This window comes from Anguilla rostrata, chromosome 14 (assembly GCF_018555375.3).
Source record: "Anguilla rostrata isolate EN2019 chromosome 14, ASM1855537v3, whole genome shotgun sequence".
Classification (NCBI taxonomy): domain Eukaryota; kingdom Metazoa; phylum Chordata; class Actinopteri; order Anguilliformes; family Anguillidae; genus Anguilla; species Anguilla rostrata.
Window position 1 is genome coordinate 17,520,149 of NC_057946.1, and position 277,483 is coordinate 17,797,631.

Below are 277,483 nucleotides of genomic sequence, written 5' to 3' on the forward strand. Positions count from 1 at the left end.
TGTGCCAGTGAAAGGGGTTATACTGCCTTCATTTTGCTTTGAGTTGGAGTAAATCCCTTAGCAAGGTATTAATAAAAAAATAATTGCTTTCATTTATACTGTGCCTTTCTCACAGGCCAGTGACTCAAAGCACTTTAAAGTGATGATGGGAAAACCCGCCTCAACCACCGCCAATGTGTAGCACCCCCCTGGATAATGCATGGCAGCCATTTTGCGCCAGATGCTCTCCCCACATCAGCTGTGAAGAAGAGGAAGAGAATGATTTCTAGCCAATTAAATAGGGGGATGATTAGGTAGTGGGTTGAGACAGCCAGGTTGGGAATTTAGCCAGGTACCATATGTACAAAGAACAATTGACATGCATTGAAAGACAATTTTTAATTTGTCATTGTAGTCATTATTTAAAATTATCTTAATGAATGATTTGCCATAACAGTTATCCTGACAGCAGCAGTCTTCAGTAGTACTTAGTAATTTTTTATTCTCTCTTGTTAATTCACTCTCTGAAATAAATTGTCCTATCATTGTGAAAGTAACAACAACAACAACAACAATAATAATAATAATAATAATAATAATAATAATAATAATAATAATAATAATAATAATAATTTGATTATGGAATTGAATAAAATGATAATAGATTGAGACAAAACTGTAATTAACTCTTTTTTCCAAAATGGAAACATTAAATCTAATTATGAAATGAGGACATACATAAGACGATCTGTATCTCATGCGCCTTCAATTTACTGCTAGTACCCAATGAAATGTGCTGAACACAGGTCAACTGGTCAGTTGAACCAGCCACAGTTATGTTGAGATATGTTTGGATCCCAGAAATGTCTCAATCAAATACACTCATTTTAGTATGTTAGGAGTAGAGGTAAAACTGCAAGCACAGTATTACTATGCATTACACACTGAAGTGTCTGCTAACCCTGGACATTAACATTCCTGGCCTCACTTTCCAAGTGCCCTCATTTTTTTTCTACCTTCAGGAATTTGTAGAATTTTTTCACAGTACATGATTTCCCTGGCTTTTGTACCATGAGAGGTGCAGAGTAATGCAAACAAACCCACAATTACATTCACAAATAATTTTATTGTATATATTTTTTACTAATTTACAAGTTACCCTGGTGCTTTTTAAAAGTCTGGCTGGTTGTTTGCTACAAACAGAAATTGAGTTTTTATTAATATATCTGTGGGGAAATCACTGGGTGCCTTTCCAAAACCTCTGAGAATAGTTCAAGTTCAAATCTTTTCTAAAGATAATTACACAAGGCAGCGTTGACTGGTACTATACATATATATTATTCGAACATAAGAGGGAGCCAAAGTATTTATCTTTGAGTAAAATCCTTGAAAAACTGGTCTTCCTGCAGTTGTCAGATTACAGATTACGAAAAATTCTAATCTGGTTTTTGCAGTGCAGCACTGCGAGTGCTCTGATTAAAGTTGTGAATGACAATAGAGTACATTTAGGTAACAGAAATATTTCTGTCTTGGTATTTATAGACCTTAGCGCTGCCTTTGAGACAGTGGACCATGAAATTCTTATTTCCAGGCTAGAAAAATAGGTGGGACTTTCAGGTGCAATTTTTAACTTGGTTCAGAAGCTATCTGCTGGGTCATGTCTCTTGTGATGATTTTTCCCCAAAGAGGGTCAGCATTACATGTGGTGTGCCCCAGGGCTCAATCCTAAGACCTATCCTGTTTAGAAATGCTTATCCACAAACACAACATACATTTCCACTGTTATGCAGATGAGTTAAATATATCAGTCATGTTATGATCTTTGTCCTATTGACACTCTTTTAAATTGTATCATAGACATAAATACGTGGATGGCTCAAAACTTTCAAAAACTGAACCAAGATAAAGTGGTCGTCATGTTAATTGGTGATTAGATCATGATGAAAATAATTTTCTCACCTTAATACTAGAGCTTTATATATCTCTTCTCAGGTAAAACATTTTATTTCACAGTAACCTTGATTTCAGTGCAGATATCAATAATGTAACTATAACTTTCCAAAGGAGATTCTGAAAAACTGATGTATGCATTTGAAAAAAGTTGTCTGGATTATTGTAATGCTTTATCACTGGCCTTCCACGCAAAGCAATTAATAAACTGTGACTCATAGGAAAATATGTTCCTGTCAGAGCTCTCAGATCCTTGGATTCCCTCGTATTGTCCATCTCACAGTCTGAGACTAAAACTTATGGGCTGGTAGCTTTTAGTTCATATGCCCCCAGATTGTGGAACAAGCTTCCTTTGGAGGCATCTGAATCTGTGGAATCTGTGGATATTTTTAAGATATCTCTCATAAATCTAGAAGTACCACTATAAATGTGCTTTTCCTTAAACTATTTTACATATTTTATCTTTTTAATTTTAATTCTTTAATATTTCCTTTCACTTTATTGTCCTCAGTATTAAGTAATTTAATTTACTATTATTTAATATATGTTCCACTGCTTTATTGTTGTCCTTTTTACTGTCTATTTTTACTTCTGTCATTGTTTCTGTAAAGCACATTGAATGGTACTTTTTTGAGTTAAAATGTGATATATGAAGTATATTATTATTATTATTATTATATTATTATTGTGCAAGTGTCATGACAAAACCACAAGGAAACTGATTTTCATATTCAGGCAAACAGGAACATAAGCATAAACATTTTATTACACTGATATATTATATTGGTACAATGAACATGCCATTAAGAAGCTGTGCTTTTATTCAATAAAATAAAAAAATATATTAAATCGATTTTTGCTCAGCGACAGTAAACCTCATTATTCATGTTTCCTCTGAGCTTCCACTCTTTGGCAACTTCTTTTGTCCATTTGGAGAGTTTTGCGAGTCCTCTGTCATGGATTCTTCCGTGACAATCTGTATGGCTTCATCACCCTTAATCCTTTTCACTTTCTCCCCCTTTGATGCCAAAATCTCCTCTATGTTCCTGCAGAGGATGACAGCCAAGGAGACTCTAAATTCAGTTCCATGTTTGTTACATTACAATCTGCATCCAAACATATTGTTTAACTGAATATAAATATAAATTAATATACCTCACAGCTTCATAAAATATCCAGCCTCCCAGTCTGAAAATCAAAGGTATATCCTCTAACATCTATTGTAAAACACCCCAAATCTTAAAAAAAGATTAATGGAAATGAAATTAAACTGCACAAGCCTGCCAATTTGGTAATACTAATTTGGTGTTATATTGACTTCAGTATGTCTCCTGTTTCTGAGCATGTCAATTACACTTACAGTATTTACAGTGCTCCCCCCCCCCCTTTCATCTATATTCTTATTGTCTGATCTTTTTCAGTCATTATCCTCTTTGGAGTTGAATGTTGTGAATTCTCCATTGAACTACAAAGTGTATTCAAGACTAAAATATTCAACTGTGTTCCCCATGGTTTGTCACTATGACCAAACATCCAGGTATAACAATGTTGTCCCAGTGCTTGCAAAAGATGCACCAAGCAGATAGTTTCCATACTGCTCAAAGCTCTCTGGCAGCTGTAAATGACTGCATCTGCATCTATGCATATGCTGTGAATTTCACATTCTGCATTACTTTAGCCATTGATGGGGCATGCTGAACACAATTCCAGCTAATCAACAGTCGAGGCGAGGTCTTGCGAACATGGAATCTGTTTCATCTGTAAGGATGCAAGCACAGAAGTGTGAACAATCCACAGGAACATACCGCTTTCCTTCCAGGTCTGAAAACCATCCTAGGTTGTCAGCAATGATGTGGTGATTTTTGCAGCCTGGGCAAGTTACTATGACAACACCCTTATGATAGGCTGTTTTGGATATCTTTTTCATTGATCTGGTGGAGCAGACCTGTAAGTAGAGACAAGTCACTACACCAGTAATGTCAAAGTAAGCCATATACAAAAACATTTGATGACTTATATTTTACAATGGCAGAAAATGTACACTGTCTTCGTCAACAACTCACATTCAGAAATAAAACATGATTCTTTTGTTCGTATGTTTGAGAAAATGTCCTCACAACAGTTCCGTTTTAAAAATAAAATACTCAGCCCAGAATAAATGTAATGCTTGTTTAAACTCCTTTTCCACGTTTTGCACTAGAATTACCCACCCACCAACGCTAACGTAATTTGAAAGTCATCTGCACAGTTCGCAATTTCAGTCATTATAGAATCTCGCCGATTACCTTGCAGGTGTACACCAAATGATAATGGCTCGACTGTATATTTCCGATTGCTTCGCTTCTGCTATGGCCTGAGGTTGAAAACTCCATACACAATCCAACTTTGATTCGTTTCAGTTTGGTCAACCATGACACCGCTGTGCCACCACAGACGGACTGTTGAGTTGAATGAAGACAAGAAGCAAGGCTTCTCCCTTTGTGTTTACTGTTGACATTTATAGACAAGTGTCCAAATGAAAGATAACACTGTTGCCTTCTATGCAACCGGAGCTGAGCTAATATAGTGAACAGAATCGGGTTTTGTAAGGTCCTGGAATAACACAGTGCGGAACACATTTTCTCCGTTTCACATACACGTTATTGTTTTTAGGAACTCACTAGTTATAATTACTTTTTTACTGTGAAAATATATCGATACAGTGAACCACAATTTAAACAGGCAATGCATGAACTTCTTCCGTGCCACAGCCTTGGTCACATGCTTAGAGCATGGTCACAGCCAGCAAATCAGCTTCTGCTTTCCATCACTTCCGCGGTTGCAACCTGTGAGGACCAAAGGAAATGATTGGTTCATTGGAAGCGCGATGTCTGAGCCCCCGCTAGCCCGTGTCAATTCGTTTGACACGGGCAATTCGTTGTTGTACCTGAAATATTGAGGAGATACGTGGTTTTATATATATATATATATATATATATATATATATATATATAGAGAGAGAGAGAGAGAATGATGGTAGGGTACATTATGATCAGGATAACCGTACAGTGACTTTGACAGTTGCATAAGTAGTGCATCATATATCACACCAAAATACATAAATTGTAAAATAGGTGAAAGAAGTTGATTTTAGAGGTTGTAATTAGGCTACTGAGTTGTCTTTGCACTAGTTGATATGAGAGGTTGCAATTACCGAGTTGTCTTTGCTCTAGTTGATTTGAGAGGTTGTAGCCTAATAACTGTACAAGTTTGAAACTGTTATTGCGTGTAGGCTATTATCACGTTAATTTACATATTTATCCATTCCGCAGATTTGGGAAGCTGTTTACAGATTTTTTAAATCCATTCTACATATTTTGAGACCCATTTACAGATGTATGAGTCCATTCTACAGATATGTGACTTTTGCTACAAAAATAAATACATAATTACACTGCTGTCAACACTTAGGCTTTGTGTTTAGTGTTTATTTTCCTGATAGATCAGTTAACGTTAAGGACTGAGCGTCAACTACGTGCCACAAAGAAAGATGGTAATAGAGGACACGTACGTCCGAAGCGTTCATCATAAATTCCTTAAGCAATATGTCTGCGCCCATAATCATGTTGTGGCCCAGACACGGGTCCTTATTTAAATAATTTAAAAAAAGATATTACTGTCGAGCCTCTTTCCCTTGTATTTCCATTTTTATGTAATTAAGTGATATGTTCCCTTAGTTGCTTCACGAATCAAAATAGCGCTGCACGAAGAAACACCGAGTCAAGGCATTGGGCTATTTTCTCAAACGTTCATGTGACACACTTCCGGGGTGGAGAAAAGAGCAACACTGACGGCTGAACACTCCGTTGCAAGAGTGTAACAAAAAGAAATGTATCTAACCTGCTAGCTGTCCAAGGAATAGCTACGGGAGTCGCAACAGACCGGGTAAGTTAAAATTAGTTATGTTTATTTTCGTGATGTAACTAGGATATAACGTTGAAAATTAGTGTAACTAGGCTACCTTTTTTTTTTTTTATCGCATGGCAATTTATTCAGTCATTAAAGTCTAAAGGGTGGTGCTGGATTCCCGCAATAACAACTAGCCACTGCAAATTGCAGTGTTAGCTGATGCTATTTTTGTCTTCATTCTAATGGCATGTATATGGTTATTTTCCAAATGATCAAATTAGGCCAATCTGTTGAATTCTAACATGGATTAGTATGTGTTGTTGGCTTATGATATCGTTTATTGTATGGTTACCTGATTGCAACGCTCTTGTTTAAAATGCTCTTAACAATTGGATGTCAGGCTTATTAACTTCAAGAGTCAAACATGTATTTGAAAGAATACTGATTTCACAAGTCTGTTCAAATGTTAATACCCTAGGCTACCAGTTTTCTGGTCCGCCACGATTTGAAGGTGTCATAGTGCAACATCTTGCACATTTGGTAAGATGGTAATAGGCGGTGCTGGATTCACAGAGAATCGGCTGCCGTAAATAGTAGGCTACATCTAAAATTCAGAAGTAAGCGATCTATATTGTGACTAATGCTGTATATCGTATCGCATTTGCTCATACCATAGAGAGCTATCGATAAGGGATTGGACTGAATTAGCTTCCTTGGGTTCCTCTGAGTTTTCTTCAATTTTCAGAATGTTATTGAAATTCGGCGATAACACGCTTGATGTAACTAGCGTATAAGTAGGTTACGGACAGTAGGTTAGTACAATCACTTGGGCTACGATAAAAATTGTCCTAATCAAATTGCTGCGCGAATTCATTGCTACATGATATCCACGAATTTTTATTCGTTTTGGCCCATGTTGTTTCAATAAGACAAACATTTTCGCATTTCATTTGCGAATCACAATACACTCGGTTTTGGAACATAGGTAGGCTAGACTGTTTTTCAGCACTGTGGCCTCTACTTTTGGAAAAGAAAGTAAACTAATACGTCATGTTTGCGTCCAGAGCAGGTAAACGAGTCCCCATGGCGCTAAGGGAGACCTGGGTGCCTGGCGATATCTTAGTTCACACACATTGGGATGTTACCCATACGCAACAGCGGGCCTTGGAGTACAGATAACATCACCACTGGGGTAAGCTCTTTCTTCTTTCATTCTCCAACATCTGCATGTGAGAACAACAGCATTCCATTTACAGAATGATAACTAATTGCTTATTTCCCATTTGGTGCATTTAATTGTCATCCTGTTCTGGGGATGAATTGCGGCAAGTGTATCTGCACCAGTGGATTTGTCCGTGATGGTGCCTCTTCAGGACAGCCCCTGAGAGTCTTAGGTATATACCCAGAAAGTTAGGGGCATACATTCAAGATGGATTTCTGTAGTTCAATTTTATACAAGTCATCAATAAAATTGAAATAATACATTTCCATGAATAAAAATGCAGATTTTCTAGTGTTAGGAATTAGGAAAACAAACTATGAACCAACACACTGACATGATTTCAGTTTCCACGATTATTATCCATTCCTTTTATAAAGGGCCTTCCATGTGCTCCCACCCAGTATCAGACACAACCAATCATGGATGATGTAGAGGCATCAAAATTCATTAACAAGGTCAATAGCTATCAACACAAAATTTAGAAAAATAAATGTAGTTATTTAGATAATATTTGGTATTCATCTTAGGGAGATTAGTATTTAATGCTTGCATTTAGTCTCTTCTTTCCCAAGAAGTGACTGGTGGTGTTATAGGCAATCAACAGTCAACTTTTTCTTATAATAGGCTAAAAATGGTTGTCTCCCAAAACCACTATTTGCTTGACTGACTTACGAGTAAAATGCCTGCCAGCATTGGGAAAAAAATTATAATGCTTCCTCTCACATGACTGGCTTTGCATGGCAACTGGTATGACCTCCTCCCATGGCTCCTGGTTCATATTAATGAGCCAGCCTCATAGTGCTACTGAAATGGCACAGTTCCACATTGTTTGGTTCAAATTCCACCCTAAAGACAGGGCTGTGTAAGTAAGTGGAACCAGACCTCTGGGAATCCTCCTGATGTCAGTTCATATAGTTGGAAAAAACCACCACTGGTACTAAGCAGCAAGCGATCCATGGATTCACAGTGCAGTGCTCTACCAGAATAATGGGTGTGACGGTTGCCAAGCTCTGCTGTGGTTCACCATGAACCTGAAATGACACAGCAGAAATACAGATTAGCCTGAAAGTGATATTGTTTGGATAGAGCTGCTGAAACATAGGCATGCTTTTGCTTATATTTAACAGGAAAGTCCATGGTAAATGTCGTGAAAATACTTGGTCTACAGGCTGACTGACTTTCTAGACTTGATAGTTTGAGATAGCACTATTGCCACTAGATTGCCTGTAGTGTTCTGTGTGGGTTGTCGTGTGGAAATCAGTCACTTACTTGTTGGCAGGTTTACTGGAGAAATCCATGTGTGGATAGCGGATGGTGATATCTGAGCATTTTACAAATGATGCATGCACATGTTTAGAGGTCTGTTGGAGTTTCAGAGGTATAACGTACAGTAGTGGAAGACTAACTGACTGATCATCAGAAACAAGGGTAGTCAAAATGGCAGAGTATGCTGTAACTAAGCCCTCCAAGTAGCCTGAACAACCTGATTTAACCATCTGGAAAAGAATGCTTCAAATTCTTCTGAAACAAAGACTATCCCTTTCTGTCGCATGAGTGGATTTTTAAAATTCTTAGTAGTTTTTTGCTTGCATATTATTGACTTACAATGTGTTCAGCAGAATGAATTTGTATTATGAAAGGCAGTTTTATTGTCAAGAGTATCACATTGTATCCTACTCCCAAATGTAAACATGCCATGTTCTCACTTTCATTGCTTTTGGAGGAAGTAAAATGAAATATCCAGTTCCAAGTAAATGCTTGCATGTTGGCCCAAGGTTAGCATGACAGTCAGCTTGCACTTGTATCTTGTCAGAGGTCTCTAGAAAAACTGATGATCTGCATCCTGTTTACATTTTGTGAAAACGGAACAAAAATGCCACCCAATAACTACTGAATAGCTCCAGAAAATTCTTCAGGTGCTCCAAATTGTGATTTTCAACTTCTGAAGAGAATGGTACAGAATCTGCTGTCATACTTGTTGTACCTGTATGTTTGGCCAGTGACTGTTGTTGGAGTTACTGCATTCCTATGGTAATCACTAGGGTGAATCACTAGGGTCAAACAGCTGCAAAAAAGAAAAGGAACATATTCAGTTTATTTGTCATTGCATTACTCTGTGTCACAGATAAATATTTGTGCTGTGCTGGCCTCTCCTGCTTTTGCCCCGTCAACTTTTGGTACTAGACAAATAGACCTGATTAGAATTACCAGGTGATGACGTTTTTTAAATGTGCGACAAAGCCCATCAGCTGCAGACTATGTTCCTTTGTTAAAAGAGCAAGGAAAAGTGACATTTTACAAGTATTGCGCTGATGCTAGATAAGCCTAGATAAGAACTGTTCTTTGGACAATGGTAGAGAAGCATATAGCATAAACAAGACTTCATCTAAATCAGAATGCATTGGGAGCACTGCTTCTTATGATCAGGACCATCTGTGTTAAGCCCCTTATTTCTCACTAGAATCTCTTATTGATGTTACAAGTTTTGGTTTGGCTTATGTGTTTTCTGCTAGCGTTTTTTTTCTTTTGTTCACTGGTGGTATGAAGATGTTTTGTACATGCATTGTATTTGAATGATTTGCTATGGAAGGACATCCATGGGAGGGTGGTTAGCACTCCAGATTGCATTTCACGCAATGTTATGGAAACTATTTTTTAAAATAATAATCTTCAGTAGTGGTACTCAATATGGGCCAGTTCTTTTTGAACGTAAGGTACTTACTGTTGGAATTGGACAGGATGCTTTACTCATCTTCAGTATTTAAGTTATTGGTTTGCATTACATGCAAGTGCACTTCAAGCAATTTCAGTTAAACACATTGTACATTTAGACCCAGGCTCGCCCTTCTACTTACTCTGCATCTCCAGTGCTTTTTATCTGAGTCTGTGAGACCACCCTATCATGAAACAGCCATTAAGGGCACATAAAATGTTCATGTATGGGTGATTCATTTCTCAGCTGGCATGTCTTGTGTTGCTTTTACAGACATACAGTACATCATACATGCTGATGCATAATTAAATCTCTACTTTAAATTAACTACCTTTGGAATGTACTTTAGTACTAGTAAGGATCTGCTTGTCACATTTAGATCTGTGATGTCTTGAAAATGGCAGGAATTTTGGAATGTATGACTTTTGCTACCTGATTATTTTTTAGTGAAAAATTAAAAATCTGAAGTATTATCTGCAAAATTGATGATTGTGCTTTATCAAGAATGTTTTTTCAGTTGTTGTGATGGCAATCAAAATCAAAATCATTTTGACTTTTCTTCCATGTAGTCTGTATGTCATTTCTGTATATAATTACTATATGTGATTATTCAGTGTAACTCAGAAAGGGTTCTGACTGGTCTCCCCCATGTTCCAGGTAAAGAAAGACTGCCCTTGCTGGGGCTGACTTGCCCTTGGCCCTGGGAATGTAGAATAGACAGGGAGGCTTTCAGGGGTGGGCACTTATCAACAGCCTGTGAGTTGGGACTGCTGACAAAAGCCCATTGGTACAATGGATTCTTTGTGGTTATCAGAGAACATGGTGATTTACCTGGGTGAATTGGGCTAGTTGGCTACTCTTACTCTCATTGCTCATTAGATGTACAACAGGGCCCTAATCTCTTTGTAGAATCATTGGTCTTCTAGGCCTGTTGGATGGGCTGTGGATTAGGAGTTGCAGAAGGTGAGCTGTTAAAGAGTCATTGCTGTGTCTGCATGCATCTGTGAGGAGACCAAATTCCACATTTAATTCCTTTTTTCATCTTGGAAAATATTGTGAGTGAGGGGAAAAAACTATAGGTGATCTCACTTCAGGAAAATGTTTGGGCTTTTTAGAAAAATAAGCAGATGATGTAATCTGATTCCGTAAACTTGACACATCAGGACTAGGCTGACGCAGCAGAGTATTGCGAATAACTAAACCATGCTACAGAGTTCACTTTGTATGACTTGAATATGCTTCACCAGCATGTTCAAAACATGATAAGAAGACAAAAGCTGACAAATGGACAGATAAGAGGTGAAAAAAACATTAGAAAGATTGTGCTGATAATTACAGACATAATATGGTTAATGTCTTTATGTAATAAACATAAAGGGCTCTATCTTACACCCGGCGCAAAGCGGCGCCAAGCGCAACGCAAGTGTTTTTGCTAGTTTCAGACCGACACAGTTGTCATTTTCCTGTCCAGTGCCCACGTTGTTTAAATAGCAAATATACTTGTGCCCATCTGAGCGCCCATGGGCGTGTTGGTCTTAAAATGAGGTGTGGTCAGGGGCATTGCTATCTTGAGGCAGTGGAAAGCGATTGCGCGATTGACCAACAAAAACCTGGTCTTACATCAATGGCGCAGTATTTTACTGTTATTTTAAGGGCGCATTATTAAGATAATAATATGTGCCTACATAGGCGGGTGCACAACGCGCAATATTTTAAAAAAATACATGGCATATTGGTCCATTTCCTCTGCAGAGAAACGTTCTTTCCTACTACTAGGCAAATCCGCCATTATACTAGCAATCCGCCAAGGTGCAAGCGCACCTGGCTTTTAAAGGGAATGGGAGATGACACTCGGATTGGTTTATTTCATGTTACGCCCAAAACACACCTATGATTAATTAAGAGACTAAGTACAACCCCTTTGAACCATGCGCCTTACTTTGCGCTCAGATTATCCGCCGTTAAACTAGCAAAAGTGGATTTGGACATGCCCTAAATGCACTTGTTCCATGCGCTTTAGACCGTGCGCTTATATCGTTAAAATATAGCCCAAAGACTCTTATCATACATGTTTCAATACTGTTCTGTCTTAGACATCAATTAACCAAACCAAGCTTCTTACACAATTTGCATTGTGTAATTCAAAAACTAGCATGTGAAATAAAAATGTGTCATGAAGAATGTTACCTTTGAAAATGATGCCACGGAATTTAAATAAAAAATAATAATAAATGAAAGACTGCATTCTCGGTCACTGTTGTTTAGTTTAAGAGCATCCTCAGTGCTGAAGTACTCTCAAAATCTGACATAAAATGTGGGAAGAGAATTACGCCCGTAGTTCCTTAATGGCTGTGTTTGGAGCTGGCAGTCTGAGGGGTGGGAGAGACGTGTTACAGAGAGCAGTGGTGCAGAAAGTGTTCTGCTCACACCGACACACTGACTCGTATCAGATTCTGCTGCGAGTGTTTTTGGGAGGCCGCTGATCCAGAGGGAGGAACAGAGATGGGCAGACAATGAGCCTAAAGTACTGGTTTGGACCGGATTTGTTCTGTAAGTGAGTCCCTTTTCCTCTTCCTGTTGTTAGGGGGAGGGGGCCTGGCTGTACTGAGATAGAGAAGAGGAAAAGAGAAAAAAACAAAACATTTTTACAAGCTCTGGGAGATCCTTAACCATTTTCACCCACAAAGAAGTCATTTTCCTCGAGGTAGGCAGCTCCTTAGTGACAGACCGCCAGCCAGACGCCTTTTCCGATTTTAGCTAGCATGAGAGGGAGGAGAAGAACCATGTTCTTTCAGAAATGTTAACAGTGATCCTTTTTCCTCTGGCGAATGTAAACTGTGGTTTCATGTGGGAGTGTCTGGGAAAGGTGGGTCAGCGGGGATGGAGTTTTATACGTCCTCCATAGCAGTAACCATACTGCTTACTCTCTGTTGTGTGTTAAGCAGCTGTGGATATGTTGTGTATATTCTTGTGAATGTCCCATGTAGTGGGGACCGGCATGTAACATGGCATTCATCTGGACTTTTGTATTGTGGGGAGGAAGGATGAAGTAGTCTCAGAGAGCCAGGATTAGCCGTGTCTCTTAATAATGGAAATATATTTCAGAAATGGAGCATGGTGTTTTTATTATACCATGAAACCGACCAAAATAATTTTCTTCTTGGGAATTTTTTCTTTTGCTTGGTATTTTCCTTTGCTTGGTGTTGAAGGTGTAATTTATTTGAACATTGCTATTCATCCCATATAGAAACAAGGTTTTTATATGGGGCATATAGGGCAGTTATGAGAGAATGGTAGCTGCCAATAATTGTCCACTGGTGTTTTGTATGTTATTCCACCTTTGGAATAACCATGCCTTTGATTGCCATACCACTTATATTGCCCTCGTTAATGCGATGACTGTAGCTGACATTTAGCCACTGGTGTTCATGCCAAAGTAACATGTAATAATAGTTAATGGTGAAGCTGTCAGGATAATTTACGGTTACACATAGAAGGCAGCAGACCCCAGCCAGCCCAACTGCCACTCTTCACAGAGCCTGTAGACCTGCCCTGGGCGGTATAGCCCAGTAAGGGCACTGCATAAACACGCGTGGCTGTGCTTGTCTTAATGGTATGTCATGTATATTGTTCTCATAAACTAGGACAGTGAGATTCTTTTCTCACTGAAACTATTACTTACTTGTTGCGAGACATTGACTTTGAGGATTCTGAAGGCTGTGTGTTCCACACTTCTGAAAGACAAAGTGCTGAGCATTTGGATGTGCAGTTTCTGTTCCACATGGAACGTTACACGGCCGTACTGGGAGCGTGACACTGTCACACGGCATCGGGAGCCGCCTGCCACGCCGCCTCCACAGGAAAAGCGTCTGCTGGCCTGACTAAGCAAACAGGGTCCGTCCTCCCGACGATAAACAGGATCTAATACTGAAGGTCAGGGAGTCACTCTGCCTGGCCACAGGAAATGCTATTATTGGAAGCAGCTCTGAGTGAAGAGCAAGGGTGGCAAGGTGGTGGGGAAAAGAGAGGAGGGAGATGAAGGGGCAATAATAATGTCCTTTTTCAGTGTTTGGGGAGAAAAGGAGACGGGACTCTTCCCTCACACTTTAGCTCTGTGACTGCGTGCTAGAGCTGGTCGCATCTCCATTGCCTGCTGATTAATCACTTATTCTGGAGACATTTCACCATTTTCTGTTTTGTATTTGTAGAGCTTCTGTACTTTTACTTTACTTTGCATAATATGGCAATGTATTCACATTCTATTTTCGTACTTATTTATTTATAGGGATCTAATAGAAAATACTTTATGATATGAAAATGTATTGATTTATTGATACCTTTTGTGTATTCTGTTGTCATGCTTTCCACACTGGAACTGAACCCAGACCATGTTAGTGCTGGCTGCTGCTGGCAGCCCTGGGGGATGGTTCACCCATGTTCCAAGGAATTTTTACAGCATTGTGTTCATTGCATGGCACACTAGTGAGCCCTCAGGTTGATTAGGCACATGCAGGCTACCTGCACAAACTGTACATGAAGTGTCCTCTTCTGATGTAGAAGCTGCTGCTCAGCTGGTAGGCGGCAAAGTGACCAGCTGTTGTGGTTGGGGCTGTGTACTTCAGAGGGGAGTGAATGCTTGTCTTTACATAACAACAGAATTTTATGAATATCAGGGAGTATTTGTGTTGATGGCATTGACACTGCAGTGCTGGCACTGATATGAGCATGATTGGGCTTTCCATACTGGGATTTAAAAAACTGGAGAAAAACATTGGTGGAAATTTTTTTTTTTTTTTTTTTAAGATTGGTTGATGGCACAGGCACAAACGCATTCCATTCTTCTAGCAAACATACTTCCTCTGCACTGCAGATAGCTGTCACAACAAGCCTGCTAAATATAACTGAAGTGAACTGTAAATGTTTCACACTAGTGGTATCACAGATCAGGTTTTCTGTGGATAAGTTTTGTTAAGGCAATCACTCATATATAACAGTTCTTTGCATTTTAGACTACCATTCCCATAGATGCGTATTACCCTTTTGTACCTACAGTTATCTCATTAGACATTTTTGTTGAAGGGTTAGTTGTACACTTGAGTTATACATAACATGATGAGCTGAGCCCCTATCTGACTTTCATTTAGTGAATAACGATAGTGTCAATGCTGCTCTCTTGTTCCACAATTATCTTTATTGCGGAATGAGAGTGGCTGATCATAATTGAAAAGTGCGTCTCAAAGGTGAATATTGTGAATGTTAGTTACACTATTTCTTTGTTTTGTAAGTATAATTATCTCTTCCTTTAAGATAAACGTGGCATCAAAGCCTGTAGAGAGAGAGAAATATTGTTTCCTGTGATGAAGTGCATATTATCTATAAGTGAGTGTTGAAAGTAATAGGTTGTAGTTTGGCTGATAACACTAGGAATGGATGATTGTGGTAACACCTCAACCTCTGGCACAATCTGAATCTATCTGGCACAGCTCTGGAAAAGCTGTCATCACAGTAGGGTGTGTGCCAGGGCACATATTCACAGGTTTATTACCAACATGCAGTAGTGGCAACAGGTCTGTCTCATCAGTGTGAATGCCTATAGGCATGAGTGTGTATGTAACGGAGTGTGTCTGGTTTTTAGCAGAAAATGAAGCATTCTTAAAAAATGTTGCAGCATAGAGTGGTGGTATATTTGGAATCGGAATGGAATTCCTATGAATGTAAAAAAAAAAAAGATCAAACATAAATATTGTTCTATGTCTAATTATACACCACTTGCATAAATAGCATCTCAATTATTGACAAGGAATCAGTATATAATTAATATACCTTTGTTTAGCCATAAATGACTACACATAATTGAACTTAGGTACGCTTAATACCATAAGTGAGTTATACCTTATTAATGATATAGATTGATGTATTATATGATCCTAATAAGAATATGTGACTATACACTGAGATGCATTAAGTGCAGTCAGTAGTCAGAACTAAATGGAAAAAGAGGAATGAATTGCATATATTAAACTGCCGGGCAAGACTGTTTATGTATGATTCATATTACAGGATATTACGCTACAGAGGTTAGAGACTACTATTACAGTCCTAGCTCATTTATTGTGTTTATTGGGCAGTTCTCTCTAAGCAATGTGTCTTAAAATGACAAATGTCAACGTAAGAATAGCACTGCATCTTTGCCTGCCACTGGACAATAAATTAAGTACATAAATGGCCACTTAATAATAACAAGGTTTGTATTGAGGGAAACTATCAGGGCTGATAGTTAGTAAATATGAAGACAATATTGAACAAACAGACCTTTACAGTATATTCACAACAGGATTGCTTATAATTTCCATCTAAACAGTTGATATTGCATCAAGGCACAGACCCAGACTTTGCCAGTGACACACACTTTGAAGAAAACGCACGAATCAAGGTAGCAGATTGTTCAGTTCTGACACATGGTCCCCTGTGCTTGGAAATGAGCCATTACTTAATGTGAGAGACATTCCCTCTTATAACTGTCTGGTCCCCCTTCCCTACAGCCAACCAGGTCAGGAGGCCAGAGGTTCCAGATGAGTGATTCTCAATCGCCTGATTCTGTCCTCTGAGTTGGGCTTTAGTGCTCTTGCTTAATGGCTGTAAAATAATTTCTCTCTCCAAATGCTTTTAGTTGAAAAATATTTGATATTGTGGCCAGTTCACCCTTCAAAAGCTCAAGGCACATGTGAAAAAAATTCAGAGGTGGAGTAAGCTGTCAGATATTTTAATCTGTGAAGGACAATGGCTAGTAAAGATTTAATGATGTATTGTTTATATGTAGTTGTGAAGAGCAAAGCTAACCGCTTCAAAAGGAATGCAGTTAGGTTATCGGGAGTGCAAGTGATCTAAAAATGTCCGGGATGGTTAAGGTGGAGTTGTACCAGTCATTGTCTTGATTTGATATAATTAGACATCCGATGGACTTGAACATTTGTCTTTGTAAAGGTGGCAGCTCAGTTTTGCATAATTATTTTTTTTGGTTATGAAAATTAGACTGAATTTCAACACTCAATCTTTGAACTGTTTGACATAACCTCAGGACGAACTAATAAGAATCCATTTGAACATTTCTCAGAACAACGAGTCAGTATTGATCTCTACCCTATCCATACTTCTTTTAATTCCTTTTCAAAACCACAGCTTCTTATTAGTCGTGTTCGTTATCCTAAGTGAAATGACAGGCAGAAATTGTTTAGATAGCTGATTATGTTTATTCCTGCCTGATTATTTTTTTCTTGAGCCGTAAAGCATTAATTGGATGGCCAGGCCAGTATGACATGTCCACTGTGAAATGAGGAGAGGTTCACTTTAGTACAAGCCCCTGGCCAGACATTGTAATTGGACCACAGAAACCTCAAGCAGAGAATGCTGGGGAGTACACGGAGGTAATCTTCTCTTACCGTCCCTCATGTTCCCCTCAGGCATGCAGAACAGAGAAATAGTTTGCACATGCACTTCAGCTTCAGGAAGTGAAAGGGGAAAGCAGGACTAAACTAGTAATTTCAGCATGTGTGGCGAGTCTTTAGAAATTTGCTTACATTTCAGATGGATGAAGCAAGAGGCTGCACGTGCTTAGAGTGAATTTGTCCTCAGAACAGTTTCTACCATTTAAAAAATACTGTTCATTAACATTTTTCATTAAATACTTGTTAGTGAGGGTTGATTTATATGTATCTGGTTTAATCACATCCCCAGCAGTTTCTGAACCCTGTCATAATGATTTTTTCAGATAGAATCTTATCAGGTATCTTGATATTTAACAGAACAGAATGTCAGCAGGGCCAATGAAAATTATGTAATTCAATTTTAATGTGTATTTTATATCAACGGGAAAACATTTGGGTGTATTTTTATGTTAGTGGCTACTTTAAAGGAATCATTTGGTGAAGACACCTCATTTTCTTCTGTGACAGTGTATTTATTATCATTCTGTGGCCTCTAACTTTTAATTCTGTCCTGTATTAAAACCTAGAGACTAGTGTGGTGTAGTGTAGTGTGGTGGCTGGCCAGCCTGAGCACCTTTTCAAAACCATTTGTGTCAAATTGTTAAGACTTGAGGTTTAATTTTGAGTCAGAGTTCTCTGATGAAAAAGATTGACTTAAATCCTGCCAAGCAACCTGTGATCATATTTAATGCAAGTATGTCCAGTGTGTAATTTCATTTAGCCTACATTCAGCCAGTGGTTGGTCTAGAATTGATAAGTTGAAAAATTCTCATGCTCTGAAGGAATGGTTTACTTCATGACCTAAAGTCTTAGGTCTCCAGCTTATAGAGACTCAGTCATATACTTGGTTTATGACACATTGTACAGTTGTCTCATGTTCATTTCTGTGCTGAGCTGTGCTGCACTGAATTTAGCTTTCTCCATCATATGTGAATACCCAAGTAAGCTCTTTGTACTGTCTAATCCTATTAGACCTTAATAATCTGAGACAGCTGGCTACTATATACTCCCTAATATTCATAAAATGATGGTGGAATGGTTTTGGAATTGTTAAACGATTTGCATACAATGTATGTGAATCAGAAGTGGTTTCGGTATAGAATCCAGACTAAAATGCGTTCCCTTCACTCTTCCTTATGTCGAATAACCCCTATCCAACTTGTTGTGCACTGTATTTAACCACTGCATTGCTGCTATTATGCTGTTGAGATTCCCACTTGTGTGGGACTGAAATACAGAGCCTAGAAATAGTGTCATGTGCCCGTATTATCAAACAGTTGCTGCATGAGCCCCGCTCTCTGTTGTCCTTCCCAATACCTCTCGGATGCCAGTGGGATCCCATGTTAAACTATTCACCAACTTGCACAGGCAACTTACTGCAGAAACATACAAGGCATCTCTTAACACCAGTCAGGACAGTCGTGGTTTACCACAGTTCCACACAAGGGAAGACTTTAAACACCAATCAAGAGGGATAATACGGGTCAGTATGGACCCACCACAAGGCAATGTGGTGGGTCGCAGTGGAGAGCTGAAAAAACCTGGATAAGATGCAGGCCCAGAGGATAGGGTTTATCCCCACCAGTGGTTTCCCTTGGGGTTTATTCTTCTTTTAGTATTGAAGGGAGTTCTACCTCACTGTTGTCACCAGTTTTCTTTCAGGAAAGATACAAAGTATGATTATGTGCAGGCAGTTTCTATACTTGCAAGACTGGATTGAATAATACAGATTTACCAGAAATCCTTCATCCTGAGTTGCCCAAATATACCTATATTAAAAATGCCTTGTGATACCATCAAGTTCTGTTTAAACTTTTTGTTCTGTTAGTATGCAATTGTATCACATTTCCAGGCTCATTTTATGTTTATCAATGTTTATTATGTAAAGTAAAATATGTTCTGTTGAACTTCATAGAAAATAAAGTGTATATTTTATTATACAATCAAAGTATACACTACATGGCCAAAAGTATGTGGACACCTGACATCCAACATCTCATTCAAAATTATGGGCAATAATATGGAGTTAGTCTGCCTTTTGCTGCTATAAAAAAACTCCACTCTTCTGCGAAGGCTTTATACTGAATGTTGGAGCATTGCGGCAGGGATTTGCTTCCATTCAGAGGAGCATCAGTGAAGTTGGCCACTGATCAGGCGATTAGGCCTGGCTCGCAGTTGGCTTTCCAATTTATCCCAAAGGTGTTGGATGGGGTTGAGGTCAGGACTCTTTGCAGGCCAGTCAAGTTCTTCCTCACTGTTTTCAACAAAACCATTTCTATATTGACTTCGCTTTGTGCCCGTCTAGAATCGTCTAGAATGTTATTATATGCTGTAACAAGAGATCTGGCTATGACTGGCTTCACTGGAACTAAGGGGCCTAGTCCAAACCATGAAAAGAAGCGCCAGACTAAAGGGTGATACTTTTGGTGATATATTGTAGTTTCTGAGCATTCTGTTATTCAGCTTTAACATTTCAAAAGAAGTATTTTAATTTGTAACGTAGAAAGTAAGTCTGGTCACAGATGTCAGCCACAAAAATAGTAACTGACTCATGTACTGGTGAGGAGATGTACATGAAATGTCTAATTTGAATTGAGTGTGCTGACAGTTTTGTTTCTCTCTCTCAGATAAACCATGATTCCCATCACTGAGCTACGCTACTTTGCTGACACCCAACCAGCGTACCGCATCCTGAAGCCATGGTGGGATGTGTTCACGGACTACATATCCATCATCATGCTGATGATCGCAGTGTTTGGGGGAACCCTACAGGTCACCCAAGACAAGATGATATGTCTGCCCTGCAAGTGGGTAGTCAACAAGACCTGTGACACCTACTCAGCTAAGAAATACATAAATGAAACCCTCTCCTCGCCACCACTTGTCTTTGAGCCCAGGGGAATTCAGTATGACCTCGACCGACACCAGTATAACTATGTGGATGCTGTGTGCTACGAAAACAAGCTCCACTGGTTTGCCAAGTACTTCCCATACTTAGTGCTTCTCCACACACTTATCTTCTTAGCCTGCAGCAACTTCTGGTTCAAGTTTCCCCGCACCAGCTCCAAACTGGAACACTTTGTGTCGATCCTGCTAAAGTGCTTTGACTCCCCCTGGACAACACGGGCCCTATCAGAGACAGTGGTGGAGGAGAGCGACCCAAAGCCTCCAGGTAAAATGAATGGGTCCATGGACAAGAAGGCATCCTCTGTTAGCGAGGATGTGGAGGCTAGCATACCTATGCTCCAGAGAACCAAATCCCGCATCGAGCAGGGCATTGTTGACCGCTCAGAGACTGGTGTCCTGGACAAGAAGGAAGGTGAGCAGGCAAAGGCACTGTTTGAGAAGGTGAAGAAATTCCGCATACATGTGGAAGAGGGTGATATCGTCTACCGGCTCTACATTCGACAGACCATCATCAAAGTCATAAAGTTCATTCTGATCATCTGCTACACAGGATACTACGTGGGGAATATTAAGTTCAGAGTAGACTGTACAGTTGATATTGAGAATCTCACAGGCTACCGCATGTACCGTTGTGCCCATCCACTAGCCACTCTGTTTAAGATCCTGGCGTGCTTCTATATCAGTCTGGTGGTGGTCTACGGCTTGATCTGCATGTACACCCTCTGCTGGATGCTGAGCCGCTCTCTGAAGAAGTACTCATTTGAGTCAATCCGAGAGGAAAGCAGCTACAGTGACATCCCTGACGTGAAGAATGACTTTGCCTTCATGTTGCACATGATTGACCAGTACGACCCTCTGTACTCCAAACGTTTTGCCGTCTTCCTGTCAGAGGTGAGCGAGAACAAACTCCGTCAGCTCAATCTGAACAACGAGTGGACACTGGAGAAGCTGAGGCAACGGATCACAAAGAACTCCCAGGAGAAACTGGAGCTGCACCTATTCATGCTGAGTGGCATCCCAGACACTGTGTTTGACCTGCTGGAGCTGGAAGTCCTGAAGCTGGAGCTCATCCCAGATGTCACCATCCCCCCAATCATCGCTCAACTCTCTAGCCTAAAGGAAATGTGGCTTTACCACACACCTGCCAAAATCGAGGCCCCAGCTTTGGCCTTCCTACGGGAGAACCTGAAGTCCCTTCACATCAAGTTCACAGACATCAAGGAAATCCCTCTTTGGATCTACAGCCTGAAGAACCTGAGCGAGCTGCATCTGACAGGGAACCTGAGTGCGGAGAACAATCGCTACATTGTGATCGATGGGCTGCGGGAGCTCAAGCGCCTCAAAGTGCTGCGGCTCAAAAGCAATCTGACAAAGCTGCCCCAGGTGGTCACTGACGTGGGCGTACACCTGCAGAAACTGTCTATCAACAACGAGGGCACCAAACTGATGGTGCTCAACAGCCTGAAGAAGATGGTGAACCTTACAGAGCTGGAACTCATTCGCTGCGACCTTGAACGCATCCCACACTCCATCTTCAGCCTGCATAACCTGCAGGAGATTGACCTGAAGGACAACAACCTGAAGACTATCGAAGAAATAATCAGCTTCCAGCATCTGCACCGGCTTGTCTGCCTCAAGCTCTGGTACAACCAAATCGCCTACATTCCCATCCAGATTGGAACACTCACCAACCTGGAGAGGCTCTACCTGAACCGTAACAAGATTGAGAAAATCCCAAGCCAGCTCTTCTTCTGTCGCAAACTACGTTTTCTGGATCTGAGTCACAACAATCTCACCTACATACCGGCTGATATCGGCTTCCTCCAGAACCTGCAGTACTTTGCTGTCACTGCCAATAGGGTGAGCTCTCGTGTTTATTTCATACCTTTCATCCTGGAATGGCCAAATTTTTTCTCTCTTGAAGTTTTCTAATGGAGCATGTGATAAAGATTGCACTGGAAAATACCCAGAAGGGCTTCTATCTGTTTAGGCTTAGCTGGCCTTCTACCAAAATACCAATTGTGTTGGTTTGTACAAGCACGCAAATTATTTCTAGCATTATATTGAATACTTGTATGAACTTGCTATGGAAAAAAATGTATATCTTATGATTTCATTTGCAAATGTCCTCTTATAAAGGAATTATGCTACACAGAAAAATGCCTAGTGTTAATTCAACTCTAACATATGAGTCCAACTGTACTCTGTGAGAGTTGATTTAACTCTGAACATTTTACTGTGTGCTTTATCTTGACAGCAGAGTAATTCCTCTTTGACCCACCTAAAGTTTAAAACATGATGGTACATTTTGGAATGTCTTCTTAAAAGACCCACATCTTGAAAATGATTAATAGGCTTGTTCTGTGATCCACATCTCTTTTCACGGTTCCAGAACCACATGCCAGGGTCATAATGAGCGGTTAATATATTATTTATTATTCAGCATGGGTGCACAGTGGAGTTGGACTCTAACAGCCATAAACCTGCCAAATCCCTTAACTTGCATGAGACCTAATCAGAGAAATGTTCAGAGCCGCATGTAACAAAAAGCCAGCAATGTGAGACCTGCTTAATTGTGCTGTAAAAGATAGAATGACCTAGTTTTCTAAGGATTTCCTAGTTTTCTGAGTGACTATTTGTTGAGAGAGCCAATTTATTTTTAGTGTTGAAGTTGTAGGTAAACCCAGAAATCCTTGAAGACCATAGATATGCTTAGTAGTGCCATTAAAGCTGGCAATAATTTATGATCCTTTTTCCTGGATCCAGCCACATTTTCTCAGAGGACTCGACTCGGCATTGGTCTAATGATCTCTATAAGAGTCATGTGGTATTAATGGGCTGCTTACTCCGTTTCCTTCATGTTACTTTCTACCCAGTCAGTTTTCACAAAAGAAGATTTGTTATGCAGAGTTCCTTCAGCAGAGTGCCTTTTGTTGTAAGAAACACTGCTGTCAGGTAAAATGGACCCTGACATTTAGGTAACTGGCAGGGCACTATTGAGGCACGACATTTCTTGATGGCGCTCGAGGCAGACTCTGGTGGTAGGGAGCCCGTTACCATGACATTGGGAGTTGCAACTTTGTCTATCTCTACCTTTGTTCTCCTTTCGGGTGTGTTCTTTGTTCGGTGCAAAGTGTTCTAGGCAGCTGCCTGCAGGCATTTTATGTCTTCATGCTAGCGCTCAGGCCTGTATCACCTTGTGGCCACATTTTTCACCTGCCCCTCCCCCATTTGTGGGGCTAGATCCTCTGCCCCGCCCCACAGGAGGCGGTGAGGAGGGTGAAGTGCTCTGGGCTCACACAATCTGCAGAACGCTGCAGATATTTTTGTCCTCTGGTTATGAGGTAGTTTTTAAAGTTTTCTGAAATAGAAACTTATGGAAATTACTTCCATAAGTAATACATTTGTGAGGCTTGCTGATGAAATACTTATGCCATGAGACTTGAACATTGCAGTCCAGGGAGCTGATTGTGTTCTTGTCGCCATATCGTGGTTTGTTTTAATTCATATATAATTGTGTATCAACCCTTCAAGAGTTGGGTGCTGGTCTTGGAGCTGCCTTACTCGAGCCACTGAAGATATGATCTACTGCAGCCCTGGAAACTAGTTCTCACAATGCTGAAGATTCTAGGAGCAGGGTCAAAGGGATCATTCTCGGACTTCCTAAATGAGTAACAGCTTGTACCATTTCACTGTAATTATCTATTTTTACAGTAGAAGGAAATTAGTAATCAATATTTGAAATTAAATTTTACAGTCTCGTTGTCAGCCACAATGTGAATTCCATGTATATTCACCTTTTGTAATCACTACTAATGTTTCCTTAACACCAGTATCCAGTTATTCAAGGAAGGATATGACAGAAATGTGGTTAGCTGTCACATATTTCATAGGAACAACATGCTGCTTTTCTACAGCATTTTCAAAACCTGGCGGCTTGCCAGTACAATAAGAGCCCTGGCCAAGGTTGAGACTAGTTGTTTAACAGAGCAAAATTAGCTATTCATCTGTGTATGCTTGGTACAAAATTCACTGCACTCCTCAGGGAATTAGTATTTTCATCAATGACTGTAATTGCATTTTTCACCTACTGTAGGGAATCATTGAATGTTGATCACACATGATTTAAAATTCTGGTGCTCATTAACAATGTTGATTATAACAGAGAGAGAGAGAGACAGAGTGAGAGACAGAGTGGGGGAAGGATATTGTGATAGTACCATCGGTCATGGTTTTAGATGTTTACAGCTAGGCTGGGGGTAATCGTTTGGAGTGTATGCATTTGTGCAGTGAGTGAGGCATTTGTGGTTCTATTATAAATGTGTTTCCTGGAGGATATCCAGAGAGGACAGCTTCTGCCTGACTCACTGCCAGTTCAGGCTCTGTTCTGAGGAATGTGCTGAAGGCCGTTCGCTGTATATCCTCATTTAGACGTGTGTCTTCTGAAGCACAGCAGAATTATACAATAGCCAGAATGGTAATTAAAAGACAGTCCTTCACTGCCAGTTTAATTTGAGGATGGTCTGATTCAGTTAATTAGATGTCCATTTTTTTTATTTAAATGGTTTGTCCCTCATGTCTTCACTGAGGGAGCTTCTTAACTGTCCTGTGGCCTAGCTGACTAATGAACGCATCACTATGACTCAGTGATGACTGGATATGAGGTAATCTCTGCAAAAATAGAAGAAAATGAGTGAACTCACTTTCCCTCTGGCTTTCATTTTGTTCATTCATCATCCCACTTGTGTCATTTCTGTCTTCTCACATTTTTTCCTCTCCTTCCTGTTTTCCTTAATTAGTACAAATGTCAAGTATGTATGTATGTATGTATGTGTGTATATATATATATATATATATATATATAAAGCAGAGAATCTGCACTTTAACCACATATAATTTGTTTACATAATAATGTATACAGTGATCTATATATATACACCCAATGTGACCCGAAAGTATCTGGACACCTCTTGGTCTAGGGCTGGTTTTCATAGTTTGGGCTAGGCCCCTTGGTTCCAGTAAAAACAAATCTTAATGCGATGACATTCCCATTTTTCTCTTCCCCCTATATTTATGAAAGCATGTTTAAAGACATTTTTTGAAGTGTTTTCTCTCCTTGGATTAATCTGTACAGCCAGTCAGTTATTTTTTGCTAGAAAAACTGTAAAATGTGACATTTAAAAAAAAAATTTCTGTTATTCTTTTTTTCTCTTTTACTGTCTCTTGCCCAGATTGAGACCCTTCCTCCAGAGCTGTTCCAGTGTAAGAAACTGCGCACGCTCAACCTGGGGAACAACTGCCTGCAGTCGCTGCCGTCTCGCTTCGGGGAGCTGACGGGCCTGACGCAGCTGGAGCTGAGGGGGAACAGGCTGGAGTGCCTCCCCGTGGAGCTGGGCGAGTGCCGGCTCCTGAAGAGGAGCGGGGTCATCGTGGAGGAGGACCTCTTCAACACCCTGCCCTCCGAGATCAAGGAGCAGCTGTGGAGGGCCGACAAAGAGCAGGCGTGAAGCGGCCGGCCCCATGCCCAGGATGTGCTGGGCCCGCAACAGTACGCACACGTGGAACGAGCCCTGTAGAGAGGGGTGAGCCCGCAGGGAGACTTCCGTTTTGATTAAGGGAAGGGGTCAGTGGTCAGCCATTTGGAACAAACTTACCGGAGAGTTTTGCTTCTCTCTGTTAATAATTTATGTCTTTCAAAATGGAAGCCAAGGTAAGGTCATCCTCAACAGAATTAACTGTTTGGAAAGCCCATCTAGGGACAAGCATCGGGAATTAGCATATACTATAAATGCTGTGATACATTGCATTGGATATTGTTTTACAATAATCTATGTTTAAATGTATCTGTCCCTATCAAATAAACATTAAAATAAAATAAATTAAGTGCACTGGAGATGAACTGAAGAAAAATAGAGAATTGACATCGAAAAAGCACTTTGTAGTTTTTTGAAATCCTTAAGAAAAGCGAGACTGAAACGGGTGAAACGGAAATGCTGAGAGGTGTGGTGAGGTGGCCACGCATGCTCCACTCTGGACAGGGTAGGGGTTGAACTTCTGCGCCACAGTTCTACAGCTAGCTTTGAGTGGAAAAGCAAAGGAGACACGAAGCAGAACTTATTGGACCGGGGCCTCAGATATCCCGTTCCGTATTGTTGGCACTGTTGCGGTGGAAGGGTGGGTACAGGATGATCCTGTTTATAATCATGTCACAGAGCAGTGGCTCTGTAGCTGTTGCTAGGCTGACAGTGGAGAACAGGGTCTATCAGCAGGCCTTGCAGTGTCACAGGAGAGACTGCATTGCAGCATTCAGTATCAGACTTTGTGCCAGTTCTTCACCTTTTGCCAAGTAATGCCATCTACCAATACCTGTAGTATATCAGACCTTGTCTTTGAAATCCCACGAAAGGACTGGATTTACAACCTGAGATCTGTAGGGAGAGACATGTACAACAAGAAGCAATATGTGTGTTGAATTGGTTCCCAGCACTACATGTGGGAAATATCTTGTTACCAGCATGTTGTGACCCTGCAAATATTGTTCCAGAATTAGAGGAAACATGACTTTGTTGATGTTTGGGAGGCAAAGACAGTGCATACCCACCATAGGATAACTAAAGAGCCTGTTGTTATTTATGTATGTTAAAAATGTTACTTCTAGTGCTCATCAACCTGGCAGGATTCTGTAACTAAAATAGCAAAGCTAACTCACAGAAATGTTTTCTACAAATGCTTGAATGTTTTTACATGATATTCACTTCATTGATGAAAGAGCTCTACTAGGAGTGACTGTGGTTGAGTAACTTTACCTTGAGTATGAAAGGCAATTTGTACAGGTGATTTTGAAGACCGGCTAACAGTCTTTGATACTAAAATTGGCCTTAACTTGCATTTGCTTCATGTTATGGTTTGGTTTGGTAAGGTCTATGTTGATTTAAAAATCATTATATTCTAAATGCACATATTTAAAGTCAGTACTCACAGCAATTTCCCTGCATCTAAAATACTAATTGTTTCAGCCTTAGAACAAAAGTTGTGTCAAATGCCTTTCTGTGCAAGGTTGATATGAGGTCAGCCCCACCCATACACACTGGTTATTCCCTCTGGCAAACACATAGCTAGTACCTGTGTTTAATGTCTTTATTTGTGTAATAACAGATTTTATTAGCTATTCATTTTACAACATTTCATTGTATTTACAGTTTTGTTTATTTACCTCACTGTTCGAGCACCAGAGGGGCCCCTCTGCTGGAGGGCTGGAAAAACCCCCTACTTCATGGGCATTTCAATTTTCAGAAAAAGGAAATGCTCAAAAGACTTCATTCAGGCCCACATCTTCAGTGGGAAGGGATCGAGGCCAGTACGGAGTCTGAGACATTTCAACCAGCATGCGCTGAACAAGGCTCCCCCTTCTGGGTTAGGCGTGGGCCACGATCACAGAGCCGAGGAACAATAGCCCCCAAACTGGTCCAGGCGTGGGTAGCAGTCAGGCGGGGAACATGATGCCTCATGATCAACTTTGACTTGTGCTGGGGCCCAAGGGCTTGCCTGAGGCCATATTCAGATCAGACCGTTGTGTCACAAACAGCCTTGGTCTCAAAGAACTCTGACTCTTAAATGCCTGTCTGCAAGTTCTCCCTTTGTTTAACCTTGTTTCCGTTACCTCCCTGAGCTGGGAGAGCTGTAATTTCAGGGTGTCCAATTCTTTCAATGTACAGGGCAGCAGATTACAGACTACGGACTGATGGACCTGCAGTCTGTGGCTCTTCTCTTCTCATCACTCTCCTCACTGTAACTGCTTGGTCTCAAGCAATTTTAAATACCTGCTCATTTCTGATACGGTCCAGAAGTACACAGCAGCTGTTGGGAATTTCAGTTTGTGTGAAAACAGGGGCATCGTGTCGCTTTTTGTTGGAAATATTTAGCTCATAGTTATCCTATATTATAATCATTAAAAACTTCATTGATTTTCTGTTGTTCACTACCACATCCCCACTTCCTCTCGTGTGTGAGTGTGTGAGTGAGTGCGAGTGTGTGTTTGTGTGTATACACGCATTGTTTGAGAGTGGGTTTGTGTTTTTATTTTTGTTTATTTTTCAAAAATGATGGCCTGATCGTATTGATCTTTGTGCTTATGTTAACGCCTATATGACAGGCTCTCTCTTGCATCACAGGACACCAAAGAGAGGACTGCTTTCTGAAAAGTTCTGAATTGATCCATGTCACAGGTTGCAGTGACATGGGAAAACAAAACGGAGAGAGGCAATGAAGACAAATAACATGTTCATTACTGCATTGTAAAATAAGAAAGAGAGAAGCAACAGTATGCACATACTGTGTATGATACTGAATCAGTAATGCATTCATAACACATTCTCTCTTGTTCAAAGCTGACCCATTCCTCTACTAATAATACCCCTGTGACATTGTTAACTGCATTCTCAGTGTAATACCCATGTCACCAACTTGGCTGTGCTGTGCTATTCTGGGTGTACACTGAGCTACACACAATTGCATTTAGACAGAAATTGCAATGTTATGCCAGTTTCTAGCTTTGCATGGCCCGTTGGCTCCTGAACACTACAAGTAAATGAGCAAGTCTTCCCCTAATCATTTATTGATGTTTATTAAATGCATTTTCAGAAAACTATTTGGTTAGAGGGACTTAAGTTGCCAAGCAAGACAACAAAAAAGGGATATTACATTTGCACATTTTATTTCCGGATACTATTTTAGTTTATATGGATCTGTACAGCAATGCACTCCAGTTGTGTGTAAAATTTAAGCATTTTCCCTTGTGTGTGTATAGTGCCCCCTTGTGTGGAAATTTACTAGTTTGAAAGTTTGCTGCTGACAATGTTCCAGTTATGCAGTGTTTGATGTGGGGAGTGTAGTATCTGCAAAATATTTCATTATGTTTGTGATTGAATAATCAAATTATTTTTCAATCATTAGTAGCTATTGTCAGATTGTCTTTTTTATTTTTAGGCATTTTTAGCTGTTTTATTTGCCTATTTTAAAATAAAAGCATTTGGCTATTGTTATTGCCATAGTGCACAGGTTTTTAATAGTTTTACTTCTGTTCTGAACTCTAGATTGCTGAGGGTGGATTTTTAAAAGGATGAGGGAAAATCTTTTTAAAAAGTGATCAGAGTTGCCTTTTATTTAGCCATTGACAGCCAACAGTGCACAAAGCCTTTCTCAGGAAACGGAATTCCAGCTGTAATCCTGGCAGTGTTTTCTGTCACTGCCAAGGGTTTATTTGCACTTCTTTTCATAATTTCCAGCATCTGATTTTTCTCTGCATGTATTTTATGGCATCACTCTGCTTTGTTGACTCTTGATTTGCGGTTGCTGGAGTGAAGGTGAAAGGATAGTGCCAGTCATATATTTCTACCATGTTATGTTCACCATCATTCATCCTGCATTCAGTCCACATTGGTTTATCAGTTTAAAAGAAGCTTTTCCTATGTCTGTGTGATTAGTGTGGAGGAGGAAATGTACATCTGCAATCCACTGGGCTACAGTAACTTAATCGATGGTTCTGTGATATGCTAGATAAGTTTGTGCATGCCACTGAAGCTCATCATCTGCTAAAGAAAGAGATTTACATCAGGAGAATGCACTGTAGATACATTATACCGATAAGTGACAAAATGAGTTCTCTTTTCAGAGGAGTTTTTTTTATCTTTTATAAGGATATAAAAACCCCTACCCTGGTGCTGTGTGCAGTGTGTGTATAAATGAGCTTCACAGGTGAGAGTGAACCGTCATGTCAGTATTAACTGCACACTCACCTGTCATTTGTGCTTCCTTTGTTTTAACCCATAAAGATGGCAAACTGGACCAATTTTTTATAGCAACTAATCTCTTATCTGTCTGTTAGTCAGGTAGATTACTGATAATCAGTTGGTCAGCATCTTTTTTCTGTTATGCTTTTCACTCCATCCACTTAACAGTATTCACTTGCAACATCCTAAAGATTAAATTTAAACTTCTTTGTTCAGCACAGGCCTTAAAGGCAGAGTTATTCCACTAAATGAATTCACTCGATTATGGGCGAAAGAATTTGGGAGCAGATAAAACGATGCAAAGCACACATGTCCAGTTTTGTAGTGGCTGCACCACACATTGTGATACAAGTGTGTGATACGCAAGTGTGATCATAGATATTTCCAAAACAGTTCAGCTGGTAATGGCAAACTATACAATGAGCCTGCATCTAATACAGATGGTGACACAGAGGGTGTATTTACTGGCTTCTGTAGTTTGTGCTTGGAGCACTGCTATTGATTCTAGTTTCTGAACCCTGGTTATTGATGTCATATGAATGCAGGATATCATTAAATCTGACTTCAGTTAAGTGCATTTTTATTGAGTTTATTGATTTGGATTTGCCATTTGTTGGACTGTTATCAGGATTACATTCTTTGTGACATTAGGATGTGTTTTGGCTAATAAAACCTGTTTATGCGGTGTGAATGAGTTATCCTTAATGACCAGAGCTGAGAAACAATATTCTAGACTGTTCCTCCATGCATATTCATATTTCTATTTTATTTGTTAGTATATAGTTGTCATCAAGTTCTAACTTCTACTGTAACTTCTTAGACTTGCATTATATTTGTGTATATTATTTGCTTGAAAATGCAAATATTATTTATATACTGTGCTTGTACATTTCAGACTTGGCCAGTGGTGACTTAAAAAATTTGAACTGACAATTCATAAAGGAGGTGTATACTTCCCATGTGAATTTCTCTCTTCAAATATTAAATCACAACTCATTTTCTTCTAAGTTGCCAAAATTGTTAAACTGATAGTATTTAACTGGAAAGGCTTTGTTGTGTGAACTATAAGTACCCTTATAACAATCTTCAATATCATCACTTTGGATGAAGTCTTCAAAGCTTTATTGTTCATTTCTGTTACTTTTCTACACAACTCTGACATTAAAGTACAATAAACTAAATATGTATAAAGGCTAGAGCGTTTCATTTCCCACCTCTCTAATCACTGTTCCCTTACACAGGGTCTGGGATGATATTGAAAAGTTTGATCATCTGTGATGATTATTTACAAAATGATTTGTGGAATGGATTAATAGACAGTTAATCATAGGTTTTTTTTTTTTTGGACTGGACACCTTGGACTGGTCCTATAGAGCTGCTGAGAGAGGTGTGTATGGTTTTCTGTCACGGGGTGGCACACTCAATTTATTCATTTAAATTACAGGCGACACTTAACTTTATCTGTTCTAATCAACAGTTTTTCATTTGAAATGTTTACTAAGGTGCATAGGATGTTAGGAAGTAGACTGTGAATGGTAAATGAATGGCAGACAAACCGTTGACCTCGGATTCAGCAATGGGTTAAAGTCTGAAAGCCTATTAGGCCTATAGGCTTATGAAAGTTACAGTTTAAGCTTGTTTGACGTGACTCACGTGGCCGCTTCGGGAGAGTTTAGACCAGGGAAATACGGGAAGATAGAATTTTTTTAAAATGGAGAGCATGGGTGTGATAACAGCGGAAGACGTTGAAAAGGTTGGTGTGCGTGCATGTTTTATCAAACGGATACAAGCCGTTTGACTTTCATGTAACGAATTGCTAACATTACTTTCAAATTAACTGTTGTTACTAACAGCGTCGCCTCTTGTAAGAGAGCAAATAGTAGCTTAATATCTGCGTATCTGTTCCAGTTTTGTGGTGAATTAGGCTACATGATTACATGCTTTAAAATTCGCTGATGAATCTTTCAAAAAATGATCCATAACCTACAGGCTAGTAGCTACATAGTGCAACCGCTAGCCTAAGTGTCCCACTGGCTCGTTACGTAACTTCACCTTGCAGGTTTTAAATAAGGGCTTTTTTTGGTATTTCGTCGCATGTTTAATCGGATATACGTCATTAATTGAACAATAACACGAATTGCATAAACATCGTTAACTGAACAATAACACGAATTGCCTACTTACAATATTTCCATTTGAATACAATGCGCAAAATACATTTGAAATGTATATGGAGAATTAACTCTCCGATACTTTGACGCACGTGTTTATTAGCAAAATGTACTGCATGGTAATCCATAAATAGTCGTAGATTATTTTAAAGTTGATTGTTAGACAATAGTGGGATTACAGTGAAGTGAGAAAGATGACCAGCCAGCCCTAATGAGTAGGCTATGTTATAGCCTAAATTGTGACAATGGTGATCTATGGTTATAGCTGGGAATCGAGGATGCATTGGTTTGTATGTTAGTACCAGGAGGATGGGTACCTCGTCTTGGAGGGGTTTCTGGACCCAGAGGAGTGCGATGTGCTAAGGGAGAGAATGAGTGAGATTGTGGAGAGGATGGATGTCCCACAACATTGCAGGATCGAGTTCTCAACTGTTCACGATGAGCAACTGAAGACCCAGGTACCCCTGATTTTAAATAAATAAATAAAAGATTAACCATTAAGAAGCCTTAAACCTGAATACTCTGAATTATACAAACAATCACATCATGATTGTATTTAATTCATGTATGAACGTGCTCTGCACTTTGTTTTACATGCATCTGGCCATTTACTGTATCTTAAAGATGCAGGTAAGTTTATCTGATTCTGAGGCCATATCACTGTTTCCCTCTAGAATAAACAATTTGTGATAGAAATAGAATGCAGATATTTTTAGAACACATTTTCCTTGACTTTGGAAGCTGTGACAAGACCATCTAATTAAGAAATCAAATTTCTGTTTGAAAATCATTGAACCTTTACATTGAGAAGTCACTTGTATTAAAAAATAAAACAGGAGCAGATGACCTGATATTTGCTCCTCCAGGGAAACGCTGATTATTTTATCACCAGTGGGGATAAGATTCGGTTCTTCTTTGAAAAAGGTGTTTTTGATGAGAAAGGTAAATGATACACATTACAGTTGGAATTTGCCTTTAAAGTCAAATTAAATACTTGAGATGGATTTGAAAATATGGCATCAATTACCTTTCTGATTATTTAGGAGACTTCAATGTGGCCAGAGAATGCTCTCTGAACAAAATTGGACATGGTGAGTGGTGGCATTTTCTGTCTGACTTTTATTTTAACTATTAAAAATGGAATATTGCCAGATTTCTGATACTATGTATGTATTTGTGGAATCTTTACTGGTTTCTGCTGACATACTTATGTTTTCTCATTCTACAGCCTTACATGCTTATGAACCTCTGTATAAAAATGTAACACATTCCCAAAAGGTTCAGGTAAGACATGGCTATGTAAAGGTAGCCTTAGGTTTTCAAGATAATTACCTGTCCTGCAGAAATACTGAAATCTCAGCATCGCTTTTAAAGCCCTTCAAGTTCCTGAGCTCTAGCCATTGCTGAAAAGTCTGTCCTGATTGGCCTCCTTACCTGATTGGTTGGTAAGATTCAGGCATGGTGAAATTTAGAGTGGCTGATTTCAGAGCCTGGGGCAGTCAGGGAGACCAGATTTTTTTCTTAGAGATAATTTATTGATATCTGGCAGAATGCGAAGGAAATTTGACCATATATAAACAAAAATGTTATGAATAAAAAACTTATATACTGCACCTTTAGTTTTGAGTATGGCTGAAATGAAAAATAATTTGCTTTTTGTTGTTCCCCCAGAATATGGTTAAGAAGCTGGGTTTAAGGAGTCCTGTGATTTTGCAGAGTATGTACATATTCAAGGTACAGTAATGCCCTGTCTTTGTCCTATTGGGTTTTTGAGTCAGGGTAAATGCATGCTGCACCTACACCAGAAGAAAATGAAGATCACCATCATTGCTTCTGCAGACAGTCCTATATCTCCTGAATGACCAGGGATTTCACTTTGAACATTTCCATTTATAATAACAGGAATTAAAGTACATTAGAATTGTCTGCCATGTGCAAACCCTAGTATTGTCCATTCTCACATCATACTTTGTTTTTTAGCAACCTGGGATTGGAGGAGAAGGTAAGGAACATTTTCATACATGCACATCATTTTGAAGTGGTATCATGGTACCACTGCAAAACAGAGATATATGGACCTACTCAAACTAATTGTCTGGCTCATTTCACTTTAACTTCAGCCTGAAACATCTTCATTAAGTGAGGCCTCAAGGCAAACATTCTTGATTTCTTGTCAAGTAAAACAGACAGGTAGCATTTAATAATTAAATTAAATCCACCTTTCACTTGACATAATGTCGTCAATGGTCAATACTGGAATTTGTCTCGTCAGTTCTGCTTTCTTAAAGAACCAGATAATGACTGCATTTGAATGTGGTTATAGAAAATACAATTTCCACTATAAACAATTTTCAGTTAAACATAATAGTTGTGAAACTGAGAAAATTAACACATTTATTCCTGGGACATTTTCATAATAATAAAGAAAACTGAAGACTGAACTCTTGTGTCTGTCCTGTAGTGACTCCACATCAGGATGCCACCTTCCTGTACACAGAGCCACTGGGCAGAGTGATGGGGCTTTGGATTGCACTAGAGGATGCCACCTTGCAAAATGGCTGTCTGTGGTTCATTCCTGGGTCACACAAGAGTAAGAAATACTCTCGGAATCCCCCAGACCTGTCATGCTTCATCTCAGGCTTTATCCAGTCAGAGTGCCTTTTAAAAACACCAAACTGAATCCTATACAATCTCCGTAAATGTTGTACAGACACTTTTTAAAGCCTTTGCTTGCTGCTTAGATAGCAATAAATGTAGGCTGCATGTTAGTTGTGTTCGGCTGCATATGAAATGTCTTCCTCTGTCTATGGGAGCCGGACTTATGAACTCTGGTGTGATACAAGCAGCAGCTGTCACAAAATGCTTCAGAGGGGGACACATGCTTGTCTGAGCTGTTATAAATTGTTTGGACAGTCCAAATTGGGGAGTAAAATCAAACTTTATATATCTTGAAATATGAAGCTCGCTAAGTTTGTTTTCATTCTCAACCTCAGATGGGATCACAAGGCGAATGGTCAGAACCCCAAAAGGTTCCTTCCCTTTGACAGACTTTGTTGGAACAGAGCAGAACTATGACGACAAGCTTTTTGTCCCTGCACCAGTCAAGAAAGGTAGGGACACCCTTGTCTTGGGGAAGGAGAAAAGAAATTCTCAAAAAAATTCTCAGTTCTATTGTATAATGAAAAAGCAGTGGAAATGCTTCAAAAGGTAATGAAATGAGCCACGTCATGGTTGCGTAATCATGTCCAGTGCACTTTGAGTGCTGATTAGTCATAAAGTTGAACATGTTGTATGCAAGAGGGGTCAGTATCTCCAGAGAGATTGATCTGGGCTCATTGTGTACAGAGCATGTCGGGGTGAGGTTAGGTGAATGCGCAGCTTACCTGGGGTCAGTGTGTGCAGAGGGCAGGCCTGAGATGAATTTAGGAAATCTTTGGAATGGGCTTTGACATGCTGTTTTTGTGCAGGAGGACTGGTTCTGATCCATGGGGAGGTGGTACACCGTAGTGCTCAAAACGTCTCCAACCACTCGCGTCATGTTTACACCTTCCACATCATGGAGTCTAAGGACACAAAATGGAGCCCTGAGAACTGGTGAGTATACAGCATTGTGGGACATGATGGGCAGAAAGAGTTCTTTCCTAATTACAACCAGGCAAATCAAGGTATATTATTTCTGCAGAAAGAGTCCGGAACTTACACACAGAAAAAGTGGGTAAGCCAGAACTGAAAAGCAGGGGCAGTCACTGCTTCTTATAATTGAAATGTACAAGTACATGATAGGTTTTACTAATAACATGCATAATTCTAAATCTGATTGACAAATGGTTAATACATAAGCATATAGTGAAACTTATCAATGTAAAGGATTGGCTATGTCTAACATATATTATGAATAATAAATAAGCACACAACCTCTAACCTCAACCACATTCCCTAGTTCTACATAAAGATGCTCTAAATCAGGAGCCAGCTTTTAGTCTTTATATAACGTATGTTCTGAGAGTCCAAGGGAACCTGCTGTCATACACGGTTCCTCCCTGGTATGGCAAGGGGTAGCATTAAGGGAGGGCCAAGTTCATCCATCTGGACTCCTAGAAAGTATAAGAAAGAGACATAGGTACACACAATATTTCCTAACTTCTCGTTGTCCTTTGGAAGTTTGGTGCTTGGAGCCAGAGGCACCCGTGGATGCCTGAGAATTGAATGAAGTACATACTTGTAGTCATAATAAAGATATTTTCCACCCTTCAGAAGCATGGGGAAAACGATGAGCACTGAGCATCATGATATCTGAGGAAATGTTCCTTTGACGTGCTGATAGAAGGAATGCGTCCAAAGCACAATGTCACAATGGATTTCCCATAGGTGGCATTGTAAAACTATGCATGAAGATTGTGCATTGACTCACCCCTTAGTACTAGTGCTTCATAGGAAAGAAATGTAGGTTTATAGCAGAGGTGTCCAACCCAGGTCCTGGAGAACAATCGGGCCTGCTGATATTTGTTTCCACCTTTGATCCAACAACCACTTTAGAAACAAGAAACCAGGCAAAACTGAATCAACTATGTAATGGACTGCTTTAATTTATCAATGAAGTGCCAAGTAACAACAACCAGCAGACCCTGCAGCTCTCCAGAACTTGGGTTAGCCACTCCTGGTTTAGAGTAATGCTTAGCCTTTGATCCCTCTCTGGTGTGCTGACTAGAGCTAATAATCATATATGATAGATATGTTTAGATGCAGAATGCTGCAGATCTGTCTTTGGAAAATTTGTGATGTGTACAGGACCTCTGCTGTTTTCAGGTTGCAACCCAGCCAGGATCTGCCCTTCCCTCCTCTCTACACCTAAAACCAGCAGCCATGTTCCACCACATCAGCGAGAATGTAAACGGCAGCTTTCTCGCACTCAGTGTTCTCGTGGGAGCTACACTGAGACTTTCCTGTGAAGTACTGACAGCACCACTTACTAATTACACTTGAATTTTAAGTTAATAGAATTGCTGCACTGAAGCCAGATAACAACCTGCAAAGAACAGCCAACTGAAATGAAAATAACAGAATGATGCCATTAAAAAATCTAAACATTAATTTTCTTGTGCAAGTTTATTAACATAACCACAAAATCATGAAACAATATTAATAAAAACAGTAAGAGCTGACACAATAGGAACCACTGTTTATGTTGAGATAGTTATTTCATTAATTGATGACCTTTTTTTTTTTTAACTGAGCCCAATATTTAAGTATACCTTGAGGCCCACCAGACAATCCTGTTAGAATAAATATGTGGCACAGGAAAAGAGAAGTACTGTGTAGTTAATAAAAGCATGGACATCTGCCCACAGCAACCTGGTTGTATAAATCCAAATTTATTGATGTCCTGTTCTGTCATCCATTCCCTTTAAACCCAACATTGTCCGATCAGAGATAGATGTTACTAGTATACAAAAGGAGTACATGCTATTTATAAAGCAAATTCTATACTATAAATATACAGAAACACTGCTAAAATCACTCTTATGTTCAGTCAAGTAAACAGAACACTGAATAAACAGTATCAGAGGCTAACGGTTTCATTACTTGATACTACAACATCTGAATATATGTTCTGATTATGGCAGACTGGATCATGCTAGAAGCTGGCTTTGATACTAAAATGCATGCACAGGTACATTAAACTGAATGGTCATGTAGCAACTTTAAAGGGGTAAATTATGGCTTTTGTCTTCATAGTGCAATTACAGTAATAGGGTGAAGACATACAGCTGACATGTTCTTTGGTGACATCTTTATTCCCCCTTTTTCATCGTTTTTTTTTTTTTGCTCTCCCACAATGTATGATATGCATATGTGCATCTAATCCCTGCCAGAAAACCTCGCACACAGGTCATACAGCTGGATGTTTTTAATTGGAATGGATAAGGCCAAGATGAACCTACATTGAGCATTCTACAGTTTCAGGCTCAGGATCCATTGGTAATGTTAAGAGGATATTATGATGCACACCATGAATGTGAATGACTGATCCACACAGCTGCTTAAGATATAGCCTATGTGAAGCCTGGTGGCCCACTGCCTATGTACACCCCATCTCATTCTGCTACTGGTCAATCTGTTACAAACAGAAGTTATCCTGTTCTGCTGTTTGTATTTGACTATCCTTCTGGTCTTCCCCAAAAGAGTTATGGAAACTATCTATTTATTGAATTGTAATACCTTATTCTGTATTTGTCTGATTGGACTTAGATTACTGCACTGCTCTATAGTATGGATACTCAAATCTGGACCTCAGATGCAAATCCAGCCCTGGTTTTCTTGTCCCCCAGGAAATTATCTGAATGATTAGTGCCACTGATTGGCCAGACTGTCATCACACCTGCCTCCCAGGCACAGGGAGGGTGGGAGATCAGCAGTTCTTTGACCTTAGGGCTGTGATTTGAGTGACGGGTTTATGGGTTTTAATTCCTCTGGATGATTGTTCTTTAATCTTAATTTAACATTGTGGATCTGAATACTGCGGGTTCCTCAACATGAAACAATCTGCCATACAGCACTGTACAAGTGTTTGACCTCTGCTGCCCTACTGATGCAAAGCAACGACCAAGAAGCCAAGGCAAAAATGTGTTTTACAGATCACAATGCAAGAATAAGAAACAGAGCAAATAAACACAAAAAACTCAATTTTACTCAGTCTTTTTCATGCACAACCTGAAATATTTCATGGTCATTTACATCATCTCTTGCAAAAAAAACCAATTTATTAAAATTAAGAGGACCTTGAATTCATGGTAAACTCTCACAATCCCATTCCACAGGTACAGGTAGTGTGATTTTAACCAATTTCTTAATAAAAATTGGACATATAACATAGTAAACAAACGACAGACTGAGTTGATCATGCAAACATTCTACTGGGTATTAAGTAATTTAATTTGTAATTTGTCTTCCACTTTTTCCTTGTCGATGCAGAGCAGTTTCATATATAGATAAAATGCAATGCATGATGGGAATCAGTGGTAGAATTATGCATGGTAATTACTATCCTCAAATAGCCTATGTAGAGTCACACTTTTCCAGAAATGAATAAGACATAAAACTGCAATCAGAAGAATACAATTACCAAAACATCACCTGAATGACCAATCCCTAAATCAATCACAGTTTTGAGCAATGACCACAGCTACTCGTGTCACCTGTTGTATGAAAAAAGGAGGCATTGTGTTAAAGTTTCTGAACTTTTTCATTAACACATACTCCTCCACATTGTGACAACATTTTAAGAGTTCCATGTTTAAAAGTGCCATACAGATCCCAACCCTTGACAAATGTTACTCATTTACCAAGGCTATTACACAGATAGGCTATATAGTCTACTACACTGTGTGGCCAGTACATGCTACTCACTAAGATTAGTCATCATTTAATTGCATCATTAGAATAGGACCATCGCAGTGCAAGAAATACCATGGACTCATGTAGCCTGGTAGCTTGTATCTCTTTCCTTAGTTTTGAGATTACTAGCTTTTAAATGATATTAAGACACTTCATGCTTTTAATTAAAATATGGTTATTAATGTCACATACAATGAGTCCAGTATATGGTACACAAGGGGATGGGGAAATGTGTTGGTTTCCCAGGGACACTGAAAGTCCTGCACTATACTTAATTTGTTTATACCTTCTGGAATAGATTAACAGCATTATTGTTCTAGATTCAAACCACCTAAGAAATGTTAACATGCATATTCTAAACCAACTATGCTCCTGTACAACATAAACATACTCAAGAGCCATCACACTCTACAGCAGCCAAATAATGTGTGCACCATGTTTCGGCAAAAAAAGAATATATTAATTTCAAAGCAACTAAAATAGAAATGCAAATCAATTATATGAATAAACAGGCCAATATCCAACTCAGCTTACTGTCCATCATTAAAAGAAAACTGCATTCACAGCATTACACTTGACAATTGGTCATTAAATCAGCAGTATGGATGTGAATACACAACACAACAAATGAACAAACTCTAGTGATTCCAGTGTTAAGCTCCATAATGTGATATGGTATCCCATTACGGGGAGGGGGGGGGGGGGGGGCACCCCAATAGTGATGGAGGTTTTTGGCATTGTGAAGCTTTCAGTCATTGTTTGGGGGGTTGCGAAGCAAGGGGTGATGTGGAAAGACAGATACACGATCAGGATCACTGTGGTACTCATAAATACCAATGCAGTCAACTGTGCCCTGCCCACTGACCTCAGTGATCAGGAATGTGTACATTGTAAAGAATATGTACTCCAACAAATTGCAGTAAGGAACCTTTCAAATGTACCCACACTGCAAGCTGTGTCTACTAATAAGTATAGACACTACACTGTATATAGCCTATATAACTGGATTTAATAACTTATGGATTTGCTCATGTACCAGTTTTTCATAAAGCAGGCATCTCCAAAAGTTTGGGCATTCAAAATTACACTACCAGCTTCCACTCAAAGAGAAACAGCCAAAACAGACAAATATGGCTACCAATCAGTCCTTGATGTTGAAGACTAACAAACCTGAAAATTAATTTAAAGAAATAATTTAAAATTTACAACAGATACTTAAAATGTTGGTAAATATCTGGATTGTTCCTGAAGGCCGACACATAATGAAATGCATTGAATTCTGCAACAAAATTGACAATATATTGACCATCAATGAAAAAAGGTAGTTTACTCCAATTTCTATATCAGCTTCAAATCCTGAAGCTGTGTGTAAATGTTTCTGTGGCTCTTGTGAAACTGAAATCCCCAACAGGGAATTTCAACCTCCCATTTAACAATTCACAGGTTCTGTGCGCTTTAAGGTGTGTACATCTTCCCAAAGAAAGTAAAAAGGGCAGATCCATAGTAATGACACAAAGGTGCCCTACAGAAGCATAGGGCAGTACAGAATATTGGTGGTCAGCCACAGCAACAGACTGTGCTATTCAACGTGGGGTTTAAAACTGGTGTACCCTAGAGTAGTGCACTGCAGCTTAACTGCTCCAGTAAAAATCCAGCTGTATAAATGGATGCCCATAAGCACTGCGAATGACTGGTGAAAGTAAAAGTGTCTGGTTAGCAATTGCATAAGACTATACTCAAATTTGTGTACAAAGTGTAATGCATTCCATGTATAGTGATCAAATGAAACTGTTACAGCTCAATAACCACTGCATTCTTAGTGTGACAGCTATGTTAAAGACAGTACCATGTAAAATAATTGGGCACATGCTGTCCTCTGTAATGCTACAAAAGCAACAAGATTTTTCTCACCCAAAGGGCCAAAAGATAATTTTAAATACATTATTATTAATTGCTGTATTCACTAAATGCCAATTCATTTGCCAGTTTGTAGTAGTATATTTCTTGTACAAAAATTTTACCCCATGAAACACTAATCTCACATACATTTGATATTTTCCCTGTGCACACAATTCTCAGTGTAATACAAAAACAGGTGTTATTGGGTTATCCTTCCTTGTGTGGTTGTTACTGCTGGGTTAACATCTGCATGGCTGTCACTGCTGGGTTAGCCAGGCTTCTTTGCATGGCCTTTCCAGCTGGGTTAGCCTTCTTTGCCACAGCACATGAATCCCTTCTATGGTTTACCCTGTAATGACTTTGGGCTTTTCTCGAACTCTAAGAAATAAAGCCAGCAAATGTCTACCACCTACAGCTAAGCCTTCAGATCGACTCATACAATCATGAAGTGACCTTCACAATCCACTGCAGTGCTGTAGGGTCTGAGGCAAAGTTCAGAGCATGAAGAGGATGAAGAGGTAGAGGGGGAGGAGAAGGTTGTCTATCTGAACGGTGTAGGCCTCCAACAGTGACACCAGGGCAATGGATCCCACGATCCATGTGTAGCTGGTGTTCAGGTTGATGGCCCCATCGAAGATGAGGAATATTGCTACAGCAATGATCTGAGCGAAGATGGATGTTGCTGTGCCCTCCATGGTCTTCTTCGTTCCAGGCCACCGGATCTCCCCCATGCTGCTGCCAAAAACTGAAGCCATGGTATCCCCAACCCCCACAGACAACACCCCAGCGTAGGGCACGAGGCCCCCTGCCCCGGGCAAGCTGCCCTTGGGGGCGCAGGGGCCTGGGAACAGCCAGATGGGCAGGGACATGCCCAGCAGCAGATAGATGTGGGTGAGGATGAGGGGCCCAGAGTCCCGCTCGTCCAGAAAGAGCGTGAGCAGCTGCCGCAAGAGCTGCCCAAGGGGACGGATCCTGAAGTAGCGCACGTACTCCAGGAGGAGGAACGCAGCGAGGCAGGCTACCGAGGCCACATGGAGCAGCTGCCGGTCAAACACCAGTCCTGGCACGTAGGTGGCCACCACTATGAAGTGGAAGTACTTCCGAACCACTGTGGAGGCCTGGTGCTTCTTGGAACCGGAGGCCCTCCTGTAGTTCTGGTGCAGGACCACCATGGATGCCAGGGCAGCCAGTAGGACCCAGTAGGCCAGCAGGTAGAGCCGCTTCTGGTTTAGCGTGACAAAGTCCAGCAGCCACGTGAGGGGGTGCCTGCGGATGAGCAATGAAAGCCAGGGCATGATGATCCCCAAGGCCAGCACAGCAGTCATCATGTGGAAGAAGAGCGAGGACACCCAGGTCTCAGACTCCATGAAGCAGAACAGCAGAGTGAAGAAGATGCCCAATAGCAGGGACCCTACCACCACCACAGGCAGGAAGTAGTTCACGGGGTCCCCTTTAACCTCTGTTAGGTTGAGTGAACGTTTAATGAGCTGGTTGATAATGAAGCTGATTCCGCCCACTATGAGGAGGGCCTCGCCTGGGGTGAAGCAACGAGGCAGTAGGTACAGCACAATTAGGCTGAGGTAGACAAAGATGAGGAGCACTTCAAGGACTTCAATGACCTCTGACACGGTCAGGGTTTGCTTGGTGGTGTACATGACAGCACTACTGGCGAGGCCAGCAACCACGCAGGTGTTAGTGGGCACAGGTCGAGTAATACCCAAGGCAATCAGGGAGAGGAACAGTGCCAGCATCATGCCAGTGACTGTGATCACCATAGAGAAGCGCTCAAAGTACACATTCCCAGAGGCCTCGCAGCGTTCCCGCAAGGCTAGGCCCAAGAGGGGCATCACCATGGATGCAGGCACTATACCACTGTTTGCCGATGGCCGAAACTGAAATACTGCTCCACCAGACTTCAGCAAACGGTCCCATTTGTGCTGCACATAGAAGGCCTGAATGGCTAAGGCAATGGAGCACCAAGACAGCTGGTTCCACACCACAAAGTGGACACAAAGAACAATGGAAAACACCACAAGTGACTCCACAATCACCGGATTACTCAGCATGACTGCAGGGTTCCAGACTCCAGATGCTGCACTTACAGACAGATATCCTCCAAAACAAAAATCAGCCCTCCAGAGCAGTCAGTTTATTTCTTTTTCATACTTTAACATCGTCTGTACATTCCCTGGGCCAATTCATGTCACCTAAAACACAGAACAATAAACAGATAAGACATCCAAATGAGTAGCACAAACATAGTAAACCACTAACATTCCCTCTTCAGAAAATATTTATATGTATTATATTCTAACATTAAGTAATATGCTCTTCGGAAGATTTTTTAAAATCAAATTCAATTATGAAACGTACACAAAACAGGTCGTTCCCATATGCAAAAACAACATGGGATATTTCACTAGGTGGTTAATTCTTTATACACTGTGATCAGTTAGTTCCCAGACAGGCTTCTATGATATATCGCTCTCGAGAAAAAGACAAGAGAAAGGTATCTGCAACGAGTACTGACCAATGTACTGCGAAATACTAACGTTACGTTTGGTTCCGACACACATGTAAGCAATGTTACTTCGATTTTCCGTTACTTGATAGGGCCCCGTGCTACTTCAGGAAAAGGAAAGTCAACCGATTCCACCTTCTTCCATGGAATGAATGGTTCATTACAGACGAAGTTCCCCTGTTGCCATATAACGTTACCGATAATATTACGCTCGCACAAAAGGGTAATGCTATCTAGCTAACTAGTATAAAAAGCTGATTATTAGCTAACTAACTAGTAATCAAGCAATGAATGACATTTAGCAGTGCCTTAAGATAACGACTAAGGTATGGGACAGATCACGACATGGCACAGTTTGTTAGTTAGATACAGTTGAATAGAGATGTGTATTGACTTACGCTTCAGATGTAAGTGTGAATTAGAAAAAATGTTAAACCGGCTATCTCTCTGTGATGTTCGATTGATTTTTTTTCTCAGTCACAGCTGGAAAGAGGACCCCGGTAGCCATATTGACACAAAATCACGTGCTCTATTAGGCACATGTCACAAAATTGCAATTCTGACGATCCATCGCTAATCTTAATTGCAAAACATCTTCAGACAGCTAGATAATGTGTGGACGGACTGCTCTCAAATTCAGTGAAATAACATTATTTTAATTTTATTTATTATTCACGATTACGTACTTCCTCGGAGGTCAAACTCCCTAAACACTGATTGGTCAGATGACGAAGGTGCGCGCATTGACGGGTCACGTGGAGGGGGGGAAGATGGCGGCCTCGAAGATGTGTGGAAGGTATTGAAAGAAAAAAATAAAGGGTTATTTTTTTAAATAAATTATTTTGCATACGTCGTATTTTGTCGAATGACCTTTACACTGGAGACTATTGCTGTAAAATAAATGTAGCAACGTCGAAAAATTTGTGAGCGCGTAATTAGCTGATTAAATCTTCCTGTATGTCATCAGCTAGCAGGCTAACAAGCTAGAGCCAGTTTTATTCGAGAGGGAACGCGTGTGCACTTTGAACATTTAGCGCACGTTAGTTTTAAAAGCACGCCCCGCAAACGTATATTTTAAGAGAGATGTTGAAATTCAGCACGTTTCGTTCTTGACAGTCGTTGTTTTATACATGAAAAGTACTTCTAGTGCTAGCTATCTTTACCTAAGCAAGTCTGGCTGACAACTTTGGCTGTGAAACGAAAGCTAAAATGTATTGAAAGCCAAACCGACACATTGCTAATATACCTAACTTGTTATCACGCTAAGTTTGTAACTAATTAATAGTGTCTCCTATCATAAATAATTTGCCAAGGAACGTTGGCTGGCTAGTTACTCATTTTAAATATGTAACTCACGGACGAGTTATTTGGACGAGCAAGCTTTTATTTAGGTTACCTACGTATTACGTAAAATTCCATATGACTGGCAGTCCACGCTAATCACACTACATTACTTAATTCATTTGTCGCCTTTGTCTTAGCCAAATTGACAGCTAACGTTAGCTAGATGAAAAAGCAGGTTTGGCTAATACTTTTGATACGATCGTGTAAAAAGAGTGGACTGAGTGGAATGGCAGGCAGGTATGAAACCTGATTTTGTAACGAGCGTCTGTTTTTGCAGGAGCAGTCGAGAGCTATGGACCATCCTGCTGGGAAGATCAGCATTGAGAGAACCGGTACGACCGATTTAACAGTATGCGTTCATGTGCTGCTGATGAACATAGCTAGTACAATGTAGATGCTACTTTTTGCATCCAGCTAAGTGGAGAATTAGTTGCTAGGTTTCGAATATAATTTGAAACTTGGGAATATTTGATTCTAGACTTAGACGTATGTGAAAAAGTGATATTTTGGTATTATAGTGTTGTTCTAGCCATAGTTCATGTAACACATAGTCTATACTTCACTAAGTTTCACAAACTTAGTATACTGTCTTTAGTTGACTGAGGGAGAATGTGATACAGTCCAGTATTGTCAGTCTATTTTTTTTCTTCATGCACCAAGGCCCAAATCGAAGCAGAACTGGACCGAAATTGGGAGCGCTTGCACTTGGGATTGTGTTACTACAAAACACCCAGGTATGTTATGATTTAGCATGTTCTGCTGAGGTATGTGTCCTATTACCTTGGCTTGGTTATTCATGCCAAAATGTAATAAATTATGATAAAGTGTTTGTTCTGAAATTTGTATTCCCTCTTGTAGTACATCGTCAGCTGACAAGTTGAAGGCTGATAAGAATGTTACCCAACCAATGAAAGACTTTGGCTTGAGAATCAGTAAAATCCTGGTAAGTATCTGTGGGTATGGAGGTTGGCTTTGAATTTTAGAAGTAAGCCTGATATATTTCAATTTCTTTCAGGGTCTGGATGAACAGCAGAGTGTACAGATATTGGAATGTTACTTGCAGGAGGATTACAGAGGGACTCGCAATACCATGAAGGTACAGAGTCCCTACAATGCAAAGACACAGTAGTTGGAGGATAAATGGGTAACACTTTCTGTGAAGTATCCTACATATGTCCAGCCTAACACTTTCAAAATCATCATCATATGTCATAGACTGTGCAACGTCATCATTGATAGAAATATAATGTCATTAAGCACTTGTGTCTGTGACACTAGCATGACCAGAGAGAGAGTGTATATATTCACATTTTGACTGACTGAATACAGAAATAAGTCAACATAATTTCAAGAAAGGTATAAACCCTTTGAATATGTGTAATTCTACATGTGCATAACTGCATAATTTGTATAATTGTCTTGGAAGATTTTTTTGTGCACTAGGCAAAGGAAGTTGACTTCAGTGGTGTGTTAAATGAATAGAAATAGATAATGTGGTAGGGAGGACAGTGAAGGAGCAAGTGAAAAATTCTCTAGATTCTGATTTGGTATGTTAGGGTAATGTTACTTACCGTATGATACAGATGACGTTTAATATATTGTGAACCACTGTGATGACTGATGTGAGTGTAAATCAATACAAATACTGTGCTGTTGACAGCTTGTGTATATCTTGTATAAACCCTTCAGAGAATCTCTTATCAGGGGGTTTAAGACATTGTAATAATTGTACATTTTATGTTGTCAGTCTGTCCTACAGGATGAAAGGCAGAGTCAAGCCCTGCTGTTGAAGGTGTGTATTGCTAAATCAGCCACTATTTGTGTTACCTTATCTTCATGTAGTATTTGGGATAATTATGTAATGAATGGGCAAACCCTGTTATAAATTCTGAAGATTTAAAATTGAAGACCATCTTATAAATTCTTCCATTCTCTTTGTTCATTGGAGTTGAACACTGTCAACAAAAATGCTGCATACAAGGAAAAGCACCTCATATCTCATGTCATATGTGATGGAGGATCATACACAATTTTGTGCTGCTTTGCTGCCAGTGGTCCCAGGGCTCATGTTTGTATCAATGGTGTCATGGATTCCACCGAGTAATAGGACATTTTAGGACATATGTGACATTTAGAACGCGAGTGTAACATTGGGTATTTTTCATCATTTTAAATGATTTAATCCAGGTATAATTTAGTGTAGAAGCTCTTTGTTATTGCATTCACGTGCTGCATAAATGCACCTGTATTCATCCTCACTTGTCATCTCTATGAACATGTTGACTTGTGTGTTTATGTGTAGCATTGCCACTGTCCCTGACTGCTTCCTGTCTCTCTGTGTAGATTGCTGACTATTACTATGAGGAGCGGATCTGTCTGTTGCGCTGTGTGCTGCTCCTCCTGACCTTCTTCCAGGATGAGAGGCATCCATTCAGGGTGTGGTGCTCATATCGGTGTGGGGGAAATGTAGTGTAGCTGCCTGCAGAGGCTGAGTGTCTTAGAGAACCCTGTTTGACTGGGCGGAATTGAACTGTAATATGTGACTGAGCAAGGCAGAGGCCTAACGTGTAGAATATGAAATTTCACAATAAGAGTTGAGCATTCCAGCCCTTGCTTGTCTCCAGTGGTGACGCTGTTAATTCATCACTCAGGCGGAGTACTCCAACTGTGTGAGCAAGTTGGAGAAGGACCTTGTGATCAAGTACCAACAGCAGTTTGAGACCCTGTTCAAAGCTGAGGCACCAACATGGGAGACCCATGGAAACCTCATGGTACATTTAAAAAATATTATTATGTATTTATTCTTAATGTCTTGGTTGTTCAGTTAATTTCCCAGAATTGCACTGCATGTACACAAAGCCAGTCTATTCTTACATTATTTCAATCCTGTTTATGTGAATGTGATGTGGCTTAGTGTACTCTGGTCTTTAGCACTGTGGTGCCTGGTGTCTGTGCTGCTGTGGCCGTGTAATGGACATTTAGCACTGTATCTCTTTGCTCTGTGGAGACGGAGAGGCAGGCGTCTCGTTGGTTCCTGCAGTGTCTTCGGGAGCAGTCCCTCCTTTTGGAAATCCTCTTTGTGTACTATGCCTACTTCGAGATGGCACCAGCAGACCTGCTCTCCCTTACCAAGATCTTCAAGGAACAAGGTTTTGGACAAAGGCAGACAAACAGACATCTGGTAGACAAGAGTATGGATGTGCTGGTTGATCGGATTGGGTGAGAATCAGCAGATCCCTGCTTCTGATTTATATTTGTCTTGCCATTCTTGATGTTCTTATGCCTTGTTTGTGTGGTGGTGATTCTTGCTGAATGTTTAACATTTTTATTTGCTTTTCCCCTGCACTGTTTTGCAGGTACCTAAGTTCTCTGATCCTGGTGGAGGGGATGGACATTGATTTCCTGCACAAGTGTGCTCTTGAGGATCGCACAGAGCAGCACCAGTTTTCAAATTGTCCTGACATCTGCAAAGTAAGATCACATTACTAGTCTGTGCTGTACATTGTATACTGGCCATTAATGTTTTGTGTTGGAAGATGAGCAAGGATGAGTTACTTGAGCCAGTCTTTTGAGAGTACCTGGCATGCCTCCTACCTGACTGGCTTCTGTATAGAAGTTAAACCTAAATACTTCAGCTAGAAACCTGAAGGCTGAAGATGGAGCCTGGTGCATGTGATACAGGTTTATATGTATATATGCAAAAGAAAACAAACATAAAAAGCATGTCTTTCAGGTAGTCCCCCTCCTGCTATATTATTTTGGGGATGTAATCAATTCTTTTAGTTTTTTTATCAGTGGAAATTATCAGTTTTGTCAGTTGCATAGGTGATAATAAGTGCTTCATTTTGTGGGCTGCTTCAGGTTTTATTTCCAGTGCTGTTGACTGGTCAGTTTTTAACTCTGAAGTTCTGCTCTCTAGCTCGGAGCATGTTAGGTGGTCTTATTGTAAAGATTTGTAACACCACCCTGTTCTTCACTTCTGAACCTCTTCAGGAGATGGACCAGATTCTGCTGACTTTCGGAGACATCCCGCACCACGCCCCGGTTCTGTTGGCTTGGGTTCTGCTGCGGCACACCCTCAGCCCAGACGAATCCAGTGCTGTTGTGCGTCGGATCGGCAACACTTCCCTGCAGCTCGCTGTGTTCCAGTACCTGACCACCATGCTCCAGGCGCTGGGTAGCAGTGCCACCAATGTAAGTGATAAACTGGCGACTTCAGTCATCCCTGCACATGCTCAGTACAACAGCGTTCACATATTTTCTCTGACTTACTGCCCTTCTGCCTCAAAATCTTTAATTTGTGTTATTAGTCTTTTTGGCACACGTATTTGCCCACACTTGTATTTCTGGTCATAGGTTTTATGAGGCCCATCTTGTCTGTCCATCAGTATTAATGCAGAAAGTGAACTCAGATATCGCTGGTGTCTGCTGCTCACTCTTCGCTTGTCTTTCAGTGCACGGCCAGTACGGCGCGCATGTGTGTTTACGGACTCATCTCCTTCGTCATCACCTCCTTTGAAGAGGAAACCCTTGGAAGCCAGCAGGTAAGAGTGTGACTTGAACAGTGAAGGAGGATACAAGGTGAAGAGCAGACAGGAGCTCTTTGGCTCGCTGTGGATGGGTGGAAATAGTTGGCTCCCACCAGGCTGTAACATGGTCTTTTTTTCCAGCACCTGATAAACGTGGCGTGCGAAGTCCTCGCTGCTCCTAACCTGGCTGAGCTCTTCTGGGAGACTGTGAGTTGAGGGAATTACAGGATTTTAAAATAGCACAATTATTTACTCTCTGGGTTGTTTCAGAATATAAGTGAACATTATTGTTGTATTTAGATAATGCTTCCCCCATTCATCTTTGTGCACTCCACTTCTGTGAATAGACCTCATATAAGAGAAAATTCTGGGACAGATGATATTCCTAAAAAAACAGATTGTGCTGTTTAAAAGAAAAAAAGATGGTTAAATGTCTTCAGTAATTAATCACCGGCCTATTTATAAATGTGTCAGCACTTGCAATTCAAACGCGCTGAAATTTAACATGCAGGTTTGCTGAGAATGCTTCAGGTGTGTTGAAGCCAGGCCTGGGCTGGGCTTTGGTTTCTTGGGGTGAATTCTGATGCTGATTTGGTTTGTGCAGAAGCCGACGGCGGGACTGGGGATGATCCTGGACAGCGCTGTGGGGATGTTCCCTCACAAGATCGGCCCGCTTCTGCAGCTGCTGACCGCACTGCTGTCTGACAAGCCCACCGCCAAGAAGGTACAGCACAGCCCCGGGAGCAGGCTCTGCTCTTCACACCGGTCCTCATGTCTCAGGCAGGGCCATGCTGCTAACGCTTACTGCTTGTCTTACAGGTCTACAGCTTTCTGGACAAGATGATCTTCTACACGGAGGTGTACAAACACAAGCCCAGTGACATCATGTCCCGGGAGGACGAGACCCTGTGGCGCAGGCAGACCCCCAAGCTCCTCTACCCGCTCGGTACGAGGCGCTACTGCACAGACCGGCAGGGCTGAGCTTTTAATGTGAACACGTTTAATCAGCCATTCATGATGATGCGAATGTGTGCGCTCGCTTGCCTCTTTTATAGGACAGTTTTGTTTTTAATTGGCTTCCTGGTTGTGCATAGATTTGTATGTTAAATTGTGTCGCTGTAGGGAACTGTGTGAGTTATTAACATGGTGGTCCTCCCGTAGGTCTGGGCCAGACCAATCTGCGCATGCCTCAGGGCTCCCTGGGTCAGGTGGTCCCTGGGGAGCAGGGCTACATGGTGCGCTGGGATTACTCCTACAGCTCCTGGACGCTGTTCACCTGCGAGATCGAGATGCTGCTGCACGTGGTCTCCACTGCGGGTGAGCCTGTCCGCCTCCCCTCTGCCTGCCCCGCACGTGGCCCCGCCCCCCACTGCCTGCCCCGCACGTGTCCCGCCCCTCCCTCTGCCCGTGCCCGCACGTGCCCCAGCCTCCCTCTGCCTGCCCTGCCGCCCCCCCCCCCCCCCACCTGCCCTGCCCGCCACCACGACCCCCCCTCTGCCCACCCTGCCGTCTGCCAACGACAGCGCCATGACCTCGGCCCTCCCCTCTGCTTCCCCCCCAGACGTGATCATGCACTGCGAGAGGGTGAAGCCCATCCTGGACCTGGTGCACAAGGTGATCAGCACCGACTGGACCGTGTCTGACTGCCTCCTGCCCATCACCTCCCGCATCTACATGCTGCTGCAGAGGTGAGAGCTCCTGGGTTCAGATCACAACCAGAGCGCTGCCTCCCTTTCCTATGCCATTGAGTTATGCACTTGTGCAGTCAGGCCTGGGGCTTAGGAGAATGATCTCTATTGACTGTGTGCCTTTCTTGTTCAGACTGACCTCGGTGATAAACCCCCCTGTGGATGTGATAGCCTCCTGTGTGAGCTGCCTGATTGTGCTGGCTGCACGGATGCCTGGGAAGGTACGAGGAGCAGAACGGGTTCTGGGTTTGTGTCTTTGACTCCCTGAGAGACGCCAACACTTCCTACTAAAATCCCTTGTCTTCTGCTTAGGTTTGGTCCAGCTTACACCACACTGGCTTCCTTCCATTCGCCTCCACCCCCCTCACCAACATGGCGCAGTCCATCAGGTGAGTCCCCCCCCCCCCCCCCCAGTGGACCTCGCACATTTCATTCAACAAGGGGGTGGAAAGTGAGCCTTCTCAAGTTCTACTGGGAATCGGAATAACAATAAGCATTTGGGAAAGAGAAATGATACACGTTCATGTGGCATTCTATATGAACGTGTGATGCATCCCTCCGTCTTTCCCCTGTGGTGTCCGTTTTTAGTGCTGAGGGCATGAAGGCCGGTAACTATGGCAACCTGCTGGTGCTGATCGAGCAGCCTCGGGGCGAGTACGCGGTCACCATTGCTTTCCTGCGCCTCGTCACCACCCTCGTCAAGGTAATGAAATGGCTCCTCCTCCTCATTCAGAGGTCTGGGCCTCTGCTGGCTGAGCCCCTTGCGTGATGGACAGACACGGATTCATCACTTAATTAAACTGTAATGCTTATCTTCAGAAGACCGGCCCTCTCTGTTCACAAAGCTTTAAATGACACGATGATGAAAATGGCTGTAAATGAATTTGCGTGCATTTTTTCCCCTTCAGGGCCAGCTGGGAAGCACCCAGAACAAAGGCCTGGTCCCCTGTGTGCTGCTGGTGCTGAAGGAGATGCTGCCCACCTACCACAAGTGGCGCTACAACACCTATGGAGTGAGAGAGAGGATAGGTATGAGGAGGCAAGGCATTTATTTATGGGTGATTCGTCGTGGAGTTCGCAGCGGAACTTCTTACACTAGGTCTTATTTAGTGATTTTATTCTTTTTATGTTTGTAAATGAAGTTTAGCTTGTTGTGTGGTGCTTGTGGAGCCCTGGGGAAGGGAAAGCCTTGTTTCTGTGCTCTAACCCCGCTCGGACACACTAGTCACCCCTCACTTTGCTCCCTGCCCCCAGGCTACCTGATCCTGGAGCTCATCCATGCCATTCTTAACCTGAGTCCTGAAGGAGAGTCGCAGGGAAGGTACGGAAGGGCGGGTCTACTCGCTGCGTTTTTGCATTTTCCCATGCTGTCACCGTTAGGTTATGTAAGTTATGCAAGTCTAACTGCTGATCCCTGTTCCTGTTCCTGCAGCACCCCCAGTCTGCAGTCCCTCTGTATCTACAGCCTGGCCAACACTGACGCAGGCCAGGCAGTGGTGAACATCATGGGAATCGGGGTGGACACCATCGATGTGGTGCTGGCAGCCCAGCCCAGCAGGTGAACTCCTCAGGCTGTGTAGGGTATGGGGTGTGGGGTGTGTGTGGTATATTGGTGTGTGGAGTGGGGTCTGTGGGGTGTAGTGTGGTGTAGTGTATTGTTGTGTGGGTGTGGGTGGTGTGTGTGTGGAGTGGGGTCTGTATTGCAGTGTAGTGTGGTGTGGTGTTCACTGTGTTTGAGTACTTCCTGTCACTCCCTCCCTGTTTGCAGCGGTGGGTCTGAGGGTCCAGGCCAGATCCTCATCCAGACGGTGAAACTGGCCTTCTCCGTCACCAACAACGTGATCCGGCTGAAGCCTCCGTCTGACGTGGTGTCGCCGCTGGAGCAGGCTCTGACACAGCACGGTGAGACCACTGCCCCCTGGTGGCCGAGCCCTTTGGCTTTTCTCAAAATACTTGGCACATTTCCGGAGGAAATTCTTTACCCTGGCGTATTCATCATATCATTGTTTTCTTAAACAAAGCCTCTTGTTTATGATGCATTCACAAGCATTTATTTTTAGCATGTGGTAGGTCCAGATAGTTTTAGCATTATGCAAGAAGTAGGCAGGTACCAAATGTAGTTTGTTCCCTGAAAAGCTGTAAAGAAGACTACCTGAACGTGTACCTTGTTAAATAAAATGTTTTTTTAATGTTTTGGTGCCCTGCCAATATGTAATTAATGTAAATATGTAAGCATTATTTCACCTTTTTACGTTCAAACTTAAGTGAGCTACCCTGATGCCAAATTTTTGATTTCAAGGTGTGCCCCTGGCCAACAATCTAAAGATTGCATTCACTGCGATAGTTACATCTACACATACAAACTGACATTTCAGGTGGCTGCACAACCGATTGCGTCTGCAAGAGACCCCTCTGCCACGGTAACCTGCCTCACCTGCCAATCTGCAGGCCTCATCTCAGCAGTGTTATATAGAACATCCAGTTTAAGGTGTAAAATCCTTTGTGCTTCAGGTTGGGATTGTCCAGTTAGGCTTTGGTTTGATTTGATTGGCAGGTGGCCCCCATGTCAGTGTACGCGTGCCTGGGCAGTGACGCGGCAGCGATCCGAGACGCTTTCCTGATCAGGCTGCAGAGCAAGACCGAGGATGTGCGCATCAAGGTCATGACCCTGGAGTTTTTGACTGTTGCTGTGGAAACGCAGCCTGGCCTAATTGAGCTTTTCCTCAACCTGGAAGTAAAAGACGGGCCTGAGGGGTCAAAGGTGAGAGTCTCAATGACTTGTGGTTCCATAGGTGAAGTCTGTATTAAGAAGATTGGAGTGCGTTGTCACGTCAATGCTGTTGAATGTTTGAGAACGGAATAATAAGATGCTCATGAGTGCGCTGGCGTGACTGCGGTGTTTGCACTGTGCAGTGACACGCTAACCGCTTGTGTGCAGGAGTTCCTGCTGGGGGAGTGGAGCTGTCTGCAGGTGGTGCTGGACCTGATCGACTCCCGGCAGCAGGGGAAGTACTGGTGCCCCCCGCTGTTGCACCGGGCTGCAGTGGCCTTCCTCCACGCCCTGTGGCAGGACCGGCGAGAGAGCGCCATCTCAGTGCTGCGGACCAAGTGAGCGCCACGCCCTCTCCCACCCTCACCCACACTCACTTATTAGCACTAAGACTTCCTGTACATCAGGGGTCTCCCACTCAAATCTGGGAGGGCCAGTGTGTCTACTTGTTTTCTGCATGTTCCTGCAATTAAGTATTTAAGTCATTGATTGGCTTAAGGTTCCATATACTCAGGAGTATACTGTAAATTGGCTGCTGACTGACATTTTAAAATGAACACATGACTATTTCCTGCCAGAGAGAAGTTTTGGGAAAATCTGACGACGACCCTCTTTGGAACTCTTCCTCCCCCTTCAGACACAACAGAGGTATGACTCTTCTGAACAGTTCTGTTTCTTTAATAAATAAATGCATTATTATTTTAGTCGTCTATTAATGATGAATATGAAATTGAAAGCGTTTTACGATGTGTAAGAAAAATGCCTACTATTTTCTTATGCTGATAATTTATCTGCTTTTCCAGCCTTGCATTCTTGAAACATGTGCCTTTGTCATGAAAATCATTGGCCTGGAAATCTACTACGTGGTCAGGTAAGTTAATTTTACGGAGGAAAGTGCAGTCCACAATTAAACTTGCATAAGAGGGTGTGTATGCATTCAACTTCTTTTTAAATGAAATGTCCTTATAATTCAGTTATGTGGTAAAGGTTTTTATACAGCGTACACATCCCTCTGTATTGTGGCCTGTGTGTTTCTCAGTGGCTCCCTGGAGCAGTCTCTGAAGGACACTCTGAAGAGGTTCTCTGTGGGGAAGCGTTATGAGTACTGGTCCCAGTACGTCAAATGCCTGGTGTGCCACATGGCGGAGACCGAGGAGGATGAGATCCGCTCCTTCTCCGAGTGCCAGATGCTCATTTCCGCTTGGAGAATGCTGCTCATCCTCTCCACCAGCCATGTGAGTGACTTCCTGAGCCGTCGTGATGTAACTTCCTGTTTGCACCCTGACTGCTGTATGGTCACTGCCTCCTGGTAGCTCCTGCAGCCGTACCGTTGGAATGGTATCCCTGGTATTATTGGCTGAGAGGACATGGTAACCATGCGGAGCTTCGTTCTGATTGGTTGCTGTGCTTGTGTTTTCTGCCCAGTCGGATGTGATGCTGCTGACAGACGACTCCACCCGGCTAAAGCTCTTCATGGACGTGTTGGACGGCACCAAATCTGCTGTGAGCGTTTTGAAACATTTAAACATTATCAGTGGATTATAAATGATTACGTTTTATACGAAATGGGGGTGTTTCCCACATTTGGACTGCTTCACAACCTTTGTCCCTCAAATATGGCTGTTATGTGTAGCTTGTGCAAGAAATTGTATGGTCTAATAAGAATACAGTTCCAGTGACTGTAACACCCCTGGTTCTTGCCTGTATAGAGTGAAATGCGCTAGTGCTTTACGCTTCCTCACCCCTGGTCTTCTGCTGTCCACAGCTGCTGGTGCCCATGTCAGTGCACTGCCTACGCCTGGGCTCCATGATGGCCACACTGCTGCTTATCCTGCTCAAACACTGGAAGAGGTTGGAATTTTCACACACACAAAAAATGCTGAAGCGCCATCTAGAGTGGCATTGTTGCCATTGCAATACTCATGACTCGCTGAATGCAAAATTCTCATGTGCCAATTAACCCACTGTGGGTTTTTCTCTTGCTCTCCTTCCTTTACACACCCTCCCCTCAGCGTGGTGGCGTCGGCCCCTGATGTGCTGCTGCCGCTCTCTCTGATCCTGGAGAGCATTGTGCAGGAGGACCAGCAGCAGATGGAGAGGACCAAGGCCAAAGTGTTCTCCGCTCTCATCTCCGTCCTGCAGATCCAGGGCCTCAGCGGTCAGTGTGTCTCTGCGCTGCTCTGACGTAGACGGCCTGGTGCCCAGCGTGGGCTGTGTTCCGAGCCTGTGCTGCATGTTCTGAGCCTGTGCCGCGCGTTCTTAACCCGTGCTGTTGATGATGGATCAGGTGGCGAGATTTCCCAGCTGCCCCAGCTCCTGCTGTGCGTGTGCGAGACGGTGCAGGACGAGGCCCTGGCCTTGATGGACAGCACGCGTCACGTGGCTCTGGCAGGGGACGTCCCTGAGGACAAAGACAGCATGGAGACGGACGTGGCTCCGCGGAGCCTGCATCAGGACCAGAGAGACGGGGTGAGAGGCCTTACACTCGCTGGGCTGTTGGAGTGTAATTCTGAGTGGTTTTATTGGATCTGTCTGGGCTTAAAGGCTCTAGGAACACTGCTCTGGGACACTCTGTGATCACTCCCCCAGGTCTGGGTTTGGGTTTCAATACTTTCTCTCCCAGGTGTAGGTTTATAGGTGTTTGTTACGAGACTTGCTTATTTCTTTAAGAGAAATACCTGCATGAAGGTGTGTGTGTGTGTGCGTGTGCACTGATGGTGCGTGTCTCCTGAAGGTGTGTGTGCATGCTTAGTGACTGTATGTTTCTCCTGCAGGTGTGTGTGCTGGCGCTGCACCTGGCGAAGGAGCTGTGCAGGGTGGATGAGGACGGGGAGCACTGGCCGCTGGTGCTGCGCAAGCTGCCGGTCCTGCCCTCGGTGCTGAGCGCCCTGGAGCTGAGCCTGCGGCTCAAACAGAACCTGTACTTCACTGAGGCTGCGCTGCACCTGCTGCTCACACTCGCGCGCACCGCACAGGTGAGCACCACACCGCACACTCAGACATGCTCACAGTGATACAGGACATTAACATAGTCAGTGCATGGAATCCTCTAAGTGTTTCTGTTGTGTTTAGCAGCGCCCTGTATTTAGACAGCTTTAGCATACCAATGGAGTTTGACCTGTGTTTCCTGAACTACAGCTTGTGTGTTTCCTGCACTACAGCCTGTGTGTTTCCTGCACTACAGCCTGTGTGTTTCCTGCACTACAGCCTGTGTGTTTCCTGCACTACAGCCTGTGTGTTTCCTGCACTACAGCCTGTGTGTTTACTGCACTACAGCCTGTGTGTTTAGTGCACTACAGCCTGTGTGTTTACTGCACTACAGCTTGTGTGTTTAGTGCACTACAGCCTGTGTGTTTCCTGCACTACAGCCTGTGTTTAGTGCACTACAGCCTGTGTGTTTCCTGCACTACAGCCTGTGTGTTTCCTGCACTACAGCCTGTGTGTTTCCTGCACTACAGCCTGTGTGTTTAGTGCACTACAGCCTGTGTGTTCTTCCTCAGGGCGCAGTGGCGGTGGCGGGTGCTGGTGTGATTCAGAGCATCTGCCTGCCCCTGCTGAGCGTGTACGAGATCACCGGCAACGGAGCCTCGCAGGTAAGCGCTGTGGGTACGCTGTCCTGGGCCTTCACCCCCCGTCGGGCCCTGTGCCTCCTTATCTCACGCCTCCTCCTCCTCCTCCTCCTGCAGAGCTCCGGCTTCTCCCGGAAGTCCCAGGACACGCCCTCCTGGCCCGGGGTGTACCGGCTCTGCATGTCCCTGATGGAGAGCCTGCTCAAGACGCTGCGCTACAACTTTGTGAACGAGGCGCTGGACTTTGTGGGAGTCCATCAGGAGCGCATCCTGCAGGTCCGCTGTGTGCACTCTTTCAGTGTGTGTGTGTCAGTGTGTGAGGGCATTCTCAGGAGGGTGAGCGTATGAGCGTGACCCTGATTCACTAAGTGTCTGAAGAGTCAGGACGGTACAGTGGGCACAGTCAGGACGGTATGGCAGACAGTCAGATGGGTGTGGCTGGGCGTGACTCTCTGGCTCCTCTGCCTCAGTGTTTGAATGCGGTGCGGACCGTGCAGAGCCTGGCCTGTCTGGATGAAGCGGACCACACCGTGGGCTTCCTGCTGCAGCTGTCCAGCTTCTGTAAGGAGTGGCAGTTCCACTTACCGCAGCTCCTGCAAGATGTTCAGGTGAGGCACTGCTGCTAGACCACTTTTTCACTTGAATAATGTTTATAGTTCATTTACAGTTAGCACTACTGTACTTTAGTTAAGTGTGTATACATTTATTTCCCTGATATCTGGCTGAATGCCCATACCCACCGGGTCTAATCGTGACTCCCCTGGTCATCACTGACTGCATATCACCAGCTGCATCAGCACCACACCCTAGCACATCCTCCATCATCTTGGTTTGGTAATAGGAGTAAAAATGTGTTTGCCGTTTGTGGCAGGTGAATCTGTGTTACCTGTGCCAGACCTGTACATACCTTCTGCACAGCAAGAAGATGCTGCATCACTATCTCCAGGTAAGGGGAGCCGGCTTTTTGTGTGTAAGCAAGTAGTAATCTCATGATGGATAAGCGATCAGTGAGTAGTACAAAGTTAATAAATTCTGGCATGTAAAATATATACCCAAATCTTGAGAATTCAATTGGAATCCCAATCTAATCCGAATCAATATTTTGTAATGTTCTAAAATGACCTCACCATCAAGGTTTTCATTCATTACCATGAGAAACTCATTATGAGTAGGTATCGGTCATCATTAAATTGACACGCTTTGTGCTCTTTTTTACTTTGAAAAGTTTCCCCATCTGTACAGTCTAAACACAGCTGTATAGTCTAAAAACCTTAATTCTGTCTGTGATGATAATGTTTAAAACAAGTCTGTACGGATCTGAAAATCTTAATGACCTGCTGTATTCCTCCTAAAGATTACATTTTAATACATAAGTTGAGGCAATATTTATTAAATTGTAAAATAAATAGAAAAACCACAGAAAGCCCTTCCTTTCGTCTAGACGAAGAACGGTGACTCATTACCCCCCGGACCCCTGTCCCGGGCCCAGCGGGGGTCCCAGACCCCCTCGAAGCAGCTGGCAGGGGCGGGGGTTGGGGAGCGCGACGAGGCGGAGCAGAAGGCCCTGCTGGCCGTTCAGTGCAGCCTCCTGAAGATCCTCAGCAAGACGCTGGCCACCCTGCAGCACTTCACCCCCGACTGCTGCCAGATCCTGCTGGACCAGGTAACGCGCTGGGCGCTGAGTATGAGAAGCTCGTGTTTTAGTAACAGGCGTCGCTGGATACTTCTGGATACAGTGCTCTCGCCTTGTGTCTCCTGTGCAGTCTCTGGACCTGGCGGAATACCGCACCCTGTTTGTGCTGAGCTTCACCACGCCGGCCTTTGAATCAGACGTTGCCCCTTCATTTGGAACTCTCCTGGCCACCATCAACGTGGCCCTGAGCATGCTGGGAGAGGTGAGACGCCATGAATTGTTATTCACTTATTATTTTAATGATCTTCCTGTTTGATCTTAATAGGTGATACGCAGTACTGCCCTGTGTACCTCTTGTGATGTGAGCTTTGCTTTGTATTGTTGGTGAATAATGGCAAAGCCTGCTTGGGTACATGCTTAACTGAGTTGCTTGTGTACGTCTTCCTGCTTTTTCTTGCAGATTGAGAAGAAGAAAGAGCCAGCGTCCCTAAGTGTTGGGTCTTTGGCCTCATCTGAAGAAACTCAAGCTCTGAAGTAAGATGATGGCAAAAGGCTACATTTTTCTGGATGCAGTGGTGGTTCTCAGTCAGTTAACTGGCATCTCTCTCCCCACAGATCACTGCTGGTTTTTACCATGGAGAACTGCTTCTACGTGTTGATCTCTCAGGCGGTGCGATACCTGAAGGACCCCACAGTGCACCTGAGAGACAAACAGAGGATGAAGCAGGAACTCAGCTCAGAGCTGGTGCGTCATCAACTGTATACCCGTTTCTCTGTCTCCATTTGTCTGTTTTAAAGCCTGTTTTAAGTGTCTTACTGGCACAAGACTTCTGATGGGTGTTTGAATATTTGAGATTACTGTTGAGTCTTGAAGCATGTATAACCTGTAGACCAGGGCTGCCCAACCCTTTTACAGCAGATGTACCACCCTATAGGTTTTCATTTCATCCCTAATGTGGCACACCTGACTGTAATTAGCAACTTGACAAGATTTCTAGCTGTAGAATGAGGTATGCAGTGTAGCTTGAGAGTGAAATCATACAGGGTGGCAGGTCTCCTGGAACAGGGTTGGGCAGCCCTGAAGTAGACCATGGTTGGATAGTTGCTTTGGAATTCCTTGAGTGATGAATCTCTCTTCACACCTCAGAGCACGCTCCTGTCCAGTCTGTCCCGTTACTTCCGCCGTGGGTCTCCCTCATCTCCAGCCAGTGGGCTGCTCCCCTCCCCCCAGAGCAAGCCGTCGACCCCAGGCTCTAAAGGGGGTCCCGAGGGCCAGGAGCCCTTCATCCAGCTGGTGCAGGCCTTCGTCCGGCACGTCCAGAGATAGGAGCTCCCTCGGCTGGGCACTGCACCTCCTGCAGTGCGCTCCTCCTTCCTTTCTGCTCAGGAACCAAGGCATTCTGGGCGGTCTCACAGGGAAACCTACAAACTGTACTGTCAGAAGGCCCTGTGACGCACTTTCAGCGGCCTGGGATGATGACATCATGGAGCAATTCCTGCCAGCACGAGCAGGCGCCAGGATTCCAAACCTCATCACCGCAGCAACACAGGCAAGACCGAGAATCCAGACCTTTAATGGCACAGTCAAAAGACCTGCTACAGACAATAACCATACTGTTTGAATGTGGCTAGATACGGTTTTTGGGATGGCACCCAATTTGACTTGAACATTCTCTTCTAGTGCCACTGGTATTATTTCATTTCAAATCTGGTACTGATTTTGCCCTCAGCAGCCAAACAAATAGAAACCCAACTGAATGTGCAATGGTATGCAGGATTAGTTACTCATCCCATCCTTCCTTTAACTAAGAATGAGATCGCGCTTGGTTTATTATACCTACCTTACTTGAAGTAACTTGGTGGTCTGTAAGGATGTGGAACCTTTAGTTTAAATGAAAATGTTTTCTTTATATTGGGGTTTTTTGTTGACTGACATTTAAGATGGGGACTAATGTTCAAACCAAATCCATCTATGGTGTCTGGTATCGGTTGCAGACTTGGGGTGCAAAAGTGCTGGCATTTAAAGCACTATACTTTTCTCAAAATACACATTGAAAAAAGTATTTCTGCTTCAGATTTACAACCTGGGCAAACTCAGCTCCCCCAGGTTTACTGGCAGAAGTATATATTTTTTAAAAATATGAAAAAGCTATTTTAGACTAAGTATATTGGGAAGAGTGGATCTGAATATCATTAAAGACTTTCAATCTCAGGGTTTCTGACACTATAGGTTTTGTATTTGATTATTCTTGAAGGAAATGTTTAAGAAGGGAACAACGGTATATTAGAAATATGTGCCTAACTTAGTGCTTTCACCCTCATTTGTCAGTCCTCAATGCATGTCAAACACACAGTCTTAGTTGTGCTCTGGCAATGCAATGACTTCATAACACAATGGTGCCAATGAGAAGACCTGTCTGACAAGGTATTTATGATATATCCATAGATAGGTTACGAAGACAAGTAGTTGGATGTAAAAGTGCATGTTCATCACACTTAAGTTTGCTTAGAGAGTACTTCTATTTTCTATATTATAGCCTACTTTTTTGCCCTTCTATAAAATATGACATTTGTAGTGCTTTGGCCCCAAGGGTTGTTTCTGCTCATTTCATTTTTAACCATACTTTAAGCTTTGTGCAGTGAGTCTTATCTACTCTGATATGCCAGGCCTTGCTTGTCTGCCTATATGCTCTTGTAAATGTCCTGTCAGAAAAATACAATATGGAACTTAAAAAGAAAAGCCAAGATTTGTACGTTAAACCTATTTTTGTCTTGTTTATACAATAAAACATTTTTTTGTAGAAGAACCGTTTTGTAGATGCTTGTTTTAACGTGTCACTTAAATTTGACCTAAGGAACCCACTTTAGAAGAGTTCTCAGGTTTTACACAGGATAAGTATTTCAGAATTTGACTGCATGAATTTAATCATCTCACCATGTTTATTTGCCTAGCAAAACCCTTGTGCATACGGCTGAAGTCAGTTAAAGATTTGAGTCCTGCGTAATAAATTTAAACCAAATGCGTGTGCCAGTTGAGTAACAGCTCAATGTACTGTATCATGGCTGCAGTATTTCCACAGTGAAGTAGAAGCACTGGCTGGCAGGAAAGTGGATTTATTGAACTCTTATGCACAGTTGTTATCCAGGTATTTCTTACAGATAAATCTGCAGATTTGCTCAGTCTGCACAAACATTTTGGGTGGCAATTCATGACCTGAAGAATGCAGTTTTACATAAGTTTAAGGTTAATTCAATATTGAATTATCACTTTCAACCCCTATTTATTTTTGAAATGTTTTTCAATGGTACATTTTCCATACTTAATTTAATTTTAAATCAATATGCCAAATACAGACTAGCTGGTAAATGATGTTTCAAGCAAAGCTGTCATTTAATGTTTATACACTTTCCTTACAATTTCAACAGTTTTTTTTCCCCCAATAAAAATCCTTGGGTCAATGAACATTAACAATCAAGAGGGAAGGCTTTTCATGGTAAAGAAAGGTTTAAACAATGTGTCAAACACATGTATTTCAAGGTAAACAAGGTAGTGAAAATAACAGGTCTGGTATGTAAAAAATAAAACTTAAGTACAAATCTTAAAAATGGACTCAATATTTACACAAGTAAAACCTTTACATTATTGCTGATGAAATGTTTTACAACTCCATTATTAAAATAGGTTAAAATATATAGGTAAATGTGCAAGTCTAGTTCCCTTCCCAAAGTTAAATTTGCAGAGTGCGTACCTTGAACAGTAATAAAAACGGGGAGACAGGAAGGCACCGGGGAGGGTTTAGTAGCTACAAGGCGAGGGGGACGAAGGTGTCGCTGTGCTGTCCCTCTGAAGACTGCGAGTGTCTCGCTGAACTCCTGGTGGACGTACGCCTGACGATGGTTCCCTCTTCTACAGGGGTCACTGCCCATTGGCTGGGATCTTTAGGTACAAAATATCAGCACAAAGTTATTTAAATTCTTCAAAATCTTTATAGGCGCTACAAAACTCCACACCTGAAATGGTAAAAATTTGCACACTTGACTAATGCTCCAGCATGATCTGCATGCATTTAGTCAGGAGACGAAAAAGTCCACTGAAAATGCAAGAATCCACCATTCTAATTTAATAACAAGACTTTGTTTACGATTTCATGCATGAAAAGAACCTCCAGGCAAACAAACTGACCTTCAGTTGTTCCTGGTAAGCCTTTAAGGCCAAACCGTGAAAAATAATTTGTCTGCAATTACTCAGATAAAGGTGAAAGGATGTGAAGAAACAGGAGGAAGAGAGCACAAAAGAGAAAATTATTACAGTGGAAGAGCTTGTCTGTGTCCAGAGAGTAAGCCAGAGAACTGTAGCTACCACTGATGGGACTCCAGATTTATAGTCAACACCACACAGACCCATATGTTTACAGGTGAATAAAATTCAAATACAATTAACATAACCTCATTTGGTACATCATACTGTTTTATCAAAACAGATCATGTCAATAAGTCCAGATATCCATTACTCACCTCTAAGTTTCCCCTGGCTTTCCTGAGCACACCATGAGTTAATGATACTGTGGAGAAAAATGCATTCATTTTGATGTGATTCATGAACATGGGCAATCAGTCCAACTCAATAGGTAATTCCAGCACAGGAAACAATCCTATCAAGGCACTGAACACAGTAGCAGCTCTTACACTGATCAATGATGACCTTCTCCATGCCTTCCTTCAGCTGATTGGTGGAGCGCAGGCGGTTCACTGCCCCCATTAGCATCTTCTCTTGCTGGGACAACCTGCTCTTCAATCTGATGATCTCATTCTTTAGCAGCTCATCCTGAGTTCAGGGCATGAATGGACAGCGGTTAAATAATGTCAGAGGGAAACGTCCGTTGGCAAGCTGATGGCTGTCTACATTAAAATGCTGTTTCCTTCATAATGCCTGAGAGAGAAGCAGCAGTGGTCTGTACGGGAGCAGTGCATACCTGATGGCTCTGTGAACCTTCCATAGAGAAGCTGGAGGGGAGGGAGACCCTCCACACAAGCTTCAGCAAGCGACCGGCCTCCTCCAGCACCTGCTGCATCGTGTTGATGTTTGTAGAGAAGCCTTTGAGGAGCTGCTGGTCCAGCACCTGAGGAAAAACAACAAGAGCCTCCATGAATCTAGCGCACCACCACCTGGCTAAAGCAGAACATGCTACACAAGGAACTGCGGAAAGAGGACTCCACAACAGAAGCGGCTGACTTCTCACACCCAATTAATAGTGTGTTCACAGTGGTGTTATGTGATCCTAGCCGGCGAAGAAGCACAACTCCGTTCACCTGGGACTCTGCGTCCTGCTGGGACAGGGTGCGGAAGCACTCCTGCAGATGTCTGTCCATCCCGTGCGTCAGCTTCCTCCCTTCGGATATCTGCTTGCGGAGGGCGCTGTAGTCCTCGATGAGCCCCAGGATGTGTCGCCCGTTCTTGTTGGCCCACAGGCGGTGGCCGGGGACCAGTCGCGAGGGGGCTGGGGTGGTGCTGTCCGCTGAGCTCCCGCTGCACTGGGACAAGCGGTCCAGATCCACGCTCGCCTGCCTCCTCACCTCTGCAGGGACATTCTACATTACCCTCACACCCCATGGAGTAATCACCACACATCAGCAACACTGCAAAGCCACCATATTTCACCCAGAAATACAGCTTATGGATGCGCTTTTGGCTGAAATGTGCTTACTGGGCAGTGGGACACATTCCGGTGGGTAAGCCATTAAAAACTAGTTTCATCATTCAATATGGTCCATATTGAAAGCCACTTCGATAACAAATTTTCCCTATTCATGTTGATTACTTATCAGTTAACCGATAAAATATATTACGACCCTTCTTGAGAGACCATGATTTTGGAGAATTGAGCACAATGAAGCTGAAGAGCAAAAAAGCACACATAGTTACACCCCTGCGCAGGGCTGGGGCCTGAGACCCACCATGCAGGGCAGCGGAGGTGTCCCTGTGGCCCGGGGAGCCCTGGGGGGTGGGATGGTATGGATCACAGCCCTCACGCGCAGGGGGTTTAGTGCCGTCATCTGAAACACACAGACAGGATGTTCAGCTCTGCCGGAGACAGCTCTGGACCAGCCCCGCAGTGAGACGGGCATGGCGGGGGCTTCCCGGTACCTGCGGCAGGGGCCCTGGCCTCTCCGGACAGCAGGTAGTTGATGAGGATGGAGGGGGAGCCCTCGCGCTTGCTGGGGCCCCTCTGGAGCTGCTCCTCCAGCTTCTGCCGCAGCGCGTTGTTGGTGTGGATGCTCCTCTCCAGCTGCAGCCTCAGGTGGCGGATCTCCGACAGGAGCTCGCTCAGGTCCACGGGCCCGGAAACCGGGTCTGGCGAGCTCTGGGCCGGAGCTGGGACTGCACAGCAGGGCAAACATCATCACCGGCTCGGCCTACAAAGCCACTTCTCCAGCTCTGCTTTCAGTGCATGAGGTCTTCACTTATATACCTTGGCATGGCTGGGTTGTAATTTTACTTCGGATCAAAGTGAACCTTCCAAAGCATTAAGTGTTTGTTGGTTAATAATACATACTATCCTGTATAGGCGTATACAGTAAATCTGACAAAATGTAACTTTGAAGGAGTGAGTGGGAGCTCCACATGAAAGATGTGATACATGGCAATATACTGCAGAGGCCATTGCACAGAAATCTGAGTGGAAACATTTTATTTAAGGCTTGTCCTGAGCCAAAACCAAGATGTGTATTTTTTGGGAGACACATTTATATTACTTTTCATTTAAATTTATATTTTTCCTCTATAAAACTGTGCTATTATTTATAGCTGTGCTGTCTGTTTGCTCAGTGTGTTCCAGACCACCGCGTTTGCAGTAGGTTCTGACAGTGTTCATTCATGCGCACTGAGACTGTAGCACTGACTCAAACTGCTCACTGAACCATCACTGATGACCTCACAACGAATAATTAAGGCTGTAAGTCCTCAGGAGAGCTCCCTGGAATACCGAACTGGGCCATGCAGTCACAAAGTCTAATCGGTTCCAAGTTGTAGTAACAGTTTCCCAATCATTATGGATTTATTTTAGTAGCTTTTAATGAATGTCAGAACATAAGGACTGGCCAATATATAATATAATATAATACAATATAGAATAGAATAAAACAGACAGAGGTGAAAAGCAGCACACATACCAGGCTGCTTGTCCGCATCGACCTTAATCTGCTCGTACACCTGCAGCTCCACTCTCAGAGACTGCAGGAGCTGGTGGTTGTCCATGAGCTGCTGCCTCTGGACGTTTATCTCGCACTGCAGCCTGAAATGAGCATCACACCTGCATCAGGAGGCTGTTTCCTGGACCACGGGCTGCTGCATGTTTCACAACACTGACACAGGTGATAGGCGCTACGGTATCATCAGGGCTAGGACACTCTGGCACGCGGCCTACCTGTGGATCTCATCAGGGCATGGCTGTTCTCTCATATGGCCTACCTGTGGATCTCATCAGGGCAGGGCTGTTCTCACACACGGCCTACCTGTGGATCTCATCAGGGCAGGGCTGTTCTCACACACGGCCTACCTGTGGATCTCATCCCGGCTGTAGTGCAGGGAGTCCTGCAGGTGCTTGTTGTCCTCCACCGTGGCGGTCAGGCGGCTCTGCAATCGGCCGTTCTCCTTCTTCAGCGCCTCAAACTCATTCCTCAGGTATTCCAGCTTGGCCGTCCTCCTGGCCAGCGATTCCCTCAGCTTCTCATTCTCTTTCTGCTTATCTGCTTTCACAACAAAGTCAGTGTGTCCCCTTTTGTCAAATTATTTTAATATACCACTTTTCCTAGCGTTTTGTACAATAGAATTAATCAACAAAAAAAACACCTGAATGTGTGAGAGCACATGGTGCTCTATGACAAAGACAAGACACCTTGAAACAGAATGCTGGTGTTACTTCACTGCGTAGAAACCTGCCTGTTGCCTTGGTAACTGGGAATTTCCTTTGATCTATGCACCACAGTAATTAATATAAATGAATGTAAATAAGAGCACAAGCCATTTTAATTAAATGTGTATTAATTTTTGGACTAAGTACTCCTTAATAGCTTACATGAAAACAGATGTTCTGATTAATAGTTCTCTAATTAGCTTGTACACAGATGCTTCAACGTTAGGTATAAAAATGTAATTAGCACTTAACATCACTCCTATGATGAAGGCAATAAGCTGAAATGTCTGAGGGTTATAGATGAACAGCAGGGTGCTGAGGGTAAGCCCTGTGGCCCTCGGGGGCCACTGTCACTGACATAGCTGAAATGCTAACCTCGCGACCCCAGGCTCAGCTGCTCCTTCAGGGCCTGGTTCTGGCCCCACAGGAAGCGCAGCTCGTTGGCCAGCTGGCCCTGCTCCTCGGTCCCGTGGATGAAGATATTTGTGGCTGCTGAGCACATGAACAGGAGCGTTAAACGAGCGGCCCAGCAGAGCGCAGGGGCGGATGGGAACTCGTTTCACGGGGCGGCGGGTCTGACCTGGGTCCTTCTCCACCTCGGCCAGCCTGCGCTCCAGCTGCTCCCGCAGCCGCTCGTTGGTGCGGATGGTCTCCTCCAGGCGCTGCCGCAGGCTGCGGATCTCCTGCAGGTGCTCAGCCAGCAGCTCTGTGGGTGGGCAGCACAGGTCACATTCACAGCCCCGCAGATGCGCATGCACACACACAGTATGGAGACTCGGGCTGGGGCCACTTACGATTTATATACAGTATAATGCTGTGTAATCAATAAGTAAAACAGCTTGAGTTTTTTCTTTTTGTGTGCATAAATAAACGTTCTAAAAACCCTGATCACTTATCCGAACCACTGCTTAAACAGAATGTAATTTCACTTGTTTCCATGATAGCCATGAAACACTTCCAGCAGAAATGAAGCTGGTTCCTCCTTGAGTCAGTAACAATCATATAACTGTTGACTAAACTATTTTCAATTAAAACCATAATAAAAATATTGATATGTATTGATATTTTTGTCCTGATTCATGGATTGCTCAGTATTTCTTACAGTCACAGCCCTAGTGAAGCCTGTCAGCAGAGGGCCGTACCCGGGTTCAGTGCCCCGCCGGGGGCCACTCGGGCGCTCTGTCGGGGGCCGGCGCAGCCTGGCACGTCTCGCCCCGCCTCAGGATCCCGGCGCGGAGGCGGAGACCCCACCGTTTCCTGCTCCCTCGGGCTCAGGATGGAGCAGTGCAGGTCCAGCTCGCTGCGCAGCGTCTCGTTCAGCTGCTCGCTGCTCTTCAGCTGCTCCAGGAGCCGGCTGTTCTCCTTCTGCAAGCCCTGCAGCCGCTGCTCTGTCCCAGCATCCCCCGCCTGGCACGGAACTCCACCCTCTCTTCCGCTCCCTGAGGCACATGACCACACAGCTCACTGAGCATGTCACACTTCAGCACAGTCACATTAAAGAACTTCACCATTCCTGTGTGAGCTGCCACAAAGTCTTTAACAGAGAGATGCTGAAAAGCTCTCAAATTCCTATTACAACACTCTGCAGGTAGAGTACCGCTAAAACAAGTACTGTAACTGTAAATGGGGGGCTTCCATCCCCATTGAGCTGACAAAAACTGAATTAAGTACCCATGTGCGCTCTTGATAGGATAGACCTAGAGCTCCTGGAATATGGCACTTATGCACTGCAGTTGAGCACCATTGCTATTATTCACTACAAGTGCATCTCATTCATTTAGAACCACTAGCTTCTGCATAAGCCTGGCTGTTCTGTACCTGGAGCAGCACCTGTGGCAGGGTCTACAGCTAAACCATTAATCCCTCTGACCCCTGCATCAAAGGACCAGAAAGCAGGGAAGCAGGGGTTTGCCCACACACCAAGAGTTTTCCCACTTGCTCATACTCACAAAGCCCCCCAATAATAAACACAAAAATGTCAGAGAACATTTTCAGAGAGAGGCCCTTGGGGCCAGAACGCTGCAGACAGGCACAACTTGTGGGGCAGCCGGGCCATTTCAGGTGGGGTCTGGAATTCTACACATACCCACCCCCCTCCCCAACCTAAATGATCAGTGGTTTATAAACCAAGAGAGAAATTATCTCCCTGACATACAACCCATGTGCTAATAGTAAAAGGTCTATAATGAGATGCTAATGAACTGAGCCTATCAACAGGTGCTGAAATACATCAGCAGAGCTTTTATGGAAGCCTATTCTACTGTAATACAATATGTACTGATACCCCACAGAAGGCATCACTGAGCAGGTTTTATACTGAATTAAATTACTACTTCAATGTCAACTGTAACTACAACAGTAATATCATAATGTAACTTACTGAGCAATGGATTCTTACAGTTTTTACATCACTTTAAATATATTCAAAATGACTCTAAAAGGTACGTTTCAAATTTTTTTCTGACAGTACTTCTTAATTTAGGATTTGAATGAATTATCTGCATTTAAATATGCCTAAATACAGACAAACATCGCATAACCAAATAAACCAAATAATCTGAAAGAATAAAAGCTATTGCAACTTTTTATACACCATAAGAACACACATAAAAACCAAAATAACATAGACACTGGATCACAACGAAAGCATACATTCCTTCAGTACTATTCCAAATACCTTCGCCACCAGCTTTCACAGCTCTCAGAACTTTCTTCCACAGTCCACGAGAATCAATATTTTGTACCGTTTCCCCTTCTATGGCTTCCATACTGTGACGGCTAGCCCCTCCGCACTGTAGCAATCAGCAAATGAGCTTCGGGCCAGAAAGCTCACAGTATCCTCTCACGTGATGTGTACAATCCATTCGCATCACAGCAGCCTTTGTCTCTGCTTGAGCACAATTTTGGAGACTAAACAGGACACCGCCTATGAATAATGCATCTTTAAGTGCTGCAGGAAACCGTACACCTGCCCTGTCCTTCCTCCTGGCTCCTTTGTGCTTCGTAACGCTTGACTTCAGAACAATGACCATTAGTGGAAAAGAAGTACCATTACTAATGCCATTACAAAGAGGAGCTACATTGATTGACACAATCGGAACGAAGGGGAAATTATTCATATTTAACAAGAGCACTTGTACAATAAAGAGACTCTGAGCCCCGTTCAGACTGTCATAGCATAGTAAATGTTATCTGGCATATTGAATGTGATCTTTCAGTCCAGACACAGAACTAGGAAGTTAAGGATCTGGGGGTACAGTACCACTCAGAACTCATCACCTTGAAAGATGTGGTTGTAGCTGAGCCTATGACTGGAGGTGGGGCTCGTGGTGTAGGTGGAGACCTGGCCACTGTGCGGCGTCCTGTCGGACATCTCAGAGTCAGAGCTGGGGAGGTTGCTGGCAGACTGACCATGGAGCTGCTTCTGCAGACTCTGGACCAGACGGTTCTTGTCCTGCAGCTCCTTGGAGAGCCTGCAATGCAGAACAGAGTTTGAGAAATATAATTAAACAATAGAGTCCTGCAATGTGAATACCTTATAAAATCTAGGGGTCGCTATTAAATTAACTTACACCAGTCCTTTGAAAACTCTATATGTGAAAACACTGTTGCACCCTAACACACACATGCACATAAACTGTCTTCTCCATTGATGATTGATCAAAGCACTTATAGAAAACTATAGTGTTTGATAAAGGAAAACAGCAGACGTGGTAATCACTATATACCTCCCAATATTAGGCAGGCATAACCATCATCAATTTTTCTTATTTTTTTTGTTTTGTCACACTCAACATTACCATATATTTCCATAAGGAAACACGGATCCATGTGCACTAATCAATGGAAAGCAAACCTTATGGTAAAAAGTAGGTAGTTGAAGTAGAGGCACCACACAGCAAACACTTGTGTCACTCCCAAGTCACTCACAGGTCTAGCTGTTCCTTAGTAGCTTCTGCTAAGTTCTGGTTCTGCTGTACAAGATATCTCAGCTGCTGCTGCAGCTGCTCTCTCTCGCCCTTTAGCTGTGAATGCAGGTAGCCTATCGGGGGATGGTGGCTACTTCGACTATCCAGTGACAGGCAGAGAGATTCTCTGCAGGTTGAGAGAATGCTTCCGATAGTACAGCACAATACAGCAACACTCAATAAGAACACATCACAAGCAGACAAATTACGTATTCCTCATTCCCCAAATTACCCAGAAATCTTTTACCCTGATTAGTGAAACTTGAGTTCTGGGGTGAAGAAAATGACCCAGAATGCAGCTGGCATTTCTACTTTAGTCACTGATGCTCTTCTTTGGCTACAGTAGACATACTTCGCTAATAGCTCACAAATCAGCAAGAATGTATATTAACCAGCTACAGTTGGTATCTTCAGCAATATTTATTTTATTTTCCCTTATTTACATTCTATACTTTTTAACATGCCTTTAAATTTAGAAAGCGTTAGCCAATGGAAAATCTGAATCCTAAAAAGCAGGATTTTTGATAAGCAATGATGTAACCTTACACTCACCTGGAGACACTAATTACCATTTACTGTTTTACTTTCACATTAAAAACATAACCTGTCCCAGATTTGTGTTTCTTATTAAATTAAACAAGTCAAAATTAAACAAAGAAATAAAACTGTATGACGTCCAGATTACACAGTAAAGTGGCTCGTGCCTTGAACATGATGTCCCTCCCAGGTGTTGATTTGGACACAGGCTCAGTCAGTCTGGCAGCTCTGCACTGTTGCGCACATCTATGCATGCTGAGCAGTTCCATTATTTCACTGCACTACAGGCCATACCTCCTGATACATGCTGCTCTGACACGCACATGCTCTTCCACATCTTGCTTTGAGAAATCTACATTATATCATGGACATCTGTCCTGATGACATAAACCCGCTGTAAACCCATTTGCTTTTGGCCCAAATTAAACACACAAAATCATTACCGTCGGAACCTGTTCGAATTTAATACTGCGTGTTTATGAAGCAACTTACGAGAAAGACTTTGGATGGCAGCTGTTTTCCAGCTGTCAGACCTACCTCTGAGCCAGCTCCAGCATAGCGCTATCCTCATTATCTGAATGCGCATCACCTGCAAGACATTTGACAAAAGAAAATTTGGGATAAAGGTTCTCTGTCTCTGAATCAGTCACAGGCCAATCAGCCTTTTGACCTATATAGTGTAAATAGTGTGGCAATCATTAGAATGTATTGTTAATCATGGTTACACACAGTTGATTGAGCCAAAGCACTGTTTCCATGGAACAAATGGGCATTAGATCTGTCTGCCATTTGTACCATGTCTGACAACCATTATAGATGTCTGGGCATATTTACAATATAACTAGTAAAACAAGTAAAACTCAAGTGATGAAAGTCTGGTTCTGTGTCTAGGCATGTGTGTGAGTGTGTATGCGTGTGTGTGTATGTGTGAGTGTGTGTGCGTGTGTGTGTGTATGTGTGTATGTGTGAGTGTGTATGCGTGTGTGTGTGTATGTGTGAGTGTGTATGTATGCGTGTGTGTGTGTGTGTATGTGTGAGTGTGAGTGTGTATGCGTGTGTGTGTGTGTGTGTGTGTATGTGTGAGTGCGTATGTGTGTGTGTGTGTATGTGTGTGTGTGTATGCGTGTATGCGTGAGTGTGTATGCGTGTGTGTGTGTGTATGTGTGAGTGTGTATGCGTGTGTGTATGTGTGAGTGTGTGTGTGTGTATATATGTGTGAGTGTGTGTGTGTGTATATATATATATATATATGTGTGTGTGAGTGTGCGTGCGAGTCGTGTGTGATGCTGTACCGTTCTCGAGCCGGTCCTCCAGTCTCTCCAGCAGAGTCAGGCTCTTGTCCAGCTGCTCGCGGAACACCTCTCCCATGTAGTAGTCGACGTCGCTGGCCTGCAGCAGCTCCTCGAAGGCCTTGTGGAGGTCCTCCAGCTGCTGGCGCTGCAGGGTGCCCAGGCCCCGGCTCTCTTTGATCTGCTGCCGGAGCTGGGACAGCTCCCGCGCCTGAGACTGCACCAGAGAGTCGATCCTGCGGAGCACACGCAGCGCTGACAACTACAGCCAAGCCATCACAGGACAGCTCAGACCAGCAGGAAAACTCCACACCACGTCTGCTTCTCACTGACTTATGTTCAGTATAAAACCAATCAAACGTTCAATCTACAATATTAAATACAGCAAGAAAATAATATTTCAGAGATCAGGAGAAATCAATCACCTCAAATAGGTTTTGGCAGTTATAAATTGACATCTTCTATAATGCAATTGTTCTTATGGTCTCATTCCAACTGGGAAATGAACTGGGCTTGGAACCCTGGTAATGCATTTAATTACACTGTCATACTGCTAAGCAATCAAGAACAAAGCTACACAGAGTTAAGATCACGCTAAAGCTGCTAATGCCTGCCACAGAGTCTCCAGTCACCTGGCTGGCGACGCAGATCGGCTGCGCAGCTGAATCTGCTGCAGCTGTTCCGTCAGGTTCCTGTTGGAGCTCCTCTCTTTCTCCAGCTCCATGCTGAGGGCGGTGAGCTGGTCCTTCAGGACCTGCAGCTCCTCCTCCTCCGGGCCCAGAGACAGGCTGTGGCTCAGCCCTTTGCCCAGAGCCCCGGAGGCGTGCTCCTGCCCCTCCCCGAGCCCCGAGTCGTGCTTCCCCGCGGCGGAGTGCCCCGGGTCCGAGGCCACGGTCAGCAGGTCGCTGGACAGGGAGTTCCGGCGCAGGAGGCCCTGCAGGTGGCGGACGGCCCTCTGGTGGGCCTCCAGCTGCCCCTTCAGCTCGCACACCTGCTGCTTGAGCTGGTCCACGCTGTCGGTCTGCCCATAGTCCTCGAACGCCTGCAGGCCCTTCAGGCTGGCCTTCGGGGAGCTGAGGGTGGGCGAGCTCGGGTACGAGGCGCTGGAATTGGAGTCCAGGTTCTCCACGGAGGAGAAGGCGCCACGGACCTGCTTCAGCAGGCAAGAGATGTTCGACTCGCTGGCGTGCAGCTGCAAGCCCACATCGTTGTCTGTGGTACCGCAACAAGAGAACAGAATATAAACATATTATTATATTAATAATGATAACGTACAATGATGTTATAGAAAATGACGGATTGTAATGGACATGACCTTTATGACCTGAAAGTTATGATTTATAGGACAAAGGAGACGGGGGAAGCCATTCCACAGAACGGGATGCAAACATGCAGGGCAGGAGAACTGGACAATGACAACACTCGCTGCATCATTGTGACAGTTCCACAAGTTAAAGACATGATTCAAAAGCTCAGGGTGGGGGGGTGGGTGGAAAATCAGAACCGCACACCAGAGTTAATCATCAGCAATGCAGATCCTCATGCAGGGTTCAAACCACGATTAGTCAAACACCCATCAGGCATGCTGGCTACCTGTGCTACTGTTCTCCTCCCTATCCACTTCGTTTTCACTCTTTCCACTCGTTTCGTAACCCAGGTCCTGCAAATCCACCTGCACCTCTTTGTCATCCTGTTGCAGAGAGGTCGCTACGGGCGACACGGTGAGGTTAATGGAGCCCTTCTGACCGCAGGACACATCTCACAGCCCTGGATTTCACACTACCGGCGGTGGTGACATGCTTCAGACTCATTCTGCTTCACGCTCAAGCTCAATCTCAGCGACGGCACTACAAGCCCATTTGTTAGCGGTGTGAAGCACCATTCAGTGGCATTCTAATTCATGTAATGTTCAGCAGGGGCCAGTCGGGAGTAATATTTTTAAAAGGATTTAAAAAGCTGAGGCAGCTTGTCTGGAAAGCACATTATCCAGATCACCTTCATTAAGCTGCTTTTCAATTCATCTGGCCATCATGCTCAGCACACATGAACTACACATGCAGTAGCTTTACAGGAAATGCTGGCACACTGGGGCCATTTTGTCACATGACTGTGCTGACACCAGCAGCATGTCATAGATGTTGCTGCTCCTTCCAAAAATGCTCCTTGAAGAAGGCGTGGGATGAAGACAAACTACTATTTATCTCCAAAGTCAAATTTAGGACCTACCTGAAATTTGGCTGGAGGTGGAATTTTAAATAAGCCCTAACTGCTGCTGAACACGAGCACATGTATGAAACAGTGTCACGGCACACTTTGATAGAAATAAAATGGGGAGTTCATGTCTGAGACTTGGTTATGAACTTCAAGAGATATTTTTACTGCCGCTGGCTCCAGAAGTCTTCACACATTCTGAAACTGGATACCATATGCAGTAATAAAGCCTACAATATAATTTTCAATATAAAAATAAATATGCTTTTGTGCTCATTCACTAATATCCTGTTTCATGATTCTTGCCAAAAAACACAAGAAAGGAATGAAATTTGAAATTCATTTCCATATTAAGTCTGCTGCTGGATATTAACTTTAAATTTCTGTTGACCTTAATTCTGTTACATGGAAGACCCCGGGCCCTTAAAGGTTTAACAGCTGTCATGTGCTTACTTTGCTGGGATGCACTGCGGGTCTTCTGTGGTGAACTCTGGAGAGCGATGATGGCCTGAGCTGCAGCCAGCTTCTCCTCCAGCACTTTGCATGTGCGCTTCTTCTCCTTCAGAGCCTTCTGCAGGGAGTCCAGCTGCTCCTGGACATTAGCCCCTTGCGCTGAACTAGCGGCCCTCAGCCGGTCCTCATAGCTCCTGACAAGCTGCTTCTGCTCCTCGAGGGCTTCCTGCAGTTCACAGATTACCAGCCTGCTTTCTGTGAAGGCTTTCTGGATGTGGCCGATGTTGTCCTGCAGGGCCTTGGTTGTGTCCTGATGGCCGGCAGGCTTGGTGCTGGGCCGGGGCGGCTCGGCCGAGTAGTGCCCGTGCAGCCGATCCTTCTCTTGGCCGGCCTTCTGAAGTTTTTCCAGCTGCTGCTGAAGATCCGCCAGGCCCCTCTGCCCATCGCGGGCGCTACCCTCGGCACAGAGCGCGCTGAGGGAGGCTACACAGCGCTCCGCTGCCTGGAGATACGCTACAAGCCATTGGATTAACTGGTCGTGCGTGTGTGGGTCCCTGTGTGGCTCTCCAGGCTGCTGTTGCAGTTTTGTGCTCTTCGTGCCTTTTCTCTTATTTCCAGCCGTTTCATATCGATCCCTCGCCTCCTTGTTCTGTACTTCCGGGCCTTTCCGGGGCTCTTCCCCTTGTCTGCAGAGGCTGGCGTTCTGATTCTGAGTGCTGTCCCTGCGGGTGTTCTGCTCTGCAGCATGAAGCCTCTCCTGCAGCTCGGCATTCAGCCTGCTCTGCTCCCACAGGGCCTCCTGCAGCTGGTCGATCTGCCGGTGCACATCCAGGTCTCCGACCTGCGCGTCTCCTGCCTCGGCCTGCTCTCTGCTGGGTGACTGCGCAGACGGCCTGCTGGCCTGCTCTCTGCTGGGTGACTGCGCAGACGGCCTGCTGGCCTGCTCTCTGCTGAGTGACTGCGCAGACGGCCTGCTGGCCTGCTCTCTGCTGGGTGACTGCGCAGACGGCCTGCTGCCCTGCTCCCAGCTGGGTGACTGCGCAGACGGCCTGCTGGCCTGCTGCAGAGCGCGCTCAAGCTTGTGCGCTAGCTCCTGTGGGTCGGTGCAGACCAGGGCGCCGTCTCCAGCAGCGTCACTGGGAGCGAAGGCCCCGAGGGAGGCCAGCGCGGACTCGGCCACACGCAGACACTCCGCCAGCTGCTGGTTCAGCTCCTCCTTTTCCTGGAGAGCTTTCTGAAGCTTGCTGAACTGGGCCTGGAGCTCAGTGTCGTGGGCCCGGTGGCCCCCGCCTTGGCTGCCCAGGTTACAGGCGGTGAGATACGCGATGGTGGACTCGGCAGCCTGTAGGGCCTCGACCAGCTCCCGGCTGAGCCTCTCCTTCTCGTGCAGCTGCTCCTGCAGCTCCTCGGCCTCTGCGACCCTGTCCTGCAGCCGGGCGATCACCTGCTCCTTATCCTGACACTCGCTGTGGAGCAGCTCCAGCTGACTGCGGAGCTCCACGTCTGTGCTCTGGCCAATCACAGCGCTGCCCGTGTGCTCATCGGTGGGCTGTTCCGTGTCTGGCCACAGTGAACTCTGCTGGACCAGGCCCACCTGGCCCTGCTGATCCAAGTCTAGCAGACTTGGCAGACCGTGCCTCTGAAGCTGGTCTTTCTCCATCAGATGACTCTCCTCTCTCAGTGACTGTGACACTCTCTCATAGGCCTGACCGCCAGCCTTTGTGCTGCTTCCAACCAACTTACTGGGCCTTAAGGGAACCGGGAGGCGGGATCTCGAACTCATCTATAAAACAAAAAAAGGAAAAACCATTACTGATACATTCACAATCTGGACCGATTCAAACATCTCCTTTAAGGCCTGTTAATATTACAGGCAGCAGGGAGGCGGCGCTACTTGCCGAATGTTTAATAAGGTCTGGATGTTGGTTCTTTCTGGGCGAGGCGTCCGTCTCGCAGCTGCTCCCGTGAGGCTGCTCGGTTAGCGGCGGCTGGGCCTCCGTCTCCTGCAGCCTGCGCTCCAGGCTCTCAGCCCTCCTCCTGCAGGCCTCCTGCTCGGCCTTCAGCCGCTCGATCTCCCTCGCCATGCTCACGATCAGCTCCGGGTTGAAGCCAGCCTCGCCCCCGGAGGAGGAGTTGAGCTCCAGCTGCTCCTTGAGGAGCTTGATGACCTTGCGGTAGCCTTTGGCCTCAGACCTGAGCTTCTCCACCACTTTCTGGAGGTCTTTGTTCCCGTCGCTGTCTCCGGAGCTGTCTGCGCTCTCCTTGGACTCTGTGGATTTCTCCTCCTTCAGGAGACCCTTCAAGTCAATGTTCTCAGAGTGCAATCTCTGCACCTCCTCTCTGAAATAAACAATATTCACTCCATTACACACACCAAAGACTACAAACAAGAAGGCTTACCATACGCAAATAAGTGAATTCTGTTTCTCAATGTAGAACTTGGATTGATAGCAATATAAACAATGATGAAAAACTGGCAACGGCCCTTCAATATTTCATTTAATAGTTCATTTAACTGAATTTATTTCACCAAACAGAAAGACAAACTTTGGTATGGAACAGAAGTGGATTAAGAGAGGAGAAAATCTTCAATCAACCACTCTGCTTCTATTGCTCACCTCAGCTGAGAGACTGAGGACACCCCGCTGTCCAGCAGGAGTGACCGCAGCAGTGCCAGCTCCCTGCCCTGCTCCTCCGGGCTCCATTCACGCTCGCTCTTTCTGCTGCGTCCGATTCGGCCTCCACCTCGAGGGGAATGGGAGGCGGACGCGGCGCTACTGGAGCTCACATCCAGCAGAGCTCCCTCACTCCTTTCACTGTCAGACAGCGGGCTGCTCCCATCCACCCGCCGACACTTCACCTGCGCAGGGAAAGGAGCAACTTTACCCACACCCCTGTCCTTTCAGTGCACAGTACACACGATTACATCTCTCCTGTGCATGACTGACATCCCTGTCTCCTACCTGCTCTGGAGCAGCGGATTGGCTCTCCCTATCATTCAGTGAGTGGTGGGTCCTGTTAGCAGGTACAGCTTCCCCCAGCTTCCTCTCACAATGCTACAGTAATGTAATGGAGGGGTGACACACATGACTTCGTAAAAGAAAATGCAAAGATGGAGTGCAATCCAAATATGCTGCACAGAATGACATGTCCATAATGTAATATGGATAATAAAACTGTTCAATGGGACAGAGAAGATAAGAGAAGAAGGATTAGTTCACATGTGTCACACGGGGTAAAGATGTCAGTCACTTGTTAAAGACAAGACAGAAGGAGAGATTGATGGCCAGTGTTTAACAAGATGTTTCGTAATCGCACCTTCTCAGATGCAAGCTTCCTCACATCTTTTTCCTCCTCCACAGGATCTTTGGCAGAGCTCTCCGACAACGAGGCACTTTTCTGGAGCTCGGCATTCAGCGCCTGGAGTTTGTTAATGCAGTCCTGGAGTTCTACCACCTGATGGAAATATAAATCATATTTTAAAAGATATTTGAGAACGCAAACAGTACTGCCGTTAGCATCTCAGATGAAAGCTATTCTGCTGGTCCAGAATTGGCTTTCCTCTGGCAACACACCTTCTGTCTGAGCTCCACTGCAGATAAGAGGCTCAGTTCATCCAGCCCGTCTCCCACGCAGATACTCATGTAAGAGGTCTGATCGGCAATGAAGCTGAATGTGTCCGCTTCAGTGTGAAAGAAGAGAGACAGAGAATAAATTAGCATGAATAACTCCGGGAAACAACTGAGCAGTGACCCAGACGTGCGGCGCTGGTCCTCACCCGTGTCGTTGGTTCCCCCTACTCCACCTCCTCGACTCTGGATGGCCCCGAGGCGGGCCTGCAGGGACGCGTTCCACCGCTGCGCGTCCTCCAGCTGGTGCCGCATGCTCTCCAGCTCCTTGCCGTCAACCGCTTCAGTCTGAGCCTCGCCCCCTAGGAGAGTACACAGGAAGTTAAAAACACACAGGAGGATGCAACAGTACCAAACCAACTTACTCATGCAAGCCGTAGGAAAAACTAATTTTGTCCTACAATTCCATTTCAGAGGACAATTATATTTCTGCTGTACAATATATTGTCTGTTACATACATTTGCAGTTATACCTAAAAATAATTATGGTGAATGTGACAATACATATCACATTTTATGTTTGGCTGAATACAGAAAACAAAAACATCCACAGTTAAATTCCTTTAGAACCAAATACGGTATGGGAGAGACTTTGAGTATGTACACATTTTATGATGTTAACCACCTAATGAGAACCAAAATGGCTTTTAGCCAATGATTCTAGAGAATATTTTGTTTCACCTACTGTACAGATTCAAAACTCTTATCCCACTTTTAGAATCGGAATACAACAGTAAACAGTTTTTTACTAATAATAGCGCAGTTCTCCATGTTGTATGTCCAGATTAAATTTTTAGTATCCATTAACTCTGGCTAGCTGCACTGCACTTATCAGGCGGTAATAACGACTGAGTGGAGCATCTGAATGCAACGCAATGTAATGGATGCGTCACAGTGAGGGACGGCTGATGAGGAACAGAATGCAGTTATCGGGGGAGGATGCAGAGAAACTCAAGTGGAAACAGCCCTTGTTCTTGGAAATTCCCAAACAAACTCAACAGTAAATGGGCTGTGACTCAGCAGATGGGCTCAGGATTAACTGATGCACAGGCTGACCTCGTTGAGCACTGCCACTGGGAGTTTGTCATAAACACAGAATAATTAATCTTACCATTTTCTAATGAAATCATGATGCAATGGAATCCAACAAATCACGAGGTTTCTTATGCTGAATATGCATATCTCACAGGGTTTTTATACCTCTGTATTTACATAAAAAATACATTCTTTTATATACGTATTTTACGAAAATAGGTCAAGTTAACAAAGCAACATCTGCTTAAATCTTTGCATAAATGAAAGCAATGACCCGCTTGGCATGCTTATTATTACACTGAAGAGATAATGTCTTCCAGTAGACTGGGCAGCCTCTGTGGCTGTCAGCAGTCAGACTGAGAGATGTTGTATTCAGTACATGCAGACTGTCCTTCCACAAGGGAAGTGATGTTACAGACAAAGGTTTCAGAGGATGAGCGAAGCACAGGGTAGCTCAGCTGCAGAACAGCCACACACATACACAGCATGTTTCATCCAGCAGGGTTTTATCTTCAGGAAAGTTCAATTCACAGGAGAAAGAAGGCCAAGAAAATGTGATGGCAATAGGAAATATCAAATAAATGACAAGATGAGCAGTTCATTTCTTCAATAAATATATGTTAAGTCTTGTACCCATATCAAAATTACAAATGGAAATGAAGAGGAGAAAAAGGGAAAAAGCATACCAAGCAAGCATACAGGCAGACAGGCTGATATTATGAATGAATGTAGGTTGATGTTATTCACGCCGTGTTAGTTTGTGAACAATGAAAACACAGGGGACAGCGAGTAGACAGCATCATACTGCTTAATGCCAGAAAACAGAAATGTCTTCACTGCTCCTGGGAGCAGAAAATAACATAATGGGAATACTTCATATTACAAATTTGCCCAGTAGAGCTACCATGGTTATCATTCTTATTAAAAAATGCATCTTGCCGCGCTCCCATAAATACTGGAATCATTCTGCATTATACGGTGTGCTAGATTTGGGCTGCAGACAGGACTGACATGCTGACTGGCTGTCTAGTCTATCCAATCAGGGGCTCCATGAGGGGCCTGAGGTGTACTGCACCTTCTCTCTGCTTGGCGCGCTGGATCTCCCGCTCCAGGTCCTGCCGCAGGTCCTCGTTGGTACGGACGCCCTCCTCCAGCCTCTGACGCAGGAGCTGCACGGCTGCCAGCTCCATCTGCAGGGCGTGCAGGCGCTGGGCACTGCAGCCATGACAACACAGGCCATTAACCCAACCGTGCGGATACCATGCAGAAGCCACACAAGGCTGGGTTTACCAACATAACCCTGGCTAGCCACCCGTAGTACGAGCCTCGAAATAAACTGTTCTTCATATAGCCTTCATATAAACAGAATGTCTTTCATTCGCATTCATTTTAAAATGTGGGCTTTATAGATCTGGGCTGCATGTTACATGTTCATTTCAGATTTATTTTTTCCACTAAATAAAACCTTAGTTATTCCATACAATGGTATTAAGAAATCCATTAAATTGCCTACTGCTATACTGCAGACTTTCCCCTGCAGCTCAGTCAGACAGTGTGGTGTCAGGAGCTCCTTACCTGTCCTGCTCTTTGACAGCCCTGACCAGGCTGGAGTAGAGCTGCTGCTCTGCTTTCAGGGCGCGGTTCAGGCCCTCATGCTCTGCGGCCAGGGCTGCCAGCGAGGGCTGGGTCTGTGGAGAGGCCTGCGTTTACAAACCTGCTTTATACCAACCACACTTTACTCTTTACAAACCTGCTTCATACCACAGTTCACTCCACACAAACCTGCTCTACACCACACTTCACCCTTTACAAACCTGTTATTTTATGGACTTTTCAGATAAGGACTGTTATTTCCTGCAGCACTGACACAGTATGTGGCAAAGCCATTATTTTTTTATAAGGTGGAGGCTGATCCAGTCGTGTCAGCTCAGCGTGAATGAGCGTGTTTTTGTACCTCCTGCTGGCTGTTGCCTCCGATGATGGTTCTCTCTCTCTGTGGGAGGCCAGGGCGGGGTCTCTCCTCTATGGAGCCACACTGAGCACTGTTATCCCGCCTGCCAAGGCGTTCCTGGAGTTCCTGTCAGAGAACACACACGTCCATGGGTAAATATCAGGCATGGAACACACCCTGAACCAATGTTCTCACTGCAGACTTAAACAGTGTAAACCCCAACTAAATCAGCTGGTCATTTTAGTGCAGGTAGATCCATATAGAGCACTACACAGGGTTAAAATTCACACGTGCAACTAACTGGCATACTGAAATCACAATGTAAAATACCAGCACTTTAAATCCTTTGTTACTTTTAACATATATTTACGGAAATGCACATTGAATACTCTTGACATAGTTAACACCGGGCTTAATTCAGGCTGGTGCACAGGAGTTTAGTCACACCAGGAAGGGAATGAACATCCAACTTGACAATTTTTATTCCCTGTTAACTCTTCTCTAAAGTGCAGAGTACCAAAGTCTCTGCATTCATTTACCCAAATGATGTCATCCTTGGTCTCCAGGGTGGTGGTCAGGGACTCGATGTTCGCGGCCTGGGCCTCATTGCGATTCTCCAGGTCTGTCAGCAGGGACCGCAGATCCGCCAGTTCAATCTGGAGGGGGAAATTCAGCGTGCCGTCACATACCCCGAGTCATCCTGAAAGGCTGCAGTGCTGTTTATTACAACTGCACTGTGCTAAACTCACCCTCAGTTCATTCTCCTTCTTCAGCGCCTTGTTAAGCGCTTCAGTCTTCTGCTCTAGCTCCTTCTTCAGCATCAAACCCGTCTTCTTGGTAACCGCCATTTTGCTGACGTTCCCTTCGTCGCTCTTCTTTGAGAGCTCGGCTGCCCAACAAGCGAAAGGGAGCGGTGTTAGCCCAGATGGCTGTGAAGGGTGACTTGAAAGGAGCTACATTTTTATTTTATTTATTTAACACTCACCCTCCTTCTCCTCCAGACGCTCCTGCAGCACCTGAATGGTCTGTCTGAGCTCCACCACCTGGGGCGCTGGAGCCCCCGCCAGTCGTAGCTCTGCCAGGAACTGGTCCCTCTCCTGTCCTCTCTCCACCAGTTTCTGAAGCACGGAAAGGAAACCAAAATGGCAGGAGTTACAGAGGTAACGCTCCAGTGCTACGCGTGTAGGAGGGGGTGTAACTGCAGGGAAGGAGACCCACACAAAAGAGGACCTCTGCCCCCAAAAGCTCGATCATCACAACTGAAAGCCTCGCCATATGAGAAGAGAACACTGTTCTTAGAATGAAACCTCACCTAAGCACACAACAGGGTTGTATCAATGAGTGCTGTTCAAATATTAAAGACAAGCTGTAAAGTCTTGTTGTTACCTCAAACTGACTGAAATCCATACATAAATATATATATATTCCAGTTTATCTCTGCAGTTCATCAAAACTAAAATATCTGCAAAGCATCAAATAAGTCAAGTGCAAGTGTAAAGAGTGGGGTTATCCAACATAGTACCCACGTTTATCAGTGCGTCCTTTTCACTCAGTTGGACCTTGAGCTGTGCTGTTTCCAGGAGCTTCTCCTGTGTGGCCACTGAGCTCTGCTTCTCAGCGCTGGCCAGCTGCTGCTGCCTCTCAGAGAGCTGCCTCCTCAGGTCCTGAATCTCCTGCGAGCGCTCGCTCAGCGCGCGGTTATAGCGCTCAGCAGACTCCTGCAGCGCAAACGGCCCAACAGATAACGCATGAATCACACTGGCCCGCACATTAATGCTATTTCAGGCATCGTACATTTGGGAAGCTATTCTAGGTGAAGAATGGCTGCCAATGTGAACAAAACCCCAAACAGGGGAGGAGTGTAATTTTACTCTCTCCTTAACAGTTTGTCATCTGCATTTGCCGTTGCGCTGTGTTAGTACAGCACACTTTTAAACTAGCTCATTATTATTACTACCTTGTAGAGCTGGTCTTTGCTGCCGATGGTGGCCAGGAGCCCGTCCACGGCGCTCTCGTTGTCGGCCACCAGCCTCTCCTTGTCCCGCAGGGCCTCGGCCAGCATGGCCTCTGCCACCTTCAGCCGCTGGCTCAGCTGCTCCGCCAGGTCCCTGGTGCCGCTCTGCATCCGGCTGAGCATGGCGCTGGACATGTCCTGGAGCGGGAGCGACCGGGGGAGGGACCGTCAAACACAGGGGCTCGGTCTCCCGCCGTACCCCAGAGCCGCGGGCCTCCGCAGGGCAGGACGCAGGACGGGACTTACCTCCAGGTCCTGGGTCTTGGCGTGGAGGGACTGCTGCAGCTGAGCGATGATGGAGTCTTTCTCTCGCAGCGAGCGGGCCAGGTGCTCCTCCAGCTCCCGTTTGGCCCGCTGCAGGTTATCGAACACGCTGGCCTGGTGCTGGAGCGCCGCGTCCTTCTCCTTAACCAGCGCGTCCAAACCCTGCGGCACAACACAGCGGCGTTTCACAGAGAGCACGCGGTAAAGAGCCAGCCACGTACCACAGCCCCGGACCCGACAGCCACACGCACGTTTATCGTCTCTGTGTTGTGAGAGAGAAGGCTGTTCAGCCTTTCCAGTTCTCGGTCCTTTTCCCTTAGCGACAGACGGAGTTGGCGGATTTCGTCGTCTTTCTCCTCGATGGCGGCGAACTTCTCATCCATGGCTTGCTGCAGCAGGGTGAAACAATGTGAGCAGTGTTAGATGCGTGAATACCGCACACTCATTTTTGCAGGATAAGGATACCAAACTGGGCGGGGGTTAGGGACCCCACCTCCAGCGCCTTCTCCTTGTCTTTCAGCCGCTGGCGCAGTTTAGCCAGCACGCTCTCCCCGCCTCCAGGGCTGCTGCTGTGCTGCTGCTCATTCAGCATCTTCATGTATTCCTGGAGAGGAGCCAGAGGGTCCAACACAGGCAGTTCAAACAGGCATCTTGTTTGAACAGTATTCAGTTAATTTGTAGATATATACAGGACATATATAAAGAGGCAACAAGAACTAAGTGGAAACAAAAAAAGTAATATTAAAAAAAAAAAAAAAAATCAGTGGGATTGAACAGACAGATGAACCCGTGCCCCTTTGATTGACAGGCCATCGGGGCTGCGTACCTGCAGCTGGAGCTCCTTCTCGCTGAGGGTGCTGGTGAGGCGCTGGATGGTGACCTCGTGACCCTGGAGCTTCCGTTTGCTTTCGTCCAGGAGGGCCTGGTACTGCTGCTCCAGGGCTTTCTCTCTCTCCCCGATCTCTCCATTCAGTTTCTTCAGCTGGTTGTTCAGGTCCTGTAGGGGGGGGTGTGCATGGGGGAAACCCTTCATTTTTACAGCTTTACATTCACAGTCATCTCTCCATACAGGAATGAATCTCACTGGACCAGCAGAGGCGCTGTCCTCAACGTCAGCGAATGCAAATGAAAGTATGTGTATGAGACTGCCGGTCTGAGATGGGAAATTCCTGGGTTGCCTGGGTAAATTCCTAAAGTCAATGAAAGTGTGATACCCTCCACTGTCCCTCTACTTGTTCAGAAGAGACTGTGACACACACACACTAATATTCTGGTTTCTTTTTGTTCTCACATTGATAGTTTCGTCCCTCCCTGTTAGTTCTGTAGAGAGAGGGCTCCACACACTCACATTGATAGTTTTGTCCCTGTTAGTTCTGTAGAGAGGGAGCCTCACACACTCACATTGACAGTTTTGTCCCTGTTAGTTCTGTAGAGAGGGAGCCCCACACACTCACATTGATAGTTTTGTCCCTGTCAGTTCTGTAGAGAGGGAGCCTCACACACTCACATTGATAGTTTTGTCTCCCTTCTTCTTCAGCTGCTGCAGGTCCTCCAGCTCCAGCTCCAGCTGCTCCTTGGCCTGCTGCAGGTCCCCCAGCTCCTTCTCGCGGCGCCCCAGTGAGCGCTGCAGCTTCTGGGCCTCCAGAGCCTTGGTGTGGTGCTCCAGCTGCAGGCTGGCCAGCTCCGCCTGCTTCTCCATCAGGAGGCTCTGGTGCTCCTCCGCTCCCTGGGGATCACATGACAGCACACTGAGAAAGGGAGGGGGACTGCCTTCTCCTGCACGGCTCTCACCTGCAAGGGAAATAAACACTGGGGTGCAGTGGTTCATGGATTTATTCTAGTAACGCAAGGGTGCAGGTTTGCTACAGCAGTTGGGTTCTACCCCTTGAGGAAGGTACCTTTATAGTGTACCTGAATGGTTTCAGCACATTAGCAGTCGCATAAATGCACAGGTAAACTAGGCCTCCAAGGACAAGGGTGTCAGCTAAGCAATTACATGATACATGCGTTAACATGATGAAATAGCCATTTATTAATTAATTATATTAACACCTATAAACGTTTTTGTTTTGCACAGCTCAGTGCCAGTTTCACCCAAACCTAAGAAGAGAGACTTGCCTGGTACTTCTGGATCTGTGCCTTGTGGGCAGCCTCCCTGGCCTTGGCTAAAGCCTCGTCTCTGTCCTCAATCTCATGGCAGAGCTCCTCTATCTTTTTAAACAGACGGGGGGGGGGGGTGTTAATACACATGAAACAGTCCAAAGCCTGCTCACTCTTGTGGCTTTGGTGAGGGAGAGTAACCTTACCTCCTTTTCCTTCTCTTTCAGTACCAGAGTCAGGCCTTGGATGGTTTTGTCTCGCTTCAGAGCATTCTTTTTCTCTGAGGCCATCTCCCGCTCCATTTCCTCCAGTTTACCGCTCAGGACCTGAAGAGAAATCCAGAGATCAGACACTCGTGCAATGGGATGCTGTTCGATGAGAGTCTCATATTTTTACTTGCTGCAGTAGCAGTAAAAGTTCAGGTGGTAACCTTGTTCTGGCCTTCTGTGTCCTCCAGGGTCTTGGTTAGATTTTGGACTGCACCCCTGGCGCCCCGCAGCTCCTCGTCCAGCTGTCTCGAGGCAGCTTCCAGCCGGGGCACCTCATTCTGCCGATCAGCCAAGCTCTGAAACGACATTCAGGTTTTCAATGATGAGTAATCGTTTATAAGCGTTTATTTGTTGTACGTCGCTCTGGATAAGAGCGTCTGCCAAATGCCTGTAATGTAATGTAATGTAATGTAATGTAATAAGCACTTCTCTCTATAACTATTTTCTTAGCGCCTGAAAGAAAGAAATACAACTCGTCACACATGTACATGCTAATCGCAGCCAAGTCTTCCGTTTTCACCACTCGTGAGGCACGTGGGAATGCTATATAACTGTGGCGTAAAGCCCATGGCTCATTCTCAGCCTGGTTCTAGTCTCATTGGCCACTAGGTACTTGTACCTAACCTTTCACTACACACAGTGAACCACACAGTCTTGTTTTAACACACATGCCGATCTTTCCTTGGCTCAACTTGAAATAAATTCTAAACTCTGGGTTCCCACCGATGACTTAATATCTGAAAAAGGGGCCAGATGTTAGCTCAGTCCAGCTTCATCATTACAGCAAACCAGAATGAGAAGCCAGGGCTTGAGGACCCTGCCATATCATTGACACCAGCATGTTTCTGAAATCGGGTATGTCGCTGGCTACATGTCAAACTTGCCAATTCATCTGCGATGGCATTACCTGCATATGCCCATTACTGCAGCGATAAAACAGCAGGCTGGAGTTCAGGCCCTTCATTCAAGCAGCCTCTCGCTGCACATGCACACCTGGCTACAGCAATAACCACCGCCAGTGGGGTTTTTATCACAGTGGATCTGCGATCGTACTCAGTTGGAGAGAATGGGGGTTTAAGCATTATACAAACCTGCCAATGCTTTAAGCAAACTACAACTGGAACAATATTAACATACTGTTTTTGTATTACTGTGTTACATGAATATTTAAGAAGAAAAAAAAATGTTAATGTGCCTTTTGTCCAGCAAGAAATTATATCAGGTTTGCCACTGTGTACCCACATTTTCATAATAAATCAAAAGCAATTTGATATTTCGCATTTCATTTTTTCCTCTCCAGTACCACAAAATTAAAACCGAGGTACATCCCAAACCGAAATTTTTGTGTACCAGTGCACACCTATTGGTCACGCAGTTCAAATCCGCAAGTGAAGATTAGAGACACGGTCTTGCCTGCCTTCACTGTCACCAGCTGTCCATACTGAGTGAGGACCCAGGCAGAGAGGACACTGGGCCTGAACTCTCTGATGGACAAGCTGCTTCTCAGAACACAGCACTCTTATACAGACTGCGTGCCCATGTACTGCACCCTGTCGAGCAGTGTTCACTGAGGTGAACAATGTGCAAATGCCATCAGCGGTCTTCTGAAAGAGGCCAGCACCAAATCATCTGCGCCTGAACAAATGACGTTATGGCCACAACTGCCTCAGGTTACAGCCAGCCTCTCCAACACTAACAGGCTCACAGAGGAAAGCATCTGGGTCACCACAGCGGCAATCACAATTCTAACTGAGGCAGAACACTCCATAATTCAACAATATGACCTGCTCCACAACACGACCTTTACACTTCCTGGATACACTATCCGGCAGGAATTAAATTATCCTCCCAGAGGGGTTACACTACACATTTCTCACATCGTGTCATGGTTCATTTGGATTCAAAGGGACACGGGAGTGCACAATTATGAAATGCAGATTCAGTGCAACCCACCATTTCATGTGATACCCACTTGAATACCACAGCTCCTTTTCTGCACTGATGTCATGTTTGGTGGTATTTTATTTTGTCTGAGTCTTAACTCCCGCTCTAGACACAACCTGCTTTCTTTCCTTCCCAGTGGCAACCATGCAGGATGGAAACCTAGTGTTGTCCTACATTACACAAAAGAGTGTGCCTCTGGCACTCCTTCAAAAAATGTGGCAAAAATCAATACATGACAAAATACATTTCCTTCATAGATGCTGCCACACACAAGCCTTTCAGGATCACAGGACATATCCATTCTCTGGCAAGGATAAAATGAGTCAGGGAGCACAGAAGGTTATGTGACAAAACACAGTATTGCAAGAAAAGGAACAGAGTCCTGACCTTAGGGCTTGTTCCTGCCACATCACTACAGACACGCAGTAAAGAAACAAAATGGATCCTGTCCCCTGTTCAAGATTAGTGTTCCTTTTAAAGGCCCAATGTTGAGGTAACACACACTCCCTTTGCTGCAAGCACACATCATTTTTAGTATTTTCCATTAAACAAGAAAAAACAAAACCCAACCTGCATTTCTCTTTCATTCCGGGCCTTCTCATGCTCAAGTCCCTCTCTCAGAGCCTGTGAAGAAAACGTACAGCATTTATGATGGTAAGACATCTTTCATTCTAGCATATTATGGTTGCTATAAGACGACACCTCAAGATTTCAACATTAACCTCCCAGAGAATAACACCAATGAGAGCAGAGAAACGCCCATACCTGAAGCTCCCCATCCTTCTGGCTAATGAGAGCAGAAAGCTGTGAGATGTGCTCAGAAGCCTGTGTATCCCCAGTACCCGGGTCATTAGAGGTCTTCCTCAATTGCTCAATCACCGACTCCTGGTTCTTCAATGAAAGTTTCAGCTGCTCAATGATGCTATTGCAAAATAAAAGAGAGAGTGCTCAATTTAGCAGCCATCTCCAAATTCAAAAACTAATTACATCCGCATTTACTATGATCAGGTTCTGAGGTCCTACCACACTAATTCTAATAATGTGGAGCAGAAGGACAGGACATCAGGAAGCCACAGTAGAGCCTTAACCAAATCTGTGCCTGAGGACAGAGTGTCAAGCTGGCATAATTGCTGCCATGTGTGACTGAGGTGACTTCCTTTGGGTGTGATGTCACTGAATCCAGCTTGGATGGTAAAAGGTAAAAGCATGAGGTGGTGCAGACCTGTTCTTCTCCTGCAGGGCATGGTGTAGGTCCTGAGTGGGAGAGGGTTTGAAGGTGCCGGAGAGGCCGATCGCCAGCAGCTGCTTCTCCATGTCAATGCTGCGCACCTTCTCCTGCTCCGCGATGGACGCCATCTTCTCAACCTCATCTTCAGCTGCCTTCAGATTCTGGAAAGTGAAACGGGGCGGGCGGTTAACCAGGAAAAGCCAGTCAAACGGTACAGAACAACACTGCGGGGTGGGCATCCAAGAAGCTCAGGACTGTAAGATTATCAGGGATCAGCCTTCATGTGAAATATGCCACAGAATATATTGCCCACCTTTATTATAGAAATGTATCACAAGCCCCTGAAACCTTCACATTCAACCTTTGACTTTCAGGATGAATAACCCCAGCTGAGTGTTTTGAAACACTATACTCCTATTCACTGTTTGGACAACCGGTCAAACAAAAACATTTACTATAGTTTATTGGTAATGCTGTTTTACCTTAACCGAAAATCCAATCAGACCTAGCAACTTAGTCAAAGGAAAAATGCAATCTCCTGATTCTTTAGCAGCCCTACCGCTCAGCTGTACTTCATTTTCTTTACCAACTGCTGAGATCCTCAAAGAGCAAGTCTACTAAAGTACTGCTTCCCTATTCATTTTCCTGGGTATCCAGCCTAAAGCTAATGATAAGTGGCTACCTCCTCTAATTGCTGGATTCTGTTGTTGAAGAAGTCTTTGAGCTGGTCTATCTCCCTCTGGGCCTGCTGTTTCGCACGAGAGGCCTCTGCTGATTCTTTTCCAGCCAAGCTCTCCAGAGCTTCCCTAAGAAAAACACAATCACACAAACCACAGACCATTTGTTCACACTTTGCAGGAATCCTACGCTGGAGAAAAACATGCAGACGTCACATTTTGACTTAAGAGCTTTCAAAATACAGAATTTATGTACTCGCGTATGGATCATTTACACATGTGACCATTTAAAAATAAAAAAGAAGGGATATTGCAGTTCTGACACATTCACAGCTATTCATTTTGCTCTCTTTCACTGGAAATAGGTGAAAGGGGGCCTGCAGACCCCAAACCTTTAGCTGAAAAGATGCCATGATTTTCGTGACCAGTGTGCACTTACGAGGCAGCGACCAGCAGCTCCTGCTTCTCCGCCAGATCTCTCTTCATGGACTCCACCTCTACTTTCAACTCAATATTCTGAGGAAATGAAATGAGAGCTTAATGAGGATATTTCAAAACAAAAAAGGCAAAAGTATCCGACAGTATCCTACAGTTCAAAGAAAAGCCATATAACGGTTCATATAATGACACCGAATAAATGTAAAGGCAAAGTTAAAACTATACCCAGAAACAAAATGTACCCAAAGGCATTTTAAAATGAATGCAGCACAACAGAGGTTATTAAACTGAGTTGATGTTCTTAGCTAAATTAAAACCAAATCAACATAGCTGAATGCAATTTGTGGACCATGTTTTAGTCCTATGAGAAGGGTACAAAAAATATCAACTAACCTCTGAGAAAAGCCCTTCTGCACACAAACATCCAAGAGATAGTCACTCTACCAAAGTAATTTTGATGGAATGAGGACAAATTGTATGACATCTCAGAATCTTTAAACACAGTGGAAGCATATCTTCACAAATATTTCAATGTGCATAAGGAGTTAATAATCAAGGTGAGTGGTCATGGATTGCAATGATATCAGACATGGCCATGCCCAAAGGAATGAAAGCCTCACATGCTTCTGCCTACATTCAAATAATATTTGGTGTCACATCAAGCTGTTGTACTTGCGGTACACCTGAGTAGTAATATAGCATTTTGCTAGAGTTTCTGTGGATTTAATATTAAAATTTGGTCACACCGCACAATGAAGCCACTCAAATGATTCCAAAAATAAAGGTGTTTCTGGTTGCAGGCCAGATGAACCTAAATTTGATCGCAACAGAGAACTTGTAAAAGAATTAGGCAGTTATAATGTGCTTCCTCTTGTGAAGTTAATCCTCATAAAATGCCTGTTTTGAGGTGAGAAAGTTTATTTAATTAGTTCAAATAAAACTATTTGCTGAGCTAGGAAATCAGAATATTTCCATCAATGAGGTGCTATACTTGAGCACTTGTTCTACTTTTAGCTGTAATGGCCCCTTCAGCACCGAGCTGGGAGACGTGTGGAACATGAAATGGATGAATGTCCAGAGAATATTTCTGTAAAAACAATCTCATTCCAGTCACCGTCTTGAATATATCCTCTGTGGAATCGTCAAATTTCTGCTGCATGCGCTCTTCCATGAAGTAAATGCGCAGCTTGAGGTTGAAATTTTCTTTCTTCAGTCCCGTGATTTGCTGGAGAAAAAACAACAAAAAAAAAACTATTACAGACGACTTTACGGGAGAACGAGACAGTACTGTTGGGGGAGATTAATTATCCTTTTGAGGTAAGCGGTTCTTTGCCTTGCATTTTTTAAGCATCACAAATGGGTCCTTGATTCATGAGTGCATTCATACATAAAGATGAGTCACATAAGACAAGTTTAAACAAGTAAATTCTGCATGTGCTTCATGGAACATTGCATCCTAAGGATAAACCTCGGTAATTTGACATGGATCTGTGCGTGTATCCCTGAAAGCACCCGTGTGCCAAAGGCCCCAGAGGATGCGGTGAGGAGGGGGAGGGGGGGAGGATGAGGGGGAGGGGGGACTCAGTACTGTGCATCATTGTGCTCCGGGGCGTTTAACTCTCCACATCTGGGGGGATGTGAGTCTGCACCACTCTGCACTGACAGTTAGTCAGTCTAACATCATCCATCAAGAGGAAGAGTGTGCGTGCGTGTGCTTTTGGGGGGGGGGGGGGGGGCAGGGAAAATCTGAACATATAACAGCCATTGTTCATTTAAATTGAAAAGGGTTATTAGCCCTATATATACATATATATATATATAAGATCAGTGTATGGCCCAATGCCATCTAACACTATGGAAACTGCTCCCTCAGTTCTGAATGACTGCAATTTGTCATCCGTGCCATTCTCCGCCATGTTATATTTTCCATTACAGATTTTCCAGGAAAGCTTAACTATTAATAATGCAAATGAGCCCTAAAAAAGGATGCCATATTCTGTCCAATTAAGTATCAGACTACACTGCTGATCTGGTTTCAGGAGAAAATGAGGTACTTTAAGCTTAGATTAATGTCAATCAGGGATCTTGAACAAAAGTCACACCTTAACACATTCCATTCTGTCACACACACTCAACAATGCTTTCAGACTGGATTAGAGTGCCAGGGACTGCAGTCCCTAATGAACCCATGGAAATATGCAGCTCTCATTTAATTGCAGGCTCAGGCCATATGGTCCAATATAATTGAAATGAGAAAAACAGAGGGGGAAACCAGCAGAATCTAGACATGCTTGTCACAGAAGCAGCACTTTTCTTTGGCAAACATGAGCCCAATTTGAGGCTAACTTGGACTCATTCCTAAAATGAGTTCTCCCCTTTCAGGGTGTAAGAGCAATCTCTGTGCAAGTCTACTTCAGTACATAAACACGTCATATGAACTTAAGATCGCTGTTTTTCAATGAAAGCACTGTTGAGAGGTTAAAGGTCATAATGTCATTCGCCACTTACGTTTTCATAGTCTTTCATGGTGAGAGGTTTGACTGGTGACATTTTCCGTCCAGGATACATGGATGCTAGAAATGAAAAGAGGAGCCACAGGACTTCAGATCAGTGAAAGAAAAACTCTTGTGTCAATAAACCATTTTTAAAAACCCATTTTTATTTTAGTTCTGATAATTCCATAGTCTTCTACCGCTGCAAAATTATGATATATATCCAAGCGGTGATTTGCACAGCCATTGCCATGACCATACATCTATAAATGGTTCTGCCTCAAATAGCTTCTCTCAGGAAGAACCCAAAATAAACAGACACCGGTGTCTCCATGCCTTCCATAACACTTTAAATATATGAACATGGCATTTTACAGTTACAGTAACAGAGCTGTACAGTGCAAGTGTTTATTTTGTTATTCGCCCGTATATTTACCTTTAGGCTTACATGTGCACTTTGAATGGCCTGTAAGTCACTTAAAAACAAGCTCTTTTTACACAGTTCAAGTCAATTACACTTTAGCACAACAAAAGGCAAATCTTTCCTCAACAACTGCTGCACCACTGCTTACTGAGGTGGGCAGTGCTGTGTGTACATATGTCTGAGCCACTGTAACTGCGTTTGAACCAACAGAATTGGAAGAAGCTAAATCAACTAGAGATTATTCCAGCAACAGTCATTTTGAACAGAAGACAAGCATATAAAAACTGCATTCATTTGTAACAATTAGATACAGCTAACTAGATCTAGCCTATAACTTACAATGAATGCCATAACACCCTATATAACTTTAAACAATTGTAAAAAAATAAGAACTATGTACATATAGGCTATATATATATATATAATTGTTATTAATAATGATTATAATAATAATGACAACATCTTTTGCAAAACATCTGTACCTGTCACAGTTTCCATCGCAAAACCTCTGCCACCAGCCGTCTCTGAGTCAGGAAGCCTTGACATGTTGGTGCTGAAATCATAGAATTCACTCAGAATAATACACACAGAGGGAGGCCATCCGATTTTTACAATGCAAACAAATTACTAGTTTATCATACAGGATTACAACATAAACTGCCATTGGCATAAATCACAGTCAAGACTGTCATGCCAGTTTTCCAATGTGAAATACAACAAAATCTAATTTAAAAGTTGTAGCCTACCTGTAAATAGGATCGCCCCTTTGATAGACATGTTTAAAATTAAGCCAATGAGTCCCTCTCCGTTTACTATACTCAGAAAAAAGACCTGAATGTCACTGCATAACGGGCTAATTTTTTGCCTACTATCCGCCCTCCACAAAGGCCCAGTTCACTATGTACCAGTCACTGGCTGGAGAGCTCTTGCAAGGAAAGAAGAGCCTTACTATTCAACAAACAACAAACTGTGGCCCTGATGTCCCCAGCCTTAGTCAGCCAAGGACAGTTCACACGGACAAGTGAAGTTATGCAACCATGTGACAGCACACACAACACAATGATACCAGCAAAATAAAGCCATGGGATCAAAAGCTTCAGACTGAATTAAACAACATCAAAAAAAAAAAAATTAATTATGCAAAAGAATACTGGACATGAGCAGCCCTTTCCACACAAAGGGACACAATGCAGAACAGACAAATAGCACTGTACATTCATCTTTTCCCTTACTGCTGTGGCTTTTGGCTCCAATAACATGATCGCACTCAACTACTTCCTTCCTCTCTAAGCAGAATGATCCAGCACCGTTACGCCTCAGTTTCAGTCTGGCTTCTTCCCCTGGCCTACCCTGCTGCAGATAAACAGGCACCTGCAAGAGCTGCAGCAGAGCCCTGTACAGTGAAAGGTCTAGAGATGGCATGGATGCATCCGTCTGTCACTCTCACACAAACAAACAAACACGCACGTCTGACAGTTTCAGGCTGAGTAGCCAAACCTAACGCAGACGCACGCGCGGGAGGCGCCACAGCCAGCCGTCTCCTCACAATGCTACCCGTCTAAAAACTATTACAATTACACAAAGTTAAACAAAACAGTTCAAAGAGAATAACAGACTCAACATGTGAATGAAGACAATAAGTCTGACAGAAATACCAGTCATATGTCCAAATACAATATCAATGTGATTGTCTTCCATGCACAGCACACCAAATGTAGATTAACTGTTGTTTATCTCATACAACAAATGATTTAGTGGTATATGCACAACATGGTCAAAAGTACACCTGACATCCAACATCTCATCCAAAATTATGGGCATTAATATAGAGTTGGCCCACCCTTTGCTGCTATGACACCCTCCACTCTTCTGGGAAAGCTTTATACTAGATATTTGAGCACTGCTGCAGGGATTTGTTCCCGTTCAGCCAGAGGACCAATAGTGAGGTTGGGCACAGATTGGGCGATTAAGCCTGACCTGCAGTTGGCTTTCAAATTGATCCCAAATGTGTTGAATGGGGTTGAGGTCAGGGCTCTGTGCAAGCCAGTCAAGTTCTTCCACACTGTTCTCGACAAAACCATTTTTATATGGATCTTGCTGTGTGCCTGGGGGCATTGTCATGCTCAAACAGGAAAGGGCCTTCCCAAAACTGTTGGGGAAGCGCAGCTTCTTCTAGAATGTGATTGTATGCTGTAGATTTGCCTTTGCACTTTAACTAAGGGGCCTAGCCCAAACCATGAAAAACTGCCACAGACCAAGGGGTGTCCAGATACCTGTGTTCATACAGTGTATATCACAAAATATCTACATTCTAAAACATAGTGCCATTTAGAATATGGGCCAATAACATTTTCGGAATGTATTTAGAAAAATAACCAGCGATCACAACATCCGATGGTAGTTACAAGAATGTTGAAGTGCCTAACTCTGCCCGAGCAGCCATCACATACGACAACACGGACTAGTAACTTCCTCTTCAGAAGCTTCATCGACATAAATACAAAAATGAGAAAAATCCAACTCATCTTAACCAATTTGTACAGTGAGCGTATTTAACTGCTCGATAATCTGTTCATAAGACCTCCAGAGCATCCATCGCAGCTACAATTTAATTGACAAGAAAAGCGAGTCAGGTTTCAGAACAAAGTAACGCACACCTCTTGCTACAGTCATTTGCGTCTTGAATTACGGGAATTGCAAGCCAGCCAGCTGGCTGACATAATCAACACATGCACGAACGCATTATTAGCAAAATGACTTGACATAAGGTTAGCTAGCTCAAATAGCTCAAGGTAAAGATACATTAATAACTGTAACGTTAAACAAGATAAACAAATACAAGTAATGTTACAACGTTGCACTACATACCAACATACATTAATCCAGAGTGAGGCATCAATTTAGTCTACCTATAAAATAACAATTGCTCAAGGCAGCTACTTAATTAACTTAACTTCGCTAACGTTACTCATCTAGACTAGCGAATAACAAATAACGGACGACTATGTTAGGTTACCGAGCCCAGCAAAGAGACTTTGCCATTTCCGCTTTCGACTCAGTTAGACTATGTTAGCGCAAATACTGACAGAACTTCCCATCCCATCGCATGCTGAATTGTGATTTAATAGGTAGGCACATCTAGTCTATCTAGACTAGCATATTTGAACGAATGTGAATAAGTCTAGTGGAAGTTAATGTGGGATTCAAGATTAGAGCTGGATAACCTCATAGCTAGCGAGTATGGTAAGCTCGCTAAATACTTAAGGTTAGGTTAGCTAACTGGCTGTCAAACTGTTCAGTAGTTAACATTAGCTAGCATTAGCTTGCTATTCTCAGCTTCACATCAGTGCTGAAATGAAGGTAACGCGAGTGTTCAGCAAGTACTAATGTTAGCATGCTATATTTAGAGATGACATTTCAAAGATCGCCTGTTTATCATTTTCAACTGTAGTCTAACTACCAAATCAGAGATCAATATTTAATTTAGCTAGATTACTAGCATTACTAAAAGCTAGCAATTAGGACAGCTATTGTAACCCAACGTTAGTAACATTAATTAATGTTATTGATAGTTAATGCATAAAAATAATGGTAGACGTTAGCCAACTGCAGCTAGCTATGGTGATGTTAGTTAAACAAGCAGGGGGCACTGTCCTAAACAACATGTAAACAGTCATTAATCAACAATTCTGTTAATACTACCTAGCTAACATTAGCTCTCCATCGACTTAACGTTATCCACATCGATCATTAGCTAAACATAAGCGGACAACACACACAAGTAGCTAACTTAACTGTAGCCGAGTATAAAGCTTGCCAACACACAGTTTCTGCGGTTAGACTACACCTGCACCTCTCACGGGCGGGGAGGACCGTTGTTATCAACCATATTCTATTCAGAAAGCATGCCAACTTTTAAAATTGTGCAATAGAGGTGCTAACAGTGCCCTGTCTAGCTAGCTATTCTATGTTGCTTACCTCCCATTAAAGTCTAGAGGTAGCGTCTGGTCTTCCCCCACGACCGAGTCCATTATTGATATGTGGGAATTACAGCTATGTAAATTTAAAATATATATATATGAGGGGATTCAACACCCCATTTCGGCAAGGTTACTTTCAGAAGCCATACAAAAAGAAACTAGAAATTTGAAATTTCAAAGCTAACGTTACTACCGCCATTTTAGTACCAGTGACGTCATTGTCGGTGCAACGTTGGAAGCCTGGGGTGCTGCCCAGCTGACAAGCGCGAAGATTTCAACACACAGTTCCATGATTGGACAAAACAAACCACTCGTCTTTCTCGCGATTGGTGCGTGAAGTTGAACCGAAGTTGCGTCGATGACAGCTGGTTGCATTACGATTTTTTTCTTATTGTTGCCACTCACGTTTTGATTGCAAAATATTTTGTAAGTATATGCATAACCTCATTATGTGTTATCGTTGTTCTAGAGCCTAGTGACTGTGTTTTCTGAAAGACCGAGTAACTTGGATATTGAGAGGTATCGCCTCATTTTATTACTTTCAATTTTTCATCATACTGCATTATATTGTGGTAGCGTACACAACCTGAGGAAAGGGGAAGATCCCATCTCCTCAAAGTAGAACATTCGTAGTCCTTTCATTTGTAATGGCTCAGTGTTCACAATAATTTAAAAGGTGCCTAAACATAATTATTTTAATAGCACCATCCCCAGATGTTACTAAGATTGGCACCTCAGATGTTTATTGGGGCGGCACAAGAACGTGTCCTCTTTAAGCCAAAGACGATTCAAATGCCAAACTTGTCTCTTGCACCTCAGGACAAACTTGGCAACTTTGTTAATGTATCTTCTGACAGTGATCTTCTTAATAATATCTCCCATATTATAGTATTAATTAAAAACATATATAGTTGACAGAATTGTGTGATTAACATTGTTTGAAAATAGTAGATTATCAGAAAGTGAGTATTCATGAGAAAAATCTAATTAGGAAAAAACTAGTTGGAAAATATAGCTGTCAGCAGGGCCAGTCAGCCAAGCATGAGGCCAGTGAATACAAATTACCAAATTGGTTGTGTTTATGTTGGACATCCTCTTTGAACAGCCAAGAAAGTTTGGGGGAATAGTATCTATTGTTTTTAAAGTTATTATGAAAACATACCTTTTATAGTATCCCATAGACTAATTGATGGAACTTTGTACATGTTTTTTTCTATAAGCGTAGATATACATGGTTATCAAATTTCTGTAGGTGAAAGTATTATGATTGTTTAAGCAGAGCAATACTGCATGTTAAGCTTATGACACCCAAGTTATGTAGATTCACAAAAGGATTATACACACCAAATTCTGCTCTGATGTCAATCAGTTTATGAAGAAACATTGTAGTAACATTTATTTTAAAGAAGTGGCAAGTTCAAGATGGAAGACTCCATTGCACCAAATCCAGTATGGTGGACTTTATGTGTCATTAAGATACTTTTTTTGTGAGTGAGGAGGACTAAGACATTTGTTTCATATATTTAGGTGAAACTGTGCAAAGGCTATGACTGGGACAATGTCATCAACTGGCACCAAATTTGGTCAATGATCATTTGCGGTAACTCTTATTCAACGTGCCAAATTTTAAAAGAATCATGTGGTTAGGCCAGAACTAATATATAGCAAGTGAGTAGTTATAATCCAAAATGGTAACCAGTTCAAGATATGGCACATGCCTGTGTTCCTGTTTTACCAATTTGTAAAAATATAATAATAATAATAATAATAATAATAATAATAATAATAATAGCAAATAGAGAAGGTGCCATTTTCCATTGGGCCTCCTAATTAAGCAGCTTCAATTACATGATCACATATTTCAAAGCCTAAGCAAGAAAATAATTAATGGTATATTCTCTAATGTTAACTCTGACATAGAGAAAGTAGGATGAGAGATATCACAGGCTCATTAAACTCCCTTGGAGTCAGCAAATAGGTAGGAAGTGGAACACATAAACATTAGCGTTAAAACGACACAATGTCCCAAGAAAATTATGGAAGTACTTTTTAAAAAATTCCCAAAAAATACTGTTTAGAGAGTTATATTTTCCAGGGTGGCACATTCAGCTGAAGCTCATTTTTTAATGAAGTGGCAATAATAAAATACAATTGGGCATTCCAACCAGAGAAAAATTAAATCGGCTGAGCGTAGTATATTTTTCAATATACTATGGGACAGACAGTATGTAATTTTTGCCTTTTAACATTCTGTCAAAGAATGGGATAGAATGAAAATTAAATTTGAGGACTGATATTTATGGGAACAAGGTACGTCAACCCGCTCCATTTGTGTTTCCTCACACCTCTTCTGACAGGACCACATGCTCAGCGGCTCTTGAAAGTATTTCAGTTCAAACCTTACCACTGGCACAGTGTCACTGTCAGTTTCATATGTTTACTTCAATCACAGATGTCCTCGTTTCCTCTTTTTCATGGAAGAGGGAGGTATTTTAGATTAAGTTAACAAAGCATCTGCACTTTGCTCAATGTTCAAATAAAACAGTACAAGTTATATTGTTTATCTTTAACCCAGTATGTCCCAGAGAGCAAAACCGTTTTTCAGTATTAGTCAGATTTTTTGGTTTATGGTAAATGGACTGCATTTATATAGCGCTTTTATCCAAAGCACTTTACAATTGATGCCTCTCATTCGCCAGAGCAGTTAGGGGTTAGGTGTCTTGCTCAAGGACACTTCGACATGCCCAGGGCGGGGTTTGAATCGGCAACCCTCTGACTGCCAGACAATCGGTCTTACCTTCTGAGCTATGTCGCCACGTCATATTTGTTGATGACAATGCAGGTGTGTTCTGCATTCAAGAGATCTTCCAGGATCATCTATCTTATCCATAATTCTAATCCAAATCATTAAAATAAAAAATAAAAAAACAGAGTGATTCCAGAGATCATTGTTTAATGCTCAAATCTTTGTGGTCTAAAATGAACAGTGGATTAAAAGTTAACAGAGACCCCTGGTGGAGGCAGATGAACAGTTCATCTTAAATTCTCAAACATTACAGTGCAACCATTTCCTTAGGGTTTCAAATATTTATTGAACATCTGAACATTATTAATGCATGAAAACGTGAAACGGTGTATACGAGAAGATGCAAGAGCTACAGAAATGAATATGGGCAAGCACCACCACCCTCTGTACTTCCCCCTCAGAAAATTGAATACCTGCTGATTTTAGGCTGATATTTCACACAGACTCAGAATTCTTGTTTAAAAAGAAATAGAGAAAGAAAGAAAATAGCAAGAAAGAACAGTAAATGATTGCTCCAGGTGTGTTTAAATGTGAGGTATTCTGATCTCATTTTAACTACTGAAGGACAAAAAAGAATGTTCACATATTTTCAATCACTTCCTTTAAAAAAAAAAAAAAAACATGTCGAGAAATAGCATAGAACACAGTCCCAGTACAGTACAGTTTTGATTATCATATAGAAAAAAATAAAATTTTAACAAAATAAAATAAAAATAAAAAACATTGCAATAAATTTGTTCTCTGGAGCCCCAAATTTACACATAAAATAAAAATCTATAAACTCCAAGACCAGTTGGGAAACTGATACATAAAGTTATCAGAAAAAAGGACCTGTTGCCTTGACAAAGAGAACTTTACTTGGTAGACAACCACTTTTTCACACTTAAATAACATTAAATTAGCAAGAAGGGATCCACTGTATACAACAAAGCTTGCATAATTATACACATTTGTTTTCAACAGAAAAAGCTTTCTAATAAAACTAAATCTTTACTAATGGTTTCTAATATCAATAACAGCTATTGGGGGATTTGTACAAAAGAGCAGAAAGTACTTTCTTTAAAAAATGCCTCGAAACCCTAAGATGTTTGGCTGCATGAAAAAATATGTAGACTCAAAATCTTTTTTCTATTTTTTTATGTTTATATAAAAATATTCCCTTACAAGTAATGGCACTTAAATGAATGCCATTTTTGCTGCATAGTGAAAAAAAGGCAAAACTGGCTTCAAAAATGCAAACCTACCACAGAAGTGTTACACTTTGTTGGTGGCATAGCAGGAGCACTAGGTCAGCATCTCTTGTTTAATTGAGGGTTTTTTCCCCCCGAGCACCATGCATAAGAGATGGGAGGTAGACCATTGATCAGACACACTCTTCTGGATCCACACACCAGCCTTCCTGCCATTTGCCACTTCGCCAGGAGTGTGTGGATGCAGAGAGACCCGCGGCACAGGTGTGACGGGCGGGACAGCTCTCTGGGGCGGCTGCCGTCAAGGTCTCGCCAGCGGGCAGGCTCCATTGCGCCCATCTGTCTACATCAGTTCCTCACTACAGTCGATCGCTCTGCAGGACCTGCAGACATGCCTTGCAGGGAGATGATTGGGTAGGGACACCTGTTGATAGGTACTTTCTTCACATGGAAGTATACAGGTTGGCATACGCTTCACCTGAAACTGAAGTAGGCACATACACTACCTGTTAAGACACACAAGTAGACCTCCAGGTAGGGACAAGAAAAGACCAACAACACTTGGAGGAAACATATATGTAGATAAAATAGCACCCCTGAATTGCCTAAAAAAAATAATTGCAAACACAAGATGAATATAAAAATTCTCTTCTCATTTTCTATTGCACTTGAAGGTTATTTCTTTTTCATGAGATAAAATGTATAAAAGTAATAAGGAAGAAGTATATATGTCCACACATGTATAATTGTTCCCAATTACTTCATTTCTTTTTTTAACAGAATGTAGAACCTTGGTATGGAAAAATATATGAAACAAATAAGTTAATATATTGTCCCATAAAGATTATTTGGCAGTATCTCCTCCAACTGGATATCCAGGACTTGTCAGAATGAAAAAAAGTTCCTGAAAATCACAAAAGAGCTTATCTTTTGAAGTGTCATTAGTGCGAGAAATCTCGGGTTCCTCCTTAACTCTCCTGGTGCCCCGCCTCCCTGTTCCCTATTGTCCTGTTTCTGCAGTCCGAGCAAACACTGAAAAACGGGGGCGGGCTTCTGGACAGCACATGTGGAGAGAGGTCTCCTCCGCTCGCTTGGGTGCGAGGGCCCGATTTCGCCGTATGGTGGGGAACACGCCCCTACAGGAAACACACAGGTCCGACCTCCAGGTGGTAGTGCGATCCGGGTTTGGTGTTTGGCAAGTTGTATATATTTACAATAGGGAGCAGGTTTGGGTCCTGGGTGCTGAAAACAAAATGTGTCTGATGCCAGCGTCCATCTTTGATCTGAGGAAACAGAGTAACATCATTAAAGGGCTCAGCTGAGCTAGAAGAAAATGTCAGATTCTAATATGTGTTGCAACATCCATATATTCTATATCATAGTTCTAGCACAACAACTGTTACTCCCTTCCATTGACATTAATAAGGCTACCCACATCACAGTAATAATAATGCAAATCTAACATCCATGGCCGTACCCAGCAGTTGTCCTGCAGCACGTGTGGCTCTATTTCTCCTCCTGCCTCGATGATCTGGCCATTCCAGGCCTTGAAGCGAACAGCATTTTGGGATGGGAGCTCAGACGTTCCTTCCCTCCACACCGATACGTTCAAGCAGTGGATGGTGATGTGCTGGACTGCCTCGGCACTCAGGAGGTGCAGGAAGTTCATCTGGACACGCCCCACACCAATCTCCAGCTGCACACCCAAAAACAAAGCACCATAACCACAGTGCTAGAGAGTCTCCAGATGGCACGTTCTTATGTTCTTGTAAAGAAACACAACAGATCATTTTGGTGAAATACAGTAGAGCCTCAGTGATCCGAAACCTTCAGGAATGGGTGGCGTTTAGAACCAGATTGTTTATTACTTAACTTACAAACAAAATGCAACATAATTAATTTTGAATTAACCATTATATAGGTTATTTGTATTACCCTAGTCTTTTTAAAAATACACTCATTTTGTAGCTGGAAATGTTTTTAGTCAGTATAAAAATATCATTCATGGGATATCATTAGATATTTTTTTCTAAATTGGCTTTCCAAAATAAATATCTACTGAACAAGTGCTTGCAAAAGTGTTTCCTGTCTTGCATTCTTAAAAACAAAAACATTACAAACATCATAAAAGATACTGTATCAGCCAGTAAACAATGAAAGGACATCAGCAGTCTGGAGGAACTCAGGCAAGGTCTGACTATCCAGCTCAACTTAAACTGCTTCTAGCTTTGCTAATGATTGAATGCATAAGTCAGTGTGTTGATAAATGCAGTAAATGTGTTTTACTACACGCAAGAAGGATATTGGTTTTGTTTTATTATTTTGCTCCCTTGGAAACTTGATCCAAACAGGCTGATTTTAGATAGACCCAACTCTCAGTTATAGAGGGAGAGGTGTATTTGCTTCACAGAATAGTGGAGGTTGTTATAGCAGCAAAGAGTGGACCAACTCCATATGCCCATAATTTTGGATGAAATGTTGGTCGTCAAGTGTCCACATATGTTTGGCCATGTAGTGTTTCTGAGGTTCTATTGTACAACAAAATTTGTTGGTTGCTTGTGTATATTTTCCCTTCTAGATTACAGAGTAGAATATGATTTGAATACGAGTGAATACCTTGGACACTGTGATTGGCCTCAGGCAGGTCTGACCTCCGCTGGTGAAGTTGCAGGTCACCTCAATGGTGTCGGAGGAGCAGCCCAAGTTTGGGTCGATCCAGTAAGTGCCTGAGACATAATTGAGAACAGGTGAGGAACAGACCAGAGACACACACACTGCCTCTTTGTTCAATCTGATTGAAACTCAATATTTTCAATCCATGAAACACATCTGTGGTGTCCATGACGTTGTGACACTGGCATGCGCTGTCTTTTATGGTAATATTTGTAAACCCTGAAAATCACAGGTCTCCCCACCATCGTTCATCCTCTGCTCACAGTCCTTGAGGTCCCGGCAGATCCGGGCTGGGTTGTCGTGGGTGCCCAGTGGGTTCTTGAGGCTCTGGATCAGGTTACTGAGGTAGTGAAGGGTCTTAAAAATCTCTGTTCCCTGGTCCAGCATGGGGAGGTCCATGCCCTGGTAATTCTGCTCGAGAGAAAATCAATGAGAGGCTGAGTGAGGAACACAGAAATTCTCACATATCACAGAGCCACGGGAATGAACGCTTCTCAATTCCCACACGTATAGCTATGTGGCAAGGCAATCACCATGCACTTGTTGCATGCGGAGACACATTATAAATGTCTTTTACTACAGATTTTAGACGCCATAGCAGGAAATAAAAATGTTTACATCTCAGTCAAACAACAGCAGGAAATGTGCACTCATACAGAAATATATAACAGTTCAGTACTAACCTCTGCCCTGAGTGCCGTGTTCGAGTCAATGAACACTTGGAGAGCAGCGCCAAGATTGTCATGCTTCTGAATAAATAAAAGTCAGATGAAATTATACAAACCCTTCATGCTCGCTGGATATGCAGAAATACTTTTACTATGTGTGCTACAGAATTACATTATACATTACAGAGATTACATTTGTGAACAAAGACATTTCTTTGGTAACTGGCAGTGTAATATGTTGATGTGAACTTACGAATGACAGAGGAACACCAGGAGGACCCTTGAAATCAGAGAGAGCAGAATTAATATGAACATCCATCATGCGATGCTATGTTTTAAAAATCTACATAATCGACATAGGAAGCTGATACTCTGAATTAGTCATTTAGCTTAAATGCATAACTTTTCAATATTGTCGGTATCATGCAACAACCCAAACTGTGCAAAGAAAATTGTCTGGATGTTATCGTTAATATAATCAACAAGTTTCATCTCTAATAATTCATGTCTAATAACTGTAAGCTAGATTTGCTTGTATCTCCATTTGTGTATGAACCCAGGAAGAATAGTTCAATTGAACTAATGGGTTTCTAAATAAATGAAATGACATCATGAGCCAATTAAGTAACGCATAATTACATGCATTACAATACAAATATTTACACATTTTTTAAAAAGAATTTTAACTCCAGTTCAAAGAATGGCAACAGTATTGGCTGCATGTCAATTTGACCTGTCTGTTGAAAACTTGCATATCCCTGGATAATTGTACTTCTGGTGAAAAGCCCTGCCACAGCTTTGCAGAACATTGTATAACTAACTGTGCCCTATCGACAGTTTGTTTTCATTTTGGTAAATTAAAGTTTTAGTCAGGACGCTACATATCTGGTTGTATAATTATATCTTGCGTTGGTACAGAGAAGCTCATGGACCATTATGTTTGAGATAGAGACTTTTCTTAAACAGGGATTTACTGACGGTCTTGGTCCAGAATTCCTGCATACTCAATTGGTGCCAGTTGGCCAAACCTTATCCACATATATTAGAGGAATAAATTAAAATTGATTCATAAATGTAGTATCTCATGACGTCATTAATCCTTGAGTCATATTTGTTCTTTGAGAGAAGGGGATCTATTCCTGTTGGATTTAATTGTTTAGGCAGGAGTGGCAGCCATTTGTTACTAAACGCACTAATTTGAGTATATTAAGTTTCATAAAAACAGACCAAATTCTTTTGCTAGAGCTGTAGAAAGTGAGGAAGAATAACAAAACAGCAAACACTACAGGGTGCTAATGTACCTGCAGTGGCTGGTCTCCTAAAAGGTTATACAAAATGTTTCCATGCCATCAACAATACAAAATAGCTAAAAATAGAAAGAGATTTACTAGGGGACTTACTGGGGGTCCTGGGGGCCCGTGAGGTCCTGGAGGCCCCTGAAAAATAAATAATCAGAATTAACCCCATGATATATTTACACTGTAAATATATATCTACATTTGTATCCTTATCAAAACTGTTGTTCTGTCAGAAATACAGCAACATGCCGGAAGTACAGAATGACCTCTGTTCAAATCGGCCTATAGTATACATTAAGTGCTGTCATTTACTTATTTACTTATTAAGTGTTCTCGCAGATGCAATTTATGCCATTGCTTAAAAAGGCAGTGAATTTAAGGATGGATAATATTTATACATTTTTTTATTTATAAAAACAAATTAAATGAAAAATTGACAGGAACTTGTAAAATAGATAAAACATACCCTTGGTCCTTGTACACCCTGTTCATAAAAGACAGAGGAAAAGTTAGAACAAACCTTTCACATGTTTATAATGGGACAAACCTACTCAATTGTAACATCTATTGTTTATCCTCATAAGTGCTATGAATGCACTTACTGTTGCATAAACATTACATTATCTGAGACTGGAACCAACAAAAAATCACATGATGAGATTAATGAGATGAGATGAAGGCTACTTGTAGTCAAATCAAATCAAGTCAAAGACAATTGCAGACAGCTGTACTATTGTTGAGGAATTCTGGAATTTTGTTGTATACATAGCACAAATACAAACATAAAGTAAGCATTTGATTCGAGACATACAGTACATGGCAGAACAAATAATGAAGAAGAAAACTCACATTTTCCCCTCGGCTTCCCTTGTCTCCTTTTGGTCCCTTTGAAGAAAAGAAGAAGATACATTCACAATAACAAACTGGATGTTCTGTATCAACTATCTGAATGGAGGACAACTGGGTGAGATACCTACTGGACCACCAGTGGGCCCAATTATACCAATTGGGCCCATCTGACCTTCTTTTCCCTGAAAAGAGAAAGCGAAAATCAATTCCTGGGCATGAAGAAGTTTAACATAGTCTGAGAGAAATAAGCACCCTGCAATTTTGTCTTACCTCTGTGTGCAATTACTCCACAATGTGCGATAACGAAACCTTTGTGTCATGTTGCATGATGCTGCACACGATTAATGAACTTCATTATGAAAAAGGCCTACTTACCATCAAGCCCTGTGGTCCCTTTGGCCCTTGAATACCTACTGGTCCAATATCTCCTGGAGTCCCCTGGAAACAGGTTTACAGTTTCTATCACAAAACATTAAAACACCACCCTTCCATACAAAGCCTAACTTAAAAGCAGTTACTTTTGTGGCTTTATGACCTGCTTTACATATAACATACAGTAATCTGAAGCAGTAGACTGATGATACATTCAGAGACTACTGAACACCTTATATAATACATAGCACCGATTCCCTAATGAGAGAACATTTCAGTTAGAGTAGGCAAGAGATATCTAGGAGTACCAGGTTATGTGTGGTGTTTTCTACATTCAAACACCTCATTACACAATTGGATCTACTTTTTTGCAAAGGTAATTCAGGTTTTGTAGTAGTAGTTCACTACTGATCAATTACTTGGATACCTGCTTTACATTACTGTACATTCCGATGGGACGAGACCCAGAAGTCCCAGAAGATCTACACCTTCTGTGTGCACTTGAGAAATGCTGTTCACATTTTCATAAAATGTGTAATATGTACAGTAATACGTATAGTAATATGCCGCCATGATGGAAACAACCAGAACACACACAATGGAACCGCATATCTGATAACAGCATATTATTACTATTATTGTGAAATAGAAGCTGCTGGTTCCACTTACATATCATTTGGCACTTGAAACATATGCTGCACTATTTCTGTGTTTCAAATCTAAATTAATACATTAGTTATAGACTTCTTTGTTATTTTCATCAGTACAATGCTAATATCTTCTTTTATGTAAAGCAACCTAACAGAGGATGGGTTTTAGCGGTTTCATTTTCATGTGTCCACATTGTAGCAGGGACCAATGCCCTTTTTGGTTAATATAGAACAATTCCCTTTTAACTATGCAGTTATCTACCATAGTCTACCCAAACCAAATTCAGCTTTATATAATAAATCTTTACTTCCTCTTCATTGGCATTTAGGAGATGCTACACAAGTTCTAAGATCAGGGATTGAAGAGCAGTAATTCCCTAGAAGGGGGAAATATTCTCCCGAGAGAGAGTAAATACAAGTGCAGACATGATTGACAACTTGTCAACTACCCTGTTGAACATGAGACTAAGTTAAACACACAAGAACAAACCTACCACAATGAGCATTAAACACACATTAAACAAACAACAGCAGAGGATCACAGCCTCTGAGAACTAAAAAGAAATGATCCATAAAATCCTGTCTTGCTCAAAGCAAATACAGTATGTTTTTGGTGAAGGTAAGGTTCTGATTTATAGACCAGAGATAAAGTGAAACCAGAAATATTTTAACAGCTGTGTTTCATGTAGGGTATGGAGGAAACTAGCCATGTTGAGACAAAAATATTGTTTAGTGACAAATACAGAAACTGGGGTATTTTATAACCCCCAAGATATATATTATGCTACCTTAGCCACTGTCCCTCACACACACATACTACAGCTCCTCTGATTGTTACATAAGGTGTGGAGAAACACATTTGTAAAGCTCTGAAATTAATTTACAATATAATTGATTTATTACTGGGTATGTACAATGCTTTCACTTACTTATAAGAACCACATTGCTGACATGCGTATGAAGTCATATTTAATTCTTATGGTGAACATTTACAGATGATTAAATTTCCCAGCGTTTGTAGAACAGGGCAGAGCTTTAGACGATCATTAGATCATATTTGTGGAGAAAGAGAAGGGGGAATGGTGTACCTTTGGTCCGAACACACCAAGAATGCCTGGGAAACCTGGCTCTCCGACATCACCCTGGAATTTAAGAGAATACCTTTCTTAAAGAACTCCTATTATGAACTGTGGCCCTGCAGTCTGAAAAAAATCACTTGAAAGGTCATGATCTTATCAAAGCCAGTAAAGTGTACACATATGCTCTCAATATTGATATAGTGTCTCTGATTCACAATTCGACGCATGAAACCATGGTTGGGACAGATGGAAAGCATCAATTTCTCCTATGTCAATATGCTATTAACAAAGAAATAACAGTGTGTACATCCTGGAGTCCTTGCACAAACTCACAGGCTGCCCTTTTGTTCCCCGGTCTCCCTGCCTCCCTGGCAATCCCATCCCGCCTCTGAATCCTCGCTTCCCCGTGGGTCCTGTCTGGCCTGGGAGTCCCCTCTCGCCCTGCAGAGAAGACAGAACAAAGCACAGGTGAGAACAGTAATCACATAGAGGGATACCTGTCTGACTGCAGAGGGAACAATGCTGGCCAACAGACTGTGAGGAGTGTCTGGTGGAAGTTGGCTTGGTGCTCTGTGATTAAAGTGACTGGGCCATGAGATCCTTCTGGTGCCAGAGGAGACCCCAGACTGACTGATCTGAGCGTCGGGACAAATCCACACAGATAAAACCACAGGAAATGCTGATTGTCTCTGGAATCCTTCCTCTCTCCTTCTCCTAACACCTCTTCAATTGCCAAACATGGAATACACTTCTTTCACTCTGCAATTATTTGGATTTTTAAATAACTTTGTTGATTATTTGACAGTGGGTGGCATGTTAGCCCTCTTACCTTCAGTCCAAATGAGCCCTGAGTGCCCGGCAGCCCTACCACGCCCACTTTGCCACGTAACCCAGCGTTCCCAGGGAGACCAAAGGCCCCGTCATCCCCTTGTTCTCCCTTTAGCACAGACACAAAGAGCACTGTGAGGGAATGAACGGGTGACCCTGAAACTAACAGGTAAACCCTGCATCAGCTCAGGGTTGTCTGTGAGTTAGCCATCTTACCGGCATTCCTTTGCTTCCATCTTTGCCCGAAATTCCGTCCATCCCAGGGTGACCTTCCAGACCCTCTCGACCGACTACTCCTCTTGGGCCGGGTGGGCCAACAGGACCCTGTTCGCAAAACACCAAGGTTTTCACCAATTGTAGCCCAACATTTCCAAAATGATAACAAGCGCAAATACACGTTATAGTGAGAACCACAAGGATTGCATTGTGGTACTTCACTTCATTATTATGCTTCAAAAACACAATGGTGTAGCTGTCATAACTTATATTTTTTTGTAACCTTGGGTTTCCCCACTTACCGGTGGACCTCTGGTGCCAGACTCTCCACGTTTCCCCGCCTTGCCTTTTTGACCCTGAAGCAGAGAGAGGAATGGATCTAGGCAACTAGGTCCAGTATCGCCTCATGCAGTACCACACCACACCAATCTTTACATTCTGTATATGGGATATTAAGTGACACAAAGCCTTCTTCTCCCAACGAGTTTATTTACATTTGCATTTCAACAGCAACTGATCAAATCTGCATTTTGACATAATTTGAAAACACACCTACAAATTACATTTTTAACTATGTAGCACGTTACATAATTGGCTCTGTTTATGAAAGAGATCATCTAAAATGAACCCCAGATCCAACAGTTTGATATAAATTTCGAACACCACTTACATGAAAACAATGGTGGTGCAAATGCATAGTGTCAGACTCTCCTCGGTTGCAAGGCTCTTACCTCCTCTCCTTTAGATCCCTTAGGCCCTTGCTGCCCACGTGGTCCAGGATGTCCCTAACCCAAAAGATTAGGAAGCATCACTGTATATTCCAAAGGTCCTGCAGCCTCTATAAGCAGCTGTTTATACAAGCTATAATGGCAGTAAAAACCTATTATGAGAAACTGCCTGTTGTTGCCTGCTCTAAATTTTAATATAGTGAAGAGGACTACACTAGTCAAGTTTTTCTTTCTTGCTATGGAGTGTTTAAACATACTATAAAAATAAAACTTTTAAATACAGTATGTGTTTGTTTAATAGAATCTACATGTAAAATAGCCAGGTCATAACCAAAAGGTAATACTATTTGGTGTGTGCTGAAAACGTCTACGGGGGCTAAAACTGACATACACCCATTGATATCGGAGATGGAATCCTCAATGTGAACTCTTCAGCAGCTGTGAAGCAGTCTGAAGTGTCATGTACCACTCTAAATTATTGAAATGGCATCAAAATGGTATCAGCATTTACATGTATATTCTGTTTTAATACACTCAGTGGCCGACTCTCAGATGTGTGGAAACGCCTGGATAATGTCTGGATAATGGAGTGTGTGTACTCACAGGTAATCCAGTGGCCCCAGCCTTGCCTCTTTCTCCATCCACACCTTGTTGCCCCTAAAAAATAAAGATTCCTTAGCAACAAAGCACTGCCACTATAGTATAGTACAATGAGAAAGGGGTACAAAAGCATTACCTGCCATTAACTTTTATAAAGCCAAACAAAGACATGCACACACGCTGTACAGCTGTACTTACTAGGTACCCCGGGTCCCCTGATTCCCCTCTTTCTCCTCTGTTTCCCGTGGGACCCTGACCATCAAATCAAGCAAAGAAATAAGAATGGGAAAAATGTAGGCCTCAACACACAGTCAAAAAAATATACTGCAACACAGAAAGAAATATTCAGTAACTCACTCTGTCACCTGGAGGACCAGGAGGACCTTCAACCTTCCCATCATCCCCCTGTTCCCCCTTGATGAAGATGAACAAAAGGAAATGACGTTGAGTACTTCACCATTGGATGAAAGGTTATTAATAGTGCTATAATTTGTTGCTGCTATAAATTGCTTAATCTAACCATTTCATAACCAGCTTAACCACCCCAAATCCAAACCCATACCATTTTCTAAAATAGCTGGATATTGACTAGGACTGACACTTGGGGGCAGAATCTAGTTACATCTTGTAGTTCAAGTGAGGAGTAGACCACACATGACCAAGCTCAAGTCTGAAAGAATGTTAACGTGGTATTCTATGGTAAACTAGGTATTTTATTGACAGCTGTAGGAATGGTGTCAATGTTCAAAACAAACTCTCAATGAGAGCTTAAACTCTCATTTATATTTCATGCTGGTCATGTGCTAAGCAGAAGAGAGGAAACATTAAAGCTGGAATTTTCCCTGAGCAGAGATAGTGACCGCAGAATTGAAGAGACACTGTTCTTATTAAAGCCTATGTACCTTTGCCATAACAGGGAATTTGCAGACAAAGCTACAATTGCAATGACCCAAATTCAAGCGATTTTTACTAAATGCTATTAATCAAAATTTATGTGGCATGGATGTGGGAGATCTCCTTTTGAAAAAAGCCACAAGGATTTTATTCATAGCATATGAGTTGGATTAATTCAGTAATCAAGACTCCAGATATAATTCTGTTTACTAATACTGGTCTGTGGGATGAATCAGCCATTCACATGTTGCCAGACAAAGTGAGAGCAAGGCAAAAGCTCTTTCAGGAACTTCATGCTGTGTTAAAACAGACTTCCATTTATCACGCTGACTAGTAATTATGACCACCGAGACACCAAGTGTAAATGTTAACTGTGAGCTTTATTTCTTGCTATTGATGAGTTTGGTTTTCCCCACCACTCCCCTGCTTCCACCGGGCACTAGCACATAACACTGATTTGTTATGCATACACGCCACCCCAGAGAGGAGTGGTCAATGAAGTGGGCAATCACTATGTTACACAGTAATAACATTTTAATTTCAGAAGTGTTTCTTGATTTAAATGGTATTTACACATTAAGCAGAAGTTTTGTGTGCTGATGCTTTTGCAGCAACTGTTTTTGGATCCTTTAATTGCAGAGAGGAAGAGAGGAATGTGGCCATGTTAAAGGTGAGTGAGTAATGTTTAGCTGGTACAGCCCCACAACTAATGTGAACTAGTGAATTTTTTGGGATAGATTTGTATTTTAAGTTACTTTCACAAGACATTTACAAGCAAGAACAATGCTGAAATAGAACTGCCATACTTGTCCGTGTACAAATTATGTAGGCAACAAAAAACCTCTGTGAAATAGTTTGAAACTGGTATTGTAGAGGTACTGCTTCAGTGTGAAGAGCAATACTGGTAATATGTTTCAGAATTATAATCTATTATCATACACCACCAATCTTGGTGGGGTTGCTGGTTCTTCTCAGTTGATTCTTTAAATGTACCTGCTGATTCTGTTTATACTGTATTAAATTAGCAACATAATGAATTTCTGCATGTATGCACCCTGAACAAAATATAACTCATAGCCTGTAGATCGTCCATACATCTGCAACTACAGTAACAGGCTAATTCAAATAATTATACATTCAAATACCTCACAATGCATGGTACCTAACAGTATGTTACTGGTATAAAACTGTTATTAGCCTGTGGGAAAGCAGTTTTAGGTAGACTATTTGAGCCATGGTTTTATCTGACCAAATTAGCTGCATGAATTGAGATAAAATCTTTCATCAACTCTTCCTTGGCTTTCACAACAGACAAATTTGTTTCTGAACAGTGTGTGCATGCTCCATTGCAATTAGTTATTTCACAGGAAAGATCCAGACTATTGTGCTTGAAAGATTTTTCTTATTTAAGCAAATTAAGTAAGCTCCAAGTTGTGGTCTGAGTGTAACTACCATTATACAATCCCACTGTGCTCTAAATGGTAACAGAGCTTCAGATAATATGAACCAGAGTAACTCAACCCTGGCCTCATAGTATGCATATGTAGATTTTCATTCAAGCAAGGCACTCAATCACCTAGTTCAAAACTGAGTATGTTAGTCGTTTAAAGCCTGGAAAGTTACCTAATAATGATGAATTGTTTCTAGCAACTGCTTGGACAAACAGTCCCAGGACCCTGGTCTTTATTGGTCCAAGAGGGATTTGAGGTGGTGATTTGAGCACCAAAGACAAATCCTTGGGATAGTAGCACTGTGCTAGGCAAACAGCTTTGAGCCTTCTGAGGCCTTGCCTTAACCACGGTGTTACTCAGCCAACATGCATTTTAAGCAGACAGATGACGCCATTAGACAGAGACTGTGGGGAGTGTACCTTTTCACCTTTTGGTCCAGGAGGACCCATCGGGCCCTGTGGTCCTTGGTGACCCTGACGAGACAAATCACCAACATAGTATTATTTACTACAGTGTGCTGCACAGCTGAGCCTTTAACTCAAATGTCTAGATATGAGAAAGAACTGAAGCACATACATACAGCACTAGCTACACGATCCGACTGGCTTTAAAAAATACTGTGAAGTTTATTTGCATGCTGTCCTCAACTAAACTCTAGATAATGAATCAACTGCAAGATACAACCCTTCTCTGGATCTATGGCAATGTTATATAGTAATCCAATAGGTAGAAGTAGTAAAAGAACAATGTACTTTTTTCTTACCTCATATCCTGGTAATCCTGGTTCCCCTTGCTGACCCATACGCCCGGGGGCACCCTGTGAGAAAGTGGGACAGGGAAACCAGGGGTCACCCTCCCCAAATATTAAACACACCCCAGGCACTGTCTCATTGGTCTGATCCCATCATTCCTCATCTTGCTAAGTCTCCACTGGACCCAAATTAGCAATGCCTGTGTGCTTTCTTTCACATTTTTTCCAGTATTATTATTCATCAGGATTCCAGTCAAACCCAAAAACTCTGAATAAAGGCTTATCATTCATCCACATTACCACAGGTCCAATTGTTCCTCTGGATCCTTTTGGTCCCACAAATCCCGTGGGCCCTTGTTTGCCAACTGACCCCGTCTCTCCCAGGTAACCCTGATGACCTTTGGTGCCCTGGAAGGCATAGAAACCATATAAAGAAGCTGGAATATGTTGATAAGAAATAAACAGACAGTGTGCAGGGCCCTTGGCATGACTAACCATTAAGTATTAAGTACAGCAGGTATTCCAATAACCACACTGAAACTGGATTTGTTATGGCGGCTATAATAAGACTGAGGTAATACCTTTGCTCCAGCTTTTCCTCTTTCACCAATTTTGCCAGGTTTTCCTTCAGGCCCCTGGAAATAAAGATCAGGCTTAACATATTAAAAATGACATTCATATATCAGTAGAAATTACGAAAAAAGACCAACTACTACATGGAACTTACTGTAACTTAATTTTTCAAATGATTAAGAAGTCCTCCCAATATGACCATCCAAATACAGAACAAATAATTATTAATAGGTGCACAGGAGCATGAGTCATACAGTGTATTAAGGGGTGAGTCATGCTGTAAGGCACCATGTACTACTGAGTTAAGCTGTTGATGACAACCATGACCTCCGAAAATAACATGCAGTCTCAGCCTTTCAGCCAGGTTTCTCCAGTCTTTATTGGAGGCACAATTACAATGGCTGTATCATTACAGTGTGTAACCAGGTATTACGTCTTTATGTCCAAATAAAAAATAAACGAATAGCTAAATACATCTGCATGCCCTGCCATAGTTGTAGAAATATATTTTTTTTTTAGCAAATATGACTTCACACGTCCTCAAATGCTATTTTTCTTCAAATTATTTCAGAAACTGAGCGTTACGCTTTTTCTGAACTCTTTCGGTTATTTTGTGCCACCAACCTTTTGAAAATTACACAGCAAACACAATAAGCCATTTACAGCCTAGGTTTGCTCTTCTACCCTGTACAAAAAACAACAACACTAAGAACAAAGGTACTGGCTTTGTCATTTTACGATGGTGGTTAAATGTTCTGTTTGAATAGCAGAGATGCAATTGAAGTTAAATGCTACAAGCAACAATGGATCCAAAATGGCCCCTCCTCTATGCCCAATATGGACTGGCCTTGGAGGAAAGCCCTAATTTAGGGTCCAGTAGACAAGACAACACTTACCCTGACACCCTGAAGGCCAGGATATCCAGGTGGCCCTTCCTTTCCTTTTAGACCAATGTCTCCGTGGTCGCCTTTATTGCCTTCAGGTCCCATGTCACCCTTCTCACCCTGAGGAGACAACCACAGGTGTTATGCACACTGGGGTCCACCCAGCATCATCTACATCAGGCAGTCATTCCACTGGCCCCACCTGAGGGCCCTGCCGACACACAGCAAATACAGAATATACAAATACTTTCAACAAACGGCCAGGTTGTGAGACAGGATTCAGACACCAGTGCGGGTAAAGGAGACACCTTCTCGGTGCTCTCACTGAATAGTAGAATCTCTAAAGAACTTTCAGGCAAACCACTATGGTTTCAGCACCATATTTTTGAAAGTCAGAGATGGATGCTTCTCAGCTGACCTAGGAGCATGAATACAAATGACTGGCATCCCAGGTACAACTGAGTTGAAGGTCACAATTTTCAAAATAAAAAATAAAACAATTTGCCTCCCATGCTATGCAATGATAGGACAGCAAGCTAACAGATTTTGCTCATTAAAATACAGACATGTTGAGACAAGATGACTCATAAAACCATAAACATAAAAACCCCAAACCGATTTAGCTCAGTTTTTGCCCTCATACAGTATCTAATGCATACAATAGTCAGGCATAGTTAGCATCACCCTGTGAGAAGGTTGGCATGAGAAGTCACTTGGACAAAAAAGAACTCATGTTGAAGTCAAAGCAATAAAATAGAATTGACTTCTTCCTTTGTACTATTGACTTTTTCCTTTTCATAATGGTTTTTGGTTTTTCTCCTTTAGAACTTGTTAAACATGACTTTGCTCCCTCAGCAAGTGTTATATCTGGGACACATCTATCCAATGGCATCACCTCAAGGGAAGACAGAGTGCCAGCTGTCCCTCAGAATAAGTATTTCCCTGGCTTCTACTCTTAGAGAGACACAGTATGTATCATCCCTGTCGGATGAGTAACAGTGTTCAGGGAAAATAGATGAAAATGAATAAAGCCTGGGGTTTCAACAGGGTGCCCGGCATTGCAAATGCCCCCGCAGATTGGTCTGCAATCACAATCACCATTCCAAATCACCCCCCCCCCCCCCCAAAGTCCGCAATCTCAATCTTAAGTCATAATAATAAGTCATCATCTATGAATAGATCACCACCAGTGTTGAGGGAAAATGGATAATTCATTGATGATGACTCAAATCAGTCATCATAAATGAATCATAAAGAGCAGATTTGGATAGATTGCGGACAACCATTTTTAAGTGTTGGGGGAAATGGGTCTATCACCCTCCTCTCACCTTGGCTCCATCAGGTCCTGCAGGCCCGGCCTCCCCTTCAAGCCCAGGTTCTCCCTAGAAAAGTAAAGGATTCTTATATAGAGTGCTTTCCACAATAACCACCAGAGGATTCTTATCTGGAGTGTTCTGTACATATCCATAGAAAAACATGGATCTACCAATACTCTCAGATCATAAAAATCTGGCATAGTTTGGGATAAAACAGATGGTAATGGGAATACTCACCCTCTGTCCAATTAGGCCTTGTTCTCCGATGTTCCCAGCTGTCCCAAGAGCACCCTAAAACACACACACATACACATGCATGTATGCACACACACACAAACACATACACAACAACAACAACAAGCAAAACAAAAAAGTTGTTTGGTTTTATATAGCCTTATCATGCACATCTAAAAATATGCAGTTCTCTTAAAAATAGTAAAATTAATCTTGGCTATATCATTTTAAAGGGGAAAATTGCAGATGCTTATAGTCCTAAGTTTGCACATATTAGACGATCCTGACTGAAGTTATGCAGTATCCTTACTGCTGCCAAAGGTTTACAGGCTATTTGTGCATACACGTTTCATTCACAACAAAATATAGGACACATATCCAGATCCATTAAATGCTGGGCAAAGAAAGAAAGCCAGATGAAATTATACAGCACTAACATTCTACACATGTCAAGCACTGTCTCAAATAACACCACCATACTGCAGTGGCTCCCAAGACAGCTTTTTATTACATCGTGAGTTAAACAGAAAGAGACCTTTCAACCCACAAGGCCCATGTCTGGTGACAATTACCCCCAAAAGGTGAACCTATATATAGAGCTTATACAGGCCAACAACTTTACTCAAGCAACTCTCACACAGATTAGCATATCAGATGAAGGGGAGAAAGATTGTCACTGAGGTTCCCACCAGTTAGGCAAAATAATTTTAACTGGGTCAAAAATTTGTCTGTTCTTTTCTCTCTTCTTTTCCCAATAAGCCCAAGTGTCGGGTTACATTATAATTTACATATAACCTTTCTCCTTTACAAGCTATTAGAGATTTGAATTTCTTTCTTATTATACACAGGATACTGCTGTCAGACTACAAACCAGTCATTGTTTTTATCTGTCCCATTGCAGGCTAATCTTAAATGTAACAAGTGCTAGTAACTGGGATGCTTCCTCAGTTCCCAGAGATGTATGTTCACTCTTTGTATTGCCCAGCACCAGCTCATCAAATGGAGCTTTAAAATGGTCAGAACTGAAGAAAAATTACAGAAGCTATGGGCTACTGAGGAGAGGAAATGACTGGGAGTTAGGTGCTGTGGGCTGATGGGATCCTGTTGCAAGGCTCCTGCTCTCCAATCTGAGTGGCAGCAGATGGGGATGGTAATGTGACCCAAAGGGCCTTGGAGAAACGGTACTCAATGGATCTATCTGTTCTCTCCAGAGCCTGGCCCTCTTTAACTGTTGCCTCGCACTACCGTAAAAAGAGTGAGGGAGGAACCATATGAAAGCAGTGAGTAGCAGAGAACCAGGAGCCAAATCCCCGCCTGCGCTGACTGAGTGTGGTTTGTAGAAATCAAGGGGAAGTAGCATGAGGATTAGCCAGGGTATCGTTTTCTGGGCCTCTAGCGTGGAAGTGCTCATGGATTTGGCTGCCTTTACCTTCTCCCCTGGCTCGCCTGGCAGTCCTGGCTCGCCCGCTTTGCCTGGTGGACCCTATCAGAATGAAGGAGAGATTGCTTGCGTCACAACAGAGTCAGAATTATGTACACAGTGTTACGGTCTATGTGGTTCACAGTGAGAAGGGGCTCACAGCACAGGTATGCTTCTGCTGGGTCAGAGGATCAAAAATAACATTTATCAAATTACACTCTCCTCTTTGTGGTTACAAAACCTATTATTTTAATCAAAGGGCATTAATAATTCATTGCAAAGAGGGGACCAGATGTCTGCCTGGCACTAGATCAGGTGACTGCAAAGAGATCCAGTTCTACCGGCGGAGAATGCTCACTGCGAGGCATGGAGCTTTCCAAAGAAGAGCCTGCAGACAGTGCTGTGTGAGCCAATAGCGTACAGTACATCAGTGTTGTGGAGACCATGACACAAGCCAATGCATCATGACACTGCCATGCTCACTAATGTGTATAACATAACATAACATGACATGATGACAAGAACAGGCCATTCAGCCCAACAATGCTCACCATTTTCCAACCACTAAAGTATACCTAATGGCTACAAGCTTGGCTGCAGCTACACAGTACCTAACACCATATCAAGCCTGGTCTTGAAAACCCCCAGAGTTTCTGCCTCTACTACATGACCTAGTAGGCTATGCCAGACAGTGACAACTCTCTGTGTGAAAAAATATTTCCTAACGTCTGTCCGGAATTTACCCTTTGCTAATTTCCATTTATGACCCCTCGTTCTACTAACAGAACTCAACCTAAAGAATCTCTAGTAGTTCACTTTGTTAATCCCTTTTATAAATTTAGAAACCTCAATCGAAACTCCCATGAATCTCCTTTTACTAATCTTGAAGAGATTAAACATCTTCCTAAGTCTTTCCTCATAACTTTTATACCAGGAACTAATTTGGTTGCCTTCTTTTGAGCCTTTTGCAGACTCTCTATATTTGTTTTTCTCAAACTCTCTCATATAGCTTTATTCATCCACTGTACAGACTGCTAATTCAACTTACTTTTCCTTGCCTTTAGAATGAATTTACATCTGCATCAAGAAAAAACCTTCTGAACCTGCCCCACTTTTCATTTTCAGCCTTGCAAACAAGAAGTTGCACCCAGTCTACATTACTTAAATTCTCTTGCATCTTGCATATGTGTGTACATGTGTGTGTGTGTGTGTGTTTGTATGTTTGTATGTTTGTGTGTATGTGTGATGGTGTGGGTGCATAAGTATGTAAGTGTGCGTACGTGTGGAAGTATGTGTGTTAGGAACTAGCCATGTGCTTTCCCATTCCATGGCTGTGCGACGGGCCTCACCTTCAACCCGAGCTCTCCCAGAAGACCCACGGTCCCTGGTGGCCCTGGGGGTCCCTATAATAGAGAACAGAAGAGCAGAACAAACACAAATAAATCTCAGCCGTCTGGACCGGCACGTTTTGCATGAAGCTGCAGGGTGCGTGTCTCTACGCGGGACTCCAGGATGTGGGACAGCAGCGAGGTCGGGGGGGGACAGCAGATCATGTGGGACACAGCTGATTTCATCCCAGCAGCCGTGTCCCAGTCCCACACTCCTCCAACTGCACCACTTCCTCCCTTTCCTGATACTCTGTGGTGAGATCAGGAAACTGCTGAGGGCCTTCCTCTGCGCGGCTCCACGCAATGGACTTCAGCATTTGACGCAGATGTGGTGAACAAAGGAGCCTCTCAGTTTGGGTTTATTCACATTAAAGGGTACCCACTGTAAGCTGGTCTCGCTTACCATCACAATAGTAGGCATCCACACTCAAAGACTTAATATGAAAACTTGCTTTTAATTTTTGATAATATGAGCCATTTGAAATTCAATATGGAGCATCCTAGGACTGTTTCACGGCCTGTTTAGCCTTCATAAATGCCCAGAAGGGATAGCACAAATTACCCCTCTGTAAATACTGTACACACTGCTACAAATTATACCTGCATATAGCACTGTTGTTACTCATTCTTTAGGAGACTGTTCTTGATTACCTGGTTAGATGGATAAAAGCACACAAAAAATTGGCTATTTTAAATAGAAGATTTACCTTTTATTTATGTACTTGTTCTGCACTAACAGGCGTGAAGGACCCTGAGCTAGCTGTAGAGGTCAAAAGTAAGATGCGGTGTATTTAAATTCAACTAATATTTTAAGCATAAAAATGTCAGTGAAAATGGCTAAAGGTTTCAGTGACCAAACTCTGTTTGCTTTCATGCTTCAGTGGAAAAACTTAAGTTGCAGGGATTTTATTTGCCCTTTTTTCATTCTTGGATTAGAAAGGGGGAATGTCATCTGCTGACATCATACCATGAAAAATGGTGGAAGGAGATGGAAATGTCTCTGCTGTGAAGCAGGCTTTCGACTCAATACACAGTAAATTATGTAGCAACACGTTTTCCATTGTAAGATTTTCAGCAACGCTATCCAGCATAAGACAGTAATTGAGGCCTTTGATCTGGTATCACTCGTATTTGTCACTTCCCTGAGAAAATACACCCCCAGATGAAGTACCCTCTGTTCCTTTCTCCAACTACTGACCCCACAGGACTCACTGCTCTAGGCTACCAGCTGTTCTGCAGTTGCCAGGTAGTTTTGATATCATGTATGTAAATATACCAAGCTTAAGGCCTGAATTTGTTCTAATGGATGGTATTTGAATATTTTAGCATTTTTTCAATGTGATTCACACATTTTACATCTATAGTGATGTCACTATTTTTGATGTACTGCTGTAAACAAAAAAGTAATCCCTTGAATGCAAACAACAGGACAACTAAACTTTCAGTAGCCTACTTTTGTAACTGACGAACCTTCCGGCTATCTTCCTAAAATTTATTCCAATAAAAATATAACACCTTTTTTCTGAAGCAGAGCATGAGGCACATTCATAGATTTTCAAGAAATATTTAGGCAATTGCTTTCTCTGTAATTCATTCAAATTTGATTTTCAATACCAGTGCCAGTCTTTAAAATGTGGGAACAGCAGAGGAAACAGACCTATTGCATGAAAAATGTGAATTCATTAAAGTAAAATGTTAATTCACTATAATAATAAAGCCTGTTGGTATTATAAATGTCTTGTAAGCTCAAACACCATTTTTATCTCATAGACTAAATACACTACAAGAAATATAAACACAAGAGAAATCTAAACATCAATGCCAAAAGGCTGTGCCTTCTTTTTGTGATTGATAGATACTGCTACAGACAGCACCAAACTGCAAAACAGTTTAGTCCTGTAACAGTTCAGTCACATTGTACAGACTGTGCTTACTAGTACATCTGCGTAAGAGATACAATTTTGGATTGTCCTGATAAAACTTTTTTTTTTTTACTGTTCCTGAAATTGCTGTGCTGGTTTGCAGCATACCTCACAGCAACAAAGTCAGTACTTTTCAGTAAATCTTGTTGTTTGGAGTCAGCAGTTCATTTGTGGAAATTGGAGAACTGATGCAACTACAATATCCCCATTGTTTTCCAGAGATGTATGTAAAACTGAGCTCACAAAAAATATGTGGCTGAGAACTCTCTTGTATAAAAGGCTCCAGAATGAATGCCATGTGAAAAGCAAGACATTTAGAATATCAAACTGTTATGAACTCAATATGGCAGGCTAACACTGGCATCTAAATTCCTGAACAACAGAACACCATTTTTCTTTAATGAATTGCATTCAAACTAAACAAAATGTCAACAAAGCACTTCAGACAAGACGGTACCAGTGGAAGGAGTCTTCCCCTTTGTTTACGTTCTGCTCCCTGGTTTCTACAAGAGTAAATACGCATTAAAACTGCATGTAAATATTAATACTGACAGGAGTCCTGAAATTGATACCTTCTCAACCTCTGCTGTTTTCTATTTACATCCAGGTGTTTGCCATTTACTCTTAAATTCAATGTAATTTATTGTGTTTTTCAGTAGTGTACTGGCACAAATATCTACTAGCACATCAGATTTTTTATATGGTATAAATCATACTGTGTTTTAATCATAGAAAATACCTGAAAATCAATCATTTTTGAGGAAACTCTTGGCTGAAAACTTTTTCATATCTTCATGGCCATGCTCATTATATTTTCCAACAGATTCTATATGAAGCAACCGAAGTTCCTTAGGAAGAAATCTTTCAAAAATCACCCAGTATTTTTATCCTGTACTCTGGAGCTTGGAGTAAAAAAATCTGGCGTCTGTTTTTATGGATGGAGACCTGCACCGCATCTGACAGACACTTTTAATAGCCATACAAAATGTGATACAGTGCTAGATGGTGTGATTTAGCCAAAATGGGCTTAAAAGGCTCATCAGTTTAATAGGAGCACAGGGATCTCTGGTATTATTGATAGTTCTGTAGTCCATATATGATTTGAAAGGTATTAAGACTGTTTGGAAGATTTATTTGTGTTTACTTTCAAATATAGTAAGAAAGCCAAATTCCTGAAATTTGCTTTGGTTGACTATAGAGGTGTGTGAGAAAGGCCATATCTGAGACAGGCCTACCTCACACAGCTCTACCAATATTTACTGTAGAGAACTGCCTTTGGACCACATGAGATCAGAGAGAGAATCTTTAAACAGAGCACATCTGTCTACACGCTCTGTCTCAATGCTGTTGTACAACTGGATCCATTACATAACACATATAAACTATTTTACATGTTATAGTTATCCACCAAGCAACAATTTCCCCGTTTTTGGAAACCCACAATCAAAATTCCACAAAGGCAATCAACACACATGGGATTGGTCTCTGTAATAGACTAAAAGGCTATCAAGCTCACAAAAGAGACTTTAAGAATTTCACTGCAGAGCCTCTAACACCATAGCAATTGTAAGAGATTCTGTTTGAGACAATAGGAGTCTCTAAGAAATATCCAAGGCTATAGAAGTATTATTAAGACACTACAGGAGTCTCTACCACATAACAAATCTACAGGTGTCTAAACCACTACAGTGAAGACTCTAGAAGAGCAAAGGTAGAAGTCTCTGTCGACATCTGCAATAGAGAAATCTGCCAACGGAAGGAGTCAGCGTTTCTGTGCAGATCTCAACAAACAAGTAGAAGGAAAAACAGACCCGTCAGCAGCAGACTTGTTTCCTCTCGGGCGAGGAAATATTACACACCCATGATGTTTTGTTTACTGCCAGCCTTTGTGGAATTCACATGGGAAATAGCACCCAGCCTTTTGTCTAGGCACATGACAGACTCACAATGATCCCAGACAGACAAGAGACAGAGAGGGAGAGGAACTTGCCGGTTCTCCTGCGATTCCTTTTGCCCCTGGAGGTCCTGAAGATCCATGGATACCCTGTGAAGATAAAGCATGTTGACATATTCAACTCAGTCACACATACAACACCATGCAAAATACCAATATATGCCATTAAACACTGGGAAATATATTGTCTGATAATCTAAAACAGTTATATATGACAATCCAACAGCCTGGGTTACTATAGCCTAAGACTGCTGCTTCAGTAGTCCTTGGATCAAACTAATCCTACATGAATTCTTCAGAGGACAGTGCATCAAAATGGAGCCCAACTACACAGGGTTGTAAAATAACTAAAGCACAGTATATGTGACTACCAGCACAGAACATTGGTTAGCAAGATGAAAATGGCACACTAACCATGAATCCTCGAGGTCCAGCTTCACCTGGCTCACCAATGGGCCCCTGGAAACAAAAGACAATGTAGGCTAATTTACAAAGGCAGGTCCACATACTGTAATGAACATGTGAGTATGTAACTTTATTACACAGCAGATGAAGTTACCTAAGGTGACCTAGGGCTTGACTCCAACTCAGCTCAACATAATTTGTCCCTTGAGAAATACTTCAAGCCAGTGTGCATTTATTTTGCTACTTACACAATACTATGAGTGTTCTGCTTACTGCGCCACATATTAACCAAATGTACATAATATGTAAAATGACCATGGTTTGGGTGGAGCTGCCCCAATTGCTGTCTCATTCTGAAGGCCTCTAAAACATTAACTCCAAGAAGACCCAAATATGTGTCTCCAGTAATCTCATCTAAGAATTAGCTCACTGGTACTATTGAATTTCTAATAATTTTCTTTGGATATGCTTCTAAGCTGGTAAACTTGTGTGTATCTATTAAGTTATTAACCTTTTCATGGAGTTATTTGCTAAATTGCAAGCACATGTTTTTTTCTATATGGTCAGACATTGAAATACCCCCATTTTGGGAAACATTTTTAAAAGATGTACTTCTGGACACTGTGTACTAAAGAGCTATTTTACAACCAAACATAGAAACATGTGGGCAGACTTGGAGTGAGTAGGCATGTTATTATAGCATTAACTACAATGGACAGGGCCAGCTAGAAGCATTTTGTACAGATTCAGCAAGATCAAGAAGAAAATCTCAACAACAATTTTTATACAGCATAAAGGTGCTTTCACCTGTTCTCCTGGGAAGCCAATTTTTCCTGGTGGACCATCAGGGCCCTGCAGAGAAGAGTTGATGAAAAAAACATATCTAAGGAAAATACCCATAGGCATTCTTTACTCCACTTTCTACTTGCAACTGACTTTGCCAGAAATTACCAACTAGCTGAATGATACATCCATTTATTATTTTTTAAGCTAAATTGGTAGCTCATCAATAAGATTCAGGAGGTTAGTAACAAGGACTTTTTGATATTTTACAACAGAAGGTCATAAACCATGGGGATCATTACCATTGGGATTGTGGTAGTCGCAGATTAATGGCTCAGAGCAGTCCTATTTTATGATTATGAGAGTGTGTTCAGCATCTCCTGTGTTCAGTGATATGCTATGTGAGGCCACCCCAACAATCGAGGCCATTGGTGTTCAGCAGATATCTCCTGACCCAGGCTGACCTATGAACACAGCTTGACCCTTACCTTCCCTCCCACTGACCCTGGCTCCCCCAGTGGACCGTCAGGCCCTCTGGCACCCTGTAAGAGAGAGAACAGCAGTGTGAACAGCAGGGGTCTCCCTCGTGTAGTCTGAGAAAGACAGAGCTGAGAGGCTAATCTGTACTCTTGGTCATCATCGTCCCAAAACAATGTAACAGCAGGGCCTCTCTCTTTTCGGTATAATTATTTTTTTAATTGCGAGTAGAGTCTCTCTCAAACACACACACACACACACACACAAACACGCACACACATATACACACATGCAAACACACAAGCACGCACACAGATGAATGCATTCCTATGTATGCCTCCGGCCCCAAAAACACACACACTCACTCAAAGTCTTCAGCACTGGGAATCCTCCCTTCCTCTCATCATACACTGTGGGCCATATAATGATTGTATACATCCTCTTACAACCACAGGAGCCCCCCTAAATTCTTTAGTATACACACATTTGACATTCAGCTAAAATTTACTGCCACTTATGTTACACTGGAGTACTTCTGTGGTTGCAAATGGACTAAAGCAAGCCTCATAGCTCATGTTACAAATCATGCTATCATCATTCTGGTTTTGTTCAGCATGCAGTATCTCGCACAATAAATCATACTTCAAATAATCTCATAACTAACTATCACTCCAGCAATAATGTAGCATCAAACTAAAACCAATGCAGATTAAAAAAGTTTACTGTTCTGATTTCTGTAATATAAACCTGCAAAAGGAATGCTCTGCAAAAGGAATGTAACTCAGACACCCATCAATTTGACATAGACTCCGATACTAAACCAGTGAGTCAGCACTGAGTACATTGGCCAGTACATTGGCCTGTTACTGGCAAGTCTGCTGAAAAGATTGGCTTGATCTTTGGATCAGTATCTGTTTGTTTTCTTAGCTGGAAAATGGTATTTGCCAAATATGTCTGTAACAAAGAAATGGTGTTACTGTGCTTGCACAGCATTTGCATGTCCTTATCTGCAACCTTCAAAACTTGTCCAGAAAAAGGTGTCTGCTAAATAAATAATACATAAACATAGTGCTACAAATAAGGATTGCCATCTCCAATTCCCTGGGAAATATCATTACATTGTGGAAGCACTCCATATGCCTAATTATGAAGTAGCATGACTAATGATAAGTATATATTATTTATACAATGTGTGAGACCATGCTCCATTTATAAAGAAACAAAACTAATTAAAATTGTATAACAGTTGTGTAATAGTCTTCTAGCACAGACTCACTTTAAAATAATAGGGTAGAAAAAATAACAGTCCTTGTGGGAACACAGGATAGAGAGTGACTGGCATCTCCACTTTACAGGGGGTCAGGTACAATTCCTTGCTCTAAACATGCAGAAGTGACAGCTTTTTCAGCCCATTAACAGCAGGTTTTTCAGGTGATTATCTTTAAATCTGCAATTGCAAGCTTCTGGAAGTGCGTTCTTGAACAACCTCCAAGACTTCTCTGCAAAACCGTATGGAACATAACCCACTAACCTCTCAGGCCATCATAGATAATATATATATATATATATATATAGTCTTGGCTTGGGAGTACACTAAACAATATTTTTCTGGTATGAAGAAAAATTCACTTTCATAATCAGAGGGAACATGATGTATGGGGGGAATTATCTCCTCTTGCCGAGTTGTTTAAAAACAGTGGTGGGTTCTGAGGGGAAAACCGCCTGTGGGACGGTGGCTTCCAAAGTACTTGCTGTGGATTTTACCACATGCCAAGACCAGTGAGCTTTTCTCATAAACGTGATGTTTGATTGAATGATTTCGTGAGTGTGAGCAAACTTGGGAAGTTTAGAGGGAAATCCTTTCCACGTGGGGTCTGTAAACATCAGTAAATACAAACATTTTACAATACAAACGCTGACAAGGTTACACACACACACACACAAACACAGGCACACAAAACTTGAACATTCAACCAAACCAGACACATTTACACACAGATATACGATACTATATACAGACATATATAGATTCACACAAACATACACACACACACACACACACACAACCACAGGCACACAAAGCACATTAAACCAAACAGACGCAATTACACACAAATATACAGATTCTATATACAGATATATACACAGATTCACACAAACAAACATGCACACACACAAGCAGGTACAGGCAGAGACACTTATATGGTGTGACATTAAGCAACAAATGTACTCAAAACAAGTCAAAACATAAATCATCTTCTTCATTTTCAGGGATTTCTCACAACTTAAGTAAATTCCTTGGTTACTGGTTATGTTTTGAGACACTGCAGTAGCTGCCATTGAGGCTTTAGTGCTCCAAGGCCAGTTGTTAATAGGGTTACTGAGATCTCAGTTCTCTCCATGTTTCCATAATGGAATCCGTGCAGAATGCCCTCCAAAGCTTACATACTGTAATGAACCGAGTTCTTACAGACCGCACTTGATGTCTCAAACATCAAGTCCAGTCTGAGCTAGGACTTTACCGTAATGGGAATCAGGGCACTGACATGAAAACATGATCTACCATACTGTACATGGGTCCACACTTCAGCCTCATCTGTGATACATGGCAAAGCTAGCCTGACCTGCACTAACTTCAGGATAAACATAATGGGGAGGGTAACCAAAGACCAAGTTTTGGGCTGCCTGAGCAGAAAAGCTGACACCCCAAATCCCCACACAATGACTCCAGTTGAAAATACAGCCTGTTCCAGCCAGGCCCTGGTCAAACCTTCTCGCAAGCTTTTTAGATTTCAATTTTTCATTTGTTACAATACGGTCTCGCTGAATCCTGCTGCTTCTTTTCTGACTTCAAAGAGTCCCCTGTGCGAGATTTGAATTTCAGACTCACAGTAGCCACAGTTCGAGCCACAGTAGTGAAAGTTACGGAGTCAGGAAGCACTGTCCATTAAGATTAATTGGAAGCACAGCACATAATTCTATCCAGTAAAAATAAAAAAATACTCTCGGATCTTCACCGTATATGGACATGCCTCATATTATTTCATTCTACCTGCCAGGTAGAAATTGTGGAAGTCAGCTGACTGAAAACCGATGAGAATAGAGGAAAATATGTGTTCAGAGGTTTACTGTCCATAACCCTTCAGACTGCAGTCTATTTTCAGCCAATGCTGTTTTTTTCAGGAACCCTGTATTCTCTCTTAGCTCACCCAAGCAAAAGCTTTTGCAAGAGATGAGTGTGTCCAGCACTGGCATCATTATCAATACAATTACCATCATCATCATCATAGTCATCATTATCATCATAATTTCATCAAAATCTTTTAAGAACCTGTGCCCCTGATGCCTGAAGACAGATTTCTCTGTCTTTCTTCTCTGTTGCATCTTAAAAAATTCCACACATTCTGTAGTGGATGTTTTAGGGCCACAAGCCAACAGGTTTTGTGCTGAAGCCAAATAAGCAAAGGCCGGTCATGGGCTGAAGATAGGTGGAGATTTTGCCGAGCCACCCTTTCAGCACGGTGCCGCACACCCAGTCAGACAAAGGCCATCCTTCCCCTTCAGCCCTCATGGTGCCTATCCTGCTCTATCTTAGAAGGCCCTCATTACAAGCCAGTACCATCCCATGTTGCCAACGTTCTCTTACTTTGACACAGAGTGATTGTTTCACTTCTCAAGAATCTCAGACTAGGTCTGCAGATAATTCATTACATTTGCTTATAAACAGGCTGGGAAGATGCTGGATTGTCTTAAATATAATTCAGCCAAGCTAATATTTTCCATAGAAATACAACTTGGCTTCACGCTATTGAACTTTTCATTGCTACTTCTTTTTATGAGACGAGAAGTGTTTTACACCACTGGAAGACCTCCAGAAACCATAATGAGCCTTTCTTGCTCATAAGAATACCATCTCTCTTTATATATTGACTCCAAAAATATGTTATGAATGTGTGCCACTCCAAATAAACACATGACATCATTAATTGACACAACAAACAACCCACTAACAGTTAAGTATGTTTTTCTTCAACTTAATACAATTCAGCAAAATGTTTCCAAATATTGCATAAAAATGAGATGGCAAGTACGTTTCCCCCAAAAAACACAGCCTGTAATGAAGGGACATGCTTGAGCAACTACTGAATGCACTACTGTCACCTGGCGACATCTCTAATTCTAGCTACAATCTACAGCATGTCATCTTGTTAATGAACAAGATGGGGGCAGTGCCTTAGTCTAGGAAATGTTAATATACTTATTACTGATCTAAAACCTCTTAAAGCAGACATCAAAATGTCTCAAGATATCCCAAACTTAACTGTCAGGGAACCCCAGGTGCATCTGAGGCCATCTTGGCCCTTGACATTAGAATTTTTTATGAATGAGTTTCACAAGCCTTTGTACAGTTCCTGGGGCTTCTCCAGAGCCTTCCTTCATCTATTTTATTGAACCCACTGTATCTGTCTCATAGCAAGTCAGGCAGACATATTAATCTGAGACTGGCATTGAGAGGGGTGAGGCAACACATATTTCACAGTCACACAGGCCCAGGTCTGTGCCCAGGGGCCGCTGCTCACTAGCAGTCCCCTTCTGCTTGTGCTGGGAGCAGGGGAGGCCCAGGGCACCAGGAGGAAAAACAGTTTCATGCCCCAATAAACCTGCAGCAGCATAGACCTAGGAGTCATTCAGCTCCCTACTAAATACTGCCCTTCTCATTGGAGCATACTTCAGACTGTTTTACATAGCAGAGTGAGACATAATACAGACGTATTCTAGTTCATACCCGTCTGCCTTTGGGTCCTCTGCTGCCGGTGGGCCCACGAGACCCAGGAGTCCCCTGCAGAACAAAGAGAAGAAAACACACTGAGATTGACGACAGGAACACCGCCCCAACCCCCCCAACACACACACACACAAACCTCCTGTTTTGGGGATCGCAGTTCAGCACGCTGTCTAGCTTGTTATTCAATGCCATTCAAGCCCATTAAGACTCCAGAGCTGACTTGCTGCCCCCTCCGACTACAGTGTTTATATTTGTGTTCAATTATCCTTGGTTCCAACCTCCTCCTGGCCCACTCAACCTGCACCTCAAGGTGTTTCTGGCCACAACTGTGATGTCTACACACCACGCGATGAAAATAAAGAAACAGATGGAGAGAAAACGTTGAGGCCGGAGGTCTAATTAGTCAGGTGTTGGGAGTTCTGAGATGACAGGGCAGTAATTCTTCTTCTGGTCGAGGCTGTCAGGTCCCATCAACTCCAGTACTATGCACCAAGGAAGAATTCCTCAGCCTCCTTACATGTGATCGCCAAGGCAGGCCTTAGTCTCTAATGACAGATGAAGGAGCATTTCACCTTCCAGCCTGCCTTGATTTAATCGCTTTTCATCGCTTGAGGGTTTAGGCCTTTATAGTTATAATTTGTCCCAAATTCCCACGCAGCACCTGAACCCAAGCACAACTCCTGTGGCATTAAGACCTCAAACAAACATGGCAAAGATGGCTATAGTGCGCTGACAGCAAACTTGGTCACAAAAAGGCACAAAATTTGTTTATCAATCCACAAAGGACAGAATTCACTTTTCAAAACATTCCAGATATTCCGAGCATTCTGTCTGATCAGCTTAGCATTGTACAGACAGTTAATGGAGAGACAGAGAATGTGGAGGAGAGGGTTTAACAAACTGCAAGTCTACACTCTCAGCCACTCGGAATACACAAACCCACACAGCTTATTTGTAGTGTGGGAAATGGATTGGAAAATTAACAGAAGCTAAGTATGAAGTAATACTTCAAAGTCAAACTCCCTGGTTATCAGGAGTTGGACCCACCTTTGAAGCCATTTGTCTTATGCTGACAAAAAAAAAGCTATTAAGTATCAGGTTTTTTGCAATTAATGGGCCAGATAGTAGTTTCTCCCCTCAGAACACAAGGTCTATCCATTTCCCTATTCACCAAATCTTGGAAGGCTGAGTGTTTCCTATAAAACTGTATAAAACATGACATTAAATAATAACTTGTTCTGAGGTTATTTTAAATTATAATCCCATTATTGGGCATGTTCACTGTGGGCAAAAGCAACTTACTGGTGGCCCTGGTGGTCCAGAAGGTCCGCTTGCACCTGGTGTCCCTGGGTGTCCCTATAAACACAATACATTAAGAAATACATACAATAAGGACAATGAAAAAATTGCATATCCTGATTTTCTGTGTGGGTGGCGTTGGATGCTGTAAAAGCTGTAGAAAGGAAACTTTGAGGGTGTTCAGCAATAAAAGTGAATATATTGTGGTGGCAACCCTAATGATGACTGGTCACATTAAGTCAATGAACAGGAACAGAAATGCTCGGCTCTGGTGTGTGGTTTTGAACATCTGCTGGATCGCTTTGTGCTTCGGGAATTCTCTGCTGCAGAGCAGAGAGTGAGCCAGAGGCCCAGGAATATTTACCTCCCCATGCTAGCAGTCTTAAAATGAGGCCATTTTGTTATTACAAGGGGCCGAACAGGCTATAATTGTTGGTTAGTGCACACACACCATCAGTTTTCTTAAATGCCAGCAGTTGAGCAGTTCACCTGAATGATTGATGTCTTCCATAAAACTATTAACAACAATGTTGACTGTGGTACCTCCATATTAAAAATGGGGTACTTGATGAACCTTTAGCAAAATGTACCAATTTTTTTCAGTTTTCATTTATGGAGCTTGTCTCCCTAAGGCTGTCAAGCCTGGAATTGATTAGAAGTGAAATATAATGAAAAAATAATAATAATATTACTCCGAAGAGTAGGATCAACCAAGCAGGATCCAAGTATTCTTAAATCCCATCAGTATCCATTATATGATTCATAAAATGACAAAACAGACTATATCACACATTTTAAAAAAGGAAATGTGTTTTTTTTGCCTGGCTGTTGGAGGATACCTTGATATCTTATTACATATCTAACTCTGATAGACTAAGATGACTCATCATTTCTTTCACCCCCCCCCCACGTCATTCATTGAGATGAAACAGATCTCATGCCTTGAACATGCGTACAGGGGGGTCAGACAATGGCTGGCAAATGAAAGGAATGGTCCCAGTGAGGAATGTGGAACCCAGACATCCTGACTCCTCAGAGCTGGAAAGCAGGGACCTTCAGTGGTGACCTTCAGCCTGGCTCCCCCTCCTCCTTTCCCAATTTTTGAAAGAGGGTCATCGTCAATCAAGTGTGACATTAGCATTTCGGGACTGAATCTGGGACTGGAAGCTCATTTCAGGTGAGCCAGTCAGCACAGACTGGGGAAAGTTATTGAATTCTCCTACACAGGTGCAAATTCCTAAGCAGGCTGTGAGAGTCAGATTGTCAGCCAGGAGGTGATCTTAGTCAGTTATTGTCTGACATTTCATCTGTTACAAAGATTTTTAATACGCAATATGTCCTCCAAGTACAAATACTTCAGTTCTTACAGAGCGCAGGTCAGGTCATTATTAATATAACACACCAATACATATCATACAGTACCGTGTTATGGAATATATTCTGTATCCCATTAACAGAGCAAATTTTTATTATAGCAAAGCACAGAAGCTTATGCAGTGGAACAAGCTAAATCCTATTAGGAAACTGAAAACCGTTGACTTGTTATTTCAGTATTGCTCTGCCTCAGGAAATTTATCAATCAGGACCATATCCTCACTTGATCGCATGGTGAGGTTTTGTTTGGCAGTAAACATCAGCACCCTCTAGTGAGATCGAGCCCTCACAGGATAAACGCATTTCTGTTGGACAGCAGCCGAAAAGGTATACTTGAGCATGATGCCTGGGGTGATCTTTGTGCCATCTTTTAGGTTGTAACATGAGATTTTATCTTATATGTTTTTTTCACATATTCAATACAATGCTAAAAATTACCTAGCTTCCTTACTACCTTACAAGATATTTAACAATACTATTTCACAGTAAAATACTGTAATCAGAATTTTACTGTGAAAACAATGGCTACCTGGATTTGGCAAGATTTAACAATAATATCCACCATAAAATATTGTAATCAGCATTTTATGGTGAAATCCATGGTTACCTGGATTTTCCAATATTTAACAGTAATATTTCACAATGTAATCAGAATACTACTGTGAAATCAACGTAAGATACGCAATATTACAGCAGAACATTTTATTTGAATCGAACTAGATTGTGCAGAATTATGGGATATGGCAGCTGTGGTTGACACCTAATGAAGCCGCACCAAAGGCAAACGACTAACACAGACAGATACGGTCAATATTAAGCAGTATTACGTTTTATTTCAGATAGGCCTACTAACAGTCCCTTTATGACTTTATATATAGCTATATTTTTAAGTCATGCAGCGGAGATAGTTGTGCTTTCAATTGTAAGGCTTTGTAGCTGGAGTGTTTTGTGTCAGATTTATGGAGGTAATTGTTAACCTCAGTCAAGCCATCTAAAATCGTAAAATCAATGAATGGATCAACAAATGAATGATCTTTCTGGTTCAAGTAATTTATCGTTTCTTTTGAAATAAGGTACAATATCCTATATCAAAGCACTAACATAAAAACAATTTGGGAAGTGGATATTGCGTGATTTAACATAATCGTATACTGAAATTATTATCCAACTGGTCAGTTTAATTGAACGTTTTACAACAGCAATGCTTCTAACAAGCAATGTTTAATTAGGTTGTGTTATTGTGTCATTAAAACACATGTGCCATCAATCTACCTTGACTTTCAGTCATTTTCTTTGTTTCATTCAGTGTTTTGAAGGAAAGAGGCATTATTGCATGTACCTTGTAGAAACAATGCCAAACATGTCTATGAAACTGAGAGCTTTTGTCATTGCCTTTTGTTTACTGGTGCTTCTTGAGTATCAACCCAGAGAGGGGCTTAATAACAGAAAATGTTAACAGTAAATTACTGTGAAGCTTACTGTAAAAGCACTGCAACTAGTAGTAAATTTACAGCCAATTTTTTTTTTACAGTGTACCTCCCACACAATCCAATATCACTGCAATGGAGACAACTAGACAAGGAACAGTAGGACCAAGTGAACTAGAGGTCTCTGTGCTTATACTGTTATGCACTGGACAGTCTGGTAGGCACACTTCAGATTTATGGTTCAAGGAATCACATTTCCTTTTCCCATCATAGCTACATGACTACTAATACACAGACCAGTAACACAGCAACAACAATGGCTGAGTTTCATTTAAATGAAGCTTAGACCAGACTGGGAGTGGTGCACAGGCCCCCGAAAAGAAGCTACTTGTTTCATTTTCAAATTACGTCATGTTAATTTCATTGGGTCTTTTGATGGGCAGACACTGTGGCTTATTGAGTCCAATGGAAATGTCTGTTTTGCGTTAGGAATTTTAATGGCTTTCAGACGGCAGAGTGCGAAGCAGCAGACCGTTAACCGAAGTGCTCCTCTGTTTGTCGGGACCGGCCCCTTGATCCCGCTCGGTACTGTGAACCGGACCGTGGAGCCAGGCTCTCCGGTGCTCTCAAGCGGCAGAGAACGCTCAGCGGCATCCAGCTGCCGCGGCGACACATGTGGAATTACTCCTGAGTTTTATCACACCGCGCCACAAGGTGAGAGGCCGCTGCGGAGCCGAAGTTTTGGCATCGCACAGTGGACCTGTCAGCAAGGGATTAGATCATTCGATCACAGAGCAATGACGCCTAATTGGTCCCACAATGCTGCTGGGCCAGGCCCGGCAGAACAGACATTTAGGTGGGAGGTGGACAGGAGAGGTGACAAACTGCCCATTGTCCAGTTTACAGGCTTCAGAAGGCCAGTCTTCCAGCAAGTGACTTCACAGTACTGACACTGATGGTTTTTGCAGCTTGCTGATGGTAAAGAATGGACTTAGTTCTGCAGCCATGATCAGAAACAGGAAAAATTCCCTGGCGGGTCCTAACTGACATGTGCTGTTGCAGCTAACATTCTCTGAGACCCTGACCCAAGGTTTTCCCCAGGATTGAGTTGTCTGTGTATAGAAAGCATAAAAAAGTGTCCAAACTCCCTCCCAGTCATTCTCAGCAGCCAGGCCCTCCTCTCTGATACCTCAGACCAGCTCTATCGCCAAACTTTTCCCCTGTCAAACTCCATGTCTGAATCTTACACCGTGGAAACAGAGAGAGGGTCCAGACTTACTCCTTACCATCGCTCCCTTTTCTCCGGGTGGGCCAGGCAGACCCATCTCTCCACGGTCCCCCTGAAATCACAGACAGCCAGTGAGTCCAATGTACACATCATGCAGAGCACCTTCTGTTCATCAGACACTAACAGGGAGAACACAGACTACACCCTTTCTACAGCTGTACAGCTTTCAGGGGAAATACAGTGACCTTAGGGTCCTTGCAGGGTACCAAACCCAATACAATGAAAAAATACATGTCTTGTAGAGCAATACATTAATCAGTTCTTGCTCAGACACAAAACTCACCTTTTCTCCTGCAATTCCGGTCTCACCAACAGGTCCAATGAAACCCACAAGGCCCTGAAGTGCATTGTGGGAAATGCATGGGATTAGATAAGTGTAATGAGATGTAAACATGCACAAGAATACACATGAAACAAAGATGAGCTCTTACCCTTTCCCCGACCACTCCAACCTTTCCAGTGATTCCAGGCTCACCCTGTGTTACAAGCCTCAGTTAAGAGTTTCAATAAACATTCGTACATATACACAGCACATCTGAAGGACAGTTGATCAGATGGGGACACAAGACACACAAGTAAACCTGTACCTTAAAACCAAAGACTATTATGATTGGGTACAGACGTGGTATGCAACCAGAGAGATATGCTTCAATTCAAAGTTAGCGAATGATTAACAGATTCACTGATTACATATTGGCTATATTCAAAGCAGGTCTCACCTTCAATCCATCAGGACCTATTTTCCCAGGGAAACCCTTCCTCCCAGGCCTACCCTAAACAGAAGACAGAAAAAGCTGTCAACGCTCTCACTCCAATGCCTGTCCACTTTCCCCTGATAGCCAATCACAGCCTGCTGTCAGGACTGCTATCCACACAATACAAAAAGATATGAAAAGCAAGCTAGATGGTAATAATGGAAGATAGCAAGCTAGATGGTATAACCTGCAATGATTGCATGTGTCCCTCAAAAAAGGGAGTGCTTTTACTGGCATAGAGCAAAAAAATAAAAAAATAAAAAAGTCCTCACTTTCTATTTCTTTATCTGTTTCTGAATTGGCGGTTTGCCCAGTGTATCCTTCTTAAATTCAGTTAATAGCTTGCAGTTTCTCTGTAATCGACACACATAAACTACATTCTTTATCACATAAACTTAGCCTATAGTTATGTCATAGATTTGTGAATTAAAGAGCAGCATTTTTCCCAAACAGTTGTCAGCTATAGATAGGATGACATTATATTGCATCTTAGAAAATAATAATGTCCTTCTACGTATTTGGTTATCGGTTTTTAGCTTACAACAAGATTTGTAGCTAAAAACGTCAGCCTGTTTAAAAATAAGGCTAGAGTAGGCCTAATGCAAATGCACATTCTTACATAATTCAAAAATAAAAAAGCATTATTCAAATCAAAATTTGTGCAATTTGACTTCACTTTTAAAGTTAAGAACCTTTCAAAGTTCTGAACAACCCCCATTCCCAATGGTTGTTCTGGAGTAGGGGGCTTAGGGGTGAATCTACTCTACTATGTAGACACACAGCCACAGGGAGAGAGATACGGTGCACATCTACCAGCCTCCTTCCACTGATATCTTACTGTCAACCTTTAGTTATCTAAACCCGTGAACCACCTACATCGAGCACAAACATACTTTGTGGGAGGGAACATGTGTGATGCTTTTTAGCTGGGGAACATTCAAAAGAAAACTGTCCTTCTTCTATCCACCTCTTGGCTCTGATGAGATGTTCACTTTCTCCCACGTGTTGAAGGGTAAAATGGCATCCCAGGCTACTGAGATAATCAGTACTTTGCTTTAGTGGGCGTGTAATTGATCTTCAAGCAGGGCAGCTTTCCCAAAACCAGATGTTACTGCTTTTGCAAAGAAAAATGGACTGAGCAGCCCAGGAAGTTTCAGTCATCATGGCAACAACAAGCCAAGGAATATCATTAAATTACTACAGCTATGAACATGAGACCGAACCACGATTTTTAGCTTTTATCATCAGCCTCAGATGCCCCATAGCATCTAATGTTCTTGCAGACCCCAGCGCCAGCATGAAGGAATTACTGCTGTTCTGGTGAGTTACAACATTTACGCGCTCTCATTCCATTTTGCCCTAGTGGTGTTTGTTGTTACAGACATTTTTTGTTATGGTTCAGAGAGTTTTTCACGCTTTTTTGCTCTCTCAGCGGTTGTACACTGTTGCCATGCAAACCGCTCTTCATAAAAACCAGTGTGTTTCCTGCAGAGATTAACGGGGAGGGCAGACAGCTGTTTGAATGAAATGCTGGAAGAAAGTCCAATGGCATCCATCCAGGGACCTCGGACCCCGCCTCCCCTCCAACAGACAGAGAGACAGCGCAGCAGCAGTGTGTGGCTCTAAGTGGCCTACTATCTGCATTGCACTGACACACAACACCCCCGAAGGCACTGTACATCGGTGCTAGAGAAGAGCATCTCTGTAAATTACAATGAGATCCTTAGAATTAAAGTGTTGCAGGAAGGCGAGCTACAATCAGGACAATTAGTTCAGGACAAGATTTGGCTAAAAAGGGTGGGCTGATTATTATTGCGCTAGAGATTTAAAAAATATTTCTGAACATATGTTTCCAGATGTTTTATTGTAAATCTTTTTACTTTTTTTTTGCTTTCCAGCACAGGGGTTTAATCAGATATTAATTTAATCAGCAGCAATTCAGCTAAAGAAATAGGTATTATCTTAATGTAGCATTAAATGACATACTTCAGCATATAATTTAAGCATAAAGATGGCATGACTTTAATTTGGGAAAATGTATAAATAAATAAAAAATGCAGTGCAGTTGCACGTGTTACTGATATTTATAGTAAAGAAGCAGGAATTCATTATATTTTTAAATCAAACTATAATTAATTTCATTCTTCATACTGGTAAATCCAGTTCTTATATTTTAATTAATTTAATCATATTGAAAAGAGTCATAGCAATTATCACCACCTGGTGGCCATTTAGTGAAACAGCAATTTTTTTAAGGTAGAGATTGGCAGCCCTTTCAATTCTTTCATAGTTGGACCCATCACTGTGTAGGTGCTTTCCAAACAGCGTGATGTATGACAGAGATTTCATCAGAAATTCCACGTAGTGCTTCAGTTTCAGAAATGTCGCTTAAAGTATGTAATGTCAGCACATCGCTTATTAAAATATGGCTTCTCATCAAGTCAATTTTTGAATTCTAGAAAAATAGAGCTTCAAAGGAATGACAATAGCGGGTTTGGTTATTAGTATATTTTGCAAATTTTTTCATCAACGACATAATATTGCAGAATGTTTGATGTTGCCAACATAAAATGATTGGAGAGCATCAACTTTTAAATACAAGCTGCAAGGGTCATAAGGTGAATACAGCATCCATGCAATTTAGTTCTGCACTGCACTCATACAGGCTTTGGGCCACAAAGAACTATTTTTGAGTCACAAGCAAACCAAACTTACACAAGCCCAGAGCATGACAATGGAAAACCGCCCTGAATGGAGACTGGGTATTTTTATCCATCACAATGAGACTTTTAAAACTGAAACTCACTTCCAGTCCAGGGGCCCCAGCTGGTCCAAGCGGCCCTTCATCTCCCTGAAAACAGTACCAATGTCAGTCCTCAGTGCCGAAACAGGAAACACTGATTCATCGCTTCATTTTGAACAGGACAAGAGCCAAATGACATTCTCACCTCCAGTCCAACCGCTCCTCGTGGGCCCGGTAAACCCCTCGCTCCTGGCTTTCCCTGGGGAGCCAAAGCTCACATTACAGATCGCCATACATACAGCCCCAGGAGAAAATGCACTGGCCCAGAATAATTTCAAGCAAAAGCCAATACCAAATTTCCCTCCAAAAATCACACCTTACTATCCATTACACGTTATCAAAATAACATGTAATGGATACATGGACTTCCTTGTATTTCGTAGATAGAATTAAGAATAAGCAGTGTGTGGATGCGTGTTACAGACCTTCAGTCCCTCTGGGCCATTCTGTCCCGGTGGTCCAATGTCACCTGGAAAACCCTGCACACAAGAACAAGCACAAGGCCTGATGGTCATTACCATAATGAGACAAAGTGCACCATTCTAACAGCTTGGTCTTGGGATTGGTTCCTTTATAACTGAACAGAAAAACAACAATGCAGACAAGGGAATGTAGAGCTAATTTATAAACAGGGTTGTATTTAGATCTATTTGTACAAAAGCATGAAATGATTTAATAATTGCAATTATGAATGTGACTTTGTTTTGTCTATAAAGATACTGCAATTAGTCAGTAAGAGCTTTGTTTCCATGGAAAAGAAAAACATTGAAAAATGCATTGTACTTCATATTAAAAAACTATCGGACAAACAGAAAATATGCATCATATTTTAAAATAGTGGTGAATCAGTTCTTAATGTCTTAAGTAGGCTTGATTTAGCTGAAAAAGTCAAAAGTAGTTCACATTTTATGTCATTCTGAGTTCAAATCAGCAGCTGCCCTGAGTGTGGCTGAGAACAATTGAGAGCTTTTGGCACTACTTCAGTACACCACCAAAGTGCACAGCACCGGCAGCAGCAGCAATGTGGATAAAAAAACTCCAGCTACGCTTGGAGCTGAATAACAGAAAGCTCTCATTCATTGTTAAATTCTTAGCATAGCCTTTTTTATGTGTTCTGAGCTTGACTGAGACCTGCCCTCCTATGTGAACAGGTCCAAAGAAGTGCTGGGAGAGAGCTGCAATCTAGCCAAGGCCATTAGAGGGAGCGATAATCAAGTATTGTGTGAGGAAAGTTTCCTGTACGTTGGGCAGTCAACACTTCCTCTGCCTTAGGGTCAGTGAGAGGGTCACATGGCCCGGCATATTTCTACACAGCTGGGTCACTCAGCTGCATACCCAATGGGATGTGCACATCCGGGTCAAAAGAACAACATGACAGTGGTATAAAGCTATATCCGTGTTAGTGTAATGTAGCCAAGCACTTACCTCTAGACCTGGAGGACCGGGTAAGCCATCTGGACCTTTGTCCCCCATCTTCCCCTGTGAATAAGACAATAAAAAACAAATGTGAGTAAAAATAGGTGCATATGCTAGTGACGATTTTGAGTCAAAATTCATCTCCATGACTCTTATCATCTTGAGTACATCAGACTCTGTTTAAGAATGATTCTGCGATACAGTCCAATCACACGAGGTGATCCCTTGAATTGCTATACCTATTTAAAGGGGAACACCCATACTGGGTGTCAGAATGTATCCAATTGCACTAATTGTAATAAGGTCAATGAGTCAGTATCCTGGCCTAATTCCCAAATAAATCATCTCTGTTAGCATGGCTACCTAATCAACCCCCAGGTTTACTGGCTTAATAATAACCTATAACCACACATGGAAAAGGACCATTATGAATGGATTGAGTCACAGCAACTCAACGGGAGGATCACCTGTGGTCCAGCCTTCCCCCGAGGCCCGGGGAGTCCTGGTAAGCCCTGTACACCCTGGGACACCCACACAGGGAGAGTTAGAGAACACAGTCCACATACCCCTACACCCAGAAATGTGTGAACCACCCCAACATGACAACAGTAACAAACACACATTACTTTATAGCTGCTCAGCCCAGCTCACGTACTTCTCTACTGAATGAGGACATCAAAGTGAAGTTAAAAAGTACCAAATTGATGCTTACATGTTTCAGAAACCCAACCTGTGCGTGCTTTGAGGGCTCATACAGAGATGAAAGCCACACTTGTGGAAGGGAGTTGTAAATCAGTGTAAATTCATAAGAAAGGGGAAATATGTTCACGTCACTGAGTGAAACAAGGAACAGGGACATTTCTGGGCTTGTGAAGAACCTTCCTTGCTTTTAAATATGCAAACTTACAAAACTCCCAGGAGGTATATAGCCACATATTAAAACTGATATTCATGTAAAATTAACGATTAATGTGCAGAATCTCGAATCAGCACCACTGTAACTCCATCTGAATAATATAGAGTAAAATATTTTTCTTATTGGATAGGGTTTCACTGATGTCACCAGAGGGAATGGACATCTGGCCAATACATTAAAAAAAGAGCGGGCACACACAAAGAGAGGCTGATGCGAGAAATGTAGGCATTAATTAAAAGAAGCAAATACCTTGTCACCTTGGAATCCAACCTCTCCCTGCTCCCCAGGCAGACCAACTTCACCCTGAAGAGAGGCAAGAGTGATGTTAACAAGGAGTACATGTGCTTTCTAATGTTATTCACATTCAAAAACAGCATTTGGACCCAACAGAGTTAATAACATATATGGAGTACTGAAGCTTAATATGCATTCATTTTTGAATGATATATTACATTCTGAAGATGGCAGCCAAAAAAGACATCGGTGCTGGTGCCAAGTTCAACATTATGAAGAAAGAGAATACAGGAGGTCAAGAGCTCCTTCTGTGAGCCCGGGAATACACTTTCATTGACTACAAGGAGCGAGACTGTACTGTAGCCAGTGAGAATATATAATAGCCTGACATAACTGTACTGTATGTCAGATGGACACAGCCTGTGAGACTCCATGGTAATCTGTGAGACTGTACTGGAGGTGGTATTGCAGCCAGCTGTGTCAAAGAGGCACACTATGCCCTCCTAAGGGGCTCAGACTGCTATCATCTCACTTCCTAAAAAACAGGCAGGTCTCTGTCTGGGCCACAGCTCATTGGCATTCCTCTGCCTTTGGGATTGTCTGAATGTATGTATCTACAATTCATGTGTGTGTCTTTAAAGCCACCTGCCCGCTCACCCTGCACACAGACCGATTCGAAAGAGTCTCACTGGTGTGCTGCAGACGGGGCAGGGGGTCCCCTGAACCGTTCTGTTAAAAAGCTCTCGTTTCTGAATTGTGAATGTACGGAGGCCATGGTCTGGTGAGCATGGCCCATGCATGGCAGGAAGAGTCAGACTTCACACTGCAGGTTCACTTGAGCTGTGTGAAGGGCTCTAGGCAATACAGTCACATGCAATACAAGCAGGGGGTATTAACTATATGCGTCATACAGAGTAAACAATAATGCAGCACTTAGATCACATGCGTTGTAAACACAGGCCAATAAGGGAGTATTCAGATCACCTTATCACCTTTCAGTCCTGGTTCTCCAGGGTTTCCTGGCACCCCCTGAAAAACAGCAGCACTCCCATTAATACGCCTTTTACATCTCACTGTCACACCAGTACCTCACCCCCTCCCATCACTTCCTCAAATGGCACATATAAATCAATACACACAATGCATGTGATATACCGGAATGCGTGTTTCATAAACCCCCATTAATAGTCTTTAATAGCAAAAGGGTGCTCTTGGGTGTTTATATCTATTAAAATAACAAATCCAGAATCCAATTTCAATGTCCGTTAGAGATAAACAAAGAAAATGTAAATAACTAACCCTGTGAGAGCAAGAAGGAACGATTTTCTCGTTTGTTCGTTTGTTTAATTGATCAGAAGATGGCAAACCTTGTCTTGGGAAATTTACGACAGTGAATGACAGAAGATTAATAGTGCACATAGAATTTCACTTTTCTTTGAAAAACAGCAGCTATCAGATAACCTACAAACCCGCTAATTGATTAACGTTAAGTATCTCATCTTATGTTCAGCGATAAACTTACGGTGGTAGATGAACCAGTTGAACATGGTGTGATTTTAATAGAATGTTTATGAGAAACAAAAATATAGCATAGCACGAAAGAACAAACCTGCTGAAGTGAAAAATAAATAAATATCGGATTACAAAAGATTCTTTCTAGGCACTATTCTAGAAAATTTAAATTAGAATTCACACAAGAACATTGTAGCAGTGGGCTACAGTGTCTCTGCATATTGTATTCATACATGTTTCCTGAGTCTAGTCAGAATTTCCTGGTTCTGCAAAATGTTGTACAAAAGAAACGCTATCTTATAAATCCTTTCTAGCTTATTATATAACACAGGCAAACGTCTTCAATGGAGAGCAGTGGAGGTAACAGGACACCTACGAAGTCATACGCTGGAATGTTCTGTGCATGCAAGTCCCTTTTGACCCCTTTAGCAGCAGCTGGATTAGACTGGATCATTTGGGATAATCACCTTGAGTCCATGCGGTCCTGACAAACCCATGTCCCCAGGAGGCCCCATATCGCCCTGGCACCCACAGCGGGGAGAAACAGAGCCATGTTAGACAGTGAAATTATCCTTATCATCATGAAGAAATAATCAAGAAACAAAGAAGAGTGACCTCACTACCAGCACAGAAATAAAACAAGCCAAGTCAAGTATACACTGTACCTTCTGCCACCTACACTGACAATGAAGCCAACTTGGGATGAATATCTTTTTCTGTTAAGCATTTGAAATGTGCATTTTAATGACAAATAACATGTGCTCTACAAACAAAGTTTCTTCTTATTGTTGTTGATTTGTTGTTGGTAACAAAAAGTGTGCTTTTCATGTAGATTCTGTGCAGTACTCTCTATCCATCCATTATCTAACCTGCTTGATCTGGCTTATGCTGGAGCCTATCCCAGCGTGCATTGGGCAGAGAGGTAGGAATACACCCTGGACAGGTCACCAGTCTATCACACACACCATTCACACGCACATTCATACCTAGGGGCAATTTAGACTCTGCAATTAACCTAACCTGCATGTCTTTGGACAGTGGAAAGTACCCGGAGGGAACCCACGCAGACATGCATGCAAACTCTCGGGCCAGGATTCGAACTAAGGACCTTCTTACAGTGAGGCAACAGTGCTACTCACTGTGAAGTACCGCAAATGTTATTTTGTTTTGCAGTGAGTTGATGCTCCATCCCATCAAGAATTGCTTGAAATTTCTTTATTTTCACATGCAGTTTTTCTGGGCTTGGTTGGAGTCATGGACCCTTCTAACCATATATAACAATAATACTACAGGTCATCCAACACATATTAAAAGTAATTCCTGGCCAGAGTTCAAAAGTTTCAACATTGCCTGGTCCAAACGAACTTGAAATATTCAGTACATAATCATCAACACGGACACTTGATAAGCAGTCATCCATGAACTTGAGCCCTGGATTTAACTAGAATAAACACTTGGAGAGAAATGAACCATACCGAGGACTGATGCTAATGGGAGAACTTTTACCATATATCAACTACGACCCATGCTGTGCACCCCTCATGTAGAAATATATGATAAAAACATACATCCCATATCAAAGCTGGTCATTACATCTTTCCTTGAACTAACGTTACAAAAAAACTTTGCATTCTGAAAATTCACCAGACCAAAATGATCTATTTAATGTATAACTCAGATGATCACTTATGGTTTAAACACAGAGCATGAATGGAAATCCAAGCAGTAAGGTTCACCTGACCTCAGGGCAGTAGATATAAAAAGTGCAGTTCACATGCGACCAGCCACAGATATAGTTGGGGTAAGGTTAACGCTCGGTTCAGGTTACTGCAGCACAACTGTGTCTGTAATTTACTTACTGACAGCATTTCATAAATTGTTTCTAAATAATGAAACACACTTGATTATCAGTTTACAAATCTGCATTGTGATTGGCAGAACTTGTGATTGTTTGTCATCTGAGCAATCAATTACAAATGTTTTCTACTCTGCTTTGCGACTCCACTCCATAATTTAAGGACAGCTGATTTATTGTGTCACAAATATATTTAAAGCAAAAAGCAACGAATGTGCAAGTGGAGGTTTACCACCTCCAGACTCATAGCGTAAGCCATGGTTAACACTGTTGCTGATTCAAAGGGCAGCGCCATGTGACGAAATGAATAAAATTACACACTAAAACCTGTCATCAGAGCATCACTAATTGAAAGCGTGGTGTCACTTCCCTGGATGGCTCTCTCCCCATGCAAAAACACTGTTTACTCTGTCTGCCTCAGATTGGATATGGAGTCTCTATTGAACACAGTGCGACATTTTTAACAGTTGTAATCAGAGGGCCTCTAACATCACAATTACTGGCATTATGAAGTCCTGGAATAGTGTAGGAGGAAAGGCAAACTTGGGAAACATGTAATCTACAGTTATTATGTGGCTTGGTGCTGGTTTGTAAATGCCTCGTGCTCTTGGAAAGCTTATTTTAGGAGTTTGAAATGCACCAGCTCCCTCATTAGACCCTAAGATTGACAGTGCATTCCCCTGCATTTATAAAGCCTCTGTTCAGTCAGATCACAGCGCACTCTCCCACCTACAGCCAGAGCAATGCACAGAATGAGGGTGTGTAGCATCAGTTCGACTCATGGAAAGAGTCAAAAAGCCACATTCAGCCCACTTTTACATTACATAAGTACTGAAAAAAATGATACACAGAAAAAACCTTCAATGATATTGAAGGGCTTCTTAGCTCTCAGTTTACCCTTTTACATATTCCAAAACCAAAAAAAAAAGTTATGAGTATAGAAACCTAATCACAAGTTTACAAAACTATAAAAATAAAAATATAATATTATTATACACATATGCTCACCAAATAAAAATAAATATCCTTTCCAACCTGAAATTTGGGTTTTTTTTAAAACAACATGGTGGCACGCAGTGGGACCTCCTTACACTGCGGGAGGAGGCCAGGGGAGGAGCCACAAAGGCCCCCCAGTGAGCAGGGGCCCACTCACCTTCGAGCAGGCAGAGCACCACTGAAAGAGAGACTCTACCACTGCAGCTGTCTGTGCTCTGAGCCAAAACACTCACAGGACATGCACAAGAGGAGCAGAGAACGAGCGTAAAAAAAGAACCGTGAGCAAAGAGTTAATGGATATCGATATACTCACAATAAGTCCAAGAACTCCATTAGGACCTGGGGCACCCATTTCTCCCTAGGAGAGAGAGCAGATTTCTAAGGTTATTGGCTCTATTTTAAACAAACAGAGTCTGAAGAGAGGCTCAGTGTTCACCAAGCCGGTGGGAGGGGGAAGACCTCGGCCTCTGTCCCTTGATAGCTTGTGTAATCTGGAGCTCCCATCTCCCCAGCCAAGCTAATGAAAGGGGCCTGGTGTGGGACACAGAGAGAGGCTTGTTGTCCAGCTCCGCCGGCCTACTGCTACATGCCATGCCCACTTCCTCCCGCACCGGCGGCTGGGATGAAAAGAAAGTGTTTTCTTTTTTCCTTTTTTTAGGAAGGGGAGATAGTGGTTACCGGACTCACGATGACCTCCCCAACTCATTCCCGAAGGAAGTAAGGGAATTCTGAACAGTCGCTTTCCCTTTTTTAGTAAGATTCCTGATAGGTCAGTTATAAAAAGTGTGAACTGAGGTTGAGGCTTAAGGTACCATTGAATAAGCACAAAGTCCTGCACAGAAAGCCCCCCGCTCTCAGTCCACACCTGGACTTAAACTGTGCTAATCCAGCCAGTCACCTGAAGGAAGTGGCAGTGAGGTCACAGTAACCGTCCCTCAATAACAATACTTGAGCCCTTGTGACAGGCACCTATTTCCGTTTTGTGCTTAAAACAGTACTTTCAAACTGGCCACTTTCCTAAACTACTTGAAAACTCAAGTAACTCTCTGGAGGCCAAGCTTTCAGACTAAAATTAGAAAGAACCCTGATCCAAAAGCAGGGTCCAAAGCAGGCTCTGGTAACATGACCAACTGCCTGTCTTAACCCATTTCAGATCTGTTACATGTACTTTCCAGAAGAATTATACAGCATAAGATGTAAGACTATGGGGTGTTTGACTTACTACTAGTAAAACTTTGCACATCCAAAGATTGTATACAGAATGGCATTTCACACTGCAATATGGAAAACTCCAGCCAGTGTTCTTAATGACACACTTCCTGCTGTAGTATAATATGAATTTTAAAAGTTCAAATCCTTTGTTTTGAGAAGTAATAGCAATCAGATTGGATTCATTAAGGGCTCAGGGCAGGAAATCTTGTGGTGCACAGGCAGCCAGGCACAGATTGGATGAAATACAGGATTTCTTAACTATGGAAAATGAAGGCGAGATGTTATTTTTAGCTGTCCAATTATTGTAACTGCTGAGTAGCTTCTTTTGCAGAAATGTGCATCAGAGAGCATGTGCGTGTGTGTGTGTCAGTGTGGGTATAAGTGTGTAAGTCTGTGAAAATGCATTTGTGCACAAACCTCTGTTCATGTTCTACACGTGAGAATGTCCATGAACAACATGCGCTTTTGAGATTCACATGTGCATATGTTCATTTGAGTGTGTGCATGTGTGCATACAGTATATGCTTGTATGTGCCAGTGAAGTTGCATATGTTATTTGCGAATGTGCAGGTATAGTATCAGGACATTTATGCGTGTGTGTGTTTTTGTGTGAGAGACAAAGTGAGCGAATGTGTGTGTGCAGCTTTGGGCCAGGGCGTTTGTCAGGTCTCATGCACACTGAGATCCCAGGAGAAGGGACATTCCTGGCCAGGCAGTCGCCCAGAGAGCAGGCAGAGAGGAACTCCAGGAATGCGCTTCATGGCATCTATCCAATGCCATCCAACACAGCACCTGCGACTCTTTATGTCAAAGGATGTTCTCATCAATCCTGCTATTTAAAAAGCTACAAAACAGTACAATAGCATATCGCTTCCTTATTTAGTAGAGGGTTTCTGCGACTCACTGGCAAACACATCCGGTGTTTTGTTCTATAACGTCTTAGCATTTTTATCCACCTAACACAAATGTTGAATGGAAAAAACATCAGTGCCAACTTAAATATTCTTCTCTTGCTTAGGAAGGCAAAAAGGGCAGGCTTTTAAAAAATGGGCTAAATTCAAAAAACAGGACTGGCTGTCAAAACTTCTAAGGTACAGAACGGATTGTCTTGGGGCCTAAACACTCACTTCAAGCAAAACACTTCACAGACCGCTACATCCTCTATAGACACAGATGATTTTCTCATTACTGGATTTTTATGCTCCATAATTTTGACGTGCAGGCTGAGCAAGAGCTGGGAAACATGGCAAAAAGCAGTGCAAAGCAGTATACTGTATTATTGTGGCCATTTGACTGGATGTGAATGAGGCCATATATACATGTATATTTGCGAATATAAATGAGCATACGTCAGAGGTGAGAGGGAATTCATGCAAACAGTGTGACACAGAGATGAGGGGTCTCTGGTGTTTCACTTACTGGGTCCCCATCAGGCCCTGGTGGTCCTCGCTCCCCAAAGTCCCCTGAAAACCCCTGAGCACAAAAACAAGAGAGATTTCTTAAAGTCCCAGCATATTTCATTTTAAAATGATTAAATAGTGTTAGCCGCAACAACCATACATTTCCCATCACACAAATACGTAAGATATTGGCAGTAAGAACAATATAACATTCTGCTAGTCTATCAACAGTCTTTGTCACTCTTTGTCACATTTTAATATTCAGCAGATAACAAGCATATTTAAATTTAGTAGGAATGCACTTTTAACCCATCTTTACCTCTGCTCAAGTACTATAAATAATGTGTAAAATGACATTTTGACAGCACAGGGTCTTTAAAAACATTTCTCAGCAGAGGAGGGCACTGGCACACAGCTACTAGTGAAGACTCAATGTCAGCTGTGAGCCAGCCGTCTGTTCGTGAATTAGCGATGTGAAGCAAAAAAGGCATCTAGGATTATGTGGTTTTTTGCCTTTGCTTAATATCTAGGTAATAAAAAATTATAGATAGCTGGTACAACCACCCCCTGGTGTTTAAATACAGCCTTGCCAAGCCTTCATCCACCTGTGCCCACCAGTAGCAATTATGTGGCGTAGTCAATATCAGACTACAATTATAGACATGGCCAACAACCATATTTCCTCAGACCACAGGATGTTGCTGAAATATAGCACCCATCTGGGCAGTGAACTTCTCCAGGCGCACCACATAAGTGCTGGTGTGTAATATCCCTCCCCACTCCCAAGACTCATGCAGGAACACTGTGACAAATGGGAGAGGTTTCCAAATTCTGCCACCCATGCAGCGCAAATGTGATATCCATTATCTTCCACACAGTGCCCATGTGCTACTGTGCTCGTGTTAAGCAGATACACAGACGCCAGAGCTGAATGTGCCAGACAGGGGAACCGTGATCAAGTGATTGTGCTGACCACAGTCTCCCAGGGGACGGGGAATTGTGGCTGTGTGAAGCCTCTCGCAATAGCAGGGAGACTGGCTTTTCAACACTGCCTGCCTCTCTGATGCCAGCTTCCTGTGCCCTGCCAACACGTGTTATTATCACCCCCTGACCTGGCACAGGCACAAGCATTGGAGCGGGATGAATTTGTTAAGATGAGAAGAAGCTAAGAGGTGAAGTTTAGGACCCCTGAATACCACCATATCAATTTCAGCACTGTCACTTGTTAAAACAGTAGATAAAATATTTGACGTGCACTTTTAATTCACTGAGGTGTAGTAGTGCGGCTTTGACTAATAGGAATGTCCATTTTTATCTTATTGAACTAAACTAGTCCACTTACAATGTTATATGCATCTGTTTTCAGGCATATAAATATTTGGATTAATATCTTGCAAATAAGTCAATACCGTCATCCATTATTGAGTTAAAAATCTATTGAAAACGAACTAAAAGGAGCAGTCATTTGGAATGCGGGACAGAAATCAAACATCAGCACAATGTGTGTGATGTGTTTTGAAAGAATGATTTCACTTTAAAAAAAAAAAAAAAAAAAAAAAACAATGGGTGTTCTAATCCCCAGATCAGTTAAGGAGGAAATATTCCAAAGCAAGGCAAGGAAACAGTCACCATGCACACCACACTTGTACTACTTTTGTAGCTTCAAAGCATTCAAAAGCTAGACTTGGCTGGATTATTTTTACAATGCCAAAACCAGGACTCTCAGTTTAATGTGACCGAAACATGAACTATCACCATGAGAGGAGTTTTTCAGTCAAGAAAGAATAAACCAAATAACCCAAAATATGAGTCTTTCCATAGGTACATGAATACATATTTTGGCACATGTTGATATATATATATATGTGTGTGTGTGTTATTTTTATTGTTTTAATGACTGTGTTTTATAAATAATATAATTACATGAGTTCTGGAACTGCAGAGCAAAATAAAGCCATTATCACTTTTTCACTGCAAGTTAAAGGGATCGGCTTGCGGTGACAGTGATACTGTAAAGGAAGCATACATGTTCTGCTTAAGTGGCTTGTTATGAAGTATAAAATATGAAGACCTGCAATAACATAGTGGTAAGAGCAATGAAGTGGTTTTCTGTTAAATTAACTCAAACACTGTAGTTACGTCTTTCACTGCAAATAAATTAACCACAGGGCTGGACTACTACGGAAAACTCAACCTCAACCTATCATGTAACAAGAGTTTTTTCAACAGTGAAACAGTTATAGAACTCTTAAGATAATTGATCATCTCTGTTTCTCTGCATGAAAGCATTTTTTATGTGTGTACAGTCTGAGTAAATGTGCGTGTTTGATTGTGCTTACCTATTTGGCTACATTATAATCTAACCAATTATAAGTGAGCGAGTGGGAGAATGTGTTTTTGTGCATGTGTGTTTTTATGACAGCATATGTGTGCATTTGCTTACGTGTGTGCAAGTAAGATTGTGTGCTTCTACTGTCTTAGAGTGAGTATGCAAATGTATGTCTACATGTCTCTATGTGTACTGGAGTGATACCTGCAGTGCTACAACTTTACAAAGGTTAGGGGAAAAGTGTAAGAGAACACACTACAGAGAAGAAACCCCAGAAACAAGCGAGATCTTCATTCCTGCCAGACCAGCAGGAAATTCCAAAGCACAGTCTTTCCAAGCTCATTGGCAGGAACCCTAACCAGTGGCTGTGATCTGCTGACAGAGGCCTTTTGCTTTGGTTTACTGTTACATTATATAAAGCTCAGTATGCACAAACCTTTCTTTTATATCTTTTGTTCCACTTGTACCATCCCTGATAAGCTTCAATCACTGTCACAAATATCTAGCGTATGAGAATACAATAGTCTTCAGGGCCAGTATTCGAAACCGATAGCCCAGAATGAAACTCTCATGGGGCAGCAGCTTCTAGAACAAAATCTCAAATAGGGCAATGGGAAGAGACCTTAAAGGGCACACAAGATTATTCTGAAATGAACCTTAGCTAAAGCGATTCATTTTATAAACAAGACATTCATTTTCTTTGTTGTTTTTCTAAGTTTGCCCCAACCCATGTTTTCTTATAGTTATGTTTTGTTCAAAGAAACAAATTGGTATTTTAAACCAAACACCTTCCTTAAGTTTTTGTTCCCTTGTAGAATGATCCTAGGTGTCTTTGGAGTTCAAGAGAAGTGATTAAACTAAGCCGAATGCGTGCTTGTCTCTGCCAAAGACAGCACTCACGCCATATAGACGATTTCCTGTGAATGCAGCCCGATGGTCTAAACAGATCTACATGACCAATGAGGGTGAAACTTTATGGCCAAGAAACTGAATGGAAAATCAGACATGGAGATGACAGAATAAAGATAATTTTGACAGTGAGAATTATTCATGACTAATGTTTGCACGGGAACAGTTTAGGGGAACAGAGAATCCCATAGTATAATGACTGCAATATGAAACGAGAACATTTGGAAAAAAGATCCTTTTGCCAAAAAGCCCTAGTCAATGTGACTGGCCATGTTGAACACAAACAATATGTCTTGTAAGAAACTAATTTAATGGTTTACATCTTGACAATGATGTCAGGTTTATAGCAGGTTTATCGCACTGTTCAAAATTGGGTTTGAAAAATGTGGTGATCACCCTACAATTTGTTCTTCATTATCCATGAGCACACCAGCTGAGGTGCTTTTAGCAGGCCAACAGAAAATTGAGTTGTAAAATATACCATTTTCACAAGGCTAAAATGGTTCCAGGAAGACCAAACCTGTCACCGCATTGATTGAGAACCCCTTTGATCTGCTTGCTGCTGACCTCAAGTGACTGGATGAGCTGGAGGAAGCCATGTCACGGCATTGCAAAGAAAGGTCCTGAAAATATCCTGCAGTGGTACAGCTGACATCAGGACCAGGCAAAACCACAGGGGGCTCCTGGGGGCTGCAGCCTGGACTGACAAGGGCAGCGAGTGGAGTAATCATGCTTAAACTCGAGTTACCCACCTATTGTCCAAAGTCACATTTTCCAAAGGAACCCATGTTGCCATAGCAAAGGTGGCTTTGTTTGTCTGTACATAGAAGGGGATATTCTCGAGCCAAGACGACCTTCAGGTCATGTCCAAAATTAAAATGAACAGCTGTGCAGCAAAGGACTGAAAAAAGAGCCTGAGGAATTCAAAGGTGTTGAAAGTGAACAATGTCAACTGAGGACAAGTTCCTGCTTCTCTGTGGACATTTAGAGTCAGTCAGACGTTGACAGTAAGTAAGGGATGAGGTTGAACTGCAGACACTGTTAGGCCATGTGTGTGATGGGGGACACATCATCCTCCCACATAGGACCCTATACTGTAGGCCTTGCAGTACTGTACAGAGCAATAAGCCTCCTCATTTGTGTTTGCTGGGCCTCAGAGAAAGCTCTCTTTCCAGGGTCATGCTGCTCCCTGTGCAGCTTAAACTCTCCTGAGCAGCCATTTCTCATAATGCACACCACTTAGAGATAGACAGAGAGAATGGATAGAAATAGAAACAAAAAGACAAAGAGAAGGGGGAGGGGTGACTAACTACAGATCACTCTTTCCATTCAGCGTGACTCAGACACGGCTGCACTGTGTCCGGATCTGGAGGCCTGCGCTCAGCGATTTTTTGTTTTTCACCGCTCACTCCCAGACTTCCAAAAGCTTCATAAGGAGCAGAAAGGGGGCTGGCTCTACTTCTCAAGGATTTCCAGCTTTTTATCCCTCTGTTTTTTCCTGTAATTTACAATCCAGAGCAGTAGGAGGACCCTGTTGGGAAAACCCCCACGTCAGCCACTCGCCTTCTCAGAAAGAGCAGAGAGGGGCCTGGAGGAGGCGACCATCACTTTGTTGGCTGGCTGCCTGTATGAGGCCTCTGTGTATATGCTGAGTCAGACGGGGCCAGATGGTGGGGCCGGAGTGCTTGGTGAAAGGAGGGGGTGGGTGGTGGTGGAGCAGGGTAGGGGCAGGCTGCTTGTATGATGAGCCATGGGGAGATGAGCGGATGTGGGTCATGGTGTCAGGTCTGCACGGACACGTCATGGGAGGAAGCGGTGAGGTGAAAAGGGCCTCGTCCTGAGATATCCATCATCTGGATCCTGAGCACAACGAATGAGATTTGTGTTCCCCATGCTCTTCCGCTTTTACTTCAAATGATGTGCCTCGTCTTTTGTTTCATATTCTCTCCCAGGACACATCAAATATCTGATATCCAGTACAGCACTAAAAAAGCAGGTGGAAAATAATAAGAAGCTGAAACGAACTCCACCAGTAAGACAAACAAGCTACTAATTTTACATGCCTTCCAGAAACAGGGGTGTTTGCTGAGATACTTAGCAGTGGGTTTCACACATGAACGTAGCTGAGTTTGCAGATTACTGAATATTAAAAATTAGCACAGGAATTGGAGATGTGCAGGCCCACGTTGAGTACCAAATGAAAAAAAAAAAGAAATTAACAAAAAAAATAAATAATAAAAAGTCTAATACATTTTCTGGGCTAGGAGAAGAATACAAATCCCTCCCAAAGTGTCAGTCATTTAAGACGTCCCTAGACAGTCTGGGCCTTTTCCTTATTACTTGCCAAAACCCACATGGGCCGACCAAATACATGTTGTCCATGGGCCAAAGTTGGCCTCAGTAACATCACACACAAGTGGAAAACACTGTTACGTAGACAAAAACAAAATCCTCTTTACTTTTTCCACCACATGTGACCACAGAAGGATTCTTCCTTGTTCCATAGGAAAGACAGCAAAGTGTAGGTTTGTTATTCTCATGTAGTCAAATGAATTGATGCTCTTGTGAGAACAGAGCCAACACAGCAAAATGTTCAGAGTAAAATCAACCATTACAGAGTGCTTGTACATCTACTAGACCATACAGGACTCACATGAATGCAGTCATTTAATTTAACACTGAGAAAGTACTCACATTAATAAGAATCCTACTCTTATATCGGAGTCTTTGTCTTATCTCCTTACTTATTGATTAATCACGGTCTTCCATTATTCAGTGTTTACAAAGACAAGGTTACCATTACCTGAGACTGCTTCTCTTTCTCCAGCCCCAGAAAGCAGCCTGAGGCACTACACACAGAGATAAACACTTCTATGCAACTCTGCATTCTGATATTACCTCCAACTGACACTGGCAACACAGCAAAAAAAGCAATACTCCTAGAATTAATAATGATAATATCAATCACTTTCAACACCATATAACAGCACCAGGCACAGTAAACAGCCAACAGGCAGAACCACACTGTAAGAGAAAATTTGTCACTGACTGTGTCAGGCAGAGCTCTACAGCGCTCCCATATTAGGAGCATTCACTGTCAACTGGAAAAATAATCGACATTGACTAACTGGGATGCATTAGTGTGCTCCTAAATGTTTCAACTTAGGAGCGCATGTGCCCCTTGGAAAAATGTTAGCGCAGAGCCCTGGTGTCAGTCTGCTTGTGCCATGTAGGCATTTTTGAAGCCATAGTTACAGTAAGTAATAACAGATTTTTTTCATATGTGATTAGCACACCAGAAGCAGGGCGCAGTATAGGCCTCTAAGAGGACATATACAAAAACCCAGTATAGATGGGGTAAAATTAAATTGTAGATAAAATATTAAAATGGCTGGCAGCTCTGATGAAATGAGACTCTCACACAATATCCTTAACCAGACTTAATTATTCACAGGTATTGACTGCAGCAATTGGCAGAAGACCAAGCTACAGTGTACACAACATGCCATCTGACTCGCTAAGAAATAGAACTCACTTGCCTTTGCTAGATAACATTTTGAAATGCAATGTTTCACAATGAGTGTGCAATGTTTGTGCAAAAAGCATAAATAATATGGAAATGATTGGGACCTTTCTGTACATGAAAATTACAATGTGGGAAATATGCACACAAAAAAGACTAATTGGCTAGATGTGAAATATGAATTTAGGGTTAAAATAATGAATAGTTGCTAATAATGAATAGTTTGCCTTGCAAGTCTTTTTTAACTGACTTTATAACATTAGACATGCTATAGTAAAAATTACTGGAGTTATAAATCCTGGAGTTATAATAAGATTAATATAATAATGATCATAATTAAGCACATGAATAATCAGCTATTCTTTCGGTTTGAAACACGTAATAAATACGCAACAACTATTTTATTACTTTGTTAATTGCACAAGATGTTTGCTCTTTAACAGACTAAGAAATGACTTCAGTTCCACTTCCCGCTGTCTACATGAGAAAAGCCTGTGCTGAGTGGGCGGAGCCAGCATGCATGGGGCGGGGCCTGGATGCTGCACCGTAGCCTGCTTGGAAGTTAGCAGAGAACAGAGGGCCAGCGAGACAAAGAGAGTACTGGCCCCCTTCCATCCAACTGAGCCCTCATCCAAAAATAGGATTGAATTTCCCTCCTGGCCCACAGAATCTTTTTTTCCTATTTTAAACTAAATCAGCCCCTGTCAGAGAGGAAGGGGTATAAAAAATACCATGTCCATTAAACAAAGCCTCTGCCAACTGGCCCCTTCAGACTCCACTTTTTCTTCCTTCTCTTTGAGGAAGATATCTTGGAGAAAGAGACTATTGTGTGAATCTTCTCCATTATAGGCGATCCCTGTCTCTTTGGGAGCCTGTAGTCACGTTGCCAATACTAAACCATGGATCATTTCCACACACCTTAGCACAGTGTCTGAGAATCACTTATAAAACCACCACCACATCATGGAAAATCGCACCGAAAGAGAAGCTCATAAAAAAACGACCAGCCACGTTTGGAAACGAAGACGTGTTTTCATAGCACTGCTCTTTTTCTTTCAGAGTTAAAAAAACAAATGATGATCTCAGTTGTTTTGCGTAAGCCATAATCTATATTCACATTTGAATTGAAACACATTCAGAAGTTGGCTCCAGGCTCAGTAATTATGTTCAAAAGAATTAAAGAAGTTCTGCAATGCTGCAGTTCTAAAGTAATGTATAATGAGCCTGTTTCAATAGAGGAATTTCTCATCACATCTATGCATGCTATATACTGCATAACCTTAAAATGACCCTTTAATTGAAAGTGTTCACTATAGAATGAAGCACTCAAACCTTTGTGCTAAAGCCTCACTGACAGCCGACCCATGAAGAGGGCCCAGCTGACTATGATCCCCGCTCTACTGGTGAAAATGTGTTTATACTCATTCAACACGGGTAGCCATCTTCTTGGATGAAGAGAGAAACGCTGGAAAACATTCAAACAGTGACTCATGTCATCGGCTCTTGCATTAATCGCAGCTTTGTGGCATGTGTTAGGGGCCTCTACCGCACATGAAGCCATGGAAGGCCACGCAGACAGCTACACTACTACCATTAGCGTCTACGGGCTCATCAGAGGAGACTAATCAGTCTTCAGTTTGCACTCACATTAATTGATTAATGTTCAGATCAAAGAGAGAATTAAAAAACAGTGAAATATTAATGGTCAGATATTAATCTATAAAGTATGTTGAGAGAAAACTTTACCGGCCTACCCATCTTGCCCCTCTTCCCTGGAACTCCAGGAATGCCCTAAAACATGCATGGCAAAAGAGAAGAGACAAAGACACAATGTCACTCAGTGTGATTAGATAGCATTGAAATTAAAAATGCTTAGTCTACAGGATATGAACAAAGAGACCGTGACTGTAATCTGATTGGCATTTGTGTTGGTTTAGGGGAGCTCTGTGTACATTAATTCACTACGGATGATGATGTCACTATCCTTTGGGGATAATAAAAGCCTGGGAAGACTGTGATAAGGGCTCCTTGAAGGGGATCTGGCTCTTTGGCACAGCAGGCACATTGTATTTTGTAGGCCAGCGAATGCTTAGTGTTTGCAAAGTTTGATGTTCAAACCCCACTGGGTGGGAGGGACATAGTTTTACACCAATCACGCACCTCCCACAATGGACTGCAGTAAATCTAGTAAAATAATCGTGTCATGGCGCCGTTGACCATATATGTAAGCAATGTCGTCAGTAAGGAATGGCTAAATAAATGAATCTGACTCACTCTCTCGCCATCAGGCCCAGGTAAGCCAAAAAGCCCCGGGATTCCTATGAAGCCCTGCAGAGAGTGGGGAAGAGCAGAGGCGTGAGGTTTCACAGCGTAAGACTTCAGGAGTGCCCTGGCCCCTGTGTCGCTCAATCCACTGCTGGGCGTGTCCTCTGAGAGCAGGGCGCTGGTCTCCATGAAGAACTAAGCCTTGAGGCAAGTGTATATGCCCATGGACTGCATGGTGCTGGCTTCCACGATGTAGTCCAAGGGCACATACCCTCACACCAGGGATCAATGACGTATCCAAACGCGCTGCTTGGGTGGGTGACAAAAGCTGGTTAAAACATGAAGGGGAAAAAAAGAAAGGAAATACAGAACAAAAAACAAGCAAACAGAAAATATGTATAACATTTATAACAAAATTGAGGCTTGTTCAAACTGGGACCAGGCTGGGGAAGGGAATTAGAGCTAGAGCATCGGGAGATCAGGAGAGGCCCTTGGGGTAAGTTTAAACAGGAAATTCCACTGGACAAGGGCTGGGGCAACCTATCGAAGCTGATAAACTTCTTAACGGAGGCTTTGCTACCACAGCACATTACGGCATAGTTTCTTAGGAGAAGACAAGTCAGAGAGCTACAATTCAAAGTTACAGTGCTGTTTTTTTTTAGGTATTTAAGCATTTTGGAGTCATGTGAAGAGGAAAGTCTGCCGTGGAGAAAGAGAGGGACGCATTTCCTGTGGAATGGAGGAGAAACAAATACTGACAACAGTTGATTTAACAACTGCTGGCAGTGACTGCAGCCAGGATGATTTGCTGGAGTACTAGAGAGCACATGCACAGAATTCAGAGCACAGTACACTTTCCAACCATGAGTACATGCTTTTGCAGACAGAAAATTCACAAGGGCAAAAAACATGGATGAAGGATCTGTCATGGTTCATCAATAAAAACGTGGCATCTCTTTGCTCAACAGCAATTCCAGTGTGTGCTCGATGTGTCATCCTCACTACAGCACACTACAGCTGTTCCAGATGTTCTGACGCCTTCACCTGCCCATGTAAGTCTTATACAGGGAGAATGCCACTCATCTTTATGGCAATTTGCCAATGGGAAAGGCCACTGAAAGCATTACTCACATGGACATTACAGCAATAAAGCTTTCAGTGGAAACTAGGCAAAATTTTGATGAGGAACAAAATTGATAAGGACAGGTCTGTTAATTTCACCAAGAGTTAGGATTTTTATTTTTTACTTTTTTACAACGTAGAGCAAGGAGCTGGTGTTCTGTTTATATTGCCAAAGTGCATTTAAACAACAAGCATATACTGTAGGTGGAAAATGCATTTGTGAATAATGAAAGAACTGTGCATCTTGCTAATGATCATGGTGGATTTGGTCTAATCTAGGCAGCACTTCCTGTCTGAGGCTTTAACACCACGACCACTGATTTTCCTGCAGTACAGTCATGCAACATTTAAAGGGAAAATTCCAACTGTGCAGGAAAATAAATGAAGTGAATTGGAAGGGCTTGCCATTGTATTTGAGTGCTCCGGATTTTCACGCAGATTATATTAGCCAACTAAGCAAAATGATATTCAGTGGCTTCTGTCCACAATTCTGAGGAACAGGGAAGATTCCTTGGTCTCATCCAAGAACACCAGGATGAGTGGAAAAATATATTTTCCTCTTGACCACCACCTCTGTTGGAACTAGAGGTACAATCAAGAGACTATCCCTTTTGGACTGTTAACATGTTATGCCGAGGTCCAAAAGAGCCTTGGGGAGATTACAGTAGAAGCTTCAGTCACAGCTTTCATAATACAGCAAAACAAATGATATCCAATAGTGATGGCGAATCAGCCAGAGGTATAGCACAGAGCTCTCAGTGAGGTTGTGGTGGGATCATGGTCAAAAGAGGAATGTATACTTTACTGTAATAATATAGAAGTACATATGGTACGTATTGTTATGTAAATATTATTTTTCACTGCAATGTTGTATTCTAGATCATATATTCCACCCTATGAAGGGTGTCAGCCACACCCATATATAAAATGTACATATGTTGGACAAGATGGCTGAAATGATTTTTAAACACTTCCCAGAAAATTTCCAGAAAATAATGTGCAAAAACCATAAAAAGTATGTGTAAAGCACACTTTTCTTGCTATTGGATAACGTTTTAGCTTAATGTTTAAGAAAGTATTGTAAAATACATATTTTTTTTCCAAATGTAAAGTTGTTAATGACTTATTTTCAATTTTCCCATAATAAATATGTATATACTGTATACACATGCACAAAAACAGGGCATACAGTTACACCAAAAAAAGGCAGAGCACACTATACATGTAAATCACAGAAGTCAGGAACCCGGGGCTTTGTGAAAAAAGTATTAAGTATAGCTAAGCAGCCGATCTAATGTTCTATGCACACAAGTAGAAAAAAATCACTTACCCGAGCACCTTTTGGCCCCAGTTCACCTATAGGCCCAGGTAAACCCTAAAACACACAAAAAGTAAAATAGTACTTGAACAGCTAAACACAAACTTGAATAGGACAAAACTTTATTGACAACAAGAACACAGTAAGTGAAAGCTACATATAAATGCAATAATAGAATTAATCTAATTTAGCCATTTTCTCTTCTGAAATAAGAAAATCCAGAAAAGGCCCTTAAATTACTGAAAATGTGCCAATTCTTACCTTAAGACACATAACTAGCTGGAAACAGTGGGCCAAATGTTGAAGTGATAAATGCCGCACTGTTCTGACAATGAAGGGTATGATATAATTTTCCTACACCTCTCCCAGCAGCTGCAATTCATTCAAAGATCTGTGTTTACTTACAGATTACTATAACTATTCCCTTTCTATTTAAAGGAAATAGAGAACAGGGAAAACGTACTGTTATGGACATATTCCAGCACGTATGAATAATTATTGTATTACTGTGCCGGTAATGTGAGTATTTTGTTGGCTGTAAATGTTGCAGAAACTGCCAAAATGCTTCATATAATTCAGTGGAACAAATACTTGACTGCTCTCTGGGTATAATGCCCAGTTGGATACTTAATAAGTTACATTATTATAGTGGACTGGCCATTTTTACAAAGTGTTAATTTCAACAGAAAAAAGAATCAGAAAAAGAAACTTTATAGGATGACACTTAAAAAACTTAAAAATTACACTTTCAGAGTTTATTTGTATATGGTACTTATATGGCAACTTGCAATTCATACAGTAGCACAATCGTGCTCCTTTCTCCTCCTAAATCCTCCTCCTGTGTATAGATATATTCACAAAAAAAATATAAATAAATTGAATCCTCATATTCTGCATATTCTGCCTACTCCATTGGCTTCTATGAGGTCAGAAATGTGTGCTTGTTTTGATTGCTTTTCCCCCTACTCTTACCACACGAATGACCACAGAAGAACCTTGTTAAACCCTCTCATCCAGCAAAACCCCCCTGAAATCAAAACACCAACCAAACTTTACAAGACACACTTTTATTTTAACTGTGCCTTCTCATTTTGATGACAAAAAACAAATGTCTACCTTGTTTAAAAGGCACCTAGGGTGATTCAGTGGGGGGAGGAATGTAGGGAATAGTTTAAGCCTTTGGTTAGATGTACCAAAGACTAAAAATGATTTTGGTACATTCAAGTCCAGTTGGCACATCCCATTAAACCTGATTCACTTTTAAATACTTGTTAACATTTTCCAGAAGAATAACAGACACCTTAAAAATAATTCTTGCAAGGTACAAAACAGTCCTTTTTTTCCAGAAAGCCCACTCTAGGTACCCTTTTAGCAGACATTGATTGATTACAGGATGAGTGGAGACCTGAGGCACTATTGAAGCTGGAGCTCTCCCTCCGACTCCCAGAGGAGAGGAGAGTGCTGCATCAGCGGGCCTGGACTCCCTGCCTGTGTGATCTCTTTGCCAGACCCACCCCGCGGAGAGCCGGAACAGTACTCCACGGCTTTTCGGATGGTAGGGGGTGCTACAGCCTAATCCATCAGAGAAACATACAGCACGTACAGCGGGGAGCCCTCAGTACGTGTGTAGCGGGGCCGGCACCAGTGCCAAGCCACCCACCCACACATACACAAACACATGCACACACGCCGAGCACAGAGTGAGAGAGCAGGTCAAGAAAAGACAATGATACCGTTTACACAAGACCACAGGCCTGGACCACTGGTGCAGATACTGTAAGTGATTCCCCATATGCTGAGTTATGTATTTGTGCGGGCAAAGGAGGTATGTCCCACAATGCAGTGAAATCCATAACTGATACATTAAAAAAAATACCTTGAACCCTTGCCCTTGCCAAATGACATTAACAGCACCAGGGCCCAAACTGAAATTTATGGCTTGATTTTACAGAGCATCCAGGAGAATATATTAAAGGACAGCACACTGTAGGTTTACAATAGTGTATTAACTTTAAGGAGGCATAGGGTTTTTTTTCATTTCAATTGTTGCTTAGGGGTTAGGAGAAATTCAATCTCATGTTTACTTTCATAATAAGGGGTAATCTATATTAGCAGTAAACTCTTATAAATGACTGTCCAGACAGAACATGGAAAACCCACAAGCCCTACTGAATGTAAACTGAATGTCCCTCACCATTTGCGGCAATTGCATTTACCACATTTAGAGTCATTTAACATTTGACTGTCAAGCTATTGGGCACTCAGGGCTCAAGAGAAGCATTTTAATTGCACAGTTTGGACGTCAATGGCTCTGGCCAACACCTTCACTTAATCTACTCTCCCCTCTCCGGAAATCCCCATTCATCGCCACAGTTGTGGCCCTCCTCTCCCAGCAACACTTAAATTTCTACTTTGTGCGCACGGCCAGTTTAGCCAGCACAGCATCAGAAGATTTACTGCACCTGCCTGCCAGGATAACCTTTGGCACCCGGGCTTCCGTCTGGCCCTCGTTCACCCTGGGGAGAAAAGGGAAAAGAAAGAGGGTGTAGGGGGGAGGGGGGGGAGATTTATCACAATTACTGTACCTCCAGAATGCAGGCATTCAGGAGGTTCTATGAGGTCTGAGGAAAGCACAGGGCTGTGCTCCCCCAGATCCACGTGTCACTCTTTCAGCTCCCCATAAAAGCCCTTTGTTTGGTCAAATATTGTTTTTGGAAGGCAAGGCCCAGCTAGAAATAAGGTGTTATTTTCTTGTTGGTTTTTTCAGTTGTGCCTTGTTATGCTCTGGCCATATGGTCCAGGTTCAGTGGGAAACCGCCTTGCCAAGATTCTTTAAGTGCAGACGCAGTCGTGTATAACATCCTTTGACATAGTCCCGTCGTGCACACTGCCCCCTATTCATGCAGGGCTCTCTGTGCTTGGCTTTGACCGAATGCATAAAGGGGGATTCAAGCACAAGCCTCCAGAAAGGTATCCTTTATGCCTGCCTGGCTAAATGCTACCTTTGCATGGTTGTAGGAAGTACAGTCTAATGAAGGGTGGGAAGGGAGGCAGGAAGGGTGTTTCTTTTTGTCAGTAGCTGCAGCTGGGTTATCCAGAAGGGTGCTGGGGACCTGCTTAACAAGGTGACCCTGCCATAGATACAGTGATACAGCCCCTCTCAAATGAATCAGCTGTGTTACTCAACACCACATTTTAATAAATCTACGAGATAAAGCTGTCACTTCAGCTCGCAGATGAGAAGGCGCTCAGCTGGGATTTCAGCATCGCTTCCTCTCAAGGGCGCATTTTTGTGACGTTTCTGTGCCAGCACTTCTTGACCGGGAAAGTCTGATGACTAAGTCCATGGCTAAGCACTCCACATCGTGACTCACCCTCTTCTCCTCAGGACCGAGGAGTGCTGTCTACTCAAGGGAGGACTTTTCCGCATTGTAAAATAAAACGTAACAGCACAGAGCTAACTCTTTCCCCCTGCTGGCTCCCTTGTGCCTTTCCCGCGAAGCTGCCCTTAGATCTCACTCGCTCATCACGGGGAACAAGGCTGCTGATGATGCTCAGACGTGAGTAACGCCTTGGAATGGTCCCCATCTTCTTCTATACTGTAGTATTTTGGACTGTAGCAAAGTGCGAGCAGATGTTTCTGCTCTCTTTTATTCAGCACTGGCTCTTTTAACAAGGCTTGGCAGCAGAGCACTGTTTACAGGGCCCGCTAAGTTCGCAAAGATGAATTGATTCTGAACTTGCATGGGACATTAGATTTGAAATGGGAGAATTACCCAAAATAGCTGAGGCGGGGTTTTAACATGCTGCAGGTTGACTCATCTATCGTTACTATGCTAACTGCAGCCTCTACAACCCATTTACAATTGTTAGAAAAATGGGTGGCAGAGTTGTGCAGCGGTTGGACTTGTAGTTTCATAGCCAGATGGTTGCTGGTTTGAATCCCTGCCTGTACAGTGGAAGTGTTTATTGAGCAAGATTAAGATGTAAAATGTAAACTACTGAAGTAGCCCTGGATAAAGGAGTCAGCTAAAGAATCAATGTTCATGGATCTGAATATGCATTTATGGAACACAACATCAATCAATGAGGTAAGGATCAGTGAACTAAAAGACAAGCACCACTACTCTTCTCCCTTGGTACTATTCTACAAAATCTCTACATATCAATAAGATATAAAGTAGCCAAGAGAATACTCACTGGTTCTCCTGGATGACCAGGTGGACCGGGGTGACCTTTCTGTCCCTGAAAAGGACAAACACCACAAGTATTATTAGTGGACACCAGACCAAATGGCTGCTTCCATCATACAAAGGTCTCATGCTTGTCTCCATAATGCAAACTGGAGCTAATAAACTGGAGACAGTGAAGGCATCTGTTTTTATTTATATGTCTGGTGTATTAATGTGCGCCGTATCAATCATATAAGGAACATAAGACACCACACGCAAGAATCAAACAGCACCATGTCATGAGAATAAGATTTCTGCTGCATGTGTAAACTGAAAGAAAAAAATTATTTTGCCTGACATGGCTTGCCAAAACATTGTACATTAGGAACAGAAATACTTTCTGTTTAAATTCAGAGCTTCTTGTATCCAAGAAGCGGGACGTGTAGAAATTCCACCCGGGGATTATGGAACATTTTGCCCGAGTCAGCAGAGAAGCAGAACAAAAGGATGGAAAAAAGGAATCAAAGGTAAAGCCATGTGGAAATCCAGACAGAGTGAACATTGAATACTCCAGCTCTTTCAAGGAAACCGATGGTCATTTTCCAAAACCACAGCGCAGAGTAATTGGCTGATGACTCTTGTTAATGTCCAAACACTGGCCAATTGTGTTTAACGTGTCATCTCGCCCAGGGGAGCACTAATGGTTTTACTCAGGGATGCCAGTAAATACAGTCATGTCTTCAGATGTCTACACCGGATATTCACTTTATATTCACAAGCTAAGGTTGGCAAAAACCGTGATAAAGGTGATGCAGTAGTCTAAGAGCACTGGATTAGGAATCACACATGACCAAGCCTCCTCAATTCAAATCAGTATCTCACAAATTACTTGTGATATCTACCTGTGTGGAAAGCAGCAGTGCCTACAACTCGTAGAATAGGAAACCAGCCCCACTGAAATTTTGCCCCCCCCGCCTATGCTCCTAGCCCACGCTGTGCCCTCACACCAGACTGCCCTCACAACAGCGCATCTCTGACCTTGAATGAGTCTCTACCCAGAGAAACCACTAGAGGACCCTCTTTACACAGAGCTGCGTGCCCTCAATAATAAAAAAAAACCCAGGATTCAGTGCTGAATTGTACAACTCTCATTAACTGTCAGCCATACAAGAACATGAGAGTTTGGAGCTTGCTGTTGGATTGAGAATGTGATTTAAGTCGTGCTTCACAACCTTGATCCTGGCACACACTGTGTACTGTACAGTACCGTTTTTTCAAACAACTTTTAATTACACTCAATAATGATTCAACAGTTAACTGAATATAACCCCATATTTAGCATCTATGCAGTTTATGGAATTGGTGAAAATTCCTTAGTGAACAAAATATGTTCCTGGGGTGTTTTTAAAGTTACGGAATTCATCTAACATTTTTTGTTGACATTCATCCCATCAAGGGGTCTAACACTAATTCAACTATTGAATTAGCTATTAACAATTTTTCTAGGCCCAAATGAAAGAAACAGAGACAGGGACTGTGCTAGTTAAATAATATGTGATACATAGATTCTCCTGTTCTAGAGGTTTAAACTATATGTTTCTGAAGCCGAATAGCTTATAACTGTATTGCTAAAAATCTGACTATCCAGATGATTAAGAGGAATTCCTGTTTGCAACACAGGCATGCTTGAACTCAGGATACTAGCATTGCTTCTGAGTTTCTTAATAGCATGACTGGAAAAAAGTTTTTTGGAAGCAGAGTACAATTGCACATTATATCTTTTAATATTTAATGTGCAATTATTTAATTTTTCATAAAAAATGACTATTACAATTAATACAGTTCTACCTTGTTTAAAAAGGTTTCCTTATAAGGCATCTGCGATCTATTTACATCATGAAGATGTGGCCCATGGACCATGAACCATCAATGTTTTACAGTAACCTGGACCTCCTGACAAGTGACAACTTGTCAATGAGACTTTGTGGCCATTCCTTTTTCCAATAGATGTGATAAGAAAGCAAGCCTGCAGGCCTGTGTCACTCCTGCTTTACTCACATAAGGCCAGCTTTTCATCCCTCTTAAACTGGCATCCTTTGTGACAGATACCATTCAGGTCAGTCATGTCAGTCACTCTGTGCTCACCTCTTTCTCTGACGATTCCCAGAGCGTCTAATTTGCTGCTCGCCTAACATCAATTAACACGTAAAGATCTCTGACACCCAATCACCCCTGGGGAGACCATTTTCCTCTGTATCTGAACCAATAATAAGCTTTGTCTTTGGCTCCACTGGCCTTTAGCCAGGAGGTGCAATTTGACTCAGATCTTCAAACCTAAAGCCATTAGTACAGCACTTCCCAATTTATATTTGAAGCCACATTTGTCAAATTTATTACACTGTCACAAGTATGAGTACACAGTAGCCGGCTTCTTGAAGATATATCACATTTATTATGTGTAGAAATGACTTCCAGTGGATTGTAGATTACAAGAGTGGGTTCTGCTAGTGCACCAAGGTGATGTTTATGGCTCATCCTTCCTGAAATACACAGCCTTAAGGCAGAATGGTTTTACCACTGCAATACTTCCTTTCTAACCCTAAATTGCAGACAAAATACATTTTATGGAAGTGCAATAGAGTCAGACGCAAGTCTACGAATCACGGTCACAGTAATTGGAGAATCAAAGGCAGCAGGGGGCAGTTATTAAGCATGGAAGCGTAATAAATGTGGTCTGTTGCACAGGACTATGCTTTCCATTCCGAATCTGTTCGTGCTGCCCCTGAGGGCTCAGAACAATGTCTCCATCAATTTGGGAAATGTGCAACATAAAATTCTGACTTCTCTTGATTCCTGGAGCAGCAGGTCAGCACACAACCATGGAAAACAGGTGTGTCTGGATCCTCAAGCCAACCTAATATAGCAAGTAAGTACGTAAAGGAAAAAGGAACAGCGTCCAAAGTGGGGCTGCCAGTGAGGCTGAGGTCTGCATGTGGCGGAGAGAGCCGGAATACGGCACGCACAGTTGAGTCTCCTCGCAAGGCACGGTGTCAAGTAGTCTCATTAACCGATCGACATGACGGCGTTGGTCCACAGAGCTGTGAGTGCAGAACTGCTCGAAACCCCAGGGAGCGTGTGTGTGTGTGTGTGTGTGCATATGCATGTGTGTGTGTGTGTGTGTGTGTGTGTGTGTGCGTGCATATACGTGTGTGTGTGTGTGTGTGTGTGTGTGTGTGTGTGTGTGCATATGCATGTTTGTGTGCGCATGTTTGTGTGTATGTGTGTGTATGAGAGAGAAAGAGTGAGAGAGAGAGTGGGAGAGAGAGAGAGAGAGAGAGATAGAGGGAAAGCAAGAGTAACTCCACATGCAAGCTGTTTCTGGAGACTCAGACCCCCTCCCTCTTGTTCTGGATGCAATTTGCTCGTCTCTGATTCAGACCCCAGGGCAGACTAAGCGTACATTCTTCACCGCACTGTTTTTTTCTCTCCTCTGTGTTTGCTTCGATTTTTCCATCCATTCGAGGTTTTACGATGTGAAACCACACTGAGAAATGCTGAGGACCCCCAATACCTCTGCAGTTATCCTGATATCAAACTGGGATTGTGGAAACCAAGCCAGCACATGATAAAACAGTTTAGACATTGATGTCAGGCCTCAATATTAAAGCATGGCTCGCATTACGCTCTTCCAATGTGTCAGTCAATTTTTCAAGAAACAATGATCCAATGTTGTGTCAAATTATAAAATACATAAATATAAAACAGCTATGAACAACAGTATGCACATCACAATGAATACCATTATTATTACCATAACAACAGCCATGCTTGCCATTTTAAATATACCATTTATAAAGGAACTTCTAATGACCATGTGTGTTTAATCAGATAAAACCAAGAAAATTCCTTTCATTAGCTTGTATTGTGCTCTGTAAGCAAATTTCTAATTGAACTTTCCTCAGACTGTGCACCAAGCACATTTCTCCACAACTACCAAAAAACACATTTCCTTCGGAAATTTTTTTATTGCAGTAAATTAGTCATCTGGGAAGCTGTGGAGGAACGTCCTGTATATGTAATGTTGCTATAATTGAGGGGGTGGCTACTGAATTCAACAACTTGAGAGTAAAATGCATCCAAACCACAAAATAAACTTACCGAGCCAGATGCTCGGTTAAGAGTTATGTAAGGCAATACATCTGCATTTATTACCATCTTATCTGTAATCTTTAATATAAGAATGCCTGTATGAATAAATAAATAATGAAAAGGTATATTGATGTTTGAGTGACATTATATAAATTGAAAATGATGCCTTTTTTTGTGCTACACTGTCAGGCGAACTGCACCTCGTATATTGCCTGAGCGAGGGGGCCAGACAAAGGACTTTTGTCTGTATTCTGTGGGGCGTGAGGAGTGCAGGACCTCTGCCTATCACCTCGGCTCGCTGCTACCGGATGGCAGTGTTGACAGTGACGCCGTTGAGAAAGACGTCTGACGGAGGTCACAGTTCGCTGACACTTCCTCCTGACCCCGAGCCACTCTCCCCGACATAGCACGAGGCCGTCAAGGCTTTCGGGGATCCACCCACCCCGAAAAAACACGCAGACAGTCACGGGTCAGCGTTTCCACGTCAACCGGAGCAGGCGGGCTTTCCCCTTCACTGACACCTTTACTGTTCTCATGCTTTCAGACAGCAAAAAAATACAGGTGATAATATTTCTCCCATTATCCCATGCTGGACACATTTATGATTGCCCCATGATGCAATGGGCCTTAAAAGTTCTCCCACGGTGGTGTTTTGGTTAGTACAACGACAGATCCGCTCCTGTTCCAGGAACTCAACTCACACTAGAAAGATATTTCATTCTGGGGTTTTTTTGCAGACCTTGCCTGGCAGAACACCTCCTCTGAACTGGAAAACACGCACAGCTTGTCCGAGACTGTAAAATCACACATTTCAGTCCGGTTTTCGAGGGACGTCTGTTCTTTCTCTTAGTCTTCGCCGTGGAAAATGATTGGCCGGCTACACATTCCAGCCCTGAGCGTTGTGCCTCTATTCAGTACGTGCACTTTGAGAGAGATTAAAAGAAAACTCACAAGCTCAGATTTTGGACCAACTATGGTAGCGTCAACATTTTGCTTGAGCAAATACCAAAACAAAGCCCAAATATTCAGAATGTCTGTCTCCCTAAGGACTATTTCTATTTCAGCCCTTAAAATCAGCTTCTATGGTTACAGTCATTCCTTTCCAGTAAAATGAAAATCTGTAATTTGATCACTTTCAAGGACTGATATTACCATTTAAAAATATATTCCACATCTATAATTTCTGGACAATCACACTGATTCTGCTTTTCCTTAAAAATCAGGAGTGCACTAAAATTAACCGAAAATAACCAGGCGTAAGTAAATAAATGAATAAATAAATACCAGATGCTTCAGCATTTAACAGAAGCCACTGTTTTGAATCTTATGAAAAATCTGCCTCTGTTCTTGTCTATCTGTGCATATTAGGATCTCCTAATCGCTAGATGACATGTGCACTTTAACACCGACTGCCTTTTGTTTCTGGGTCCCAAGCACAAGAACCGAGGGCAGCTGCACAGCTTGAGCACATTTTGCCGTGATTTGAGTGTTTGTGTGAGGTGAAAGAGGCCCTGCTTTCATAATGAAAGGCTGTGTTTCTGCTCAGGAGGTTGACATGCCTGTGGCTGATTGCTGTAGAATAACTGCAGCTCCCCACAGCCAGGGCTTATTTCCTTCCAGCCCCTGCGTACACTTAGTAACTCACCACTGATGGAAATAAAGTTGCTAACGTAGGCCCCTGTCCATTGGTCTGCGGGTATTGTGCTGACAGCTTCACGCTTACAGATAAAGTCAATAATGTGAACAATGAGCCATACAGAAAAAAAACACCAGCAAACAGCCGGCCGTAGGAGCTGAGGTATTAGCACAATAATGAAAATAATGAAAAGGAAGGTTGAAGGCAAAAAGTAAGTAAAAGAGTGCAAAAAAGCATTAGTTGGATTGCAGGGGAAAGCAGTTTTACTTCACAGCATTTCCTAAAATGATGACCCCCTCAGAATCAGCGATGAAACAACTGCTGGATCCAAGTCAAACATGCCAAAGGTTACCAAACCAGCGTGGGACAGAATAAGCAGAAAACATTGCCCAATCTTTTGTTATTTAATTTGCCGTTTAAGGGCACGGTGTATTTCGCTGACCGAATGAAGTGGCGGCGCGGTACAGACAGGGGGTCCGGAGGAAAACAAACCACAGGCATGCCGGGCAGAAGACTGGTCATGTTCTCCACAATAAGACACAGCAGCCGTGCCAGTTCTTCCCACACTTCCCCTGGTCTCTTCCTTATTTTCCCAGTTTCGGCTGATGACTACGGGCTGACCTCGTTTCGCTGCATCATTCGCACAACGCCCCGACTCCATTCGCGGCTTTCCCAGGCTCAGGGCCAGGCCTGTCTGGAGAGCAGCGTTCGCTGCGGTGGCCTGCGGGGTCACGGGATCAGCTGTGGCCACCATTTCGCCAAAGAGGCTACTGAGAAAAGGAGGGGGGCTTCCCGCAAAAGAGAGCTTCTAAGAGGGCCAGAAACATGCTTTGAGCAATATCCCCCAGCAAAAGGCCAACGTCATTCCACAGGCCTACACACGAGGGGGGGGAGGGTGTGCTGGGGGTCTAAGTTATGTAACGTGTGCAAAGCATGGGGGCCAGATTGCTACAGTATAAACTTATTCTCACTGAACAGGGCAATACACCCTTACAAAAAGCAGGCTGCAAGGCTTGCCAGCCACCAACAGGGGAGCTGCTGTTTAGATCTTCCTCCCTAGCAAAAGGCTGATCCCGCCAATTCTCAGAGTCTGCCCTACTGACCGATTTTTAATGCACACAACATGTGCCTCAAACTGCAGGCAGTTCACCAATAGCAGGTTCTCCTCTGTTTGTTTCTTTTTATGTGATGCGTGGGTTATCAACATCCAATAGATTATAAGTTGAAAAATTAAAACTGCACTTGCTTAACCTCCTTCCACCTTTCAACCAGTTTAATTTATGAACATCAGGTTAAGTGGGTAAGTGGGAAGAAATGCATTTACAGCTTTTGAAGTACCCATTTCTGCCTTGTCTTTCAAAACTGTAACAGCATGGAGCCCCCATGCCACAAACCCACAGCACTGGCAAAACCTTCAGTCAGAAGAACCCAGCGGAACAGTTCATGTTGAATTCCACTGCCTTTTCGCTGACGTGAATGGGGAACCGCAGCGTTGAATGTGACAAGACAGTGTTGGATCGCATTACATAATGAATATTCAGAGTAGTTCAGCAGGGCAACCATCTGCAGCTCTAACGCTGGGAATGGGCATGCACGTGAAGTACATATATACTACGACGCAAAAGCAGTCACTGGGTTCAACCTTAAGCACCAACAATGAAAGCAATCAGTACTGGAGAACTTGCTGTGGAGATTCACACCTATACTTTTCATTCTGTCCTCTGGCCACAGAACATGTATGGACTAACCCAATGGTCAAGTGCCAAGAGTAACTTAGCAGAAATAGTTTCTCTGAGCATTTTTCCACCCGCTTTTAGTCTGTCCGTGTTTTTTTCATCCACAGACCCTTAATGAAAACCATGTGGGCAGTGCAACTGCCAGGTAATTTTGGCTCAATATTTTACAGTGTTTTAGGAGTAATTCAGCACTGTGACTGTAAAACCAAGCAACGCCAGAACTATACTATGGTATTATCCAAACGCACTATCATATATGCATTATATTTACTTATACAATAATGCATAACAGTTCAGTTATGTGCTGGATTAATCTTTTATAATTGACTTAAGATGTATGTTTTGTATTTTAAAAATTAAAAAAGAATTTTTCCATAAATATTTTCAAGGCTCTGCTCTTCTAATAAAACATTTGTGCACCTGAGCAAAGATCCTTTTATACTGTTACGAGCCGCACAGCTTCACACACATAAAGAGTCAGGACAGGAAAGCCCCCTTCAGGGGCTTGGCACTGAGATGAACGAGTTTGGAGCAGATCAGGCCTTAGAGTGATGAGCGAGCCCAGCTGAACCTTTCTCAACTGCTGGAAGAACCGACCATTTCCTGTTCAAACTGACATCAGCGACTGGACTCTCTACCGCTCAGAAATATGACTGACCCAGTTCACAGAGATATATGAGAACTGGTGTGTAGCAAAGTTTGGCTGGGTGCTGCTCCAGTGGAACCAAGTTAATGAAAAGCAAAACCGCTGGCAAAATGACAACTCCAAGAGCCGATCAATAATGAAGCAGCCAGTAATCAGGCACCGCTCCCCCAAGCGAAGCTCAGACAGCCTTTGAACACGCCCAGTGGGAAAAAAAGACTTTGCTTATGTAACTGCTGAAAAAGTGACCGAGCAAGCAGGAAGCTTCTCCTCCACACGTTTTTTTCAGGAGAAATATCTGGGGGTGATGTCATTATCTTTCGAGCGGAACACAGACCAGCTATTCCTCTGGCCCGAGTGTCTAAACACATCAGGTAGGGGAGTCGCGTCTGGGCGGTCTGAGGCTCCCCTCCAACTGTGAGGAGCAGCAGTCTGAGTGGAAGATGCCCCTGCTTTATCCCTAAAACCTGTCCTCTTGATGTCCAGAGGGATTCCACAGGAGAAAACCTTTCCATGCTGTGTGTTTGACCTTTGCCTACCAGACATTTACTTTTTAACATGTTCCACATTCTGAGCTAAGGCATGCAGAGGCTGCTGATGTGCCCAGTGTGCTGCTGGGGTCAGCTAGGGCTACGGGCTTACCATAGATTCAATTTGACTAGACACTAACTTTTTAAGTCCTCCTACTTGAAAATCTTAAATTCACAGGTACGTTTTTTTCTCCTGTTACAAACAGCACCATTTTAAATGAACACCTACCTTTCGACCGGTTTGACCAGGTAATCCAGGAGGACCCATAAGCCCAGTGTCACCCTGGAATGACAGAAATAAACATTCAAAAATGTAAAAGAGCACTGTGGACATATGTTGAACCTGAAATAGTGGTAATTTTGCTCATCAAGGAAAGAGAAAATGTCTTAACTGTCTGGATGTGCCCCTCTAAAAAAGTGGTCTATTATTTAAACAAAATATTTGTTTTGACTATTGAATCTGACTGACTATTGAGCTGGATGGTCTCTGACTGGGTTCAGTGGAGCTGCACAGGATAGACTGGGACAGGTGCCTGAGGTTTTATATGATCCTGAGGCCTTGTCGATACAACGCATCAACAGAGATAGAAGTACAGTATGAGAGCTAACCTGAAATGAGTACTCACTTTCTCTCCATTTGGTGCTGTTCCTGGTGAAAGCCCAGGGTCTCCTTTTCTTCCCTGGAAAAAATACATTCATTTCAGTTTAAATGTTTAGTAACATTTCTCTGTACTAAATCCTACCACCACTGATCAACAGGTGCGAAATCCGTGTGTCTGCCAACATTACACAGCATTTATATAAATGTATTATTTGACCAGTAGGTTTGTTTATCTACCACATAATTATTTACAGTTTTGTCCTCATGTCTAAAGAAAGGAAGGTGACTCAGAAACCAAATTGCTGTATTGTTTACTCAAAGATGAAGGCCGCCCCATAGATCCTCCATGAGTGCGTTTACAGTAGGCTCCTAAAATGACATCTGCAAACACCTGGCACATTCCTTTCCCTTTTCAGGCTGAGGAATGGTGTCCTTGTCCTTGAATTCAGTGAAGTCCTTTTGTGCAACTGCAAGCTTATTTGAAGTTTTGAATGAGAACACATTAAATATCCCTAATTATATTTCAGTAATTCTTAAATGACTCCAGAAAGACCTTAGCAAGCCTTTGCAGTGTAATACTTAAAGTCAAACAAATGCAATTAGAATTCCTGCCAGTAAAAATCATATCTGCCAGCATCATGCAAATACAATTCCTGCCAGTAAAAATCCAGCCTCATCCTGTTGGAGTAAACAATAAGGAGTTTTGCACTTCAAAGCTTCACGTAGGAAATGAAACCCAGAGAGCGGACTTCTTTGAGCACCCCTGTGGTTTAATACTTTCCTCCACTAAAACCTGATGAAAGACGATTATTCAAAGTGGGACCAAACATCAAATGCCTAGGAGAAGTTCGCAAACACCTGCCTCATGGACCCCTTCCAATAACCACCCACACAAAAAGGAATATCAAAAGCCACACTCAGGGAAAAGCAAAAAAATTAATAGGTGAACAAAAAAAGAATGGTGCAAAACTAATTTGATGGATACAGCACATTTGCATAAGTAAATTATTGGTGATGTAACTATACATTTGTCTGATAAATATGTCATGTACAATCACCATTAAATTACCATTTCAGATTTACATGTTGTTGGCGTACTGTATTTCTTAGTTGAAGATCTATTATTTCATTCTCATTTGTTGGAACAGTAGAGCTTACTTCCATGTGTCCAAACAAATTTTAGTATCAAGATATAAAAGCTTTTGTTAAAAAATCTCTGCCCATGTCTGTGTGAGTAAAATGGGAATACTTTCAAAATAGGAGTGCAATGTGAGAACAAATCAGTATAAGAACTTCCATTTCACCGCAAAGACACAAAAGACAAGTATGTCTTGACTGCTCTCTGCTTTCCTTTCTCAAATAAAATAGCTTGCCAATTTGACATGTACGGAACATATCACATATTGTTAATAAAACAGTAGTGAAGATTGTCATCTCTCAAAAGTTTATCTGTAATATAACTCATCAGTATTTTTGGGGTTCAGGAGAACTCTGATGGTTTATAAGCTATGGAATGTTCACAGAACCTTAAGAGGCTCAGGGGCATTTAAAGAAGCTTGCTATTTAAAGAAGAAGGAGAAATCAGGGGAACTTTAGCCTACTACTGTGCTCTTGTGGGGGATGGGCTGATACTATTTTATTTTTACAGCTGGAGTCCGGAGCCCACAAAAATCTTGCTCTGGCATAGTTAGCCTGCACTGGCATTGAATTATAAACACAAGGCCTCCCTTTACTGGGATTTCCTATCTGATGTTCATTTACATGAAGTGTGAAGAAAACGTTTCACAGGGAAGCTTTAAACCAGGGGTGGGCCTGCCTCGTGGTTTAACCAAACGCCAGCATCATAATATTTTCATGTCTTGCAAAAAGCGGGCCCCATTAGAGCAGAGGGACCTGAGTTGGCCCTGAGAAACTGCTGAAATATAGTATTTTAAGGTAACCGAGCCAATGGAGTGACATGGAAAAGGCAGAGGCTAGAGAAATGCTATCACGTTTTGCGGTGACCCAGGAGAACACAATTGCAGCCTGCAATGAGAGCAGGGGAACACCGCATGATTACATGCAGCTGCGGTGAGACCTATTTTCAGTCATTGCTCCAATTTTTTAAATTTCTTTTTAACGGTAGTAAACTAAAAGTGTCCTTAATCAAATCTGTACTGTGGCAGTGTGGACTTGTTGCATGTAGCATATACTGTGATTGGTCTCACCATTGGGGAGTGTGGCAGGGATTCTGCTGGCAGGGTAACCCTATGCCACATTGCGCAATTAGTTTTGGAAAAAAATCCAGTCGTACTGTATATAAGGGCATATATTAAATAAAGTTATTGTTATTATTCAATACCATCAAAATCCAAAAACCTGGATGACACCAGACCCTATGCACGATAGTAACCCATCTTGCTGATTGAGTCCAGCTGGCTTCACATTTTGGATGATGCACATTCTAATGATTGCTCTACAGACTTGAAGAGGCATAATGGGCCATAAGTGTTATGGTATAAGGGAAAAAATTCAATGAAACAAAAGGTACCACTACTGTAAGTACAAATAAATAAAAATATCACATTGACTGCACTGATGTCTTTCTCTCTCTCTCTCTCTCTCTCTCTCTCTCTCTCTCTCTCTCTCTCTCTCACACACACACACACAGTGGAAGCATCTTTATTTCTTTATTATAATGTTCCAACTTTGGATCAGTTTCCTATGAATGGTAATAAATCACATTTATGTCTTCAGTGTGTTTTATTATGCTGTTACAGACAGTGGGGAAGTGTGTGACTTCTGTGGCAGACACAAGAAGGAAAAACAGGTGTCTCTCCCATCTAAAGACACAGCTGGATCATGTACCAGTTCTGCATGGCCACTACAGGCATCTGCACAAAGAATTACACGAGAAAGATCTAGTGCTATATGGGGCAGAGAGGCAAGAAATTTGGCTGAGGCTGAAACTAAGTTTTGTACATTCCAGGATGAAAAACAGGAACCAATATGGCTCCTTAGTTGTTCAATACGGATTTAATTGAATCTGTCCTAGTAGTAATCCAAGCATTCTGCTTTGAAAAGAACTTATTGGGGTGACAAAGACCAGGACAACACGTGCGAGGCCGTATACTGCTCCACTGAAGCATCTTTAGACTACAGGTGATGGGAATGACATAAATTACCCTGACAGTGAAGATTATACGGTCCACCATTTCTGTAGGCTATCATACCTATAGATATTACTGATGTCTAACAAAACTTGAAATACAGGTACACTTGAACGGGGTGTGTTGTGTGTCTTAAATAGTGTTTCCATTTTTTTACAGTTTTAAATCATGTCGTATAGGTAATGTATTTGCTGGATTATGACCTATTACGATAGGCCTATTACAACACAGCTGTTTTTTCCCTGTTGCCTGCCCAGAAACTAAAGCGACAAATTAGCTCATAGATAATAAGCAGTGCGTTGTTCCTGTCAAATATACTCGTAAGTAAATAATTAATTAAATTCCTGTCTTACTCAAGATACAGTTAGCAAAACCTCTGCATGAATACAATACACAAACTCTGATAAATGAACATTAAATACGCTTGAGTCCAAGGATGTGAAAAGTGGTGTACTAAGCAGCTGAAGAGCTTCCTGGTTTACACTAAATTCACTGAATTCAGTTTTTGCACGTTCAAAATAAGTTCAGATGCAGTAAGTGAAACATTTTGTAGTTTGGGAGTCAAAAGAATGATGCAAACAAGGCTTGTTTTTTACTAAAGAAAGGCTAACTCGGTCCTGTGCTGGCTCAGTATCAGTGGTTCACAATATTGTGAATACGGGGCGACATGGCTCAGAAGGTAAGAGCGATTGTCTGGCAGTCGGTGGGTTTCCGGTTCAAACCCCTGGGCGTGTCGAAGTGTCCTTGTGCAAGACACCTAACCCTTAACTGCTCTGGCGAATGAGAGGCATCAATTGTAAAGCGCTTTGGATAAAAGTGCTATATAAATGCAGTCCATTTACCATTTACCAGATCAAATGTCAGCCAATGGGAGCCCACTCATTTCCAACAGGGTAAAGGAGGACCCGAAGACTGTAAATCACAGCTTATTAGCCAGAGAACTGTGCTTGTAATGGTTCAATTTGAAGAAATTGACACTGCTAGAACACAGGTAGGTGTAATGTTTCTATATTATATCCTGAAGACAAAAATATATTTGTTTTCATTTGAATCCATCCTACTGTATCTCTTCAACTTTTTATCATCGCAGCACATGTCCCCACGTTTCAACAAGGCCCTGATTACCAGTTGGGTATAACACCTCTCAGCCTCCCGACTTTTATTTTCACCCACATTTCTTCAGAAAAAATTGATTGTATAATAAGTACATACTGTACCAGCATTGGCAGCAATATCAACACATCATTGCTAACAGTTATTATAACTTTATTATATCAGTCTACAGAAGCAGCCAGAGCTCAGGACTGCCTTCTGCAATACAAGAAGTAAGCAAATATGTCTGCACATACCTTGAGCCCAGGTGGACCTGGACGGCCTGGATTTCCATGTGGACCAGGGGGACCCTGCAACACGAGAAGCCACCATGAGGGACAATGGATTATTTATGGATTAAGGTTCAGTAACTAAGGCATGATGTTAGTGAGAGAATCTACTGCACCGCATTAAAAATCATGTCAAAGAAATTGTCAGACAGAGGGATGAGAGATTCCCTTTGATGGGTGAGGAGTTCAGACAGGGAAAAGTTTCAGCAGGTTAAGTGCTGTGCACTTTTCTCCACTACACTCAAAGTACTGAGGCATTGTAGAGAACAGACATGATTCCCATCTTCATCAGAAGGAGAGGAAAAGATCTTGACAGGAAAGAAAGAAGGCCTATAGCCTCAAATTACTTCCTCTGACTGTGTGTGTGTCTGAAAGCACTATGGAAAAATTTAATAGGAAGCAGGTAACTCCACTGCAGCCACCCCAGGACTCCAACCTTACACATAAACAGAAAAATTATGTTTTGTGCAGCTCCTGACTAACAAGAACCAGCTCCAAACTTGCAAACACATAAAACATTTTTTCATCCAGGGATTTGAATCGGACGGTACTGGCAATTTCATTAGCCTCATTCTCTTAAAACGGAAACGGAATTTTAAAAAGGAAGGAGAATCGCGGCACCAGACGGGCCCCTGCGTATGCCCCTTGGTTCTGGTGCAACGCGGTTTCACAGCTTGCGAGGGGGATCTGGAGAGCGTCAAACCCCACGTCGCTCTGACACTCTGCCTGCTGTAAGCAGCTGCGTCTCTGTGTATACCGTGTGGAGACTGGCCCTCTGTTTGAGTTATGGCATATGGATGTGATTTTCTTCATCCCCTCACATTCTCCAGCCTCGCTTTCCCAGCAGCTACGTGAGGCCCACACCGTGGCTTTTCCCCCAGCCTCCCTGCCTCGGGCAGGGGGGTACCTTGTTGGGGTCCACTGGGGTTCAGTGTGTGGTGCAGTGATGTGCATGTGGGTGTTCTACCTGGTCGAATGGGAGTGTACGGAGAAAAAGGTTTACAGAAGGAGTAAGGTCTTGCAAAATAATTTAACCTAACCTAATTTCTGCTTTTTGATTTCGAGGAAGACGAAACACAAGGCTTATATAAATGTCTGGGGAAAAGGGGCATAATACTTTGACCAGTGCAGCCAGTGTAGAAAAAATAGAACAATAGATGTTGTGTCTTCAGGTGGAACTTTCATGCCATGGACAGCATGTCTAAATACTGAAATCTAATTATTTGCACAAGCATATACACACACCCACACACAGACACACACACACGTGTGTGCCTGTGCGTGTGTCTGCGCGTGGGTGTGTGTATATGCTTGTGAAAACGATTAGATTTTCCCCCTATTGTATGTGGACATGCTGCTGAAGACACAATATCCATTGTTCTGTTCTTTCATACTCCACAGTCGACAGTGAATGCAGTTCTTCCCTGATCGGTCTTGCAGGCATCAATCCTCTTGATATTGAACACATGGGAGCACTTAACAGAAGCTCATCTACAGATTTCCTTCTCTTTGTCCAACCATGCTATGCATTTCACTCCATTAGCATTGGTTAGATATTAAACACATGGCAATAGTTAGCCAAGAAAAAAATGTGGCAGTAAGCCTATTGAATTCCATACTACTGCATTATCCCTAAAGGCTACAAACAAAATGAATAAAATGAGTAAAAATAATTACTCTGCCCAAAAATCTGGGGGAAGCATCTCAGAGAGCGTCTGGGTGAGTCATGTGATCCATCTTTCTGCTGTTACTCTAGGCTGTCATTGGCGTCGTGGCTCCTACCCCCCCTGTCACCATTTGGACTTGTTTAAGTTGCTGACCCATGGAGACCGCCTCCACCTGTAATTCCTCTCCAGATTCCGGCCCGGGCCGTGACCTCACTCCTGCCCTGTGTCTGACTCAGTCCAGCCAGGCTCCTGTCCAGCCGCAGGTGAAAGGGCACCGGGATCATTGGGAAAGACGCGTGGCTGACTTTACTGCAGCACCAGTGAATTTTATGGGGAAAGCACAGGGCAAGCCACTGTCCTGGGTCAGTGATTCATAGCAGGTCACCAGCACCCATACGGAATGCCCTCACACAGTTTTTAACCAGCAAACAAGCATGACTTTCTCATCATCATTCAGGAACGCTTTAAAGTGAGCTATTAGATGTGCACAGGAGGTCAGTGAGGGAGGAAATGCCTGGGACTTAATGAGAATAAACTTTGTTTTGGGCCACTGCTGCAGAAAGAAGATCTCGTTAATGTAGACAGATACAACACACACAGTCCAGCAGGGTCATGTGGAGGACCTAGTGGATAAACCTAAGGACAGCTTTGAAAAAATGGAAGAAGATGAACTATGAGCAATGCGGCCTGATGCCTAAAGAAAAGACAAGCGCATTGTGCACTGGGGGCCACAGGTGCGAGGCAGGGCAGAGCTCTGGGTGGGGCTCACCATAGACCAGGGTAGGGCTAAGAGCTGGAGGATGCTGGGATATGGAACTGGTTAACCACAATCTCTGTACTGCATGCCAAGGCAGTAACCACGGATGGTTACAGCCCATTCCAGATGCCCACACAAGCTCCCAAACCAGACACATTATGGCAGCATGTAGTTACTGCTCTGGTTTATAATTATCCCATGTTCTTCATCTCATACAAATAACACATCTTACTTCTAATGAAGTCAATTCATAGAGCAACCTCCCTCCCCCAAACCAAAACCTAAATCAGGATATCGGTTATGAAAGCTGATACGTCTCTTCCAGTTCCTCAACCTGTGGGATTATATGTTTACAGGCCGCTTGCATGAACCAATAGCAAATTACACCTTCCTCTAGCAGATAGCAGTAAGGTTTTGAGTGGTGTGTGTGCAAGAGACTTCACAGCCACTCAAAATTACAGGGCACACAGGACCCTAAACAGAGATTATAATTTTCCCAGCATGGTATTTCAAAATTAGAAATATAATTAATTTCAAAATGTCTCCCGCAAAAGTAACTTGTAACGGCTGACGATCGATCACTCCTAGTGTGCAGAGACTTGTGTTCTAGTAATCGCTCACAAATCCCATACATGCAGCAGTCCCCAGTATTTAGGAACCGTATCCTTCACACCAAAATATAATATACTGTAGTGACCTTTTATGAACTTTCCTGAAGATTACAGATGTTTTTAATCTACGGATTTCTAAGCATAGCTTCACTGATGATAAGGAACTTTGGATTTATCAGGTTTTTAAAACATGGAAAACACATTGTTTATGATCAATTAAATGTTACTCATGCAATAGAATGGCAATTAAGTGGTTAGCCGTGGTCAGATTGCCCAGTAGGTAAAATCCATGTTTGATCTGATTCGATACCTATGTACATGACTCCAATAATTGAATGTTACAGCTTGTGCTATAGGTGTCTGCCCCAGGTCCAGATCTCCAGCACCTGCTCTACCAACTCTACCTCCTGTAACTGCGGTCCACACTGAAATGGCCCAAAATGTGATCATCCAGCCGGTCTTCAGAGCAGAGCACAGCCACACTTCTGTCACCTCATTTACTGTGAGGGCTGCACTTCTGCAGTTCTGGTAGATTCAGTATTCATATTTCTAAACTGAGGCTTTACTCCTGAAAATCAGAGTAAGAGCGTTGCAGATAACAAGCTGCATTCTTTTAGAACTGAACCGTGAAACTGGCAGCCGTTTAGATATGTACATTTTAAAAACTGCTCTGTTTCTCTTATGTAACTCAAAACTGTAAATATAAAAAAATCTACATTTGACAAATTATTTGTTAAGTTTTTCTGATGTCTTTGTTCAGATGATGTATAGCATTGTGAGCATTCATTTAAAAAAATACTTTACTGTAGTTTCACTATGCAGTATTATCTGTATTATACTATATAATATAACTACTGTTTTTCATTGAAAGCTGTATTAAAACAAGTCTGGTTTTATTCACTAGTGTTATGTTAATAAAATGTGCTTGTAATGTATGGATGCATGTTCTTTACAAAAATACTACATTCTATTAATTTCAACATGCCCAGCTTCTATTAATATTCCTCCTGTGTGCATAACATTTCCCGAATGCTATTCTTACAAATGGGTTGCACTGAAACATCTATGGATATGATTCAAGGACCCTTTAAGACCACAAAACCAAGGCTTTCTCTTGGGAAAAAATACTTAAAGGATTCTTTAAAACTTATTTCTGGACTAGATCCATGTTGTCATCACTCTCTTGTACATTCATAACTTCAGTAGAATTTGTGGCACAGCTCAATTCTGTTCAAAACATTAAATGAAAGAGTCAACATCAGGAAAGTCCTGACAATCTTACCATTTATAGCTTCATATGGGAACCTGCGCATACAGCACACAGACCCAGCACAAAAAATATACTGAATTACCCACAGGCCCTCATTCTTCTATATACACTGTACTGTATGTTTTCATGGCTCTGAAAACATGAAATGTTTTATTTTACTCTTATGGTTTGCTGTTCATCATATTCCTACTCTGCAAAAATCTGCAGGTTTTGATGTACAGTAATGTTACTAGACAAGATATTCCACTAAAAACTGTCAAATATAAACAAGCTGGGTGGCCCTGTTAGAACAGTCTTCAAAACTCCTAGCACTACTACAACTTGATTTCATTTTATGAATATAGAAAATGACATCAAATGGAACACTGAAACAGACACGTTTTTATCTGTGCCTACGCTCTCCACATACTCCTACACACTTTTCATGGGCGACGAGTCCCACCCCTGTCTAAGACTCCCTCCACCCTGCTAATTACAGACCACTGTAACAGAAACAAAGGCCTGGCCCAGGGCAGGACACATGCATGCCCATTACCGGCATCATTACCATCACCAAAAGTCACAATTCCAAGAACACAACATCCGCTTGAGTTCATATTTAAGACGTCTTTAATGATCCGCTTGCCATAAACAGGCTGTCTGGCGAAAAGCTGCCACGTTTCTGTCCACGAGCATCTTGAAAAGAGTCCGTAAAGCACTCAAAAGCGTTGCTCGGATATTCTTAGCTAACGACATCAAGGTCCAGCCAAAGTCTATGAAAGAGAAGTGCCCTGGCTACCTCATGGCCAAGCCAGATTTATGACCACTCACCATTGTTACTCTTTACTCTAAATAGAACGACAAAGTCCAGACGTGGACACAGTAGTGTTCACAACTTTTATACCCACCAGCATATTACAGTTATTTTCCACTGGAGATGGCTTTGACAACTCAAGTGATTAATACAGTGCCCATATAAAAGTATGACTACAACAGTTCCATTACTAAACACTGAAAACTGTGACTTCAGAGCTGACAGACCGAATGAATAAGTAACATATGTCCCAATATAAATAACATATATCTTAAAACGTTCAAAAAGACTGACAAAACTATTCCATATATGAGAAATTCCTATTCTTTATGTACTTCTTATTTTTTTAAATTTTATTTCACCTTTATTTCACCAGGCAAGTCATTAAGAACAAATTCTTATTTACAATGGTGGCCTGGCAAGTGACAAAAGTCACTTTAGGGAAGGGGAGGCGGGCTAGAATGCCAATGCACAACATATGTATTTTGAAATCAGTGAACATATGCATATAGATACACAGAGGCAAGTCAATGACCATCACATGTCTAATACCAGACATGCCAAAAAATAGATACCCTCTATTTTTAACTGATGGAACAGTTTCATTGTGGCCAAGGCAGATCAATAGCTCTGATTCTGCAAGCGCATGAATTCCTTCAGTACTCTCAGTGAAATATTGAACGGAGGGTCTCTGGCAGACACAAAGCCTCCTTTGATCTGGGGCTCCTGACACCGGCCTTTCAGACTCCAGCCTGGGATCATTTCTCCGGCTGAATGCTGCTGAATTTAGTGCCGAGGCAGACAGGCGTGGAGGGTCTGAGACGGCAGCGCTGGCCTCCAGACTGACCTGACACCTCATCGTCAGAAGGCTCGAGCGCCCCTGCGGCAGGTATGCGGGGGGCTCACCCACACTGTCACCCCGCACTGGCTCCTCCATCATGCCCAAGGCATCGGCGGGATGAATGGGAAGGGGACGGCCGCGGCTGGAAACGCCTTGTGTCCTCTGTGTGTTGACGACGGTTGCTAAACTACATCTCACACCCACGTGCGGCGGCTTATGGGGGTCAAAGGTCACGCCAGCCACATGAATGAATCCTGAGAGTTGGGTTTCACTGGCTGCGGTTGTGTGAAAATCTCACGGGCGTCAGAATCCCCTGCTTTGTCATTATGCCACACAACTCCGTGCCTAATAAAACTGCATTCTGCGGCTCTTCGGGGTCAGTGTGCTAAAGAACAGAAACGCAAACACGCGGGGCTTGTTTTATGTGCTCACGCTGGTGCTAGATTGCTACAGAAGAGCAAGGATAATATAACTCCCTTTTTTAATCAATGTTGTGGTAACTTCTGCATGTGTGTCAACCTCTGTACTTTTAAGTGTTAACTAAGCTGTCTCTCATTAGTAAAATCTCTAGATTTTTAAGAAGTATTAATAATATAGTCTTAAAGTAAAAAATATACGCATCACTCACAAAGACCTTAGATAAAAGATCCCTTTATTTTGTTTACTCAATCATGCAACATTCACACATTAATATGATGACCAAAATAAAATATTTACTATGTTAAGATATACAGTAGTAATTTGTACCTCATGTACAACAACAAATTTAAATTTAGAACAAAATGAAGAAAGAAATCTAGGTTTGTGGTTCAACCAAAACGGGAGGCCAAGGCCACTGCGTGAACTGAGCTCTAGCCAGGGGCCAAAAGAACGCGGAAAGCCGTAAACTCTCTAAGGTCACACCGCAGTTATGGAACATTTGATAGTGCACTTGATCTGAATCCCGTTGCACGGGCCCACAGAAAAAACGTAAACGTTGCTTACTTTTGCTCGGTCTAATAAAATGCATTCATAAAATGGAGACTATACTAACAGAACCCTTTGTTCCATCTGGCTCTTTGACATATATACATCTGGCAATAAAAAAGGTTTCACGTGTTATGTCTGTTGACAGGACAAGTTATAGGGTGGCTTTATGTATTGTGTTATTGAAGTCCAGAGGCGGGATTGCTGCTTTATATTTACTTCCCTTTTGTACCAGGCATCTGTTCGGCATGCAGCAAACATAGCTGTGGGTGTCTGGCCTGTTGTGGGGGATACGCTTTGTGTGATCCCTGTGGATGTTTCTGTTTTGTTTGAGGCTTTTTGTACACCCACCAGAGATCTGAAATGTGTACCCTAAATCATGTCAATGTCAGCTAGTAGCCCCACCCCCCCCCATTTTAGTAACACTATCTTGTTTTGATCGTCAGCTTTGCGCCGCTACCACCACGCGTATTCTATTCTGTTCCTTTACATGTACGCACCATCACCTTCTGTCTCTGCAGCGGGGAAGCGTTAATGCGCTGGCAGCTTTAAACAGAGAGAGAGAGAGACTGGGGGCCAAATCTTAAACTCTTCAGTCATAAGGAAGAGAGATTACCAGTGACAGTTGGGAATATGCAGAATAATACTGACGTGTGCTACAGTCTTTGCCTATATATGGACTTAGGGAGCTTGTGAGCTCACTTCAGATTTTAAATGCCTTTGATTAGACTCATACAAAGACCCCTTTCTTCAGTTAAAGAGATTGGTTTCCCTCAGCCTACCTCTGGGGCTCCCAGAGAGGGCTGGTCCTCCCCCCAGCCCCTGCCCACCCCCCTCCCCGCCACACACACATACGCACACCGACAGGGCTAAGAGCAAGAAAGCAATCAAGAATCAGCTGAGGGTTCATTTTACATCTCTCTCCTGTGTTTTTCTGGGGTCTGAACTGAATTTTTTATGTGTCTAGGTAAGCCAGGCCAAATTTCCACTTCTTGCATTACTAGGGGTCACCTTCCCTCGAGGTACATTGAAATGGAATTAACTCAATCCAGACTCAAGCTCTTCACACAGTTCCTGAGGAGATGACCCTTTAATCCCCTCCCAGCTACTGATACAGGTGTAATCTCACAGTGGATATGTGCACTGGGAAAATAGCTCTATATTACACAATATATACTACATTGTAATACTTCAAACTGCTGTAGGTCACCAGGAATAAAGGAAAGAATCTACATTCGTACATAACATCCAAGGAGCTCCAAAGCAGTAGTGTAAGTCAGTGAATTTCTGCTGGTATGATGCTCTACCCACCGTGGGACTCATTAGGCCTTCATCTTGCATTAGTACTACAGAGTCTGGAAACTTGCCTCATGTTTCATTCTGCTGAAATTTCCTGGTAACTGCTATGACTTCCATTGCTTGTGACGTTGAGAATGTCCTTCCAAATATCCTCTCTAACTGGAAGAGGCATGCTCTTATCACTATGAGAAATTCCAATAATTTCCTTCTATTAAAAAAAATCTACTTCTGCTGGTTAAATATGTTGCAATGAATACTGTGATAATGCCGGTTTACTGGAGATTTCACTCAGATATTACCATCAGCTAGATTCTCATATTATAAACACCAAAGGGGGGAGGTGGGGTTGCACAAAACATTGGTCAATAATCACTGTACAGAGAACCACTGAATGGACTGGGAATGAGAGAGACACAACTGAATGCAGGGATTGTACATGAACCACAGAAATCCCCAGGAAACAACATTATTTCATAGTTGAATACATTAATTCCACTAGTCTATTCTGCCTACTTGCAAACTGACTAGAGAGCTTGTAAACAAGTAAGAGAAATACACATGCAATACAACTGTAGTAGCATTTTCATTTGAATTTCTGTGCAATTGTTTAAAAAAGTGCTTTGTGATCCCTTTAAGTGCTTGTATCCGAAGTTATCTTGTCCCTGTCCCTTAGCCTGATGCTCCATAATTGAAGAAGATTGTTATTTGCTATTTCATGCTTATAGCCTTGTTCTGGCAATGCTCACATTACGCATTTATATATTCAAGTTGTAAAACCGTTTTATCACAACAGTTTTATGAGTGGAACATGAGTATCCAGCCTATTTTAAAAATTATACATGGAATATAGCTCTCCATTGACTGTTTCATTTATAGATTTATCATGTCATAATATGCATACAACTGGGGAAAAAAACAGCAAAACCCAAATCAGGAGCTAAAATGTAAAACCAACAATGAATAGCGGTGTACACACCATTATAAACTTTGTATTGCTCAGAAATTATTATTTTGCTATTTCTCCCTTCCTGTTTTTAAGTGAGGATCTAAAATTTTAAGTTGTGCCCAATCACTGTTGACACCCCTGTATAGCAGAGGAATGAGGTCTTATTGATGTAACTGGAGGGGGGAATGCTTTAAAACTATATTTACTGAACATACAAACACTGTTCATATTTCCCCAGGAATGGCAGTTTAATATGTTGAAAGAGTTTCTTCCTGGCTCCCCAGAGTGTTATCATCGAGTGTTTGTTTGCTCTGCAGCTTTTGGAGTGTACCTCGCCACCAGTCAAACTGGGTTTCAGTAGCGCCAAAAGAAAACAAACGCAGGGGGGCTAATGCCTCATAATCCCAGGATCCCATTCTGTGTGCCGCATCACAAAGCCCACAAAGCGCGTTCTATCACAGCGCCGCTAACGTTGTTATCTTTATGTAATGCTCTGCTGAGGCGGCAGGCCACGCTCGAAGGACAGGAAGGTGCAGGGGGCGGACATGGGTCTGAGGATAAATGAAGTGGAGAGAAACCGGGGCGTGATGAAGGAAAACCGTCAGGCGCAATGTGACGCAGACTCACCCGAGGGCCCCTCTTCCCTGGCTGTCCTGGCTTTCCAGGTGGTCCGGCAGGTCCCTAAAGAAAAGAGAGAGCGCCATTGTGAGGTAGAACACTGACTTCTTACCGACTGACTGATGACACAGCCCTTTCCGCACAGCTTCAGTGCAGCGCGAGACTGATTCTGCATAGTATACCACACAATTCCACAGTTACCATGTGAAACCACAACACAGACGGGCAAGTCACTGGGGGTCTCATTGGATTAACAGTTTTCTTCACCTCAGATCATTCCATGTCCTTGTTTCAAGAGGATGTTTGTTATGTCACTTTTTTTCCTTCTTTCTCTCTCCCCATACCACTCAACTTTACCACCTGCATTGAGTTACCACTCAGGTAACTCAAGCTGGCCACCTTACATGTATACCATCCCCATCATTCAGGCCCACCTCATTGAAATCAGGTTTGCTGCACTGTTCAAGTAGACCTGAGTGCTTTAAAAGTTTTTATTCTATAAGAATTTTTTTCTACTTTTATACCAGAGCAGCAATATGTCTACATGAAGATCAACGTTTTTTCTATTTTCATAGTAAAATTATCCTCTACAGCAGCTGGGCCAGTCCACCCTTCGGACAGTGATGACAGGCTGCTAATTTGTCCTGGAAGCACAGAAAGATCTTTCTTACATGTGTGTTATTTCTCTGTTGTACAACAACTTACCAGACCCACAGTAAGGGTACAACATCACACTGGTTTTACGGAGACTGTAGATGTGTTCACATAACACATTTGTGCCTGTCACTGCCTTCTGAGTACAACATAAATGGGTGATTTTTTTTTTACCTTGAACTGTCATGCAAACACAAATACTGTACATCTGTACATGTCAGTGTGATAATCCATTTGATGATGTCAGCATGATGTGCGATGCAGTTTCCTCAAACATCAGAATGTTGCTGTTCCTGACCAGATAAGAAGAGGGGGCCCGGCAAACACACGGTGGAACCGCTTTACAAAGAGAAGCAGTGTTCTCTTCTCCTCTCCGCCACAGGCTGTGATCTGACATACACGTACGCCATGGAATTTGGGGGCACAAGAGTAATGCCTCACCCTTTGAATATGACTTGTAGACAATGCACACATACACACACATACACACACACACACACGCATACTCATACAAACCAGCAGCTGCACATCTTCATGGGACACTGCCCCCGCATCCTCCAGCCACAATTCATTGGAAAAGGAGGAGAGACGCACCTCTATGGAGAGAGTTCGTGGAGGGGAGAGAGTTCAGAGAGAAGAATGTGAACCAGCTGTCTCCCTCTATAGGGCTGAAGCCGTACCATCGTTCCACTAATTCCTGACTGTCCGGACATGTCTTTATCAGCTAGTTAGGGAGCAGTATCTCACCACATGTGATACCACATTTGTACCAGAATGACAATAATATATCAATTCTCCACTTTGAGCATAATACATGATGAGAAACAGAGATGGGAAAATAGCTGGGTGTCATTTGGTTGTTGGACTAGAGAGTGAGGGGAAACAGACTATGGCCTCTGTATAGACTGTTTAAAATTCTTCTTGCACAGTTAGTATTTATTCCAGAGTGTTGTGGTGATGTGCTAGCGAGTTGCTCTTTAGGCAGGCTTTGTGGCCGACTCGCACTCACTTGGACCATGAAGAGCTGTCAAGGCAACACACCGATGTTCATTTTTCCCTTAAGTGGTTGAAAACTCAGCTACCTCATCCAGCAAGATCATTTTTAAAACAATTATGGACATTAACAAGACGATGGTGGACACAAACATGGAAAATCGTACAAGGGGTCACCTCCACATAAGGATCCATTTCCGCTTCTACAATATTCTCTTTCTCTTTGCCCAAACTTCTCTGTACTGGCTCCTTGTGACTGCCCGGCTTTCATATAAGAAATTAACTTACACTGTCTTTAATAACAAAACTTAAGCTCACTTAAGCACCTCCAAAGCTGTGTCTGCTATGACCGAAAAACTGTTTGATACAGCATTAAAACCACAAATAGTTCTGACAAAGATATAAATATACCCAACAAGATTAATTTGTTTTTGAGAAATAACTTAAGAACTGATCATGCATGATGTTTATTTATATTTATTAAATAAAATAAAATAAATACGGAAACAGAAATGACTGTATCAGTGTTGCTCTTGGAAGCTTTAGTTGGTGAATTGTCTTTGTGATTAATATCCACTGCCATCAGACTGATGAGACATGCTCTGGCAACATCTCCAAGCACCTGCACTGCAAGTGCTGTGCTAAATAATCTCATTCCCTCACAGGCAGAGAGTAATCCTCATATATAAACTGAGTCAGGTACAGGCAATAGCTTATCTCTCTCCAGTAATGTCTGGGGCATGTGGGGTGAATGCATGATGTCTTTAAATAGGGTTCAGTATGTGTGGTCCCCCCCCCCGCCCCCCTGCAAAAGTTTGACCAGCTGCCTGCCTGTCCCGCCTATTCTGCACACTACCGGAGGTCGTCACCAGACCCACATTTGTCCCACTTGACTCTGCCTGTCGCGTTAAGGACTGTACCCATTTCTCAAACACAAGGACAACTTCCAGGGGCATACATTGGGAATCGATATAGAGATGAGAAGAGCCAAGGTAAATGGTTCAAAGCCAAGACAGATAATATATTAGCATTGCAAGACTTTTTTTTTATTTGGAAGGGGAGGGGGCTGGTAGAAGGGCAAGTGGTTTTAAATATATGTAATGTCCAGAAACATGTTTGGATCAGGGTATTTATTTTCTCTGTTAAGGCAAAGGATAAGGCTTAGGGGTGATCGGGTCCCCCCTGCAGATTCAAACTGGGGGAAAAGGCTAAGCTGAATAGGCTGAGTAGGGGTCTATTCATCTGAAGGGTTCCCACAATAGACCATTGAACTGTGTGACACAGAAGTCAAGCCCCAGACCCCTTTAAGTACATTTTTATTTGGCTTCTCAAAACAATAAATTACCGCCCCTTTTTCTCCAGAAGATAAATAGCCAGACCTCTTTGAAAATGCTCGAACAAGAAAATCAATCAATACTTTTTTGAGGGAAGACAACACTTTAAATTAAGCCTACTGAGTATTTTAAAGTGACATGAGCTGTTGCATTGTGAGCCCCCAAAATCCTGTGTGCTCCTGTTCCCCCCTCCCCACCACCCGCCCCCTCTGCCTGTGTGTGTGTTTAAACGAGCTCTGTCATGAGGGAAAGTGGCGACAAGCTCACAGCCTGCGCAGCGCTCTCTTTGGGCCCCCCACTGTGCTACGTGCCACATTTCCCCCACACAGGAAGAAAGGTTCCTATTGAGGCAGGAGCAGATAACCCCAGGAGGGAGGCAGGCCTTGCGGGAGCTGGGTTTCCAGTGTGTTTATTTACATAAAATATTCTTGCTTGGGCCATAGGACTGAAGGACATCTGTTTGTTTCTGGTGTTGTGCATGGTAGCAAACACAGGAAACCAACAGAACAGGACAATGGCAGAATGTTCAGACACACCTCCCAGGTGAAGCAAACTGCTGTTAAACATTTTTATCGAGCAGTATTTGCATTCTGACCTGGGTCAGTGAGAAGCATGTGTAACAGCAAAAGCGTGAAACACAATGGTTGCCAATGAGGCAGTCTCTGCTGCCTCAATACTGAAAACAGTCTCTTCTACCTCATTACCAATGCTGCTCATTACTGAACACAGTCTCTACTACCTCATTTCTGATCCTCCTCATTACTGGACACAGTCTCTACTACCTTATTACTGAACAGTCTGTGTCTCCTTATTACTCAGCACAGTATCTATCAATTCATCACTAGGTGCAGTCTCCGCCACCCTATTACCAAACACAGTCGTTGTCTCCACTAATGAGCACAATCACTGTCTCCTAATCACAGTCTGTGCCTCCTCGGTAAATCAATTTTCCACTTGGAATCCAAAAGCATGATGTCAGCAATATGGAAACCAAGAACCATGGTTCCCACTGCCTCAGGTGGGGATGATGAAGGACATTTCCTCACCACAGAAACATAAGGAGAAAGTTTTATTTTAATTTCTCTCTACCCTCAAGCATGACCTAATGATGCTGGTTTAAGTGCAATCATGAGAAATAACACAGGGCCAGAGCGGCATTCCTCAGCAAGCTTTCCGTTTGCTCAGCCGAATACATTTTGGCACACAGTTGGTGGCATCAAGCAGTCACTCAAACACACTCTCCACCTCACTGGGAGCACAGCTGATGTTCCACAGCTGTGGATGCCACCCACAACAACGCAGCTATCTCACCGCAATGTCCTCTGTGGAATGCAGTGGGATGTGGGCAAATCAGAACCAATCAGTGTCCGTGCATGAGCAAACTATAGGAAATGACCTTCACAGAGCTCACATTGACTTCAAAACTTCATCAATTTGGACTTCCTCTTTGTCAACAAAATACGTCACTGAGTGAATGGAAAGTTAATCCACATTTCATGTGAGCTCTCTAAAAATAAGCGTAGCAGTTAGCCTACCATCTGGGCAGCACTACAGTGTTACAGAACGCAACTCATAAGCACACACACCTCGTGGCCCATAACAAAATCATTACTCATGTCTGCTCATATTATTTAAAGCTGTTCAAACATGTGAACTTTCCTTTCATAGGTCAGCAATATTTCCAGAGGACAAATGATTGCTTTGCCCATCAAGCAATGTCCTTGGAGTCCTTTACATCGCTTTTGTCCAAACTGTATTTGCTTTCCTTTCACAGCTCCACATGCAGAAATCCTCACAGTGCATATCTGACATGACAGCTTGAAAAATACGAGCCCTAAGACCTTTTCGGATTCGTAACATAATTCATGAACAGACTTTCAGGAAAACCTTGGTCATTTGTCTTCCGTGCTGCTTTTAAGCAGAGGCCTATAAATAGAAAATAACAGTGAAAAGTCTACGCCGGTTGACATGACAGAACAAGGTGTAGCACATTTCACACTGGCAATTAGGGCTACTGTAATGACAGACGTGTGCCGCTGCTTCAGCATGCAAGTCATATTACCATCTAGGGAGACTGAGGCCTACAATCTGGGTTTTAATTACAGAGACAGCGACTATCTGAGGGACAAACTACATGGTAACAACAGCCTGCACGTGGTCAAAGCAGACCTGCAATGCTCACTAAAGCCCACACAACAACAATCTCTAAGATGAACTGGCTGGGAGGGATTCATAGAAGTATCTACATGAAACATTTTTAAATAACACTTGCTATATATTTCACAGTTAATTATAGTGACAGTTACAGTCACAATTATTCTATCGGTTGTAGAAATTCCTTTGTAGACAGGAGACACTACAAGCTTAATCAATCTGCTACCTGCATCAGAGAAAATGCAGAGAAGCCAGCTAAAGATCCAGAGAAAAGCCCATATCAGTGACGAGGAGCTAAACAGTTAAATGTTTACTGACCTTTTCCTCCCCCTAACCTTTGACCTAGCATTGAAAGTGGTTCATTCTGCTCCCCCACTCACACAATCTCAAAGAGGAATCTTGTGCTGAGGCGCCAGTCCTTCAGTAGGGACACTCAAGGGCTGGTTAAGCCCTTCCATACACAGGACTATTTCTAACCTGTGTGTCAAAAAGGAAATCTCACATTAGCAAGCAGTCTCCTGAAAAGCCACTGATCTGCTGCTAACCCTCAGAGTTTTTTTTCTGTATGGCAATATGCATATCTACAGCACAAGCAGGAAAGGTATAAAATAAATAAAGTGCACTAAACACTCTGTGTGAATGTACCTGTCTAGTGAAAAAGTTATATGGCTGATTTCCACAGTGTGAATACAAAATATTGATGGTGCAAATATTCTAGGAAAGCCAAATCTGTTGCTTTTGGTCTACATATATGATCATGGAACACACACTTTGGCCAAGTCTGCATTTGACAGTGCATGAAAACGGCACTCATCTGGCTATGGAAACACCCCCCACCCCCTCTCACACCCTACCCGTCCATTCCCCTACAGCCCCTCTCTGCTGGACAGGACCACACAGTCAGGTCGCTCTGCTACCAGTGGGGGTCTCCTCTTCATGGTCTTTGAAGAAGCGGGGCTCACCTCATCCCCCAAACACCTCGGCAATAGGCTGCCCTCTTTGTGTAACAGAAGCAGTGCAGATACATCTGCCAGGATTAGGGGCAGAACAAAGTGCGGATCGGGAGCTCCTCACATATGGAACATGGTCCACTGTAACCGCTCCACTGAGTTTAAGACATGAGCGTACCACACACTGTGGTCATGCTGGGTTCTAAGCCATTCATGTGGGTAAGGCTCCCAAACCCCTACCCCAAACACTCATCATGCGTAGGCACACCCACAGACACACAGACATGCACGTAAACTTGAATATACATATGGGCACACAAGGACACATATTTACCCATCAGCTTGTACACATGAAGAAAATAGGAAAAGCTTTCATTCCCAATGACGGCATGAATGGAAATGCCCTTACCATTAGTCCTGGCTCCCCCTTTAGTTCTGGTGGTCCAGCCAAGAGAGAGTACTGCGTTGGTTCCAAGTCATAGGTTTGGTAGCCGTCAGTGGCAGGCAGGGTAACGGGCACAAATGGGGTGGGTTTGGCATAAGGTGGGGTGGTGTCTTTTGGAACAAGTTTCTTTTTGGTCGGGGTGGGCTGCAGCTTCTTCGAGAGGATGGAATCACCACGGCCGAAGGCTGCTTGCTCTGATGCGGCAGAGGTCGGGACTTCCAGTTTCTTATTTGTCAGCTTGGTAGCAGCAGTGACAACGGAGCTGGTGGCTTTGGGTTTCTTTTTGACATCCTGTCTCACTGTGGTTTTTTTTGGGCCTTCGTGGGGGGTTGGCTTTGGAGACTTTTGAGTGGCCGATTTGGGAAAAACCTTGCTGGTCCTGAGGGGTTCTGTGACGGTCTGGGTCCGAGATTGGGGGCGCTGTAGTCCGGGCCGGGCTGGGAGTGGTGCTGCGGTACCTTGAGGGGGCAGGGACGTGGTGGCGAGGTGCAGGGGCACTAACGTCCCGTGCACAGAGGCAGAGCTGTGTGCCGTCAGACGGCCAGTCGGGACCAAGTACTTGATGCTGGTCCCAGCACCTCTCAGAGATAGGCTCGGGCTGAAGGCCTTTTTGGTGATCTCGGTTAAAGCAAGTGGGGTATTAAAGGTGACAGTAATATTTGGATCTCTAGGCAACAGGGGGATTAGGGGTGGCAGGTTGGGCCGGTAAGTGTCGGCCTCCCTGCACTGTTTTTTAATGTACTTACAATAGTTGTGAGCCGCCTTGGCAGAAGGATAAATATCAAACTGACAGATGGCACCTTCAAACTGCACTGAATTTTGGTTCATTTTGCCCAAGAGGAAAGAGCCCTCGGGATCTAGAGTCTCCTCTTTTTTAAAATGCAAATCTGCATGTACACGTTGCTTCCCACAAGAAGTAAATAAAGTGACCCTTTGGCCTCGGATGTCCATGGCCAGGTTGTGCCACTGGCCATCATGAATATCATAGTCAAAATATACAGATTTCTTCTGCCCTACATAGACTATAATCTTCCCCGGGATGAACTGCACTCCCAGCTGCAGCTTCTTCTTCTTGGACACGACCGTGAAGAGGAAGGCATTGTTGACCCGGTGGGAACACAGGCTCAGGATCAGAGCCAGGTTGGTTCCGAAGGCCGGGGGGATGACAGAGCCCACGGGCGCCTCAAGTCGCGCCCGCTGGGTGAAGATGACGCCCGACTTGAACGGGATGACCCCCTGAGGAACGGAGCGGGTTCCAGATACCGCCGGTGCTTTCTTTCCTGTGAGGCCCAGCCTTTGGAGGATGTCAACATCTGTGGAGGAAGAAAGATGCCGCACGTTGGTTACAGCTAGATCAGCTGCATATTCATGGATTATCAACAGATTCATCAATTCATAGTAGACTGTTTTTAATAATGATATATTATATTATAAAATTATATATTATATATGTTTTAATGTATGAGAGGGTGCATCAGATTAATTTATATAAGCCAAACACATGAGTTAAATACATGTTTAAAGTATTTACATTACAAAAATAAAACTTAAAAAAAAAAAACTTTCTTCACATACATGATGAAATAATTTCCAATTCAACCTCAGCAGCCAATGAGCTATCAGTGCAATGACAGTCCTCGCACATGCTTTCATCTGTCCGTGTACGTGATAAAGCTCCAAGGGTCACCCATTTGTATCATTTACTAGTGGAGTAATGGGCCAGACTGTTTCTATAACATTAAAAAGCTGAATAAATAGGTGATGTACTGGATCACTGAACCATGTTTATGTGATTTGGAATGCTCTGCCTCCATTCCCTCACTGAAAAGTAGGTTAGACGATATCAGAAGTCTGCCTTCAAGGAATCCCCCAGCAAGCAGCCTGCTGCTGGAAGCTGTGCAAAAGCTAACAAAAGGCCTTACATCATCACAGGCCTCAGATTGAAACCAGACAGCGGCAGAGTGCTCTATTGTAATAAACTGTTTGTCAAGATTAACTCAGGTTTGAATTATACACACTCTGCCTAGGAAATGTGTACCGAATGTAGGTCAGAAACTACAGGATCTCAACTTGGAGAGTATTAGGGGGGGGGGAGCAGCTGGGTGACCAGAATGCATACAGTACATGAATGTGTTTATACTAATGTAAGTATAGGCCACATATCTGCCAGGTGAATCCCTCATGGAACACATGGGGGATTTTTTTGAAATTGGTGAAGTCATACTATGAGACACAGCTGCAATTCCTGTGGAATCACAGGATCTAGTGCTGGCACACAACTGCAGAAATTGGGGCAACACTAAATGTGAATCACAGAATCACATGAACGATCATATAAAGCAACTGCTTAAGTACATTATTACTGAGCTTGTCATTTGATTTACTATTATAGTGTGAATGTTATAGTTATTCAGGGATAGACAGGAAGGGCTCATTAATGAAGATGGGTGCATATTGTTCTTCTTAAATCAACTCCTTTTTCAATCTACAGTAGAGCTCACTGTATATTAACTGCGCATAATAAGCTAACTAAATATGAAGTTTATACATATACCCTTTCAAATATGTATTGTTTCCATTAAGTTGTAAACTTGTAAGTGTGTATCACAACTGTTTTCCAGGTGCCTATATTTTGATCTGAATCTGGGAATGAATAGTAACAAAGTGACAAAGTGACCCCAGAAGTGTGGTCTTACAACCCATCTATAGAATGGCCAGGCAACAGAAGACATGATATGTTCGTGAGGGTCATGCAGGTCTCCTGAGTTCTGAATCCATAAAACGGTCCATCTAATTCTAGCTCAGTACTGGGGTAAAAAATCACCTTGGAGAACTTAGGAGAACATGGCTTGTTCTCTAACTGCCCCCTCCTCCACAAATTTTGGCTGAGTCTGGCATTACGGACTAAACAGATGAGTGTGTGCTGACATCATGAAACAAAAAAAAATAGCTGAGGAAAAGACTATCTCAGTAGACTGTTAATGAGACAAACAGGACTAATTTCTAAGAACTGGATACGTTTTTTCCAGGAAAAAGGGAGTGTGTTTTACCCTTCACCTGGGGATAGTTCAAAATACTGTGCCATAGCACTTTTACGAGAACTTGTAGTCAACCATTTCTCACAAATGTTCATATCAAATAGCAGCCAGTACAATTAAAAAGCCTTATTTCATAGAAGGGATCTGCTCAATTATGCTATTCATTGAAATCTGAGCTTCAGCCAGAGAACTGAAGAATTCAATGCAGTTCAAAACAAACTCAGCATCCACTGCTTTCATGCCCAGATCAGTAGCTGCCACTCTGAACAAAGGAGACTAAATAAAACATGTGGAAAAAACGCTGTACACAGTGAGGTACAGATTTCCACAAGGGTTTATTGCACACAGAAATGTCTACATTCAACCCTCAGATCCTGGTGAAGTAGTATAATGATGAACATGCACATCAAATTTCATCAGGAGACACCTCGGAACAGTAGCTGAAACGAGTCCAAGGAGAGGAAAATACCTTTCACCCACAAAAATCCTCTGACTTCCTCTAAATGTGACAGGCTGTTGGCAAGGTGAAATTGAAAGCCTGGGGGAAACCACATTCATGGGTTGTAACTAAACCAATGTGGAGACTGAAAAGTTCTCTCAGTCTGCAAACGTCCTGGAAGGACTGAATCCTGAGAATGCTTTTCAATCAGCACCGTTCTGTGATACATTTTCACATCCCCTATACAGTAGGTGAAGCAGCCAAACATTTAGCGAGCCAGCAATGACATCAGTCAGTGAAACAGGGTTCATTGGCCAGTAATAGATGGTGACATCATCCCCCAAGTGCACTAATAACAGTTCATTCAGTCTGCTGGAGACCTTCTGGCTCAGTAGAACATGCCCTGTGGCTAAATGCCATGTAGCTGCAGAGTTTGTCGTGTGCACCCACCTTGCAGCAGGTTCTGTATCTCACTTTGGGTGCAACTGCAGCTGTTTACTAGCATCAGTCAGCAATAGACTGATCCTGAGGCCTTTGTAAATAAGGCATCAAGTGATTGCAGATGTAATCACTATAACAATATGAAAGACACTGTTCATCATCTAATGTATATACCAAAACTCAAGATATTATCAAATACAGAATATATATATATATATATATATATATATATAAATGTATATTCTTACAGTAAACAGTCAGCAAGCTATGCCTCACATGACAAGTACTTCAACACTGTTTATCATGCCTAAAACCAGCAGTCAGACATCAACAAAACCAATTTGGGGTGGTTACTGAAATGAGAGAAGGCTATATAGGTAGCAGGTCAGGTTGTAATCAGTGGGATTCAGAGAGCTTCATACTAGCCTGCCTTGGGTACTGTAGAGTGAGGACTTCAAACCCTCTGGATCAGCTGCAGAGCTATTTGTACCAGGTTGAGTAAGAACAGCTAAAATGGTTAATCCTTTCCAACTGACCATTGTGGTTCAACAGTTAAAGGCCATTATGGAAATAACATAAAGCAAATGCGAGTTGCTCAAAGCTGAAAAGAATACTAGAGACCCTTGCTATTTGTGGACTTCTGTTACTGAGTATTTGTGTCAGACTGCAATCCCTGTTCCTGGCCCAATATTGTATAGTACACATATTTAATTCCTTGCTATTGTGTAACTAGTTACACAAAAATATTAATTAATTAATTTATATTTTACATTTTGTTCAGGTTTTTAATGCTCAAGTTGTGATTTACTGTTCCGTATCGGGAACACTTTGTATCAGGTAACTTATCTGCTGAAAAAGCAACTTCCACAATGAGAAAAGGATCAAAGAAAATTCTAGACGGTTGTCATCTGTGACTCAGACTCTTTTGAACTAGTAAGGGGAAAAGGAGCTCTAATCCATTACGACAGGATGACTGGACCCTTCCTATTCATTAAAATCAGTGGTTAAGAGTCCAGCTGCAAGAATATACATGCCACTGTTGTTTCCTTTTGTGTACATCCATTCAAGAAGTACATTTGGTTACAACAATCAAGAACAAATCAAGTAGAAAGTTTGATAAATTTTATGATTTTAAGTTCTTAGAGTCTGCTTCAAACAAATTTGAAGAAGCATGCAGAAAGAATACAAATAATTTTTTTCTGACAAATCCTCAAAGATTCTGTGCCCAGGCACTGTTCTCACACAGCATGGGTTTATGTGACTCAAATTCTCTAGGCATAGCCAGCTGTGCAGGCATGACCTCATCTGCCTCAATGTGTCAGGCTACAGTAAACATGAGCAGTGACCAGCCTGACCTGGCTAACACAGTGTTCAGCCATTAATCAATGTAAACCTGCGGCAAACAACAGAAGTAAAGGAGCAAAGGGGATTCATAAGATTCTCCCGTGTTTCTTCTCTAAATTAATTTTGTATAATTTTGGCAAACTGTGCAGAACAGTTAGCAGGCTTCAGGAAGTCCAGCTGTGACCTCCCTGGGTCTTCTTTACACAACAATAGGTTCCCAGTAGTCTTTTAATCAACTCCTTGACCTGTTCCACAGTAAGTCCTTTCAGGTCAAAGGAGCTGGCAGTGGCTCGTGCTCTGTAGACCCAGCTCATTCAGAAGAAATTCACCAGTTAAGGCAGGCTCCTGGATTTCCTGCACATCTCTGATGCGTTTGCATGCTCAGTAGATACACGGAACTGTGACGTTCTCCGCAGCCCAGTGAGCCTGATCAGGTTTACTCTGGGCATGTTTTTCTCATCCCTCATACCTGTATTTAATGTAGTCACTCAAAGTGGACAGTTGCTTTGCATTTCAGGGGTCTAGTATCAAGCTTTTCAGAGAGGACAGTGTTTCTCTTGGAAGCGATTGTAGAGCCACATGCCTATTATGTGGTGCCAAACACCTCAGCAGAGAATGTTACTGGGAACTGAGACTGAGAGAGAGGCAAGCCAGAGGTCAACCAGCTTCACTACATAAGCAGGTGTTCAGAAAACCAGTGCTGAGGCTCTTGGAGAGCGCCATCTGAAACAGGCTGGAAAAACCAGGGGGGGATTTTGGCCTGAGAAGAACTTGCAAAACAGGCATCTTTCAGTTGGTCTTTTACTGTGTTTTCCAGCTCATTCACATAAAGAAAAACATGCCAGACATTGTAATCCTTTCTAACCCTACCATTGAAAGATGAACTTTTGTTTGCCTATGCATTATCCTATTTGGTTTCAACCAAGTAAGCCAACATAGTATCCAAGTCAGAACTTAGGATCCATGTTATTTCAAAACAATGTGGCACCTTTCATCACTACTCCCTCACCAAAAAGTGGAATAATTTACAAAACCCTGCTTATATCTGGGAATTATTGATAATTATTGCTACTACTATGCAAGAAATCTAATGCATATAGTGCGGATGTTTTGCATAATATTGTATGATATTGATAATGTCATTATTGCTTAGGTTAATGGGTTTATTTTAAAATAAGACTACACTCATTTTGTAGTCTATGCTGTAATTGCAATCTTCTGAGAACATTCTTTTTCATTGCACTTGAAGGTGCAATTCCTTATTTACCACTGGTCCAAATTTAATACCCTTACCCAATAAAATCAAACACCGAGGAGAGAATGGCAGACAAGCAGGGTTTTCCCTTTAGCTACTACCAAATCTTCCTTAACTGAGTACTTCATTTGCACATACAATGCGGTACAGTGCTTCAGAATTCTCGAACCTTCAGTAGGAGGAAAACAGCATGCAGCACCCAGTCATATCCTGGCGCCGGTACTTAAGATGCAAAATGGATCACCCCAGAAACGTTTACTCATAACTGAGGCATGATAAGTAAACACCTGCCCTCAGTGATGACATATATTTGGAAAAGGAGTGTATTTATTTTGCACTGGAAGATTTAAGACTCCAGATAGCAGAGATGGGTAAAATGTAATTTACTTCCTCTGACTTCAGAGCCCACCTCTGAAGAAGATTAATCCCAGGAATTTTCTAGGGTAAACCATTTTTCTGCTTCTTTTGTGCATGTCCTTGCTTCTCTATGAGAACACATTGCTCCAAATTTTAAACAGTCACAAAGGTATGGAGGTATGGCCTATTTGCTTGTGCTAATGATGTTTCAGTTCTTTTAGTGTAGACATCCTGGCTTACTACACACATGCATAATCAATTTGACAGCGAGACAGGAGTACTTTGAAAATATATATACAACTTGCATATGGTGCATTGATGAGGGGTGTTTGTTGGCAATTGTGCTTTTGCATGTGGATTACTGTATGTCACAATTTTTTTTTCATGACTGTCAGCATCATTTCATTAATCACATCTACATATTGGAGAAAAAATGACTGCATAATGCATGAATAGCGATCATGACACATTTACGAATACACATTAAATGAATTCCAGAATAAAGAATGTCTTACCTTCAGAGTGTACTTGTGCAAGCCCCAGGTAACAAGTACAGTATAAAACAGTACAGAGAATTAAAGCTCTCCTGCAGGGAAGAAAGGAGATGACTGTTAAAAAAGCAACATAACATTTATCAGACCTATCCATGGAACATAGGCCTAAGTAAGACCCTGCCAATATTCACGCTCACATAAACACAATTTCAGATGACAGCTGTGTGTAAACTACAGGGATGTGCGTGATACTGTAGGTCTTGCACTCAGGGGAACAGTCAGAACGCTAGATTTAATGGAGACAAGGGAGGCTGCTGCATTTGTTGTTAGAGCACACGCAGGTTGTGGAGGAAATCTGTAAAACAGCTGGGACGCCACCCAAAAGGCAGAGGTCAGACAACAAAGCTGGGGCAGATCCCCGCAACTCCCAGACACGCTTGTCACCTGGATGATTAGCAGCAGGAAATGTGCGTTGTGCATACTGCGTCTGGCTGCTCAGCACTCTCACCGCAATCATCCGGATAGCAGACCCGTCAGTTATTCTGAGCTCCTATGTGTGAGTACAATGCCACTTCTTCTCCTGCAGACTGGTGAGCCATTTGTGGTCACTGAATGGCCTCCACCCATTTCTCATCACTCTTAGTCACTCAAACACAATCCAGAGTTACAAATGCTGATTGCTCCACTGAAGCACCTGTGGGGGGCGTTTCAATGATCCTACACAAACTGCAAACTAGTTGGTACTGTGAAAAACCTGGAGTTTTTTAGAATTATTACTCATATTTTCCACCAGAACACTGAGATTAATATAAACACCCCATTACACATACATGTTAAATCATAATAATAGGAAACCTCCAGGGAACTTCCCAGGGTGCCCTTTAAGAAAAACTGTCCAAGGAAGAAATGGTACTTGATTGTGACAGATTACTTGAGCACAGCCTTTTGTGACCTCATCACATATGTTTTGTGATCTCATCACATATATATCACATGTGATTTCATATTAGATAAAGGTATGAGTTCAAGTTGTTGTGTACATTGCGGTGATACACAATCTGTATTTGTCAGTAAATTCCAATATTTCTGATCATTTGATAGTGGAATCTGTGAAAAATGTAACGCAATTCTCAAGCTTCAAGAACTGAAGTTTGAGATCTAATTGTGGTTTACTTGGTTTTTCTACTTTCATGCCTTCTGAAAGTTAATTACCAGTTTATGCATTATAACCACACCTTCAGAGCTAAACATACCTCCTCAGTCATCCTCTAATATAACAGTAAACACGCGATCCAAAAGTTTAACATCCAAGACACACTTACAGTACAGTCTGCTTTAATATTTTACAAAAAAATGGGAGGTTGGATGCTTTTATTTTCACAAAAACCTGCTCTGTTAAAATGTACAAGTTTAAATGCATTTTTAAGTCCATTCATTTTGTGAACAGGAAAAGGCTGATGCCCTCTGATGCCTTAGGATAGTGTGCTGATAGCATGACACATCGGTCTGAGAATCCTGACAATCTGAGTTTAGGATGCTACATCACCTTCCTGTGACCTCTGACCCCACGGGCTTCTCTGTGGCCCTCAGCTCTCCAGAGGCCAGGCAAGGGGAGGGGAACCCCAAGCATTGACAGGCCACAAAAACAATGGTGCCCCAGCGGGGTGACCCCAGGCCCTCACAGCCCAGCGGAAGGCGGGGTGTGCAGGAAGATCCATCAGCTGGTTTCCCAATCTACTCAGGTTGTTCAAAGTGATTCTGTGACATGCGCTCGGGCATCGGTTCCCTCACTTGCCTCGTTCATGCCCTGACAGCAGAAACAGACCTTCTCGACGGCGGCATGGGCGGGTTTCAGCTGCATCCCGCTGCGGTCGAGTTCGCTCACACGAGGACTCCCGTTCCTGCTGAGTGTGCACTGGCATACGAGAGGCGAGGCGCAACAGGAAGCAGATTTTTTCCTGCCAGATTTGTACGCGGCTCAGAGGAGCCATGCATGTCTCACGTCTGTGACAGCTGAACCCATCCTGGTGCTGTGTACAACCCAGGCTCAAACAACCAGCTGTCTGCTAAGGAAACAAGGATGTGTCTCATATGCTTGACTAATCTGAACAGTATTTCAGGGAACATCTTAAAACTCTCCTCTGTTTCTCCAGCTTGCTTATTTTATTTGCTGATCCCAATTACTTCCATACACGTTCACCTTTGGGGGAAACCCTGCTTATTGGCCTCCCAGAGAAACTAAAAACATCCCTCAGTGACCTCAAACTACTCCTGCTCATCAGTGACTTAGTTGGAGGGCTGCACGAAAGCATACAGCAAGCCAATGCGCAGGCACAGCGCAGCTATAGGAAAAGAGGAACAGATGAACAGAGACCAGAGGGGAAAAAGTGCAATCCAGCTCACAGGGTGCATCCCCGGTTTTCTTTTCCATCACTAACAGATGGATGAGATCAGTGAGATGCTAGGGACTCTCCAGCAGCGCTTGCATGTGTATGTGTATACGTGTGTGCACACCCTTCTCGGCCCCACCTGCGACTCACCACAGCCTAGTTGGTGCAGTGGAAAATCCCTGCCATTCAGACACAGGGACATTGAGTGGAGACGCAGCATGATTCCTGTTTAAAAATGCTGAGTGGTGCCAGTACACCCCACCCGCTTCCCCTCAGTTCAGGTGGTCTTCCTCTGACTGCTTTGCTGAATGTACAATCACTTCTAAATCTGAGGACATTATTCCTCTGTTACCAGATTAAAGACAAAATACTTCATATACAGTGCTAACCTGCATGGCAGAACAATTTTAATAATAGATTTACTGTATTGTATATATTATTCTGATATTAAAACAAGCACTGACAAAAGACAAAGCATTAGCAGACACGTCCTTACAAGAGCTATGCAATACTGGAGCGCTGCACATGTTTCTCCTAGTTCTGCTACAGTTATTGTCATAACAGTTCAATTCAAGCTGACGAATAGCCGCGCAAAACGCGGCCCCCACTGCCAAAGGCAGGCAAGTAGAGCGACACCATGCGGACACAGTCCGGTCTAGCAGAAGATCGGGTTACAGACAGGCAGCAGAAACCGTAAGATAAGGCAACACGGCAAAACTTTCACTATATATATAATATGCATAATGATAATACATTAGACTTCACGTCATTGTGACAGCGATATGAATGCATTTCCAAAACACACCTTCTGGCATCTAAATTTTAATTATGGTAGATAACGTCCACAACCTTGAAATTAGGTTATCGTCAAATGTCGTTTATTCAGCAAACATTTTACATATCCAGTCTGTATAAACCGTCAATATAACTGGACATTTGATCTGAATGCAATAAATACGTTTTACAATTTTCGCAACTTATGCAGAGATCAAAAGCAACGAGGCTTTCCTTAAGTCCATGCATGTTTTACATTTCAGTTGTATTTGAACAAATTTGCATGTTATTAAATATAACTGGCATTGTATAAAAAATAGTGTTAGAATGCCAACGAGTTAGGCGACATATTGTCAATGATTCTTAAAAATATGAGAGAACAGTTCTCGACACTCCTCAGTTAAGTTAAACATGCAGAACTGCCTTGAGAACGTTTCGCGGAAAAGGATTTCTTGCCACATAGCAAGTCAGCAGTAAGCTTTTCTTGGAGTGAAAAAATCATCCTGGGCTACTGTGGTAACTGTGCTAACTGCGCTACGACCGGAATTCAACAGGAAGTCTCCATGTAGAAAAAAAATGCCAAAGATTATATTTTAGTTCAGTTCTCACAATTTTAATATGTGAATTATACATTTAGTAACCGCTCTGCCACACTAACTTTACCGTATTTGACAGCATTAATGTCTGGGACTGTCGCTAAATTACAAAACCATTAGTAACTCCCCTACTTCAATTTTTGATGGGGGAGGGGATAATAAAGTTTACATTATGAAACGGGTGACAGAGAAAGCATTTATAAATTTGGTGTAAGGCGTAAGCATAGTCGTGCAAATAATTTCCGCCTCATCTTGTCCATGGCTCTGAAGGATGCCAAAGCCCTTACCTATAGCGAGCTAATACGGTGCATATAGGCTAATTTCTTTGATAAAATTCCAGTAGGTAATATAAACGAGGTTTGTCCAAAGTTCCAGCACAATATACAGTCAGTTTCTTCCTGCACTCATTCATTCGGATTTCTGATAGCATACTACCGTTTCCCTTTACTTCATTAGCCAACATAGTGGCGCCTTTTCCTTTAAGCATATGAAAGCATTGCATAAACGCAAATTGCCATGAAAAAAGAATGTGGCATCCCGCTAAAACATCAGTGTAACAGCGCAACACGTCTGCAACTATAGGCTAAAAACTTACTCGGTAGTAACTCCCCTATCGATTAAACTGAGCATGAAGATACAGCTCTTGTAGTTTCTACTCACCCCCCGACTCCAGCTGGTTTCAGTTTGGAGTCCGGGGCATTATCCGGCTCCATCGCTGTTACTTCATTCTTTCTTGTGATTTTTACTACAGTCCAGCCTTGACCAAACTACACGTTTTCTTTCCATTCCAGCTGGTTCCTACAATTGTTGACAACGACAAAATACTATAGAAAAGTTGCTCAACAGAAGTCGCGTTTATTTCGCGTATTGTGTTCTGCTCTGTGGAGATGTGTTGGAAATATAGCATGGAGCTCCATCTGTGACTGAGCTATCCGCACCGAGGTTACAACTCGCAGATGTCCAGGCACTGCGTCCTGAAATGTATGAGTAAACCGTTATGGCGAGCGCAGTGTATTCCACAGACGCATAGCTTGAAGCTCAATATTCAGCACTGAAATGATTTCTCCTTTCGCCAAGAAGTGGGGGATAGGGACACGGGAAGCACTTCTCTCTGTCGCCCTCAGCTGTTTTTAACTGAAATATATTTGCAACGGATCTGAGTTGGGTTTAACACTGATACAAAGCATGTTTTCAAGTGGACAATTCATATTAAAGAAAGTGCATATAGCCAACAACCGTGGCAAGCCTGTACGAATCATGGCTCTATATCAAAACCTGGAACCCATCACTGTCACGCGTGCATCGGTTCACTACACCTGTGCCAAACTCAAGGTAGGTAGATGGGCATGTAAAACGCCGGCTGCTATATAAAATAGCCCAATTCCATCGGTCATTCATGCTGTTGACTTAGTAAATGCAAATATTAAGAGCTACATGTCTCTTCACTGGACGTGGGATAATTTCAGTGACATAAAACATCCCTAAAACATTTGAGTCTGACACATCTCTCTCCGACTCCATATCACAAAGCATCGTTAGCCGACGCAAAGCAAGACTTACTTTGTGACGAGTTGAGAGGTTCTGCAATCTCTCCTTCGGATCCCTAAATTCATTTGTATTCATTTGTCCCGGCAGTCAAAAACCTGATCCTTTAATCACAGCGTGACTCCTTAGCTAAGGGGTAGAAAGCACCAACTGCCTTCTTATGCATTGGATAAGCTTGTAACAATGGTCCAGAAGGAAGTTCTCCTATAGATTTGCCTAGAAAGCCCAACATAAATCCCTATATTTTGAAGAAGAGTTTGGCAGGAAGTTTCCACGAGTGTTTTTCTTCTTATTTTCGCCTGTAATTTATTCATTTATGCCAATCCGGATTTGGGACGTTTGATTGTAGAAAGATTGGTTGGTGGGGGGTTTGGAATTAGAAGTCTCGAGTTGGAAGCGGAGGGCTCATCCTTTTCGCTTTTAAATAGTTTTTCAGTGGGTGACTGGGGCATAGGCTCCGCAACGCCAGGTGTCGGGTTACATCAAACTGTGGTCCTAATAAGCAACTAGGGGGCAGGGCATAACCACCAGCGCACAGTCATACAGTAACTTTCTGACGGACTCACTATTAGTGTTAAGCATACATCCCATTTAAAACCGGGAGCGGCATTTTTGAAGAAGCTTCACCGCTACAGACAGAACGCGGATAGACCTATTTTAATAGACGTCTCCAATGTCTGGCATTGTCTTCCATGAGATTAACGTGTTCTTGACAGTGTTAAAATTAGTCTTTATTGACATTCAGACGTCATATGAATGCTTTACAGTTAAAATAAGACCATGCTTTTTAAAGTACAACGGCAAAACAAATAAATAAATAAATAAATAAATAAATAAATAAATAAATAAATAAATAAATTCCCCTATTCGTGGAAATGCCCCTAGATATAATAAGTATTTATAACTGGTTGGAAATAGTCACGTGGTATTGTGCTAACAGATAAGTATAAGAATCATTTGTCATTAGTCTCTTGTCATTGGCGTATATAGAGTCATTCGAGGTAAGGTTTCCTAAGAGCCAGGTAACTACGGATTGAGAAATTATTATAACTGTAACCCTGACATTAGGAACAAACTCAACATATTTAATTTAAAAAATGTAATAAAGTAATAATGCCACTAAGTGTGCCTTTGAAAAGTTCAAACACAGCTATATACTCTTTATACTTACTCTGTTGTACAAATTATACTTTCCTTCATCATGGTGTTATATCAGGGCCATTGCGATTACATTTAATAAAAAAGGTCTACTATAACCTGTTGTCAAACTTCATTGCAGTTGAAATGACTTGACATGACAGAGCTTGTGTGCCACTTTAAATAATGTTTTGACTCCACCCTTTTGTTTAAAAGGTCACCTAGTCCCCACTAGCACAAACACTGCTTCAGTGTGCCACTGTGTGTCACAGTGACAGTAGTAATGTTGATGAGGGCTGATGCTGTTGTGGAAAGCCTAAGGTCTCCGATGTATTCAAAAGACAGTCTATCGTAACTGAGAACCACATGTCTACACATACCCAAAACAGCAAAACACAACAGCCAGACATTCCACATCTTTGGTGACGTGTTTGCAGAAGCTCAAACAGATGTCAAAATTATAATTACAAGTCTAAGTGATGGAAAAGAGGAGAAAACCTTAGTAGTCCTGGTCTGGACAGTGCGGTGACCTCAGTAAAGGTTAATGGGGTTGGTGCAGGTGTGGCCACCTTCCACAGCACCTCAGTTAACACTGTTCCAGGGTGAGGGGTTATACAAATGTTAACAGAGAATTGTAACATGAAAGGTGAGCATTTCATCCATGGATGGGATGATAATCTATGAGGATAAGATTGAGTGAGGACGCTTCCAGTTAATTCATGCCAGTGGATTTATCACCTACTGCAAGTCCAACCTGTACATGCATATAAACTCCACACATATACAATATTTCTCATCATGTAGTTCCTAGATTATGAATTAGACCTGTATTGTTTTTAATGCCCTTTCAGTCAGTTTTACACTATGAAAGGGCCTCATAGATATTAATAATGTCCAGTGAAAGAACAAAATAGAGCTTATTCATGCAAAAATGTTTCTTACCTGAAGTTATCAGATTAAAACTGTATCAGTAAATAAGCCCAAACCCAGGAAACACCTGAGATAATGTATGTCACCTGATTGTTTTCATAACTAGCGCTGTTTTATTCTGGGTAATCTTTCTCATCCTGTGAAGCGTTGGCAGGGAGTCCGTGGCAGAGTGCAGCTAATTAGCGCTGCCATCCATTAACAGTCTCTTCTTGCAGTCCCTTGTGTTTAAGGGCTGGGCCTCGTGTCCCTCCCATATATTTTAGATGCACTTTATTTTCCTCTTGAAATTACAGCTCAGCCTCGCATGCTGCCACCAATAGCGGTTTAATTATGGTCATTCACACTGGTCACAATGTACACTTTATCCCGTCTCTCCAGAAATAAGCTCTTTAAGAAGCCAGCCAACCCAGATCAAACACATCTGAAGGGAGGCAGTAATTAAAGCAAGGCCGGCAGGCCACACCTCTAAGGCTGCCGCATCATGTAGGTCTCCAGTAGTAACAGCTGTCACTACACAAACCTCTGCTGTATAAAGTGCAGTGAGAATTACACAGAGAAGAGGTTGTTATACTCTACCACATCGTGTTTTGTAGAGCGCTTGATAGTAATGAGTGCTGTACATTTTTTTTTTTTTTTTTTGCTTCATGCCTTTATCTACTCTCTGGAAACATTCACAATAATATTCTTATAAATAAATGCATGAATACATGTATTTCTAACAGGAAATAATTGTGAAAATACATATAATATAAATTATGATTGATATATACTGTAGGTCTACTAGTCATTATTCCAGACTCCGTGGATTGCTGAGGTCTCCTTTGGGTTCTCTTGTACAAAGAAGGATTTTATGGTTAGTAATGGAATGCTGTTTGCTTCCATGTGTGCAATAAATCAGAGAAGGAGGTAAGCTACATCCTCACTGATGACTTTGCTGGCTAGCCTGAGTGTACATTATAACATATGCTGTAAGGTTGCATTTGATAGTGTTTTTATTTCCAAGCAGATAAACCAAGTGAATTATAACAAAAACACATGGGCAATATTTCCAACAACAGAAATAGAACCAACCTGGACTGCCAGCCAGTAGATCAGGTCAGGGAATGGTTCAAGTACACTGGATTTGGAATTGTACTATAGAAAATCTCTGTCAAAGATCATTTAAGGAGTTCCAGCAAAGACAGCCAACACATTCTGATAAACGGGGAACATACAGGAACTGGTCCTACCAGACAGTATCGGGAAAATACACTCCTCACATAGAATATACAGATTGAAGGTTTGTGTTCTCCTTGACCAACACTTCCTTCTGTATTAGATTGTTAATGATTAGATATTGTAGAGCTTTAATTAGCCTGGAGTTATGTCCCAAAAACACAATGTATGTTTTTGTACCCACCATAAATAATGTCAGGCAGTGGTATGTCTCTCCTCTGCTTTAAATTTACTGTAGGATTGCACGTAGGAACCCTTTTTTCCTGGTTGTGTTTGCGCAGTAGCTACACCCAGTTGTTTATTTTCCTTGTTGTTATTTTCACTAGAGGTTCATGGACGATAGAGAGCCCATTAAAGTATAAAAAGAGCTCTGTACTGTATGATCAGGACCCAATGTGAGCTTTCTCTCACCACAGGCATGTTCATGGGTGGCACAAGGCTGAACTGCCGCCATGTTGGGCCATAATGGCACCAGCATACTCCTGTAATAACATAATAAGGCAGAAGGGGTGTATCGTTTTTGTAAATCATCTAAGAGTCTGATATGTACAGATAAACACGCCACAGTAGCAAAGTGTAATTTATAAAATTGTGTTTGGCTTGGTTGTCTTATTGCTCAGAAGGTCTCTAGTCAGGCTTTTTAATGAATGGCAACTGAAGTTGTGCTGTCTGTGGCACACTGTCTCTGGACACTGTGACATTGAGAAGTAGCTTTTGAAATGATCTGAACATGTTTAAATGTCACAGGCAAGGGACAGATATACCACGGGCAATAACAGCAGCATGTCTTAAAAAGTCTGTCTTAAGACCTTCCTTGTGATGAGCTTTATCATAGGAATTACGTGTGCTCTAATTCATATAATAATGTTGCAATCAAACTTCAACCTTGCCGGTTCTAAAGTACTCATAATCTAAATCAGGGTGTGACGCTTTCATCGCTTTTATCTAGATGTCTGTATGTAATGGGTGTGTTTTTCCTTTGCTGAGAATTAAGAGGTTATTCCTCTTGAAAGTCCCTCAAGAAAGGAAAATGAACTATCTGAAATTAATATAGTTTAACCACAGATTGTTTCAGTGTAAGAAAAAGGCCCATTGTTATAAAAAATGTGACGCTGAAACTTCCTCCTGGAAAAAGCTCATGACCAATATACAAGATTTTGTTTGCTCAACAACTGTAACTCATTGCAGATAAAAACATTGCACCTGATCATTTGGCATTCATACACCCCTAGATCAACAGTGGGCTGTATTCCTCGGGTCCTCAGCTATAAACCTGTGTGTGCAAACATGCTGAGCTTTTCGTTTTCAGACCCTGGAGATCACACATCTTTGCCAGGATAGTTTTTGGGAGCCTTCTCACTTGCTCTATAGTATGTATCCAGGAAGGCATTTTGTGGACACAGGATGCAGGAATCAAATATAAAATTTAACATCCAATGTGTTCAACTGACATAACAGTGGGAGGGGAATCAAATCAACCATCAATAACTGAGGCAGATGTAAAACAAGATAAAAATACTTCAAGGTCTCTATAAAAATGAAGCAGGCAGCAATGAGTATTTGAAAAAATAAGTTTCAATCCATTGCAACCTACCATTGCAGAATTATTTCAGAGTTTTAAGGACACAAAGATCTGTGTGAATATAGCACCATCAGTTACAGTACGCACTGATTAACCACATAAGGGTGGGTGGGTGGGACTACAACAATGCACAGTATTGGGATTGCAGTCTGCTGTCCAGTACAGACGACTACAGTATAAATTTCACATAGCCAATCACCAAACCAATTTCCTCTGTATCTGTATAAATCTCTCAAGCATTATAATTTTTGTCATCATTTACAAAACATTTTCTAGAGTCCACTCTGTGACGCAGAGTACGATAAGCAGGGTGCTTTCCATGATAATATGACATCAGGTAACCCCAGGCTCTTTATTTGTCATGGGTATGAAGTTAAGATTCATGCATGGACTTTGCATAGACCACATAGACAGTGTGTGTGCCGTTGTAGGCTCAAGCTGCGTGCTGTTTGATGACGTGGGTGGTTAAGAGGCAGTTGGGCTGGTCTAATCTCAATCAAACATTTAACAGAACCATTTTTGAATGAGACTGGAAATGCAACCTTGGATGTTTGGAATAACTAAAAAAGAAAATGTCAGCATATTCAGAACTGACAAATGGGTTGATATTGTAAAAATACTTTATTGTTTCCACTGTGTTCTTTATTTCTGAATGGAAGGAATGATGTTTATAAATGCAGCTGAAGGGGACAAGAATTCCATGGATTGTTTTTCATGCAGTGATACACGATTCACAAATACCATTAATTTATATCATGAATACATTTTAAACACATAATAACTAATTTATGGAATGACTTAGCAGGATTTCTTCTAGAGGCAGAGGGACATTCAATACCAAAAATGACAAGCAAGTATGGACTGCTCCTGTCAACAAAAACAAACATTCTAATGTTCTTTAAAAACATCACCATTCACCTGATTAATAAGAGCAATAGCGCCAGACCTAGCTAACAACATTCCCACACTAGTGAGTAAGGATCACCAAAGCACTAGTGCAATTTAACTACCAAGAACCAACAAGCACAAGCTACTACTACCAGCAGTTAGCCCCTTAGAATTAGCTGCAATAATGGATCTCGAGCCATCTGAATAGCATTTGAGCTATAAACACAAACCTGAATTGACTGGTGTGAGAGTTTTATTTCTGTTTCAGCTTCTCAGGACCTGAGCAGAGATGTTTGGCTACTTGAGCCCTGCTCAGTCTCATTACAAGGAGGTTTATGTCGCTCTATATTTCTATCATGTCAGAAAACTTAATCAGACAGTCTAAAGTCCAGGAAGTTAATAGCCAATCCTCTGGGAATCTAGGACATGGCAGCCTTGTTGCTGGTATAGTGTCTGTGTTTTTGTGTTTTGTAGGGAAACGCATGCACATGTGTGACGTTGATCGGCGTATCAAGCTCAGGCCTCATAATTTCGTACGGTGACCTTCTCTCCCACCTGGGCTACTGCACCTGACTCACGGTGGCGTACACTGGCCCGGTCGTGCGCTGCAAAAGTCCTCCGCCAAATAAAGCTGCTGTGGACCCGCCCTCAACAAACACAGTGACAGTAATTTAGCAGCTCTGGAGATAGGGGCCCAACAGAGCCCCGATTCAGGTCCCTGCAACTGGATCCCTCCCCTGCGCACAGAGCCTCTCACAGTTGGCGGGCCGCTCGCCGTTTCAGTCACCTGGACGGCACAAGGCCCGTCTCACTGCTTGGTTGGGCTCTGTCCACGTAGCCCCTCTGACAAAATGGCAAACTCTATACCTATTCCTGTATGGAATTCCTATTTATATCCTTATCCCTCTGCTATACTACCATCTACTTGAAATATCACAAGGACACAAAACATACAACAGACCCTCGTCTCTCCGTACAGAAAACTACTGTAGGGATCCTAATATGAAGGTGGGCTCAATTAAATGGAAAATTATTTTCCTTCACATTCATTACAAGACTACAATTTAACCACTTTAAAGTACTGTCCACTATACCCAGATATGGCTTAACCTGATGGGAGATGCCAATTCCCAAACGTCAGCACTGCTCCACATCACATTCTGACACTGATAGTCCCTCACTCAGGCATTGGCCACCAGTTTCTGTAAGGTCATGTGCCACTGCACCCCCCTTCCCAACACTCTCCCTCCTTGGTGACCTGGGAAACCTTAACCTCCCACCCCATTCAATTAAGCTCATACTTTTCTGAAAGAAAGGACTCATACCCTCACACTGCCAATTGTGTTCGTAGGAACGTCTGACCAAGCCGGAAGTACCGCTGCCGGGGATTGAACCCGAGTCTCTGCGGTGGTAGGCGAGTGCTTATACCTCTACACTACCCAGACGGCCCGAAAGAAATGCTTTTGACAAAACTAGAAACATAAATCTAATACATACATAAAACACTGGTATCGTGTTCTGCTGGACTATATCCATATGGAAAGGACAACTCTATCTAACAGCTCCACAGAACAGAATGTATGGAATCCTTTTTGAAAGTACATACAAAAAAAAAAAGCAAACAGCCATATTATTACTTGTTGAGATGTGTTATGGTACTACTGTGCACTCAGACTTTCATGCATAATTGACACTTGCAGTCATTATTTTCTTCTCCAACAAGAGGTCACATTCTAGAAATTAAACAAAAATGCAAAGTGTGAGGGAGAACAATACAGGTACAACTCATAATTAAATAATAGGTACGTCCTGTCTTTGGCAGTTGTAAGCCAAAGTCCATTCCCTTCTGACACCTTCAATAGTAGAAATTACATATACTGGCCAGGATAATATTTCTTTCAATCTGTGAGTTCAAATATTATTGTCTTACTGGCTTTGTACTGATATCAGTCCTCTGCGGTGCCAAGAATAAAGCTTATTATTAATTCCTTCTCTTTGATAAGATGGGCACCAGTGCTCATAGGAAATAAAGAAAAACTAAAAATAAATAAAACAACAACATCCTTTCATACAAAGGAGGAATGGGAAACAGGGTGAATATCTGCATTTATACTTTATGTGTATGCTTCAGCAAACATTAAGGTGTTTGATATGCATCCTCCTGAAACACTGATATAAAGCTGTAATTCCTGTTAAACTTACCAAAAATTCAAGTACTTTTCTGCTTGCTTTTCTATAACAGGGGAAGCAGCCAATGACAGGCCATTAGACCTTTTTTAATAACTGAGACATTCTGTGTTTTCGTATGGATTTTGGCACTACTGCAGAGCTGAATTCCTTGTTAAGTAATCAACTATAAAGTACCCTGGGGAACACTTTCGCTAAACACTGGAGTTTCAGTGTCCCTATGGGATATTTTATAAATTTACACCATTAGGGTTTATCCAGGTTGCAGTTGTACAGTTAACAGCTTCCTTAAATATCATCTTTATATATGTAAAATGTCTTTAATAGGCATATCTGTATCCCTTCTCTCTTACCTAAACCATAGTTTATATTAGCTTTCACACTAGAATATTCTTAGTCACTCAAATCACTGGTAAACATATATCATTCAAACGCATACGTACAATTTAAACAGCCTATACATGCAAGTTCAGACAACATCTTTTTTTCAGGTGACTGTGTGACCTCCACAGTGTCCAAGGGGAATGGGACAGGGAGCATAATTCCTAGCCTAAAAAGAGGACAATACCAAAAAAAGCAATGGCACTGAAACAGAACAGCTCAGATACAGCCTTGGAAAAAGCTATTTACAACAATGGAGAACATCAGAGAGAGAGCAAGACAGAAGAGCTCTCACCTGCAATTACCTGGTCCAAGTTTCATTAGTGGTGCCAGTTAAAGCCACCCCTTCAGTTTGTGCAGTGTCATAGCAACCTTTGAAAACAGTCCAATTTTCTGCACGGAGGAGGCAGGAGGAAGCTGGAAATATCTCAGCACTCAATTTCCTCTGCCTCCATTATCCTGTGTCCCATCATTTTTGTGTATTTTAACACAGTTCAGTCATTCTACCTCAGTGACTCTTCCTACTCTCAAACCCACACAGATGCTCCTTCAAACAACTCCTCCTTCCTTATTTTTCTTCCTCTTTTTCTCCAAAAAAAAGAAATGGAATACTATTTTCCTGAAATTCAAGCAAACCTCATTATTAAATAAGTGTCACACATGACTGCTATTTGAAGGGATGATTATTTCATTTATTTTTTATTTTTTATGAGATTGCTCTGAAAAACAGGCCTTATTCCAGACTGATGACAGAGAATGGGAGTCATCTGGCCTTTATACACTGACATTACACTCGTCATTGTAAGCACAGTGACTGCAGGAAATTGGAGAATTTTCCTGCAGACTGGCCCAATACATCTGGGAAACTCTCCACAATACTCACAAATCTCTCTCTGATAAACCATAAGTCAATTACCCACGATCTCTAACATGGCAACAAACTGCTCAAACTGCCGTTATCTGCATTTAAAAGCTGTACACAGTCTCATTGTCACCAATACTTTTGGCATATGTAAAAGCTTAAGTGGGCCAATATGGGCCAATATATGAGGAATTTCACGTTGGCCCACACCATTGTTCAAGTACAGTTTGCCAAGCTATTGTGTAATATTCACAATGTGCAATACAACCATAATTCATTTCCAAAAAGAAAAAGAGCATTTGTACAGTAGAATAATTGTCGAAATGCCTGCTGTGGTTTCTAGTTTGCCATAAGGTACATTTTGAGTTTGAAGGGCTGGACTTTTGTATAATATTATAGAAAAGCAGGAAACATTTACTGACAATTCTTGAAATTTGAAATATTAGCTAGGGTTGCTAAAGTCTGGTTTGGAATATGTCCAACTTTCAAAATAAGGTACCAAGCCATTCTGATTGTGGTGTTTGCCCATTTCAGCACAGGAGACCAGAGCTGTAACTGCACAAGTCTGGGCTATGAGGTCCAAGAGGGGCAGGCTAGAATGAAGGGACTGAAGATGGTTGGGATGCAGATCGGCAAGGAATGGTAAACGCAGTGATAAGCAAGGCTAACATTTTACATCTCATCAACTCATCATCTTTGGGAGAGAAGAGGAGGGGGCTGATGTGGGAAAATATTTTCAATGGAAAAGACAAGGTAGACCACAGGGATTTAGATGTCTTCCAAGGCCTTTGCGTCATTAATAAGTAGCGCATTCATGAGAGAGAAGAAGAAGCCCTGGCAGGAGATTAACATCACTCAGAACTGCACATACACAGAGATGAAAAGCTGACTACAGATTTGGGTTAAGAAATATTGGGAGACCTGTGTTACTTATACAGTGTTCAGAGAGAAGACGTGAGTGGTGTTGTACATGACACAGAGGCCACTGTGCTGGATTCCAGAGATTTGGCAAGGTTGTGTACTCAAAAAGATGTTTTAGGAAGATATCACTTTGGACAAAAGGGATTTTGTATAAACCTGGGGTCACACCAAATTAGACCTGGACAGAATGCTTTGCTGAGAGGAGAATCTGTTGCGGATGGTTAGAAAATATAGTCAGGTGCATCCGTGGGTCCACAGCAGGGAATTCTGCAGAAAGATCTGGAGGATTGGCACAGCAGAGGGTGATGAGAAAATGGAATGGAACCTCCATCACCATCAATTGAGAATTCTGAAAGCAAGACTGGTGAGGGTGCAGCACTCTTTATACTTGTGATGAAGAAGGGTGGAGGACAAAATGGTGTCCGCTTGCTCTAAACCCATCACAGTGTAGAGAAAGATGGTGTAGGCTGGTTTCAGGAATGATCAAATTCATGTCTGTTTGAATGCAGATGGGAAACAGCAAGTGGAAGGCGAACATTAGGGAGATGAAGGAGAGTGCTAACAACTTAGAGTTTAAAGGGTTGGGGAGGTGGGTGGATACTAAGACAGGTGGTCAGCCTGTATGATTGGAGGACCGAAAGGACTGGGGTCAGGGTCAGAGAGGGTAAGGGGGCAGAGAGGGTCAGGTCAGGGAAAGGACAGGCAATAGACATGAATTTGGCAGAAATAGGAAGGGTTCAACAGATAAAAAATGAGGGATCATGCCCAATGTCCACAGACACTGGAGCCATATATACCCTCACAAGTTGTCAAAAATAATACATTTCATGATTAAATATATTTTTTTCAGTGTAATTAATATTGAGATATATTATTATATATGAATTACAATTATTATATATTCTAGCAAACGAGACATTACAAGACCACAACCATAGCATTCTCAGCACAACTTAAATTCAAATCTTTCCAATTTTTACTACATTCGGTATACTACCTTCATCATTTTAAGTTGCCTGACAGCTTTACAGGAGGAAAAAGCATAATTATAAGGCCTGAGGAAAAGAGATTAAAGAGTAAAGATAGTAATAGTGAAGGATAATCAGAGCCATGAAAAACACATAATTTTTCCTATTATAAAATCAGAGCTTATTAATGCGCTATTATAATGCACCCCACCCTGGAAACTCATAAAAATTATATCTGATCAGTTCTGACACATTCCATTCAAGATAAACTGAAAGGATTTTCACTGTGCTTGATATTCTGCAAGGACATCAAAAAGAATGTCTTCTAAAGCATGTGATACCGGGTGTCTGAGAGATGTATTCATAAGTACCCCATTATGCCTAATGATTAACCCCTGATGATCTTAATGCAAGCGAGACAATGACCAGTAGAATTCACAGGATGTGTTTTTTTAACCTGAAAACTACTGCTTCTGCTCTTTTTCCAGTTCATTTGACCTGCACCTCCTGTGTTTCATATGTCAGGGGAGGAAGCCAAGTCTGCCTCTGAAAAAAGAGGAAAGACTTATCCTCTTTCTTTAAGTCTACAAAAACTCACTCTGGAAAAAAAACCCTCAGGGGTACATAATAAACATTTAATTTCCCCTGGCAAGCAATAGGAAGGCTTATACGATGTAAAGACGCTGAGAGTAAGGGGCTAAAAGAATACTTGTCATTCTCCACATCTCAGCCTGGGTTAATTTCTGTAGTTATAGCTATGGATTCGCAGAAGAAGTTAATAATTCAGCAGGGAAAGGGGAGTCTTGCAGAAATGCTCACTGCAGCAAGTAGCCTCCCTGGATTCTTACGCCACTGGTACTGTGAAGCTCAGCATTTGATTGTGAGATTACACCAAATGCAGACCCCAAGGGAAGCTTCTGGTGAATAATATGAGAAGGAAGGAGAGCCCTTATTATGTCTAAAATGCAGTGTTCTATTCCATAGAGAAAACAGATCCAAATTACCCATGTATCCATGAAACAGCAACTCCTTTCAACCATGAAGGAGACTGTTTAAATCTCTAGGATGGCTCTGTTGGGACTGGATATGCCAATGGTCACCCATGAAAAGAAACGTCAGTCTGTACTCCAGACCCATTGAGAAAAAAAGGAGCTCAACCCATTTGTTTAGTTTCTTATAATTTTAGCTAATGACCATCCACCAGTCATATATGTGATCACCCAAACAGAAAAGCTCACATAAGCTAAAACAGTCCAGGAAGGATGCTAACTTCTGTGTAACACAAAAAATAACAGCAAGCTGAGGTTCTCATCGTGAGGAGACTTGCTGTATATGCTAGGCAGAAGGCTGAGGCAGCACCCTGGGTACAGCTGTCATAATGCTACATGTCCAGATGGAATGTTCTCCCATTTCATACATTTAAACAGGAAATGAACAAAACTCCAGTTCCATCTATGGCATGAGCTGATCTTACCAAACACATACCAAATTGTCCACTCCCCATGGCTCCCCACTGCCGCTGTGTGTATAAATTCTGGCATATTCTCTCTGCAGTTATACATGCGGACACATTCTTCACATGTAAGATTTACAGACATAAAATACATAAACATGTACATACATCTTTGTGTTTGTATGATGGTCGGATTGTGTTAAGAGTGTGCACACATAAAGGGATACTGTTTGAGATTTCACACATGCTGAAATATGCTGGCAGGGATCATTCATAGGTTGAAAGTCTTTTTGTGTGTGAGTGCACATGTGTAGAAGGCCTCCTATCTATGTGTACTTATACTGTACGTAGGTCTCTCCCTTGTGTGCATGTAGTGTATATGTTGATATGTGACTGTAGACGGTTGACAGAGGGTGCACATACAGCCATGTTATGTGTTTATGCGATGTGATCGAGCGTAAACATTTACAGCGTAAGTGAGCATGCAGCTGGGAGGTATACACCTCCCAGATTCATGCTCTGTTTCCGTGCCTCATCTGGGAGGTGTATGTGTGATTTGTTGTGTATAGTCTGCTCTGTGCTATGGTTCAGCAAAATGGCGGAAATCTCAGCAGTGCCCAGAGAGTGGGGCAGTTTGAACTTGGGACAGAGGGACCATTTCCTTTTACCATTCAGTAGAGATCATAAAGCTTAACAAGAACCAGGTGGAGCACAGAAAACTTATAGCAGAAGTTAGAGAAGCCACAACACCCAAGATCAAATATTGTTTTAAACGTCATTCCATGTGTGTGGTCATACCAACAAAATGTTATCTGCTATAGGCTACAATGTTCCATCAAATATAAATGGTTTTTTACCCTCGTCTTTTCCTATGAGTAGCTTACTAAAAACAGGCATTGAGATCAGCTCTGTTTATGGCTTTAATACTTTTTATAGGCTCCAGATTTATATGGTCAGTGCTGATACTGTAATAATAAACCTCAGATAGAAATGCAGATGGAGGGACTGACAGGACCAGAGAGCACTGAGAAGGGACCAATAACTGTAATATCAACATAACATGAGTTCCAAGCAACTGATACATGTTAAAGTTGAGTGGCTACAGTGTGAACACCAATGGAACACAACAGCACACTTCAGCCTCAGTTTTGACCTTCACCGTAATGGTTCAAACATTTGGGGTTCCACTGATGAAAGAGATAAACCACACCATTTCTCATGATTTATTCTACCATAAAACATTTGGGGTTCCACCGATGAAAGAGAAAAACCACACCATTTCTCATGATTTATTCTACCATAAAACATTTGGTTAAATATTTATCAATAGCCTGATAAACAAGTGATTCACTTCTGATTGCTAGAAAGAAATAACATTTTCCTGCATGACATACACATGTATGGTTATAATTAGAACAATCGCATCTTAGATTTGCTACCTGTTTTAAAAAAAACAAGAGTAAAACAGGATGAAACATTCACAGTGAACTACTTGTAACAGCGATTGTTGAACTATCAAATGAATGTTCAACTGTGTATGCCAGTGCAGTTGATTTTAGAAGGCTGTGAAAATGAGAAAGAGAGCACTTTCAAAATCTGCAGAATGCCGTTAAAAGTTAGGAACATATATTGCATTTATTAAAACAAATCACAACAGCCAAATTATTGTCACGTTATGTGTTCTTTGGCACATCCCCTTTTGTAGTTGTTAGTTGCACACTACATTTTGAGACCACTAGCTGTCCTTGACACAAACAATAGACCACATGACCAGCTCCTTATACTTATATGCAGCAAATCCACATAACCTGCCCAGGTTTGCAGAACATCAATTTAGAAAACGGCTTCCTGTTTACACCTAGGGTGTGTCTTTGGAGGCCAGTGAAGTTGTTTTCAGTACTCGTCTTTTCTGTGGGATGTCTTGACAACCAGAAGGGTTGATGAATGCCTGACAAAACATTAGCAATTATATCCTGAAGGAATAACCACTTTTTTGGTATAAGACATCAGCCATTACGTTTTAGTGCTCACATTGTAATTGAAGACACTTCACGGTTCTGCTCTAGCTGTAGACTGGAACACCAAAAATAGGTCTTTTGTGCGCTCCGTTTTCCTCTTTTGAGAGTTATGCTCTTTTTCAACACGTTTGAATTTCAAATAATCATACTGCTCACTGATAAGCGAAATGTGTGGATAACACAATTTTTCAATAAAAAAATGTAAAGACTAAAACAATTATTATTTACATCGTCTTTACAGCAGGGGCAGTCTATTCCAAATAGCTATGACAGATATTCTGCCCTTTGTGATTATTTCCTTTGTTGATAATTCAACAACAAAACTTTTAGCACAAATTCTGTAATGGGGCAAAGCTGAGTCACTGCTCTAGGGTTCTTTAACCCCATTCATTTCACACATTCATTTTGGCTTACTCACCCATTACTCACTCATGATTTCAAGAAGATTCTTTGTACGACCAACACAGCCTTGTTTCAGATAATAAAGATCATATTCAGAGACCATTAATCTCACTATGATATGGAGGATGTGAAGTAGGGTGGTTGGATCAGTGATCTCTGTACATCACCAGAGACCTTCTCCAAACCAGAAAGGGTACTTTCCCCAACTCTCTCGGAGAAATGTTACTGTATGTCCATTCTATACATTCTTTTTCCACTCTGGAGTTTATGGACCTTCTCTTTGTATATCTGCAAATACATTCATGACCTCAAACCCGAGATTTGCAATATTTATCATGGGAGGGATAAAGATAGTTTACCACTAAACAAAATATTAATTCAGCTTTATTTATATCCTATTACCAAGAGGAACATGACATTGAAGGATCTGCTTTGGAGTTTAAATGTAATGAAAAGAACACATACTGAATGTATTGTTCAAAATCATGTGGCGATTCAGAAGAAGTTCTCTCTCAGTCAGCTAGCCGTGAATAAAGAATTATGGCAGTGAATAAAGAATGTGAATAAAAACCAACATATGAATTAAATTATATAAAAGTACAGCAATGTTCTACAGGGGGTCTTGCACAGAAACAAATGTTGCCAGGCCATTGACATAAAACATTGGGGAGAAAAGGTACATTTCTACGGTAAACAAACTTTCAATTATGAGATATATATAAATTTAGACACACACAAACGTACATAAACATAGTAGTGCATCATTTCAGAGCCCTGAATCCTGATCAGCAGAATGTGCAAAGACGCACAATACAGGCTGACTGCACAAGAGGTAAGAAGGAGTTTCATATTTCAGGACAGCTGAGAAGAGGATTAAACCAGATTGGAAGGCAACACATCTTTCTAACGCAATTCAATTAAAAATTGAGACACGCCATACACAGGGGAGGGACACGTTGAGGTGGGCCAATTACCTCACAAGCACAAAGCATAGCTGGCAGCCAAGAGGGGGCTCCAGAGTTTTCTCCACAGAAAACTCGAGAAACTCCAACAAAACCACCCCTAATATCAAAGCTGTCGATGGCTCACACCTCATCACCCCAGAGGACCTACTAAATTGGGGGAAGGAAAAAAACAGGACACCCCTCTACAGATCCCAACTTTATCCAGTGTGGTGGCAAATGGGGCGGACAACTCCTGGTCCAAGTGACAAAAATTGCCATTTGCCATGCTGAAATGGATAAAAAAAACAGAGAAATAATTTTACATTTGATAAAAAAACACATCCAGCAATGCACATTGTCAAATTTTAGTATATAACTGTTAAATAAAGTAAGTATTCAGGCAAATAGCTCACTCAGACACAATTTATCTAGAGGCTGAAATAAAAAGCTTACTTAAGACCAGGATTGAGAAGCATCAGAATGGATAATATTATTCATAGAAAAATAAAGCTCAGATTCTGAAAGAACAGTTTTTATTAATTCCAACTAAAAATGTGCATAACTGAAAAATGATTGATGACTGCCCCTCTGTTACACTCGTGTGACAGTAGCCGGGGTAACAGTGTTTTAATCTCTTGACTGCGGTGTGTGTTACAGTATTTCCCTTCCTGACAGCGGCGTGTGTGTATCAGTATTTCCTCTCCTGACTCTGGCGTGTGAAACACAATTTCCCCTCCTGACTGTGGCATTGACTCCTTCGCCCTGACACAGCGCTCTTTCATGGCCGAGAGCGGCAGGGTTCTGGTGGAGGGAGCAGTCGAGTCAGTGGCTATCGCTGTAATGAAAGGAAAATATGCAGTCGGTGTGAACAGACCGCTGTCTTGTTACCATCCTGGGGAGCAGGATATTGCAGGGGCTCCACCCATCACATGCCATGCTAACATATTTAAACCTAGCGCTTCAGCATTCGGCCTGACCAGAGCCCACAGGAAGTCTGGGAAACACTACTTAAACCGATCCTTCTTAAAGCAAATGGAGGGTATCATGTGCCGCCAATGAGAGGAGGGCGTCACTATGGTGATGAGGGGGCACCAGGGCATGGGGTTTTGAAGAGGGGGGGAGATGTGGAGGAACAGAGGAACTGCATAACTGAATTGTCACAGACCATGCCAGTTAATATAGAGGAGTTCACTTGTGGCTCACAGACGGTGATGTTAACTTGACTGTGCCTTCATCACATCTCTGGACGCAGCAGCAAAGTGTTCACCCCAGGAACATAATGCTGGATAAATGTTTCAGGCCATACTATTTCTGAACATTGAAGGGGAAAAAAAACAAAAAACTAATTTGCTTAAAAGGTTCCAGTGGCTCTGAATACCCAGACCACACTGTACAGAATGATGCGAAACATTTGTCGCCAACTTGTTTGAGTAAATATTATTTCCTCAAGGGTAAATAAGAGTTACATCACAAAGGCAGAATTCATAGCTAAGGCACTGGGCGTGGAGTAGACAGGGAACAGACAAACCTCTCTTTGGCCTCTCTCTCCCTCTTTCTCAGTCTCTATCTCTCTCTCTTTTTCTCTGTACAGGTGAATGGAGTTGTGGAGAGCACTGGACTGAAGCCATGGGCTGGCTACACAAGCCAGAGAGTAAAGCAGTAGTAGAGTGGAGGGTTTAGCCATTATATTATTATTTACTTAACAGAAGCCCCTATCCAATTCAATGGGCTTATGGGCTACAGGGTATCCATTTATCCAGCTGGATATTTCCTGAAGCAGCTCAGGTTAAGTATTTTGCTTAACGAGGTATGACAGCAGCACCCACATTCTAAATTGGGGGGATTCATTGCTGCCACCTTCTAGTTCAAAGTTCAGTTCCCTAGATACACTGCTGTTTAACAGTTCAGTGTGTGTGCGTGTGTGTGTGTGCGTGTGTGTGTATGTGTATGTGTGTGGGCGTGTATGTGTGTGTGTGGGTGTGTGTGTGTGGGTGTGTGTGAGTGTGTGTGTGTGTGTGTGAGTGTGAGTGTATGTATGTGTGTGAGTGTGTGTGAGTGTGTGTGTGTGCACGCCACTGGTCCCATCGTTCTGCATCTGCTGAGATGAAAAGATGATTGCATACTCTTCTCAGAGGCTTGTGCTCAGTTCAGCCAAATGTTTTCTCATATTTTTTTTTCTCAGCCCTTGTTCTTAATTTAATGTCAGTTTTGGCATACGATCATAAATAGTGTAAAGCCCTTAAAATCCTGCTGTAGTGATGTACAACTATAATTCCCTTCTGAATTCAGAATTTCATGCTTAAAAATGACAAACAGATGACAGGGAGAACAACCAATACTCTCCATATTTAGTCGCTGCTTCTATTCATGCCCCACTACAGCAGGACCACTGGAGGGACAACACTGGCTTCTGGTGGTAACACAAGCAAGTACATTTTCTGATGCTCCCCTTTCAAAACAAAAAAAACGAAACAGTGGGTCATTGAGTTCGCTGCATCGCACTGAAAACTGAAATAACCGATTTCAGGAATATCTTGCATTTTGTCTGTTTTAACCTCTGGAACACCACAGCACACCTGAGTTCTTTACCTGGAAAAAAGGACTCATTGTGGACTCCTGATCCTAACCTTTCTGTAAAGTGCACTTCTTAATCAAAACTGACCAGAATACCTCAAATTTTGTGATCTGCTTGCTACACAGAAATTCTTCAAGGGGAACCTTGGGAAACATACTGTTGATCTCCAGAAAAAGGTGAAGGCAGTTCATGGGATTACCAGGCAAGAGGAGGAATGGTTGTGATGGGCAGTGAGATTCTGGGATAGGAATTCAAAACCACAAAGAAATCAGCTGCTGGACTTTCTGAAATGTTTCATTTGGTTTATTGATCTTTCACATGTATTTATAAATTTAATGATGAAAAAAATGTTAAGGTTCAAATTAAAGACTAAAACAGAGACAGTGAAAGACAGTAAAAAATATGTTGTCTTCTGTACAATATTGGCCACTGGATGCCTAAAACTCTGTGAAAGATAATTACTAGTTACATAATCTATATTTTTCTCTGTGTATTATAATTATGTTTATATATATATATGTTTGCCCAACCAGTTCTGAGCCATCCCACAAAAATATTTTGGTACCAGAGGCCTGTTTAGAAACCGCTGTTGTCTCCCGTTATTGATTTCACTTGCTGCCCATGGTCTCCAAAGTTTCTCTACATCACAAGTGCACTTCTTGTTCAAACATTGTTCATTACCACCTTCCCAGCAATCTCCACCAAATAAGAACCTTTATTAATAAACTGACTTTTATCCAGCTTAGCAATAAAGTGGGCCTCGTCTCTCTCATTCTCTCTAGTCCAGGCAGGAATGTTTCAGCTGTAAACCTTGTACGGGGTACTGCGCGGGCCCAGCCTGCTGTAAAAGGAGATAAGAGTGTGATTTATAAAATAAGATTCCTGTCCCATTTCGACGACTGGAATTCAACAGGATGCCAGGCAAACTGAAAGTCCCAGAAGAGCCATATTTTTGCAGCGGGATTTTGAATAGATCCTTTATACAACCTCATTAATATTTTAGTACAGTCGCACCTATATTCGCTCATTGAACTTCCTGTCGAAATCCAAACAGATCTGAGAGACAGAAAGACTTTTGAAAATTCCCGTATTTACTTCCCCAGAACAGCATGCCTGTTTAGAGAGAGTTTGCACTTGAGCCATGAATGCGAGTCCATGCCACACTTCACAGAAACATCCATCAAAAGGCTTCATTTAAATGGAGATGAAAGCCGGGCCTTTTAACTCCTTCCTCTCTCAGTGTTATTTACCTTCTCAACTGTTTGTTTTTCAAAAAGCAAATATCTGAAGAGGTTATGCTCGCAAAGAAGGTTAATTCTCTCAGAGCAATATGGCAGAAGTTTGAAGTTTTTATGAAAAACCTGCATTCTTCATTTGCTAAGGGAAAAGAGAAATAAATCTATGGTATTTCCTCAAAATAAGTTTTTTTGTAAAAATAAAACACAATTTCTTTAAAGGTGAATATGGAAAGTGTAGAATTCTAATATGATGTAAACCAAATAGAATATATAGAATGAATAGAATGTAAAGTTCACAGAATTACTAGCCTCCTTGCAAGTTCTCTGTCACTTATCATGATTGCTGCTTTTATTCCTGCTGATTATGGAAAAAATATTCCATACTGAAGCAGCTGGAATGAATACGCTAAAATGTCATGCCATGAATCAAGCACTGATGAATAAAGCATATTGAGTGTGCTCTGTGCTCTTTTCTGTAAAATACCAGGCGGCAGGCAGAAAGTCAAGAGCCATTGTGTGTGGCCAGAGTACTGGAAAGTCTACTGCAGATCATTCCGGAACATCCCCAGCATGGAAAATGGTGCATGTGAGGGGGGGTGCTGGAACAGATTGCTGCAGGCTCCAGTGTCCGTGTATGTGAATTTGCATGACTCCACTCTCAACCATTTGTAAAATATGTGTCAAATTTGCACAGAAGCATTTATTTGAGCCACTGAACAAAAATTGAAAGCAAACAGAGAGCGGAAGGTGACTTCAGCCCCATGGGAAATTTATTTGAAGACGTGAAAATACTTCAATGGTGAGGAGAGGTCTACGCCCAACTTGGAGCTCTGAATCTCAGACAGTTCTCATATCAAACTGCAGAAGCACAAAATCATTGGATGCTTGAAGAAGCCAGATGTCAGAAAAGAAGAAAGACTGAGGAAAACGCCATTGCCTTTGCAATTTGAACACACAGCGTCCAGCTTTCCTTTTCTCGCCCTGAACAAATCTAAGAAAGCAGAGTTCTGTTCTTTGTGCTGTGTGACTCTGGCCTGAGGTTTGGATCTGGAGTGAATAGACAGTTTGTGCCGGCAGACACTTGCGGAGGAGAGTCCTGTGGGTATATGAACGTCAGAGAATCTGGCCACTTTTCACAAACCTTTGGCAGCAGAATAAATCAGCCCTTTATCCCTCCCGCTCTAGGAGCAGCTGCGTTCGGGCCAGGGACCCTCGACAAAGTCTCACCATGCTGACATATCTCACAGACATACAGCGCTCCTCTCATCCCCCCCCAAGCCAACCGTGAGCCACGCCCAAAGGATGCCCCCCACACACGGGCTATCTTTAGCAGCTGGGGCTGGGCCATGCGGGGCTGCTCTGCTTGTTCAGGCACAGAGCGTTTTACACCTGACAGAGGCCACCCTCGCACCCAACGGCACGTGCGCTGTGGCATCGGTACAACCCTCTGACCTCCCTCTGACCAGTCCGACAGAGCCACCCGAAACACCCAAGAATCGAGAATAATTTAACATTTAGAGATCATGCTGTGGAGAACATATGAGGGGGACAAAATTATTTTTACTAGACCTGGGCAATGTTGCTGTTTAGGGGTTTAGGGGGTGTGTTTCAGGGATTCCTTTCATGCTTCAATAGGCGAATACACACACATCCATGCACACATGCTGTAAATATATGTGTGTGTTTATATAAGTATAAACATAGTATACACTGTATACATGTGAACATATATAAAAATGTGCTTTTCTAAGGCCAATTACATAAATTGACTAGATTAACTATTTATGTTGTCTGAAACTGTGATATACAACTAAATAATCCACTATGTACTTAAAAGTTCTATTTCCTCTATTTTAAGAACAAAGCTCTTGCCTTACAGATGAGTCGGTCTGACTAAGCAAGGTTCATTCTGGCGTATGGAAGGACATTTCAACCAGGCTAGAAATACACACAGGTCTTCAAGTGGAGACACATCCTTCTAGCAGAAGAACAATTCGCCCCATAATAGCAGGAGATCTCACTCTCGACTTCAGAAAATGCAATTGAAAACATCCCCATTCTCATCCCTCTGCCAAACATTTGCTTTTGTTTTAGACATTGCTCAGTTGTTGGCAAAAATGTAACAAGTCAGCATGTTTTAGGCAACCTCATTTAAAGATGACAGCCCTTACTTTGGCATTTTACATTAAACAAATGAGCCTTTCATCATAACTTCAAAAAAAAAAAAAATATTCAAATGACAAGAAAGAAATGAGGAGGCTGATGACATAAGCATTATTAGTAGAGGTGTTTCCCAGCCGTACTGTATCTGCACTGAATCTTTCTGCCTCAAGTCTTTCTGCATTCCTCTAAGAATGACTTCCAAGACAAAACCAGTTTAATGTATAACTGGTAGTAAATCTATGGGTTTGACTTCTGATTTTTCTATTCTGGAAGCCAGATCCAGAGAACCACTGACAGAAATATGAAGAAAACTTTCCTTTTTGTAGTGTGTGCTGTTTATTTGAAGAAACACAATTCGATGCAGGATTTGTGCTCAGTTGACTATGCTGAGGAGGTTTTTTATGGATACAGGAAGGCTATTGAGAATCATGCCTGAATGAATGCTACAGAGCAAAGCATTAGGGCGGCTGTCGTAACTTTGGAAACATCTTTTTCCTCTGCATTTCTTATTAGGCAGAGATTTGATTTTGCGCCACCTGGCCCAGTTCCATTGGGCCAAAGATGAAATTCTGCCGCTAAGCAGTAATGTAGCTATCAACCTATTTTTTCTCATTAGTCCTTTTTTACTGAGAGAAAAAATGGGCTTGTATCTGTGCAGAATAATTGTGATGGGGAATATCAAGAACAGCAGTAAATCCAGAGCCTTCCTGGAAAGCACCAAAGCATTTTCCCCAACAAAACAGCCATTAACGGAGTATTTTATGGATTAGATTCATTGTGATCCTACAATTTTCATTAAGGTAGAATTTCAGTAAACCAAACACACAATACAGAGAACTCTGAAGGGTTTAATGAGATTGTTTGAGGGGGAAAGTTTGTCTTTCCTTTGAACCTAATCTGGTTAGATGTAGGACAGAATGCTTTAGTGAGGGCATGTACATGCTTATGATCACACAAGACATTTTACGTCATATATAAGATGTTCCTTTCTATCATGACATGACTGTTCAAGGGCATACCACAGGAATACAAGAGCAGCAGGCACTATATTAATGTTTAGCAATCCTCTAAGAACCAAGTGCAAGAATTATTTACACTATACACTAATATACATCCAGTGAGCTCCATAATGTTTGGAAAGACTTTTTTTTCTTTGACTGGATTTTTCTTTAAGATTTGTAAATCTTTGTGGTTAAATTTCAGATTCTCAGCTTTTATAAAAGGGTATTTGAATTCATTTTGGTTTCACCATGTAGAAATTACAGCACTTTTTATTCATAGTGCTCCATTTCAGGGCACCATAACATTTGGAACAAAAGGCTTCATAGGTATTTCTGATGAGTCAGGTGTGTTCAATTGTTTCCTTAGTGCAGGTATAAGTCAGGTTTCAGCATCTAATCTGGATTCTAGGCTTTTGATTTCCTGTGGCATTTTTTATTGCCATTTGTCAACATAAGGACCAGAGTAGTGCCAATGAAAGTCAAGGAAGCCATTATGAGGCTGAGAAAGAAAAAAAAAACATTGAGACATAGGCCAAAATTTAGGCTTACCAAAATAAACAAGAGTGCACTGGGGACATTCTCACCAATGAAGGAAAATCCCCAAACACTTGTCTGACCGATCAGAAAAACTCATCAGGAGGCAGGCGTGGATGTGTCAGTGACTACTCTTCACAGAAGACCTACAGAGGCTATACACACTCATACAGAACTACAGAGGCTATACTGCAAGATGTAAGCCACTTGTTAACCTCAAAAAAAAAGAACTATGGCCAGGTTACAGCTTGCTAAGAAATACCTAAAAGTGGAAGGAGTTTTTCAGAGCCAAAAACTGGTAAAATCTTGACTGGCTAAGTCATTCACTTGATCTAAAACCAATTAAACATATGCTGAGGAGAAAACCGAATGCAACTAGCCCCAGAAACAGGCAGAAGCTCAATATGGCAGCAGTACAGGCCTAGCAGAGCCATTTCCATATGCATTACATGAATGAAATAGCATGAAAGACATGTATGTGCGAGCGGGTCAAACCTGAACATGTTGGAGGTGTCTCATGTGGCGTAGCCCATAGAGCGCTTTCCGTTGGCGAGCCGTGACGTCACGGGTTCGAGTCTGACCGCTGACCTTTGTCGCATGTCTCACCCTCTCTCTCCTCCTAGTTCTTGCTCTCTCTCTACACTGATCTGTCAAATAAAGCTGAAAAGGCCCCCCCAAAAAAACCTGAATATGTTCAGCAATCTGTGAACGTAATACAGCTATACAGAGCCATTATTAAAATATACAGAAAAGCTGGAAAATAGCAGTACCTTGCAATAATTAGCATTAGTCCTGATTTATTAAATTCAATTTTTATGCTCCCCTCTATTGAGAATACCCAGTAGCTTATAAAAGCACTCTGCCACTGTCTGCCATTTGCGAGAGTGCACACAATTATTCTCTGAAGCACACAACGTCAAGGGTCACTTTAGAGACGGCTCACAAGTCAGGCTCACACAGAAATGAGTCAGAGGAAGATACTTCATTTGATACAGGCACCTGATCAACCAGCAGGGTTCCCTAGAGAGAAATGAGACACAGATCCCTGCTCACTGAACCGTCCCTTACTCTGGGCGAGACTGCCATCATTCATGGTTGGGACTCATTCCCAGACCGTAGGGCCCCTCCATGCACTAAAACTAGAACAGCGCCTTATCTGGATGAGCCAACCAGCAACCCCAATTTACAGTTTTTTTTCGTTCTTGGTCCACTGTGGCCTGTTTGATCACACAGAAACCACAACCACAAGCTGTGTCCTGTCATTTCTGCTTCCACATGACTTAGAACCATGGGTTTACACAATTTTAATATTCAATTTTAACTCAGCTATGCTTAATGGATGGCAGAGAAAATTTAGAAATGAGAGAACATGATGGATGACATTAAAAAGGATTATAGGATCTATACTAGCACAGCCACAACCAAAGGTATCTCGGTGCCAAGTTGTTATAAATAATATTGCACTAATGCCAAGTCTTTATATTGACCTGTGAGGCAGAGTGCCAAGTACTGTACATAACCTCAAACCAGGTCCCCATTCTGGCTTCTCATTACTATGCCAAGTATCTGGCAGACTGGATGTGCATGTTTTGTACGTAGCAGGTTTTAAAACATGCAGTGGGAGAGGCCTTTTTCTCCACTGACTATATAAAATCAGAGAAGTGGGGCACAGCACCAGCTTCACAGAGCTAATGACAGAAGGACATAATGGTCTCCCCCAAGGTGTCTGTGATGTTGTACCTGCGATGATCTCTAATGTGCCAGTAGGTATATGCAGTCTTGTGCATAGGGCATAAAGTACTGTATACGGAGTGCAGATAGTTCAAACAGAAAATAAATAAATACATGTGATTAAATAGATATAAATAACCGTTTTACACTGAACACAAACAGCCTGGTTCTGCCAGGAGGCGCAAGTAATGTCTGATTTGAAATGGCCAGACAAAAACAACTCCCTTGCAATGTGGGCGAGAGTCCGGCAAGCTGGAATGGAAGCAACAGAGCCTCTGCTGTTTGGTCTGAGCTCAGCTGAACCTGGCTTCAGCAAATGCAAACACAGGGCGTTTGGGGTACTCCCTTCCGCTGGTTCATCCGCTCCCCTCAGGGTCTGTTCTTCTTGATGAAGAAACGCATTTCATTAGGGCTAACTGACAGGTCTGCTCTGATGCCTGTGCAGCTCCAGCTTCCAGATCCAGGACAAAGATGTGTCCTGTCAGCTCTGGAATGTTAAATCTCTTTCTTGGAAACAAAAATCATTTCAAGTTCGGCTTCAGCTACTGTAAGACAAATTGTGGCTGCCTTTTTACTGATGTGAAATCACTATTGACATAATCGAAAAATGATTTAGCCAGAGACATACAATAGCTATCAAATAGGTTGGAAGTTTTTTAAAGTGGCAAGTCTTTATCAGTGGACTATGTATAAATGCTTCTGTATTCGTCTCTGTATACTGTCATATATATTTTGCAATCCTATGTTATATACATTTTAGATTAAATTACTATTACTGTATTGTTTGTGCTATACTGAATGATGCTATACTGATGTACAGCCAACTGTTACTGACATTGACTTTTTTCTTGTTTATCTATAGAATAATAAATACTGTATTTTTATGCAGTCAAATACAGTATCTATTCAGCTCACACTAATTTAACCTGTCAAAGTCTGAAAACTCATCATATAAACAAAAAAAGGACCTATGTAGCTGCCAGTAAGATGATATGACAGAGCCAGAGAGATGATCAATGTCTCTTTCTTTGACAAGGACACTTGAAAAGCAATCGCCATGGTATTCCAGGATGTGGCTTGTCATTGTCTTCCTGTCCCTGTAATTACAATATAGCAAAAACAGCTCAGACTTCCTCCTGCATACGCCACTACAGTCGGCTCCCTGTAATTACATATCAGATAACAACACTTTATTGCATGGCCCACAGTTATTATCCTGTTTTAACCCTACTGGCATTACTTACCTCTGTTACAGTACATGCATACACTGGTTGAGTGCATGATGTCATGACAGTCCCAAAGATATAAAGAAGTCAGCGCTTGACAAAATAAAAGTAATATCCTTGATCTCCAAATCACCAATCTGCTATTACTCTGAGGGAATAGCCCTGGATCTTTGACTACCATTTCTGGCATCGCTCTTCATTGACAAAATAGGCAGGACCAGGTTTGAGACACAAGCTCACCGCTCAGTGGGGATTACCTAGTGACAGCATATGCCCAGAGACACCACACAGGGTTGAGAGTCACACAGGACAAGTGGAAAATGCTGAATACTCCGGGCTGAAACACAGTTTTGATTCAGAGACAACCTGCCTGCACAGACATGAGAAACTGTGAATCAATGACACGTCCGGTTTCACAAACCATGCCCATACCTACACCACCCCACCCCACCCCACGCCACACACACACACACACACACACATTTTGTTTCTTAGGTTCCAGATTGCATTGATTATACAATGCAATTAATAAGTGGGAGAAATTAATTGACCTCTCTGTGATTTGAATTCCAATTAACTTTTTAAAGTTAATTTTCAATTTTCATTTCTTTCATCTTGATAATTCCATTGATTGGCATGAAGAACTCTTGAAAGTACACTGAAATAAACACGCACACACACACACACACACACACCCACGCACAAAATACTAGGTCTTTTCATGAGTAAGAGTTTCTATTTGTAGAGTTCATGGATACCCACAACAGCGCCTTGTGTGTCAACGCTATGACTACGTTACCCAGAGACCAGAACAGACCTCAGCTGTTAGATCAGGGCTGTACATACCTGGCCCAGGAGGGCTACAGGCAGCAGGGGCGTCTCAGCAGGCTTCTCTTCACACCAGAGAGATGGAAATCTTACTGGATTGTGGCCCTGCAAGGCCAGGACTGAGCCGCCCTCATACAAATTCAGCAATGTCCTGGCAGTACGTAGACTTTCTTTTTTTGGAGACACTGATGGTGCCAGTCATGCTGCCAGCTGGACTCCAGAGGATGCTGCGTCAATGCATGCTACACTGGTTATATAAAACCACAGTGCATAATTATTCATCTTTAATGTGTGATTGAAAATTTTTGGCTGTTCAAGACTGCATACATGGTGTCATTCTGCCTGCTCAAGACACTTCCAGCCATGGCAGGGGGCTCTTTTAACATGATGAAGTACAATTCAAGCAATGATGTGATCTTGCCATTGGCACACTGTGTGGTCTAAATTTCTCCACAGCTGGAACTGTTCACATATGCAGACAGAGCAATTTATGATACAAAGGTTAAATTATCCGCAAGTCATTATTGTACTATGCCAGTTTTGCAATCATGAAAATTGAAATGTGTCATATTCTCACAAAACACTATAAACACTAGCAAGACAGGTTGGCACTAATAAAAACAGACAGATTGGAAACCAACCATAACTGGGCAGTGTGGGTAGGTACTCTAAGTTTAAGTCTGAAAAGATTCCTTGTGTTACCACTGTATTAGTTCCTCCAACACCACAACTAGCCACAAGCTACCAGTTTTCACCAGTGAGAGATATGTCTCTTCTCCAGCTGGTGCTAGATCTTATAATGCAGGACTCAAAAGCCTGTATGCTGAGATGTTATAAAGCCCTGGTCTTTAGATGAATACATCAGACAAGTACATGCACTTCTGCCACTGTGCTTCTGGGATACAAGTGCGTAAAAGGGTTACTCAAGAGGCACAGATGTTAATTTTAAATAGAGGAAAAAAGAAAAAACAGATTCTAAAAACTATGAAAAACAGACTGAACTGAGACTGTTTGAATTTAATATGAGGTTAATGTATATAATTTCACAATTAAAACCATTCATGCACAGGTACTGTCATTAATCTTGTTTCGACCAATTGCTAATGCTAGTTCATTATTATTATTATTTAAACATGTACCATATCGCCCTAGTGCTGGTATCTTCCATTGAAAATGAAAACTTTATTTAATGGCTACAATTGCGTGAACAGCTCTTATTAACTTCATTAATGTCAGTTTCCAACAGTAGTTGCAATTTAGCATAAAGATCGTTTGGATGAAATTAGGCAGATTGAACTTAGATTGTGCACACACTTAAATGAGTGTATGAAAAGAAAAGGCCCAACACACGTACATATTTCAGTATCTCAGAGCTGTTGATAGCAAAGTTTTGAAATAAGTTATTTTGTTGCTTTTAAGTGTAATGGTTTGATAGACTTGACCTTAGAAGAGAAGTTCAGCTTAACTCAGTCAAACAATGAACAATGCTGTCTCTGGACAGAAAAAGTGGTCCAGCTTTCAATGCCGAACGCCTTCTTGGCAACTCATCCAACTACCCAAAATTAGCAAACCAATAAGCTTTCAAAAATTATTTATAATTTATCTGTATGCTGTGGGTCCGGCAAACGATTTTAATATTAGTAAACTCAGTGGCTCCTTCTTCTATTCAGAAAAAGAGCTTACTTTTCTGAGAAATTTCTTGTTTTCCCACTGAATCTAATATGATTTTAAATAGCATAAAGTTCAGTGAAAATAGAGGGAACTGATTAAGACTGGAACGCTAGATCAAAACAGCTTCTTTTCCCACATTGGAAGGAGCAGTGCTATGAAATTTAAAATTAGGTTTCTGGGTTGTAATTGCCAGAAGTTATCCTCCCTACACAGAGAAGGCTCACATAGAACAGTACTGGCATAGAAAAACCTGAAGTGACATGAGGTAATAAAAATGGCATTACATTTACTGTCAAGTATACAGTGTTTCTTTATTTCAGGTAAAGGCACCCCCATGAGTGCAGACTGGACACGAGTCACATGGTAAAGCGATAGTTATGCAATTGCATGACTGTTACCGGTGACCTGAGCAGCAGAACACAAATGGTCTGATCCCATTATTGCTGCACTAATTCCTCCCAAAGATGTTCCAGGACAAGGCAAGGTGGCAGAGTGAGGTGCCTGTCAGTTGCAACGTCAGCAAACTGAGGTGAGAAGAGTGGTCGTCTATTTAACAGATGCAGGAATCCAAGTGGAACTAATATGGCCTTTCTTGCCATGACACACTATTGGTCTCATGAAAGGAGATGATTATGTTCCAGTTATTTAAAAAGGGAATTGTATCACTGACTGGGGCCAGCTGGCTGAGCTAGAAAGCTAGCTTAACAGGGTTTCTAGCAAGTTGACAGGGCACAAGACTAACAAAGCTTCACCAAAAGCGATTATACATTGTACAAATTATATAAGATTCCTTTAAATATTTTCTGTCAAGAGTAAGCAATAATCCATCCCATCAACAAGCCAAAATTTTAGCTTTTATACTGACTATGTAAAATCTTTTGATGGTAGTCTCAGATTTGAGAAAAACCTAGTTTATTTTCAGATTTGAAAGGCTGCATATCCTCCTGCGAGTCATTTATCTGAATGTAGATTAACAAATGATGGCAGTGTAGCCTAATGGTAAGAGAATTGGGCTTGTAAAGCCCAACCCTGAGGTTTTAGGGTTGAACACCAGGTGGGGCACAGCTGTTGCACCCTTGAGCAACGTACTAAAGCTGAATTACTTCAATAAATATCAAGCTGTATAAATGGATAGCATGCGAAGTACACAAGATGTGCATCATGATGCTCCAGATAAGATCATCTGCCAAATAACACCACGTAACTCAGCTATTTCTTTGATCAGTCTTTTTCCCTCCTGGAATATGGCTGGTTCTAGCCAGTTAAGGGCATATTTGTATTCCCATGCAAAAGAGAGCTCAGGGGAAGAGCTAACAGTTTGAAAGTTTTTGTGTTTTTTTTGTGTACACTCTCAGAAATAAAGGTACACAAAGGTACAAATTCTGTACAAGTACAAAACTGTACCTCTAAAGGTACTAGTGACAAGCGAGTCACTAGTTCTAGGTAATGAATGGTACCTTTTTTTCTGGTAAAAATACAGTTCTGTACCTTCAAGGGGTACTGCCAGTGACAAGCGATTGTACCTTTCTAGGTACTGAATGGTACCTTTTTTCTGAGAGTGTAGCAATGTAGCTACCTTGTGTATTCACATATTAGCAGTTATATAATATCATGTTTTCATACTATTAAATTGAAAAAAAATGATGTTATTACTATGGAATACATGCGGTGTGTCTGTTTTGTATTTTAATTTATTTGACTTCTGTAACATCTTACTTACATTAGCGTTTCCTAGTAACAGATGACATAGCCTTGTTCATTTTACTGCTGACAGAAAAAGTTGTACTGCCTTATCATCCAGAAAAACCAAATTTACAGTCATACTACACTGTTAACATTTTTCACTGCTTGTGTGAACACAGCATTAGCACTTTTGTGACAAGTTTCATTTGGAGGAACTCCTAAAACTCAATATTAGACGGGTGTTGCAGGGCCCAGACGATTCAAGCAGCCCTCAAGCCGAAAGCTGCGAGCAGCAGCCGGTCACCCCAGCCTAGTGGGGACCAGACAGCCCAGTTATCTGAAATAAAGAGTCTAAACCCTGAGCAGACAGAGCTCAGGCACACCCAGCATTCTGTGCATTCCTGCTGGCCATTCACCAGAGTTTCTCCTGGAAGCAGGCCTCTGTTGAGACTCAGGCATTCTACCCTCAGGCTGCCAGGATGCAGCCTTTTGCAGGCATGAATAAAAGCCGTATCATTATTACCTGTGGACAGACTAGCATCACTCCCCTAATCCCTCCTGGACTGGCACATACTAAATGCACGTGCATCTCTACCATGGCACAGGGAGACATTGAGCTTTTATGGCTCTCCAAAGTCAGGGTTAAGGTCAGAGGTTTCTGGTATTTTTGCTCAAGCCACCCAGTATTCATCTAATGCCACATACAGCACTTCTCCAGCTTGTTTCACATGGTTAGACTGAGACTGAATCATATACTCCATCAACAGCAGCAATCTGATTAGAGAGTCGGAAGGTCTCGGCTGACTTTTATCTTTTTGTAGCTTTTTGGCAGCTTGACTCTTCTCAGCATTTGGCACCTCTTGGATATATACTTCAGGGTGGATGTTTACAGATCTCCAACAGTTTTAATCACGGATCTTTTTTAAAATAATTTTGCTTCATCTTTAGGGTGTGAATAACTACATATGTTTGCCGCGGTGCTTATTCGCATCCGTTCTGTGACTTTACATTTTTGAGACTGCAGCCACACAGTGACTGCAGCAGTGTAACTGTGGCATTGCGGGCTGGCAAGGCTCTAAGAGAAAATAAATCAAGGTTTTTCCTGGTTATAATGGCAGAGCAGAGTCATGCTGGACAAATGATAGGGTTGAAAGATCTGCTCTTGATCCGAGATATCTTGTACTTTCTCAAGCTCAAAATAGGACACCGCAAAGAGAAATATGTAGGGATGTACAATCACAAAAACATTACTGGAAGACTGAATTTTTACACTACAGTGTATGCATTTTTCTCATTCTTTCGAAATTGATCTTAATTACATATCTGATACTTTCCAAAACTGAGTTAACCTAAAATAAACTGCAATGAAAAATGTTACTAGTGTGATGCTTACAAACACTGCATGATTCACCTTGGATGAGAGATGCTCTTCTAGATGACCTGATGCATGAGTCAAGAATGTTTCCTAAAGTTAAGTCTTACGTCAGTTAGTCAGACGTAACATTAACAGTGCCATTGCAAACTTATCGGAAAATTGCTAATATTCTTTTAATGTGCAATCTTTGCATAAGTAAACAATCATGGTATTTTGTCACCTTTGAAATTGGAAAGTATTCGTCTTCAACCCCATTCACCTGACCCAGGTTGAATCTGCATTGCTGTTAAACTTCCCTGCGAATACCTTGAAGACGGGGAGGGCCTTATCGTCTCTGGCGGGGCAGTTGAAAGAGCTTCGCAACAGAACTCCATTCAGAGAAGATTAAGATCGCATTTTGGGGAAAGACAATGGGATCACTGATCTGAGTCCAGGAGAAACAGAGAAGATTGAAAGTCTTACTTCAGACTCTGAGAAACCTTCCAGTCGCTGGACTATAATGGCGTGCCTTGTTTTGAAACTCACTGACGACGAAAAAAGAACTTTTCAGAAGGAACCAATTCGGTTTCCAGGAAAGGTGTATCCATTTTCCAACATAAACCACGCATTTGGCGGTAATGATCCGTCAAGCTACTTATGTATTTAAATAACTGCTTCAATTTGTTAACGCATTATTCATTATTGCATGCTTTCTGATGTCCATGAATGAAAAATAAAAAGGAAAAGGTGAGTGAATGAATATGCTGTAGAAGGATAAAAATTCTATAAATCTTTGTTTCTCATGGGAATCAGACTATTACACGTTTTGTATTCAACTTTGTGACTGCTGTAACAATTTTCCATAAAAAACTCACTCACTTCAACTGACCAGTGCTAATGAGCCACATAGATACATAGTTTGCCAACAAAGGAAGGAAAACCCTCTTAGACATGCTTTATACATTACTCTTTATTAGTGTACTATTTCTGTATTATTTATTTTTAATTTAATTTAAAAAAAATTTTTTTTACTTAACACACATGCAATGGATGTGTAAGCAAAAGTGAATTACATGTTTCTAGTAAGATCACAATTTTCTGTTTAATATTTGGTGAAATTGATTTTCATGGCCTACCAGTGTACCAGCCCTTCAACTCTGAAGATCTCCTTATCAGGTACCAAAGAATAGAAATCAGCCCAGAACCCACCAGCGGAAATGTGTAGGGATTTATTTCAATGGGATCAAGGCTGACCATAGAAGGGAGGAGTAATTATAAAAGTGAAAATTTTTCATCATTGAAATTACTTGTTTTCAGAACATCAATATGAACACAAACCACAGAGACAAAATAATTAGGCTATTTGTTTAGTTGTACTTTCCATTATAATGCCTAAATGCCTGCATTGTATGGATAGTATCCCTTTATAGGACCACATAAAAGGGAATGAGTAGATTTTCTTCACCTGTTGGTAATCTGACATACTGTACAACACTGCACATTCAACTTGGCAGACTATCCTTTGTTGACTTGCAATTTGTGCTCACATTTCAAGAGGTGTCGCTCTTTGTATGGAATTGAGTAAATACTCCAGAACACTATGTAACAAAGTAACTTAACAACAACTTTGCATGGTCAGACAAACACTTTTGGGGGCATAATTCAATCACTGTAGACCTTTAGGTTCAATGACCAGAAAAAACAAGTTGATTTTTGCTCATGTTGCTTGAGCATATGGGTACTTCTCTGGGTTTCCTCCAGCTTCATTCAGACATTACAATATCTAAAGTGAGCTTCCTGTCCAGAGAAGCACTGACAGAGTAAAGACCTATGTTTAACTTGCTCAGAAACCTGCAGAGAATATTGTGGAGGTCCAGTTACATGGTGTGCACACATGCACAAAGTAACTGGTTGAACCTCCTGGAGTGGAGACATAACTGTTTTAATGCAGTTTTTCGGTGCTTTGTAATTACGCCTTGATTTAGCAGTGAAATAGGGGCCACTGCAGCATCCTCCCCACCCAATATCATGATTACAGGGCTGTGGTCAGCGCAACGCCCTTCACATGTTTAAAGATATACCATTCATCCAGTCCCAGGACAGGCACAGCACTGTGACCTGAGAAACATGCTTCCCCCCAGAGCTAGGGACAACAGCTCAAAGTGCCCTAAACCTTTCACTTCTCGCCCTCACAAAACCACCCTAAATTATGTCAATGTGCTGTTGGGTCTTCCATCATTACCATTAATGAATATTCACTTAAACATTTCTTTAAGTCTGACATTAGATTTAAATGCAACTGATTGGGAGAGGAAGCGCAAGTCTGTTCGCCAAATTCAAACTGGAAGTTAAATATTCCTAATACATTATGTATGTTATGAGTTCACATCACTGGATAAGCCACTGACCAATAACAAATTCTCTTTTAATTCTCTTTTAACAAATAAATTTAAACTGCATTGAGTCAACAAGGAAAGCAAAGTTATAGTGGCTATATAACATAAATATCTTGTGACAGAAGTCTTGGCCTGTCCCAAGCAACAAGAGTAAAGGAAACAGACCATGACTATCAATGCCAAGTCTGGTGCACCAGTGAACCATTACAATTCACACCCATAGTCTACCATCGTTAGTTATCAAATTCTAATGTATTTGCTTATTTGTTTTCTTTATTCAAACTAGTAATTGAATAATTGTTACATTGGTTGTATTTAATTGATTCGTTCATTGACATTTTTGTGAGAAAAGGAAATGCATTTAAAATGCAGCTGTTGTTGGTATGCATTAGAACACTTTTGTATGACATATTAATGTTTTGAACATATCTGAACCCAGCAGTTGCAAGTGTTGTGTGAAAGGTGATATACTGTGGTAAGAACAGGGTGGTTACTGAGGTCCAGTACAGAAGAGAGGTGTTTATGGGGTCTTGACCCCTGCAATCTGTTCTGAATCACAGCATTTGAGCTGCAGAGGTCCCTGTGTACCCTGCTGATGGCTGCTCTCAGAAAACACTTCAGTCGTGACATGGCCTTCCACCCGCAGTGAGCGCCTACTGAGGAGTCCTCCCAGGCACATTGAGAAAAGAGAATAATGCAGGGCTCCAGGAGGCAACACAGAATGATGGAATGTGGCTGTTTGTTGTAGTTTCAATACAGCAACTTGTTAGCAACTTACTTTATTAAAGCACATAACAGCTTCAAAATTCACGATTAAGATGTTAATTAAGGTGTTTTGTTCTAGGACATGAATTACACCCACTAGTATCTCAACCACAAATCTCAAAGCTGCTATGTGCTTTAACAAAGCAAGTTGCTGTATTGAAACTTACATTCCATCAGTCACTTCACCACCACCCAAGTTTCATACTAGTCTGCCTGCATGAGACTTTTCCTCAAAAAATAGTACCTCAGAAGATCACTGTAAGCAGCTATTCCAGCAGGAAGGAACTTGAAAAGCATCAGTCGGGACATTATAAACTTTCTAAGTAGCAGTGACTAACTCGGAGATCACTGAGATGATAGTGGCACATCATGAGGAATGGGCAATACTGTTCAGCATGCGAGTGAATCCCTAACAAATGACAGATAAAAGCTGAAATTTTAAGCACCTGTTTGTTCCCACATTACTGAAAATGTGCTATTTCTTTTACATAACAGCATGTTTGCTCCTTCCCACACATCTCCATATGTTTCTCTTTGCCCACACATGATGGTATGTTTTATTTTGGCCACACATTACTATAGTATGCTTCTGTATGAATACCCATCTTTGTCAGGTGGCAGATGACAGTCTCAACCCACACTATATAATTTTAAAATAGCTGTTTATTAGTTTACTTCAGAGGAAGTTTGCCTTGGGTTTAATTTTATATTCCATTGCATTTTTTGGCAGTTCATTAGAAACTATTGGTTATTTTACTTTGGAGGAACAGACAGTTAAGAGTAGCATTGCTGGAGAAGTCTTTATTTTAGTACCCCTGAGGGGAATTTTTAACATATCACTGTGGTTATCTCGATCCTAAACTAAGCCCTTTATTGTCCATAGTCTTATTAATACGCTTGCAGCTGTCCACACCTCCACTTGTTTACAGCCCTGTTTACTGTAGTCATTTATGGATGCGTAGTAACAAATCTCTCACTCTACACTGCCTTGTTTTGACAGGTGTTTCCTTTTGTATAGTCTGGACTCATAGCGATGCAGATCCGATATCAGGCATTCTGTTCTCAATGTGTGTAAACGATCAGAGTATTGGCATTTTTTCTCCTAGGGTCTGAGTTTCAGGTGATGCCTTTAAAAATGGTTCACTGGCTTCTAAACAAAAACAAGTTCATAAGCTCAGTTCATAAAAGATTGTTGTCCTAATTTTAAAATGTGTTTTTTTTATCTTTTCAGCTCATATATTGTATCAGCATGTTACCAGGGAAAAGTTAAGGAATTTAGCTTTGTTCCTAAAGATGTAAGCTACATTAGGTTATTCCTTTATATTGCAAATTCTCATTTATATTAAATGGATGAAATTTCTGAAATTGTCACAAATGGAAGTCCAAACAAACAAATAGTAAACAACTGTTACAATAAACACCTGTACTTTTACAAAGGAACCTGGTGTTTTTTTTTTCATTGCAAGTTTCAAGGGGGATCTTTTAGAATTCAAGTTGTAGCAAATGGGGATACTGGCTGAACAACAATGACAGATAACAGCTTGCCAGTCAGGATGTGACACATGGAAGGAATTCTGCTGCAGGAAATGTTGGCTAATTGTATCAAATTGCCCCCCCCCCCTTTTTGAGAAAGGCAGGAGACGTTTACCCAAAGATACGACTGGATTCTATGAATTCCCAGGATCTCTTGAACAGACACACAGTTACAGAGTTGTACGCGGTCACCACAGAAGGTGCTGCTCAGGCAGGACCACGCATATGTGGCAGGTTTCAGAACCGACTGTACTTCACTCCAATATTCCCATAGCCAAATACTCCCCTCAAGACTGGAGTGGCAGAGAATGACCACATTGTGCTTCACAAGATTGAGGAAAGGGACTACCGCTGCCAGTATATTTGATTGACCGGAGGGCCGGATTCACATATTCCTGGCTTTGCAGAAACTTTTAATAAGTCCTGGGTATGCACCTCTAAGAATGGTGATTTTGTGCACACACCTCGCTGCCACTCAGTCAAATCTTCTACATTTCCCTCAGTAACTGAATAGGCAGCATCTTGAGAGTCTTACACCACCCCCCCCCAAAGTGCTTCACTCACAGCATATCTGAGTTCAGAGGCAGACCAGCTCCTGAAGCACTGGGGCATTTGAGCCGTTCAAAGTCTGTCTTTGAATGTCATCTGTGAATGTCCCCAGGTGACCAATTATCCTGTATTATTTGGTTCCCATTTGAAAATAGATATTTTTCTCAATCATTTCCTTTGATAAATGGAAATGGTATTTCGCCTCTTGATATAAAGTTGCTCGCTGGAATAATGAGCACAAAATTCCATTCATGGTAAAGGCACCCTCAAAAATCTAATTTCAGCATGAATGTTTTTTCAAAATGAACACAAAGAAACGAACAGCCATGCCAAAATTATCCCTAAGAAGTTTGATCCTGACAAACTTTAAACGTTACAAAAAATCCTCCAACAGTTCAGCACCCTGTGAAGGCTTTATTGATGGGCCAGCTGGATCAACACTGTTCGATCCTGAACTGTACGTCAGTGAGGGAATCCAGCACCACTGAGGACACAGAACCCATAGGTTACTTTATTACACCTCAGGTAAATATTTGAGAAGGCTTTCCCCTCAGAGTCGCAGTGCTGGGGTAAATAAATGAGAACTGATAGCAGCGGATGCTGGAGCTCTCATCTGTTCCCATCCCAGAGCCTGTGGCAGCCCTTGCCAAGTCACTCTCTGGTAGAAGGCCAAAGAAAACCAGGCATCGTGTGAAGTGGGTTTGGAAGGAGGGCTCGTCCTGCCAGTGAAGTGCTCAACCTGTAACCTTGTGTGCAAAGCGTGGCCCGAGACGCCTGCTTCTTCTGCCCGAGAACACGGGTCGTTTTAATCAGGACCGCTTTTCGCCACTCGCAATCAAATGCAAGCACAACGTTACAATGTTGATTTCAACTGATGGACATATTGTCATAAGCAAAACTGTTAATTCTGTTGAAAGGATGTTTACGTTTTATGATGAAGCATAGGGCGGAAAAAACTCATTTCCGTGCAGTATTCCAAACACAATAAATCGCATTTCGCCATAATCTATCAAAGAGCTTTTAAAGCCCCCGAGTACACAAAAAAGCCAAATCTATAAATGGCTAACTAAAAAATAGTTTGTACAAACAGCAGGTACTGTTTAATCTGGATCACAAGATGTTTTATTGCCATAGTTACCAAACAGTGGCAGTTCCTCAAATTAAATATTCCCTGAGATTATTAAAAAATCTGGAAGAACCAATGTGGACAAGAACGAATGGATTTAGTCATGAGGTCCACACTTGTGCGCAAAAGAGGCCTGGAGGGAAGCCACATGACTGACTACCACTTCAGCATCAGAGGATCAAGTCCAGCTTTGCGGGCTTTTCTCTGGAAAACTAGCACTCACACTCATGTTTCCCACAATACGCTCAGCAGAATTAAACAGCCTACCACCTCACATAACTCTCATGCCTGGGTTTCTGATTTGCACAAAGGTACACAAATCAAAACCACCCAGTAGGAGGCAGGACCTACAAGCATGTTGTCAGAAGGCGATGCAAACAGCTTCAAATATTTTTCCAATGTTTTCCTGTGCAGACCCTGGGTTTACTCTGAACTCCCACCTTGGTGTCCCCAGTGCACAGTTGCAGCCATTTGACTGGAGTTATTCATTTGGAGCTCGGAACCACCCACGGGCAGTTTACAGAATCTTCTACCCTACATTAACGAGGCCAGTGGGGGATGTTTTCTCCCTTTTTGCTTCTTGGTTGGAAACGCACAGCTTCTTGACAGGCACTTCGAGGTGGGTCTGTTTAGGCCCCACTCCGCAGCGAGGGCAGACTGTAAGCTCGCCTCCTCGGTACGTGGCAGGGAAGGGAGGCGGCTTTGAGGGATGCCGCTACTAATCAGGCCGAAAAGACTCGCCTGCCAGAAATTAGAGAGTGGGACCAGCAAGAATAGAGCCTGCTAAGAGCAGGGCTGAAACTCTATATGGTGCACAGCTCTCACAAACAGCTGTCTTATCATGACTTTCCCCAGTTTTATCAAGTCTGCCAAAAAAAACAAAAAAAACAATGTAAGCTCCATGGTACCCAACCACCAAAGAAACTAGAAAATAGCTCATCATGATATTAGAAACAACGCATGATACCCTAGTGAACATCAGTAACAAAAAAAAAGCTTTGAAATAAGAATTATGGCATCCATGTCTCTCCGGTTTACGTCTATTCCAGTTGTGGATGTCCCACCGGAAAGTGCAGCAATCTGTTTATATAGTGCAGCATGGGTATTTTCTGTAGTATACATGTGCAACATACGTTCAATGTGCAGGTGCAAAACATGCGTATGGTAGTCTACAAATCTCATATAGTGTAAGACTAATCTCTAGTAAAATGGCAGTCAACATGAAATAGCTGAGTTATATTCCATTTTATGTATAGTGAACTACATTCAATTATTTATTCATAAAGCCAATGATCTCTTGAGCCCATCATCCTCTAGCCTATTTTTCTTTCTTTGTCTCAATATAGGCCTACCTAGAAAAAGCAGACCTGAATTATATGGTTCTGCAAGAGCTTCTGTGCTCTTTTAATATTTACGCTACTGTTTTTCACTTACTTTTTTTCCCCTGTGTAACATATTGTGGATTTGTGGATAAACTGATTTGATTAAAATTATGTATGGCTTCAGTCTAAAATGTTTTTATTGAAAATACGTGCCTAACTAATGCACATTAATATGCATAAAATCATGTTAAAAACTTGGGGTCTTCTTTGAGTTGAAAAAGAGTAACAGAACGTAAGATGAATTGTTTTAATTTGATTCGACATGGCAGTGGCGCAAAATTGAAGGGCAAAGTTGTCAAGGACATGAATGTGGAGGTATGGTATGCAGTGCTGATGGTGCCAGTGAATTACTGGGATGATTGGTTATGAGCCAAAACTTAAAGGCATGCATAGCCATGTGCAGTAAGCATCCACTGCTGATACAGAAAGACAAGTGGAAAGACTGGGTCTACCAATGCCCTGATCAGTTGCCAGGAAGAACTGAACTACAACCATGACTGAAACATTGGCAACCAGACAAAATAAATGATATTATTTATAATATTTTTGTCCAGCAATTCTTGGCCCGAAGAACTTTGTTACTAAATGTGTTAGAGAGAATGTCTGGAAGGAAAAGAAACAAAAACAACTGCTTCCGAAACTGATGGGAAAAGACCTACATGCAATAGAGAACTAACAAAATAAGAACTGGCTCGGTGAAAACCATTATCTTAAATGCAATTTAAATGGCTAGCTAAATATTCTCAGTTACTCAAATAACTGAACCTATAAGAAGTGATGCGAGGCAAGGGATCCATCACACATGGAAAAATCACAGATTTCCTACCATCACTGCAACAGGTTGGGCTGAGTGATGTCCTGCTCAGGACTGAAAAATCTACTCATGAGGCCTATTGTATGTGCTATGTATTTAACAACAGTAGGCCTAAAAATGCACAAGAAATGTATTGGGTTTTTTTCTTTACTCTAGTGTTATATATGGTTTTGACCCTCAGTCAAACAGCCATTACAATGGTGGCATTGCTTAAGCTGTAACTCTGGCAGTCTACTGCTGCCACCTAGAGATAGAAGAATGAAAATCTAAAACATGGTCCGTAAACATCCTATTCATTATAACCTTTTTGTAGTAGAAAGCAGGAGAAAACTACTTTTTGTTTTTCATCATTTACATTGGGAAAGTTCATTATCTGTTTAAAGTACTCACAGGCACGTTTGAGCAAGTCCTGCCGGTACCTCCTCCTCAAGGTGATGCAAGCTGATCAGAGACAGAGTATTTCTTCGACCCTAAGTAAACGAAGAAATAGGCTACAGTTCTCTTGGCGGGAAAAAAACAAGATGTTTTCGGCATTTTGTAAATAATGAGGATGTTTGTTCAAAACTTCCATGAAATTAATCGTTTTTAAAAATGTATATATCCTTCGTTCAACCTGGAAGCAAAGCCTGTCTTTTCTAGAACAGACCTTACCAAGACGTTAGCATTAACATATAATTTTCAGAACGTAAAATAAAATAGCAAACAAATAACGGCTAAATGTACAAAATAAATAAGAAAACACGCTTGCATAAGCAAAATAAATAAATAAATAAATAATAAAACAAGTGTAGATTTTGAAAACACATACTTATGTCATGTATCTGCTTCAGTGGACGTGCCAAATATTGAACACTAAATTTTTAAAAGGCGCATGCAAGCATGGCCGATTTTATGAACATAAACCGCCTGCGTTGTGGTTTTCTTGAGAATGCACAGTAGGTTATGGCTTATGAACTAAGACTTCAGTTCAATGGCAGCGCGCAAAAACTGCGGACCAAAACTAATTGCTGTCCAACTCCAATTTACAACAGTTTTTCTGCTCTTTATACAAGACTTGACTGTCCTTGCGCATACACACCTGCTCAAAGTGCGATCCAGCGCCAGATCGGGCTGCCTTCACACTTCACACTTTACAGACACGTTGGATATTTAGATCTCGCGATGCTTTACGAAACCTAAACATACGGAAACATGGCTGCCTCCATTGGAAGCCTACTTTCAGAAATTTCAGGTCTTGAAGACCCTATTGAAGAACTGCAGAATTTGAAAACTGCCGTTTTGGCAATTCCTTTGAATTTACTGGGTGAGACTGTGTCTGGGCTACGACTAGAAGGTCTTTTTTCGCTTTTAAATACCAATGACAGGTTCGTATGTTTCATGTAAGGGAGCATTACTGCTGAGTTAAGCAAGTCCAGCTAATCTGTCTTTCTCTGGTTTTTCAAAATGCTTTAACTTAACATTAGGTCGGTAAAACAACGTGTTTCCAGATGAAAAACCATATTTACAATTCCGTTAACTTTTCAATCACGTTTTCAAGTTTATCAGACTTCCAGTGGCTGCATAAACAAGCTGCGTTAAGATAAATTTAGCATTGTCATGGTACCAACCTCCATTGGTCCGTTTAAAGAAAGCTTGCTCACGTCCCTGAACCTGATAATATAGCTACAGTAACTGGTTCAGTTGCACTACCTTGAATATAGCTACAATATGATGACTGCAAGCGAGACCGCTAGATTACGAATGAGTGCGATGCACAACAACAGCACGACAAGTTGCTAGCTAGCCAGATTAACACTTAAACATTTCAGATAGCCACTCACACACGTTCGTCTACATATCTACAATATGATCTCCTTTGCACAGGGAGCAAACTGAGCTGTGCGTGGTTATTCTGGGTCGCATTCTCCAAGCTCTCGACCCGCTCTACCTGGCCCAGAACTGCAGGAATGAACTTCAGGGAGGACTGAATCATTCTGACGATTCGGTCAAGATCTTGGCGATGTCACAAGTGCGTATTCTTGTATCGGGGATTGTTTACACTGCAAAAGAAATATTTCACAGCAAATTAAGTGTGCTACCAATGTTTAAAATTACCCTCCATTGCACTATATCTTCTTTTTTTTTTTTAGGTTGGGAGGATTGCCAAACATTCAGAAGCTGTCACAGAAATCCTGAACAACCAGAGCGTGTTGAAGGACGTCATTCACTGCATAGGAGTGGAGAAAATTTCTGTTGCCAAAGAGGTAAAGTTACACTGTCCCTTTCCATGTTTGCAACAGCAACCATTGCTTGACAACTAAGGATGCTGATTGGTTTTCCTTACACATTTCACAGGCGATTGGAGCACTCTCCAAATTGGCTCATACCAAAGCAGGGCTAGATGCATTATTCCAGAGTAATTTACTGAAAGACCTGAAAGATGTTATGGCCACAAATGATGTTATCCGATACAGAGTGTATGAGGTATGTTCATTTAATTTTATAATGTGGAATTATATTTCATGAATAAAACTCTTTTCAGTGGCTGTTTGTGTGTTGACACAGCTGAATTTGTTATATACTGCCGTGGCAATACAAGCAACAAAATATAACATTGTAGAACGGATGGAATAGTCTGTTGGCCATACTGATTTATTTTATTTCACACATTGGGAGTTTAAAAGTTTTTGTCTGTGCCTCTCTCCCTGTTGGACAGCTGGTGGTAGATGTGTCCTCTGTTTCTCCCATCTCCCTGGGGTATTGTGCCAACAGCGGGTTCATTTCCCAGCTTCTAGGGGAGTTGACTGGTGATGACATACTGGTTAGGTAACTGCTGCATAGCTCGGTCTTTATACACACACACGCATTCATGCACACACCCACACTCACACTCAGTCACACACACACACACACACACATGCACACACTCACACACACACACACACATTAATTCATGCTCATTCATACTCACTCTCTCATGCATGCACACTCACCCACACACACACACACATTCACTCATACACTCATACTCACTCACGCATGTGCGCACACACACACACACTCACAATTACACACTCAAACATGCACACTCTTGCACTCACTCACTCTCACAATCAAACAGGAAGGGAACAAAGAGAAAGATGTAACATTTATTTCTGTATGATCAGTGTAGAAATTGAGATTGTTCCTTGCCTAAAAGCAAACACATATAACATTTGGTACCTGTATAATATTAGGTACCTGTGGATGAAACACCCTTTTAACTTGATTTTATCTCCATTTATTCTCCTGTTAGATGATATTTGATACTTTGTGTATCTTTTTTGCCCATTGTGGGTGATTTTGATTCTTCTCTGCCTCTTTCAGAGCCACGGCAATTGAGATGGTGACCACTCTTGCACACAGCCAGCATGGGAGGTTGTACCTGGCCCAGCAAGGCATCATGGATAAAATTTCCAACATGATCATTGGGGCTGAGTCAGATCCCTTCTCCAGCTTGTACCTACCTGGTGAGACACCTTGTAGAATACACCTTACATCATCATTCATAACTCTACTGTTAGACACGCCAGGCAAAGTTGGTCATTGGTAAAGTCTGACTGGTTAACTGTCACTCCAGGTCTCGATATTACTGCCAATTTGCATGATTGGGAGTTTGTTAGTCATATGCAATAAAAAGGCCAGTTTTTGCTGCACTTTTGCCATTATGTCTGCATTGCTTTATATGTAAACATAGAAACTATTCTACCATATATGTAAGAGAAGAAAAAAATGTATTATGATATGAATAAATGGTACCAACTCTGCAGAAAGATGCCAATAGTGAAGCTGTTTCACAGTTTCCTCCCTGTCTGTTCCTCCCTCCCTCAGTTACATTTTGGTTAGGATGACATGACTTATTGCTGATTGTATACCTGATTGTATATTTTTCTGTATCATCCTCTTGGAGGTTATTTTTTATGGCTTTGAGTGCTGATCTCTGAACGTACCTCTCTCTGCAGGGCTAGTGAAGTTCTTTGGGAACCTGGCTATCATGGACAGCCCTCAGCAGGTCTGTGAGTGCTACCCCGCCTTCTTGCAGAAGGTGTTTGAGATGGCCCTGGACCAGGACCCAGTGATGACGGGCGTGGCACTGGACACTCTGGGAGTGCTGGGCTCTACGGTGGAGGGAAAACAAGTCCTGCAGAAGACAGGTGGGGAGCCGTGTGTCGTGATGTTTAAGGCTCTTGACTGCGTGTAATGAATCTGGCATGAGGAAGAGTACTTGGTGAGCATAAACTGGAACATAACTGAAATTGATAAATGTGCTGGACCAGTGGTGGAATGAAATGTAACTTTGCCCTTACTTTACCTATCTCCTTAAGATTTTCCAACAAACATGTCATTTTCACTGTTATTATAGCAGCTTTTTGTTGTCTGTCTTCTATAGAACTGTAGTAGTTCAGGTCCAGGACATTGTTCAAGAGTTTCAGCATCTAGGTTTTGAACCTATAATGTTCTGATACCAAGGCATGGTCCCAAAGGATTCATTTATATTATTGACAAGTGTAAAACATTGTTCGACCAGCTGTTTCCACCTACTTGTCTTTAAACGCTAATGCACGTGTTGCCTGAATTATGGGAACAGTGCTGACGGGCCCCTATGACCCTGTTTTATCTCCAGGTGAGAAGTTCCAGAGGGTATTGAAGAGGATGAGCCAGTTGGCCAGGAATGCAGCAACAGAGCTGAGAGTCCGCTGTCTGGAGGCCATTATTCTGCTCCTCACTCTCCCAGTGAGTTGCCCTGGCCATGCCTTCAGGATACTGTCTGCATGACTGCCTGAAGAGGCTGGAAGTGCTAGGGCTGGGCTCTGGGGTTGGGACACAGCGTTACCTCAGTTGCCTAGACAGATATAAAGCTTTAGAGCAGAACATGTAGGTTTATAAGACTGCAAGCTTTGTAAATTTCATTTTAGAAGGCAAATGGATAATGTCATATAATATACCAAGATGCAGAATTACCACCTACTTCTCTCTGTCTGTAAAATATTCATTGTGGTCCAAAGATTAATGATCTGAGTGGTCTGAAAGAGTCACTAATGTGATGGTATTCGTGTGATTTATAGAGCCCTGCAATAGCCCAGAGTATGTTGAGAAAATGCACTTGTCATTTTGCTTATTATTAGTGATTGGTTTCTTTTCTCACACTGACAGCACTGAAGTATTTAAGCCTTCTAAGGGGACTGTCACAGTAATCCCCTGAAATTAATGACATTTGCAACTTATCCTCATACCCTCATGGCTAATTCACACTGCTTGCTTTTAGACATGTTCCATTTATGCAGATGGATGTTTAAAATAATTTTAGCTCAAGTACCCTGCTCAAGGGTACAATGGCAGTACCCCATCTGGAAATCTGACCTTGCAGCCTTCCTTGTGCTTTCTCATTCTTTTTGTCAGGTTACAGAACGTAAATAATGATACTGTTGTCAGTTCAGTAGAACCAATTTAACCGTTTTAAAGAATAGGCTACACAGTAGTAAGAACTGAAACCCTCCATTAACTATATATAATATTATTAAAACTGGTGCACAAATTTCAGAAATTCCGTGATTTTGAATATAGTTCAGATTTCTGTTTACGTTGTCCTTGGTGTCCCAGACCTCTTATGCACTACCTCTGAATGAATGTGGTGTGGAAATCTAGAGGCAAATGCATAATAAATGTGAGATATTTCTATCTACCCTGTGGAAATAAAAACCCATGGTGGAATTCTGAATCTGGATTTCAGAACCAGTTTTATTGTAGTGTAAAGGTAAGGCAAACTTTAACCACCTTTTTCACTGTAGGAATGTCCACTTGGGAATGTCTTGCGGAAATCAGGAACTAAACCCCATTTTCCACCAGAGGAGCTAGGGCCATTTTTGGTCCTTGGGGCATAGTTCCCGGCCGTGGGAGAGCAAACACTAATGTGCTCCAGGAACCATTTTAGCGCCTGTTGCCCACAACCCAGTGGAAAAGGGTCTTTAGTGTATGGTCATTTACCAATGTTGTTGCTCCCTGTCTAAAAATGGTGGAGAAGAAAAATATTGTTCCCACATGTTGACTGACAGGTCTGTATTTTGGTAGGCGGAGCAGCAGACGGAAGACCTCTTAGGCCTGACGGAGTCCTGGTTTGGGGCCCTTTCCAGCCAGCCCATGGAGATGTTCCGCGGCTTCAGCACCCAGCCCTTTCCTGAGCTCCATTGTGGAGCTCTGCGCATCTTCACTGTGAGTGCATTGGGCTCTGTGCCCATAGGGAAAATACCATCACAACATCTGAGCTCCACTGTGGAGCTCTGTGCAGCTTCACTGTGAGTGCATTAGGCTCTGTGCCCATAGGGAAAATGTCATCACAACATCTGAGCTCCACTGTGGAGCTCTGTGCATCTTCACTGTGAGTGCATCAGGCTCTGTGCCCATAGGGAAAATACCATCACAACATCTGAGCTCCACTGTGGAGCTCTGTGCAGCTTCACTGTGAGTGCATTAGGCTCTGTGCCCATAGGGAAAATATCATCACAACACCTGAGCTCCACTGTGGAGCTCTGTGCAGCTTCACTGTGAGTGCATCAGGCTCTGTGCCCATAGGGAAAATATCATCACAACATCTGAGCTCCACTGTGGAGCTCTATGCATCTTCACTGTGAGTGCCCATAGGGAAAATATCATCACAACAAGTTTCTCCATTACATAGCTGGCATGCAGTACAAGTATTGATTTTTATTTGTATAGAGATCTTCATAACCAGCATTCATACAACAATGTCTATAGTGATTTTTTCTGAATAGCAACAAAAACATATTCTGTTTCATTAAAATTCATCACTTCACTGACTAAGGATTTTATTTGAAGTTAAATTTGTTTGGTGCTTTTTCCCCCATTAAAGGCCATCGCCTGCCAGCCCTGGGGTCAGAAACTGATGGTGGCCACCCCAGGCTTTGTGGAGTTCATTGTTGACCGCTCGACGGGACCAAACAAAGAGTCCAAAGACGCCAAGTTTGAACTTGTGAAAGCTCTGGTGAACTCTACGTCCACAGCTGAGATCTTCGGGAACCAGCATTACTTGAGCCTGCGGGCTTACATGCGGGAGGGGCCGTACTACATAACTGCTGTGTCCACGGTCACAGTGGAAGGCGCTGACTGACATCACGGAAGGTGTGCTGTTGCCATTGTTACCAAGGAGATGGTCAACATTTGTCAAGTACAGCAAGCTCTTATTCATTTATTTTCGTCTTAACTTGATCAGTGTTAAATGCACTCGTTTTTGTATTTGGTTTCTACGTGCTAATTAAAGAGGAACCTGGCTAAGTGTAAGCAGATGCAGATCTGTTTTATTATGTTGTTATGTCAGCTGTAATGATTGATGTCTCGTCCTGCCATTCATCCAGCCCACTAGGCATTCTACAGATGCCACAGTCTCCTGAAGTGTCCACTGTGATCTTTGAGATATTAACGTATTTCTCCAAAACGTATGCAGTTCCCAAAGATGCACTTTGAGCTCTGATACGGCAAAGGGTTAACAAGAACGGAAGTGTTAACGCCGAAAATATTGCCACATATTTTTAAAGGTGGTGTGAACTGAGGATTTAGAGCTCACTTCAGGATGATGTGTGCTGTATAACGTGCGCTAGCCCCGTTTGGTTACGTGGCGATGCTGAAATGTGGCTGTGTGCTCTGGCGCTCTGTGTGCTGCAGTCCGAATAGATCAACGCTGGGCGTCTGTGAAGGTAGATGTGTGAAAAGTGACACAGTGGAATGTGGTGCTTCACAGAAGACCTTGATTTGTGGTTCGGGCCTCGTAGGGTCTCTGAGAATATGGGCCCCAGAAGGTCTGATTTGCCTCAGGTTATGGTTCACCTTTTTCAGCGCCACCTCAGAGGACCTATTCCTGCTTGCAGGTTCATCAGTCAGGGTCGTGTTCCTCAGAGAGCACTGTCAACTGGTCATCAACCCAACCTGTGGGTGAGAATGAGGTCAGAGCCCACAGGTCTCATTCACAACACAGCTAAATAAGTTCACTTACGCTACATTCACAAGAGCTCGCAACAGCTGTGTATGGACGACAGCAAATAGCTAAAAACGGTTGTGAACTATAATCGCCATGCAAACGAGTATGGGTCTGCATATCTGTAACAGCATTAGTATTTCACCACTTGTAGTTGCACAGTATGAAAATGCACAGAAGTAGCAGAAGTAACGTCAGAAAAATAATTTTACTCAGTAGACACAAGTTAGATTCAAAACGGCATCCCTGTCTGCTCTGTGTAATTAGTGTTTCAGATACTAATGAATGTTGATATTCTGTGAACTGCAAACTGCCACAGCTTTCAAATTTGTTTGCAAAATGCAGGAACAAGTTTAGGCTCCATTTCTGTTTCATTAGCAACTGTATCTCTGCACATGGGTGTGTGGACAGGCACACAGAAGCATCAGGTACAGTTTGTTACTGCTATTGTTAACTTGCAGGATGTCTGTGTGTGTGTGTGTGTGTGTGTGTGTGTGAATGGAAGCGGAGAACAGTGAGGTCTGTGAAACCCGTCATCCTGTTGCCATCTGGCGCATGTGCTGGATCATGGCATTCCCCTGGCTGTAGGTCCTGAGCTGTTCCTGTGAGCCCTGCAGCCACTGCTCCTGTCATATGGTCAGTGCCTGCTGAATACACATTGCTTTTTTTGCAGTGTACTCTATAATAACATTGCAGAGTTATTACACACTGTTTTCTCTTTCACTTCTGACTAATGGGGCACTGAGAAATGACTCCCCCAAACGCATATCTAGTCCTCTGATGATCTTTTGGTCAGGTGTCTCAAACCTCAAACTGGAGTTATTTACTGTATTTCATTGGTTGAGAGTCTATTAACATTGCAATTGATTCTAACATTCCTATGATTGGTCAGACTTGTAACCTTTCTTCTTCTCACACAAAACTTGACTCCTGGGGCCTCTAGTGGCGCAGCCCGTAGAGCGCCAATCGTCTCTCTCCCTCTCTCTCCTCCTAATTCTTCCTGTCTCTCTACACTGTTCTATCAAATAAAGGAAAAACCCAAAAAACATATTTAAAGAAAAAAAAAAGACTTGACTCCTCCGCTAGGTAAGTGGTGCCAAACAGAAATGAATGCCCTGGCAGTGTAGTGTTATTTGGCCCTGGGGGCCCTGGGATTTGTCCAGTCTCAGGGTTGACCTGTTGTAGGGTCCATGTAGGCCTCTTGTTATCTCCACCTATGGCTATAGTTTGGTTTTGGAGTGTCAATCAAGTCCTCTCAGTCAGTGGGCACAGCAGTCACTCTTGGAATGTATTCTACCTGTCACTCACTGCTCTCATCTTTGAGTGGTACAGCATAAAATCTGGGGTGCACTGACATGAATAACTTTCATTGGTAAGTATTTTACTGCAGGAATGGAGGCTACTGTTCTTGGCAGATACAGTATGTATTACTAAAATCTCAATTATGACATTGGCCTTGAAGTCAGTGTTGTGTTTGTTGAATGAATCATGGAAGTGTCATTCATCGTTTTCTTCCAGTTCCTCCAGCAGGTTCATCTGGTACTTGTTTGAATCATCCAGAAAATTTGACAGTTGGGTTTAATTATTCAGGACACTGCAGTAACTGAATAAAAATGTGTCTTTAATATACTGTACATGAAAGACATTAAAGGACATGGCAGAAATGACAAAATTAAACATGAAAATCATTTTTTACTTGGCACATTTTACTGTTTACCTAAGGAATTTTAACCCTTGTCATATATCCTTCCCTTTTGTAGGAAACTAAATATTCTTCACTCATTCTGCATATCGATCAAAGCAACCACAATCCACTTCCAGGGCCATGGAAAGGTAGAAATGCTAATTTTTCAACCTTTTACATCTGTTTAAATATTTATATTGGGTGATTAATCAATGAGACATGTCTATTTTAAACCTAATATTAAACCTAAACCATAGCTATTGGTTTAGGTTTAGTATTTACTGGACCCATAGGGTTTATTTAAGAGTAATACTGATCTTCGGTAGCTTCACTGTATCGTGGAGGTACAGAGGGAGCTGACTCACTGGGCATTGTACTAAAGGCACTGTTGTTGTCTGAGCATCACTTCACGGGCTGAAAGAATGTCAGGCTGCATAATTGCAGCAGTCAGATTGAATACGTCATGAGAAAAGATTCCAAGTGATCTGAGCAAGCACACTAGTAACCTGCCACAATAATGTTCATGCACCCAGTTTTCAGCTATCACATGAAATGAGTTTGAAAACACTTCCAAAACTGTGATATCTTTACGAGACCGAGCAGGAAGAATGTTTTATGCATTTAATTTTTTTTAGTGCGATGTAAGTGTCTTGGATGACAAAAACATGTTGCAGTTAAAATATTTTCAGAGAATTCTATAGGTTTCAGCATAGTAGAATATATGGTTTTTGATATTTAGACCAGAGCCCCATGTCGCCAACAGGGGGGCAAAAATGAATTGATGGGTCTTAAGAGGACAAAGAAAAATCCAGATATGCACATTGACAAAAATAAATGGAACCATTCCAATAAATTTTGAAATAAAACACAAGTTAACAAAAACATTGCCAAAGATGATACTCTAACAGGAAAGCCACCAGACATAAATGCTTTTAAATGTATTTAGAAAAAAAAATGACAACGATATTAAATAACATGAGATGATGTATCTCCGAGAGCACTGGAGAGTTAATGGAAGATACTCGGAGAGAGAAAATGCCTAATCGATCTCCACTGTTTCCAGAGAGCTACAGGGTTCGGCTGGTTTTATTTCTGCTACATCAACTGCTGGATTGATACCTGAAATGGTTATTTATATAGAAAGCCAACATTTTGCGTGTCTAAGCTATGAATGGGCTGGCAATTGAGAGGTCACTGGGTTGGAATGATTTTTGTAGTTTGCTGAAGCAGCTTTTATTCTTTATAAAGTGCACTGTTGGTTTCAATGCGCGATCAATTCCCCTGTGCTTCTATGTCTCAAGTTGTTTACCCTTTACATGATCAAAATCTATAAGATAAATGCTGAGGTCATTTTCATTAACTTGTGTCAGTTCTGCACCAGCTCAGATATTTGCCATTTGATTTATTATGACTTAATTATATATTTAGTGAGACAATTAATTGTGCCTAAAATGCCTGCTTGTACGTTTTGAGAACCCTTGCAATGTCTCTATAAAAGTCAGTAATATGATATGTAGACAACTGAAAATTTACTATTATCAGACAAATATTTGTATATGCAGTATAGCTGGCCACAAGATCGTTCTTACAGTAATCAGGCTCATACAGAATCTGTGTTTGTGTATGTCTGTTGCTTTATTTTTTCTTTTAAAACCTCAACTTCATTTACATTTGAAGTGAATTGCAGTAAGTGCAAGTGCAATATTGAAGTTCAATGACATAGTGTTCCTACAAACCACATGCTAGCTTGCTGGCTTGTAGGTGAATGAAAATTCCATTGTTAGAAGCACCCCTTGGAGGGAGGTGTTCCAATGCACTCTTTTTAGATGAGGAATACATTTAATATTCCTTTATTAAACTGTTAAATCCATTTTGCAGATGTTTGAAGAAGGGCGTTTTGGAACTCTGTGTGTGTAATAAGTGGCTTATCCTTGTATTTCAACAAAAAAATAATAAAAATAAAAAATGTTGCATTCATCGTAAAGAACCATAAAGGAGGCACATACGCCTCCTCTAAGAAGAGAGCTTTAGAACTCCCCCCTTACCGAAGAGCATCTCCTCAGTAGTAATTTAACTTTTTATAGCCCTTTGAGAATTCTGGATACCTGCAGTATCCATGTAAGCCAATATCTTTGCAGGCTCCCTTGGCTATCCGTTAATGTTCCTGTGCTTAATCTAGTTCTGCCACCGAAGCTGTTTAAAAGCTCTCTTTCAAGCCACTAGTTTTTGCTCTTCCCAGTCTGCTGGACATCCTCTCCCCTTACACTCCATGTGAATCCCACTGCAGTTTGCACAGCTTGTTTGTTCATGCACCACCTGGTTTATTTAACAAATTCCACCATAGTCTGACCTTATGTGCTTGTTGTTACGACCACCCTTGCCAAAAATAAATTACACCTCCAAAGGAAACGCTTTAACTTCACCTGTTCAGTTGAAAATTGCCCCTCACAACAATAATTATTGGGTTTCACAGTTGACCATAATTCAATTAATTGAATTTGCAATGACGTTGCATTAAAATTTTAACCGCCTTTCTCATGAAGCCTATTTTACCTGGACATGTACATATACAAGTCATAAACCATCTGTCCAACTAATCTTTCTTATTGAGAACTGATAGCAAAGATTAGCAGGTATCACCAACCCAGTTGTTAATAACACTGTTTACAAATCAGGCAATGCCTGTTATTAAGCAGACCTAATACAAGTTCCTGTTACGCTGCTGGACAAAGCTCAAAACGACAGGGAGGAGGAAAGCTGTAAGGGTCTCTCAGGAAAGATTAGTTTGTTTCTGCATAATGCATGAAAGCAGTGCTTTTGCCGAGTCACTGTGTAGCTATGAATTGTTCAGCACCAGAGTTTTTAAGCATATTGCAGTAGATTCATTTCATCCATTCATTTTATTCAAGCGTGACTTCAGAATTCCACTGCAAAATACTGTAAATTATGAGCATCGTTATTACAATTGTCTTGCCAATTTGGATCATTACCTCCTACTTCAGATGGATATCTCTGTCACGTATTTGCCAGATTGTTAATTCTATGTGCAATTTCTGAAAGACTGAGGATCCCATCTGTTCATGTTTTATTTTCTGTTATGTTACTGATGTTCCAGGACTTGTCTGCCCCCCGTCCCTCTGCATTCATGCTTTTACTGAGTCACTGTCACTTTCAGTGAGGTTGGCATGGTTATTGTGAGTAGCTGCATGCACAGACCACAGAAAAGAACTGCTGGGTAATTTCAGCCTGTGGTGTTCAGCAATGTGTTTAGAAGAACAGTGGGAGAAATATGGAACAACATCCATATACCAAAATATTTCTATTTCTGGTGCGATGCTACTGTTAACCTTCAACTGTGTACTTGGACAGCTGTAATAAGAAGCGGGGAAGGTGCCTTTCTTGTTATTCCCATCTTTTCTTCTTGAGGAAATTGTGCAGCTAAAGGTTTTTCAGTGGGACATCAAGGCTGTTGTATATAGATAGACATGCAGCATGCTTTCATGAACTGTAAAAAAAAGGATAGGGCCAGCACCTCAGTGGTCTAAAATTTCCCAGCAGGCACTGCACAGCTTTCTATCCATTAAATTATTTATAGTGACACAAGAGCAAATATCCAGGTAATGAAATGTGAAACATTTACAAAGCTTTGGAGAAAAGTATGGAAATGTGCTATGTGCTACTGTTTTCATTCAGTACATTTGCTAACCTTTTCAAAATAACTATTTGGCTGTCAATGGCTGCATGTGAGAATTGCTTATTTTAGGACAAAAGTGCAAACCAGACACAGTTACTATATCCGTATTTTTTATTTAACTTATTTGTTAGTGACATGCAGCTAATAATTAGAAAATGTTTCTTCGAAACATTTTAAGCATACTCTGGTTATTTGACTGGTTTCAATTTGACTCCTTAAGTAAGTTCGGTGTTTAAATCCTTGTGTTAATCTTTACTGAGCACACTCAATTCAGTACCGAGTTCTGAAACAACCCCTTTTGGTCCATTCTGACTCAATAGGATCACACAGTTCCTGCAGATTTTCAGCCACACATTCAAGCTGGATCCTCCCGTTCCACCTCATCTCAAAAGTGCTCTATTGGATTGAAATCCTGGGACTGTGCTGGCCATTGGAGTAAATTGAAGTCATGGTCATTTTTGTGGAACCAACTTGAGATGATGTGCACTTTGTGACATGGTGCATTATCCTGCTGAAAGTATCCATTTGAAAAACGGTAGACTGGCCATAAAGGGATGCCTATTGTCAGCAACAACACTCCCTCCCAGGAGTGAAGTTCAGGAGCTGGGGGTGTGGGTACCATTACTTGGAATTCAGTGTGTGACTCTTGCAGTAACAAGATTCTACCACAAGAGGCCAGCAAGGTAGTTCCAGGCATCTTAAGCCACTTAAGGTAGTTCCACCGCATGGTACCGGCTCGACTCGACTCTACTCGACTCTATTCGCTTTTGGTACCAGGCACTTCATTTTCCACTGTAGATAGTACCCCCGTCAATGTAGATGGTCGTCATAGTGACGTCGCATGAAACTGCCGTGACGTCACTTCAACGCGACACACAGGAACAATGGAGGATATCGAAGGGATGGTCTTTTTGATTCTCGGTATGTGGCTGTTTGTCACAGCAGGGAGACAAATTTTGTTTCAGAAGAGGCTGAAGGCAGCAAGACAAAAGACTGCTGAAGAAACAGGAGAGTTTGGGAAATCCTACATCAGAGCTCAGACGACGAGAGATGACACAGTGACGCAATGACGCAGTGATGATTCTAGTGACAATTCTCTCTGACCAATCAGTGGTCTGCAGTGTTTTCACGTCACCTTCTGGTATAGCCGCAGCTCGCTTGGAACCTTGACGGAGGTGATACCAAAAAATGTACCAGGTACCAGGTACTATCCACACTTTTGCCCGATGGAAAATCAAAAAGGTTGAGTAGTGTCGAGTCGAGTTGAGCCGGTACCATGCGGTGGAAAAGCGACTTATAATCCAGTTTTTGTTACCAGCACCACTAAAACTAATTCATAGCCTTCATTTTACAGTACATACAGTCCCCTTATGTCTATTATTCAGTCTTCATGCTCACCTCATGTGTTACTCTCTTTAAATTGATTTGTTATTGTTTCAACCTATTATTTAATTTATTTTTGTTTCTGTTTATGTGCAGTGTGATTCATTCTTTAAATTTTAGACAACAGTAGAAACAGTGCGGTCCACAATGAAAACGGATATTTTTGAGGAAATATGGTGCATCTATTTCTCAGACAAATAATCATTTACACATAAATATGATCTTGAAAAATAGCACTATGGTACTGATGCAAGGACAATATGCGAGTATAAATGCTGTAGCTTAAATGGGTTGTTTGATGGCCAGGGGGTTGTGTTTTTTCTTTCGTTCTCAAAACAAAGCTGAACCTGGATCTCTCTCGCAAATACTCCACAAGGCACTCTAACCATTTCATGTGTTTTTTTAATTTATTTTTTGTTATTATTAATTGAGGTCATGATTTCTAGTTGTTATAAACTCAGAGAGAGAGACCTGGAAAACCATCTTGTATATGCTTTGACTATGTCTTTGCCAAGCTCTGTAATATTCTGACCAGCCTCAAACCAGGTGTCTCAAACCTCTGTTTCACCTGCCTTTTACTGAACCGTGGCACACCCAAACCCCCCCTCCCCCCCAAGGCCCCCAGAGACAGCTTCCGTTTGCTGCATTTTCTGGTAATGACGCAGATGAAGCACCCATCTGCTTGGTTTGGCCTCCGCGTGCTCCATCTTATTTACAGCTAATGGTTTCCTCTGTGATCCCTCCACTCCATTCAAATGTCTGCTGGGCTGGAGCAACACTCCCTGAAAGACTGCCTGCCATGTCACTGCTCCCACAGGCAGACAGAAGGGCTCACTCTCTCCGTCACAGACTTCATATATTTCTTGTCTGCATCTTCTTACTGATGCATATTGTTAGTTCTGAAATGACTGGAATGAGAAGGCAACTGTCACTCTTCCCACCAGTGAACATGATCTCTCCTTTTACTGCACTGTAGGATATGTTGTCGCTCAGATGGGGTATTAAGCTGAGATGGTGAGTCATTGTGAAGATCCCTCTACAATGCGTAGGGGGACATGCTACCTGTTATACTGGCTGAATTCCAAGAAAAAAGCCCTGTCAGTTGCTCTGTCTTACTCCCCAAAAACCTCCTCTTTAATTGCTTCTGATTCACCTAATGTGTTCAAGTTCCTGTACATAATAGCTGTTACGCATCATGGTTCAGTTGAGTACCCCTTTTTTCTCTCTAAATTGCTTGGAGAACTTTGAAAGGCACTGCATAAATTTTATTACTAGAATGTGGCTTCCCTTCAACTCTGGGTGAAGAAGCTGACTCTAGGTTATACAAAACATATTTGATCTACCTTTAACTTTTTGTGTACTATTGTTTATTATTCCTGCCAGACTTTCATTACTGACATGTTGAGCTCCTTCCTGTGCTCCTGTTCTGACATTTTCAGCTTTGACTTTTTGGACACCAGTAGAGGGCGATAGTCATTCCCCTGTACTGCAGAAATCCCCAAACAAAGGTTCTGCTTTAATTTACTGATGTTTCTGTTCTTCTTCTTGGACACTTTCGCCCTTGTCTCTGCGGTGCAGGCAATCTGTTCCTGCTGTCAGGAGCTGTAAACCATGGCACTCTACTGTATTCATTCTATTCTTCCAAACTGGCAGGAATACCATCATGGTGTACAGAGGTTTAGTGCTTCTGTCTTGTACTCTGCCAAAGCCATTCCCAGAATCAGAAAAGTACACTCACAACCCCTCTAGAGAAACCCCAGAGAGATTAGTTACCAGCAGGCAGTATTGATTCAGTGTTTTCTGATTATCTCTATCCATGTGGAACCATTTGTAAAACATGTGGACTATGGCTTAAATACTTCAGAATTTGTCTTTGATCCAGTGTTAATTATGATCGATTACACTTTAATGGAAGAACATTACATATTTGGATGTCTCATCAGTTACTAATTCTAGAATGTTCTACAATATCTTAATATTTCTGAAACCATTACAATGATCATTTCTCCTGTTTTTGGTACTATTTTTTTCAGATAATCAGTTCAGTTCCTTTTCATTTTTTTATTAGCTCAGATATATTAAATTACTACAATTAAACACAACAGGCTCCCTCTGAGGTTTATTTCCAAAAGTCCATTGAACCATATTCATACAGTACATCAGCTGTACCTTAGCCATGGGAATCAGCTTCCCTAATGCTCCCAGTGTTGAAGAATGAAAACTTGTCTAGGTAGGTGAGTGCCTTGCAGGCCACCAGGCTATAGTAGGTCTCCAGCAGGGAGCATCTCCTTTCCTCCCCCAGATCCTGCCAGATGGAGTCCAGCTGCTCATCCCCCACGCTGGCTGAGCTAAAGATGAACTGGTAGCAGCAGGCGTTGTAGCGGATGTGCCTCTCTCCTGAGAAGCGGGCACTGTGGGTTGGCACAACGCCAGCCTTGCGGGCACATATCCCCACAAACACATCGTAGGGCACAGGGTTATGCACCTCTGCTGAAGCCACAATTACCTTCCGGGCCACATCTTGGGAGACGACAAAGGCGGAGCCCGAGCAGTAGTCAGGGAAGTACTTGTCACGATACAGACCGGGGGACAGGAAGTGAGCGCTGTTGGGGTCTCTGTCAGGCATCTCCTGGTGCACCACACGGCCAATGTACAAATCCTCTGGGTGCCGTCGAAGTGTGAGCAGGTAGTCCCCCAAGGCCATTAAGTTCACAAATGCCGTCTCATTGGCGTGCAAGATAAACCGTGCAAAGGGGCAGAACGTCACCACCCACTGCATGGCTAGCAGGGTTTTAGGAGTCAGGTTACTAGGTGAGTCGATGAGATGCCCCTGGATGATGTCACTGTAGAGTTCAACCTCCTTCAGGATGGTGGCTTGCGTGCTAAGGGATGTGGGTGATCCCAGTATAAACAATGTCCGGATCAGAAATTTCTGGATGTGTGTGCGATTGGCCCAGGAACTGCGGATGGTCTCCCGGCGATGGGCATTGTCAGGGGAACTGAAGATGAGCACTAGCAGGAATAGGTCCTGACCAGAGCAGGCCTGAGGGTTGCTGATGGTGTACTGCTGGGAGATGTTGCCCCTTGCTGCGGTCATGTCCAGCTTCCGCGCCCTCTCCCTGACCTCCAGCACTTTCACGTCTGTGTAGGTGCCTGGGAAGGGCTGGAGAAGGTACTCCTCCACAAAGTCTGCCCCGAAGAGCAGCGCATGGAACAGGAGCACGTTGAAGAGCAAGAAACACCACTGGTGGGTGCGCAGCTTGCAGAATGACAGCTGGAAAGATTGACAGTGAAGAGGTTATTAATAGGGCCCTCATGGAACATTTTAAAACATTTCATACATATATGTATGAGGTAATAATTACTTTGTCATAGATGCAGTATACTGTATTTTGATGTATATCATATATTTTGTCAGCTATATTCCTTACACATTGGATGCTAAGACATTTTTGTTGTGGTGTACAGAGGTCAACCAATAAGCAACATGCAGAAGCTTCTCATTTAGACACCATGGTTGTGACACTATGCCAGTGAAAAGAGAAATACATTAGTGGTATCAAGCACTTACCTGCATGGTGTCTCAAACAATGTTAGCCTTTTCCAAAAGCGGCTTACATGCAGTATAGTTGGGGAATAAGCCAGTCTGAAGCTGCCAGTGCTGTGTGGAACAATGATTGTGTTACTGGTGCGGCTGATCTAAGTTCCCTGGTCACCAGATACCGGGCTGGTAATGGTATCTCTTGTACTCGGTTCAGATAGCTTAAGACAATGAAAGTAGCCAGCCTATTAATATATTGATGGCCTGCATAAGGGTTAATAAAATAATGTTAGACTCAGTCCCAGATTCAGCCATTGTATAAAAATAAAAACACAAAGAAAAACTTCTAGGCTATTGGAATGTATAAATATAAAGATTTATTGGGTAAATAAAAATCACTCTCCAAGGAAAATATCCAGAGATATGCCTGTTTCATTTTTTTTTGCAGTGCAGACAAGGTTTCTGAGATTACTGATGAACACTGCACAAAAAATAAACACAAAGCAATATGCCATGCTGATGAATGTTCCTTCAACATTACATTGTATAAACTGCATGAGGATCATTGGAAATATGCACCTCACGTAATTTGAACAGCATTAGTACTTACCACTTTAGTGAACTGAATCCAAAAGGCTTCCAACATTATTCCAGCATCGTGCATGGACTGATCTCCCAGCAGCTGTGTAAAAGCAAACGCTAATGAAATGTAGCACTGAGCCATTATTCCTCAGTTTTCTTTTGTTCTTCTCATTTAAAGAGCAAGCATAGGCAGTTACTTGTGAGTAATAACAGTCAGTGCTGTGACTACCAAAAGGGGTTTGTTCAGCTGTATAGTTGGTAATCATTTATTGTGTCTATAAGACTGTGGCGTCAGTAGTAAGTAGTTGTATGTTGTAGCTATCAGACTGTCAGAGAGGGATCAGTTATTATTATCTGTTGCGTCAGGTCAGTTCTTGCTTTGACTGTTGTCTGTTGGACTGATTATTAGATACTGTGCTCCTTATACTGAAACCGAGTTGTTGTGGGTGCTGTGCTGATAAATTTGAGTGACCAGTGGCTGCAGGTGTAGCACCTGTCAAGTATATAAGTACGGGGATGTCAGCAGTGCTTATTGTCAGTGCCATGTCTGACTGCCTGGTATTCGAAGGCATTACAAATGGGGCATGCAGAATGTGAGCAGTCAAGGCCAGAGCACACGCTTTTGTCTTTTTCCCATGGTTGAATTAATTTCAACACCAAGCTGCCATATGTCAGCACATACTGACTTTGCTCCCTCATTCAGACTTTGGTGCAGTTATGAGATAATCTGGGTGGGAGGGAGGGAATAGGGGGCTGCACCACACTATTTATCACTGTGATAATGGAGACCATTTATTGTACATGCCCACACCATTGTCACATGGTTTTACAGATGGAGAGGTCGGCACTTAATGGCTCATCTGCAGAAGCAATCAGACCTGCGCAAATACAGGACACATCCTTTCAGGAGCAGACATGCTCACAGATGAGTGAGTCATCCTGTTCCAGGCTACCCTCTTGTTATGAACTCAATCTCTGTGTATAATGTACTATCGATTTACACATAGAAACGTGTTAGATTTCTCTCAGCAAACAAAGATTCTTACATTAATGTTTAAGTTGCAGACTAATGTTGGTTGAATACAGGCTGTAGTCTTTAGGTTAAAGGTAATCTATAGCAATAATTGTGTAGACGTCTATGCACGATGTCTATGCATGTCAGTTACATTCTGATCTCTAAATAAGTTGCCTTGGGTTGTAACTTGGGCATCCTCGGTTGTAAGTGAATGCTGAAAGCCTCGTAGTTTCCAATCAGGTTTGGAGTTTACACAAAAATATTAGTCATATTAGCAAACAGCATGATGGACCCAACACAGAATCCATCAGTTCAATCGAGGCTAGGGCCACAAATTTTTCCTGACTGCATTTTTAACCTGTAGTCCCATCATCCAACACCAAGAGGCCGATACTGGACATTCTGAAGCACCTTCCTTAGCAATAACAACATTTCAATACCTTAATCAAGGATGAAGACTCAACAGCCCTGCAATCTTACTGGAAGTCCCATTCACTTTTATGGTTGGCCCAGATAAGATGAAGTCTTGCTAAATCGCTATAGTTTTTGCAAAACATGGATTACAGCAGTGCATGCTCGACAAATTGAGCTAAGCATGAGATTTCTGCAGCAGCTGCCAAGTAATATATTACAGGAATAAAATTCTAAATAAAATATAACCTTAATGGCCATGGTACATTTGGTTTCAAAAAAAGTGGGGAAAGAGTGACTCGCAATTAATTGTCAACTTGGCCCTTTTGACTGACTGACAGCTAACTAGCCAGGCACCTTAAAATTGTTGCCAAGATGCTAATACTTGTTAATGTTTAGCATAGTATAGTTGGCTCGTTTAACATAATGTGAATGAGTGTGCACATGCCTTCTGTTTTCAGCAGGAACCAAGAAATGCCTGGTTCTCTCCTGTTACTACAGTCAACAGCGGCACAAAATTATGGCCGGTGCTGAGCCAGTGCAGTAAAACAACGTACATTGTTTTGAAATACTGTAAACTAATTTGTGTCTTAGTACTAACAACAGAAACAGGCATCCACACTAGCCTGGTTCAGATAAGATTGGATACCCCTGGTTTAGAATCTTTCACCAGCTTTAGTAATGAAATTGCATGATTCTTTGATTCCACTGATTGCAGTAGAACTGCAATTAGACTGCCTACAGTGACACCTTGAGGATAAGGACTGAAATGCGGGTTAAATGCTTCCCAGGTCAACTTGTTCAAGAAAAAACCTGTGCCCCTAATCATGGGCACATACAGTACTGTGAAATAAATGTCTCTAGGGTTGGCCCGGGGATGTTTCAGTTCTGATCCCGTCTGATCTCTGTTCTGTCCCTTGGCATTTATAGGGTAGAATGTGGACCAAAGGGTTTTATGATGCGTGGGATCCTCTTCCCACAGACACCAGTGTTGTGTTTCCTGTGGTATGGACTTCATGACAGGGCAGCACATTTAGTCCCATTGACTCTAAACCACTTACAAATGCTGCTTTTCAGTCAGACTTGTTCTCTCAAACCACTGCTACGTGCCACGTTGGTATAGATATTATATAGCTCTCTTCAGGCTGCTCTTGGGGAGAAATGGATAATTTCAGTGAAACTTGTGTGCGGACCATGTGTGCATTATGGTTTTATTGTTGATACAGATTGGCATGAAAGGGGTCAAGTGATGGCAGTCTATATTTCAACCAAGTAGGTATGTATGTCAATAAATCACTGTACACACTACACTGCGCATGGAATTGATACGCAATTCATGCGTCATGTGGTGTTGCTATAATAGATATTTATGTTCGGGTGACAGCTTAGTTGTGTGAAAAGTATTTAGAATGTTATTATTAAACATAGAGCTGAAGTTTGATAGATCAGGACTTGTTTACACTTTTGAACCAGAGTGAACATAGAGTTGTCCATGTCACAGGCTCTATTGGGTATCTTAAAAAAATCTAATAAATTGAGTGGTGTTGGGCAGAGTGAATTCTCTCCTTGTAACTCTCCTTGTAATGAATCAAAACAATTCATATTAAACTGTATGTTCATATAAAACTAAGAGTGAAAGAGTCCAGCACTTACACAAAGCAAAGTCAGTAAGCCCAAACTGAGAAGTGGGTACAGTCCCCTCTCCCTAAAAGGCCAGATACATGATTTGTTTTTATTAATAACATGCCTAATTCTAAATCTGAATGGCACATGGTTAATACATACACATGTAGTGAAATTTTATAAAGTAAATTATTGGTTATGTCTACAGCCACCATTTTGTCTCCCTTCGTTTTCTCGCATCCTCCTTCAGCAAGAGGTTGCAATAGTCTCTTTGTGAAGCCCCTTCTCAAACAATTATCCCTTTCGCACCACCTCAGCAATTTAAGTTGATAAAGTAATTACCACTAATTAAGCACGGACGATGATTGACGGCATTGTTGGCAAGCAACACTCACATGTTAAATTCAGTTAGATTACTCACAATGGATCCATTTTTCTTTTTACTGCAGTCATACTCAATCCTGGCCCTGGAGAGCCACAAAGTCTGCTGGATTTAAAAAATAAAAAATAAAAAATAAAAAATCTCTTAAGATCAGCAATCGATTCAGACCCCAAAAAATATGCGACGTGACTGAACTGTGTAATCAGCTGTTTTAACTGATCAATTGCTGCGCTACTCATGTTCTGAGTAACAACAAAGTCAGCAGACCCTGCGGCTCTCCAAGGCCAGGAGTGAGGGCCTCGGGCTCAAAGACATTCTTTTTATGCATTTAAACTTCCATCCATGTTCACTTTCCTTCTCGACTCTCCCCATATTAGATCAACTAATTGTTTAAATAAACATCTCAGTTAGAAACTCAGTTGTACAATTGTGCAGTCACTGGACTATGCTGTTGGAATGCCCATGGGGATCTCTGGAGAATAACCTTGCAGGTCATGTTGTGGAGACAAACTAGTGGCCCTAGCTATGTATAATCTTAATGAATACTGAATAAGCACACAGCAACCTCTAACCTGGTATGGCAAGGGGATGAACTCCTGGGAATGTATAAGAGAGACAGAGAAACATGCACACACACACACACACACACACACACGTGCGCACACATGCACACACACACACACATACATACATGCAATGTTTTCTAACTTATTGTCCTTGGGAAGCTCAATGACTGGAGCCAGAGGCCCCCATGGAAGGCCTGGGAGAATTTAAGGCGGTACATCATTTTAGTCATAATAATGATTTTATCCAGCCTTCAGCTGAACAATGACAACAGCGATCAGGAAATAATCTCTTATCACTAAAGACTCCAATAAATAGAAGTCTAAGAATAAATAGAAGAAATTCTACTGCGCTTGGCTCAGTGAAATGCATTTTAATTTTGTTTTACACATTGCATTCATACTAAGGGTAAGCTGTGCTACACTTTATTATTATAGGACTGCATACAATCATGTCTTTTCTTTATAGACCCCATGGATCCAGATGACTTGGCAAACTATTCGTTTAGACTTATTCATTATCTCAAATTCTTGATTGAAAACTATCAAGTGTCTTGCCTTAGGACACAGCAGCAGTGGCCAGCTTATAATTTAAGTCAGTTCTCACACTGTTCACATCTATACAACCAGCCACCACAAATTAAAACCCATGCACATCGTTTAAACTCCCAATATTTCGCTTTATTGCTCGATTTGGAATACACAACATTATTCCAGCAGTATGTGCAGTATCAAGATAGCCCAGACCCTAAAATGTAGCCAATTTAGGGAGCTACTTCCTCCACTTTTCACTCTGCAGTCTGCCAGTCTGCCTCTTTCCCTGGATAAGTCTATTGCCAATTTTTATCTGCTCTATGGCCACAGACCAGACAGATACAGTCAGGATTTCAGTCTGTGGCACACGTGATTGTACTTAAAACAAGTTTTTTTTTTTTAGCTAGACATGCCAAACAACAGACTAGAATGAAATCTGGCAAGATTGTCTGGAGAAGAGTTTAATTCTATATAGTAACAGCAGTAATGGTGGTACTCTGTGTGGCATTGAGAAAACCAGGCTTTTTGGGATGATCATTCCAGCATGCTGTATTGTCAGAGCATGCAGTTTAGCTGCTAGTTACTGGAAACATCAGGTAAAATCACAGCCTGGTCAAATCATTTTAGATCCTCGATAGTGTTCAATTTGAGCCTTTTTTTAGAGCAAATACATGTAACAGAGCAACTGCAAGGTGCCAAGTGTCAAACAGGAAGCAGTAGTCCACAGGGACACATATTAAATCCACTGGCTACATCAGCATCATACACTGACACATATTGTTATCAGAGATGCTGAGGAGCAGGGAACATTCGTTTTTACCAGGGCAAAGATCTGACACACGAGACGACAGTTAGAAAGAAACGCTCTGTGATGTTCCATACCGAGACACTGATGGATGTTTTTCCCCCCATCAATAGGACAGCCATTGAAAGGAGCCCCCCGTGCTTACACTAAGTGCCAGATTCCACGTCAGGAGTGTCAGCTCTACATGCCATCCCTTAATCTATTTCTCCCAAGGGGAGTTACTGTATCTGTCAGGTTCACAAACTTCCCATGATTGATTTTAGCAATCCCCATGCCCCCCTTTAGTTAGGGCTTTGGCTTGGGCTCTCCCCCTCGCTCCTCTGTCTAAAATAGGCTTGGGTGCTGTAGCTGCGGCTGGACTACAGAGGGAAGGGACATTTTGCTCAGGGCCTTTTGCCAAATCTTCCTGTGATTATGTTTTCATTTGACAGTGAGGGTTTGTGGCAGCTGGGAGAGAAGAGAGAAGGTCTATATAATATAAGAAGGGTGTCATTGGTCGATCCACTGGCATGTGATGTTTTGTGTTAAGAATGTGTGTGTGTGTGTGTGTGTGTGTGTGGAGTGGGGTGTTATGAGATGGCCTCTTAGCTGGTTGCAGGGTCACATGGTCATCCCCTCCAATGCATTTTAAGATGATGTGGTATTTGATATTCTGTTTCTTCTATGCTGATTGAAGCTTGTGATTGATTGTCCCCAACATAAAATGAATTTGGTGCTGGTCCATACCGGGGAAATACTGTACATAATACATTAGCAAACTACTGTGCATGAACCAGGATTGGGTAGGTGTTGGAATTCATGTCCATTTATAGCAACAGTGCACAGAGAAGCGTTTCTTGAACTCAGCTATTTCATGTGGTTAAGGTTAGGGTCAGAGCAGGGGCCAGCAATAGGGTTAATGCCTGATGACTTATTCTTGATCAATTTTATCGCTTCAGAGAAATGTGGAAAATTGTATTGACTCAAATCGTGTGCTGTCCAAGCACTCAATCCTCAATATTGAGCATACAGTGAAAATCAATCAGGCAATGTGATTTATCCATCATTTTTTAAATGCATCTATTTACATCATGTGAAAAAATATGTTTTTTAATCAAGTGAAATTAAAATTGATATATTGTGAGAAATTGTGTTGTTTTTTGAGATTTTATTAACTATTATTATTAGTCTTTTTCATTATACATTAACAGTCCTGTTAACTGATGGTGACAATATGCATGATTCACCTGTTTGTTCATCATAATTTAAGAGCAAAATTTTGCAGGCTTGGTAATTTTTGTTCCTACGAATTGTATTGAATTACCACAGTTCTTCAGCCAATAGCAAATCCAGGTGATTGGAACAAAACATTTTACAGAATACATATATTTCAGGGTACATGTCCTGGAAAAACTGGTACTTAACAGGCAAAGAAATCCATAGTAATCTTCACCTGCATGTAGCTAAATCAGATGCTTCGAGATATAACCTTTTGGCCTTGGCATTAGTTGGGAATGCCTCACATCCTCACAATGTTTCATTTATGAAAAAGGTACATGTGCAATAGTTCAAACAATAAATAGTAAATACATTTTCCCAGGCAATTATTATGTTTTATAATAACTGAAGAAAAAGAAAGTTATGTGTCCTGGAACTGAGCACATGATTCTGTCTTTTCAGGCTGTAAACAGGTTGCCTAGGATTTCAGGTACCAAGTTTACAGTCCAGCAATGTCTGGTGAATTTATGCAACAACATTAATTCCCCAAGAACCTTTTGAGGTAAGGCCAGCGTTGTAAAAACAACAGTGGTATACCCAGCTAGGGGAGACAATTCTTCTTAATTAATTGTGGGATTCGTTCGGATGAGAAAAGCTAGACGCCATCACAGTTCATAATAACCACAGTAATAACAGGTCGGAAAAACCCATTAATTTCATTCAGTGACTGCTGGGAGAAAAGAAAATGGCTGAGTCTCACTGCATTAATTTTCCAGAACTTGTTGGCAATGTGTCATAGTGAGTGCCTGGATTTCCATCTGTGAGTCCTGGCTTCAACAGGAATAAATAAATTAGAAACTTGTACATGCCGCTCATAGGAAGCTGTTTACACGCGCGCGCTAAATTATGGTCTTGGACTGTATTCAGATAACACATATACAATTATAGCAGAGGGCGTGATGTACTTTCCACAGCCCAGTAAAAACAAGTCTGACGTTTCAAACTTGTTCGGAAATGACCACATCCCAGAATCCCTCGAAAATTCACATTGAATATGTCATTGTGTTGCCCTTCAGGTTATCAGAATTATATAGAATAATATGGTACATGAAATACTTGGTATAGATCACTTTGAGATGATTAAATATATTTGCAATGCTGAAAAAGTGTGTAGGTCTGACTGTTTGAGGGGGTTTTATCCCCTTTTCCGTCATTAAATTATGCCCTTAGGACATTTATAACATTGCATAGTTTATTATCTCTATTATGAACTTTGTTTGAAAATAAATTAAACTTGACAACTTTGCACAAAGATTAAATTCAACATTAGGTAACAATACGTGCCATACATTGTAGCGGTACAACATTAATGAGTTATCTAGCTAAATGTTGTATTTACTTATTTTGCATACTGCATTGCCGTGATGATGAAGAGATACAGTAAAGATGAGCAGCCTATTTTGAAACAATACAATGTTAATTTGATTGTGTCATACGGTGAAAAATGACTGAAGTGCTCGTTTTGTCTCATTGATTTAATATATAAAAATTAATAATAGGTGACAACTAATAATACAATAGAGCCAGGGTGTTCTTAAAATGTCAGAACACCGGTGCTTCAAGAACTTTCATTCTAATTTAAATTTTCACTATTAATTTAATTCCAGCAGTTAATCTTTCAATTCATTTTATACTTGCTATTAATTTCACACATTTTTCTATTTTATGAGTTTAGGCAGTACAGTCACATAGTTCTGAATTAAATTTTTACATTATATTTAAGGGAAGCTGGGAAGGTGGGGCAGCAATTGTGGTGGCCATGCCCTGCCACCCTGTAGATCCACTCCTGCTGAACAGACAGATGCACCAGAAGGATCAATTACATACATGGACAGATGTACCAAAAAGTGATGGACTTCAACAACACAACAACACAAATCATGAAAGCATAATCCATCCCAGTTTATCTTCAATTAGAAACAGATCTGGACCTCTGAATCCACCCAATAGATACAACACAACGATACTACAGATCTGCTTCATTGCGCTTTTAGTGAAATTATTCTGGCATAGATATCACAGGTCTGTTTTCAGCGTTACATCATCTCACAATGGGAGACTTGGCTACAAGGATAAAACATCCCCAAAAGACAAAAGGTCCCACCTCACAGTACTCGAAATGGAGTGACTCACAATACGCTATTGAAATGATAAATACCAAATTGGGGGTACTGCAGCATACCACATAACCAGGTATAAAAATAAGTGCAGTAGACTAATGCATTATGGAAGTCATTTTACCTCCAAAATAGGCAATACATTTGCAGTAAGCTGTTGCAGTTGAAAATTGCAGGTCTAATTTTGCAATTATTATGACCATTTGAAATATTTCAATTTCCCTATCTGACACATCTTTGTTTGCCAGATGGCATTCCTTATTTAACACATGACCTTATTTAACACAAGTATAAGGATATCGGTTTTTTCGGAGCATGCAATTATTATTATTATTATTTTTTGTCTGCATCCATTTTGTTTTTGCTTGCCCAGGCTTCTCTTTTAGCCTTTCAGGTAATTTTGTATGGGCTGTGTTTGCTGCACAGAATTCAGACCTCACTTTCTGTCCTTTCTGCAGCAGAACTTTGTGTTCACTATCTCTCTCAGCATTCAGGCTGATGCTGATGCGTGGGAGTCTTTGAAATCTTCCCAAAGAATGTCAGAATTTTTCTTGCATCTGTGCTTCCACCTCAGCTTAATTAACATGAAGAAAAGTTCTACTCAAGGCTGAAGCAGTTGGTGTGGTTTTGTGAAATCTGGGGCATTGTGTTGTCAATGACTCCACTGTCTTTTTCAGCGCGTATGAAGAACTTACTGTATCTCACATGTGTTGCAGTAACAGTGATCAGGTTCTCCTTCAGTATCATAAATAATTATGCATTCTGTGTTAATTTGGCAAATCCATTCCAGACAAATGACTCATATGGGCATCATGGCTGGATACATAAAGTGCATATAATAAGAACATCAAGAAAAAATACAGAATAGAAGGTACAGAATATTAAAAGACAGATCACCACAGGGAAACATTGAGCTAAACAGTGGCAGTACAACCATTGTCAATTACATATGACCATATACTCAATATCTTTACCAATCACTGACTGGAATGCCCTTTCCTACATACATAGTAAATGGCTTGCAAAAGTGCCTTGACCAGACTGATA

General features: G+C 42.0%; 8 protein-coding genes and 1 long non-coding RNA gene across 27 annotated transcripts; 4 read left to right on the forward strand and 5 right to left on the reverse strand.

Moving 5' to 3' along the window:
* The first annotated feature begins 6,881 nt into the window (after positions 1-6,881).
* lrrc8aa (leucine rich repeat containing 8 VRAC subunit Aa) lies at positions 6,882-31,122 on the forward strand. 2 transcript variants are annotated; one of them, XM_064308678.1, is made up of 3 exons: positions 6,882-7,009; positions 19,864-22,003; positions 25,375-31,122. In XM_064308678.1, the coding sequence occupies exons 2-3, from the start codon at positions 19,871-19,873 to the stop codon at positions 25,648-25,650; spliced, it is 2,409 nt and encodes an 802-aa protein (XP_064164748.1). In that variant the 5' UTR covers positions 6,882-7,009; positions 19,864-19,870; the 3' UTR covers positions 25,651-31,122. The 2 variants fall into 2 exon arrangements, with proteins under 2 accessions (XP_064164748.1, XP_064164749.1); XM_064308679.1 differs by lacking the exon at positions 6,882-7,009 and adding an exon at positions 12,320-12,456.
* Positions 31,123-31,524: 402 nt separating this feature from the next.
* On the forward strand, positions 31,525-37,193 carry phyhd1 (phytanoyl-CoA dioxygenase domain containing 1). 2 transcript variants are annotated; one of them, XM_064308685.1, is made up of 11 exons: positions 31,525-31,684; positions 32,402-32,560; positions 32,969-33,044; positions 33,146-33,193; positions 33,331-33,386; positions 33,774-33,836; positions 34,083-34,104; positions 34,564-34,692; positions 35,096-35,212; positions 35,570-35,696; positions 36,909-37,193. In XM_064308685.1, the coding sequence occupies exons 1-11, from the start codon at positions 31,643-31,645 to the stop codon at positions 36,952-36,954; spliced, it is 885 nt and encodes a 294-aa protein (XP_064164755.1). In that variant the 5' UTR covers positions 31,525-31,642; the 3' UTR covers positions 36,955-37,193. The 2 variants fall into 2 exon arrangements, with proteins under 2 accessions (XP_064164755.1, XP_064164756.1); XM_064308686.1 differs by having other exon boundaries at positions 31,528-31,684; positions 32,368-32,560.
* Positions 37,194-38,768: 1,575 nt separating this feature from the next.
* On the reverse strand, positions 38,769-44,526 carry dolk (dolichol kinase). Of its 4 annotated transcripts, none has more exons than XM_064308683.1 (3): positions 44,316-44,526; positions 44,003-44,094; positions 38,769-43,603 (listed from the first exon to the last, which is right to left on the reverse strand). In XM_064308683.1, exon 3 carries the CDS (start codon positions 43,460-43,462, stop codon positions 41,891-41,893), a length of 1,572 nt encoding a protein of 523 aa, XP_064164753.1. In that variant the 5' UTR covers positions 43,463-43,603; positions 44,003-44,094; positions 44,316-44,526; the 3' UTR covers positions 38,769-41,890. The 4 variants fall into 4 exon arrangements, with proteins under 4 accessions (XP_064164753.1, XP_064164752.1, XP_064164751.1 ...); XM_064308682.1 differs by having other exon boundaries at positions 43,949-44,094; XM_064308681.1 differs by having other exon boundaries at positions 43,927-44,094.
* Positions 44,527-44,562: 36 nt separating this feature from the next.
* On the forward strand, positions 44,563-61,662 carry nup188 (nucleoporin 188). Its single transcript, XM_064308895.1, has 44 exons — positions 44,563-44,713; positions 45,539-45,593; positions 45,922-45,995; positions 46,120-46,204; positions 46,277-46,357; positions 47,009-47,053; positions 47,605-47,697; positions 47,913-48,032; positions 48,269-48,480; positions 48,618-48,732; positions 49,255-49,455; positions 49,716-49,805; positions 49,932-49,997; positions 50,395-50,514; positions 50,610-50,736; positions 50,952-51,107; positions 51,352-51,478; positions 51,612-51,699; positions 51,791-51,867; positions 52,067-52,181; positions 52,387-52,507; positions 52,733-52,799; positions 52,911-53,036; positions 53,247-53,483; positions 53,778-53,898; positions 54,033-54,239; positions 54,417-54,586; positions 54,827-54,896; positions 55,052-55,119; positions 55,288-55,483; positions 55,674-55,751; positions 56,014-56,099; positions 56,261-56,406; positions 56,536-56,717; positions 57,023-57,223; positions 57,749-57,841; positions 57,935-58,093; positions 58,288-58,425; positions 58,689-58,763; positions 59,259-59,480; positions 59,581-59,712; positions 59,911-59,984; positions 60,066-60,195; positions 60,598-61,662. Exons 1-44 carry the CDS (start codon positions 44,643-44,645, stop codon positions 60,775-60,777), a joined length of 5,397 nt encoding a protein of 1,798 aa, XP_064164965.1. The 5' UTR covers positions 44,563-44,642; the 3' UTR covers positions 60,778-61,662.
* A 1,155-nt stretch (positions 61,663-62,817) lies between these two features.
* Positions 62,818-98,505, reverse strand: cdk5rap2 (CDK5 regulatory subunit associated protein 2). 12 transcript variants are annotated; one of them, XM_064308667.1, is made up of 51 exons: positions 98,265-98,505; positions 94,769-94,839; positions 93,879-93,943; positions 92,485-92,595; positions 91,372-91,448; positions 90,938-91,061; positions 90,250-90,416; positions 89,793-89,949; positions 89,598-89,651; positions 87,245-87,379; positions 87,021-87,140; positions 86,833-86,925; positions 86,222-86,440; positions 85,541-85,711; positions 85,208-85,318; positions 84,966-85,103; positions 84,697-84,876; positions 84,394-84,588; positions 83,963-84,154; positions 83,422-83,554; positions 83,186-83,325; positions 82,976-83,092; positions 82,440-82,562; positions 82,061-82,173; positions 81,561-81,700; positions 79,600-79,752; positions 79,397-79,503; positions 79,140-79,277; positions 78,785-78,877; positions 78,440-78,681; positions 77,720-78,161; positions 75,822-77,604; positions 74,751-74,864; positions 73,790-74,369; positions 73,161-73,393; positions 72,406-72,457; positions 71,294-71,458; positions 70,643-70,836; positions 68,506-68,802; positions 67,944-68,069; positions 67,739-67,852; positions 67,007-67,196; positions 66,621-66,742; positions 65,596-65,829; positions 65,406-65,504; positions 64,761-65,026; positions 64,424-64,570; positions 64,137-64,275; positions 63,966-64,012; positions 63,634-63,685; positions 62,818-63,387 (listed from the first exon to the last, which is right to left on the reverse strand). In XM_064308667.1, the coding sequence occupies exons 1-51, from the start codon at positions 98,315-98,317 to the stop codon at positions 63,254-63,256; spliced, it is 9,462 nt and encodes a 3,153-aa protein (XP_064164737.1). In that variant the 5' UTR covers positions 98,318-98,505; the 3' UTR covers positions 62,818-63,253. The 12 variants fall into 12 exon arrangements, with proteins under 12 accessions (XP_064164737.1, XP_064164736.1, XP_064164735.1 ...); XM_064308666.1 differs by having other exon boundaries at positions 67,007-67,199; XM_064308665.1 differs by having other exon boundaries at positions 67,739-67,855.
* A 2,828-nt stretch (positions 98,506-101,333) lies between these two features.
* Positions 101,334-208,824, reverse strand: col27a1b (collagen, type XXVII, alpha 1b). Of its 3 annotated transcripts, none has more exons than XM_064308676.1 (61): positions 208,399-208,822; positions 203,100-203,170; positions 195,675-197,023; positions 189,190-189,243; positions 179,380-179,433; positions 174,907-174,960; positions 174,510-174,563; positions 165,615-165,659; positions 163,877-163,930; positions 161,427-161,471; positions 158,984-159,037; positions 158,456-158,500; positions 149,968-150,021; positions 147,650-147,694; positions 144,953-145,006; positions 143,958-144,002; positions 142,989-143,042; positions 142,291-142,344; positions 141,833-141,886; positions 140,833-140,886; positions 140,553-140,606; positions 140,411-140,455; positions 137,569-137,622; positions 137,281-137,325; positions 137,133-137,186; positions 136,848-136,901; positions 132,764-132,817; positions 131,462-131,515; positions 126,687-126,740; positions 126,223-126,267; positions 125,425-125,469; positions 125,047-125,100; positions 121,096-121,149; positions 119,756-119,809; positions 118,330-118,383; positions 118,105-118,158; positions 116,789-116,896; positions 115,901-115,954; positions 115,620-115,727; positions 115,332-115,385; positions 114,988-115,041; positions 112,581-112,637; positions 112,422-112,475; positions 112,227-112,280; positions 111,627-111,680; positions 111,198-111,251; positions 110,896-111,003; positions 110,681-110,788; positions 110,185-110,292; positions 109,861-109,914; positions 108,126-108,188; positions 107,879-107,932; positions 107,751-107,786; positions 107,368-107,385; positions 107,004-107,039; positions 105,857-105,883; positions 105,619-105,684; positions 105,178-105,346; positions 104,879-104,988; positions 103,740-103,958; positions 101,334-103,545 (listed from the first exon to the last, which is right to left on the reverse strand). In XM_064308676.1, exons 1-61 carry the CDS (start codon positions 208,449-208,451, stop codon positions 103,399-103,401), a joined length of 5,148 nt encoding a protein of 1,715 aa, XP_064164746.1. In that variant the 5' UTR covers positions 208,452-208,822; the 3' UTR covers positions 101,334-103,398. The 3 variants fall into 3 exon arrangements, 2 of the variants coding, with proteins under 2 accessions (XP_064164746.1, XP_064164747.1); XM_064308677.1 differs by lacking the exon at positions 208,399-208,822 and adding an exon at positions 207,499-207,964; XR_010325473.1 differs by lacking the exons at positions 101,334-103,545; positions 103,740-103,958; positions 104,879-104,988 and having other exon boundaries at positions 105,267-105,346; positions 107,875-107,932; positions 208,399-208,824.
* Positions 208,825-245,917: 37,093 nt separating this feature from the next.
* On the reverse strand, positions 245,918-249,912 carry LOC135239384 (uncharacterized). The gene is made up of 3 exons (XR_010325360.1): positions 249,649-249,912; positions 249,231-249,310; positions 245,918-247,510 (listed from the first exon to the last, which is right to left on the reverse strand). It is a non-coding gene; the product is annotated as an uncharacterized LOC135239384 (long non-coding RNA).
* Positions 249,913-249,996: 84 nt separating this feature from the next.
* psmd5 (proteasome 26S subunit, non-ATPase 5) lies at positions 249,997-256,154 on the forward strand. Its single transcript, XM_064307995.1, has 10 exons — positions 249,997-250,204; positions 250,704-250,848; positions 250,970-251,083; positions 251,175-251,303; positions 251,536-251,645; positions 252,186-252,328; positions 252,821-253,012; positions 253,483-253,592; positions 254,928-255,068; positions 255,727-256,154. Exons 1-10 carry the CDS (start codon positions 250,032-250,034, stop codon positions 255,982-255,984), a joined length of 1,515 nt encoding a protein of 504 aa, XP_064164065.1. The 5' UTR covers positions 249,997-250,031; the 3' UTR covers positions 255,985-256,154.
* Positions 256,155-265,721: 9,567 nt separating this feature from the next.
* On the reverse strand, positions 265,722-267,183 carry LOC135239894 (beta-1,3-galactosyltransferase 9). Its single transcript, XM_064308896.1, has 2 exons — positions 267,178-267,183; positions 265,722-266,880 (listed from the first exon to the last, which is right to left on the reverse strand). Exons 1-2 carry the CDS (start codon positions 267,181-267,183, stop codon positions 265,777-265,779), a joined length of 1,110 nt encoding a protein of 369 aa, XP_064164966.1. The 3' UTR covers positions 265,722-265,776.
* Positions 267,184-277,483: the final 10,300 nt, after the last annotated feature.

Coding starts and splice junctions, on each gene's coding strand:
- lrrc8aa (XM_064308678.1), top strand. CDS start 19,871: ATGATTCCCATCACTGAGCTACGCTACTTTGCTGACACCCAACCAGCG. Junction 22,004..25,374: donor TTGCTGTCACTGCCAATAGG/GTGAGCTCTCGT, acceptor TCTCTTGCCCAG/ATTGAGACCCTTCCTCCAGA.
- psmd5 (XM_064307995.1), top strand. CDS start 250,032: ATGGCTGCCTCCATTGGAAGCCTACTTTCAGAAATTTCAGGTCTTGAA. Junction 250,849..250,969: donor AGATCTTGGCGATGTCACAA/GTGCGTATTCTT, acceptor TTTTTTTTTTAG/GTTGGGAGGATTGCCAAACA. Junction 251,084..251,174: donor AAATTTCTGTTGCCAAAGAG/GTAAAGTTACAC, acceptor CACATTTCACAG/GCGATTGGAGCACTCTCCAA.
- nup188 (XM_064308895.1), top strand. CDS start 44,643: ATGACGAAGGTGCGCGCATTGACGGGTCACGTGGAGGGGGGGAAGATG. Junction 47,054..47,604: donor GTCAAGCCCTGCTGTTGAAG/GTGTGTATTGCT, acceptor CTCTCTGTGTAG/ATTGCTGACTATTACTATGA. Junction 57,224..57,748: donor CACTCGCGCGCACCGCACAG/GTGAGCACCACA, acceptor GTTCTTCCTCAG/GGCGCAGTGGCGGTGGCGGG.
- col27a1b (XM_064308676.1), bottom strand. CDS start 208,451: ATGAATTTAGGGATCCGAAGGAGAGATTGCAGAACCTCTCAACTCGTC. Junction 137,326..137,568: donor TAGGTCCTGATGGATTGAAG/GTGAGACCTGCT, acceptor CTTGTAACACAG/GGTGAGCCTGGAATCACTGG. Junction 131,516..132,763: donor CTGGACCACCAGGGCCACCA/GTAAGTTGCTTT, acceptor TTTGTTCTGCAG/GGGACTCCTGGGTCTCGTGG.
- dolk (XM_064308680.1), bottom strand. CDS start 43,462: ATGCTGAGTAATCCGGTGATTGTGGAGTCACTTGTGGTGTTTTCCATT.
- cdk5rap2 (XM_064308663.1), bottom strand. CDS start 98,317: ATGGACTCGGTCGTGGGGGAAGACCAGACGCTACCTCTAGACTTTAAT. Junction 83,326..83,421: donor GCGTCTGGAGGAGAAGGAGG/GTGAGTGTTAAA, acceptor CTTGTTGGGCAG/CCGAGCTCTCAAAGAAGAGC. Junction 79,753..81,560: donor GCGCGCCAAGCAGAGAGAAG/GTGCAGTACACC, acceptor GTACTCTCCTAG/GGGGCGAGGCTCAGACTGAA.
- phyhd1 (XM_064308685.1), top strand. CDS start 31,643: ATGGAGAGCATGGGTGTGATAACAGCGGAAGACGTTGAAAAG. Junction 31,685..32,401: donor CAGCGGAAGACGTTGAAAAG/GTTGGTGTGCGT, acceptor TTTGTATGTTAG/TACCAGGAGGATGGGTACCT. Junction 34,693..35,095: donor CATTCCTGGGTCACACAAGA/GTAAGAAATACT, acceptor TCTCAACCTCAG/ATGGGATCACAAGGCGAATG.